The 288,358-nt window shown below is 43.1% G+C and overlaps 1 protein-coding gene and 1 non-coding gene across 5 annotated transcripts; one reads left to right on the forward strand and one right to left on the reverse strand.

The window, feature by feature from the left end:
- Positions 1-39,381: 39,381 nt before the first annotated feature.
- On the forward strand, positions 39,382-39,517 carry LOC130889783 (small nucleolar RNA SNORA2/SNORA34 family). Its single transcript, XR_009058641.1, has one exon. It is a non-coding gene; the product is annotated as a small nucleolar RNA SNORA2/SNORA34 family (small nucleolar RNA).
- Positions 39,518-72,975: 33,458 nt separating this feature from the next.
- Positions 72,976-194,535, reverse strand: Lclat1 (lysocardiolipin acyltransferase 1). 4 transcript variants are annotated; one of them, XM_057788624.1, is made up of 6 exons: positions 194,409-194,535; positions 145,227-145,395; positions 140,645-140,843; positions 128,792-128,938; positions 124,343-124,459; positions 72,976-76,582 (listed from the first exon to the last, which is right to left on the reverse strand). In XM_057788624.1, the coding sequence occupies exons 2-6, from the start codon at positions 145,389-145,391 to the stop codon at positions 76,080-76,082; spliced, it is 1,131 nt and encodes a 376-aa protein (XP_057644607.1). In that variant the 5' UTR covers positions 145,392-145,395; positions 194,409-194,535; the 3' UTR covers positions 72,976-76,079. The 4 variants fall into 4 exon arrangements, with proteins under 4 accessions (XP_057644607.1, XP_057644598.1, XP_057644616.1 ...); XM_057788615.1 differs by having other exon boundaries at positions 194,388-194,535; XM_057788633.1 differs by lacking the exon at positions 194,409-194,535 and adding an exon at positions 193,932-193,959.
- Positions 194,536-288,358: the final 93,823 nt, after the last annotated feature.

Genomic DNA, 288,358 nt, shown 5'->3' on the forward strand with positions numbered 1-288,358 from the left:
ATCGCCGCTTCAGGTCCCTCTGGGCTATCTGATCCTGCATATGGAGGAGGCTCAACATTTTACAGGGGGTGTCAAACTTTTCCAACTTCTATAAGCAGTTACAAATATCATCAGGTCAATTCCAGTAAGAGTACAATGACAGACATTGTTGTTATTAAATACCATCAGTTCCAGTCTCTGAGAAACAGTTAAAACCCCAATTTTCCCCCCTTCTTAAGTGAAGAGGGGTTGTTAACGATTGTCCCATGGTACCAGATTTAGGCTCGAGCACAAACAGATATACAAAAACAAAGAACATATTTAAACACAAAAATCCAACAATCAGACACAAACAATATGGACGCTCAGCACGGCTTTGGCGCAAAGCCGAAAGCAAAAATTCAGACGGAGACTGTGAAAAATCAGGCTCCGGCCACTTTTGGAATGTGGCCCGTCAGATGAGCACCGAAAAGGCTCCAGATTCAGACCCAAGTCAGCAAAGCAAGACTTTGGGTCTGATACAGATTGAGCTCCGGAAAAGCTGCCACCTAATTCCGGGCTCCAGGCACCCTTGGAACGTCTTCCAGGGCTGCGGGGTAGAAGTCCGAGCTCGTCAGCTCCTTCTTGGGCCCGCCAGATACAGAGCACCCAGATCTGAGTGTACAGAGTTAAGCACATAAACGACGCAGACACAGACTAACAAATCGGTGCTGGCCAGCTTACCTCCCGATGGTGGGTCGGTGGTCCCTGGGTGGGGGCCTCGCTTCCCGGCCAATGCACCAAATGAAAGACCCCCGGTAGGGACCTTCCCTCAGGTGGAGACCCCGGACCCACAGACCAGGCCGAGACCACGAGTCGGATGCAAACTGCAAGAGGTTTATTAAGTAGACACAGGTACCTGCGGGCGGCAAAGTCTTTCGGAGGACTTGCGCGCCTGCAGACTGGGAGGAGGACTTTTTATAGGAAAGAGGGCAGCAAAAAGGAATTTACAGAAGCAGAAGCGTGGTTATCAGAATGAGGCGGGGGGGGGGCATGAATGGTTTTCCTCTCCCAGCATGGATGTCTGGCAGCAGACATCCTGCTCTTATCTTATAGGTATCCTACTTTGAAGTCATTCTGCTTTGTAGATGTCCTATCTTATAGATATCCTGTTTTCCTCTCACGAGAGCAGGCTAGCTGCTGATCCTGAGAATCTTTCAAGTAAACAGGACGTTCTCCCGGGGAGCCTGCTAGCTGCGGGTTCTGAGGAGGGGGTCTGTAGGATCTTTCAGACCTTGGGGGGAAGGAGAGCTGGCCACCCCAGCTCTACCATTGCCTAGCTGGCTTGAGACAGAGGTGGACATGTGTGTAGTCATCAGCATGGATACTTCTAGTCTGTGCTCATCAACAAGCACATTGCCATTTCTTCTTGACATCTAGAGAACAAACTAGAGTAACAGAAGGTCTGTTATCACATTGCCCAGTCCTGTCACAGCCAAATTCTGACTGAGTGAGTGTTCTAAAATTCTGACGAGCTTGAAAATTTATGTTCCCATTTTCTGGGAATCTTCAAGTCTATAGATTCCTTATTTAGAGGCAAGCATCTAAGTCTCTGGAAATTTCTAACACACTTCCATAGAAACTCTACCCCCTAGAACACTGTAGAAATAAAGACTGGACATTCCAGACCTAGAGGTCCTTCAACACACTTTGTTGCCTGACCCAAAGTCTCTCTTATTTAGATATCACTGTTGGTTCTTCATGGAACAATACTGTGGTCAAAGCCCCCTCTACAATATACTTGTGGCTATAACTAAATGCTTGACAACAGCAATTAACAGAAGAAAAGGTTCATTGATGTGGGATAGCCTTTTGTATATGTGTTGCTTTCACCGGTTGATGAATAAAGCTGTTCCAGTCAATAGACAGGCAAAATATAGCTAGGCAGAAAATCCAAACAAAGATACAGAGAGAGAGAAGGTGGAGTCAAGGAGATACCATGTAGCTAGCCACTGGGTCAGCAAGATGTGAGGTAGCAAGCCATGAGCCCTCAAGCCTCATGGTGAAATATAAATGAATAGAAATGGGTTAGTCTATAGTTTTAGCTAGCTAGTAAACTCCCTAAGCCATTGATCAAACAATAATTATGTTTAATATTTAGCCTCTGAGTGATTATTTCATAAGCGACTGCAGGGACCCAATGGGCAAAGAGAACCCATCAAGTGGGACCCAGCTAGAAAAAAAAAAAAAAAACTTCCATCTACAGTTTGTTTCTGCTTAAAAGGACATGGTATGTCATGGTAGGGAAAGCATGGCCATGGGAACTCAGGGTGGCTGGTGCTTTGCATCCACGGGCAGGATACTCAACTGGTTCTAAACACAGATTTTTTTTTGTTTCTTAGCCTCCCAGACCCAAATAATCACATAGAAACTACATCAATTACAATACTGTTTGGCCAATGGCTTAGGTATATTCCTACCTAGCTCTTACATCTTAAATTAATCCATTTCTATTAATCTATATATCGCCATGAGGCTGTGGCTTACTGCTAATGTGGCACCTTTCTCCTTCGGCAGCTACATGGCATTTCATTGACTCTGCCTACTCTTTCCATATATCTCTGTTCAGATTTCACACCTGGCTTTACTTTGCTAAGCCATTGGTCAAAAGAGCTTTATTCATCAACCAATAAAAGCAACACACATAGAGAAGGACATCACAGGCAAACTGATTTTCTTCTTTTTTTTCTTTTTGTTCAGTGTGGGACTATTCATGGGATGGTACCTCCCCAACACATTTGGAACATGTCCTACCCCCTCAATCAGTTCTCTCTGAAATACCCTCTCTGGAAACACCAAAAGTGCACTCCAATAATCCCATAGATGTTTCTTACTCCAATCAAGTTGATAATCAAAATTCACCCCCACACCCTCTGAAATGTTGTTGCTTCTGGACATGGTCTTTGTATAACCTACGAATCGTTGTGTGTGCCTTGAAACCGTGAGAAAGGCATCTGTATGAAGATATAATATTTGTGCATCAATGCTTCCTGATGAACATATGATGGTTACTAGTGATTGAAGATTGACAAGTGTTAATTTTACTCAGCTGCATTGAATTCCCCTTTTGCTCTTTTTAAAAACAGATCATTTCCAATTTTATTGTGCCTGTCACAGTCTGCATGGGCTTTAATGCAAAGAATGACTCTTTAATTGTATCTTGAAGCTAATTTGGCACATGGGGTCTACATCCTTGAACTTTTGAAGTCACAGAATTCTCTCTATCTTGTCTCTTTTGGGGAGTCCCAATTCTCTTTTTACTAATTTTTCCAGTTTCCTGTTCTGAAGAATGTACAGAGAGGGGGTATAATGTACATATGTATTTATCTCTTGCATTAATGCCTGTCATGACCCTGAGAGTGGACCCTCTCCCTTGTCCATAGCCACTCTCTGACATCACAATATCACACTTATGCTTTTACACACGGCTCATGAGCTGCAATGAGGAACTGGAGGTGACAAGATGAAGAAGCTCTGCCTGAAAATGCTTTGGAAACGCCCCCTCCTCCTTCCCAGTCTTCTGTTACACAGCATCTCTCTCTGGGGGTGTTCCATAACTCATTACCATCACCTTCGCAAGGACCTGATTGAATGGATTTTCTCCTCTATCTTCTGAATGCTAAACTGCCCTCTCTCTCTCTCTCTCTCTCTCTCTCTCTCTCTCTCTCTCTCTCTCTCCCTCCCTCCCTCTCTCTCCTTTCTCAGGTTTTCTAAGCCTCATTCAAGCACATACATCCTTTGAATTTCTCCCACCTCACAATCCCTTCCCATTGTTACCACCCCTCTCCTCCCATTACAGCCAAACTTCATAAAGGAACTCATTGTCTCCACATCCTACTTCCTACTCTCTCCTCAAACTAATCCTATCTGGATTTCTTAGAAATCATCTGTCTCCCTGAATTTTGCATTGGTTTTTGAGTTTAATTTTTATATCCATTCATATCCCTCACAATTTTCTCAAATCAGAGCTATGCTTTTAAAGTTTAAATTAATCTACTACATTCCACAAGTTAAAAACCCTTCAACAGATCCCCTCTTGCCATACAAGGTAATTCTAGAGTCCTTAACATCGATCCTTGGATTGATGTACCATGTGCCCCTGCCCATCCCTCTGACCACACCTTGGTCCTCCATCTACATACACCTCACATGGTTAATACCATTGCCTTCTACGGTCTGTTATTCCCAGCCTTGGCTCTCAGGCCTTACTGTCTGCTCTGCCCTGTCTATTAGTAGCGCAACACCTACCCTTTCTTGCTGTAGCTCGACTGGAAACTCCCATAAAGTTTCTCACATGCCCTTCCCCCAGGTGTAAAACTCAACACGTAGTTTTGTTATTGCCAACTTTCTCATTTTTAGAGAAATGCAATCTGCAGCATACTTAAAGTACGGAGTTCAAGCTGGGCATAATGGTACACACCTAGAAATCTAAAGTTCAGGAAGCAGAGGTGGAAGGAGCGTACGTTCCAATCCAGCTTGGGCTACGTCGTGAGTTCCAGACCTGCCAGAGCTACATGAGGAGACACCGTCACACGAAAGTGCTGCATTTGTGGCTTTAGCATAATCGCAGGCCTGCAGGACCATTCCAGTAATATCATTTTAGAGCACCTCTCCACATAAGGAAATGTGATGCTCGCCCAGCAGTTGCTCCCCAGGCGCATCCAACCTTTAGTCTTAGGAAAGCACTAATCTACATCATGACTCTGTGGATTGGCCTATTCTGGGTATTTCATACAGGTGATATCGTGAAATGAGCGACCCTTAGTAACTGTGTCTTTCACTTTGCACAATGTTTTCAGGGTTCACCTACAATGAAGTCTTCATTCCACTTTAGTTCTAAGTAGGAGTTCATTGGTGCTATGCCATATTTGATTCATTATTCAACAACTGGTAGATGTTGAAGTTATTCCTGCTTTGTGACGACTATCATTAATTAACATATTGGGAGTGTTTGCAGGCCAGCCTTGAGGTGGACGTGTTTCGCTGCACTTGGCTATATAGCTAGGGATTGGGCCTTAGGATCACATGGTAACTCTGTGTGACATCCTTTGCCTTATCATCTCCCCGGCAGCAGTGGATGGAGTTTAAGAAGCATGCGGTGTTGTCTGTCTCTCTGGGTGTGAACTGGTACTTCACTGTGGGTTTGACTGGCACTTCCTTGATATCAAATGATGCTGAGTCTCTTTCCCATTGATTGTAGGTTAATCATATGTTTTCTTTAGAGAATTCTATTCAAATCCTTTCTGCATTTTGAAGTTGATTATATTATTATGATATATTAATATCTTCTTGACACTGAGTTGTAAGAGTTATTTTCATACTTTAGTTCCTAGTCCCTTATCATATATGCTGTCAACTTTTATCCTGTTCTTTAAAGTTATCTTTTCAATTTTTTAATTTTTGTTTAGTTGTCAATTAAAAATTGTTTTCACTTAATATATTTTATCTTATTTACCCTCTCCCAGTTCCTCCCAGCTCCTCCCCACTTTGTATTTTTGTGGGGTTTTGCCTGGTTTTTGTCTTTTCAATTTGGGGTGGTATTGTTTGAAGTTCACGAGATTCTAGGTTTGATGAGGTCCTACCTTGCCCATTTTTCTTTAGTTGTTTATACTTTGGGTGGTAGCTCTCAAGATCTCCAGTCTTGAGTCACAAATGTTTACTCCTGAGTTTCTTGTAACATTTTTTTTTCATAATTTTGCCTTTGTCATTTAGGTTTTTAAACTATTTTGAGGTATTTTTTGCCTGTATATAATGGGAGTCTAGCTTTATTCTTTCACATGTGGTCATCTGGTCTTCTCTGCACCCGTTGCTGAAAAGACTCCCACCCTGCTGTCTTTGAACATCAGCTCATACTACTGTGAGGATTTAGTTTATATTTGCAGTCCTATCCTGGGGTTATGGGGGTGATAGAGATCACAACAAGTATTCAATTAATTGGGAAATATCATATTCACAACATTGAGTTTTTGAATTTGTAGATACAGAACACACCTCAATTTTAAATCTTTAGCTTCTCTTGGAGACGCTTTCCTGTTTTCAGTATGGAAGGTCTGTGTGCCTGTGTTAACTGACTTCTGAGTTTTGTGTTCCTGTGGATGCTATTGTGAGCAAAACAGTTTTCTTATCCCTTCTCAGCTAATCATTGCTAGTTTTTAGCAATACGTTGAGTTTTGTATACTGATCTTACATCTTACACCCTTTCTAAACTCATTCATTAGCTCTGGTTTTAAAGGGGTCCCTTTGGATTTTAGAGGTATAAAATCATATCTGAAAGTAGTTTCATTTTTTTTTTACTTTCCAAATTGTATCAGTTTATCATTTTGGGTTTTTGTTTTGATTTCATTTTCTTTTTTTAAGCCCTTGATTTATTATCCAGGATAGGACTTCTATTACAATTTTGAACAGAAATTTAAAAACAAACAAACAAAAAATGAACAAAACCCCAGACATCCTTATGTTCCTGATCTTGAAAAAGAAGCCCAGTCTTTTACTATTCCATATGATGTTAAATTTTAAGGTACTATTTAGGGGAGTGGGAATGTAGTATTTTTAATGTTACAACAAATACTGTATGATGGTGTCCCCATTTTATAATTGAGAAAGTTGCTCAGGGTTGTAAGGCTAGTTAACAGTAAGGGGGGATTTAAAAGCTAGGTCTGTAATTTTCCTACTTTCCTATGGTATTTTTCCTGCTATGTGTGCAGTGATTGAGCTGTATTGTGTTCATGTCTAGATGACAGTCTGTTTAATATTCAGAAAACATTGCATCTAAATTTCATTCAGAAATGAGTATTCCAGAGCCATGCACATTTGTGTGCATGATGGATTTTTCCTTTTTTATTATTTGAAAAATTTATACATGTGTATAATGTGTTTTGGTCAGATCTATCCCCCATCGCCTCCCCTATTATTCCTCCTATGCCTCCCCAAGACACTTTCCCCTTCAAAGTTAACGTGCTCTTTTTAAAAAACCCACTGAGTCTACTTAGTGCTGTCTATAGGCACTTGGGTGTAAGACCACCTGCCGGAACCTGACTATCCTCTAAGGGGTCACATCTCTGAAGAAAACAGACCCTCCCTCTCTAACCAGACTGAGAGAGTCCCTCTCTCACCAATTTGCAATAGTTGCTTAGTTAGGGGCAGGATTTTGTGACCACCTCCCATTTCATGCTGCAAACATGTCAACCTTGACCTTGCATGGTAGCTTCTGTGAGTTCATATGAACAACGTCCCTGTCGAGTCTAGAAAATAGTGATTCATAATAGTGTTCCACCACCTCCAACTTTTGTATTCTTTCTGCTCTCTCTTCTGCGATGACCCCTGAGCCTTGGGAGAAGGGGTGTGATAGCCCCAGTTAACTTTGAGTTTTTAATAGATACCACCCATCAAGTTAAGGAACTGTTCGTAGTCGTTAAGGATCTGTTTGTGGTTGGCCAATACACTTTTAGCTATTTGCTGGATGGCCACATCCCCTGACATATGCTAAGCCTGCCTGTGTCTTAATTGTGGCGACTTCAGCACGAAGTAAACTGTGGGCAAAGAGAATCACTCAGTAACCATTCCCCAGGTTTCCAAAGACATTGTGCTTTCATTAGATTTTATGTTAATTAAAATATAATTACATCTCTTTCCCACTTTTCTCTCCTCCCTCTAATCCCTCCCATGGCCCCCTCTTCATTCCTTCTCAAATTGATGGCTTCTTATTTTATTATAATTACATATATTTATGCACATATAATTGCACAAATATATAACTATAACCTGCTGAGTCTGCTGAGTGTTGCTTGTGAGTGGATGATTTCAGGGATAAACGACTAGGGAGCTCATTACTAGGAGAGAAGAGCTGCCCCTTTCTCATCAGTCACTAGTTGCCTGTAGTCCTTCGTGTGGGTATGGGACCTTGTGATGTCTCCCACTTCCATGCTAGTATAGCTATTGGTATTGTCACTGTTCAGGTTTTGTTTATCCAGCCATATTGTTGCTGGAATAAGCAAAGGATTTATTATGTTTACTAAATGAGCTTCTTCCCCAGAGGAGGAAGAAATGAAATCCTGTTGCCAGGCCATTCTGTTTCTGGGTCACATTCTATAAACTATACAAGAAGCCTTTCATGTACCCTTAGACTTGTTGAATAGGATGGCTTGTACTACCATCGTTAAAATCATGTTTTCCTCTGTTCCTCCCTCATCTCTAGGCCCCCTGCTTATTTCTGACTTAGTTTAGGGTGTAAGCACAGCCAGGCTGAATGACTCCTCTGCTCTCCCCCCAAACCCATTTGTTTTTAAAGAAGGCATGTGCCTCCACTGTCACATTGCAGGTGACATTTAGGCTAAGTTATCAAGCTCAGAAATGCTAGTGGTGCCCTGAGACAAGGGAGGCCATGTTGATCTCAACTGATTTCAGAGTCTAGGGGTTTAAGCATTGCGAATCGTATCTTGCTGAGAACTTATCTAGCTAATGCCATCTGCATCCATGTTGATGTACTGACGATATGGCGGGAGAGCACCTTCTAACAAAGTTAGCATTCATACAAGTTTCCACTGTACAGCAATCTTGAATCTCTGGAAAAGTGAGAAACGGGCAGCAATGACCTTGATCTTGCTGATTGCTGTCAACTATTTCTCAGAGTGGGTCAGCTTCTACCCAATAAATCCATCTCTCCTAACCTTCAGATCAAGAGATCCCTCTGAGATGACTGGCTAGACTTTGGGTTGACGACTGGCAACACAACAGATGAGACTATCTGAAGTTTGGATCAAATTCTCCCATGTAGGTTATACTAAGATTGGAAGTCTTGATTTGCCACTGGTAGTACGAGACCTCCAGATACCACTAAGAAAACAGCATCTAGCTTTCTGAGCTGGCTTTGCAAGAGAAATGAACTCAGAGGAGAAACGAACATGCACCCTCCAAGAGTCGGGTGGGTGGGTAGGGGTGGGAATCCGGACTCCGGAGCTCCACCAATAGACAAGTACAGTCAGCGGAATTAGACACCGTGCAGAGGGGTGAACTGATGGAAGAGCGAACCACAATAGTGCCTTGGATGGGTTCGCCATGCAAAACGCTTTGAAATTCTGCTGGAGACTTTAAGAAGAATTATTAAGATAATGACAAACTATCCAGACCCCCCCCCCAAAAAAATGAGGCAATTAGTAACTCCTGGAAGAACAAAAAGTTACAGAAGAAAGGAAATGTGATCCAAGAGTATTTCTTCACTCAGCAGTGAACAGTGCATATATAACTGTAATAAAGTAGAAATTAAATATTGATTTAACAAAAAGCGGAATATAAATATATTAGGAGAATGAAAGAGAAGATAGAAATATCAAAGTGGGCGAGGAACACCCAGTCCCGTCTTCCATCACAGAAATCGATGGGCATTTGAAATTGACACGCGAGGGAGCTGCTGTCTGAGCTGAGTATCTAGAAATGGAGAGAGGCGCTTCCAAAGCAAGTCTGAGGCAAATCGAGGACAGGAAAGGACACAGTTGTCTGCCCCTCTTCCTCCATGGCTTCTGGTAATGATTGAGTTTTCAAATTATATATGTTAAATTGAATTCGTAGTAGAAGATAAATCTAAGAAGCCTGAAAGTCAAATGTTTAAGTCTTGAAAGAAGAGACCAAATGGGAAGGAAAGCTGGGGCTCCTAGCTGCCGTGGGCGGAGACAAATTCTAGCTGCGGGAGAAATAGCTGTGTAGGGTTGTCACTCACTGTGAGCCAGGTGAACTGTGGCTTGGATTCCAGCTGCGGGCAGAGCCAAGCAAATGAAAAGTGGCTTCTGGGGTTTTAAAGAGAAAAGCATCCCGTCTATTGGGGGGACAGTGGGAGGGGCCAGTCACTCCCGCAGGAAACACCCAGGCTTGCTTTGTTATGCTGATCCACACAGCGGGAATAGGGCTGGGCCTCCAAGGTTACTTGACAAAAGGAACAGTTTCTTTGTTTCCTTAGGTCCTTTTGGCTAACGTGTCCAAGTCTTTCTCTAGGATAAGCTCCTGGTGGCCACTCAAGGAACTGACTTCCTCCTCCTCGGAGCGGTGCCAACCCCTGCGGGGGGTCTGCAGTTAAACCTGGCATTTGAAATAGAGTCAAAGATGCCTTGCAAGAGACTGGGCCGAGTTCCTAGCTGAGTCAGGCTCTGATAAACCCAAGACCACTAGATCATCCGGGCACTTTCAGACGTCAGTAGCCACTTCCGGGAAAACGAAACAGGACGTGTCCGCTGTGATAAAGGAAGAAGAAGCCTATAATCCACTCCGTCCCTTCCCACCATCTCTCTGGATCCATTTCTTGAGGAAAAAAAAAAAACCAGACTGGTGGCGCTGGTGACCCAGGAATGGTCTGTTCAGTGTCATTTGCCAGTAATCACATTTTTTTTGTACCTATATGCTACTTATTTTACTGCTAAATGGCGAAATAAAATGTATTCCCACAAGGGATTCTTGGTGTGAAAGTAGAATCTTAGGTCTGGTTTTAAAAGTACAGCTGGGGAAAGGCAGTCCAGGCAGTGAAGGAGGCGCCTTCCTCCTTGTTCATTGTGTGGTCCTTGAGTCTCTCAGAAGGGTCATTTTGGTCATGGTCATTTTAGAAAATAACCAGGCCAGACCATACTCTGGAGTATAGGCCGGCTAAGAGCTCAACTCTGGAAGCATCCCCCAGTGCGGTGGTATTGGTTATTTTTCTCATCTATATGGCGGAATACCTGATACAACAACCTCAGGGAAGAAAGGTTTCTTTTGGCGTAGTGTATCACGAGATTTTAGTCTCCTGTGGTGGAAAAGGGATAACAATGTTCGTAGTGATTGGAGCATGTGAGACAGGTTCCTCACACCATAGTGGACTAGGAAGCAGAAACAGTAAGACCAGAACCTGGGGCCAGGCTATATAAACTTTGAAACCCACCTATCGGCTACATCCCCACCACCTGAGGGTCCCACAACCTCCAAGAACAGCGCCACCTGCTGGAGAACAAATATTCATTCACCACATGAACGTGAGGGAGACATTTTGGGTTTAAACGGCAATAGAAACAGCAAGTGTGTGTGAAAAGGACAGGGAGATGGAAACCCTCCCGAGTGTGACTTTGTGAGAAGACCCCATTAGAAAACAGATGGCGTGGGCAGGACTGCTCCATCACACAGACTCATGCCAAGAACAAGGTCACCATCTGGAATGACCTCATCCAGGACATAAATAACACAGGCAACTAATGTGCGCATTGCTGGGTGTTCTGGGTCACTTCGTGCCTCCTGCATGGAATTTAGAATGAAATAGCAAATGGGCTGAATTTCCCTGTTCCATAAGATCTTTAACGTGAAAACATATCAGGCCGGGGGTCAACTTAAACTCTGGGAAAACCCCGGAAGACTGAAGCATGGGACCTTCTTCTGAACATCTGTATAGTCCAACACACCTGCACTCTTGGCTGCCTCGGCCACATGTTGCCCCGGGCCCCTTCTGAGGCTGTTTGGGTTTGAGGAACCAAGAAAGAGCAGTTCATTTTACAGCCATTGGGTCAACAGTGACATTCATTTTACAGCCATTGGGTCAACAGTGACAGCCCAAGGGGTTGACCAAGCCTCTTTTGCAGTGACTAGACTGGTATCCACAACCGTTCAGGCCAGGTTCCTCCCCTTGAGGCTCTGCCTGGGAGCCAGGCCTTAATTTTCTCGTTAAAGTAGCAAGATATAAGGGAAAGGTTATTTGGTCAGTTGATTGAAATGCTGACACAGAGCCACACAGAGCTCCAGAGGACTCAAGGAGGCTACAGTGGCCATGACAGGACTTATAGACCCTTTCTGTCGGAGTTGGGAGATCCTTTACCCCAGTCCCCCAGCAGGGGACAGGCCAGCACGAGTGTACCGCTGCTGTACCTTCTCAGGGTTCTTTGTGTCCCTCATCAAAGGTCAAGAAATGCTCTGATGCGAGGACAGTGTGGTCAGCAGGAGCTTCAGGTGCTCACAGTCCAGTGTATCCCATTTAATCACAGCCAGATTGTCACAGTGTCTTGGTGACAAAGCCTCTGTAATTGCCTCTGCCTTTATCGTCCACGGACCTGGAGGCGATGAGAACAAAGTTCAGATTTGTTTCTGTTTTAGGGAGAAGCAAAGTTGAAGGAGTCCCTCCCCCTACCCCCCCCCCCAAATAAATAACATCACTTAGTATACAGTTTCAGCTGCTTTCTGGAGCTCAGCTTCCCTGGGTAATGTGACTCCCTCTTCTGCCTTCCAAACACCGCCTAAGTGCATCTCGACAGCAGGCCTGCAAATGTATCTGGAACTCTTTCTGCAAAGTCAGTTTTGGGCTTCCAGTCCCTTCTAGCTGGGAAGACTAAAGAGAGGGGTATAAAATGTGCCTGCACAAGTGCAAGGGAAGATGGAGAGAAAGAAGGAGAAACAGAAGTGGAAAGACCTGGAAGAGGGACTCGAGAAAAAAATGGTAGTCAAGCCAAGGAAGCAAGGCAGGAGCAATATAAGCAATGCTGGAAGAAATAGGACAGAGTGGAAAGCAAAGAGGAGTGTGGGGAGGGAGACGGGCATGCATAAAAGCTGCAGCCACACTGCAGGTGAAGCCCACCCCCACCCATGTAAAAAAGAATGTGGGCCTGCTCATCACTCACTCACCGGACTAACTTAACTCTCCAACCATCAAGGCCAAGGCTTCCGCACCGTATTGTGAGCAAAACCCATCTGGCATAATTCGTCTTCAACACAAAACAAAAATTCTGATCGAGAAAATTCTAACCCAAGCCTGGGAATCTGAATTTTAAAACCTCCTGGGGAATGGATGTAGCCCTTGAACAACACATCGGGAACCCATGCTCTTCAGTGCCACTGAATGGAGTGTCTGTCCCGACTGTGGTAGCCAGAGGGGGCAGAAATGTTTGGTGAATTCAAGCATAAGGTTTGCTCTGATCAGAAGCCCCACCCCCACCCTGCTCAAGACACAGGCTGCTACCCCAGAGAGCACGAAGGTCCCTAACACCGCAATTCACTTTCCCCTTTCCTTCTGGCTTGCAGAGAACTAATGTCCTGGTTGATTTTCTTGCCCTAAACAAGCTAATTAAGCAATAATTCTAACAGAATCCATCACTCTGACAAGGTTGTTGATTAATGGTCGCCCAGCCAAGCCCAAAGTGCTTAATACCCCAGCAGAATGGTCAATAATGAGAGCGGCGGTGGCTCTTGGCTGCCGCAGAGCAGGTCTGGCCGCATCAGAAAGGACGGGTGCAGAATGGGCAGTGGGGCCCAGTTTTGCAGACCCGGTAGAAGACAGAGAAGGAAAAGAAAAACTGTCTTGGGGGTGCATGGACGGGAGTAACTCTAACCTCGGGCAGCCGTGTCCAACCTTTTGACACCGTGACATGTGGTTGTCATCTACAAATGTAGTTAGACACATTGGGTTGCTCTCCTGAGACTTGGGTAGCCTGGTTACATGGAACTCTATATCCCTCCATCTGAGACCACAAAATGTTCTCAGAGTATAATAAGCCCAAATAACTCTGGATCACGGAATGACTCCACACAAGGCAGATGAACACACGGTTGCTTCTTTGGTTTTGCAGTCATACCAACTCCATTAAGGTGAGATGGGCGGGATGATACCTTTGAGAGTCAGATTTCAAATCCAGACTGATAGACCTTTTCATTTTCTTCACCCAGAACATTATCGCAAACACTCTGGTCCCTTAGAGTCTTCAGTGTTGGGAAACCTGTCCTTGATCAAGCAGAACATGGTGAAATATTGCCCCCTGGTGGTCACAGTTGCAGCTTCCACTCTCCTACCTTCCTAAAGTTCTGCCCACTGTGATAGTGGCGTCTTTCAGGGTTGTCCCAGCTGTGGTGGTAATGCTGCAGCTGTCCACTTCTGGGTGGTGCCTGCAGAGCGTGCAGAACCATCAGTAAGCCAGGCCCCTATCTTCTCTTTCTCAGTCAACTGACCATAGGACACACCCCATGAGGCTATAGCTGCATGATTTAGAGCAGAAGGCATTGTAACAGGAGTGGAAAACACAGGCACCTGCTTGGGCCTGAACATGTATATACCACTTCCATTTGGTACAGGATTGTCTGTGAAACTGCCGCATCATCTTTGAACCCTCTTTTTTTTTTTTTTCAGAAAGAGTGGGTGGTCTTAGTAAAGCACTCTTGACCAAAGAGAAGGGCAATGATCTGCTGCCTAGCCATGGTGCCCCCTCATACATGCACTGTATGTCGATCACATGCCAGGGCATCTTACCTCTATACATGTGTTCAGTTCTGTTCAGTTACAAAGAGCACAGCATACAGCAACTGCTCATTGCATGGTAAGAGCACAGTTGATGGAGCGGAGTGTAAAACAGGGGACACAGTGGAGTAGACAGAGCCTTGAACCTCCTGACCAAAGGCTCAGGTTTACTCTTTCCCTACCCAACTGTATGTCTTAGAGGAACAGCTTTCTCTTTCTGGGCCTCTTCAAAAATTACAACTCTGACTTCAAGATCTCTAAGGTCTCTTCCATACGACAGTGTTAAGGAGCCAGTTCCTAGTAGTCTAATTCACATTGAGGACAGCCGATAAGCCATAAAAAAGACCCCTGGCACCCCAACAGCCAGAGACTAACACTGTCCGGGACAGTAAGACAGACAGTGTTCTTTCTCCAGAGTGTCAGGACAGATGTGTCTCTGCCTTGAATGTTCATGAACATAAAAACGACAAGCCCCTTCCAGCTACCTGGAGCTGGCCGTGAGCCAGCTTAGCTTCCTGGGCAGATGCTGGCGTGACAGTGATACCTAGTGGCTATCTCTGGTAATTACTCTCCAGCCCCACTGCTCTGTCCAGCAAGTAAGGAGGCTGCTAGAAGTACAGTCCCAGCCATGGCTGAACCCAACAGCACTATCTGCAAGGATAATGTAAGATAGGTCTTGAAACTGTGCCTCAATCTGGGTTTAATCGGTTTCTTCGATTAGTTTGACATGGCCCCTAGATCCTCCCCCTTGTTCCCCAAGATCCTCCAATGTGTATAAAACAGAGTTCTTACCAGGTAGGAGTAACCCAAAATCCAGTATGGGAACCCTGGATTTCACCTATATCATCGTGTGTGTCCATACCCACCTCCATATGGCTGTGTAACAGAACCGCAGGGCCGGTAATTAAGGGAAGATATTGCATGGCAAGGCTTCCCTCCATCCCAGACGCCAGATGCTGCAGTGAGAAATCAACAGATACAACTGGAGAAAGTCTATCCCTAGACCACCGCAGAGGTCCTGCATAGAAGGAACCCGTAAGAGCCCTCCCAGAAGGAAGTGGGTTGAGGCTCTGGTTGAGGATACAAATTCTAGAGTCTCCATAGCTTCTGGCAGTGTGTGGCCACTTTCTGTCATGAAATCACCTTCTAAAGGTGAGAGCCAGTACTGCCATTTCAAAACATTTGCTGTGTATTTGTCAGAGTCCCTGTTGGGAACAAAAGTCACACCGGCAACTTGAATGAGGGGAATCTAATTCATGCCACATACAATTACCAAGATAAAATGCAGTTGATTTCTTCAAAGGAATGAAGTTGGAGCCAGGGAGGCTCTCTGATGTGTACTGGAGACACTCAGTGGAGCTGGGACCTGATACTCCCATGAGCTGATGGTTTTTATGCTATGCCTTGCAATGTCTCACTGGCTCCCTCTAGTAATGAAGATAGGCATTGCATGAGTGGAGAAACGCCCTGTCTTTTGTCTGGCAGGCCCATCTGGCGTACTTTCTAGATGGGAGGTACTTCCGACGGAGACATGTACACAGGTGTGTCAAAGTCTGGCATCATAGGACAGATTTTTGGGTTGCGAGGCAATGCTAGGCCCTGTGCTTTATATGTCTCTCGTGAATTTATCATGAATTTGTTTGTAAATCTTTCAAGTAGCTATTTCAAGCCATTCTAGCATTGGAAAAACACTAAAAACTAAGAGAAATAACTTGACGTGAGCGTACAGTTGCTGAACTGATGTTTAAACTGATATATGTGCAGATATCTGGAATGTGTGTTGCCACACTCAGCCACAGTGCCTCTGCCTATAAAGAATTTGGAACGGTAATGTCTTTAAAGTTGGAGCAACCAATGAGAAAGACTTTATTCCTCCCTTCCCAATTCTCCCAGCCCTAACTTGACTCTCCTTGGAGAGAAAGACCATGAGGCAGCCATCCTGAGGGTGCACTTGACACTCAACCCAGAGTCACTGGGGAGCTTTGTGGAGAGTGTTCTAGGCCTGCTCTAGATAGACCTGGGGTGCTGATGGAAGCCTGGAATCTGCATTTAGCCCCACCCCCAAGTCACTGCTGCACCTCAGGGAACGATCATCACTCCCCACTGGACTAGAAGAGGCAAGTAAAGCATTACCCGCTGGGTTCTAGGAGAGGAAGACGGCAGGCACCTCGTGGGGAGACTAGCCGCAATAGCTGGTGTCTGCAGTGGGAATCCAGTAGGGACTGTGGTTGCTTTATGAATGGTGAAGTTGTAACAACTCTAATGGAAGCAAAATGGATTGTTCCTTGTCAGACTGGTAAACAAGAGAACTGGGCCTTGAGATGCCCTGGCTTTTGTCTGGCAGCCCCATCTGGCATACTTTCTAGATGGGAGGTACCTCATCTTGCTCAGGGATGAGGGCTGCCAGTTGCTGAACACACCTGCGGAGTAATAAGAATCATGCTGTATTTTCTGATCCCTAAGCACTCTTCATGGACTTATACCACAGTTATCAATTAAGGACACATGCTTGCGAGCTGAAATGGTGGAGCATGGGTGACGGCTGCAAAGCCACACTTGCTACTGCTCTGCACAGATGTTGAGAAAAGGCAAGTCTAGGCTGGCTGCCTGCAGTCCACATGGGGTGAGCACTTGCAGGTGTGAATGGATGGACCGCCCACCAGGAGGCAGAGTGTGACCAGGAGAAACCAGAAATGTCCTAGAGGAGCAAGAAAGGACACTTACCCTATGCCCCGAATCCTCCAGGTATTTGGAGATGAGGGCCAGACAGCCTTCTTATGGGACTGGGATGCAACTCAACAGAAAAAGACACCCACCAATATTATGTGTTGTATAATATTATTTTCAAGTATGCGGCTTTTGTCTCTACTGCATTTGTTTAACTCTGTGAAGTTGTGTTGCTGTGCCTGTCTCAAACACCTGATGGTCCTAATAAAGAGATGAACAGCCAATAGCAAGGCAGGAGCAAGGATAGGCGGGGCTAGGAGGGAGACAGCAGTACAAAAGGAGAAAGAGCATGAGCAGGAAGAGAAAAAGAAGAGGACATCAGGGGTCAGCCACCTAGCTACACAGCCTGTCACAGAGAAAGAAGTAAAGAGAGGTATGCAGAAGTAGAGAAAGAGAAAAACCCAGAGGTAAAGGCATTTGGGATAATTTAAGGAGAGCTGACAAGAAATTAGCCAGGCTAAGGCATTCATAACTAAGAATAAGCTTCCATGTGTGATTTATTTGGGAGCTGGGTGGTGGGCCCCCTAAAAAGTCAAAAGAGTAAAATATCCCACAACAGTTATGATATCAGATCAGGAGTCCTGAGTCACTGCAGGAATGCTTCCAGCTCTAACCTTCCAATGATTCTGTCTGCCTGCCAGCCCATGCTCCATTTGAGAAACCCCAGAGAGAGTGGGCTCACAAACAGAAGACCACTTCCTACAAAGGACAGCCAAATTAGGTGCATCTGTGACTCCACAAGACTGTGGCCCTCCAAGGCGGCAGCTCTGTCCAGCAGCTAGCCTAGGCCTGTCACATGATGACCCTCATCAGGAAGCCACAAAGTTGGGTATAACATTCTAAAGATCCAGCCTGGGATCCCTGCCACCTTCTGCTGTGTGACCTACATCATAACTTCTGGTCCCAGCTGCCCTCCTCTGTAAATAGACATTAAAACATACAACTGCTTATCACATGACTCTAATCCCCAGGGTGATCCACAACAGAATCTATGAACTTTGGGGGATAATGAGGTGTCAATGTCAGTCCATCTGTTGCCTCAAAAGGACCATTCTAGTGAGAGCTACTGATGTTGAGGGAGGCTGTGGGGACATGGGAAGGAAGTCTACACTTTCTGCTTAATTTTGCTATAAACCTAAAACCTTACAGGGAAAATGTATTCTTTACAGTGTACATCTGGGGAGATATTACCTCTGAAGGTTAATACGAGAATTATATAAGACAATGTTGTCAAACAACCTTGCCTGGTCTTTGTAACACTGTGAGATCCACAGAAGCTAAATGGTGTGTTATCATCATCCTCTTACAAGTCAAGATGCCTCACAGCAAGGGGGACACCTGGTTCCATCACCTCTCCCACAAGAAGCCTTCGGAATGGGGACGGGTATAAGATTCAAAGAGTAGACGCCACCAGAGAATACCAAGTCCTTGCCTACCCCTCACCCAGTAGCCATCTGGCACACAGGCCTTCCCCTCACTTGTTCGACCCTTTTGTACTTCCAGGTGCCACTCAGAAAAGCAAAGAGAGAACAGGCTGGCATTTGGAGACTTGAATTTCAGGACTGACTTCACAGTTAAATGTGTGGCTTTGTGATAATCTCTTCTCTGGGCCTCAGTTTCCCTGGAATAGATTTCTTCCTTCTGACACTGAATACGTTTTCAATTGCCAGCTATGAGCCAGGCGACATCTAACAGTCCTTCCTCTGGTGATTGTGTGTTATGTGATATGTCAGTGCACTGAAAGTCACAGAAAAGGCACAACACATGGAGCTACAGAAACAAACATCTGCAACACCACCTGTAACATGAGGGCCGGCTTGTTGGGGTTTCTGTCCCACCCGATACCCAACAGCTGGCAAGCCCCAAAGAAAATCACACAGAGATCTCCATAAGTTATAAAACTGATTGGCCCATTAGCTCAGGGTACTTATTAGCTCTTGTAGCTTATATTAACCCATTATTCTTATCTATGTTAGCCACATGGCTTGGTGCCTTTTTCAGCTGGGTAGATTACATCTTGCTTCTTTCATGGTCTGGACAGGACTGGGAGGAATGGGCTTCCTCCTTCCTAGAATTCTCCTGTTCTCATCACCCCGCCTCTACTTCCTGTCTGGTTGACCTGCCTATACTTCCTGCCTGGCCAATCAGCGTTTATTTAAAACATGATTGACAGAATACAGACAATTCTCCCACACCAACTACCTTCCCTGGAGGTGGTGGGCTTTTTCCCTCACTTGCCTTCTGAATCTGCACCACTGTGGGGCTGTGAATGCCAGTGCGTGTTTGCATCATGCTTGGATAGCATTGAGGACAGCATGGCTATGATCTACCATCAGTTTCTGTTCACTACAGGTCAGTCTCCAGTCTCTGCAATGAGGGCGGCATGAGGTCAGGACTGGCACGGATGCTTCCTGGACCACACATTTGTTTTTGCTTGTGTCTCTCTTTTTGACCACACCTGTCTTTCCTGCCAGATGCCTATGTTAGCCCAGAGCCTGAAGAGCTGTGATTCTCAACCTTCCTAATGCTGCCACCCTTTAATACAGTTCCTCATGTTGTGGGGACCCCCCCCCCACAACTGTAAAACTAATTTTATTGCTACTTCATAATTGTAATTTTGCTACTGTTATGAATTATAATGTAAATATCTGTGTTTTCTGATGATCTTAGGTGACCCCCATGAAAGGGTCACTCAACCTCCCAAGGGGTCATGACCCACAGGTTGAGAATCACTGCTGTGGCAGGATCCAAAGTTTTTCTTGGGGGAGGTACAATGTAGAGGAACAAATATGAATTTTGGTTCTAATACTAGATCTGTCTTTTACTTGCTGTGTGGTCCTGGGAAGGTATTTAGCATCTCTGGCTTCATGGGGCTATATCTCAGTAGTGGAGAGAACTGATCTCCACCTGAGATGGTCATAGCGACTAAGTGATGACTGTGATGCCTCTGCCCACATACACAGAGTGACAGAGCAGTGTCACTTCAGTTAGTGACAGGCTGACTCTAATCATTAAGTGGGGCAAATAATGTCAAGCGTCAGGCCTGTGCCTAGATAATTACACTGGGTCTGTTAGTGTGATCAACATCTTTGATTTTCTTATCTTCAGTTGTTTTTATTTCTTTCCCCCATGACCTGCAGATGGCAGCATGGGCCACAGAACCAGAGATTTGCTTTATAGGCAATACTGCTTCACAAATACAAATACAAATGCTGGCGGGACCAGAGTAACAATCACAAGACTGTTAGGTTCTTAACTATGCCCGAGATGTAGGGAGCATTTTACTCAAACAATGTTCAAGTGCTTTGGCTTACTGAGGAATGAAAGGGATTTCTGATAGGAGGCATCCCTGACAAGGAGAACCAGGAACCAAACAAGTCCCGTCTCCAAGGCTGCTGGCCAGGTTACTTGTTCACCGTGCTGGTCTCTCTGTGAGTGTAGCATCCTCCTTCACTACTGAGGAGAGTGAGGCAGAAGGACGAGCTCCTGGAAATGTCCCATCATGAAGGACATGGAGCAATCAGAGGCTTGGCACAGCCGTGGGAAAGCTGGACCCCTGAATAACCCAAGAAAACCACTTCCATTCTCAAAATGATCTTTGCCAAAAGCTAAAATGGATTGTGGAAAAACCCTTCAGTGCTCTGCTGAGCATCCTCACCCACTGAGCCCTTTATCCACTGCATTGGAAACTCAGCCTCTAATCTCTTCACCCTGAATGTTCCTGGGGAATGTCTCAGCTGGCCACATGTACAAACATGGGTCTGCGCTGGGGCTTCTGGGGACAGCTGGTCAGGCTGAAGCCCACTTGTGATCATAGCTGCTCTCACTCTTGCCTTCCTTTCTCTTCCCATGGAAGCAGCCTAGGGCAACACCTCAGACCTGTGTGTGGTGTTTCTGGATTGGGCTTACTGTCTGTTGGAGAAGAAGGCACAGCTCTCTCCCTACTGTGCTCTGACTGGCTCTCAGGATACTCATATGTGAAATTAGGACCTCAACTGGGAAGAGCTATAGTGTTATTTTGAAACAAAGCTATGAAGAACAAGGTCATTTATGAGGTCCCAGGAAACTAATGGAGTCAGCTGTGTGTAGTAGTTTGAATAAGAATGACCCCCACAGGCTCATGATTTGAATGCTTGGTCTCACCAGGGACTGGTATCTTTTGAAAGGATTAGGACGGATGACCTTGTTGGAGTGGGTGTGACCTTATTGGACGAATGTCGCTGGGGTGGGCTTTGGGTTTCAAGGGTTCAAGCCAGGCCCAGTGTTCCTCTCTTCCTGCTTCCTGTGGATCTGGAAGTAGAACTCTCAGGTACTTCTCTAGCACCATGTCTACCTGCATGCTGCCATGCTCCTTTCTGTGATGACAACGGACTAAACCTCTGAAACTGCAAGTCAGCCACAACTAAATGCCACGGTGTCTCTTTGCAGCCATAGAACTACTAAGACACTATGTCTAATCTAGAGCATCCATAGCTGCTGTTTTCATCCCTCAAAGACCTCCAGCATCCTCCTCCCTCTCCGCCTCTGGAAGTATGGAACCCTGAGGGACCACAGCTCCTCAGAAGACACACTGAAAGACATGCTGGTATGGGCCATTGCTAGGCAGTTTCTAGATATTCTGTGCCCATCAATGATTTGAATGCAGAGAGGCAGAGAGGACAGAACCAACAGTTACAATGTAGTCTTTGAATAGAAGAGATGTGCAAGGCACAGGCACCATTGGACTTGGAGCTCAATGCCTTGAGAGAGGTAAGGGTACAGGACTAGGGAGGTAGACACTGACCTGGGGCCACTCTGCATTCACACCAACTCCTGCTGCACTAAGGGGAGATTTTCAGATGAGGGAGGAGGGGGAGGCTGTTCAGATGGCTGTGCAAACAGGGCAGTTAGTGTTTATTTTGTAACCCACAGATTAATGGGGCTCCAACTGCCCCTGAAGAATAAAATTCAATTGGTTCAAGCCCTGTGTAGCAGGGAGCTCGACTCTCCCCCTCAGATTTATGCAAATGCCCTGACTTCCTGTCCAGGCACTTTATCTCTGCTCTGGGACCCAGTGCTGGTCCCTCATCTCCTCCACTGCAGTCTTACTCACAGACTCCTCCTTTCCTTTACGGGACAAATAAAATAAAAGTGAAACTCCCACTCCTCAGAGCAAAGGTCCTCTGCATTGTCTGGAGCCATCCTCTGCCTAGCCCACAGCACAGAACTATGCCCTGGTCAGCCAGGGGCAGCCCCCTTCCTGGAAAACACTAACTCAGCTTCCACTGTACCCTAGAGATATACCCTGAGTTGGCCTGTTCAGGAACCTCAAACTGGACCATGAAGAAGTCCATACTTCAAATCCCCCAGAAAAGTATCTTAACTCAGTTCCTAAAACCTCACCCATCTCCACCAAAAATGCTCACCCCTCTGGTCACTAAGGGACTGACCCCTACAGGAGGAAGGAATACAGCAGGGGACTTCATCCCTGATCAGCCTTCAAAGTAATTCAAAGTGACATTGTGTCTATCAGTAATTTTCTTGGTTTTCAATGTAACAGAGATGAATATCTCTCTCTCTCTCTCTCTCTCTCTCTCTCTCTCTCTCTGTGTATACTCTTATCTTAGATATGCAATCTCCCTCTTCCAACTATCTGTCTCCCCCTTAATGCCTGTGCTTAAATTTATATTCAAATTTTCAAAATTGCTCGATAAAATTCAATTCTGCAAATAAATACAAAATGTAACAGAAATACTTTGCACACACTAAAGCGTCACACAGTAGCCCCAGTCTTCTTGTCTGAATCTAGAGAAGGTAGAGGGCTGGCGAAAGCTTGATTCCAGGGAGGGTCTTTCCCAAGCTCTGTAAAGCCATCCCAGGCCCCTCTAACTTCTGAAGAACCAAAGGGTGAATGCCAGTGTTTCTTTTGCCTACATCAGGAAGCCCGGTTTAACTCTTAGTAAGATGGATGCAAATGAAATCCACACTGAGATACTATTTCGGCTCTATCAAATCAGTGGGGGTGGACACGCTACTCTGTTGAAAGTGCAAGAACAGGCAAAGGCTCCTGCGCTGTGGAGGGGAATTGAACTGGGCGCAGCCCCTGCTGAGGGGAGTTTGGCAATGACTGTAACACAAATGCACTGGTGTGTAGGTCCAGGAATAGCGTGAGTAGATATATATGCCACACATTGTCTCTGTAATAAGGTAATGACTTTCAACACCATTTGTAAACAGTGTCAAGGCCAGTAACCAATCTAAATGGCCATCAAGAGGGGCGGCTCCAGTGTGTTTCCAAATAAATGGCACGTTCATATAATGGAGTATTCTGTAGCCATTAAAAAAGCCCTTAACTTATTTTTTTAGCTGTATTTTATGTGTATGAGTGTTTTCCGTGTTTGCATATATGTGTGTGCACCATATGCATGATGGGTATCAGAAGAGGACATCAGACACCCGGGCACTAGAGTTACAAATGGTTGTGAGCCACCATGGAGGTGTTGGCAACTGAACAAGGGCTCTTAACTGCTGAGCCATCTCTCCAGCTCCCAGACTCCTGATTTTAATTAGAAAGAGAGGCTGGAGAGATGGCTCAAAGGTCAAGAGCACTGGCTGCTCTTCTAGAGGACCCAGGCTTGAATCCCAGCTGTCTCTCTTCTGTGAACCACTTTAAGTGCTTACAAGAGCCAATAGGGAGGGTAAGACCCACACTAGCCTCTCTCCTGCTTCAGATCTGGGAGAGAGGGACAGTGCTGAAGCAATTCTAAAAGGATCCTTTTCTAACCCTTCAAGGAAAAATAGGTCACCGGGGAAAGGCAACACATTTAAATCTTTAAAACATGGTGGACACCTGTTGCAGCTCGGGGGCGGACAGAAGGAAAATCCTCCATCCCTGGTTGAGAATTGAAAGCACACACAGATAGAGATCTGCGCACGAAGGAGAGAAATATCTCCACGGAGTGCCAGAGTTCTGTTCAAGACTGAAAACAGCAACCAGACTGCCTCTCTTTTCCCAAGAACTAACTCCCACCTAAAATCCATTGAGTAATGAGTAGCAGCAAACTATTTTAGAGGATTTTTAAAAAGACCTAAAGCAACAATAACCACAAGACACAATTTTCTTGGTCTGTAAGCCAAAGGAAGGCCCTAAAGCTGAGATAGAACTGACATTAAGAAAAGTCATCTGACCAATAAGACAATGTGAGAAAAATTAAATCTGTGGTGCACTGGGGTTAAGCATAGAAACAACAAAGTTTAAATGCATCTTGACTCCTGATGAGAGCATTCAACTCTCCATAAAGAAGGTCCAGTAAAATGTAAGGAGGCCTGGCCACTCCCGGTATTGACTTCAGTCCATAGTGTTCTACAGAAGATGATTAGCCTTCAACAGTGGCAACACAGTTACAAACTAGCCATGAAGAAAAAATAAACTTGATAGATAAATAGATGGATGGATGGATGGATGGATGACAGATAGGTAGTTGGATAGATGATAGATCGATCGATCCATAGATAGATAGATAGATGACAAGTAGATAAATGATAGATAACTAGATGATAGATAGATAAATGATAAATAGATAGATAAAAAGAATGATGATAGAAAGACAGACAGATAGATAGATCCATCAACAGAACTAAACTCAAAAATTATGTAGATATTGAAACTATCAGAAAAGAAATTTAAAATAACTATTGGTAATGTGTTAAAACTTTTAGTAAAAAAAAAAAAGTAGGCAATATGTGTGTTCCAGGTGGTACAAAAGAAAAGAGATACAAACTGTAGGCAGCAGGCAGTGGGAGGGTGGGGTGGGGGCAAGTAGAAAGACTAGAAATGGAAAACAAAGGGAACGACACCAAAAGTCTCATCACCAGACTTGAGGGAGCAGAGGAAATGGTGAACCGAGACAGAACAATAGAAATAACTCAAGCTGAAAAGCAAAGAACAGAACAGTAATGAAGCTAGTGGGGACAATGTTCAAAGGCCAAACATCGAACTGGAAGGTGGACAGAAAGAGCAAGCGGTGCAAACATTTTAAGACATGCTCACTGGGAGCAATGAGATGCTCAGTGTGTAAAGAGCTTGCTATCCAAGCCTGATGCCCTGAGCTTCATACACACATAAAGATGACAGGAGAGTACAGACTTCACAAAGTTGTCCTCTGGCCTACACACACACACACACATACACACACACACAAAGAAATAATTTATGCATGTATTTCTATATGGATAATGGAAAACTTAGTAACAGATACTAAATGTTACAGATCTATCAATCTAAGAACTCTAGAAATGATAGAAGAAAACAAAGCATTGAAGGATAAAGAGGAAAAAGAGCAAGATAAAGAAGAGGGAAAAATTTGACCACATTATACTTAAATAATTGAAATCCATATTTGCAAACAAACTCAGGAAAATAGACAGAAAATGACAAAGAACATGAAGAGAGCAAAAGACGGAACACAGCTGACTTGTCTGCAAAATCTAAGCAAGCCAGAAGGCCACGGAATAACATCTATACAATTATGAAAGAGGATGTGGGAAGGGGTGGAGACTGCCCACCCAGATTTCCACTCCATGCGATGGGACCTTTCCATCACAAATGTCCAGCAAGAGCTACTTCTGTGAAAATTAAAACTGAAAGAATCTGTTGCCAGCAAACTGACACTCTGAGAAATAATAAGCGTTCTTGAGGACAAAATTTATGATAACAAGCCAAAGCCAAGAATAACAAAGAAAGCAAGGGACACAAAAAAGGCAGACACGGAGGCGAATCTCAAACTGTTGGAAAGGGTTGAAGGAGTCACCCTGTCTTGGGTCTTGCAGCACCCGTGGGAGTGAAACATAAGACAGCACCAGCCCAGTGGATGTGGCCATCAGCTCTGCGTTGTGGTGAGAGCCCCACATTTAAGTGAAGCACAAGAATGACTTCAGAAGGTATTCTAAAACTTAGGGTAACAGATAAAAGTAAATTTTAAATTAAATAAATAACCCAATAGTGGGGATAAAGGAGAATAATAACAAATATTCAATCTGAAAAAAAAACTGTGAACTAAAGAACACATAAAACTAGTACCAGGAGCCAGATGCACAGATTTTAACCCAAACGTATCTATCATTATGCTATGGCTTGTGGACTGACTTGCAAAGCTCCCGAATTTATATACTGAACCCCTAATATCTAGACCAGTGTCTCTTGATTTTCCTAATGCTATACAACCCTTTAATACAGCTCCTCCTGTTGTGCTAACCCCTAACCATAAAATTACTTTTGTTGCTACTTCATAACTGCAACTTTGCTATTGTTATGAATCCTGGTGTAATTATCTGTGTTTTCCAATGGTCTTAGACTCCAATGAAAAGGTCATTCAACCCCCAGAGAGTCACAACCCATGGGTTGAGAACTCCTGATATATCACCTTGGAATGTGACTGTGTTTAGGGCTTTTGGAGGTAAATAAACTTTTATGAGATTCTAGCATTAATCTCCAAATCACAAAGAGGAATCTCAGGAAAAAGCAATCCTTGCTGGCCATTGGCATCTTTATTCTGAACCTGTGGCCTCTAGGACTAAGAAAACTAAGTGATGTTGTTTAAGGTACCTCATTGGTGGCAATGAGGACAGTTCTAGCAAATGAATGCATATGATAATTTTAAAATGCCATTGCAGGCCGGAGAGGTGGCTCAGTGGTTAAGAGTGCTTGCTGCTATTCTGGAAGACACAATTTAGTCTCAGTGCCCATTTTGGACAGCCCACAACTATCTGCAATTCCAGCTCCAAGAGATCTGATGCCGCCTTCTGTCTTCCATGGGCACCTGCACACAAGAATACACACAAGCACACAGCTAGACATAAGAAGAAAAGAATTGCTTTAAAGATGCAGTTGCCAGACTGGAGACAGACAGACAGATAGACAGAGACAATGAGAGACAGATAGAGAGACATAAAGGAAAATGGAAAGACAGAGGGGGAGAGAGAGAGAGAGGGAGGGAGAGAGAGAGAGAGAGAGATCTTCTTTGTGTATATATATATCCAGATGTGTAGAAACCAGAGGTTGATGTTGTGTGTCTTCCTCTACCACTCTCCATCTTATTTTTTTTTTACTTACTGTTTTTTATAGACCTTTATGCATGAAGTACTCTATTTACATCATTTCCTTCCCCTGCCCCTGGCAGCTCCTCCCATATCCCCTGACTCCCTCTCAAATTTATGACCTCTTCTTCAATTATTGATGTGCATGTGTGCGCACACACACATGCACAAACAGCCTGCACCATCCATGTGGTGTATTCATTCATTTGGATGCATATGTGTCTAGGGCAGAATGCTTGGGATTGGATAACTTATTAGGGGTGGTCTTGTCTCTGGAGAAAACTGACTCTCCTCTCAGTAGTCATGGATTGGCTATAGCTCTTCTTCTAAGGGTAAGAGCTCGTGAGATTTCTCCCACTTATTTTGGCATGTCAAGTGGTATTGCCAATGTGCAGGTCTTGTTTAAGCAACCGTATTGTTGAGATTTCATGGGCATAGCTTCCATGTCATGTACAGAAAGCATATCTCACAACCAGACATTCTGGTCCTCTGGCTCTTACCATCTTTCTGCCTGACTCTTCTAAAATGTTCATTAAGTATTGGGAATAAGGTTTGCATTATAGATGTTTCGTTGAGGTTGGTGAGCCCACAGTTTTTTATTTGAACTTTGACCAGTTGTGACTTTCTGTAATGGAATCTGTCTTTGGCAAAAAGAACTTTCTTTGTTGAGAGGTGAGAGCTACCTATCTGTGGGTTTAAGGATAAGTATTTAGAATACAGCTAGTTTAGGGAAGTGGCAGTGATAAATACTTCTTTAGGGTTCACAGCCTTAACATCCATGGGTAGCTGGCTAGATTTACAGAGGCAGGCATGAATCCCCTTTTACTGAGTGGACCATTAGCTGTTTGTTACTCCGAGAGGTAAGAGCCAGTGATGCGCCTTTCAGGATATCTTGCCGTTCTGACCATTGTTGTGGTTCGAAGGCATTACAGCTGGGTGGAATTAGCAGCTGCTTTTCTCTCTTGGAAGCTTGAGTAGCTCCCTGTGGAACTAGTCCTCAAGGAGGAGACTTCTGGGTCCTTTCCAGATGGTTCCCTCCAAGCCCAATGTCTGATGTGTGTGGTGTCTTCAGCAATGGAGTCTTAACTTTCAAGTTCTGGGACACAACCAAGGGCAACGGCAACAGGTTATATTATAATTTTGATCCCAGTCCTTGGGAGGCAGAGGCAGGCGGATCTCTGTGAGTTTGAGGCCAGCCAAATCTACAAGAGCTAGTTCCAGGACAGGTTCCAAAACTACAGAAAAACCCAGTCTTGAAAAACCAAAAAAAAAAAAATCTCTTGGATTCCCCTGATCAACAACTAGAAAGGAAGCCTCACAGGCCTGACTTTAGGGGTTCTGTTAGGTAGTCGCACCCCAACCTACCCCTTTGAAGACACAAGGCCTCTTCACTGAACCTGGAAGTTACTAATCACTAGAATGGCTAGTCAGAAAGTTCCTGGAATCTACCTGTCTCTGGCCCACTCCACCCCCACACCAGGGTTACAAATGCACACAGTCGTCATACGTGGCTCTCTATATGTGGATGCTGGGTATATAAACAGCCATGAGCGCTTTACCCACTGAAGAAATAAAATCAAATTCTGTTTCTTAATAAAAAGGCATAGATCAAACTAAACTGATAAAAAAATATTGTGTAAAACCATTTGAAAGTAAGTTGGAGCACCCACATTAATGTCAAGCAAAATAAACTTCAGGAGAAAGTATATAGCTAGCACCGGAGGGTGACAGTACCGGGACGGCAGGGTCATTCTCCGACAGGATAGCAATCCTTCCCATGCATCTATTAAAGCCAGCGCTTTGAAATAGCTGAAAGAAAGCCTGACGTGGCTGAGAGGAGATAGAAACTCCACATTGTGCTTAACAGCCACCACGGTCCTCTGGAAATAACGAATTCTCCAGAGACACAGGAGATCTAGAGATCATCTTAATCTGAGGGATGCTTGTAGAACACCCCACCCCCAGCAACAGTGGGGTACTCACTTTTTTAAAAGCACATGGAAACAATTGCCAAAATAAACCAGATCCAGGGCTTTAAAAAAAGGGGGGAAAAACTAACACATTTAAAGGAATTTAAATAACACCAAATATGTTCTCTGACCACAGCAGAGTTAAACTAGGGACCAAAGCCAGAAAGTATCTGAAAAATCCCCAAATATTTGGGAAGTTTCAAACGATACTTCTAAATAACCAGCGGGTCAAAGAGGAGGTAACAGGAAATTGGAAAATAATTTAAAGTGGATGAAAACAAAGCCCACAAAATATTTAGCTTCATGTGAGACATTTAAGACAGTACTCTGAGGGGAACGGGTGGCTCTAAAGAAGCCAGGAAGAAGACAGAAAATAAATGACCAATTTTCCACCTTAGGAGACTGAAATAAAAGAACAAACACAATCCATGATAGGAAGAAGGGCAGAAGTCTGAAAGGAAAGGGCAAAAATCAACAAAAACAGTAGAAAAAGTGGAACAAAAGCAATAGAATAAAAACAGAATGAAACTGGGCACGGCAGCACACACCTGTGATCCCAGGACCCAGGAAGCTGAGGCAAGCTTGGGCTTATAGTGGGACATGGTCTCAAAAAAAAAGGAAAAAAGGAAGGAAGAAAGGAAAGGAAAGGAAAGGAAGGAAGGAAGGAAGGAAGGAAGGAAGGAAGGAAGGAAGGAAGGAAGGAAGGGTCTGGTTTTTTGAAAAGAAAAAGAGTAGAGTTGACAGAGCCCCTAGCCAGACTGAGAAGGGAGACCAAACGTTCAACACTTTACATAATTAGCATAACCTATGCAATATATACAATATGCATATGGTAAAAATTAAAAATACTCCTGAAAGACATAAAAGAATTGAGTCACAAGATCCAATGCTAAGATGTCAGTTCACCCCAAACTGACATGTGGATTTGATTTAGCTCCAATAATATTAGAGTATTTGCAAAACTCTCTGCAAATTTTTTTATAAATATTGACGAGATGATGCTAAACTTTTATGCAGAAAAAGCAAAGGAATTTGAGGAGCCAAAAAATGTCTTCAAAAACAGAATAGTGGCGGAGAAATCACGCAGCTTGGTTTCAAGGCTGATTAGACTTGAAGAGTTCACAACTGAACCTAAACGATGCTCAGAGAACGTTCTGTTCAGCAGCAGAAAACTGTGCCAGGGACGCAACTACAGCAGTCAAGAGGAAAGGGTACACATCCATGCACACACACATTTGTCTATTTGTTTATATGTATGTGTACACACAAGTGTGTATATAAACATAACACATAGTTTCCATTGTCAACATGGCTGAATGTGTATATGCCTAGGAGGTACATCTCTGGGTTTGTCTGTGAGGGTATCTAGAGAAGTTGGTCTAGGAAAGTAGTTTTCAAGCTGTGGGTCATGACCCTTTGGGGGTGTTGAATGATCCTTTCATGGGGACACTAATCAGATATTCTGCCTATCAGATATTTACATTATGATTCATAACAGTAGCAAAGTTAGAATTATGAAGTAGCAATGAAAATAATTTTGTGGTTGGGGGTCACCACAACATGAGGAACTGTATTAAAGGATCGCAGCATTAGGAAGGCTGAGAACCACTGAACTAGGAGGACACTGAATGTGGGTATACCATCCCATAGGGTGGGGTCCCTGGCTGTGTTTATAGGAGTAGGAGTATGGGTGGTGCTAACTAAGCAACAGCGTTCACCTGCTGGTTTAGTATGAGGGAAATGGGCCCAGAGTACAAGAGGTGGCCTCCGGAAGCATCTGCCAGGGCTAGTGGCTGGGAGATCAAGTCAAGATTAGCAGTTTCCTCTCTGATGCTGACAGAAGTCCTAAGAAAGAGATGCTGTCATTGCATGTTTTTATGAATGGAGAGACTGAGGACTAGGGTGACTCAGTAGGTTACCCATGATCACACAGTCTGGCCAGGGACATTAGAGGGAGACTTTGTCTCTGGCAGGTGTCAAAGAAAGCCTCCTCCTCCCCAGCTACTCCCAGTAGCAGCATGGCAGTCTAATCTGCCATCAACAAGAGTCTGAGCGAGCTTCAGTCACAGGGAGCAACACTGGTCCTAGTCCCCCTGGGAACAGGAGCTTCCGAGTAGGTGTGGGTCCTCCAGAAGGAAGCAATGGGGACATCTGCAGTTGTGAGTGACACGGCTGGGACTTCTGGGTAGAGCAGCTCTCCAGGGCCTCACCATTATGCTCAGTATCTGTCCCTCCAGCTGGGGCTGGGACTCCGTCCTTCCTTTCCTCTCTGTTTCCTTTCTTCCCTCCTTCCTTCCTTTTTTTTGTTGTTATTTTCCTTTTTCAGAACCTCCCCACCCACTCAACTTCATATTCTTACTCTCCACAAACCACCCCAAAGGGAGGAAGGAAAGGGAAAAGCCACAAAAAAAAAAAATGCAGAAGGTCAACCCTGAGCGTGGAGCCTGCCCTGACATACCCAGTGTCAGTTGAAGGAAGGTGATTCTCCTTCTCCCAGCAGCTACCAGTTGAAAATAGTTTCTTGGCCGTGGCTTTGTGTGCTGGGATTGGGGGGGGGGCCTTTCCTACCCCACCAGGCCATCATACCCTTGGCTTCAGATTCTGAACTCTCATGAGATGTTTCTTAACATCTGCATCTGTTCGCTCAGGCTGCCATAAAGAAACATCATAAACTGAATGGTTTGAGCAGTAAGAATTATCTTATGGTTTCAAAAGTTAGAAACCCAAGGTCAAATGCCGGCACTTTCCAGAGCAAATTCCTTCCCTGGCTTGCAGACTGCTACCTTCTTGCTGTGTCCACACATAGTATGGGAAGGAAAAGACTGGTAGCTTTTCTTCTGGGGACGCTAGTCCTATCAGGTCTAGCCCTAATCGTTAAGGTGAGCTCTTCCTGCAAGACCTATTTCCAGGTACACTGGGACTTAGGAGTTTTTAAGGAATATAACTATCAGTTCGAAACATTTTATTTTTTTGGAAACAGAAAGACATGGGTTCTCTTTCAATTTCTGTCCCTCCAACTCTGTGGCCTTGGGAGACATCATGCATGCCTTGAGTATTAGATTCATGGATGTTGGGACTGACATAAACTGCCATTGGCTTAAAACAGCACACTTCATTGTTCTGAAGTCAGAAATCAAATGCAGCCTCACTAAGTTAAAACCATAAGCTTTCTGGCTCCCAGGCTCTGTATCCTTGCCTTTTCTAGCATCTAGAAGCTGCTCATGCTCCTCCCCCTCGATCCTGTATCCCTGATACAACAGTTTCCATGGCTAAATCTCCCTAATTCTAAATACCAGCTACCCTTTCAGAAGGCCCGATGCACAGCACATTGGACCCATGCGCAGCTTTTCCCAGCTCAAGATCCTTCACTTGTCTCTACAACATTCCTTCCTCCATGTAAACTCAGGAAATCACGTTTTGGAGTTGATGATGTGGACATTAGTGTAGTATTACTTGGCCTACCGTGCCTTGGTTTACCCACTTGTAAAATGAGGATGACAGTGCTCTCTGTGCTCTATTGGGAGGTCTTAGAATGTTGCTGCGTGCTTAGCACCATACCTGGCACAGAGACTACATGAATGCATGGACAGGTTATTCCTGCCCTTCCCTGTTTTGAGTGCCTCTGGGGTCACCAAGGTCCAACCCGCTTGCCTGCTTCCAAGTAGTGGCTCAAGATACTCGGCTGAAATAGCATGCCCGGTGTTGATCGATGGTTCTGACTCTCAGATGTTGCAATTGGACACTGCTCACCCTTCTGAAGGCCTCTAGGCAGGACTGTGAGTGGAACACGCAGCACTCTGTGTGGGGACACAAATTCCATGTTATTTTTGTTAGGAATGCTGAACATCAAGTCATTCCATCTACCGCTCCCATATTGGAACTGCTCTCCCAGGTCGCCTTTGATGGCAACGTTCTAGCCCCACACTTCTCTGGGGCAGAAGCAAATTCTTCCACAAGCGAGCCCAGAAACCTGAGTCCTGCGTCCTTTCAGAAGCTGTGGCTGTACCACACTGTCTGGGCTGAGGACAGTGATGGATCGTGGTAGAGGGAACGGAACAACAAGGGTTAAATCGAAGCACACAGTTGGAAAGATGTCTGGCCTCATTTCCCCCCCACCGGTTCACCATGTTACAAATGACTAAAGGACATTGTTCCTGGACAGTGGGAAGTACATGGTACATAACTGGTGCCTAATAAAATCAGGTAACAGTTTCTGAACATCTCGGAACTCAGCTTCATAGAAGGCCCCTCAAAGAAGAAACCAGAGTACCCGCTTTTCCTGTACCTCGGAGTCTCAGAATAGTTGGCCGCACGCACGCACGCCTTGTTTTTCCCCAGTACCACACATGTCACGACAGTGTGGCTGTGAACCCCCTGCCCAGTCCCTGAAGTGGAAGGTGTTGGTCTTCCAACTTCAGGTCTAGATCTCTGGATAAGCCTGGAGCCTGGGGCTGCTCCAAGCTGAGGGTCATGTCTGGCCTCAGAAGTTTCAGATGCTTTTATGGCTAGTGGGCTTGCATATCCTAGTCAGTCTTACACCAGAGGCTGGGACGAGGTGGAGGACAAATTGTTCACTGCTTATCTCTAGAGTCTCTGCCCAAGTACTTTGTGTAGGGCCCACAGAATGGCAATAAAAAGTCTTGGAGGCACCTTCCAGTACTGGGTCAAAAGCAACACCAACACTGGTGTAGGGTAGGGTCAAATGCAACATCTGCTTGGTGCAGGGCCGGGTTAAATATAACATCTGCTTGGTGCAGGGCCGGGTTAAATGCAACACCCCACTGGTACCTTAAAGTCATTCTGAGAATAGACTTGGAGACCAGGAAACTCAAGAGGAGGCTTATGTGGAGGTCTTGAGTCCAAGAAATGTAAAGCAAGACTCAAAGTCTTGAACAGCGGGAAGCTCACACTGGTCCCATCTGAGGTGAGGCTGAGTGGGTTCATCCATGACTCTCTTATGAGCCCTCTCATGCATTGTTTTTTAAAAAATTCCAGGAAAAACAGGCTTCCTGGCAGTTAGGAATAGGAAACAGGAACCAAAAGGGTCTAGGTTTAAAAGCAGGGAACAGGCCTCCCATTAGCAAGGCATTTCTGCCTCGGTGTTTATCTGCTAATTACAAAGTAGTCCTGATAATGTTGTTTTGAATATTAAATTAAAGAACTAAGAAGTGCTTACTGACATGTTCAGCTACTGCTTTCTGGGGAAGAGCCTTGCCTCTCCATTTGCCCACCTCCATCCCTCCCCTCTCAGGAATCTGCCTCCCTAACAGAGACCACCCACCACCAGCCTTTCCTCTTCTGGGCTTCTCCATCTTTTCAAACATGATACTTGGCATCCTCCGCGTATTTTGGTAGCAGTAGCATGTCTCACCCAGATGGTCCACACTGTAGCTATTATCTAATCATCTAATAATTAGCTTGACATTTATAAAGGGCCTCCAGGGCCGCGGGATGACTGTTGTCTTCAGATGCGAGGAGAGGGAGCTGTTTTGCATATGTATGTGCCAGGCAAGACACAAGCAGAAGGGACCAGTGACCCACTGTCCCTAACAAGCTGAGGCACATTTAAAGGTACAGCACTGAGATCCAATCTTCAGGATCCCTTAATTATATAGTCTGTGTTTTCTGTAAAATTTGCCAAAAAGTAGTTTTCCTTCCTTTTTTCAACTCTAAAGAGGCCCTCTTTAGAATAAACCTAATCTATTTGGGTTTAAAGTGAGATTGTCTCTCGGCTCTATCCTGTTGCTGCCTTTAAAGACTTGCACATGGATTGTGGGGTACAAGTTCTAGGGAGCTAACCAATGTGGTCATTTGTTGGACCAGAACAAAATCAGAGCCTGTGGAGGAGTCAGCGTGGTTTTCTCTGCCTCCTAGTGGCTGGGATGTTCACATGCAGGCACACCATCTTGACTAAACTGCAGTGGAGATGCCTGCCCGACTCTCAGCAATTGAGTGGGAATGGAACAGATGAGCTGAGTGTTGGAGAACTGTAGAAACACTCGAAACACTGAGTTAGGTCTGGGGTGGAAGAGCCAAAAATAAACTCTCCCCTACGTCCTGCCCAGTCATGCCTGGAACAAGCCGCACAGCTTACGTCCCCACCTCTGGCAGAAGATGAGGTGGGAAGTAGACTGCTCCCTAGTCGTCACTACGAAGAGCACGGGTAATATGGAAAGAAGCAGTTGCCCGTCCTGCATACCTGAGGGCAAATATTATAGCCATGGGCCTTAGGGTATAGGGCGGGGACAGGTGATATCATGCGATTGGCCAGGACTGGAAAAGGAATGAGTGAGAGATCCAAGTCTCTTGTGGGAACTCCAGAGCCCTCTCTTTTCCCTACCTTAAATCAGTTGTTAGGCCTCAGTATCTGGTGCTTCTCCTCCTCCGTGTGCCTACAAAGTGTTTCCGGCTGGAGCTGCGGCAGAATCTAGGGGCTTCCGCCAGCGGGCTACAGGTGTACTAGAGTGAGTATCATTTGGGTCACTATAACCTCGAGGACAGATAAGGCCTGGGGAAGCTGGGCCCTGCAGGCCAGCATTTGTATGTAGCCTTAGGACTTAGGAGGCTTTATTTGGTGTTCCCAGTATGTAATGGAAATGTCATCATATTTTATGGTGTGTGTGTGTGTGTATCTGTGGAAAACTGGCAAAGCTTCTATTGCTCAAGCACCCGTTGTTTTTGTTTTTTCAATTTATTTTATCTTCTTAATCATAGCTCATTCCCATGGAATACAACTCTGATAATGCGGCTCACTTTCAGAAGAGCCACCACATTCCTGTGTGGCATGAAACTGACTGAAACCCACATAACATACAGCTACCACAAGAGACCCAAAGCCAGCATCCATTCTTGTAGTACTGACCTGCAAACTGAGATGTACAGGAAGAGGCAGCCGTGTGGGGAATGGGGAAAGGCTGTGTCCCTTGCTCTTCCCCCTGGGTGGTGGTTCTTAGACTCCACAGTGCACAACCATTCCTGATTACCTTATGGGAAGCACAGATTCCAGGTCCCCTGCACCACTAGAATATTTATCCGGGGGAGGGGGGAATGCAGAGCCGGCAGTCTGCATGTTAGAAAGGGTACTGAGGTGAAGACTGGTACAGTCCAGATTTAACTTGGAGAAAATGTGTTCTTTCGACCTCCCTGAAGGTGAAACACCTAAGAACTTAAACCAAAGAGATCGTGGGAAAACATTCTTTAAGAACAGGGGTCATTCAGTTGTGTCGCTTGAATTGTTTGTGGGGTTCCCAGCAGTGAGATCCGGACCTGTCCCGGGTGCTTAAGCTGGCTTTTGAGAACTGATTCCCTATGCTGGGTTGCCTCACCCAGTCTTGATGCAGAAGAAGTCGCCTTGGTCCTATCTCAAATTGATGTGCCATGCTTTGTTGGTGTCCATGGGAGGCCTGCCCATTTCTGAACACGGACGAGGAAGAGTGGAAGGAATGGGCAGAGGAGGTGGGGGAGGGAACTGTGGTCAGGATGCAAAACAAATAAAAAAAATTACAATAAAAAAGAATAAGGGTCATTGAAATATGACAAGTTGTTGAAAGGGAAGCCATAAAGGCAAACCTGGGCAGCTTTAGGAACTAAAAATCATTCCTACTTAAGACCTTGCCTCCCACAAAACAGCATTAAAATTAGGAAATATATTCCTAAGGTAAAAGGAAAGTCTTGATACTTGGGAAAGAAATTATTTATAATCTATAATTGATGCCACCCTTTGGGCAGACAAATAGAAAATCTCTCTCTAGAATGTGACAAGGTACAATTTAATATAAAAGATGATGCATGGTGCGTATACGCATGGTCTTGCGCCAAGTTACTTAGAAGATTCCAGACTGCAGCAAACTTCCCCGACAACATCATGACATACTACATGGACAATGCTTCAGCAACAGTCTGGCCAGCATGAAGATCTGTCTCTGGACACAGAGAGATGGCCCAACCATTTACCCCCATCTTTTCCAATTCACAGATGGTGGCATTGCTTGGTCCCCAGGAATGTCATGAATGAATTAGCAAGTGGTCCCCAACCAGTGACGCCCTGAGTGGCTTGGAAATGGAGACTGCTTGCTGGCTATGGTGCTCTTGGGATGTGTGCATCTTTCAGTTGGCAGGCGCTCGCCATCCCTGCAGGCCACCATACTTCGTTGTTTTCTCTTTTTGCACATCACATCTCAATACTCTTCAAACTCTGCTCAGAACATGGAGCAGAGTGGAAGACCTGGGAAGTGACTGTGGGCTCCTTTGCATGAGGACAAACATGGGGTCTTTCTCTATGATTGGGAGGCCAGAGGGGGATCGGAACATGGTTCCAGAAATGGCAGATTCATCCAGCCTCTCACAGTGGGAGGACACTCACAGACACCGTTTCCTAAAGGAAATGTTCAATTTCATGACCTGCTCTAATTCGAGGTCTCAGTACATGATCAATAGGGATGATTCAGAGGGAGACTGAGAACCAGTGTGAAGAGGCAGCTGGAGGATAAACATGTCTTTGAACTTGGATGGGATATCATTCAAGGAAGAAATACAAAATGTACAGAGGAATCCTTCTCAAGGCATGTTGAGTGGACGTCTTGACCAAAGGCAGGTAGATCAGTAGGTGTCTCTGGAAAAGGGATGTCAGTCACATAAGGGTCACTAATAAGAGAGAGTCCAAAAAGATAGTGAGCTCAGCAGGCTCTCAAAGTCCAGAGGGTTTGCATAGCCACTAGACCAGCAGCTGAGAGCAGGTATAGCCATTAGAGTAAAGCTTTTAGCAGACCCCCAGATTGAGATCAGATAAGGCTCCAGATGGGCCTATTCAAGGTCAAATCCCCTGAGCCACTGAACTTTAAAGATTTATTTTCATGATTTAAAAAATACATGTATGGGAATACATGCACATACTTTAAATACTTATTTTTAATTATGTATTTGGGGAGCACATGTGCACACATGTGTGTGGATGCCAGCAAAGGTCAGGAAGTAACATCAGGTCTCCTAGAGCTAGAGTTATTGGCAGCCATAAGACACCCAACATGGATGATAGAAATGGAACTCAGATCCTCTGGAAGAGCATCAACTGCTCTTAATGCTAAACCATCTCTCCAGCCTGAGTCACTGGACTTTCAATTTCTTGTGTTGCCAGAGTGTGCCAGAGGCTACAACAGGGCTGAGCCCATGTATGTGTGCTCCAACAGTCCCAGGAAAGAAATCCAAGGGAAGTTTAAAAGCATGAATCCAAAAATGCCATTGCACTTAGCAGGAAATGGAAGCCTGTGGGTAGCAAGCTATGCCAGGTGTGGTTGGAATCTGCCCTCCAGGTTGGTGAACACACCACCAGCTGATGACCACTGGCCAACAGAGGTAGTGGGCTTGCCTCTGTATACCTCCAATTTGGGGCCTAGAAGCATGAAACAGTCCATGAATAGAGGGGCATATATTAAACTATCTTCATGTATCACTCCACACTGAGCAGAAACTACTGTGTAAAAGCTTTGTAGCCAGAAAGGGCTGAATGTGGGCAATATTGGCTGAAAAGGTGTAAGCAGAGGCTGCTTGTTTGTTCCCCAGCCTCTCAGACCCAAAATAATTACACAGAAACTATATTAATTACAACACTGCTTGGCCAATAGCTTAGGCTTCTTATTTACTAACTCTCACATCTTAAATTAACCCATAATTCTTGTCTGTGTTAGCCACAAGGCTTAGTACCTTTTATCAGTGAGGCATTCTCATCTTGTGTCCTCTGCATCTGGGTGACGACTGCAGATTGAGCCTTACCTCTTCCCAGAATTCTCCTGTTCTGGTCACCCCACCTATACTTCCTGCCTGGCTACTGGCCAATAATTTTATTAAACCAATAAAAGTTACAAATCTTTATAGAGTACAAGACCATCATCCCACAGAAAGGCTTCCTGGAGGAGGCAGAGTGTGCTCAGACCTGCAGAATCCTTAGATACTACAGAGTTCTGTGAGTCGACCAAGGTCACCCTATTGGTTGGGGGTGGGGTCAACAAGTAAAGGCATTTCAAAGTCCAAAATGGCTCCAACTGCCATCTTGTGGGACACAGAAAAGCTCGCCCACCATGTCTCCTGCTAATAGGAGTGCAGAGTTTGTCGACATGGGGAGAGTCTGGGCTGGTCTCATTTGAGCTTTTCTTTACTTTGAAGGGTGTAGTGCAGGAGGAATGTGGGGTAGGAACATGTCATGTTTTCTTTGGCGGTGGTGCCAGATCTGACTGAGGCAGGCAGAAAGACGCCTCCGATGGCCGGCCTTTGGGTGGTACTGCCATGGGCTCCCCACAGGCTTGTGGCATTTATTATTGTTGCACACTTCAGGCTCAACAAGACACCACGATCTCTTAGTAGAATGAAATAAGGAAAGCTTTAACTGGACACTAGAAGTTACACTGTAGCTATCGGTTTCAAGCAGAGGCCTGAAGAGCTATCTTCCTGTGGATTGCAGCTATTCTGGAACCTCAGTAGAGAATGACTATTTCGTTTGGAAGAAACAACTCCCTATTTAAAAAAAAATAAAGAATAAAATAACACAAATTTATTTATTGCCTTAGAATTCCTTGGCCAGAAGCCGGCCTGGATGTCCTGCAGGGTACATTTTTGTCTGGACACCCTGGGGGTTGAATCCATTTCCTTAACTCTCCCATTTTCTAGTGGCATGCTATGTTCCTTCTCAAATGCCTCCTTCCATTTCAAAGCTAGGGGAGTATCTAGTCTCTCTCCACTCTCACCGCTGTACCATTCTCTTCAACATATAGCTCTCACTTGAAAGGCTCTACATCGGTTTCCTTTTGTTACTGTAATGAACAGTTGTTATAAGCAAAGAGGCTGGTCGAGCTCACAGTTCTGAGGTTCCAGGGCATGGCACCACCATTCCATGGCTCTGGTGGGAATGTCATGGTAGGTGACAGGAACATGCATGTAAGGGGGAAAAAAGCCACACCACCAAACAGCAAATCCGACAATTTAGAGATCGGATGCAGGTTTCTATAACTGGTTCTAGTGAGAATTCACTCCAGGACTCCCACACTCTGAGGGCAGCACCCCCAGGGACATAAGAACCCTCCAGCAGGTCCTGCTTCTCCTATAAAGGTTTTATTCTCCAGGATGGCCACAAGCTTTCAACAATGGAGTGTACTAGGGGACACACATTCAAACAACAGGACCCTGCGATTACATGGCTCACCCTGCCTCATCCAGAATACAACCTCTTCATCTGAAAGGCAGTCAGGTAGCAGCCTTATTCGGGGGGGGGGGTGCATTTACATATTTGGGGGAGTGTGGTGTAGACCTGTTTCAGGGGAATACTACTACAGCTACCACAATTTTAACAGTCTGGTGACCTGTTTTATAATGTCAAGTACCCTTGGATGTTGTATCTGAATCCTTACCCCAGGTCTCCCAAACATGGTGGGGGCTCTGTGGGGAGCAGTGCTTTCCCCACCATAGCTGTCAAAATGGAGTAGGGAGAAGCAGAGCCTTCATGTTTGCCTTCAGCCTCCCCATTGGACAGTTTCCACGGCACCTCCATCCTGTGATCCTGTAGAGAAATATTGTCACCTTTCCCATCTTGTCCCTGCTTCAAACCCAGTTCTCTGACTCCTAACACTTTGCTCTCTCTGATGCCATTCCTCCCAAGTAGCTAAATTCCAGTTCCTTTTGCTTTTTACTCTTATATAAAAAGGGCCGAGGCAAGGGAGGGATGAAGCGCCTACTCATCCCGGCCCCAGTAGTACAGACACATCAAAGGATGTCAACCCCCCCCCCCCACCAGGAAACCAGAGCTTGGATTACATCATTCTGCAGCACATCGCTAAGCAACTGTGGGATCAACATCTGTTTCCATGGAGATGTCACATCATCACCATTGGCCAGGCAGGGTGGAGAAACACATAGGAAGAAATGATTAGGCCAAGCTGTGTCACAGGATGACAAAAACCTTGTCATCTTTGTGGGCATGAAGAAAAATATATCATCACTGTGAAAGGTGGATGAGAGTGAGAGAAACTGCAATGAGCAAGAGGAGAGCAGACATCAGATGTCAGGTGGGATCCTGCAGGGGCATCACCGGACCCAACTCTCTTATGACGCGTGGCAGTAGCTGAGCACCTCGGTCCCTTGATGATCTTGTTCAAAGGTTCCTCACAGGATGCAAGCCCTGGGACTCCCTGTCCTGGACTTGCTCGCAAGCAGGGAAGGCACTATAGACAGCCGGTGCCTTCTTTAGGCTTAAGTGGTCCTTGTTCCTCCGGCTCCATCCCTAGCTCTGCTCTGCCTTGCACAGTTCCCTCCAGGGATGGAGGCTCCCACCCCCTGTTGACAGACCCTGCGAAGTCTGTTGACAGACAGACTCAGGGGAAGACGCTGCAAGGATGGAAAGGAACAGCTTTGCTATGTGCCAGGCCCTATGCTACCTGTGCTGTGAACCATCTCCATCAAGCTTCAGATTCTGCCTGTGGGATAGGACTTCTCCATCCTTCGGTCAAAGCACCGAGACCCAGAGGGGGAGATGCTGCTTTTCCAGTATTGACAAGAATCTGAAATACTTAGAAAAGACCTTCACACGCTGTCTGCCAGAGACTAGACATCAAGGTCAAGAGCTAAAGTTGGGGTTCCTCTTCTGCTGCACCATTCTGATGGCCTATATCCTTGCTGACCTACATAACAATTCCAGAAGCCAAGGTCAGACACGCGAGGATGAGTTCATGAGGGACTTGGCATTGAAACAGGATGCCCAGTGGGATTTTTCTTTGTGTCCCAGGAAAATGTTTGCAGTCATTGGCCAAAGTTGAGCAAATGGCACGGGGAATCTGCTACAGGGAGTTCAGAAGCCCACATGTAGGACCGATTAGACCAGCCCATCTACAGCCTCTGAGAAGAACTGCTCTCACCGATGCCCACTGCACAGTCTGTTTCCCACTGACTATGCCCAAGAGTCTAGGAACTCAGGGAGTTAGGGTCTCCTGGAAAGATGCGGTTTGTTGGGGGTGCAGAGTGGGAGCCACTCTTACAGCCTAGTCAGGAAACTTTCTGGGACTCCATTGTTTCCAGAGGGTCTATAACAGGGAAGCTAGTGACTCGGAGTTAGGATATGTTTGCTGAACCACAGACACAAAATACTGTTGAGGTTGTTGCTGGAGAGAGTGGAGAGAAATCCCAGGCATGGGATCTCAGAAAAGAGGTGCAACGCAGGCCTTTCCCCAGGGTGGGAAGGGAAAGGACACATGGCAAGGTCCCTTGATGTGTGTGGGGGATCAGTGTCTACCTATCATAGAAGCCTGGTGCCATAGTGTTTGCCCACAGACCTCAGGCAGCAGAGTTGTGGTAAATGCTTTTTGGAGGAAGGTAAAGAACCCAACCCTGTCTTCAGAAAATCCATACAAACACTCCAGGAAGGTTCGGGATCTATGTGACCAAAGCACTGAGGTCAGCGGGGGACAGGAGTCATGTGACAAATGTTGGCATGCCCAGCTCAGCTCTAAGTGGGGTTGAGGTCATACTCACACACTGAGAGAGAGAGAGAGAGAGAGAGAGAGAGAGAGAGAGAGAGAGAGAGAGAGAGAGAGAGAGAGAGATTCAGCGGGACTTGGACTCAGTCAGCTACACAGTAGCAGTGGAAGGCTAAGTAGAAAACCTCCCGTACCAACTGTTTGGAGACACCATATCATCAGTACCACCATCACTGGCCAAAGCCTCTTTGACCCAGAATGAGGCCAAGGACAACCTTTTATCCCCACCTAGAAGGGACTAAACTCAGAAGTTCCTTGCCCTCCCAAGGCCTTGGTGAGTGCGGCGGAGAATAAGTCATGCATATTCATAGCCTGAAGAGGGGAGCAAGACTTGAAGTGCAAAGAGGAAGTGATAAATGCAGTGGCGGACTGCATCTGAGCAGATCCTCCCACCCCTTCAACAAGCCTGTCACTGTCACAGACAGGGCCACACAGGGAGAGGAGATGAGCCTGGGATTCAGCCTTGGTGGGAAGCTTGAGGTGAACAGAGCTGAATCTAAAATACTGAACAGATGATGGGGGTGGGGTCAAAGAATAATGCCCACGATAACATGGAGGGGCACCGTAGGAAGGTGTGTATATATTAAAAGGGGAGGGGGGGAGAAAGGAGGCAGAAAGACGAGAGAGACAGAGGTAGATAGAGGTTGTATGTGGCCTGAATCACTTCACATTTAACCATCTGGTCTTTGTTGGCAAAGTATGCCAGCACCATTTATACCCCTATTGCTGGGGAAGACATAGCTATCGGAAAAATAAAAATCAAGAGTTTCCTGCATTCAGCATCATGTTTATAGGGCTCCTCCGCGTTGATAAGCAGCCTAGACAATTGGCTTTAACTCCCATGGGGGCAGGTACCACAAATGAGTTGCAGTTAGTTCATCCATTTCCCTGCCGGTGAACACTGGGATGGTTCCAGGTTTGTCTGGAAACTTCTTTGATCCTCTCTCTTTGTGTACAGTCTTGGGGCTCCCTACTTGACAGTGGAAATTGCTAGGCAAGGAACGTGTAGAAGTCCGGTTTTGTGGGACTGTATAAACATAATTGGTATTAACCTGTGCCTTCCCCGCTGTGCTGGAAGCGATCCTTTAAAGTCCTCACCCACTTGGGAGGGTTGGATTAGACGTTTTTGCTGATCAGTGTGAAGATCGTCCCAGTGGTCTTATTTTGCTTTTTGGTGAACAAAAAGAAGGCATTTCTTCAATTGAGTTCCCTTCTGGTTAATCTTTTGTTCAACTGTGGTGTTTTTTTCCCTTTGTATTCTGCATAGTAGTTCTTTTAGGTAGGGGTTACGGGTTAAGTAATTTTTTTCCTCAATATGTGGTGTGTGTTTTGCTTTGCTTTTGAGTTTTTCAGGCAAAGTAAATGCTAAGTTTGAATATAGTCAAAATTCTTAGTCAGTCTCTGAAATTTGGGTTCTCTGGGCCTTGCTTAAAAATTTCCTTTCCTGGGGCTGGAGAGCAGGTAAGAGCACTTGGTGCTCTTAACCCAGGTCTGGTTCCCATCAACACATGGTAATTCACAAAGCTCTGAATTTTAGTTTCGGGGAATCTAAAGTCCTCCATCACCTCGCTGAGCACCAGACAAGGACATGGTACACATACACACATGCAAGAAAACACTCATACACATAAAATAAAAATAAATCTAGAAGCATTTTAAAATTATTTCCTGTCTCAATGTAATGTAGATAATCTCCTGGCACATTTATAAGTCCTGGGTTTTTTTATATTTGGATTTTTAATTCATCTAAAAATTACCTTTTAATGGGGCAGAAAATGAATTTCATTTTTCTCCATTCAAATAACCAAAAATATCTGTCCTTTCACACTGACTTGCAATGACACTTCTGGAATACGTCATGTGCATGTGACTATGTGCTTGTCCCTGTGCCATCGGGAATTCTGTAATTATATGCTTCTGCAAGTCTTGGTGTCCGGCCAGAACTCCAGCCATCCTTCTTCCAGGCACCTGCAGGCATTCCTCCTGGGGTCGTCCAGATGGATCCTACCGCTGGCTTCTCAGGTTCCATGAAAAGAAGGTGGTTTTAATTAGAATTTCAGCCGGGCGGTGGTGGCGCGCGCCTTTAATCCCAGCACTCGGGAGGCAGAAGCAGGCGGATCTCTGTGAGTTCGAGGCCAACCTAGTCTACAAGAGCTAGTTCCGGCTCAGGCACCAAAGCTACAGAGAAACCCTGCCTCGAAAAACCAAAAAAAAAATAAAATAAAATAAAAAAAAAATTAGAATTTCACAGGAAGTATGGACAATTAAGGGATTGTCGGTTAACACTATTGGTTGTTTCATTTTCCCACCTGTGGCTTATCTCTTCTTCTTCTATGCCTTTCAATAACTTTATTTTTTAATGTGATGATGGGAGATCAAGTCCAGGGCCTTGTGTAAACCAGGCAGTTACTACAACACTGATCTATGTTGCTAGCTCCTAAAGACAGTTTTGTTGTTGCTGCTGTTGTTTGACTTCGTCTGGTGTGAACTGGTTTGGTGGGTTTGTTTTGGGGGGGGGTGTTTGTTTGTTTGTTTGTTTGAGAAAGGGACTTCTGCATTCCAGACAGGCCTCAAACTCCGTATGCAACCAAAGATGACCTTCAATTCCTGATGCACACACAACTACAGACTTGTACCACCATGCTCAGCCCACCAAGAAAGTCATTTATTATACATACATGTATACTTTGTATTCTCTTTGTTAGATTTATTGCCAATTAAATTAAATTAATCAATAAAATTAAATATTTTCTGTTTTGACAGATGTGGTGATGCAGCACTCAGGAGGTGAGGCAGAGGGATTGCCTGAAGTACTAGACCAGCATGGCCAGCCTGAGCAAGATCCTGTTCCCCTTACCCCCAAAGAAACAATCCCTCTGTGTATAAAGTTTGTAAGGGACAGTGGTTCACCAGCCAGCACAAGTCTACAAGCCTCTTCCACCATGTGAAGTGTACTAAAAAGGGCAGCTCAGCTAGGGGTAGAGATCTCAACTTTCCTGGTGTCTAAATGTCGCCATGGTCCCAGCAAGTGTGAGTAGAGAAACCAGCATAGGTTTCTCTGCTCCCAGCCACCCCCCCCCCGTCTGCCTGCTGAATGTGGGGACTTCAAGATGCTTAGGGGAAGGTGGAGCCACAAGATGGGAGAGGAGAGGGGACCGAGTTTATGATGCTGCCACAATTGGAACCATGTTGAGCTTGGACATGAACAAAAGGAATTTCACTGGCTGAGGTTTGGTGCAGCATTGTTGTGGTGTGAGTAATAGAACATTTGGTAAGGGGTAACTCCTTCCAAACAATATCTCTTCTACTCGGCGCTGCCGGGGAATAAAACCGTATGTAAATATTGCATATACACCCATGTGTTGTTTGCGAACTGAGAAAGCCCTTTAGTATCTGATAAGTTGTATTGTCAGATTCTATCACAGGGGTGTGTTATCCCAAAGGCAAGGATTTCTCCTTCCTTTCTCCTTCCATTCTCCTTCCATCAATTCTGTCCTTGTTTAGTTTTCTTGTCTTGCTGACCTGGCCAGGACCTGCAGGTCTCAGCGCAGCTCTGATTATGATAGGAATTCATCTACTAGTTTTTCATTAAGGCTGAAGTTGGCTAGAGCTGGGCACGAACGCCATTTGTTAGTTTAAGGATGGTTCCTTCAGTGTCTAGGTAGCCAGTCATTTTGATTGTGAATGGGGCTGAGTCACAGCAAGTTCTTTCTCTGCATCTAACGGAAATAACTTTTTTTTCATTTGCTCATGCAGTGAGTCACGTTAATTCTCCAATTGTAATTCATCTTCACAATTGTGATCTGAATTCGGTTGTGAAAGATTTCTCTTACACATGAAAACATTTCTCTAATACTTTGTTTAAGACTGTTGTACTCTATTTTATTTTGTCATTATTTATTTTTATTTTGATATTGTTGAGACAGAGATCCACCTCATTCTACCTCTTGGGTGCTGGATTAAAGGTATGCACCATCACATCAGAAGAGAATTCATATTTTTAAAAGGAATATCTTGTTATGGAATTTCTAAGGGGGGTGGATAGAGTCTGACTAACCTATTAAGTCATTGTATGATATTTTTTCTAATTTATTAAGTGATGAATTTATTAAAATATGAGTTTTTATATGTATCCTTAAACAATATTTTATTTCTATTGTCTCTGAGTTGTTGTCTATGTTGTTTTAATTTTTTAAACTTATTCACATAAATTTGTCCATACTTGTCTCCTTAAAGTACATGTTTTTTTTCTAATTTCTTATTTGTGGCCACACCTTTTTTCCTTGACAAATCTTGGTAGAGATTTTCCCATTTCATTCCTCGACTGAGATGTGAACATAATTGGTTATTTTCCCTGATGTGGGCTAGTGCTGTAAAGTATTCACTCCTGCTCTGTGCTGTTGTTCCTCCCTCTACTCTATAGTGTGATGTTCTCTAGTCTCCCTTGTCTCTTTTGTAAGTTAGATATTAGTTCATTAGCTTTTGTTCTCCCCAGTTTTCTAGTACAGATATTAAATTTCTGCCTTAGAAATAGTCCACATTTATAAAATATTTTCACAATGAGAAGAGCACGTGGCACATATGTATGAAAATGTCAGGATGAAGCCTAGTGATCTGTAGACAAATCAGACATCTCCACTTGTTTAGTTATGAAACTTCTAACTTGGGGCCTGAGGAGCTGGTGTGGTGGCACCCACTTGCCTAGCATGTGCGAGCACAGGTCTGACTTCTGTCACTAAAACTAAGTGACATTTTCTAGGAGTATCTACAAATGTAACAATGAAAGGCACACTCTATACTGATAAGCTTTCTCCACCCAGAGCAGTTATTTTGAGATATGCACATGTTCACTCCTTTCTGTTACTCAGTAGAATGCCATGTTTCACCTTGCATGGCTGTGCTTCACCTTGCATGAGCATGCTTCACCTTGCATGGCCATGCTTCACCTTGTATGGCCATGCTTCACCTTGCATGAGCATGCTTCACCTTGCATGGCCATGCTTCACCTTGCATGGCCATGCTTCACCTTGTATGGCCATGCTTCATCTTGCATGGCTGTGCTTCAACTTGCATGAGCATGCTTCACCTTGCATGGCCATGCTTCACCTTGCATGAGCATGCTTCACCTTGTGTGGCCATGCTTCACCTTGCATGAGCATGCTTCACCTTGTGTGGCCATGCTTCACATTGCATGAGCATGCTTCACCTTGCGTGAGCGTGCTTCACCTTGAATGAGCATGCTTCACCTTGCATGAGCATGCTTCAGCTTGCATCACCATGCTTCACCTTGCATCACCATGCTTCACCTTGCATGACCCTGCTTCACCTTGCATGAGCATGCTTCACCTTGAATGAGCATGCTTCATCTTTCATGACCCTGCTTCACCTAGGTTGTCCATTCTCCTGTTGAGGGACAATTGTTACAGCTAAAACTGTTAATCATGTTTGTGTACCTATCTTTTGTAGACCGCCTTGGCGGGTCACTCTGTCTAGGGTCTGTAACCCATCTGGTAGGTCCAGTAATTCCAGGGTCATGGAGAGGCGCTACCTGAGAAGACATGGGCAAGAGAGAGGAAGGCCAAGCAGGGTTCTTGTCAAAGCCTCCGTTTATTAGCGTCATGGTTGCAGCTTATATAGCCCCTGGATGAGGAGCTTGGGGGGCTGGGGCACGGGATCTTGCCACATGGTCCATGTCGGTCACGTAGGTCAAGAGGTTATGATCGGTCAGGTGACGGTTCCTTGGTCAGGAAGTCACGAGTTGACACACCTAGTTCTCTAGATAGTTTGGAATGTGAGGCGGGTTCCGCTAACAGATAGCTCTCTATTAACAGTTAATTTGGGTGTGGGATAGGCTTTGTCAATAAAACAATTCTCAATACAATTGGGAAGTAGAGCCCTCTGCAAAACTCCTCAGGGCGGTGATTCCTATAATAATTTCGGGGGGGGGGGGTATGGCTCCTGACAATCTTTGTCACAGACATGCTTTCGTCTGCTTGAATAATGTCTTGGGTCACAGTGGCTAAGTCATATGAACGTACGCTTAGCACTTTAAGAAACTGTCAAACGAGTTTTCAAAACAGTCATAGTATTTTACATTTATCCCCACAGCCTGTAAAGAAGTCCTTCTTATCCCATAGCTTGGAATGATCACCATGATAGCATTTCTAATAGAGGCATAGTGTCATCTTGTTAATAATTGGCAGGTGCCTAGTGATTCTTATGATAAATTTTTTGCCTGAGCTTGCCTCCCAGTTTTGTAAGGTTTGATTACCCTTGATTTGCACTTACAGTTCTTGATGTCACTTTGGTGTTTGTTTTCTTACTGTAGTGTTTTTGAATAATCTCTGAATTCTGTATACAAGTCCTTTTTCATCTCTGCCATGCACATGTTCTGTCTCCTCCTCTCATGTGGCGTGTCCTCTCATTCCTGAATGGTGTCTCTTGAAAGACAGAGGTTTTCATTTTAGTGTCAAATTTATCAATGATTAATTTTACGGACTGTGCTTTCAGTATCATGTATTTTAAGATCTTTGCCTGATCCAACTATACTTGAGTTTTCTCCTGTCTGTGTTTTCTTCTAGACATTTAATAATTTTAAGATCTGTGATTCAACTCGAATCTGTGGCATGTGTTACGGGTTGACATCTGTTTAATACACACGCATGTGCAAGTATAACTGGAAAGTAGAGAACTTACTCTATTTAACTCTGCAGAGTTTCTCTTGCCAAATCTTGAAGGACTCACTTGTAAGCCCTTTCCCATTACCTCCCCTCAGAAGCTTCTGAGCGAGGCTGGGGAAGGCAGATGGTAGCATCCTCTAAGGCTGTCAACAGGTTTGAAATGAAGTAATCCACAGCCACTCAAGAACAGATGCAAACACTACTCTGGAGTTAGAAGACTAAAGGACCGGAAACCTAAAGTTTGGGTGAAATTTCAGCGCCCTGCAGTCGTTTGATAGTGGAGAAGCATGGGGATAGTTTTGCTTCCTGCTTGCCACAAGGGACGGGCAAGAAACCCACTCAGGCTGAGGCTCATGGAGGCACAAAGCAAATGCCCTCTATCTCTGAGGATGGAAGAAAGGTAAGGCAGCAAGAGCTTCCTGACTCGAGAAGCCCCACAGGCATGATCCAGGTAGAAGCCATGAAAGAGAAGAGCGGGCATAATGGGGGCCAGGAACAGAGACGGTGCCTCTATGATGCCAGGGCTTGACTGCTGTGGCAGCACATTCTGCTCTTTCAGCCAATAGCCTTTAAGATACCATCCCACTTGGGCATGGTCTCTTTTACTGGCTCCCGCTTGCAGCTGCAAGACTCTGTCCCTGTTCACTCAGAGGACTGTTATCTAGGACAGTGATCTATAAGTTTTCCCTTAAATAAATAACCTTTTATTATTCATAATTCTGAACTGGTGTGGGATTATTTTGTGATTTCCATCATCACTTGACCAGACATGCTGAGAACCCCACCTCATCTTACGTAGCCCCACACTAAGTAATGAGAACTAAGCAGCCTGTAGCTGAGGAGGACAGGTCTCCTCTGTGGTGCAGACTGTCTCTGTCAGCATCCTGTGATTAGCTGACGCTTAGCTTTGGAGACTAGCTGAGACTCAGTTATGTATTACAAGTTTTTTTTTACTTTTAAGTCAGGTTGCTGTTTGTTTACATCCTGGGTTTGGTTACAATTTTCTATGTAGGAACTCTCTATAGCATATCTACATATGGAGGCTGCGTTGGACCAAATTCAGGTTAACAGAATGCAAAGGCGATAAACTCGTAAAGACAAGCCTGTGCCCCAATTTTCTAACCTCCAGGTCAAAGCTCTTCCAGAGTACCTAGAGCCCTGCCTGAAGCCTCCTTTAGTCAAAGGCTGGGAAGTTGAAGGTTTGCTCTTAGGTCTTCGGGAGGGCAGAAGGCAGGAAAGCGAGGCTCTGGATTTATGCAGCCAGTGAGATCAACATCCATCACTGGTGTACCAGATGGAAAGAATCGCCTCACTATGGGGATCTCAACTTGCTGGCCAGGAGTGCCTGGCTCGCACTCACAGTCCTGGCTCTAATGAACTCTGGTCCGCCCCTAGTTTAGGCTTCTCTGCAGTTGCCAATCATGGGGGCTCTCTTTCAGCACATGCTCAATTCTGTCACCACCACCCCACCCCTCTCTGCTTCTATGTGCTCAATCCCCCCTGGCTATACTGCAGATACTGCTGATCCAAAATATGATGCTGCACCCAAGAGATGGGCCAAACAACACCTCCAAACCTAAGTATGGATCCACTCAACAGAGAACACGCACACGGGGTGCAAAATCAAGCCTGTACAGATAGCTACAAACTGTGTTCTCTGCGTTCCTGAGTAGATGGGAGAGCAGGATGGGAGCTGGGGGTGTCACTCAGTGGTAGAGCACACGCCTAGCATGTGTGACATCCTGGATTCAGTCCCCAGCACTGTACAAAGTGGGCATGCTGGTCCAAGCCTATAATTCCAGCACTGGGGTGGGAAAGACAGGAAGAAGAATCAGATGTTCAAAGTCATCCTTGGCTACAGAGTGAGTTTGAAGACAGTCTGGGCTACTTAGAGAATGAAAATATATATGGGCGAGAGAAACAGAGCCAAGGAAGATGATAAGAACTGTCATTCCAGACTCTTGTCCTCCGTCTGTATCTTCAGGGAGCAAACTCTGTTATTAATGTGTTACATATCCTTATTCTTCCAATTATTCTGCATACAAAATAGAATATGTATACATCGATGGATATTGAGATTACACACACACTTGCAGATTGCATTAAACTTTGGTCCCAAGTGGAGCGACTCATTTACTTGCTCATTTCAAATGGACTTAACACCAAGGAGAAAATGATGAACAAAGGCCACCCAGTGCCTTCACGCCCAAGCTGGGGGCAGATGCAATCCATTACTAATAGCCACACACATGCAGATATTAGAACCTGAGACCTGGTGAGGAAATATAGGTGAGCGTCTGAACTGTAAATTCCCCCATCCAATAACAGTTCCATCTGCCACTGTTTAAGGGCCAGCTGTCAGCGGGCTTGACACCCCACGCCTGTCTGTGGACAAGGTCTCTGCGCATTTCTAAGCTGCTTCTGATTAAGCACCGGAGCCGTGGTGTGACTCACAACCCTACACCATCTGCGGAAATGGCTCACATGACTCAGCCTCCACCCACTCTGCCTGTCCCTCAGAGCCGCTTCAGAGTAACAAGGCACAAAATACATTCCATGTGACTCAGGCAGAAAGACACAGCTTGACCTGCCTGGCCTGCCTGACCCACACCTACTGCCTCTCCACGACTGAGACTGAGTCGTGCTAGCAGTTTCTCTGGCTTTTCAGGAACATATTCTTCAGGTGATGGATGAGTCAACAGAAAGCTTAGTCTGAGATGCTAAAATAAAAGCACCACAGACCAGGGGCTTAGCCAGCATTATTGTTCCCCACAGGTCTAAGAGCCTGTGTATCCAAGGGCAAGATAGATGGAGCAAGTAGTCAACATCTTCTTGCTACGTCCTCTAATGGTAGAAGAGCTCAGAAACACTTGGTGTCTCTTGCTGTTACATTTGTATGTCTCAGATAAGGACTTGCTTTGTAGACCTAGCTGGTCTCAAACTCACCATCTTCTGCCTTAGCCTCTCGGATGCCAAGCTCAGAAATGTGTGCCACCATACCCAGCTTTATGGTGTTTCTTTTATTCATTTATTTTAAAGTATTTTTTGCTTCTTTAAAATTTTTTGTTACACATATTTATTTGGCAGGGGAAGTTGGGGCAGGTGTCAGGGAGGTATGTGCACACACAACACAGTGCACATGTGGCTGTCAGTGGACAACTTGCGAGAGTTGTTTCGCTTCTTTCACTGCGAGGTCTGGGCTTGAACTCAGATCATCAAGCTTGGCAGCCAACACATTTACTGGTGGAGCCAACTTTCCAGCCCCTGTTATTTCATTGTAAGGGTGCTAATCTTATTCTTAAGGGTTCACTCCCTCATGGCCTAACCACCTCCTCAAAGTTTCCCCTTTCTATAGATAGCATCACCATGGGGGTGGGTAGAATTTTAAGGTATGGACTTGGGGGTGACATAGACGTTTAGTTTACAACAGAGATCCTCCCAATAAAAGTCACATTTGTGTTGGAGAAAGCCGCTCGTTGGTTCCTGGCCACCAGGCTAGCTTAGACCTGAAATAATCACACAGAAACTGTGTTAATTAAATCACTGCTTGGCCCATCAGTCTAGCTTCTTATTGGCTAACTCTTATATTAATTTAACCCATTTCTATTAATCTGTGTATCACCACATGGCAGTGGCTTACTGGGTACTGTTCCCAGCATCTATCTCAGGCAGAGGATCCATGGCTTCTCTCTGACTCCGCCATTCCCTGCCTAGCTAAGTTCTGCCCTGCTATAGGTTCAAAGCAGTTTTTTATTCATTAACCAATAAATGTAACACATAGACAGAAGGACCTCCTATACCACATTTGGTTTCTGGGGTTGGGAGCTGAGCTTGCAGGGAGCAAGGAGGAAGCTCAGCTCACTTCATTTCATCTTAAGCAGAATCCTCACTGACTACTCGCTGCCAGGGAATCCCAGACCTGTGACTGATTCCCTAGCATGCCAACGCCTGGGTCTGGGCTAGTGCACCCAAGCATTTATCAGAAATTGTACATGCCCAAGTACCTCAAACACAGAGCTGGGCATAGCACCCCTGTTCTCCCTGAGCCCAGCTCTGCCCTCTGTCTGTCTCCCCACACAGTTCCACCTTCTGCCCCGAACCTTCACCTTGACATCCTAGAATTTATTTTGGCTCCACCCTTCCCTCATCCTTCTTACCTTCATCATTGTCAGTAATTGGAGTTCTATGGTGCCTCCCAATGCATGCTTCCTTCTAGGCCCTGGATTTTGTCTCTGCAGGCCCTTCCCCCATGTAAGTGCTCATTCAAGAGTTCTCCTCTGGACTTGGCATCTGCAGCCCAGAGACTTTTCAACTCTTATGATAAATTCCTCAATACAGGCCTGGTGGTAGTTCCCCCACATAAACCATGGAGGTCCAGAAGATGACATAAGGGGCATCCCAAGGGACAAACTATTAAAGGGCCACTATAGGAAATGTTGAGGATTGGTAAGATTGGAGAATGACTGTGCTGTCTAGGGGTAGCCACTCTCCAGCAATCACTAAGTACAAGGGAATAAAGGCTCTACATTCTAGACCTTTCAGAGTCCCACAAGATTCAGGAATCCAGTTTTGTTTATGAAACAAACTCACATAAGAGGAGGGCTCGTTTGTTCATCCCAGCCACCCAGAACTGCAATAATCACACAGAAATTATATTAAAACACTGTTTGACCCATTAGCTCTAGCTTCTTATTGGCTAACTCTTGTATTAATTTAACCCATTCCTATTAATTTGTATATTGCCATATGGCAGTGGCTTACCAACAAAGCTTCTAACTGGCATCTGTCTCAGGGGGAGAATCCATGGTTTCTCTCTGACTCTGCTTTCTCCCTCCCAGAATTCCCTGCCTACCTAAGTTCTTCCCTATCAATAGGCCAAGGCAGTTTCTTTATTCATTAATGGTAATTACAGCACACAGAGGGTACTCCCACATCAAACTCACATCCATGAATAGTTTCCTTGGGCTGCCTGTTGGGCTTCTGATGCTCTGGGTCTCATTTTCACTTGATCACCATCACCCATGACAGCTGTCCTCTCTGCTAACAGCCACAGGTATGCTCTGCCCTAGAGACCAGGCTCTTTGCTGTTCCATTCTCTGGGCATGGATCAATTTTCTTGTTTCTGTGCTCTTCTAGCTGATGTGCACAGCACTGGGCTGTGCCTTGCAATCTACCTGTGCTATCCCTTCCATCTTCTTCAAGGAGTTATCCCTTTGTTCCATGTCTGATTTTTGCCTCCTTCGCACATTGTACCCATGTCCTAGTTCAAGACACAACCTGATCTATTTGTTATGAGGTGTGTGTATGTGTGTGTGTGCATGCATGTGCACACGCATCTTCCTTGCATAGCTAGATATTAAGATGGAAGATGCTGCATCTTGGTCTCAGAGCTTACACATGGCAAGTGCCCCAGAGACTTTTCAGGAGCTATTATATTAGAATTAAAGATCCTCCGACATCATGTTGTGCATGCCTGACTGCATCCCTCACCATGACATCTCACAAGACTTCTCAGAGTCCTTCCATTCCTACAATGGATTTGGGTTAAAAGGGACCCAACTCCAAAAAGAGTCATTGGGTGAGTATCATTGCAGTAATTATAATATCCGACAAGAAGAAACTCACAGGGTATTATAGCTTTGTTTGTGTTTCTGTGATAAAGGAAACTCTGGTAAATATCAACTTTGGCAAGGATTTATTTCAGCACGCAGTTAATCCATTTTTAAGAGAACATCAAGGCAGAAACTCAAGCAGCTAGTGACATCACATTCATAGTCAATAGCAGAGAAAAACGAATACATCTTATTTACTACCATTTCCTCTCATCTAACTTTTTCTTATCTTGTATAGTTTAGAAATACCCTGACTAGGGAATGGTGTCGCCCATAGTGGACAAGACAATTCCCAAAAGATATACCCACAGACCAACTTGATTAATGTAATTTCCCTCTAAAACTCTCTTCTCAGGTAATTCTAGTTGCTTCAAGTTGGCAATAAAAGCTAACCAGCACAAATTAGAAGGATTTATTACAGGTCAAGAAGATACAGTCTATCGTGCGGGGAAGTCACAATAGCAGGGATATGAGGAGACTTAGCCCATTGTGACATTGTTACAGTCAGGAAGCCAAGAGGGGTGAATGCTGATACTCAACTGACACTCTCCTCTTCCTTCAACCTGGTACCCCAGCTCATGAAACTGTGCTGCCCACTCTTCAGTTAACCCTCTCCAGAAAGACCCTGATAGGCACAGCGACATATTCCCATGGTGATTCTAAATTCAGTCAACTTGACAATGAAGATTAACCATCACCATCTCTAAGGAATCCCATGAGCTGACACCAATATGATGCTGTAGCCCAAGGCTGATATCGTATAAGCCAAAGTTGGAAAGGTCACCACTAACTAGATAGTTTTTCACATTTCTTTAGAGGCAACTTCTCTCTGCTCTGGACTGGTAGACTGGTTCAGTCATAAGCACACTTGGAAAGAAAAAGAACTTCAGAGAATGGACTGATAGGGTGTCTGTGTGTTTGCAAAACCAGGGTGGGCCTCTTCAGCTTCAGCTTCCTCAGCTACATCCCACCTACCCAGGCCTCTGCACCCCCCAGTCCCACCCCCACCCCATGCTAGCCTGCTGTGAGTTGAAGGTCAGCTCTGAGGAAGCTCTCTGAGTCACTGTCTGAGCTTCATCCTAATGCACTCTGCAGGCCTTGTCAATTGCAACAGGGCCCACTTCTTGCTCTGCAGCCTCCTCGTTTATGGCTGAAAACATCTGTGTGAACACAGGCTCTGCCAAAGCAGTTGCTCCCCGCCCTGCTTCTGCACCTGAAGTGCTGGGCCCCTTCCGGCTGTTTACGACTGTTTGCTGTGGAAACGGCTGGATTCATGGCCCAAGAGGGAGCAGGTGCAGAGGGAGCCGGGAGAGCAAATGAGTTCATGAAAATCCCTGTGCCTGCTTCTCATTGATGAGCAAAGAACACAAGGCAGCCCGATCCCCTGAAGGAGGATGCAGGCGGAAGAAAACCCAGGGGAGTGAGCTGGATATGAAATGGCCCCCAGATGTGAAGCTGAGAAATCCCCTCGTGCCTGAAGCTGTACCTGGGAGGATCTGGCGAAGTCCTCAAGCTAAGACAGCATTTCTTGTTTCTTTGCATGTGGGCCTGGTCTGTTGGTCTAGCTGTTGTGCTGGGCTGCTGGGCTCTGGGTTTTGTACATCCCGTGAATTTTGGCCATTCAGGGATGAGTGTCTAGAAAGATATAGAGCCAGCCCATCTGGTCAGCTCTCCTGTAGGGGCCACCTTCCATCCTTGGTGGAGAACATTTAGATAAGAAGGATCAAAGTCAAAGGCAGAGACACTGGGTTCAGTATGCAAACACACACATTCAGTGCACTCACTATTCTTAGGAAGATTAATAGGTCAAGATTCAGAATAAGACCCACCAGGTAACTATCTAGAGAATCCCTCCAAGGAGGACCCCTCCCCTTTCACCAGGTGAGAACACAAAGCCTCACGGCCAAGTATGCTTGTGCTTGAAGCAGTTCTTTTCCCATTAAGGTATACTTTTTTTTTTTTTTTTTTGGTTTTTCGAGACAAGGTTTCTCTGTGGTTTTGGAGCCTGTCCTGGAACTAGCTCTTGTAGACCAGGCTGGTCTCGAACTCACAGAGATCCGCCTGCCTCTGCCTCCCGAGTGCTGGGATTAAAGGCGTGCGCCACCACTGCCCGGCTAAGGTATACTTTCATTCCAAGCTGTTATTAAGCTCCTAGTGTGTGCAGAACACAGGGTTAGCTCTGTAAAGACCAAATGTGGCCATAGGCCCTTACTGTTCTCTAAGGAAATAAAAACACAAATCCTTTTAGTGCCATGAGGCCTAAGAAAGGGTGCTGGAAAGGGAGAGGCCTGGTCAGTGGGGTGAATAACCTTTGAGAACAGCAGATGGGACCTTGCAGCCTTATGTGGAGATTTCTGGGAAAGAGTTGGCAGGCAAAGCACAGAATGGAGGTGGGGGGATGGAAGGCTGAGGGGAACAGTTCTGAGTCCATGAGAAAGGTCTGAGAAGGCAGCCTCTTCAAAGGCATGGCTACCGGGCCTTGTGTGCACAGCTAGCTGGGAGAGAGCTCTCCAGTGTGGGATTCTCTGAATGGCTGCTGACCGTGGCTGTCAGTCAGTGGAGTAGACGATTGAAGAAATGGGTCTTCCTTTTCAGAGCCAAGAGGCTCCCTCTCCACTGATATGGAATGACAAGCCATAATGGACAAATGACAAACCCAGAACCCATTAGCAATGTTGGCTTGGGGAGGCCAACTCAGCCCGTCCTTTGGAACCAGGATGCAGAGCCTAGGGCTGACACCAGGCTCTGCTCTTTCTGTTCCTACAAGAAGGAGGTTTTCTCTCTTAGCACACAGCTGTCTGCTCTCCATCTCTCCAGTCCCTGGGACCCTGTGAAGAGTTGTAAGGAAGATGGGTTTCTCTCTGGAATGTTCTAATAGTCCTTCTATTCAAGGTCAAGGCCATTTATGCACAACTCACGTTCTCCTGTGGTAGGAATTGTTATCTGGACCAAGGTCAGGTACGCGTCTTCAGTACTCCACCCTTCCTCCAGCCTCTCATGATGAGTTCATTGCCTTCTCTCAGTATTCCTTCTCTTGGAACTTAAGGACTGAATTTGTTGGGACAGTGGGCTTTAGAGGTCTAGGCAGCAGAGGTTTGAAGACTACTCACCAAGCTTTCCCTAAGGTCAGAAGACTCATGGAGACATGTGTAGACAAGGGCTGCACTTTAGTTTCCCGGCTGCCCAGACCCGAATAATCACACAAAAACTATACTAATTGCAACACGGTTTGGCCAATGGCTTAGGCGTATTCTTAGCTAGCTCTTACATCTTAAATTAGCCCATTTCTATTAATCTGTGGATTTCCATGAGGCTGTGGCTTACCAGCAAGGTTCTGGAGTCCTTCTCCTTCAGCAGCTACATAGTGTCTCCTTGACTCCTATTCTCTCTACATATATCTCTGTTTGGATTTCACACCTGGCTTTATTCTGTTTCACCATTGGCTGAAACAGCTTTACTCATTAATCAATAAAAGCAACACATATAAGAAGGACATCCCACATCAGACATGACTATCCGTCCAGTCCCCATCCTTCTCCTTATCCCACAGTTCCTGGGGCAGCTGTGCTTGAAACCAGGCCATGCATCTACTAAGGAGACTCTTGGTGATTCAAACCCCACCCACATTCTTTTTCTGAGCTAGCTTTCCAGACTGCTAAGACGGGTATCCCTGGAGAGAGCCCTGTGTCCTGGGCTAACTCTCCAGCACACAGGCACTGGGAAAGGTTTTTCAAACCAAGAATGTCAGGGTCCCTTTTAGTAACCATTGTGACCAGTTAGCTACCTACATTTGCATAAGATCTCTGAAAGTGTGAGTAGCTGTGGAACATTCCTATTGGAGGTACATCACAAGGTTTTCAGTGTGACCTTCATACCCTCAGGTGAGAGGACACTGGAGTGTTCTCACAGAGTTGTGTGTGATATCTTGTCCTCACACCCTCAGATGAGCTGACACTAGGGTGTTCTCATGTAGAATTGTGTGTGGCACTTGCTTCTTCCTCATTCTCAGACTTGGTGACACTAGAGTATTATGTGGAATTTTGTGTGACACTCACCTTGTCCTCATGCCCTCAGATGAGGAGACACTGGGGTGTTCTCATGTAGAGTCATGCGTGGCACTTCCCTTGTCCTCATGCCCTCAGATGAGGTGACACTGGGGTGTTCTCATGTAGAGTTGTGTGTGACACTCACCTTGTCCAACAAAGCTGGATGTCTTCTTGCCTTTGTCTACCCCATCACTATGACTTTTCTAGTTTAGAAGGAGCTTAGCAGAACCCCTCTGCGTCTCTGATGGCTTTTGAAGCTATCCCTATATTCCGTCTTCTCCATCTCTCTATAGGACCCAGTATGTGCTGGTTGGCTCAGAACTCTGGACAGGCACAAAAGGAGTGGGAAAGAAGCCATGACCCCAAATTTTGGGGTCAGTCTGGAGCTATGTAGACCTTTTGTGGGAAGTTTAGGGCCAGAATGCATCTAGAAACTGTCCTTCAGGCCTCATCTGGACAGCCTGGCCCTGAGATCTGAGCTGGCTGGGGTGTTCGGTCCACTCATCATCAGTTCAGCTCCTCCAAGCCCGAATGAAGGCTGTCCAAGAGACCAGATGTCCAAGACCCAGAAATCTTGAGCTGTGGGTCCAGCTCTGCCACTTGAGTTAGCTCTGTGGAGGCTTGGCAAAGGCCTTTGTGTGCCATGGGTCTCTCTTCCCATCTGTGTCCTGAAGTGACATGACATCCTGAGTAGATGGCTCAGAACGCCCTTCCCAGACCATCCTTCCATAAGGGCTTCTTAATGGGGCAACAGAGAGCTGGCTTGAAAACTGGCCACAGCCACTCTCATGAGAGCATCTGCATCTCTGCCGCTAAGCCTACACTGTGTCCCTTCCAGGTTTTCACTCAGAAGCAAACGAAGGTCAACAACCCTTCAATGTTAATGCTAGTTCAAACACTAAAGGCAGGCAATAGTATGTTTTCAGCACTCACCATGTGCTGTGTGTTTTATATATTTATGGTTACTATACATACCACAACCCTAAGCTGGGTCTTATCATCCCAATCTTCCAGCTAGGGAAACTGAGGCTCAGGAATGTTAAAAAGCCCTGAGCTCTGCCAAGCCCAAGGTGTAGAATCCAGCTTGGCCTTCATGCTCAGGGTCTGTGCTCCCCCCACGACATAGGACTGCCTGCAGGAAAGCCACATTCTCCCCACAGTGCTTATGACCTTCCCGCTCTGTTGAAGATGGGGACTTGGGCCATACTGCTCAGGTAGGGCAAAGCATGTTGGTCCCCAAAGCCGAACTGGGGTGTGAATGGTGAAGGTAATACAGGAAGGTGAGGAAGCAGCAGCCAGCACCATCACCAGAGTCAGGACCCAGGAAAAGGAAGATTCCTTAGAGTAAGGGGACAGAAGAAGGTAGCATTCATCCTCGGCACTTCTAACCCCACAGAGGTCTGCTCTACGGTGGAGACTTTCGCCAGCGTAGAACACGTCTCCTCGCAATTCTCCAAGGCTGCCTGGAACGCCAGGGACATTAGCCAGAGCATGGCTGCTCTCTGCCATGATGCTGGAGTGGACACCAGCAGAGGGCAGGAGGCAGGATCCAGAACCTGAAAGCTTCATGCTTGGCTCAGCATGAAGGTGAATGGAGGGAGGGTGAAGCCACCATGCATAGGACAAGGAATGTAAGAAGGACTGAGGAGGTCTGGCAAAGGATGGGGAGTGTGGGGTTCTGACACTCCTTGCTTTGTGGCGAACAGATGTCCATTCCTCATCTGGCAGTTCCCCGAGTTCATAAACTGATCTCACAGGTGCCTCTCTTGACCTCGACAGCTCAGTCAGCAGGCAGCGCTGGAGTAATGTCTCCATAAAGCCGGAACTGGGCGATGTTCCGCCTCTTGACACCTCTCCAGTCGGCGTGTGATATGCCCTATGTCTATTCTGCTATAGCTTTCTAGTCCTCCATAAGCTAGCCTTGACTCCCCCACCTCCATCTGTCTCTACCCCATTGCTCTGCTGCAGGACTATTGCCCTGTCACACACACACACACACACACACGTACGCGCACACACACGCACATGCACACATGCGTGTGTGCACACACACGTACATGCACACCTACACACACATGCACACGTATGCACATACGCACACACACGCTTGCGTGCGCACACACACACACACACACACCTCCTTGCTGAAGCAAACTATTCACAGAGGTTGGTGGACTGAAAAAATAGGCAGTCTGGGATTGTCGACTGAACTGTGTTTGCCCCTTAACCTACTCCTGTTTTCCTAACACCGAGCAAAGGGCCTCACAGCCTTCCACCTACCTTCTTTCCAGCATGGAATGTTGAGGTTCACACACAACGATGACCAGAAAGGGTTTTAGATTTTCACTAGTTTTTTGTCAAGTTCCCTCACAGGATCGGGACTCCTCTTAGCGATACACAGTAGGACATCTGAACAGTAGAGATTGGAAACATCTGGTCCCTGTCTGAGCAGAGCAAGGGGATTCTAGGTCTCCCTCACTGCCCAGGCCGGATTCAGGTACATACAAGCTGCCCTTCGTCTGGTTTAACATCATTTCCGTGTGGCCCTCTGTAGGCCCTATCCATGGCTCATATCTTCTAACCTTCCTTTCATCCATCCAAGAAAGATGACACACTGACCTGGCATCCCCTGCCATTACGGGTGACATCCTTAGCTCCAGCAGAAAGACTGTGGGGTGGGTTCCTGAAAAGTGAATAGGTAGCACGTGTTGGATGAACAACATTCTCCTACGCTGGAAAACATGACCTCTCCTAGGCATGCTGAGTGATGGGGAGGGAAATGAATGGGCAAACCGTGCGGACAGAGGGAGCCAGGGGCAGAGAATCTCAAGGCGGTTGACTCAGCTCCTGGGAATACACCAACTGTATACCCAGGATACAGTTTCAAAAGCAAGGAACCTATGAAATGCCATCAGCTACCTGGAGCATGCTCAGAGTTTGTCAGGATCCCGCTTTGGATTTGTTATAGCTGCTTTTGATGAGCACCGTCCAATTGGTTCATGAGATGTCATTCAGTATGGGATTATCTGAGCATTCCTTGAGATGAAATAAAAGGCAAGTTTTTTTTTTTTTCAAGAATGAGGCACCTTTTTTGGAGTGTACATGATATCAGCATGGCTTAGGCTGGTGATGTTGACCCTGGGCAGCCAAGTATTGACCATTTTGTTCTTTCATAATGAATTTATCTAGGGCAAGATACTGTGCAAATAAGCATCTATTTTTGCTTAATTGAATGTAGTATCCATCAGTGAGTTTTGCCTGTGAAAGCTGTTCCTAACAAGAAGCACTCTTGCCAAAGGGTGATTTCCCAATTGCTCTCACTTCTTCTACAGTTATTACTGGAATGCTACTTGAAGCAAAAGTTGTCGCTCCTTCCCATTTATGTATTACTTACTTACATCCACTGGAGCTGGTGCCTCTTCTCTGTATTCTATGCGTTATAATTCCCTTCTATCAGCCCTTGTTTGATGGAGGAGGGTCATCTGTCTATCTGTTGCTTTCATTGGCTAATTAATAAAGAAACTGCTTGGCCTGATAGGTTAGAACATAGGTGGGTGGAGTAGACAGAACAGAATGCTGGGAGGAAGAAGGCAGTGAGAGAGACGCCATGAAGCCAGCCGCCAGGTCAGACATGCTGAATCTTTCCCGGTAAGACACCACTTCGTGGTGCTACACAGATTATTAGAAATGGGTTAAGGAAGACATGAAAATTAGCCAATAAGAGGGTGATACTAATGGGCCAAGCAGTGTTTAAATGAATACAGTTTGTGTGTTGTTATTTCGGGTGTAAAGCTAGCCATGCGGCCTGCTCGCCTCATTACTACACTTGTTTGATGACTTTTTGTGTTGGCTTATGCCTTACTTAGTCCCTCTAGTGGTTCATGCTGTCATCTTTTCTTAAAAAACAAATATATCTTGCATTATAAGGCAATTCATTTCAATCTTTTTTTAAACTTTATTTTTATGGGCATTAGTATAACAATGTCAGATTCTCTGGAACTGGAGTTACAGACAGCTGCAAGCTGCCATGTGGGTGCTGGGAAGTGAACCAAGGTCCTCTGGAAGAGCAGTCAATGCCCTCAACCACTGAGCCATCTTGCCAGTCTATACTGTCATCTTGATGGAACTGAGAAGAATACACTTCCAGATAAGTCCACGAGGGTGTGAGCTTTGTATCATCCCTGCTCCAACCTAGTGAATAAATTTATTCCCTGATGAGAATAAATTCTCATTCAAAATCAGAATGAACTTCTGGCAAGCAAGGCATGACCTGACTGGAGGAAGCGGGCCACTGGGTGCATCCCTAGGGGGTGCATCTTGCCTCCCCCATTTCTACCTTCTCTCTGCTTCGAGGTCACCATGACGGAAGCTGTTTGCTCTACCACACTCTCCCTGTCGCCAGAACTGAAATCTTTGGAACTGAGCCAAATGTCTTGCCTGGTAAGGTGTCTCTGCCAGGGATTTGATCAAAATGATAATAAAACAAACACAACTCCTGAGCCTATTGGTTGGGGGAGCTTTTACACTATGGCCTGCTCTACAGCAGGGGTCTGGGAGGTTTTGGAGTGTAGCCCGGCTCAAGCTATCAGTTCACACAGGGGGACTCTAAGGCTGAGGCAGGAGAAGTGATTGGCTTATCACTACTATAGCTGAGCTGGGGAGCCGGGGCCAGCACGTTGTGATCTGTTTTTGTAGGTCAGACCCCCTCTGCCAAAGTTCACACCAGTGAAACAGACAGTCAGGAGAGTGGCTTTTGCTTCTAGAGACTCAGGGATGGTCCTCAGTCTACAATGGTCTCTCTGTGTGCCCCACCGTCTTGTCAGGTGGTATCTTGGAGAACAGTTAAGACAATGCTTGCTCCTGCTCTCTCATAGACGTCTGGTAGAATTCTCTAGAAGCTATGTCACATGTGGTAATAGCTGATGGGGGAGCTGTCTAGTGACAGAAATACAAACTGTAAAATTGTGCCTTGTTTCTCACCCAGATTTTGTTTGCAGTGGAAAATAGTTAATTTCATAGAAATGGATTATTTGTGTTAACGTAGTAGATATTATAAGTACTTAAAATATTGGTCACAGTAGGCAGTGATCACATAGAACCTATATATAACTATTTGCGGTCCTGAGCAAGTTTATAAGAGTATATATATATATATATATATATATAAAGAGTATAAACAGGTCTCAGGCCAAAACAAGAAAAGAAAATTTAAAACATTGAGGGTTCTTTTCCTCTTTTATAGAATATTTTGCTAGTGGTTTATAACAACTGAAAAAAAATATTAAAGAACTGCACTCTACCCCTTCCAAATCCTTTGGCTACTGCGAGGAGATTGGGAGGCCTCCGTCCGTCACCTTGCTCCACACGGAGCCTGCAGTGACCTTCAGGAGCCTGTTCCCAGCTCAGGCTTGGCTCATTGCTGGGAAAGCAGGCTTATCTTCCCTGATGACTTCCACACAAATAAACACAGAAGGACTTCCCGGAACACACACAGGCAGGCAGTGTGCTTCACACATTAGAAAAATGAGTAGATCAGAAATAAATTTGGCTTGTTTATACATTTTTTGAAAGCATAGGGGATTTAAAATGGCTAATAAATCCACTTTGAACGGGGCTACGATAAAAGTGTCATTGTCAGGCGGCAGCAGATCCATGCCAACCAGGGGACACAGCTGTTCTCTTGCATCCCACTATGGTTGGAGAGAAGAGAGGTGGTTTGTGTTGGTCGATCCAAAGGTATCTTAGCCTCTGGCTTAAGGAGTCAACAACAAAAGAAGACCTTATGTGGGGTTTTATTTATTTTTTTGTTTTTTAGCAAATGAGTTTGAGGGGACAGAGTGTATCTAGGGCACCAACTTGTCTCACAGAGAATCAGATCCAGTCTCTGGCCTCAGCTCTTGCGGGCATTAGAAGGGCACGGTACTGTAGGGCTGCACTCAAGGAACCCCTGGAGCAGAGGTGCCACCACAACCCAACAGGACTTCTCCAAGGCCACCCACCCTGAATGGGAGAGGTATTCCTTGGATATTGTGTGAATTTCACTCTTTTGAGGAGCCCACCACCCAGCTCCCAAATAAATCACATGGAGGCTTATTCATAGTTATGAATGCCCGATCTTAGCGTGGCTGGTTTCTTGCCAGCTTTTCTTACCTTAAAGTATCCCAACTACCTTTTGCCTCTGGGCTTTTCGCTTTCTCTATTTCTGTATACCTTTCTTTACTTCTTTCTCCATGACTTGCTGGGTAGCTGGTGGCTGACCCCTGGTGTCTCCACTCCTTTTTCTCTTGTTCCTCTTTCTCCCCTCATTTTTTTCTTTTATACTCTCTGCCTGCTAGCCCTTCCTATCATTCATCTCTTTATTAGGGCATCACATGTTTTAGACAGGCACAGCAACACAGCTTCTCAGAGTTAAACAAATGCAGCAGAAATAAAAGTCACAAACCTGAAAATAATATTCCCCAACACTTGGAATCCTCGTTCTCCTATCTGATGTGTGTGAGAATCATGTGGGAAGGTGCCTGCCTTCTCCTGGGGCTGGGGCATGGATGGGGTAGATGTCTGTGCTGCCTAAACATCCCAGGTGATGACCATAAACAGCAGGAACTTAGGTTCTCAATTCCCGACCAGGCTTCCCCAGTTCTCCAATAGCAGCCAGCATAGACTTGATGATGGAAATCATGGGCTCAGTGGAAAAGGGACTCGGACAGTCTTTGTTAGAGCTTTTGAGATGGTGACGACAGCACAGACAGACCGTGGCGATTGCCCAGGTTATCCCCCATGCAGTCTAGCCTTGGCCTCCAGTCACTGTTTCCACGGCAACCTCCTCAATGTGTTGGCTCTGGCTGCTTCCCCAGACAGCTGAGGCAGTGGTCTCGGGCAACCTGCAATGGAACGAAGTCATTTCCAGGCAGGGCAGGGCTCAGAGGCAGGGCCTTCTCAGCTCTTCCCAAGCCTCTCTCCTTTCCACAATGAACTCTTGCTACCTCTAAGCCTGACTGGAGGCTAGTGTGTGTTGTCTCCTGGCTGCAGACCCAACCTCTCACGTGCCCGGGTCCACCATCGTCAATAGCCCCTTGCTATTGTTGGCCTACTGCCTGAACCCTATAGAGGCGGAGCAGGGGGATGGAGTCTGCCCTCCAGTCCCCAGCAGCGATAGCTCAGGAGAGGGTGTTCCCATGGAGCTTTCAGCCTTCCAGAATGAAGGAGTAGAAGAGAAAATGGAGGCTCTCACAGCCAACCCCTGGGACAAAATGTCAGTAAAGAGACATAGTGCCCTGGTTTCAATAAAGAGGACATAAGTGGCCACAGGGAAACAGACTGCTCATCTGTCAGCTGATGGTGGTTTCTGGAAATTGTACTGTCCACGACACTCAGCCTTGTGGCGTCTGAGTTGATGGCCTGTGCTCACCAGCTGGGGACACAGGGCCTGCCGGCACACAAACTTTGGCACCAGGGTCCGCTAAGCCTTGGCACAGAGAGCCATCTCTGATTTACTCTCTCCATCTCTGTCCAGTGGCTTGTTTGTTTCTCTTTCTGAAGGAAGGAGTGACGTAAGGGGTGTGAGGAGTGAAGAACTCAGCATGTCATCTTTGCTCCGGCTCTGAGCCCTATATCTAGCAACGCTTAAAATATTTACAGATGAAGTCAACTTGCACATAACCTACTGCTTCTAGAATATCTAAGGCCAAATGCTCATTTTATACACAACGGGTCAGAGGCCCAAGAGTGGAAGTCTCAATTCTGACGGCTGAGAACAGCAGAATCAGCTCTCAATTGGAGTCAGCTGCAAAGATTGACAAAGCCCTGGGGTCCAGGCTGCCCACCTGACCCATTAAAGAGTCCTGTGGGTGGAGCTTGGCTGTGGGTGGAGCTTGGCTGTGGGTGGAGCTAGGCTATGGGTGGAGCATGAGTATTAAAATGAGGCAGATGCAGGAGATTTGGGGGCACTGGTCTTGGAAGTAGGGACCGCCTGAGGCCAAGATGGGGAGCAAGAACTCATGCCTCCCACTGCTCCAGCCCCTGTCTACTTCTACAAACATCAGTCCTTGTTGAGTTTGTAGAGGAGCTTCCAGGAAGAGCTTGCTGGGGGAAGCCTTCGGGGTTCCATTGGTGGGGCTAAAGCCTGCGGGTTTAATGTGGGTTCAACAGGCCTCTCTACCTGTTCCTTTTGAAGGGCTGGTGTTTGGTTAGAAGGTTCCTGGTAATCTGGAGTCTAGCAGCTCACCTGAGATGCCAAGCCTCTCTTTATGGTGTCCTCTGGGCAGATACCTCAGACAAGAAGGACTCGATTCACGTGCCCACGCGAGCCATTCTGCTGCAAATCTTGAAAGAAAGTCAGCTCTGGTTGCTTCCAAGGTCCGTTCAAAAGCACTCACTCTAAGTTACAAAAGTCTTAAAAGTTATGTAGCATTTATGAGACTCGTAAGATGGAGGAGACTCCGTCTACATTTTCTGCCCGGTTTATTTCACTTATCTTCCAAGTTCACGCACATTGCCATAAATGGCTAAAATTCCATTATATGTCTGTACACCTGTATCAGGTTTCTGTTATTCACCCACCGTTGTTTGGGCTGACTCCTATTTTGGCCACAGTAGACAGCGTTATTTTTTGATTTCAGCTACTTTGAGTCTGTATGCAGAGGGAGACTGTAAGAGTGACCGTCGAAGAGTCCTATTTTTAATTTTGTAAAGAAATTTCCTCCATGTTACTTTCAGGGGTGGTTGCAATTTGTACCCCCGCTGAGTTCATGAGTTCAAATTTCTCCATATTTGCAATGGTGAGGTGACAGTTACTGTCCTTTTGATTGCGCTGAGTTCATGGGTTGAATATTTGCAATGGTGAGGTGACGGTTACTCCCTTTTGATTGCGCTTTCCTGACGTGGATGTTGAGTATCATTTCATATGCTGCTGGCCCTTCATCTGCTGTGACTGGAAAAATGTCTGCTCAAGAACCGCTTCTGAGTTTAAACTGGGTCACAAAGCATTTCGCTACTGAGTTGTGGAAATTCTTTAAATATTTTGGAAACATCCCCTACCAAGTATGTGGTTTGCGAATATTTCCCTGTATTCTGCAGGCTGCTTTCTCATTCTGTTGATTGACTGACCAACTCGGATTTTGTGGCCTGAGCAGGTCATGAAGGAGAAACCACTGTCACGATGGATGCCGTACACCTTTGCTGCTACTTGGACAGTTTCCGGGGTTTCATTTCCAACCTTTAAGCAGTGTCAGGTGTGGGTCTGGTTTTGTCTTTTGTAGGGATGTGCATTTTCCCAGTATCATTGTTGAAGATGACAGCTTTTCCTCACTATGCTTTCTTCTTGCTTTCGACCTCGGAAATGTGGGTTTATTTCTACAGAGCAATACCCGTACAGAAAGTTCATTTTCTGACCTGACTGTTCAGCTTGAGGCACAGTTCATACAGAAAAGAAAAGCAGCATGCTGACTGATCTATCTGCCATTTTATCAGCCACCAGATGGCAGTTCTTAGCATAATGAGTTGGTTACCCAGACTGTCCCAATGTATCCATGAGTGTAACTAAGGGGGAGTGTCACACCTTCCTGGTTTTTCCTCTGCTCCCCACATTTCCACCTCTCTGCTATCATACCACCATTCCAGCTGCTTCCCTGGGGCTATAGGAGCCTCTTGCTGGTGATCCATCGGTTCTTTTGACTTGGCCTCGGCGGGCTTTGAAAACTTCTTTGGCTTTCAGTATTTCAAAATGACCCCACCACTCTGCATCGAATCTAGGTGCAGTCGTTTGTCCTGGAATCCCGCTTTCTTTTATTGGAAACAGCCTTTCAGAATTGGGCACAAGGGTGCTAGCTGCCATTGCTACTGGTTGGTTGGTTATTCTGAGCCTTCCCAATGGAGAGCCTTAGATCTCACGCGTGGTTTGTTTCGTTATTTCTGTTGGCTTGGTTGAGTATTCTGTTGTTGTTTTTGTTTTTAAAGAAACACTTAGGATTACAGGGGTTTTTACCTAATTGTTTTATCTTGGTTCCTGGTAACATCAAAACTATAACAAATGTGATACTTTCAGAGAATAAGCCTATATATCATTATTAATAATATAAGGATAAAAGAATTTCAGTGTTTTGCTTTTTTTTTTTCCTTCTGGTAGTTCTTTTGTCCTTATCATATTACTGTTGACTGTTGGGGCTTTCTACCCGTCAACAGGCATAGCCACTGTGGTCTGAACGTTCATGTGCATGTCCCCAGGGTGATGGTGTCAGGAGGTGGGACCTTCTAGAGGTTGTGAGGTTGTCCAAATGGACCAATGAGCAGGATTAGTGTTAACTACCATCATATAGAAGAGGTCCCTTCTGACGGGGACACGTGAAGACATGAAGACGTGCAAGCGCAGCAGTAGCCATCTATGAAACCCGGCCCCTCCTCACTAGACTCTGCCTTTGCGGGTGCCTCAACTTCGGACTTCCTCACTTGGGACCTAAGAGAAATACCGTCTCCGCACAGCTTGTGGTGTCTGATATAACAGTAAGCAGGTCTAGACAGTAGCCAATTTACCTTGATTCATATTATTTCTAATTTCTGATCTAAGCATATGGTATAACACTTTTTAAAATTAAGAAATATCATGTGTGTACTTGCACAATGTGCAATCCATGGTGTCTGTGTGTGCCTGTGTAGGTCAAGGACAACTTCCCGGATCCAGCTCTCGCCTCCCACCTTGTCATTCCTGGGGAGTGAACTCAGGGAGCCAGGCTTGTAGGGCAAGTGCTTTTCTTTTGAGCCACCTTCCCAGCTTCATCTTTTGTTTTGGGATGGTTTTTAGCTTTTTTTTAAAAATAAGGTCTCTTATGTAGTCTCAAGCCTGACCTGGAACTCTTGATCTTCTTGCCTCTGGCTCTGGGGGACTGAGGATGCAGGCAGGTACCACCCAGCTCAGTCTCTGACTGTGTCTGGATGGCCTTCTTTGACAAGGGGTGGCACAGCTGTGTGTGTCACTGAAAGTGCTACCCTGCACAGAACTCGGTCATGTGATTACAGGAACCTGGGATAATTTCATCCATGCCCCAGACATCTAAGTTTTACATTCTCGGAGCCACAGTGAAGAGCAGTGTGTGGCATCTTGTGATGTGTGGGGCGGTGCGTTTGAGTCATAGGTTTCTAGAAGGAAAGCTGTGGGACTGGAGTCAGTGTAGATGTTAGATGGTGAATTTTCCTTCAGGGGTGCAAGTAGAAGATAGTGAGATAAATTAGAATTATTTCTCACAGGCATAGATTTTGAGCCGGCTTTTCTACTTTTAGTAATTCACATCCTAGTATATTTTGGTAACAGACTGTCAATCAAAAATGATTTTCTAACACATACATATAAAACGTGTGTATATGCATATATTTGTTAGACTATATCTGTATATATATTTGTTAGAATATATGTATATTTGTTAGAATATATTAGCCTGCATGTATATATGTATTATTTATATACATATATATGTTAGAAAAAAACATATTTAGTTTTTTGAAACAGGGTGTCATTATGTAGCTCTGGTTGTCCCGGAAATCACTATGTAGACCAGGGTGGCCTTGATTTAACTCTGCCTCCCAAGTGCTGGGATTAAAGGCATGCACCACTACGTCTGGTTTTCTAACTAAAATATTGGCAGAAACCAATGATCTTCTAAGCCTCAATTGTTGTTTTTCATTTTGGACCCATAAACCCCTGTACTCAGTCTGTTTGATCCAGAGGTTCTGTGCATGGCTTCCAAAAACATTATCATGAAGAATGTATTGTGCGAATGAGCATGGCTGACTCAATGGCTGGCAGCAGGAGAAAGGTGAGGCATCCGTATCTCGGCTCTCCAGAAGTGTGCCATGCAGTGGAGTGGGTAAGACTGAAAAGTGACTGTGACCTAAGATAGTGCGTGATTCAGCGAGGACGGCCGCAGGGAATGACAGCCCAGGAAAAGGCAGGAGAGCATTCCCAGCCAGATTGACCGGGAAGATTTCTAGAAATAAGTTGAGTTTTGCTCAGTCTAAGGGTTAGGGAAGCAATTTCCTAGGTTCTGGAAAAGGCAAGCAGATGTGACGAGGTCTGGGAACTCAGTAAGGCTTTGAGTACCCATGCTGATGCAAAGGCTCCACGGGGCAGAACAAGCCTGAGAATGAGGATGTGTCTCTTGGAAGGACCTGGGCTAGGGAGGGGCGTGACCTTGTGCAATAGCCATTAGAAAGAACTGGGAACTGTGAAGGGGACTTCTGTGATTAGCATGGGGTTGTGATGAGGTTGTGTGAGCTGAGACCGATGTGGGTGGGAAGAACCTGGCCAGGCTTGCTCGGGTAATGTGTGATACAGGTGTGGCGTGATAAACATAGGAAAGGCTATTCTGGAAGACAGGTATGTTGAAAGCTTACATGGCCAGGCAGGAGAGGAAGGAATGAGCGATTCTGCAGGATTATGAGTCTGCAGTACCGGGAGAAAGAGAAACACAGCAGGCAACATGGAAGGTCATTGGCCTTGCAGTACTTCCATCTCAGAAAACTTCCCCCTGGAGGAAGGAAACTGCTCAGCGGGGCGATGCTTGAATCTGGATGATCCTCAGGGAGGCAATGGCTGAGCTATTTAGGTGCGTGTGTGAGTGTGTGTGAGTGTGTGCAAGTACATGTGTGGGAGCCAAAAGACAAATGTGTAGCTCCTCAGGTGCCATCCACCTGTTCTTGAGATGGATTGGGTCTTTCATTGGCCAAGAGTTCACTCAGTAGGCTGTCTGGCTAGCAAACTGCAGGACCCCCAGTCTCGGCCTCCACAGTGCTAGGATTACAAGGAGGTGCCCTATACCTGGCTTTTTTTTTTTTTTTTTTTTTTAAATGTGGGTTCTGGGGATTGAATTCAGATACTTGTGCTTGCAAACCAAGCACTTCACTGACTGAGCCATCTTATCTCTCTCGAGATCCCAGGCCTGACCCCCACCCCTTTTTGAGACAGTGTCTTGCTATATAGCACAAGCTGACCTGAACTCACGTAGCTCAGACTAGTCTTAACCTTGTGGTTCTCCTGCCTCTGTCTCCCAAGTGCTGGGATTACAAGCATGAGCCACTACACCCAACCCAGGTTGACCAATTATTGATGAGACTCTCCACATACAGCTCTATGGACTCTTTGGCTTCCCGTACATCCACGGCTGACACAAAACACTGTCAGACTTCTCAGTGTCTCTCCCTCTGCTGGGCCTGAGAGTTCTGCATGCCCACCTGCTCTGGCAGACTTGAGAAGATAAGGTGGACATTTGTGGTCACTTGGCCACCCATCACAAATGGTCGGCCCATGAGAAGGCAGCCTGTCTCTTTCTTTCTTACTAGACTTAAGCCCAGAGGATGCACGTGTCAGGTTGCCATGTGGATCCTGTGTGCAGTCCACCAGGCAGGAAAACACAAATGGTCTCTCTAGTAACTTTGTATTTGGTATTTAGGATGCACTGTAGAGGCAGTTTCTGTGCCCATGGTTGGCACCTGAGGTCCCCACATCAGAAATCCATTTTCTGTAAAAGGGGTGAGGCTGACTATGAGTGGGGGCTGCAGTACATGTTCTCCAGTCCACTCCTTGGGACCAGCGCTCTTAGGGCCTGGTCAACACTCTTTCGGCCCATGTGCCCTTTTCCAGGGAACACCAGGGCTTGCACACAAAGTGTTCACTGGAGAACCGAGGACAGAATGGGCTCTTGAGCTTACAGTAGGTTTCCCTGATGATGTGTGCCGTTAGCTAATGATGTTCTTTGCGCATCTGTCACATTCCAGTCTAAGACTTGCTTTTGGAGTTCTACTCCCAGGTAGTGAGGTGTGGGAGGGACACAGAGTCCTCATGGTCTTTTCCTTTAAGTGTCTGTGTCCCACACTTGGAGAATGAATAGCTGTCCCGAGGAAAACAGGTTCTGCTGACACTGGGGCAGGAGTTCAACTGTATCCCCGACTCTCTCAATTAGGGACTAGTGCATTCTGTTCTAAATTAGACCACGTTTTAACACCCATGGGAGGCCTACTCATCAGTGACACCGGCTAAGACCATGACAATATGGGGGACAACAGCACAATGGTCTTTAAATTCTGTCATTCCTGTAAAAACAGAATCACAACAGCTTTTGAACAATGTGATTCACTCCACTTTATTCTGGATGCATATTACAAATAACAACTCACAACATTCCAGTGGACACGGAAAGCTAAGGCCATTCTGTGAGTTATTTTTAAAACTTGGTGTTCTCCACATAATGATCTTTTAAAAACGAGTTACCAAAACCAAGACTCTGAAATAAAAATTTAAAGTTCAAGACACCTGTAGAGTCATATTTAGTCTGAAGTTCATTGTATGGCCGAGCCATTTTCATCTTCTATAGTTAAGTTAGAACACTAGCCACTAGCTCAGCGTCCAGCTCTTTTCTCAAAGTTATAACATAGTGTTTTGTTTCTGTCAACCAATGACCAGTATTGTGACACCATTTTCTCCTCCTAATGAGTGACAAGGAGAGACGTTAAGGACACGTTATAGAACTCTTGGAACAGGAAAAAGAAGGGGACCCGTAACTAAGGCACTGAAAGCACATTATTTTATATAAAGAAATGTAAACAATTTACCACCAACAGGCTCCTTCTGCTAGTCTTTATGACTGTACTGGAGCATCTCTATTGGGCCAGAGCTTGAGAGCGGGTGAAATGGAAATCTGTCTGTCTGCAGAACTCAGGCTTGGCTACCAATATGTGGTCTGCATGTGGAGTGCCCACCATTTGAGTGCATGAGTGGAAGATGCTAGTTCTTTCTCGTCTATGCTGAGAGCACACAAGGGCAGGGTTTTAGTCCTAAGAGATGAGTTCTTTCAGATATTTATGCATTTCATCTTCAGCCTTTCCTCATGTAGCCTGACTTAAGTTCAGGATTCCTAGAACTTATTGCAAAGATACCTACTGTGGGAACCTGTCACCTCGCCAGTTCCCCTCCTTACTGGTTCATATTGTACAGTGAAATGGTTTACGTTATAAATAACCCACAACTACTATACTTAAAATCTCCCAGGATGGGGTCAACTAGCCAGCTAGTGCTGTGAGCATTTCGGTCCCTTAGTCTCACTGTCACATGGAGCAGGGGCTAGGTTCTGCTTTAGCAGGGCTGCCAGCTGCTAGGAGCTCTGGCTGAAGGGTGGGATGTAATAGGGGCATTTCTAAGGCCAACTACCATCAAGGATTGATTTAAAGCAGTTCCGTGCTCAAAATCATTATATATGTAATATATATATATATATTATATATATAGTTAATAAAATTTTAACAAAGCTAAATATGTAGGTAAAAACAAATAATTATTTTAAATATTAAATATTTAAATTTTATTTAAAAGGGGATTTTCTTTTTCCTTTTGGAGAAATTTCTCTTAAAGTAATTTCTCTAGTTTTAGTGCTATACTTAGAATTATGAATTTGGGGTAGATAATAAAATTAAGGGTTTCCTACCTTAAGCGTATTTTTCTGTGATCAAAAGAGGAGGAAGATCTTCCTGTTGATGGGAGAATAAGAGGCAAAGGGTTTGAGGACACACAATGAAATGGGCATCACTACTGGGTAATTCCAGGTACTGTGTGTAGAGAGAGCAGCCTTTTCTCTTCTACCTGGGAAACAAATGTAATTTTGATTGCTAGCTATTTACATGTTTAAATGTGGTCCAAGGAAGTTGCAGAAAAACTTAAAATTGCAGTCTTTCCCATTAAGGAAAAGGGGGGAAAAGGTTGCTTTTTTGTGTGTTTTTAACCTTAAAAACTCTAAAGTTAAACAGCTGTGTTGAGAGCAGATGTGCACAGAAGCTAATTAGTAAGCTCCTGGCAGAACTGAACTGAGCTTTGGTAGAGCAGTTAATACAGGCTGGTGTGCTTCCGTAGCGGCACCCCTCACAAACACAAGCTCCAAAGAAACAAACTAAACATGATCCACTAACTGTCCCCACAGGGCTTTCCTAGAGAATGTGCTGCTAAGCTGAGCAGGAAGGTGAATTCTGGTCTGAATACACAGGGCAGTGACAGCTCCCTAGAGTGCCCAGCGGGGGCTGGGTGGGGGGATTGACAGATTTGCTAACAGCTGAACAGTTTTATGTGCCTGTGCCCCTGCCCCAATCAATGACCTCAGTGGGAACAATGGTCACATGCTCTCTTACCTAGGACAATGGTGCTATTGGTCTGCTGGGTTTTCATGGCTTCCAGATGATAGGGCTATTTGGTAAACAGCTGGTCTGTGTGGGTTTAAAAGTTACTGGTGAGGGAGAGTTAGCGAGGGAGTCCTTGATCTCAATGAAAGGGTTCATTCTGGGTTAGCATTTTTAGTTTTAAGAGTGAAGCTGATCAAGGCTTGGGGGCTTTGGCTATAACATCCTGTCTGTGGCCATTTTTGTTGTAGCTCTGATGGCAAAAGGTAGACACCCTACATGAGCAGGACACACACCTGACTTCCACTGTGTGTAGGTTCTAAAGCAGTATTTCATAAGACCGTTTCTGTCTGAAATACAAAAATGTTCTCGTACACCTTTACATGTGTCAGTTCACACTGATGAAGAAGCTACACCTGCTAAGGAGCAGTAGGCAATGAGGACCGAGTGAAGAGCAAGCTTAGAACCCAACTGGAGAGCCTGCAGGTGCTCCCTGAGCAGAGTGAGGTGTGACTTCCAGGTGAGAAAGGGGCTTCCTGCTGCTGGCTTCAGCTCAAGGCTTTGTGAGTGAGCAATGAAGGGCTCCCTATGAAATGGTGGTCAGTTTAGGACAAGACAACTGCGGTTTGGGGTTTGATGGCTGTAAAAGGATGAAAGGATAGATGGACAGTGCCTCCCAGGGGAGCCAGAATACCACCTGCGTACAGTGCTGGCACATGTTCATGGTGCCAGGCCTGCCTCTGGGCTGGCAGCCTGTCAGAAGTGGGCTGGCCATTTCAGAAAACCTTGCATCTTGTCTCAACGGCCTCCTGACTGTTTCTAGTATTCTGGCCCCGGTTATTCATAGTGATTGACCCCTGCTACATATGCAGCATTGGAATTACATTCAGAGAGTTAAAGAAACTGTAGCAATATTTCCCCCAGAAAATTAAGTGCAAAATATCTTTAACAATAAATGATGCTAGTAAGAAACACTTGACACAGTCATGCAAAAAACTCATCTGGGTTTACAAAGGCTGTAACATTTTCACAACGCTCCTAGAGTTTTATGTGCTGAATGCGACCGTCTTACTTGTTTTTCTTTGAATTTAAATGTGGATGCTTGTGGAAAAAACGGTAACATGCAAGTTCAATGATTTCCAGTCCACCAAATATTCTCTCCTGCAGCACGAAAAGCACAATGCTGATTAGGAAATACCACCAAACTAGGCTGTACCAATATATGAGCAGGCACATTGCAGAGCAGAACAAAGTCCAATACAGTATGGATAGCAGCTTGACCACTAGGACTCTGAGCTCAGACTTGCAAGGTGGCACTGTGCTCTGTCCAGTAAAACGAAAGCTTTTTTCCCCTTGGTAGAAGGAGCGCAGTCTCTCTTCCTTCTCTTCCCACCGCTTGTGGCACCAGAGCTGCAGATCCTCCTTGGAAGTGGGAAGGGTGTCGACTGGATACCTATGGACATGGAAGTGGATCTCCTTGGGAAAGTCTCCAAGGAGGAGGTGTTTCTCAGTTTGAGGAATGTTGTAAGGATATGCCACGGTGATGTCATGAACAGCATCGAGGTTGTTACCTAGGATTTGGAAAGATGAAAACTTTAGCAACAGTCAATGGGATGGTAATGCTGATTTGCTCTGCCAGGCAGAGCCATGAGCATGAAAAATCAGGACAGAGTGAACCACCATGAACAAACAAGAGCTAAAAATACCAGTGTTTCTGGGTACTTAGGTCAATATTTACCAGCCAGTTTTAGCTTTTTTTCCTATTTGCTAATTACCACAAAGACCTTTAAAAACAAATTATCTTCATTCCCAGAAATGGTAATCTGCATTCTAGACCTGCAGACAGACACAGTGAGCTGGAGCTGAGGGAAGAGAAAAGGGTATAGGCTAGCCTTTGGGCCACAGGATGTTACACTGACACAATTAACATACTCAACTCATCAAAGGCGATAGCAATGTGTGCACCTTTACCTTAAATGACCATGATAATCATTGCAAAGGAACCTCAGAAACAAACCTGAAAAAACTGTCAGTCACTTGAACACTTCTGTACAATTAAAACAAACAAACAAACATAACAACTTTGATCCTGACCTGAAACACCATTCTGCATAGGCATTTTTTTTTTTTAAAGATAGGGTTTCTCCGTTTAGCTATGGTACCTGTCCTGGAACTCACTCTGTAGACTAGGCTGGTCTCAAACACATAAGGTCCTCCTGAGTGCTGGGAATAAAGGAATGTGCCACCACTACCTGGCTCTGCCCAAGTATTTAATGGAGTTGTTTTCGAAGTCACACACCAGATGCTGACAACAAAGACAGGGTAAACACTGTCCCTGGTGTCCTTCAAAATGTTGCTAACATAATCAGGAATGTAAGAATGCACAAGATCCCAAACAGCCCCACGGGAACATGGCAGATGAGGTGGGGGAAGGAACAGGTTCTGTAGATGGGGTGGGTCGAACACCATGGGAACAGGGCATTAAAAGCAGTCTGGGGCCCATGGTATAGGCCTTCCTATATACTGTATGTGGCAGAGGAGCAACTTGGGGGTAGTGGAGCACAAGCAGTGAGGAGATCAAGGGCAAAACAGTGGCTGTTAAAACAGGCCAGGAAGGAGCAGTCTACAATGGTAACAAGAAGTGATGTGACACGGTGGCCAGCTGGAGGAGGAGGGGTGTACAGGAGGGAGTGTTCTTTGGCTTAGCACTGAACTAATGGTGGGGCCTTGGAGGTTAAGAGAGCTGGTGCGTTGTACGATCTACAGAGGACACTGGCTACCACTCAACTGAGCCTGGTACACACAGGTCCAGGGAAGCTTAGTGTTCTGCCCAAGGGGTACAGTGGTGTAGGAGGTTCTTCTGTTCATGTGTTGCTTTCATTGGTTAATGAATAAAGAAACTGCTTTGGACCTGATAGAGCAGAACTTAGGTAGGCAGAGAAGACAGAATTGAATGTTGGGAGGAAGGGCAGAGTGGCAGAAACCATGGATCCTCCCACCTGAGACGGACACCAGTTAGAATCTTGCCAGCACGTGGCGATACACAGATTAATAGAAATGGGTTAAATCATGATGTGAGAGTTAGCCAATAAGAAGTTAGAGTTAATGGGCCAAGCAGTAATTTAATAAATACAGTTTCTGTGTGGTTATTTCGGGTGTAAGCTAGCCAGGTGGCCAAAACAGAACAAGGGCCCGCTCTCCATGTAACAGTACAGCACTGTTGGAACTATTTCTGAATGCTGTTATTATCTTCAGTGAATAAACATAAAAGTGTTTTTTATTAGTCATAGAAAACAATGGGGGTCTGGAGAGATGGCTCAGAGGTTAAGAGCATTGTCTGCTCTTCCAAAGGTCCTGAGTTCAATTCCCAGCAACCACATTGTGGCTCACAACCATCTGTAATGGGGTCTGGTGCCCTCTTCTGGCCTGCAGTCATACACACAGACAGAATATTGTATACATAATAAATAAATAAATATTTTTAAAAAGAAAACAATGGATTTTTGTTATGACAGTTTCATATAGGTATGTAATATACTCAAACAATATCCATCCCTAGTCTTCTCTCCCCTTCCAGTAAACGGACTGGATGAGGACTTGACAGAACAGATGATGCAGGTGGGACTGTGTGTGGCGACAGCAGTCGGAACAGCGGTTCCTACACGGTAGGAAGTACCTAGAAGGCACAGGAGGAAACCTGCGGAACAGCAAAAGTATTCTGGATGGAGGTGTGACCACACAACATTGGCCTCTATCAGAATCAGACGGCATCTGAGCTGAGAATATTTCACTCGGTTCAAATTTTACCTTGATAGCAATAATGGCAAAGAAGTGAAGCAATTTCCCACCACACTCCTTCAACTGAACCTGTTACTTTTAAAAATGGTTCTTCAAATCTTCTGTAACTGTCCATCTCAGCTACACTACAGTTTACTTTAGGGTAACAACCAGGTTTCAACTTGGTTTCTTCATTCTTTACAGAAACCTTTCCTTGACTGGACAGTCAGTGTGGTACCAGCACTCTCTCCACACAGACCGGGCTCTGCCTGCTTCTTCCATTTGCCACAGCCAGTGTGCCTGTGGCTGACGGACCTCGACTCCACCCTCAGTTTCCCACTTTCTCTCACGGTGAAGGAAAGATATTCACCATGTCAAAGTCACATGTTTTGTTTAAAAACTCCTCTGGTTTCCTCCTTCCACGCAAACCTTTCTCAGAGCTACTGGCATCTCTTGTACCTACAAAGTACATGGCTGGCTGATTCTGAGAGTTAAAGGAGACACACAGGCCATCAGGAAACGGGTAAAGCTATAGCCTCTCTCTAGGAACAGTTCCCACCATCATGGTGTCTGTGGGGAAAGCGCATTCACATCCTGTCTTTGCCACTATCCATAGCATTATTTGCCTAGACCCCAATCTAGATGCCAATCAGGGGCCTCCCTGCTCAAGATAAATGTTCCAACTGATGTTTTACAAAGCTTTCTCCTGAATTCCTTGTTTCAAATACATAACTTATCTCCCTGAAATGCCTGACTTCAATTTCCTTCAATGTCCAGCTCAAATGAAGAGCCTTTATTAAACACCAAGGCCCAGCGTGGCCCTGGCTTGCTGTGAGACCCAGCTGCCACTATATGCTCCAACAAGAACCACGTTTGCCTCTTTAGAGCCCACATTTTAAAGAGGTTCTAGAAATGTGCATGTGATCAGTATGTGTGGGATTTATCTTCTTGCTTGAAAGTATGGGCACTAGTTATACCTTCTTTGTGGGAAAGTTATAATAATTCAGTGGGTGAATGCAGAGTGAGTCCTGGACCCAGTAAGGTCATGAATGTTAGCACTGACTACAACACTTCGTGTTGGTTTAGTGAGGCTGAGTAGGCCTCATGATAGTTTTTCTATCTTGGGTTCCACGAACTGTTGGTCTTGGAAGGGCAATAGTCCAAATCTCTTATAAATTACTCAAGATTTAGAACTTTGGAAGGCTATTATTATAATCCAGCATAATTAAAATGCTATCCATTTATATAGCAAGTAAGTACAGAACAGTGTTTAGATAAAAAGATAAATTAAAGGGAAGAGGAGCTGGCAAGAAGAAACTTCTTCCTTGACATTCACGTCCTGAGCATCAGGTAGCATAAGGACTGGCTTCCTTAAGCTCAGACTTAGACATGGGTAAACAGATCAGCAAGAGAAAGGCCTGTGCTTACGGAAGGAGAGTCAACAGTCCTGAGATGGTTTAACCTTTATACGAAGTAAAGGTCTCCAGACAACACAAAGGCCACAAGACATTATTCTGCCGGGTGGGAGAGCCCGAGTCTATGCAGGCAGAGGAGCTTACTTCTGTACCACATCTCTAGACCCCTGGTTTGTGCCCTGGAGCCCAGGGAAGACAGTACCATGAGATAAGGACAGGGAAAGGGGGGTATGCCTGCAGGGGCTGGGCTCACATATAAGACAGTGAAGAAAGAAGAGTCAAAAGTTGAGACGTGCTTCCACTTACCAGTTAAAATAATAGATTAAGAAAAATACTTCTGCTATAGCTAAGGTTTTATATTATCCTTACACCTAGCTGCCATCAATAGAAAGCAGTTTTAAAAGATCTCATTCTTTTTCAGATGAGCTAAATTACAGGCATGGATGCGATCTGCCTGCACTGGGCTCAGAAAGTAGATTTGTTCTGTTTTGGATACTGTACCTAATGGAATTATTTTATAAAGCTAGCGCTGTGTTAGAACAGCCGTGCACACTGGGACCTCAACTGCTTCTATTAGTGTAGAACAGAGCAGTTGCTCACTTGTCCAAACCTTACTTCTAAGACTTGGACAGACACTGGAGGATTCTGAATACTCTAATCATGTTTAAATAACCAACAAAGGTGAAAACTAGAATTGATTTTTCCAAATGTAATGTTCATAAGGGAATGTCTCCAATCATCTCAAGTTGAAGTCATGGCATTAAAAGAATCTATCTAGTGTCAAATGCTCACCGTGAACAGGAGATTGCCGAATCCTTATGCATTTGTATGTTTAAAAGGAAAAACTAGAAGACGCTTTTGTGAGCTCTAAACTTGTATCAAAGGGAAGGAACGCTGCTGTACCCATGCCTACTAAAGCATGTGATCCAACTGTGCAGCTTGATGACCGAATAATCCAAATTCCCAACAGTGATCTCAGACAGAACTAGTAAGGATTATAAATTTCCCCTTCTTTCCCTATTTCATAACCAACTATGTATAAAATACACAAAATACAACTTTATATTTCATTTTGATTCCTTGATTACATAAAAAAATATAGCTGGATCTGAATCCATAAATTTAACTACAAATAATGGCAACTACTAAAGGAACTTGTCACCCACGATCCATTTTATGTTAAAATGAAAAGCTAAAGGCCACTGATTTGTTTGTTTTCATATTTAAAAACAAAACAGAAAAACTATTATCCTCGGGACAGAAGTTGGGTTTAAAACTAAGCAACCATTCCCTTGCACTAGCATTGACGTGCTGGCACTAGTCAGCCCACGCTGAAGAAGTCTTGAATGGACGAGTCAGAGTATAAAGACTAAAACTGCTAATAAATAAGACACCATCCAGCTTCAAAATAAGAGCATGCATGAGCCTCTTGAGACAAACTGGTGTGAAGACTCAAACAACACCATGTGCATTACCAGAGAATTTGTCATTTCCTACTTGGCACATTATTCACCACTTTTTTGCCCAAGTTGAAAATTTATGGAACAAAAGGTAGAGACAAACAAACAGCAAGCAGCCCTGGACCATGTGAAGCAGTGAGCAAACACACTGAACAAACCGCAAGCAGCCCTGGACCATGTGAAGCAGTGAGCAAACACACTGAACAAACCGCAAGCAGCCCTGGACCGTGTGAAGCAGTGAGCAAACACACTGAACAAACCGCAAGCAGCCCTGGACCATGTGAAGCAGTGAGCAAACACACTGAACAAACCGCAAGCAGCCCTGGACCGTGTGAAGCAGTGAGCAAACACACTGAACAAACCGCAAGCAGCCCTGGACCGTGTGAAGCACTCTTTTATACTTCCCATCCATGCCATTTAAGATGTTCTAAAATATTTTATGGATGAATGTTTGAGAGAACAAAAGTCCCTTTGTCTGGATGCTTATGTTATTTTCATTTACTGACATTAAATAGATATTTTGTGATCAATGATAATAATATTTTAGAGAATGTTGAGAAGTTAGATCAAAGAATGTAAATGAATATGTTAAAAATTTTTTACTACATACAAATAAGCAACTGACTTCCCAAAATGTCTGAATATACACAAGAAACTTATTTTTTGTGTAATTTTACTAATGCTTGTATTGTGTTTTTAGAAAGTTTTTGAAACATAATTTTAATTTGGTATGTTTTGATAACACATCTATGGGATATGTATATATGTATACATACACATATATACTGCTAATACTTCTGCATGCTTTCAAATTTCAGTTATGTGTCATTTCTTAGAGTTTATGAGCTTTTCATGCAGCAAAGATATCACGCTTTATTACACTTGGTAGTATTTTGACACCTGACCACTAAGGAGTTTTTCCTTTTTAATTAGCTAATTTATTTGGGAGTGGGAGGTGGGGTGGCTGTGAACGGAGGCCAGAAGCGGGCGCAGCCGTCCTCTCCCACCACTCCCCACGCGCTCCTCTAAGGCAGGCTTTCTCCCTGAACCTGGGGCTCAGGTCTCAGCGAGAAGTTGGCAGATTCCAGAAGTCTTGCTGTTCCATTCCTTCAGAACTGGGGCTACACACAGACCTTTGCAGAGAACTGTGGCTTGTCTGGTGGATACTGAGGTATAAACTGTGGTGCTCATGACTTAGGGGGAGTACCTGTGGAGTTAACTCCTCCGTGAACGCAGTCCATTTCCTACAATCACTCTTACTCCATTTTCAAAGCTCCTTATCACAGATCAGTATTTCTCTAAACACTGTGTTGCAAATATTTTACAAATATTTTATTATCTTTATTGACAGCATCTTCTCCAATACATCTGTGTATTTTATCAAGAAATTTTCTCATGTTACAGGTTTTCAATTCTTTTCTGTCTCTTGCGCCTACAATATATGGACCTTTGCATTTCTTTGCAAGATGAAAACAAGTTTTCCTACTTCTTTTATTAAACAGTTTCCCTCCTCTATTATATTGCTTACTAACTTGGCCATGGCTAAAACACATCGCTAGCTAGTGTCATTTTTCTCCATTGCTCCACAAGCTCCAAGCTTATTCCTGCTCCAAAACCATACTGTTTTTTTTTTTTTTCCTACTGACTCTATGGCTGGTAAAGTAGGCATGCTTCTGTGTTCAGTATAATGACTTGTCCTTATGTTGTTCAATAAACTCTCTAAGAGCATCTAAATTAATCTGAAAACAATACTCTACCACCTTATGGTTTGAATGAAAATGCCTGCTGGCAGGATCCCTAACATGAGGTCATGGACTCACCTTCTGAAACTGTAAGAAAGTCCCCATTAAATTCTTTCTTTTGCCTTGGCCATGGTATCTCTTCACAGAAACAGGAAAGTAACAGACATGCCTCCAAAAACATATAAGAAAACCTATCTGGAAACTCTATATTATTTTTGCATTATAATTTTGGAATAACTGCTGTTTTAAGTCTTCTCATTTAAGAGAAGGGGTATATATCGTCTTTCTTGCTATATGTTTAGTTTTCAAGGCTTTATGGTAGGTTTTCTTTTGCTTTCATTATTAACATTTACTATTTTAATAAAATAAATTGATAGTTTCGAGTTTAACTAAAATGTGGGTTTTAGTGCTTCAGCATTTAAAATACTCATTTCAACCTGTTATTATAGAACTCTGGTTAGGTATAATTTTATTTAAGTAGTTAATTTCTATTTAATTTTTCCTAAGTTTTATTATGAATGGCTTGACTTGGCAGAGCCCTGGAGATGGAGTGATAAATATGATGTGGGTATTGGGAACTGAACTTGTATCCTCTGCAAGTCTCTGAATCACTGGGCCATCTCGCCTGTCCTGACTTTAACAACAAGGAAAGGGGTGATGAGAATCCAAATCTACCCATGTGGCAGAACTGCAGAGGATTTGCAAGCCTTATACACACAAACCACAATAGATTACGGTGTGCTTACACACTGCACGTGACACAAGAACTCTAACTGGTAAGTATCTGTGTTCCACTAAGAAGTCATGTTATACCATTAAATTAGCCTATTTTTACGAGAAACGCAAGCATAGCACACCAGTGCTAACTACATGGCAGGGTGATCTAGCTACTACACTAGTGTGCAGAGGCTAGGCTTGGTTCCTGGGATTTTCATACATGTTACAAAGCCAAATTGGGCAGCAATAAGCAACAACATAAAGTTATTTGCTAAGAAAGGGACAAGCTGACTGGACAAAGGATGTATTATGGGACACAACTCAGACCCCATGCCGTCAGGACAAATGAGGAGGTATTGGAGAGACAGGAACAATGCAAGAGCAAGGAGATTTTTGTTTGCTTGCTTGTTTTGATTTGATTTTTAAATTAAAATTTTTTTTTAATTTTTGATTTTTTTTTTTAAATTTTCTTTTGTGGGTGCTACAGGGGTGAGGGAGGATATGGGGGACTTGGAAGTGAGTGGAACATGATGTGAAAGACTCCAAGTCTATAAATTATGGTAAATAAAAAAGGAGAGGGACAGTAACTTGTCTTCATCCCAGGACCGATCAGGCACAAGTGCCACCTACACCTTGTACATTTGCATTGCATCACTGACATCAGAGACACTTCTAGTCTATTCCTTCAAAAAAAAAAAAAAATCTATGTGCTTTCTTTGTTTTTGTTGCCATTCTTTGCTAAAATAATGAGAGAAGACATTAAAATTCATGCAAACAGGAACAGGAAGAAGGCCACTTATTTCACTGCTTGGGCTCAACACTCAACATGGTCATTTAGATGTTAAAAATCCTGGACTCAAAAATCATTAACAGATTACAGAAATGTCAGCACAGGCATCAGATACTGAGTTTTCTGATGTTTGGAATAAATGAGATCATTATTACTAAGCATATGATCATATGCTGATATTAGCATTGAAGGTAACTAATGGTACACTTGGGCATGGCTTTATTGAGTGCTTACTATGTCTGATATTGGCATCATTCATTCAACAATCTATAGAGCACTTAATGCATCAGATTCAGCTCTAGATCTGTAGGATGTGCTGGAGAAGGGAGGGAGGGAGGGAGGGAGGGAGGGAGGGAGGGAGGAAAGGAAGGAAGGAGGGAGGGAGGGAGGGAGGGAGGGAGGGAGGGAGGGAAGGAAGGAAGGAAGGAAGGAAGGAAGGAAAAAGGGAGGGAAGGAGGAAGGGAGGGAAGGAAGGAAAAAGGGAAGAAGGGAAGGAGGAAAAGGAAGAAGAGAAGAAAGGAAAGGAAGAAAACAAACTCAATCTCACATAGATCTAGGTATGAAAATATTCTTAGAAATTTTATATATTATGCATAAACCACATGTGTCAGTCTGTGAACAGGTAAACAAAATGTGATATATTCTATACAATGGAATGTCATCCAGTAATAAAAAGGAAGAAAATATGCAACAATATGGACGGAAGCTAAAAGCACTTCCGCTAAGCAGAAGACTACATATTATATAATTCTGCCTACACAAAACTCTAGACAAGGTAAAGACACTGTAACAGAAAGCATCTCGGTCACGGCCAGGGTCCACACAGAGGAGAACTTTGGGAGGAATGAGATGCTCTGTATTTTGACTAAGATGCTAAGTTATGTGGTGCTATATATTTATCAGGACACCCAATTGTACACTTTAAATGAATAGATTTTATAACAGTGAACCCTACTTCTAAAAAGTGTTAGGTTTTGCCACTGAGGTACCTCAGCAGGCAGAGACATTTGTACCTAGGCCTGATGACCTGAGCTCCATCCTCAGATCTCACAAGGTGGCAGAAGAGAGCCAATTGAAGATCCATGGTACAGGTGCACGCAGATATATTAAATGAGGGTTGGGGGAGGGGGGAGTCGGGAGTGGGCAGCTTCATCTAAAGTAACTTAACAAATTCGTTTTATGTGCAATAAGCTAGAGAGCTTTATAGAAAGCTATTTGGATTCTTACCAAATCAAAATGTTAGAAAGAAAAAGTGTATGTTTGAAACAAATTCAGAATCCATTCCCATGTTTAAGAATTTCTTGATGCTAGGATTATACTGCAAAAGTACTTGCTCACTCATGAAAATGGACACAAGCTGTGCCTTATCTTTCCATTTCCTGTCCAGTGCATAATACAATTCCATGGTTAGACTACATGTAATCTAACAGTTGGAAAAACTTTGGTGGCTCTAATTTCTTCAGGGTCATAAATATGTTTTCTGGATACTATCTAGAAGGACTAACATTACAGAATTTTGAAGTAATTGCAGATAATTCAGTTAGAAGTGACAAAAACAAACAAAACCCCAAGAATAAAACTGAGAAAAGAGCTAGCCGGTATCTCTGGAGATAGATGTGTTTGAGGCAGACAGCTCTCATTAGGTTGACATGAGGCTTCTAGTTTACCAAAAAGGAAACACATATCCACATTAGATACTTCCCAAGAAACTCTGAAAATATTAAAATGACAATGTTTTAAGCTGTTTATGGTTGGACCAAACTCTCCAATCACGTACTCTATTTCATTTCCTTCATAAACTCAATACTGCTCCTCCCCGCATAGTTCCCTGTTATGACCTTAACTGTCAACTTGATGGGATTTTTATCATCACCATAGACACAAACAAACCACTAGTAATGTCTGTGAAGGACTTTCTAGATTAGATTGGCAGAGGTGGGAAACCCACCCTGGTGTGGGTGGCACCATCCCCTGGGCTGGGGCTCCAGCCTGAGAGTGAGGTCTGCAGCAGCATTCATGTCTCTGGGGCTCCAGCCTGAGGGTGAGGTCTGCAGCAGCATTCATGTCTCTGGGGCTCCAGCCTGAGAGTGAGGTCTGCAGCAGCATTCATGTCTCTGGTTTCATGACTGCAGATGGATGCAATGTGACCGACTGCCTCAACCGTTCCTGTTGCCATGACTTCTCCACCATCCTGGACTGCACCCTATAACTAAACTCTTCCTTTCTTAGATTTTTGTGAGGCTATCTGCCATAGCAACACGACAAATAACAAATACACTCTTTGATCCTTGTAACTTGACTATCCACTTGTTATAACTTCTCTCATTATCTCTTGACACAATTTTCCACTCATTTCTCTGGTGACTTACACAGCTACACTTCTTCAGCTGTATGCCAATGGTCTTCACCCTCTGCTGTAGTGAACCAATCAACGTCAACTAAGTAAGCTCAAGGCCTCACCATTTGTGGTTGTAAGAATGAAAATATCTCCCAGAGATTCAGGCATTTGAAAACTTGTGGCAATGTTTGGAGAAGTTTGGGAAGTGTGGCCTTGTTAGAAGAAGTATGCCACTTAGGGTGACCTTTGAGAGATTATAGCCTTGACCCACATCCAGTTCACTCTGCTTCACACCTGTGGTAAAGACATGGTTGCTCAGCTTCCTGTTCCTGTTGCATGCCTGCTGCATGTTGTCATGTTTACCCTTCGTGATGGAAGAACTGAAGGCTTTGAGTGTGGTACTTACCACAGCAAGGGTAACACATGCCTCTGGCAAACCCATTCTCCTTAGTGACTGGGTTGTGCGCTTTATGCTGAGCCACACAGCTCTCTTTGGGTCATTCTGATCTTTCCCCGCGGACTGCTAGCTTACATGATTTCTAAATAGTAGACGCCTGAGGGCTTTGCTCCTACTTTTCTCCATCCCTGGGTGACCTTGATACCAAATATGTGCTGCTGACTCCCAAATTCATAACTCCAGCTGGTCTTTCATTTTTAGACTGATATATTTGACTGTTAATCTTTACATATCTTGGATGTCTTCTAATATGATCTCAGATCAATGTGACCTAGACTGAACTCCAACCTAGTCTTTCTGCCAAGACCTACGCTTTCCTCAGTCTTTGTCTCAGTCAAGCAAAGTTATCTTCCAGCTCACGCTAGCAACCCTAGAGTCATCCCTGCCATTCTACAACCCCAGCTGAAAATCATACTGTTTCTACTTCAATAATCCCAAATCCAGCCATCTCTTACCTTACTAATTTTACCTTACTGTCTTTCTCATCCAGATTATTACAAATGCCTTTGTAAATGAGTTTGTTAGCTTAACTGCTACCTGATACATTTCTTTCTGCAATAGCTTTCAGAATGTTAGTAGCAACACATTTTAATTTCCCTTGACTCTGTCTAGTGGCTACCACCTCACTCAGAAGGCTCCCAGGCCTCTGAGGCCCTGTATTGTCTGTGAGCTTTCATCACTCCTTTCCATTCCCTACTGATGGGGAAGCTCAGCCAATCACATTTGGCAAGGGTGTGGCCACCTGGGGCGAAGGAAGAAGCACCTGGGGATTGGGTGCCTGCCCCATGTTTTGTCTCTTTCTCCGCTGCACGTGATTCTTGCTGGACCCTGGTCGTGTGAGTCTCTCTTTATCCCAATTATTAAAATTATATTCCTTGTTTTTGAGCTGGTCTGGTTAATTCTAACTACCGGTCGACCACGCCCTTCACCCTACCACTCACTGTCCTACTCCATCCTCAAGGAGTGCCATGGTCTTTGTTCCACTGCCTGTTCTGTCAGGGAGGCCCTGGCCCCACCCTACCAAAAACAGCACATACAATCATCTAATATACTACAGATTTTATTTATTGTCCCCTTTTGTTATGATAAATATAAGCAAAGAATGACAGAAATTTCCCAGTGATTTCAGTAAATATGTTTATGGAATCAGCATTCCAGTAGGTAAACTGAGCTGAGGCTCTCTGGGATACTTCTGCTTGAAAGACAGCCTAAGAGCAGTCTTCTCTAACACAAATGAGACTACTTGGAGAGTAACTGTGACTAACCATCCTCTAAACCAGAAGAGAGAAGCCACTACAAGTCTGCGTCTCTCCCTTTCCCCTATGTGCGCAACCACTGCTACACTGCTCTCTAGGTGTTGGTGTTCCTCACGGCTGTCCACTCATGTGTACTGATAAGATTTCACATGATATAGAGGAGAGTCAACCACTGCTACACTGCTCTCTAGGTGTTGGTGTTCCTCACGGCTGTCCACTCATGTGTACTGATAAGATTTCACATGATATAGAGGATAGTCAAGGTCACAAGTGTCATATTAGCAGTCAGTCACAGGAGCTAACTGAAAGTATCACGGTGTCCACAGGGTCCCGAAGCCCTGCAAGTCTAAAGAGCCAATTGAGTTTGATAGGTTCCTCTGTCTTCTCTATCCCCTGAACGAGGACTTTCTTAGCCATGGTGTGTTTGATAATGCTAAGCATATAATGCTATTTTTAAGATGGAATTACTTTCTGAAATTCTAGAATACAATCCCCTGTGTTTTGTGTATCAGTTCTCTCTGCTAACAAAAGAAGCTTATTAAATATTCTAGAAAGCAGCCTCTCTATTCAGATATTATCATAGGAGCATTTGTTTCCTAATTAATTCCCCAAAATGTCTTTAAATAGAATCATTAACCTCCTTACAGCATTTTTCATTCTCTACTGTGCTATTTTTTCCCTTTCTATCTATAAGATACATAGGACCCCCCCGCCCCCCCCCACACACACTAGGTAGAAAAATATTCTCACAGAGCATTTTAATCAGGGCAAACACTTCTGAGTGCTGTAATTGCTGTCTTACACATGACATTCTTATTCTGACTCTGATCTTTGTCCTGAGTTAGAGACCCTTCTATCAGTTCCCTACTATATGGCTTGTCAACTGCCTCCTCTGCCGACCCAGCCAAGGTAGGCTCCTGGCTGTTGGGCAGCTTCCAACTCCTAAAGCTTCACCAGGCCTATGAAGAATCCTAACCTGGCCTGTGCTCCCTCAGCTTCCTGGAATCATGGAAGCCCCTTCTTTCTTTGTCGATTCTTTGGCCTTTTGACTGGAGTTCCTAAGATGGCAGCTTTCAGAGAACAGCTCCTACAGGGCGGAGAACATGGGAGAGAGGAAGAGTCAGAATCTCTCAGGGTTCCCAGGAACCTCTTAACTAAGGGATGCAGCTAGAAATGGGGTCTGAGAAGGTACAAGGATGCCAGGGTGCCTCTCCTTCCCTGCTCCTGCATTCCCTTGCTCCCTCTGTTGAGGGGACGAGCACAGGTACGTGTGCTCCTCTCCCTCATATACAACTACCCACTCTCATTCTAGCCGAGACTTCCTGAAGCAGGAGCTTGGTACATTTTCTGGACTTTCCCCCTGCAGTAAATCAGTACATATGTTTTGGCCTCATATTATTAGTTTACTTAAGTTTATCCCTAATTCACACACAGGCAGCAATGTAAACTCTCATTTACATATAAGGGAAAAGAGTTGGAACTAAAAGAACCAAGAACAAAACGAAGGCTGGACCAGAAGTCAGAAGAAAAGGCTTAAAGCTTAAGAGCAGGTGATGTGACCAAGATTAAACAAACTGGGGATGATGATGAAGACAGAAATAAAAGGATCCCACCAATAAAATTTAACATCTACTTAACAGTCAGTACAGAGAGGAGAAAGGCAATGTAGAGGGGGCAAAGAAGCAATGATGATTAAGTTAAGCAGCTTTAAAGAAAAGGCTGGGACACTGCTTAGTGGTAGAATATTTAACCAAACCCCCACACCAAGATATCCACAGAGACCCTTAAGTCAGGGTATATGGCTATAGTAACACTGAACTTGGGGAACAAAAGATGCACGTTAAATGTATAGAACTACCCAGTTGGAATGAAAATCAACTCTCAAACCCAAGTAACACAGGTATGTAATAACTTTACGCTCCAACACATTATAGAACAGGATCAGCATGTTCTATTTAATGGTAGCCTGTTCTACCAATTATGGTACTCTCAAATTAGCAGTGACATTATACCTAGACTTGCATAACTACTACAACAAAATCTTAAATATCCCAGAGACCTGTGAATATAATCTCAATATGCCCAGTCCTCTGGCGTTAACAATTTTCCCCACACTTTGATACATAAGTGGATAGATCATATTAAATTAGATCAGTCTGCACTTGAGGAACTATCTTAATCAAAAAGAGATTTAATGAAAAGCCTTACTTTGGTGAATACTCTAATTATTACAAGCTAATATTTGTCCACAGAAAAGGAATTTGTTTCAGGATTAGTCAGAGACCAGGAAAAGCTACAGGCACTAATTCAATAATGGAATGCCTAATTAAATGATAATGGATCCTAATTATAATGTATTGCTTTTTCCTGCACATGATTGATTGAGCACATAGCTTTTCACACAGTTCATTAAGGAAACTTAAATAAAATGCAATTACTAAAACTAAAGGAAGAAAGATAAAGAGAATTGGTAAATTTAAGCTTTCTTCTTTAAAATATGGAGAAAGTCAAGTGTAACAGGAAGTTTAAAAATTAGAGGGAAAAATCCTACTGGAGAAGGAATGTTCAAACATTACATATGGAAGCTGTTTGTGTCTTCTTCCTAAACAGCATTTGCCCTCATATGCTTACAATCAATTATGTTAAAAAGGCATGTGCTCGTCAGACTGAAAGTGCAATGAAGAGTCTATTAAATGCTCACTACATCATGGTTATGATGATAACCTTAGGTGCCCTGTTAGCTGAACTTACCAAGACAGAGTCAAAGACATTCAAGCAATCCCGTGCCTGTTCAGAGTTTATAATCCAGTTGAAACACAAGATATAAACATGGGAAGAGCTATGTAATAACACAGGAAATGCATAAAAATAAAAATTTTCAAGAGTAGTGAATGTGATGGGAAATAAGTGCTGTGAGTTCAGAGGAGGCGGAATTGGGTGGAAATGTCTGAACTGTTCAGATACAACATTCAAGGAGAAGTCCCTGGGATTGAGAGGCACCAGGTCTTCAAAGGCTGCAGAAAAACAAGCTTCAGGATGTAAGGGGAAAAAGAAGAAGAATCAACAATGCAAGAGAATAAAATTCAAAGCCATGGGTATATGGGAACTTAATTTACAATAAAGACAGTATCACAAAGCAAGGTGGAATAAAATTGTTTCGTGTGTAGTAATGGGCCAAAATAAAATAAGATGCATACCAAACAAGACATTTAAAGGATTCAAGATGAATAAAATTTAATATAATCACCATTAACAGAAGAAAATGAAGACCAAGCAGCACTTGGAAAAGGAAAACTTTCTTTTGAAACAAAATTTTAAGAACATAAACCATGAGGCAAAATTATCACTATGTTTATATTAAGAATTTCTGTCCAAGCAGTCATGCTGGCAGAGCCCTAAAACCTCAGCACCAGGCAGGGACTGGAGAAAGAGAAGGAATTCAAGGCACCCTGACTTTACACACAAACTGTCAGTAACTGTATAATAAAACCGTGTTTGTAATATCTAAAAGTGATTTTAAAAAACACATAGAAAGAACTGGTTAGTACAAATGAACAGGCCACATAGTCACCTCCAAAGATACAAACAGGAAGTTCAACAAGAAGAAACCCGGAAAACAGCAGACACACAAAAAACCTTATCAGACAAGAAATTGAAGTCACAGTTACCATTTTAAATCTGCTCAAGTGGCAAAGAAGACAAAGCAAGATAATATAAGGCTGGCAGAAGTGTGCAGAGGCACCTCAGACATAACAGAAGTTGCAAGAGAACAGAGCAGAGTTGGAGAGTACTGAGCAGCTAGTTCTCCCAACAGCTCTCCTCTTGGGCTGCATCCACAGGGAATCTCAGCACTACACAAGGAACTGATAAGGGTGTTCACATGATGATGGGGTGGGGATAGAGGCTTCCTGAATTATCTGTCTTCAGCAGCTTCAGTAAATGGGACCTGTGGAAGGGACACACCAGAAGCCAAGGACATGAACATATGCATGTTCAAAACAAAATGTCCTATCAAAAGCAAGATCAAGAATGGGATAATGATCCCATTTGTGTAAGTGAAAAAAATACAGGAACACATAGCCAAACTTGAAGTTTATAGGACTGCAAGCAAGAAAAGTACTCATGTTGTAGAAAGATTTGCTTATGGAAAAGGAAAGAAACAGTACAGGGGAAAGGTATATCAGGAAAAACTATAGAAGAGAAGTGACCACACCCATAACTAGTAATGCGGAAGACCCAGAAACCAAGGACTATGGTGAACTTTGTCCCGTGAAACAGGGTTACTAACTTATTCCAAGTATTCTTAAACGACAGACAACTTGGAACAAAATCAGGTCCTTTACTGTACTCCTCCTCCAATCTTTAGCGTCTTCATTCAGAGGCATTTAAATGTCACTTTCCGTATCTCAGTCAGGGACCTTTTGATGTTTTATTTTTGTTTTGTTTCTGCTTTTGAGACAGGGTTTTGCCATGCTGCCCAAGCTGGCCTCTAACACCTGGGCTAAGCAATTCCCTGGCTGAGCACTACAATTTTAAATCATACCATGGAATGAGGGGAAAGAGGCAAATGACTTGCTGTGGCCAGTAAAACCTATTTTAAGCTGGAATACTACAAATTGCAAACAGAAGATGAGTTAGAATTCTTTGGTTCTATTTGAAGCACTTCACTTTGGGTTTTTGGTCAAATGACACCTGACAAATACTTTAAGATATAAAAATGCCCACAGTGCAATGTCTCCTCTCCCGTTAATCCTAACATAAAAATATTTTATGCTGGTGTCACCGAGACTCTGGGGTTTGGTAACAAGGAAGATAACACTGTCTCCCTTCTTCCATGCCTCTCTGAACAGAACTCACCATTTTTTTCTGGTGGAAACAATGTTACTCTAAATGGTATTTCAGACTGGATTATGAACCCCAGGGCAGGCTGCCTGGCCTTCTCACCCATGACATCCTGGAACACAGTCTTCATACAAATACCTGTAGAGGAAGGATCTTTCTGTATATTGTGGACAAAGAGCAAAGAATATAACAGAGTGAAAGCCACACAGCTGCTGTTTCCCACTGGTTTATAACATCTGCAGGATCCCGATGAGTGAGCTTGAGACCTGACACTTAGCTTGGCCAATACCAGCGAGGTGCAAATTCCAACCCCTGTGACTGTAAAGACCCTGGGAGAAGGTCAAGAATTTAACAGGAAGACAGTTCAGAATTTTCAACTTGAACTCCAAGAAAGGGGGATCAAGTGATTTTCAAGCAGCTCTGGAGTTGGCTAAATAAATGGAAGGACTAAATTATGAAACCAGTCCCGCCTCCCAATTTTGCTGGCTTTTTTTATGCTACAAAAGGACTGAAATAAAGGCTCCTGGATTGTACTTTGATATTCCTGATAAACACAATTTCTGAATGTTAAAATCGTAAGGATACAATTGGCCTTTATATTCTTTACAAGTTTGATAGGGAAAGCCTTTATGCACACTAAAGTATCTACATTTTATTACATGAATAATCTAACTGAAATTCTTTCCATTTCTGAAATATAAGCTTCAGCTGATCAAAGTTTGAAGAGCAAAGGTCATATTTTGAGACAAGATCTCTGGAGTTCACCGTTCAGCCTATGTCCCTCATCCACAAGCACTGGGGTTATAGGCAAGGGCCAAAGGCCTTTTTTCCATGGTTGCTGCAGATCTGACTTGGATTCTTGTGCTTGTACAGCAAGCACTTTACCATTCCCTGAGCCATTCTCCGACACCCCCTCATGTTTTTCTATTTAAATGAATAAACCCATTTTCTAATTTTATAATATATAAGAAACTAAAGGCTAAACAGGGAGTAGAACAGCTATATAAACTTGGGGTCTGCTGTCTCTCTCCCTACTGGGGTCTTTATAGTGCTCTACTTATTAGGCCATGAAAACCCATCAGTTTTTGGACAGTGTCCTTTCTCACCTCAGAGACAGTACTGCTGTGCAGCGCTGTGCTAGTCGGCTCAGCCAGGTCCCAGGATGAACTCAAGTCTCTTTGACCTGACACTTTTCACATCACGTTTTAGTTATAGCTTACAATTTTCTTGCTTAGAGTGATGTGTGTGTGTGTGTGTGTGTGTGTGTGTGAGAGAGAGAGAGAGAGAGAGAGAGAGAGAGAGAGAGAGAGAGAGAGAGAGAGAGAGAGAGAGAGAGAGAGAGAGAGAGAGAGAGAGAGAGAGAGAGAGAGAGAGAGAGAGAGAGATTGAATAAGTGTTGTGTTGCTCACTGGCAAAGTTAGAAAAGACAGTTTGATAACAAGAGGACCTTCACTAAGACTCACTTGGATTGCACATTTACAGTGAAAGCTAAACTTCTATTTGTGGGTGTACTTTAGTCATCTAAGGCTGTCTCAACATGCTGGGGTGAGCACATAGATGGAGGCTCCCTTTGTGGGAGAACTGAGGAACTGGAGATCCTCGTCTGAAGTCCAGGGCCCCAATCATTTTCACACTAATATATCTTTACTCTAGAGCAGTGGTTCTCACCCTTCCTAATCCTGCGACCCTTTCATGCAGTTCCTCATGCTGTGTTGACCCCCAACCATAAAATTATTTCATTGCTACTTCTGTAATTTTGTTACTGTTATGAATCATAATGTAAATATCTGCAAGATATCTGATATGCCAACCCCAAAAGGGTTGCAACCCACAGAATGAAAAATGGTGCTGTAAGGGGTCCCTGAGAAGACGTCATTCCTGACCTGATTAGTGTTTAGAATGGTTCCGAAAAAGCCACATAACCTGCTCCTGACAAGCAAGAACACAGTTAAATGGCAATGAATACCTGAAACTTCCCCAAACGTCACAGATCTTATGGGATTCATTTTTGAATCATGAGGAAGTAACATAATTTCAGTTGCTTTTTAAAATTCACAATTCATTCAGAAATTTTACCAGATTACTTTGGTCCTTCAAGGGCAATGTCTGAGTATTTTAGCTTTGTGTTTCTGTATCACTGCTTCCAATGCTGACCTGCCTGTTTGACCTAATGAAGATCTCTCAACCTTGGTGACAATCATTTCCACTGAAATAAACTAGATTTGGAAATATACACAGAAAAATCCTGCCTATAAATAAATAAATAAATAAATAAATAAATAAATAAATAAGAAGAACTACTCTGGCCTGTGTAGAGACCTAACATTCCATTCCAGTTGGGCCTGGTCAATCACCTACACAAGCGCTCACCTCTAGGAAGGTGGACTCACCTCTAGACAAGCTGGAGAGACAGGAATAACCAGTCATTTCATGTGAGTTTGCTTTCCTTCCCAGAATCCCTACCCAGGGCGGTAGCTGGCTGGACTACAGCCATGTATCTTTCTAAATCTGCCCACTGTTCTGAACTGTTTAGAAAAATGTGACTTTATTCATTTTCTTTTCTAACCATACTTTCTTAAAATTTTGCACTGCCCCAACATTTCAGGCTTGCTTACTCTTTCCTTAAAGTCTCTCCCGCCAGATAGCCTTTGCTGGTCGTGTGTCTGACCATGTGTCTGACCTCCATGCCAGCCTAACTGCAAGCTATTTCTTCCCTTCTTCCATTCTCTCAGCAGCTGTTGAGATTACAGCTTTCTGAAAAAACAAAATAAACACTAATAAAACACTGTCCTTGAGTCCATTCTTAAAACCTTTTATTAATGAAACCAAGAATCCCAAGAAGGGAGGACCCCAACTCCCCTCTGTCAAGATCACCCAGAGAGCTAAGATAGTTCTTTTCTTGTTGTATCTAACTATAAGTCTCTAGTCCTTGATGTCAGGATAAAGAAAGACATTATGCTGGCCTACCCCATCACCTGGAAGCATGTGCTTGCCAGTACTCAGGCAGTACTCTGACCTGCTCAGGATCCGGACAATACCATCAGCTACATTGCTACAGCTACGGCACCTTCCTCTCTCTCTGTCTCTCTGCTTATTTCTATCTCTTTCTCTTGGTCTCTCTCTGTCCCCTCCCCGTTTCCCATTCCCTTCCCCAATAACGTCTCCATGTGAGCTGTTACATGGCCGGCCTCTCTCTCTCCTCTCTCTCTCTCTCTCTCTCTCTCTCTCTCTCTCTGCTGTGCGCGTGTGCACACACACACACATACATGTGCCATTTTTTAAATTATAACATTGATGCCGTGACCTTAGCAGGCTCTCCTGGCACTTCCCTCCTGCCTGCCATCAGTCTGAGGCACATCAGAACCCTGGAATCCAGTCCACATATGACAACCTTGCCTTTCCAACTAATGGATCTCTGGGCCCTTCCATCCAATACCGGCACAATTGGTGAGCCCCCGCCCCCTGCAACTTCCCATGAGTAAGGCCTCATTTCTTGGGCATGGTTTCTTGACTCTCGGTCTTCTCTGTCCGGTACCAGACAACCCAAATGTCTCTTGGACCCACGTGTTCCTTGGGCTCAGAGCCCTGGCCCCTATTCTGTGTCTGACAAATCACTGAGCAGCTTGTGATTTCTCTTAAGTACTGGACAACCCATGTGTCTCTCGGGCCCACATATCCCTCAGGCTCAGAACCCTGGTCCCTGCTCTGTGTTTGATGAATCACTGGGTAGCTTGTGCCTTCTCAAATCTGATCCTCTCTGAATTCTGGGGACACTAGAAATTGCAAACCCTGCCTTTGGGTCAGATCTGGCCCAAAACCCGTTAGATGTCAATCCAAATGGCCACATCCTGGTACTCTATATCCTGGTATTTTACAGTACCTTAGCAACACTCTGCCAGTGATCCAATAGTTGCTCCATGCTTTTTCTCTGTTCTTTCTAGCTCTGCTTCTTTCATTAAAAAATTCTCCACTTTCTTCTTCGCTCCAAAACCTGCTTGTGTCTGTCCACACTCCTTCTCTAAATATCCTGTCTAGGTCTACTTCAATGTGGGAGTCAGAGATGGAGAAGCCAGCATCATCTTGCTCACATACCCACCGGTTTTCCCTTTCTTTTAATTTATTTAACTCTGGTTTAAGATGTTTGTATGTGTGTGTGAACATGTATATGACTTGGATTTAACTCTATGTGTGAATGTAAACTAGCTTTAATTCTGTGTGTATGTGTATGTAACTTGGATTCAACTGTGCATATGTGTGCATGTAACTATTTTTTAGAAAGACATGTTTTAAACAGCTACCATGTGGTTCTCCTCCACCTTAAGTGGTGACCTCATCATGATGTAGGCAGCCATATGGCTGACAATCTTCATTTACTAAGGTTAAAGAGAAAGCTTCTTAGTCCTAATGAGTTCTGTTCATTGTATCTCCTTCTAGACTAAGAAGCAACAAGTCTCAAATACTTTAGATTGGTATGAACTTTTGGACAATGATAAAAACATATGGTTAGATCTGTTACAACATACTATATATGTGATTCAACTCTGCTTTAAAATATATTCTATATGGTGATAAAAATTTAAGGTTATGAATATCTATTCAGATTAACAAAAGCTAACTTAGGCTGAGCGGTGGTGGCGCACGCCTTTAATCCCAGCACTTGGGAGGCAGAGGCAGGCGGATGTCTGTGAGTTCGAGACCAGCCTGGTCTACAAGAGCTAGCTCCAGGACAGGCTCCAAAACCACAGAGAAACCCTGTCTCAAAAAACCAAAAAAAAAAAAAAAAAAAAAAAAGCTAACTTAGAGATTTACACCTAAATATTTATGCCTTTGCCAAGTGTTCAACACCAAGCTTCTCGTCTTATGAAAGTTAATATATTGTAGACTGCTAAGATACAAGTAAACAGTCATTCTTATAAATAATCAAGTTCTTTAATTGTATTCACGCTAAGTACTGATATAATTAATTATAGGGATAAGCCTTACCTACTCACCTGTATATATTTTCAAAGTTAAGTTTAAAACAAGTAACTAGAAACAAAACTTGTCTACTTAGATATGTCTAATAGACAGTCCTCGAATGCTCAAGGATCTGCAGAATATAGCATTTAAAATGCTTAATTTAAAAGCTTCTCATAATAGAGAGACATGCCAGCTCCTGGCAGCAGCCCCTATTTCCTCCAAAGAAGATGGGTGGGCACAGAAGAACCTTCACCCAAAACTTGCATCGAATGTGGCAGCACCAGTCACTGTGCAAAAACTGCCTTTCTCCTCGACTACTGCAAAGCCCCTCTTCAGACGTGGACAACAGGACACTGGGGAATTGGCTGCCTCACTTTGCCTAGAAAGGAAAGTCTGTTGGATCTTCTGGGCCTGACAGCTGACTGCTCCCTAACCTCTGCCTCTGCCCTCAATGACCATTGAGGACCATGGGGTGGCTGTCTACCTAGGCAGCAAGAAAGTCTCTGTCATTTTAATCACTAACTCAGGTAAAATTTATCCTCAGAACTCAGATGCTGTTTGACAACTAGACTAGAGGTAGTTTTGTCAACTTAACAGCAGCTACCAAGGATTCAGCTGCCTTCTCAGTTCTCCATGTAAAATTCAGGTCACAGGCCTCGGCTCTCCAGAGCTAATACTAAGTCTAGACACAATTTACCTCATTACCATATTCAGAAAAGAGATGAACGCACAAAACAGATTTCAGTGCAACTTCTTACCATTCGTTTGTTTAAAGGAACTTACTCCCCTCAGTAATCAGCCTCCTGCATCTCCTGGTGAATTAGCTAGAGAAAAGGTGTTTTAAGGTGTGAAGTTTATGTGAGGATATGAAAGCTTAAGATGTGAGGATCTAAGAAGGTTCTAGTATGTAAAAAAGTGGCATATGGTATGCAAATGCAAGTTATTAAGGTGTATAATGCAAGTTCTAAAGGTCTAGAGACCGGAAAGCTTGAGTGGTGATAAGGAGGAAGTGATCTGGATGTCTAAAAGAATGAAGTGCTTCAGATTTCTTTCCTTCACGACGCTACTGTTATGTTAAAACTCCAAAAGTTCAGAGTCTTAACAGTAATCAATGGAATTCTGACAAGCTATTAATCTAGCTCTGGCAGAATACTAAGCACCACACAACCACAATATTATCATAGTCACAAGACCAAGATTTTAAAATCTCTTTGGTTGGTCTCTAATTATAGACTTAAAAGGTGTTTTTCATTGTACTAAAAACATCGGTCACAGTTGTTTGGACAGAAGAAAGAGTGTTATTGCTTTCAACCGAATCATTTCCAGTGTGAGTATAGTGCCCTTTCTAAAGTATAAACTTCATTATAGGTAATAAACAGTGGGAAGGCTAATGAGTCTAAAACCTATCTTTTCACAAACTCAAAGAATTCTTGTAAGCTCCAGGGATTTGACTTGGATTCACCTCAAACAGGTCAGACACACCCCTCAATTAAATATTGTCAATCAATAGCCTAAGCCTCCCCACCTTTCCCTGGTCTTGGGACTCCCCTCCCTCAATTACCAGAACCTAATAAAAATCTTATTCCCTAAACTTAATTTCATCCTCTGTTCTGCCAGCATCTTGCCAGGTCCAAGAGGCAACGGGTGGCCTCACAGAGCTGGACAGCAAAGTCAAACAGTCAGCTATTCCTAGAGTTGACTAGCACCCTAGCTTTCTTAGGTCCCCCAAAATGTGATGCCCCCAGATCAGCAGGAAGCAGTCTCAAGGATTCCACTGCCCTCATTTCTGTCCCACCTTCTAACCTTTTTCCACCTTTTTATAACAAACAAGAAGGGAGGAGTGTTAGCATTCAGGCAGTCACCTGGCAGGAAGCACTTGCCAGTACTCAGGCAGTACTCTGCCCTGCTCAGGGTCCTGACAAGGTCATCTGCTACATTGTTACAGCCACTCACATCCTCTCTCTATATCTCTGTCTCACTGCCTCTTTCTGCCCCCTCTCCTCCTCCCTCCCCCCACATGTCATTTTTTTTATACTGTAACACTTGGAAACTTAACTAAGAGTTACAGATCATTTAACAGGAATTCTGAGTGAGATGTTATTGGCTAAAGTCATTTTTTAAAATTTGTTTTGTTTTTGTTTTTTAAAGACAGGGTTTCTCTGTAGCTTTGGAGCCTGTCTTGGAACTAGCTCTTGTAGACCAGGCTGGCTTCAAACTAACAGAGATCCACCTGCCTCTGCCTCCTGAGTGCTAGGATTAAAGGCATGTGCCACCACCACCAGCTGGCTAAAGTCATATTTTACAAATAGATCTACTTACAGCCAATAAGTAGTAATCCTCCAGAGGTTGTAACTTGGATACCTATCATCTTAGGAAAAGAATAATTTTGGGGCCCTCTGGAATTTGGTAATTTCAGGAGATTTTAAGGGATTCTTTATCAAATTAATCCTTTAACCAGAAAACAGACACCAGTTTGTATGGCTGCTGTGGTGGCTGAAGTCCACCCAACTGAGGGATAATTCTAATCTCACTGGGTCATTACCTATGGGAACAGACACCTGTGGACCTCCTGAGGATAAGAACGACGAAAATCTACGGATTTGGCCTAGAAGAAGACACATTTTTGGCACTCATCAAACTGAGATGAACTATTTGATGCTCTGCATTGAACTTCTGTGTACCACTTCCTTGAACGTTTCCTGGGACAGTATGTGAAATGGTGCTACTGCTTAAGTGAATCAGAGAAGGCAGGAAGAAAGGAAGTTCATATAGACACATTGGATCTGTGGTGGTGAAGCGGTGTCTAAATTAACAGACTTATTGCAAACACAGGAGTGTCAGATGTGAGGAGACTGGCTGGCCGGAAGCACGCATCTGAAAAGCATTAGCAAGAAGACAGTGAGTCATGGCTGGAGGTTACTCTCAAGGAGCCAGTAAGGAGACAAGAACTGCTGTCACACAGAGAATCAGAATAGGAAAAGAAGCCATGCAGCCAGAAGGCTGTAAGGGGGTACAGTCTGGAGGAACATCAGTCATGAAAGACATTGGCAAGCATGTGAACGTGCAAGTCCCCTAGGCTTCTATCTGTATTTGCCAGGGTTTAACTATTTTAATGACTTTGAGGATAGACTGGGGCAGCCTAGTATCCGCCAGAGCAGCAAAAGTCCCTTGGTTCGTGTTTTCAATGAGCTCTGTGGGCAATCAGTCAGGATCAGAACTCAAGATTTGGGGAGAGTAAAAATGTAAAGTTGCTACTGTTTACTTTTCAAAAGCACAGGAAGGTCAGTTGGGGCTGTCACAGGACCACGGGGACTGAGCTCCTTCATTTCTTTACCAGGCTCTGGAATCCCTCTGGCCTTCAGTTCACTGACACTGCTTCTGAATCTTTCTTTCCAAAAGCAGCTTTAGGGCTGCAGGGGGAAAGGAGACATACTTCACTCTCAGAACTGGTAATTGTGTTACTGATGAGGAAAATAGCTTTTGGGATTCTTTTAAATTAATTCTCCAAGTCTGAAATTGACTTACATATTTACTTTATATATTTAAACACATTTTAAGCACTAAAATAACTTCTAAAAATAGTAGTAAGAAGAAAAAAATCTGGAGAAATGAACCAAAACACAACATGCAAATTAGCTGCCTCAGAATACATCTGCATCTACTGTCCTGCAGTGGTATATTTTACAAAGGGAATTAAAGCTATGAAATTAACATTTTCATGAAGCAGACAGTCTACTGACGTCAGGACTACTCACTGACTGCTGCCTCCAGGTGACCTAATAAGATGAAAATGGAGTTTATACCTTCAATTAGTCTAAGCTAGAGCAATTTAGAGATTACTACTGAATTTAAATTAGAAGATACTGCTGTGTGTACACATGGCTAGGCTAGTAAGTAGTCTCTGCAAACCTTGGCACTATAACTGCCTAATTTAAAAAACTTCACCCCCCCCCCCCACACACACACATGAACACTGAATTTTTTTTTAAAGCACTGTCTTCAAACTCAGGGGAAGTCAGTACATTTTGAAAACATTTTAGGCTTGACCTGCATAACTCCTTCTAATTGTGTTAGAGGTCCAAGTCAGGTAAGAACTAAAAAGGGGGCAATTAGAAGTTACCTGGGCGACCTTCCACCTGCATGGACACTGCAAGGTCACAGGGAGCAGCTTCTCCATTGTTTCCAGTACCTGGGGACTGCAGGCTGCAATCTGTTCCTACGCCCAGGCTCTTACTCTTTAGTTTGTCCTATAAAGTTCAAGTGGTTTGAGGCAGGTCTGTAAGATAAAACCCATGGGTCACTTCTACCTGTGTCTGAGGAGCTTGTGAATGAAGAATAATTTGTTATTTTTCCTTTTAAATGATGAAAAAAAAATCTCAGAATATTATGAAATGTGAAGTTCAAGCTTTAACTTCAACAAACAGAGTTCCATAAAGCCCCACTCATGTGTTCCATTAGCACAGTTAACATGGCTGGAGAACTAAGCACATGCCTGCACGGTCGAAAATATTTACTAACCGGCCCTTTACACGAAAAGCTTGCCAACATGATTTGAACACAGCTATTTCTCCTGGCCTTTTTTCCAGAAAGTCACAGCTCTACAGAACAGAGAAAACATTTACAGATTACTTAATGGATTCTAGTCTGACCCTGTCACCCCTCCCCCCTCCCCCCCATGCTTCTGCTTCCCCAGGGAGGAGAAAATTTCTTCAGTTCCTTCATGGAATAGAATACAGAGCTACAACAGAGCTACATACCAACTCTTTGTAAGGTCACTATTTAGCATTCACATTATATAGTTAGGTGGAAAGTGAATGGCAATTGCATTTATTCAAACATTAGCAAGCTTATCAAGTCTCATCTTTGCCGGGACATTCTCCTTGGAACCTATCCTGCTCTACCGGATCAGGACCAGATCTGCACCTGTTACTGGGCTCCTGTCCCGCCCTGAAGTCTCCTCCTGGAAGTGTCTTTGCTCTCTAACGAGTTGTTTTCTTCCCTGTTAGATGACGTAACACCATCAAGACAGGTATGAGGGATGTAAACCTAGGGATTCCAAAGGCTGCAAGGCTGCTTCTCTCAACTTGCTTGAGAATTCACTCTGTTCACTATGTTCAGGATTCTTAGCTGGGTCCATTTTGCTTAGAAATGGAAGAATTTTCACCTTTTTTTTTTTTTTACGCCAGTATTACTTAGAACAATGTAATGCCACCCCAACCCCAATGTTGGCTTTTCTAGAGCTAACTATTTCTCCTGTCCAGAAGCTTTGAGCTCTGCCTTTCGGCCTCTAGAACTGGTGGACACTGTACATTCTCACAGTGTTCCCTCACTGTATGGTGCCTCTGCCTAGAAATGCTATCCTCCATTCTTGAACAGTTTCTGTGATATTTTCTTACCGGTGGCTAAGGGCAAAGACTGTAGCACTCAGAGCCTGTTGTAAGTATTTACTCTGGACCAGGACCGCTTCCTATATAAATTTCCACAATATTTTGGGCTGTAAATTAACGCTAACTTTTTTTTTAACGCTAACTTTTTTATGCATTATTTGTTTCATGAAATGGTAGGTCTTGATTCTCCTTTAACAGATGAAATGGTAACAATCTGCTCCCCAGATGAGGAGGAGGAAACATAACGCTAGTGCAATTGTCTAACTGCAAAGCCCACGATGTGAGTCTGTTTCTTTGGCCCTGAGCCACAGCTCTACAATCTCTAAATTTCTATTTAGTCCATCTGAAAACAAAGATTGGGAAAGCAGTACTGATCCTGTGATTAGGAAAGAGCACTTAGGGACCAGAGTGCTGCTTCAGAAGAATGGCCTGGGTAGAGAGCCATGATGTTTACACTTTCCGTTCTAGCATCACAGGCAAAGATGACACCAAATGTGTGTGGAAACGGGCACCGAGGAGAACCAATCACGCTGTGAACACTCTTAAGGAAAGGTCGCACACAGGCAATGACTGGAAAACGTCAGCATTCAACAGTTCAACATGTGTCCTGGGGGAAGTGTAAGGTGACCAGTGCCTCAGCTCCAAGGTGCTTTACTCAAAGATAGGGCTTCCAGACGTTCTACTGTGACTCTATCTTTTAAGTTGCAATTCTTTGCACCCAGCACCTGACACAGAATGAACAAACTCTAACTCTCCTGAGGAGTCTACAACTCTCAGTTACGGGCGAGGTCTAGTAACACACAACAGCAAAATGGTTTAACAGCTCAGCTACCAACATGAGCTTTCTTAAAGCCGTTTCCTTGCTTGTTGCTTGCCAACGAAAAGCTCTTAGAGGTTCCCCTGGTTCGCCTGATGAGATCTACCTGCTAATGTAGACCACTTAAATTCTTTTAAAGCAAAAGCTATACAGGGCGGGCAGGCAGAGGCCAGGTAACATGTTTCTTTGTTTTGAAACTAAGTCGTTTTCATTTGTTAGGTGATTATTTTTTGAATTTTACTTGTGTGTATGTGTTTGTGTAGAGCTACGCCAGTGTGGGGGTGACCTTGAAGGCCAGAAGAGGGCACTGAATCTACTGGTGCTAGGCTTCCAGGCTTTTGTGAGTCATCAGTGCTTAGAAGTGACTAGGTCCTCTGTAAGAGGAAGAAGTACTTTTTAGCTGGTGAGCCATCCCTCCAGCACCCAGCAAGTTCCTTAAATGACCCAATCCATTCTTATTATCAACATTAATTTTAAGAGACCATTTTTGGAGTTATCTCCCAATCTGACCTCGTCTCAACTATGTTTTTAAGCATGTATAGTTCAACAATCATTTTATACTATATACCAACTACATGACTATAAAATCCTTGAATCCGGCATTTATATCACTTTGTTGGTATGTCTCTGGCAGGGTTTTAAAAACAACGAAACTTTGCCAAATAATTTGAATGCTTTCTTTAATATGCATTATTCCCTGTATCTGTTAACCTTAAACTGTGACGCTCATACTGTTCAACTGGATAAAGAATCTGTGCTGAACTAGTCATGTTCTATAAAAACACAATTTCTGCTGGTGCAGTTACCTCCCCCAAGTAGACCTTGATCTTAATGTTTATTGACCAAAGGAAACACTAAACTGAAGAAAAGTCAGTGCTTTGCTTTGGTTTCTCACCACCTCAATAATTATGAGCACTCAGAGCAACTTGGTGTTGAAAAGCAGCCCAGAAATACTGTAACAGCCCTCAGCATGTAACAAAATAGTTGGAAAGTGACGGCATGCAACATTCATACTTAGCATCCAAAACTTTAGGCTCTCCTTTGGGAAAGAATACACACCCATTATTTGAAACCCTTGGTATGACTATCACCTTAACATAAATAAACCTAATATGTGTGTGTGTGTGTGTGTGTGTGTGTTACTGTATCAAGTTCAGTAAAGCACCTGGGTACGGAAGGATACTGGTAAGAAACAGGGAGGAAGGGTTCTAGCTAGGAAGAGGCATAACCCATCCAGAAGGCACTGAGAACCCGAGCTGAGCAGAATGGAAATAAGACTCAAGTTTAGTGCTTGGCATTCAACTAGACAAAATCACACAAGCCAACACTGCAGCATGGACTGGAAAGGCTCATGAAGTTCTACCCTAGCTTACAAGCTATTGGCAACTAATAGCTGTGTTTGTCTTAAAAGTGTGGCAGCGCCAGGCTGCCTGTGCACACGCAGGAAGCACTGAAAGGACTAGGTGTTTTATAAAAAGAAAAAAGGACATAAAGGTAGGAGGGATACAAGCCGGGGGTAGGCGGTGAGAGCTGAGTTAAATGTGGTTAAGATGCATTGTATATATGTATGAAACTGTCCAAGAATAAGTTAAAAATCAACAAATTGCTTTTGTTATACAGCCACAGAAATATCAAACCAAGGTAACAGAAACAGAAAGTAGCATCTTATTCCCAAAGAAGAAACACTAGCTTGTTCAACTCCTATAAACTAGATATTCAAATGTTGGGTATTTTAAAAAATAACTATGAGATAAATTTGCCAAATTCTTTATAATAAAGCACTGGTTAATTTTATCTATAAATACTGAGTCTTGAAAGGCTCTATGAACCTATGCTCCCTAAGCCATAATATACTAATATGTTTCATATGATTTTAAATTATGAAAATTCTTTTACCTATAACACTCAACACCAGGGTTAGGAGCTCGTTAACTTAGCTGAGAACAAGAGGAGCTGTTTCATTTGTACAGTGCACTAAAGGAAAGTGCTAGTAGCAGGCTGAGCAGTAGCTACAGCAAACTCTGGGTGCCTATAACAAATGCAATGACTGAATTTATCTATCAAATGCTACTACAATGGGATGTGGGATTCCCCTCTGTATGCTGTGGATAGCTTTTTTTTTTTTTTAAACCACCACTGGTTAATAAAGAAGCTGCTTTGGCCTATAGCAGGGCAGAATATAGTCAGGCTAGAAGAGATAGAGAGAGTAGGCAGACTCGGGGATACCCCATGTAGCTGCTGAGTTAATAGGCCAAATAGTGTTGTAATTAATATAGTCTCTGTGTGATTATTTGGGTCTGAGCAGCCAGGAACTAAAGCGTAGCCTCCGGTTACAAAATGGCGCCCAAGGCACTTGCTGATCTGAACTGGGAACACAAGCCTGTGTTCTAGGTGCCGAGTTAGAACTCCCAGGGTCAGAACTAGGCTGATCAGAGCAGGCCTGGCAGCAGCTGGACCTAGCAAATCACAGCTTGGGTAGCAGCACGGTCCTGAGAAGCCACAGAGGAGTCGCCGCAGGAAGCTGCGGACGGCAGTAACTCAGTGGCTTAGTAGGCAGGACCAAGCAAGGTGGGCACAGGCCCGGCGGGAAACTGCCAAGTCACTGGACCCAAAATGTGCAGAGCTGCACCAGAGGAGCAGTTCAACTGCGGAGGGGTAGTTTAGCTGCGTGGGGTGGGAGGAGGCCGCGGGCAGGGGTCTGGGCAGGGCCCTCTCACTTGTTTGCTTTAAGAGAAACAACAAAGATTCACTTCTTAGCCTGGCGCTGGTGGTGCACACCTGTATTCTCAGGGAGACAGAGGCAGGTGGATCTCTGAGTTCAAGGCCAACCTGGTCTACTGAGATCCAGGACAGTCAGAGCCACACAGAAAAAGCCTGTTTCGAACAAACAAAACAAAAACAAAAACAAAAAAACATTACTCCTTAAGGTCAGCTTCAGCAGCTGCAAACTGTTCTGAGACAGGCAACCGGGAGCACCTGTTCTGAGGGAGCACCATGGCCCCGGCACTGAGCTAAAGTTTTCATGCAGAAGTCACAATCCTGTGAGGCAAACATCTTCACTTTTAAAGATTCAGTAAGAATGATTTAATCATCAATTTTTTAATAGCTTTAATGTTTACATTTCCAAGCTGAATTATAGGAACTAGTCATTAAATTGTTTTAAAAACAACCATTTCATTGACTTATTTTTATTTTGTTTGGCAGAGGATGTACCATAACGTAAGTGTAGAAATCAGAGAACAACTTGCAGGGGTTGGTTCAGTTCCTTCTACTGTATGAATTCCAGGGGCAAAACTGGGGTCCTCACCTTAGAGGCAAGTATTACCTGCTGAGCCGCCTCATCAGCCAACTGAACTGTTTTCACCAAGCCCAGAAGTGTGTGAAAGGAGCACTCACAAATACAAAACATTGTTGCTATCCAGTCTGCTTGTAAGATGGAGTACTGAAAAGCAGGGAATATTTAGGGCATTAAACACCAATACAGCTTTGAGGTCATGCATGCTAAGTGGATTTTCTGTGCAGCATCTCAACAAGCAATAGGAAGCATACTAGCCTTGGTTGGCGGGGGGGGGGGGGGAAGGTTACATGCTGGTGTACTTACCTTTTAAAAGTAAACTATGCGGCACCATTAACTGTTTAATGTTCTGCATACATGATCAACTACCTCAGTTTTCTGTGTGCTGAATACATTTCCATGTCCCGAAACTTTTACTGTGAGACATCAGAAGCTGGGCTAAGTTTCCATCCAAAGTAAATATATTCTCCTTTTGGATCCCACTCCTCCAGGTAAGGGCCTGCCTCATCGCTTCTGAAATATTACCGGGCCTAATTTCACACAGCAGTGGGTATAATTAGGTCTACTGCCTCTCAGTAGGGCATGTCTAACTTTTTATTCTGATCCACTCGATACTTTTTAAAAACGAAGTGAGTTCTCTGTGCCACCCACAAAAGTGCTTTCAGTGAAAGAATAATGAAGCAACTATTTTTACTCTGACATCAAAAGAAATCCATCAAAAATGCTAGTTACGAGTATTTTAAGGTCAATGACAGAAGTTAAAACAAATAGCTTACAAAAAAATTAAGTGATAGTTTCAAGCCACATTTTCTTCTCCCACAAATGTTCTAGAATCACAAGCTTATGTGGGTGAAGTACGCAAAAGAATCCAGATTCTTGAGGTTGGAGCGAAGGCTCATCAATTAAGAGCACTTGATGGTTGCAGCACCTACATGGCTGTTCACAACTGCTTCTAACTCTAGTCCCAGGGGTCCAATGTCCTCTTCTAACTCTAGTTCCGGGGGTCCAATGTCCTCTTCTAACTCTAGTTCCGGGGTCCAATGTCCTCTTCTAACTCTAGTTCCCGGGGTTCCAATGTCCTCTTCTAACTCTAGTTCCGGGGTTCAATGTCCTCTTCTAACTCTAGTTCCGGGGTTCAATGTCCTCTTCTAACTCTAGTTCCGGGGGTCCAATGTCCTCTTCTAACTCTAGTTCTGGGGTCCAATGTCCTCTTCTAACTCTAGTCCCCGGGGTTCCAATGTCCTCCTCTAACTCTAGTTCCGGGGTCCAATGTCCTCTTCTAACTCTAGTTCTGGGGTCCAATATCCTCTTCTAACTCTAGTTCCAGGGTCCAATGTCCTCTTCTAACTCTAGTTCCGGGGGTCCAATGTCCTCTTCTAACTCTAGTTCCGGGGGTCCAATGTCCTCTTCTAACTCTAGTTCCGGGGTCCAATGTCCTCTTCTAACTCTAGTTCCGGGGTTCAATGTCCTCTTCTAACTCTAGTTCCGGGGTTCAATGTCCTCTTCTAACTCTAGTTCCGGGGGTCCAATGTCCTCTTCTAACTCTAGTTCTGGGGTCCAATGTCCTCTTCTAACTCTAGTCCCCGGGGTTCCAATGTCCTCTTCTAACTCTAGTTCCGGGGTCCAATGTCCTCTTCTAACTCTAGTTCTGGGGTCCAATATCCTCTTCTAACTCTAGTTCCGGGGTCCAATGTCCTCTTCTAACTCTAGTTCCGGGGGTCCAATGTCCTCTTCTAACTCTAGTTCCGGGGGTCCAATGTCCTCTTCTAACTCTAGTTCCGGGGTCCAATGTCCTCTTCTAACTCTAGTTCCGGGGGTCCAATGTCCTCTTCTAACTCTAGTTCCGGGGTTCAATGTCCTCTTCTAACTCTAGTCCCGGGGTTCAATGTCCTCTTCTAACTCTAGGCCCGGGGCCCAATGTCCTCTTCTAACTCTAGTTCCGGGGTCCAATGTCCTCTTCTAACTCTAGTTCCGGGGTCCAATGTCCTCTTCTAACTCTAGTTCCGGGGTCCAATGTCCTCTTCTAACTCTAGTTCCGGGGGTCCAATGTCCTCTTCTAACTCTAGTCCCAGGGGTCCAATGTCCTCTTCTGGACTCCACAGGTTCCTGAACATGTGCTGCACATAAATTCATGTTGGGGCAAATAAATACACATAAAAAATTCTTAAAAAAAAAAAAAACCGACACCTGTACACAGAGCAGGTTCCAAAACTCCTCTCAAGCAAAATCCAGTGTACCAGAAAAGTCACTTAAAGGTTCACAAGGGAAACTTAGACAGTTATCCAGAAGGTAAAACAGGATAAATCACATCTTGGATCCCATGTCTTCTTACCAGGCACCCTTCACATAGGGTGAAGGATAAAACAATATCCTGGCCTGTTACTAAGTATCTGTCAAAGACGCAAGACAAAGTAAAATCACAACTATTGACAGAGGAAGGACAAAAGGGAACTATAAAATTTCTGAATAAAGTTCACCCTCACTGGATATGGTAGCATGCACTTGCAATAAGCACCTGACAAGCCGAGTGGGGGACACTGAGCTCCAGTCTGGACTACAAAGTCTACCTCAAAATGAGCACAAGCTTGCGCCTTTACTTAAGTACCTCCTACATTTTGATTCACAGAGATAAAGCAGATTCAATTACGAATGAAACCTACCTATTTGGACATCTATTTTTTCCTGCTGTTTTATTTACTGTAGAGAAAGAAACCTAGTATACTACAGAGCTCCTCCCCACATCCTTTTAAATACTTTAGTTCAGGCATTTAACATTAGGTTTCAAGAGTAAATTTCTGTTGCTTCGATCAACAAAGTATTTGTTATAATAATCTTGAAATCCAATACAATTAACCAAGAATTTATTTTGGTAGTAATCTGCATACTTCGGGAGATTTTCTCCCAAAGAGTTCAAAGCCAAGGCAGGTCTAGGGAAGGAAGGCTCAGGGTTCTGTTTCCACCGGGTTTGCATCAGTCAGGGCAATGTGGCCAAGGGGATGAGTATACTGGCAAGGGTATAGCTGAAAGAATGGAATAGAGAATACAAATGAAATGGGAAACACGAGTGAAGAAAAAGAATACATATATGATGCAAGTGGAAAAATCAGGGGTGGGGTAAGAAAATCAGAATATGGTGACTCTAGTGGTTTGAATGAGAATGGCCCTACAGGCTCATATATTTGAATGTTAGGTTCCTAGCTGGTGTACTGCTTAGGAAAGATTGGGAGGTGTAGCTTTGTTGGAAAAAGTATGACACTGGAGGTGCAAAAGCCCACACTAGGCCCAGACCAATCTATCTCCTCTGTGTTCTCGTTCTCGTTCTCTCTCTCTCTCTCTCTCTCTCTCTCCCCCCCCCCTCCACTCCCTCCTGTCCACTCTCTTGCCTGAGTTATGGTGTCTCTTCACAGCAATAAAACAGTAACCAAAATAAAAAAAGTAAATACATAGCAATCTCTGGTTTGCAGTACATTCTAGCATCAGTATCCTATTAGAAAAGCCAAAGTAAATGCTGCACAGGAACAAAAGTAGACGCAATAGTGTGTAACGAAGATAAACAGTGAACTGTCATCATGGCGAGAATGCTGATGGCTAAAAGAACAACAATGAGAGAAAAGTTGGGAAGCTATCTCTCTGTATACAATAATAGTTTCCAAGTTGATATTTAGTGGTTATTAACCTAATAAGGAATTCTGACAAATTCCTTGTTAAGGGTCCAGTGCTCTTTTGTGCAACTTGGTTGTAAAGGCTTGTTACATTTATTATTTTCTTCAGTTCAATTTTATTGAACACACAGAACTGCTGCCCTATGTGTACAGCTGATGCTTTGGGTGGGTGAGTAGGTAAAGACAGAGAGAAAGCATTGAGGGGGAGTAACGGAGATGAGCACAGATCTGTGATTCTTGTTCCAAAGGTCTTAAGATAAAACAGTTTACAACATAAGTAACTTGGAAGAGTAGCTCAGCTTCTGAAGACTAGAGACAGACTCCATAAGGAAGCTGGAGCACTAAAACAACTAGTTAGAATGGTCCTGCAAATGTGGCTCTGTAGGTACCAGAACCCAGGGGTAAAGACAGATACTGTGGTACATATCTGTAATCCCAGCACAACTACAGAGATGGGAGCTAGAGGCAGGAGAATTACCTAGTAGCCCATTGGCCAGCTAGCCTGGAGAACACAGCACAGCAGCAGAGACAGCAGCAGCTCTACCTCAACAAGGTAGAAAGTGAGGAATGACTCTTGACTCCCTAGAAGTGGTCCTCTGACCTTCACACACTGATGTACTTGTAAATACACACTACATTTTAAAAAAAGGAAAGCAAGCAAACTAAGATTCGATCAAGGAATATCACTGCTGGGAATACACTGGACTAACTAACTGTAAGTATAACAGGAGACACCTTTGTGTTCATGTTTATGGAGGCACTGCTCACAACAACCAAGTTATGGGGTCTATCTAGGTACCCAGCAACAAGTGAATATGGAAAGAAAATGCTACATACACAATCAAGTTTTATCACACGCCCAAAAGAATGAATTGTGTCACCTACAAAAACACAAATGGATGAAACTGAAGATTACTGTATTAAACAAAATAAACCAAACCCAGAAAGATAAATATCTTATATAGGTTTTTCTCGATGTGTATGTGTGTGAAAGAGAGAGAAAGGCAGAGAGAAAGAAGTTTGAGAAGAAAGGGACCAGTGGGAGAGGGGACAGGAAAGGGTAACAGAGATGATATACTTGAGTGTCATAGGGAAAGCTAGAGAGATTGCTCGGTGGATAACAGTGCTTGCTGTACAAGCGTTAGGACCTGAGTTCAAATCCCTAGGACCCACATACAAACCCAGTCATGGTGACACAAGTGCCTACAACTCCAGGAGTGCAGGGGCAGAGAGAAGAGGCATGCTAAGCTTGCTGAGACTGGAGGACAGTAATGCTTTTACTTGCTTTTGGTAAGCTTCTTTCACCCATTTCCCATAATAGCTGTTTCAGCCTATCTACCCCACTACAGTCAGGTCACTAACCCGAACTGCTGGAGAGATCAGGGCCGACAGCCAGGTACCCTCTTTCCACCACCCAAGCCAGAATACATGCTGAGGCTCAACCCCGCTTCTTGCCTTGGAAAGCTCACTGCTGTTTCTATCCCCTCTCATTTTTCAGAAAACAGCTCCATCGCTAATCCCTTCATTTTCAGCTGTGGCACGAATTCTAATTGGTCTTAATAAATAAAACCTGAAGTCAGATATTAGGTGGTGAAAGCTGATGGATCAGAAAGCAGTGCAGCCAGCACTAGAGAGTCTTTTTACCTCTGCCAATGCTCAGAACCAAGGGGCGATTGGTTCTCAGACTGCATCCTCACATTACAGAGGTGATTCTCACACTGCACTGAGCTCCTGTCTCCTGCCTTCTATTCCTCTCTCTGCCCAGCCGTATCACTCCTGTCTCCGCCTCCCTAGTGCTGGGATTAAAAGTGTGGGATCACCTTTGTGTGAACTCTACTTCTCTTTTAGACAGATTTAATCTTGTGCAGCCCAGGGTGGCCCTGAACTAACAGAAATCCCTCTGCCTCTGTCTCCGGGAGTCCTGGGATTAAAGCTGTGTCACCACTTTCTGGCTATAGTGTCTTAGCTCTGCACTCTGGTCTTCAGGCAAGCTTTATCTGTTAAAACACAAACAAAATATCACTACATTCAGCTTTTGCATGGTGAATCTCAGTCTTAAAAATACTATGCTCCCAAGCCATCTTTGATGGGGCTTCCCGTCTGGTTACTTGAAGCCTTTTCTCTTTACCCGCAAGCTCCCTGCATCTCCACTTAGATCATTTCACTACACTTAGCTCTGGCTTCCAACACATCGATCCTATGCAACCTATTTGCTAAGGTCACCAAATATATAGTTGTTGCAGAATTTATGCCCAAGGATATGGCTCCTAGATACAAGTTATCTGAAAGGCATCATACAGAAGGCATATCCGTTGTCTGTATATACCCAGCCACGCAATCAGACCCAATACTGTTGAAAACATTGATTCAGATCAAATCAATGCTTAGAGATATAAACATGACCATTTATAGCCATACACAGAAAAGTTTTAAATCTCCATCTATTTTGTAAAGACATAAATAAGGCACTTCTTCAGTGACTCTTTTCTAGCATCTTTGGAATCAAGATGAATCATACTCTATTCCTACACTACGTCATCACATGTTCTGTAAATATCTCACTCGTGGTTCAAGGGAGATGTAAAAACCATGAGGTATAATTACTTTTACTGAGTCTCCTTTAAATGGAACACAATGGAACACAATTACTGCAAAAATCTGAAAAAAGAAGGACACAATTTTGGGATAATGATGAAGATGGCAAAAGTAGAAACAGTAGTAAATGCCTGGAACAGTAAGAATGGACAGTTTGCTCACCAGTTCTGGAGAATCTGTATTCGGCATTGCTACCTTTACAATGACATGATCTCTGATTCCTTTCATTTTTCTGTTTTGCTAGAAGTAGACTTTTTTTTGCACTGTTAAGACCGTACGCTCATCGTGAATGTTTATGCTGATGGTGTCACCAGCATACCACAATCATATGATACTGACTACAAGACAAAGGCCTTAAATATAAAATTATATATTTACAGAGACATTCTTGTTTGAATATTTACACATGTACACCTTTGATCTAAACAAGCTCCCTATAACAGGTTTCTCTTTCTCTGAACTCAACTCATCTTTCAAAGTGAAGCCACAGTCCCAGTGTTTCCTGATTATTTCAGATCTTGTCAGTGTCCATCCCTGAAATAGTCAAATGAGCTTTCATTAAAAATAATAGCATAGGAGTTGCTATGACATGCCTGAATTACTAAAGAAACTAATAATGACCAACACAATAAAGATGCTTTTTACAGATAAGAAAGATTATTAATTTCTTGTAAAGATTTTTAAATTGCATGTTGTATGTATATATGAAGGTATGAATGTATGTACGTATGTGTATATGCACATGCTCATAGAGAACACGGAGTCAGATCCCTTGGAGCTGTTCTGAGTTACCTGACATGCTTGCTAGGAACTGAACTCAGTGATCTTCTGAGTCATCCATCTCTCTAACAAGTTTTTAATTTCTATAACCAAAATTAAGTTGAAAACTTCCTAAAATTTAACATGATAAAGCCTATTGTGGACCTTAAGACACTGCTCTATAAAAACATGATCATATAACTCTGAAAAAATGTCATTTTTTAGGCACATGGATTATAGATTCGGGGCAATTCCCAGGTACTCACAACTGGAATAGCAAGAAATTCCTGTGTGGCTGTGCACCATGGTTGGGTTGTTAATAACACCTAAGAACAATCTGCAAAAGCAGAAGTAGTTTAGTGGCCAGCTTTGAAGAACGCTGGTCGACCAGGAGTACCAACTACAGGAGACTAGGAACTAGAAGGAAGCTCACTGTCATTGTAAATTGTGAAGCCTGTGATGCAATGAGGAAAACAGGAAGAGCCCGGTGCACTGATTTCTAAGAAGGTCAATGCTAAGGCTTGTGTTTGACTAACTCGACTCTCCTCAGCTTGGATAATGCCATGCCCTCCTTTCAAGTCCTAAGCACACACACTTTATTACTTGGCTTTGGCACTTTGGACCACACTATACTTATTTTATCTTCTGGTAAAGGCCATTTAAAATTCTATGAGGAAACAAGGATACTATGTTATAAATAACTATGAATGAGGAATTTTTAAGCTTCTGTTCTTATAAGTGCTGTGGAGTTTCTCCATGGGATCGCATATTACTGATAAATATCACAAAATGAACCCAAAGAACTATGAGTGTGTGGAGACTAAATCACTTCAATCAAAGTGACCTTTAACCTACAGACAGGACAACACAATACACTATAGAAATTCTGTAGCACCATCACACTGTCAAAGGCATGTTGTTTAAAAGTACATCAAGAACCAAATAAAACAGATTATTTTCAATATGATAAATGAGTCATGAGAAATTACAGGCAAATGTATTTATGAGAGAAAAATATTTCAGTAACCACAAGAAATTACCCTGAGCAACAGAGACAATGTTCATGGTCAAAGACCAGAAGGAATACATCATATAGCCCTTATTAGAATGGCAATATAGAAATATAATAAATTCATAGTGTATAATACATAAGATAGCCTAAGCAGAATGCAACTGCACAATTTATGTATTTGGTGTTCTGTTTTGTGGAGCTGTTATGATTGACTTGAAAAGTAAAGGGCTGTGCACTTCTTTTGCATGTACACACACACATACACATTTAAGACTTGAAAGTACTTTAATATTACTCTATAATACTCCAAATAAGCAGACTTTTTAATGCAAGGAAGTGTACTATCCAGAAAAAAATAAAATCTACAAACCCAAACAGAAAAACTGCAACCTTCATTTAAAAAGTAACAGACTTATGTACAGATTAACAACAAACAAGATAAACCTTTTTTGGACAAACCCAAAAAAGAAACACAGCATGTTCACAATGAAGTTATATACAAAACCAAAAGGCAGCCATATGTTCCTGTTAAAATGAATTCCTTGATTTAAGAGTTCAGTAAGTTTATTATATTCGGGTCAAAATCTGACCTTGCTGAGAACCATTCTTCATGTAAACAGGAAGCTCGAGTACTGTTACATACACTCAGACCCTTACCTGCAGCCCTCTAGGGGGCTGTGTCAAGCAATATTCTACGGGCATTTTCATGCAGTTGTCATACACTAAGTGGCCAGTGTGACAAGCCAGCACACCCGCCCTCTATCGTGCTTTCTTTTCTTACTATTGCATTCAGAGGGAGAACTGGGAGAACAGGTCAGTGTATGTAACAATGTCTTTATGGTCAGTACACAATACAAGTCATCACTCAAAGGCAACACCACAAGTTTTACTTACAGATGTTTCTTCTTTCACAATTCTGTATTTTAAAACAAACATTTCATAAATGTCAGTAACAGCAATTTCCAGGGTGCTATTCTTAATATATGCATCCCAACAGGACACTGGTATGTGAGGACAGATGAGTTTTAAATGAGTAAAGGCATCAAGTATAAAATGTTCACCCATTCATAACAGTGGTAACTCTGTAGCAAGAGAAGACATTCTTAGCATCTTTGTTAGTGGTGCCCTCCTTCCATTATACCCACCCACTCCTTTATATCTGGGCGGTATTAGGAAAACAGTATCTGACCAAGGACAAAGTCTCTCCCACTGAAAGCTAGTGGGACAGAGTGACACACAGCTAGCTACCCGACTGTCCCTGTGGCAATACCTCAGAACTGAAACTTGCAGATAGAAATCCTCACACTGGAAAGAATAAGAACCACATTCTCAATGTACAACACAGGCTTGTTTGAAATAGTCTTGTGTAATAAAGTGCCAATTGTGATGAAAATAAAAATGAAGATTTTTCTATTTTTATATACAAAAGGTTTTTTCATATAATCAAACTCAATTACAGTTACATGGAACATGTTTCTACAGTTCTCTTCTAAAAGTATACAAAATAGAAGGGGGTTCACACTTTTGTCTGAAATAGTAGTTACTGCCTGTCCACCTCCCCAGACCACCATGCATCTCACCTCACAACAGAGAAGCCCTGCTGCATGAGTATCTGCCTCATATTCAAGTTCTAGAATGGAGGTGGCAGAGAATTATCGTTACATGAAAGGTAACTCTTTGATCTGGTGATCTAGGTGGCACAGCCTTTGCCGTACTTTTAAGAAGGAAGAGGAAGATTGTATTAAAGTTGCTATTTAATAAAGAACTGTGTGGAGTGTCCCATTAGACAGAAAGCAGAAACTGGGAACAAATTAGAGGAAGGTCCTTAGAAAAAGAAGAGAGCCAACAACTGTAGGATTTAATATGGACAGAAGAAACCAGGGGCAAAATTCAAAAGCAAAAGGTATAACTGGGAACGAATAGTCAACTAATTCAACATCTGACTCACATTGCATGAAGGGGCGTTCAGATAGTGAATTTAAAAAAGAAAAAAATGGAGGGCCAACTCTTACAGACACGTCCACTTTCTTCCATGTCCTTTGTGCCCCACAGTGCTCAGCAGTTAAGTGTACCACCGGTTGCTTTTTCAGAGGATCTAGGTTCAATTTCCAGCACCCACACAGTGGCTCACAACCATCTGTAATTCTAGTTCTAAGGGATCCAATGCCTTCGTCTGGCCTCCATAGGCACTGCACATAGCAGGTAGTGCACATACATATGCACATGAAAAACACCCATACACATTAAAAAATCAGATTACAAAGAAAGTGGGAGAATGGAAACATGTTAAGATTTGATCAAAGAATATGAAAGTGTCATAAATCTTTAAATTCCTTTTTTGAAAAATGCCTTACTCTTTAATTCTCACTTCATATGCTACCTCTTTAGTGCCTTGATGTTCCCAAGATAGTTTTATTTTTACTTCTTAAGACAATACACTATATTTATTTTCTAAACTCTACAATCTTCAAGAAAATAGATATCTAAGAACATTTTCTGAGCAAATAAACACATATATGATTATCTTAGAGTGGTACTTTACTGAAGGCGGCCTGGTCTAGAGTAGATTAGCAAAGGAGATATCAGAGCAGGCAAGTCAGAAGGGCAAGAACAAAGACGGGAGAAGCAATGGTGCCCAACACCAATGGGGACACAAAGGACATGGAAGAAGGTGGGTGTGTCTGTAAGAGATGGCCCCAAGGCATTTTCATGGAGCTGAGGATCAAATAAAGAAGATTTTTCAAAAGATTTTTCAAAAACCTGGAGAAAATTAAACATTTTGGTAATTAAGCTAAGAAAAGTTCTCCTGAGGAGCAAATCATGAGGTATTATTTGTAAAAGTAGGAAAACTGGAATCTAGTTGAATAGTATTCTGATAGAGCAGAATGCATATATTTACAAATGAGAAACCATAACTTTAAAAACAATTATAAAACAGATCTATGACCAGACCCTAGTGTAGTTCATTATGTGCATACACTTTAGCAAACAGAACCAGAGAGAGAAGGACCTTTTTTTTTAGAAAGAGATCCTGTACTGTAAACATCAAGTTATGAGGCATATCTGAGACTTAATGGCTAAACAAAGGCAAAAGATGGAGCCCTGATTTGAAAGAACAGGAACTTCAAGTATGATTTTGAGATTGACTGCAATTGTTTACACTCTAGAAGAAATACAAAGCAAATTGCAAAGATAATCAAGGTACCTGGAATAAATAATGCAATAATTCCAAAAAGAACCTATTTGTACAGTGTATTAGACATAAATTGGTATTATATTTTAAGGTAAGACTATTCTATTCCAGATGTTCACTGACCCTTAAAGAAATGGAGATGTAGTTGGTAAATAAAGGAATTAGAAAACAAAACAAGTCACTATAAAACCCTACACACACTCTCTCTCTCACGCTTTAACAAAATTCATAATCCATCCAAGGAGCTCAGCATGAAATCTTGGAGACTTGCTACAGGCACAAGTTTTGTAGTATTTGTAGCAGAACAACTGCTAACTTGTTACACTCAGGAGTGCAGGAGTGCATGAGCTTTAGCATGAAACAAGCCCAATTTCAAATCACGATCTTTCTTCTCACCCACAACCCCAGACAAGCTGCCAAAGGAAGCCTGTCTGTACAGGTATGGCACATGGCTCAATTGGGAGAATTAGGTAGCATGTATGTATGACAGTAGGTTGGGGACTATGAACCCACAATGGCACCACCAGACAGAGTCAGCCAGTCTGGGCCTGAAGCTAAGTGACTATATTTCTAAAAAGCAGTACAACTGATTGTGCTCCACAGGCAAGATAAGGGAAACATGTATGACCCTGTGTCTGGAGCATGACAGCATCTGTTAATGTTAGGTGGTTGTTTCATGTACATGCCTTCCCTCATTTTTCATAAAGGCTGTCATAAACTGGTTCATTAAAAAGATAAAGGCAGGATCTATATCCACAATGAAAAGCTCAGGTTTTTTTCTTTGTGTTTGTTTGTTTTGCTATAGTCAGGAGTCAAAATGAACAAAGAAAACAGAAGAACCACTCACAAAGTGAAAATCACAAGTCACTTAAGTGCCTGTGTGCTCACCCTACTGATGAGCACAGAAATCTCCTCTTAGGTGGTGTTGCACTTACGTATCACAATCAACATGACCTCTAAAGAAAGCTAACTGCCAATCTACAAAGAGCTCTGCAAATGTGCGGAAGCAGAATAGATCTCAGAAAATATTCTTGCAAATGTCAAAGGGCTATTGTACAATCACATTTTTTAACATAACGGAAAGGTCTTGGCATATTTATAAATGGCTCTCGGCAATTAAGAAAAGTGCCATGAAAGGTCAGAGTGCATGGTATTTAATGCCCTCAGTATTTTAATTGTTTATATGCCTGCCTGTCTTCCTTGCCATCTTTCACATGCTGCTGAGAAGGATGGCTGAAATTCCATCCTGGAAGAGGCTCACTGACTAAAATAAATGGAATGTTTGCTGCACAGGATGGTGACCTCTGCTGGCTTTACTCCTTCCCTATACTGAGTCACTGCAGCAACAGACTGTCATCAGGTAGGTGCGAATCAAGCTTCCAGCTCAAGAAATTAAAGTCCCACCAATGTTGCTGAAGCCTGAGCTGCCTATGAATGTACAACGTTGCTTGCAGTTTTCTCATAGCAAAGGAGGGCTACAAAAACCAACACAAGAGAGACAACAGATATCAAATATCCATAAAATCCAGTCTTAAAGTCGGCAATTCTCTTTTTTCTGAACAAATCTAAGGGCTCTCTCTGTTCAAATGGGCTGATCCAAATTACCCAATGAGAATTTACTTTTTTCTTTAGTTGTTAACTCAGTGCCACCCAGTTTCATGGAAAAGCTATATCCTTCATTTCTTCCTATGTAGATTTTTATGCATATGAGCTAAGTATAAACAGAAATATGGACTTGTTTTAAGTTTCAAAATGACTGATTTCAAACTAAAACTTAAGCATATCTACATGATCATTTGTAATCTCAATGGATACCGCCAACTTGCTTGGTGACTCAACCTATTAATAGACAAAGTATTACATTTTTAACAGCTGGCCTCCAGACAAACAGTGGAGTGCTGAGTGTTACTCTACAAGCTGTTTTGGCTCCCACACTGATGTCTGCAAGGTGACTGTTGGGTCCACATTGGCCCTTCTTTGTACTTCCTCATCCATGAATGTTCTTTCTGCCTTTCTAGGCCACACAGTCTCCAGTGTTCAAGAGAAATTCAGCTTCTAATAGAAGTCACAGATGAATCTTCAGTACCATAGTACCCTCTTCAATGAGCACTCTTCCTACTATTTAGCATAATATCTGCATAAAACTTAGCATTTCACATACATGTCCATTTAGATGTTTTCACTATTAATCATTCATATCTCTATCCGTTATGCTATAAGCTTCTTGAAGACAAAGTTCTATCTCAAACTGGACCATACCTTAAAGACAAATGTTTCTATCTTCTTCCCCTGCATAGTCAACCTTATTTCCAGGTTGTTTCAACACAACTCATTGCTTTCAAATGAGCACACCTGTGCCTCCTACCGGTGAACATGATTATTACAACTGCACACCTATGCCAAAATTATAATGGTTGGATCAAATGTCAAATAAAAATTAAAAATCACCAGAGATTATAATGAATATAGTATTTGGGGGTGATGGTTTCAAGATTTAAGATTATACTGTACCTTTTATTATAAGTGATAAGTAGAACAAAAAATGAAGCCTCTTTCCTCTAAATTGGTAACTATTTTTCAGTTTGGATTATTTTGGTATGATCATATGTTGAAAGGTTCTGTGATTAAGAGTCCATATGAATCACCCATAACAAATACCTACAGTATAGGATATGATGTTATAAAAAGCATGCTAGGACACTACTTTGTATTACTTTTGGGGACTTTTTAAAAAGATTCATCGAACTAAATACTGATTATCTCCATTTGCAGGGCAATTTCACATCCCCAAGGAAGAAAGATTCCAGCAAGACTGTAAAGCAAGTCCACTGATGGTAAACATTAAGGCTCTCAAAGAAAACTGCAATTACTATGACAGAAACAACCTACTTGTAAAACATTACATAATTAGTGTTACATTTTAATTTGAGATTTCCAAGTATTCTCAGTCCTGATAAACAGTCCAAAGAGAGACCTGGGCTCCTCTTCCTTGCTCTCCTTCCCCACCTACTCAATAATATCTGGTCTGGCTTTATCTTTAGCTCCTAATGTTCTGAACTCATGCTTGCCTGCCTCTGCTGTCTATGGGAACCACAAAGGTGGCACTTTATGGAGCCCTGTTTGACTGTGCAGTCTCTGGGCTTCTACTGGAATACTAATTATAAGGTCATTTGGTATAACAGAAAGCTTTCTTTTCACAGTGTACTGTCAAAAGCAGATCTGAAAGCTAGGCTGGGCCTCCTTTTGAGTCTTCTATTTCTTTTCTAAAGGAATACTCTGGACTCTAAGATTCTCTTCGCTGCTGAACTCTGGTGCACATCTTACTCTCTATTCTCTTGAACTCCATCTCCTCTCAAGAAACCAAATCTGTCTTCAACACTGTACGCTGTGCCTCCCTAGTCTGTACCTGCTCCTCCTGTGACACAGCATCCCAACACCTGCCTGTGACCATCACCCTTCCATTACCTGGCCATCTAGCCTCTTTTTGCCTTTCTTTCTTTTAAATCCTCTCATAAAACCACCCAGCTCACTCTTGTTACAACAGTGTTTTTGTGGTTTGGAGACTAACTACAATTATAGCCTAGATGAAAGAGCACACACTACTCAATTCAGCGCTATTCCAGTAACGGGTGACTCTTCACACAGCCACCTGCCCTCCTTTTGCTCTGGAGGCTTGTGAGGAGGAAGTGAACTAGACACTAGAATATTTAGTGCAATGCCTGGTACTTGTAAATACTCAACGTCAGTGCTATTACTATTGTAACAATCATCACCATGTTTCTTTTTCAGTACAGGTTCTAGTCCACAATTCTAAATGAAATAAACAGAATTATCGCCTGGTTTGCTAAACAAAGCAAATGAGATCATTTGAATCTCTCTCTCTCTCTCTCTCTCTCTCTCTCTCTCTCTCTCTCTCTCTCTCTCTCTCTCTAAAATGATACAAAGGGTGTAGGGGATCAGTTTACAGTTCTGGCAGAAAAAAATTATTACATGTGGCTACTGACTACTGAGTGACAACCAAGCAATATACATTTCCCAAGTGTGCAACAAAGTTATCAGGTTGCTAGATTTCAGAACAGAAAACATAATATATTCTGACCAACTATAAAATAATCTCTCCATTATCTTGCTATATTAGGGATGATCTTTTAAGTAAAAGATATGTCACAAAGTCATCTGAAAAAATTTTGTTTCCTGGTGTCACACATACTTTTAAAGAAATTATTAAATACATATAATAGAAACCATATTGCTGAGTCTAAGTTAGATACCAAAATGGTGTTACATCAGAGAGAGGAGAGAAGAGACAGACAAGTGTGAGCACACCACCTGAATGTCTCTGCACCCCTTTCCACAGACATGAAGAACCCCACTCTTACGAACTTCTACATGCAGACAGGCAAGGCACACAGTGTTCACTGGCAAAGTGGAAGTCAAAATCACCAGACTACATCATATTAGTTATAATCACAGAATTTCAAAAATAATCATGCACAGTTTTGGTTTTACCATCCCAATGTGATTTTGGACTGGTACCAAACATTCTTCAAAATCATGGAACTTAAATGTAAAGAAGTTTCGTTTTAGTGGATTGTACTGTGCATTTTAAAGCACATCAGACTCAGCACAGTGATGCCGTTTAGGGAAAGAAATGGACCTTCTCTTCCATAATGTTTCAAGGCCTTTCATGTTGGACACAGGCGGCTTTGTGGCATGAAGCAGTTAGAGGAGGAAGGTGACTGTTAGTCACAGGTCAGCATGGTCCTAATGTGCCTCACTAAATGTCAGAGAGCTACACATAAAGCTCAGAAGAATGTGCCACATTGGGTTTAGAACACATTTTAAGAGCAGCACTAACCTTCTCTTAGACGGTCCACCACAAAAGTAAAGCCAGTAGTTCTTGGATGTAAGACATATTCATATTTTTGAAGTCCATTCTTCTCAGCAAAATCATTACTCCGAGTCTTGTTATTTTCTAAACATAACAGACAAAATAAAAGTCATAATATTAAGGAAAATAGTTAGGTATGAGAAAAATATGAAGAATTTCTTGGATAAAAATAGCACTTATGACCAGGCATCATAAGCAAACCTTCAATCCCGGGGCTCAGAAGGCAGAGGCAGGCAGATCTTTAGGAGTTTAAGACCAGCTTAGTCTACATAGTACATTACAGGCCAGCCAGGACTAATAGTGAGAACGTGCCTGCCCCCAAAAAGACACTAATATATTACATTGTTACAGACTACATACAGAGACGATGCAGACATTTTGAATACGTGTATGAGTGCTTTGCCTGAATATATGTTGCCAATATGTGCAATGCCCAAGAAGGCCAGAAGAGGATACCAGAGTCCCAAGAACTGCAGTTACAGAAGAGGATACCAGAGTCCCAAGAACTGCAGTTACAGAAGGATTTGAGCAGCTATGTGGATGCCAGAAACCAAACCAGGTCCTCTACAAGAGTATCAAATGCTCTTAACCACTGATCCATTTCTCCAGCCCCAAAATACAAACATTTGCAATAATCCCTTACAAAGATTTCAATCTACTGGTATATGTGTGGATATATGTGAATATACGTTATGAACAGAATCTTAATAAGTTCCCTTACATTTATATCCCAAAGTTTAAAATTCACAAAAGCTAATATGTAATGAAAATTGAGATATAAAAAACCAAAACATTAATAAGCTAAAATTTTCATTAAAGATAAACTTTATGTGAGATGAGGATGTATTTCAGTGATAGAGCACTTGTCTACTATCATGCTAGGTTCAATCCCCAGCACCACTAATAATAATAAAATTCTTAAATAATAAAATTTCAAATATAACATAAAAATGCTAATAAAACTGAAAATTAACAAAAGACAAGGATTTAGACGTCCAGAAGAAATAACCAGCAATCAAATATATCAGATCAACATTTTCTTTAACCCAGTAATTTAGGCTTTCAAAGTAAAGTGAAATATCTGCCTTGCTCAAGCAGAGTGACTAATATTACTAACCAAAACCACTGCACAACAAAACAGCACATGATTAGCACATCATGTACAAACATCTGAACATGGTTTGGCTGAATATAGTTACAGAGACAAGTATATGTTTCAATTGTTGGCAATAACTTTTTTTTCCATTCCATGAGGTCATTTTACAAATTCCAAGAACCAAACTCATTATTCAGCAAATACAATTGGAAAATAAAGTGTTCAAAAATTTGGCCTTGACTTGAGATCATGAAATATGTTCTGATGACAGCAGACATTAGGGTCTGTACTTCAGCTCTATCTGGAAACCTATACACTAGTACAAGAAATAATATCTACATAAACACAATGTCCCTAGGAGTAAGCTTATGACTGGTGACTTCTCCAGCCCACAGCAACCACAGGTGCACCCCACAATACGAGATCTGGCAGACACTCTTACAGAAGCGTGTCAGTTCTCACGGGGGCACTGAGTCAAATGCCCACAGCTTCCCCAGCAGTTAAAGGAAAAGGCACTGGACATGAACATCAGTAAGCTCTTCTCCACTAGTCTGTGAATATCCTGGGCACAGGGCTATAAAACAGCACTTCTGTTACAGTCAATTGATGGACTTTTGATGGGATTAGAAGTACCAGAGTCACCAGAGAGATTAGCAGTTTGTTTTCCAGTTGTTAGTGACTCTGGGGATTCTCAGGTATAACTGAATTCTGTTCCAGATATGAATACAAACACACACAACTTTAAAATGTACAGTCACACTGTAGGGAGTTGGAAATAATCAGACAAATTAGTGTGGCGATATTCCCAGGCCATCACTATTAGTAACTGCACTAGCATCCCATTTTCCAACCGCAGCCTCCTGTCAGCTCACTCCCTGCAACTTTCCCACTCCAGCACTGCCCCCACCCATACCACAGGACTGCTAGCCACTCTCATCTTCTCAAGCCAACCGGGCATGTTCCAACCTCAGGCCTGTGCAGCTGTTATTCCATTACCCAGAAAGCCTCTTGCTGCAGATGCATCTTCTATCTTGTACATATGAACCCTACTTAAACAGAAACATAATAGAGATTTGCCCTGACCACCTTGCGACTAGCACCCTGCTCCATTCCTTTGCTCTCTATCTACCCACCCTGCTTGAGTTTTCTACACAAACTCTTATAATACCTGTACATATTATTAGTTTATTCCTCATCTAACATATGCTCCAAGGAAAGGAATTAATTTTGCATACAAAGTTTCAGACACTAAGATATTTACTAAAGAAACTATGTAGAAGAGTGTCATATTGTATGTAATGTTGTTAAACCAAAAATAGTTTTCCTTTCCAACTCAGGAAAATGGAACTCAAAATTATACCCTACCACTGTGACGGTTAATTCTGTGTGACCCTGACAAAGCGGCACCTGTCAGTTTCTAACTCTCACCTTGTCACAACCTAGATGCACCTGGAAACTCTTAAAGAGGAATTATCCAGATCTGTGATGTCGGGGGGACTACCACCCACTCTGAGTGGCATCATCTCCTGGAGAGGGGTTCTTGAACAATGTGACAAAAAGCTAGCTCACAGCAAGCAGGCAAGGATGCATTATTCTCTTCCTATCTGACTGTGAGTGTGATTGGCTGTTTGAAGTTCCTCCCCTGACATCCAGGCAGTGACAGACTGTGACCTGCAACTGTAAGCTGCTCTCAACTAGTTAGGCTGTTTATCAGAACAAGAGAAATAAAACTAGGACAGGACAAACATTTACTTTTTCGGGGGTATTTTTCAGGCAGGATTAATAGTTCAGTCAGTAGAATAATAAGGCAGATTACTTACTCCACAATGCAATAGGTCACATATAAATCAAAGGTCTTAGAAACAAGGGTCTCCTTACTTTACATGCCTACAAGGAGGGTGACTTCCGATGCAGGCACCTTTAGTCTTCAACTGCTCCTCCTCCTAGAGCTAAACCACTGGCCAGGTCAACTACTCCCTTAGAGCAAACCTTAATGTCTGCTCAAGCATATTGCAAAAAAACTTTCTTTAGAGACCCCAACACACAGCATAAAACCTAAAGTCCCCTCCCCATCTTCTCAAAGGACAGACACGGGAAAGATCACAATATTGAGGGAGAACTGAAACAGACAAAGAAGAGCATGGTCTGTTTGCCAGTTTTAAGGTTAAATAGGAGCTAGTGTGCACATACACATATTCCTAAGAATGTGTGCGCGCACGTGTGTACCTGTGACCAAATAACAGTCCAAATGAACCAAAATTTCAAATTGTGTTTATCCATGGGCTGTGGGATTACAGCAACCTTTGTGTTTACTTTTGTGTTTTTAAATTCCCCAATATATACTGCCCCCTTAACAAAAAGTTATAACCAATTATAGTATATGAAGCCAGAATGTATTTAAAGTCACAGTGAAACACACTAATCTAAAAATATGCAAGCAACCTAGTTTCAGAATTTAAAGTGAAATATAAATGTTGTAATAGGGTTTTAAAAAAATCCAAATTTAAAGATAACTCTAATAATTAAAAAATACTTTTAAATTAAATGATTGAAATACTTTTGTTAGCCCATTAAAAAGAAAGGAAGGAAGGAAAGAAGGAGGGAGAGGGGGGCGGGAGAAAAGGAGGGAGGGAAAAAGGGAGGAAGGGAGGGAGGAGTTTCCCCAACTCAATAAAAATCATCTGTAGATGTTAGTATTATAAAAATACTTTAAAGCTCCCTGACCAGTCTACTTTCTCTATACAACAAACATGGCTTTTGCAAGCTGGCCCTCCAGTGTAAGTATCATTTTAACTTACAGAAATAGTCATGTGGAGCTGGGTATATAGCTCTGTAGTAGTGGAGCACTTGCCTGGCCTGAGTGAGGTTGGCCTTGAACTCAGAGATCCACCTATCTCTGCCTCTTGAAAGCTGGGGCTAAAGACGTGTGCCACTACCACCCAGCATAAAACTCTATTTACAAATGTCCTTTCTCTTTGGTCTTCCCTCACCCATGGTACTGGAACTGGACCAGCCTACCAGTCTGGTATATGCTCTACCACTGAGCATAACTCACGGCCATCACCTTACTGTTTATGTTGAGACACTGACCACTGAGTTGCTCTGGCTGGTTTAAACTTGTGATCTGCCTGCATCAATCTCATGAGTAGCTGGACCTTTAGGATTGTACCACCAGGTCTGGTTTGGGTACCATTAACTGAGTGACTTTGGGGTCATCCATTAATTTTGTTGATAGTCACATATCTCATGTTAGGATTAAAAGATTTAATTAGTGGCTTATAAGGTTTTAAGTTCTGTGATCCAAACGCCAGATGCCTCACCTGTGAGGTCAGTTCCTTCTGGAAAGATGAGAAGTTGGAGTGGTTCATGGATGTCACAAAAATAATCAATCATGTCTTCAAAATGGCTCTTATCATCCTTCCACTTCCTATGAATGAAGATAAAGGCAGCAGCTTGCATGGCCCAGCCTAAAAAAAAATTAACAAGCATTTGCATGAACTTCAAGAGCAATATTCACATTCTACTAAATATAACTTTCAAGTCCGCAATTTTTTTTTACTATATTTACTATCATAAGCATTCTATAACATTATAAATTTAGCAGTCATCTTGAATTAAACAGATAAGCCACAGTATTTTTTATAGGAATTTGGTTATCCTAGGGTTTATAAAATTCTTAAAAATCTCGTTTAAGTCACAGCTTGCCATTACATTATAATCTTAAGGTACTACTGTTTATCAAGCAGTAAAAAAAGAACTTTCTCAGGTCATGGAAGAATTCTCTAATATTTCGTTTTCTGTACTCTCAAACTAAATGCAAATGCTATTTTCAACAGTATCACCAGATTTTACTTAAATGAAAAGGGAAACTCTAGAATGTTACTAAGCACATCCCTTGAGTGTGTATGTCGTCACACTAGCTATCTCAGAGGTAGAACCACTTTACTGCTGAAAAGGCAGTCTTGGTAAACCCACCTGTACTTCAGATGCCTACCCAGCCTTCGCCAGCCTTCCCTGACCATTCTTCCGTGGCCACAACCTCTTGAGCTTTTGTGGGAGATGCCTGACTCAGGACAGCCTATGCAGTCTCTGAAGAAGCTCACAAGGCATGAAAAGCTTGGGCTACACATAGTAACTCTCTAGGCCAACCGAATGTCCCTTCTGTCTTATAATTTTACCTAGGAGCATTGGAAAGTAAACTGTGAAGCAAAGGCAGTTAGGCAATAAAGACAGCATATGTAGTAAAGGCCAAAAGTTCTTGCTGCTGAGCCAAACACAGAGTTCTTTCTGATTCCTAACAAAGCACTTTGGTCCTCAGTCTTGCCAGCCCATGTACAGGTTCATCTCCATGATGACACTGAGAATCCTCCTCTCTGACTCTATCACAATAACCACAACACTCATCTCAGCAGTAGGGATGATGGGTAATACCCTGCAAACATGCAGTGCTGTTCTGAAATCCAGACATGCCATGGTTTACCTATCCCCTACTCCCTTATAATTTAGGTTAAGACCAATCTGAGAATCTCTTATCTCTACTAGACATCTAGGGGTAAGATTTCCTAATATTTTTTATGTTTTCCTGTTATACTTCTTAGTGTTCCCCTTCTCCCATTTTTCCCTGTCTTCAGTGGAAATTAAGGAGTTTTGCCCCTTCCCTTGTTCTCTGAAATCCAGGCTTTCCTAGCACTCAGCCCTCCCATATGATCATGTATACCATCTACAGCTACCGCGGTCTAACAATGTCGGGGAGCATTAGGTGCCACCAGGACAGTATGGCTGCCACAGGGACAGCACTACCCATGAAATGAAACATGGACTTCCTACCCCTTGGCAGACAGCATGCTGACCTCAGCTTGACTGGCTTGGAAGCAGAACATTCCATTTCATTCCTCTGCTTTTATACCCTTCTTTATTTGGTAAGTCTGTTGAACCACACAGCTCCATCAACACTGAGTTCAATTATTAAGTTCCACCAACCAAAACAGCTCTTAATTCTACCACTGTGTAAACAGGAAGACTTCGGTTTAAATTTAAGTTTAATTATTAAAAAGTAAAATGATGCCCAAACTGTATGCCTCTTACCACCACCCTTCTCAGTGAATTTATATGGATCACTTGGCTGCTCCAAATACTGTTTACTTCTCTATCACATTCCTCAACATGACAGAAATGTTGTAAATATTTCGACTTGACCCCAAGCTTGCTGACCTCTTTGCTTGTGCCCTTCTGTTAGTCCTTCCTTTTGAAAATTGTTTCTGTCCTCGCATTCCTGAAATGTATTTTTGGTTCTTAACTTTGGAAGCTGGTTTGGCTAAAAATAGAATTTGAGGTTCCAAATCACTATTTCCTCAGCATTTCAGAGCATTTCCCATAGTCCTCTATCCCTCAGTGCGGCCAGTGTGGCTAGCATCCAGGAAGAAGCCAAACCCAAGCTCATCCATGAAATACCCTACCAACCACTCCCCAGATTTTATGATTTTTCTCTTCTGTCCCAATAACTGAGCTTATTTCAACAGTCATATTTTTGTTTTTAATATTTGCCAATGATTCTTTTCTATACAGGCTATTTGATGAAAAAATAGTGTAATTATAAAAATAATGTTTGGTGAATGCTAACAACATGCTTGGTATTGGTCTGAGCATTTTATTTCATTAGTTCTCAAGACAACAATGAATCAGGTAACAATTACTATCTACTGCATGGATGAGGCTTTCTGAAATGCTTCTCACTATGTAGCCTAAGCCTGAGGAAGCCTCAAACTCACTTTGTAGCCTAGGCTGGCCTTAAACTCACAGCAATCTGACCGTTATACCTCTGTCTCCCAGCATGCTATCTATCCCTACTTTGCAGCCATCAAATGTTTTAAATCAGTGTGAAGGGGCTGGAGAAATGGCTCGTGGTTATGAGAACATACTGTTCCCTCAGAGGATCCAACTGTGGTTCTCAGCACCCATGTTGAGTAATTTGCAACCACTTATACCTCAAGCTCCAAGAGATCTGACACCTCTAGGTATCCACAGGCACCTATACTCATGAGCACATACCTACACACAGGGACACACACATATAACTTAAAAAATATTAACAAACCTTTATAAAAATACTGCAATGTATATTCTAAGCAGCTTGCCTCCAATATATACTTGAATTTCTCTACATACATTATGTATAATGTATAGGCTCAGAGAATTACTACTCATTACAAGTCCAACTGTATAAACCATTTTCCTCCTTAAAGCCGTACAGTTTCTACGAATGCTTAATTACACCATGTTCACATTTGTAAAGAATGTTCTAGGGCTGGAAAGACAGCTCAGGAACTAGAGCCTGGTGTTTTGAGTTCAACCCCAGACCTCACGTGTTAGGAGAGACTTGACTGCCTCAACAATGGCATCCACATGTACACATACATATAAATAAATGTAAGAAAAAGAAAAAACACCTGCATCACCCAACCTCTCTCCTCTCCTCCAAGAGACTTCAGTCCTTCCCTGGAGCCTTTGCCATCTTCCCTTCCACCTACACAGCATCAGCACCAATCACCCTCAAGGACAAGTGAGAAACCCCTAGTCACTCTGTCCTACCCACGGACCATAATCTATAATTTCACTTTGTTCTTCCTGACATTCCTTTACTAGAAGAAACTATTCAATTGAATGTGGTTTTATTCTGTTTTTCCTCTTCCTGTGTATTCCTGGATGACCTGGAGCTTCCTCTGTAGGACCTAAAAACCCACCTGCTTCTGTCTCTCAAGGGCTAGGATTAAGGCGTGTACCACCTCCTGGCTCAACTGAATGTATTGCTAACGTCGAGCATTCACATTCTTCCTTAGTAAGTAAACTTGTGTGCCATTACTTTTTTCTTTCACTCATTTTAGTACAGATGGCATACAATTAAGGAATCATAAAAACATCTGTGTTACTCATCTATTGCAGAACTGAACCATGGTGATAGCTTAGGCATTATCATCAATGTCTGTGTATCTGCTAATGCAATATGGTATCTTCTGTAGCACTATGAACAAGACACCAGAAACCAAAGTAGCTAGACAACTCTTTCCTTCCATGGTATTTTCAATCCTGAAGAAAGAAACCAAGAAATGCTATCCAAAGGCCTCTAACTAACTGAGAATAAACAATATGAGCAGATGCATACTATAAGTGAAAGCACTACCACAAAGATCCCAAGAAACAGTAGTGACTGAGTGGGCACCTGTGTGCAACAGTAGCCATAGCAATAAATCCAGAAACTAGTTAACAAGCAGTCACAGTTCCCAGAATGGCAACCTCAGTCAAGACACTAGTGTCATAGAGACAAAGGCAAGAGCCATCTTCCTGGAACTCCTCATGTAACAAATGGGTAATGTTCTCCACCCCTCTACTGAGAGGATCAATTTCCACAAAGCCTCTGGCTTTTCAAATTTTCTTGAGTGGAGGCAGACCATTAATTTATGACCTTTTCCTTCAAGAATCCTGTTGCAGTATGCTGTGGTATTAGGCTTCACAGATGCTTGTTCTCAAAGAAAAGGCAAGACATAAAACACAAGCAAGCAAGCAAATGATCTTCTAAAGCAAACATTTTAAAACACAATTCCAAACTTGAAAAACCACAAAATTGAGAAGGAAAACAAACCATAAGAAAAGAAAAGAAAGCATGCATGGCATGTGGCTTATCCCATTGTCTTCGACAAGAGTAGAGATTACCCTAGAAAGAACCCATCTCTTGGCAGACTTTATGCACCCTTGTTTGAAATTGAGGAAATAAACATTCACTGAAGGCATATGTTGGCAAGATGGGACTTTTCATTTGTGGTAAAACTTAGTTTCATTCTAACATAGGTCAATAGTTCTTTCATCCTTTAGATTGCCATTGATCATTTTCTAGATACTTTCTCATCTATTTACACCTTTATCAAATTCTCAAGCTAAGTATATCACTAGCTCTCCACGACCCAGACTATACTAGCAACTAGCAGAACCATGACAAATCCCTCAACGTACCAACTCTTGAACTGATGCATATGTCACATACAGACAACAGGCAGCAGAGGTTGCTACATAGCTAAGGTTAACACTGGAAAATTAACCTAGATTAATTTAGTAAGTCAAAAGTAATAATAAAAGCCCTTAAAAGTAGAAGAGGTTGGGGTGGGGAAGGGGGCTTCAGTATCAAAATGGTAGGATAAAGACTCAACTTGCCACTGCTGTCTTTGAAGATCAAAGAAGGAGCTACCAGCCAAGGAATGTGTGTATCTAAATACTGGGAAAGGCAAGAAAACAGCTCATCCAGAGAGCATATGCAAAAGGATGTAGAGCCAGGCAGGGTGGTGCACCGCTTTAACTGCAGCACTAAGGAAGCAAATGGATCTCTTTGAGTTTGAGGCCAGCCTGGTCTATACAGTGAGACCGTGTCAGAGAAGGGGGGTAGGGGGAGTCTTAGAATATCAGAACATAAGCAAGAAGAAGAAACAAGAAGGGTATATCAATTTCCAACATCCAAAGCTAAAAAACTTTCAATAATAAAATAATGATAGCACTGAGACAATAAAATCAAATAATAAAACAAATATGATGAGCATGGATTGTCACTGATGAATTTAACATAGTTACTGGTGAATATACAGAATCTAGTATAATGAATATAGCACCATGGCAGTAGGAAAACCTGGCTGACACCCTTATCACTCAAGTAATTAATATAAATGTCACTAACAACAGAGCACCTGCCACCAGGAACCTCTCTGATAGGAGACTGGCACTTCACCTCTGGTATTTACTCCCCAGATGCTTGACCACCATCTAATGCAGAACATGGTAAAACTCAAAATGAGGAGATCCTATGCAGAAGCACCATGGAAAGAAAGTGCATAATGACGTAAAGTGGAGCAAGAACGACTAAAGGGAAGGTGTCCCCGAGGGATGGAGGACAGAAGAACGACAGTAAAAGACAGACTGGCAAAGCCACACGAGTGGACTGGTCAGCCTTACACAGCACCACTCTCACTTTCCCTTGAATGGCCTGCTGCTCGGAAAAGGACTAGCACCATGGGAGACGGGGGAAATGGAGACGCCCTTTACCATCGTTCTATTGCCAATACACCTAAATAGACCTAAAATTATTCCATATAAAGCTTCTTATTTCAGAACATTTATTTGTTGATGCAAAATTCTGTTTGATTAAAAATATACAAGTAAAATATGTTTTTAACAACTACTTTCCATCTAATATCAAAGCCTAAATATTTTACTTAGAAGTCATATGAACTATATTAATTTCAAGAGTTAAAGAGTTACCAAGTAACAACATTTTTAAAAAGATTTTTTAAATTTATTTAATTTTATTTTATGAGTACTGGTGTTTTGTCTGTGTGAGGGCGTCAGATCCCTCTGGAGTTAGACAGTTGTGAGCGGCCATGCAGGCTAGTGACAATTAAAACTCTGAAAGGTTAAAGCAGCCAGTGCTCTTAACCACTGAGCCATCTCTCCAGCACCAATGTTTTGTGGGGTTTTTATTTGTTTTGTTTTGTTTTTTAGACAGGGTTTCTCTGTGCAGCCCTGACTGTCCTGGAACTCACTCTGTAGTCCAGACTGACCTTGAGCTCAGAGATCCTCCTGCCTGTGCCTCCCAATGCTAGGATTAAAGTTGTGTACCACCACCACCCAGATGAAATATCTAACTTTAAACATACAGAAAATGTTTTCTATAAGATTTATAAGAAACAAAAAGGGCAGTGCCGATCTTTTTTTTTTTTTACAAAAATGACACAGGCTTATAATAAATATAACAGCTAATCTATCCCAGCACTAAAAATGTAATGACAGTTTACACATACTCTAGTAACAAGAAAAAGGATAATTGAAAACATTGGTCAAATTATCCATTGAAATTCTGGTTAACAAACAACTGTCGTCAGGTACAGAGTCCATCTTGCATCTTTTTACTATTATTGCAAAGTTGTCATTGCATTGTTTATGTCTCACCAATAAATGCAAGGCAGATGAAAAGCCTTAAGGTTCACCCAAATAATTCCTTTACACTCTCTCTTAAAATGACTACTACAAAAGCATGCCTTATAATTTTAGAATATAATTACAAATTTGGGGAAAGGGACTCTCTGATTTTCAGCAGACCTAAGGATGCAAATTATGCTTGTTGTTGCTGGCACACGCCTCACCTGCAGCGAGGTACGCCTGCCTGAGGATCAGCTCAGAGCACATCCACAGGACATCCTAGTTAAGGAATGGAGTGCACAAAGAGTGCACTACTCTTTCTTGTCTTGTGGTTTTCCTTTCTGTTCCCCACCACATGGAGCCAAATCTTGTTTGATGTCCAATATACTGTTTTAGCAGGCTTGGCTGGTCTGCGCTTAAGCCATAAATTCAAAGTTATCAGCTGGGCATGGTGGACACCATAACCCAAGTTTCAAAGAAACTGGAATTTGAAGTGTGAGAATGCATGGAACCTTGTGCTCGTGGCCGTCCTGGTCTGGAATGGCATCTTTGAGAGGACATGGGAAGGAAAATCTCAGGGTAAGAAATGTTCTGCTTTTGCTGGGGACCCTTGGGACTATTTCCAAGGCCTTGTGAGGAGATCAAGTGGTGAGTGGATCAATATTTTCTCCATGTCTTCTGGGGAGCAGGTCTCTGGTGGATCTGGAAGCTGTTAAGTCCCTCACGGCTTGTCTATTATACCCTCAGTTGTCATTTAAGTGTTATTTTTGAAATATTTAAAGTCACACTTTTTTTTCAGAAGGACTCAGTACTAGCTGAGTGTGTTTTGTCCTAAATGCCTGGCATCACAAGTGCTTTATTTTGTGTATTTTTAAAAAGTATTTTCATACACATAATGCAACCCATGTCTAATAAATACAAATTCGCTGACTTTACCTTATACTCGGAGCCTGAAGTAATTTTAAACAACAGTTTTATTAGCTGTGCACAATTCGACAGTCACGAACCATGTGAGGTCAGGGGTGGATGTTTTGGTGCAGTATCATGTCAGTATTAAAAACTTTGAGACTTGTGAGCATTTCAAATGTCAGCTCATCTGGCGTAGGCTTAAGAGGACCTTTACTCACTTTCTCCTCAATCACACCCCCGACGCCACGGTTCCTAGCGCTGGTTCTCTCCGCCTCCCTTGTAAGTACTATGAGAATTCTTATCACTATGCCTCCTCACATGATTCTCTTTTTCCTCTATGTTCTTCTTTAATTCAATGGATCCTCACATTTCATCATACTTTCCAGTCAATTATCATTCTTTGTATTTCTCATTCAAAGAATTTTATTCAAATGCTTGCATCATAATATTTGATCCACTTTATAGTGTTAGGGATTTTTTCTGCTTCTGTTCTATACACATTTACAACAAATAAGACTGAAACTAATTTAAAATATCCCATTTTTAAAAAAAATAGCTAAAATCACTCTCCCAACTAAGTTAGTTGAGCATCCCTATCTGTGGATATTAATTTTATATGTAAAAGCTTATAAACACTCACGGCACAGTGACATGATATGATATCAACACAGAAAAATCAGGAACTTTCTTACATACAAATGACAAACATACTAAGAAAGAAATAATCCCACTCACAATAAACAAAAAAAATTAAGAAATCTTGGACTAAAGCTAACTAAAAAGTGAAAAAAAAAAACCTCTAAATGTAAAGTATAAAACACAGAAGAAAACACTAGCAGATTGAAAATCCGCCTCATGCTCATGGATCAGAAAAAATAATATTGTGAAAACAGCTGTCTTGCCAAAAGCGATCTACAGATAAATGTACTCTCCATCTATATTCCACCATTATTTTTCATAGAAATAAGAGAAGTGGGCCTTTAAATTCATATGGAAGCATGAAACACCCCAGATACTCAAAGCAATCATGAGCAGAAAGAATGATACCAGAGGGTATTAAGTTATACTACCAAGCCATAGTAACAAAAGCAGCATGGCACTGGCACAAAGACAGACATGTGCAGCCGCGGGATAGAACAGAGGACCCAGAGATAAGCTCACACAGCTAAGCCACTTAATTTTTGACAAATATGCCAAAATACACACCGGAGAAAAGACAAGTCTCTTCAACAAAACTTTGTGTCTACAATCAGAAGAAAAAACTGAGATCTTTATCTTCCACCTGCACAAATATCGACTCCAAAAGGAAAGACCTCAACTGAAAAGCCAGAACTCTGAAACTATCAAAGGAAAAGTAGAGGGAACAATTAAGATTCAGGCCTAGGCGGGCACTTTCTCAACAGGACTACAGCCCCTCACAAAATAGGAGCGACAGTCAACAGACAGGAAAGGAATCACGAAGTGAAAAAGTTGTAAGCGACACAGCTGAGTGAGTGAAGAAATCCTCATGAGCTCCTCATCCTACAGGGAGAATGTACAAAACACACAAACGGCCCTATTAGCAGAACAAGGAAGCAGATAATTCAGTTTTTAAAAATAAGCTACAAACTGAACACAGTTCTTAAAAACAGCAAGACAAATGGCTGACAAATGTTTGAAAATGTATTCAATATCCTTATTCATCAAAGAAATGAAAATGAAAACTACTTTGAGAATCCATGTCACTCCAGCTGGAAAGATTGTTGTCGAGAGGTGAGGGACAACAGATGCTGGTGAGGACACTTGTGGGCATGTAATCTGGGGTAGTCACCACATAGATCAGTGTGAATGTTTCTAGAAACAGCTAAAAACAGGGCTTCCAAAGACCTAGGCACAAACCTACAGGACTCCATATCCCACCATAGAGACTTGCACATCCATGTTCACTGATGTTTTATTCATAAAAGCAAGAAGATAGAATCAATACAGATGTTCATCAATTGTTGAATGGGTAGAGAAACTGTGAGGTTATATACAAACAGAATTCTATTCAGACATAAAGAAAAATGAAATTATGAAATAGCATGAAAATGGAGTTAGAAAATTATGTACTAAATGAGGTAACTCGAGGTCAAAGACACAAACACCACAGCTCTCATATACAAACTTAGCTTTTATTTTATGTACATATGCATTTTTGAAGAAGTCAGCACATGTGGAATCCAGGAAAGTAAGATTCTTTAAAGAGAGGTAGTTGTGGAGCAAAATGCATGTGATTTAAAAGCTGGGGTAGAAATAGCAGAAGATAAAAAGAAATATGGGTGGGAGGCAGGAAGAACTGGGAAGAGGTGGTGGGGAGGAAAGGTCAACCAATACTAATGAGGAATTCTGGTACTCAATAAGCTAATCAAAACATTTTTCTTTAAATGTTGGAAATGAAAATACCCTATGTGGGTAGATAAATCAGCACCCTGAAGCCCTGTGTTTTTAAACAAAAATCCCAAGGCAAGGAATTATCTCCCTATGAGATTTTCAGTCTGTCAGTGAGACCCCTAAAGCCCTGAAACAATGTAGACAAACGTCACTCAATTGGTTCTTCTACAGAACCAGATGAAAAAATCCTATTGCTAAAGATGCCATATACATTGATCACAGGACACAGAGAAATCAATCTGGATATGGGCTAATGCAACCTCCCTGCTAACTAGCCTTCATAGCAGGGTGTCACACAGACCAGACTGCTAGGAGAGAATTGTCACCAACAGTCTTATACAGTGTGTGTGTGTGTGTGTGTGTGTACGCACGCACGTGTGCTCACACAGTATCAACTGGCCAGGCAAGATGTGCCAATTAGTGCAATAGTGACAATCTTTTATGGAGATAACCAGCTGATTCACTGATCTGATCTGATGTCTAGCCCACAAGAAGGAATGCACATCTGATATGTGAACTAGTCAAAAGCCCATGGCTGGGAGGTCATAGGCTCTAGAGAGAAAGTTACTGCTGCTGTTTACTAAGTGGATATGATGTGCCTTCAAACTGTCTTCTAAATAACTAGACTGATGCAGCTGTCAGCTCAGAGCAGCTCCTTTTTCCAGGGAGCTATGGTGACTGCAGAAACTCATAACTGCTAATGACTCTTGAATCTCCAGTCATAAAGAAGACATCTATATTACCCCTCCAAGGCTCCATAAACACCATGGAAGGGACGGAGCAGAGTGGACGACTGCCCTCTTAAAGGCATGACTATTGTCCTGACAGCAGCTGCAACTGCCTGCACAAGACTGGGCCCTGTGATAGATGAAAAAGGGGAGCCTTATGGGACCTTAACCCCTCTTGAGGATTTAGATGCACTAATAATTAGTGGGGGAACAGGCATTTTCCAATGGTACAGGTACTAGAAAGGTATCTACACGCTTGTGAGCAAACTCTCACCTATACTCCTGTAAACAAGTTTTATATTTGGTCACATCAAAAGAGAAAAAGTAGAAGGTGGGCAACTCAAAAAACAGAAAAAAAATTAATGGCAGTAGGGGTGAGACAAAATAAGAAAACGGGGTGAACATGATCAAAATACATATGTGCATGTATAAAAATGTCATAATGATATGACATTTAAAAATACTTTATTAGCAAGTATTTTATTTTTAAAAATAAGAGAAAGAGGCAGAATGCATGTGGTCTTGCCTTCAAGAAAGAAGTCTATTGCCAAAAGCCTCAAAGAGCACGGTGTACACTGAGATCCTAGCACCTGCAAGACTGAGGCGAGAAGAGTCGAGTTTGAGGCCAGCCTGGGTTCTCATAATAAAACAAAACAAAACTAAACAAACAAACAAACCAAGAAAATCAAACAAAAAGAAGATCAGACTCAAACAAACAACAAAGTAACACAGCACACAGTTAATAGGTATGTGACGTACAAGAGGACATGAGATCCAGCCTGCTGCTGCAGGAGAACCTCCACGGGACTTGTCTGAACGCAGGAAGAGAGGAGAGAGTGGCTGCCTAAGAATGTGTTTGTGTCATTTTAATTTGTGAATGAGGTTTTATAAGAAAGTTACCAATTTATTAGATTCATATCCTTCAGTGTGGTAGTCCTAAGAAATGGTCTACTTCCTTGATAATAGTTTATTTTCTCTTCTAGAATTAAGATTTGTTTAAAACAGAGATGAAGATAAAATCTCCATAACAAAGCCATTAAGAAAAAAGAAACTGGAGGTTATTTGTAGCTCCATGAGATATGCTGAGAATAATATACTTTAATTGGCACCATTGTAGTTTTAGAGTAGGCACAAATACATACAAAGTAAGTTAATGTATGAATAACATACCAAATCCAGGAACACTTTTGAGACTGGATTTGAGGCAAATTTTCTCCAGTCTGAGATAGCTGTATCTCATCAGACAATTCCACAGGAACATCCAGTCTACTCTGGTCCGATGGTTCATAATGATGACACTCCTTTCTCCGGGTACAAATGCGTCACCTGTTATAACCACTTTGACACCAAACATCGTCTCCAACAATGCCTACCGAAAAATAAAAAATTCAGATATAGAACAATTTAGGATTTTCAGGCCAAGAAGCCAGGTATGAGATTATTCTTAAACATGTCTATTAATTTATTAGATATTTACAATATTCAAAAGAAATGAAAAAATATTTAAGAGTTATGAATCTTTTTCTTTCTTGCTAACCTTGTCATGACTATGCTATGTTGCTTTTCATAATACGAAAAAGATGACACTTAAAAACTAAATAACTAAATAAAAAATTGTCTTTGGAAAAGCAACCCTGAGTCCAAACTAAATACTTAACAATTTTTAAAAAATTACTGCAATTTTCCATATGTAAATTTCATCATGTTATAGCCTATGGTTTCTAACACATAAAACATAGTTTCCTATATTCTTGCTTCTGTAATAAATGGGGGTTAGTTGATCAAGTATAAGACAATGAAGTACTATATACTCTTATTCCACTAATTTTAATTTCTGGAAGTTTCACAATAAAAAATATAAACTACATTTCAAATCTTCAATTATATATTATTAAGTTAAAATAAATACAAAATAAGATTTTACTGGGTACTTTAAAGGATATATATTATAACATAATTTTAAAAAGAATAATCAAAAATATAACTGAATAAAGGACTGAAGAAACTAAATTTCATTTTTTTCTATAAGATGATCTTCGGTTGCTCAAAAATAATACATAAAGACTAAAATAACTTTGTCTACTGAAATCTTTCAGCCTACCACCTACAGCAAACGTCTGGCACATATGAATGATCAAACGCTTGCCGAGTTTGTTAAACTAACATTTCTAAGACCTGTGGATATAACTTAGACTAAATATTCAGAAGGAAAGTGTGTATTACAATCTAGAGTTCTTAAGAAGTGAGCTAGCACCCACCTCCCCTTCTCTTTTGTTTCCCTTCATTATATTGCCCAGAGTCTGCACTCATCCTCTACCGCAGTCTCCCAAGAAACCAAGACTACAGCGGGCATTACCATTCCCAACTTCAATCTCAATCTCAAGATATTACATGGAAATCCTATTTCATAACTAATCGAGAAAGGGTTGATAGGGAGGTGAAATTCAACTAAAAAATTCAAACCTCTCAAACATCTTTAAATCATCCAACATTGACAACGAAGGAGCCACAAGTATCTTTGATAGCATGAAACACAAACACAGTGATAGAGAAGTAAAACAAATCATGTATGCAAATATCCACATATAAGGCTTTCTACAAGAGTAGGATATTTTAGAGGTGAATAAAAAGGAAACAACGATTTAAAAAGTTGTATTCATGTACTTCTTCCAAAAAGGAGGGTGTTTGGGTTGGATGGCTGGGTAGAGCTACCACTAGAGCTGGCGATGCTGTTTCTTGAGCTGCTTGACAGCTACAGTTATACCAAGGACCATGGAGACAGGAGGGCTGCTGGGGTTGGCTGGTTTCTAGTCTGAGAAAACATGAGCCCCAGGTTCAGGGATAAAACTCCACTTTAAAGGAATCAGTGAGCAGTGATGGAACAAAATAAAGGACACACTCTTCTGACCCCCACCCCCCACTAACACACACATCAATACACACACACAAACATTATTCATTAACGTGTACATTAGTGTTTACTAACTTTTTTATGTTTTTTTCTATTTAAAAATTAAAAGCTTTATGGGCTGGGCACGTTAGCACATGCCTTTAATCTAAGTAAGTGTGAGGCAGGGCTAAGTGGATCTCTGTTTGTTTGGTTTTTTTTTGTGATTTAACAGAGTTAACAGTTTACTTCTGTCCCATAAAGAAGTTTCTCATTCAAATGAGAAGTAGAAAAGACAGGTGTGTAAACTTAAAATTGAGGTTATTTTAGGTAGTGGGCTGTCACCTCCACAGTGTGGATATCCTGTCCTGTTTATCATTACATCTAAGAATCTGCCTTCATTCTGCCTGTGTCCTGAGAACTTTAGTGAAGCTGAATTTAAAGATAATGGACTAATTTGTTTGACAAAGGAAATTTTAAGGCAAGAACATTTACTCTGTGGCATGGCTACTTTTTACTATGTTTACCTAGGTTTATAGTTAAAAAGAGAAAAGGAGGCAGTGGCAGAAGGATCTCTGTGAGTTCGAGGCCAGCCTGGTCTACAGAGCTAGTTCCAGAAAAACATAGAGGAACCCTGTCTCTAAAAACAAAACAAAATGAGAGAGAAAGAGAGAGGGAGAGAGAGAGAGAGTGTTAGAGAGAGAGAGTTTGTTGTTGTTGTTTTTTTAACTGTGCAGTCTGTTGAGGAAGAAAAGAGCTCAAACACGTTATAAACTTCACAGCCACGAAGAACCACTTGGCTCTGTGCTGGGACAACGGGAAATATCCATGAAGAGAAAGACTTTACACATTAAGGGTTCCAACTTTTGAACATGAAAGCTTACTTGAAGAGAGGGCTCCTGAACTGGAAATGAAGCTGAAGGTCTTCTCCATGCCTTGAAAGCAACTGTCTGGGAAAATGTTCCCCAGTGTCGGCACGGAGAAGCTGAGAGCTTTAAGAGACCCAGACTACGGCTCAAGCTGATAGAAGAGTGTGCCAGCATTGTGCAGCTTACTAGCTTTGTAGGCATGAGAGATGCAAGACTGAGAAGGCCACGGAGTCCTCTTCAGAGAGCAACCAAGGCCAGGCAATGGTGTGGCAGGGCAGATTCCCTATAAGGAGCTGCCGAGGACAGATGTGAGGCTATGAGGTGAGCCTGTTTCCATGGAGACCCAGGAGACTGAAGATGTCAGAATCCTTTTTCCTTTAAGTAGCTGTCAGCAGGGTATTTCATCACAGAATGAGAAAAGCAACTAGTATTGAATCCCTAGAAGCTTCCATTTCCTTCTCTGTAAGCACTGATAATGGTGGCAGCTGAAACAACGTCACCCATCCTCCTTAAGCCCTTAGCAGGGGTCACACTGGTGGTCAACTGGTTTTACTCTCATTGCATCTGGATTCTTACACTGTTTTTCTTTTTAACAAAGCCTTCTAATTATTTTTGTACCTGAGCTAAATACACAACCATACCATGGTAACTTGGGCCAGTATACAAGTCCTTTCCTGTGCCTGCAGAGCAGACCACTTAAAATGTGAGTGAAGAAGTCAGAAGCTAGGAGGACCAGGCTGCAAGTACTGCATTTCATAAAACAGATATATCTGTACACAAAATTTAAAACACAAATAAGTTTAAGAAGGGAAGGATTAGCTTTTCACAAGTGATGAACGCAAGTTTAAAAGTCACTCACCACAGGACTTACTTTTAAATAAGGAAAGTATACTGTAAATGGGTTTAACAGTCAATTATCAGGAGACTTTTAAGAAATGTCTATCCGACCCCAAGCACCCTGTCAGTAACTACTGATCAATCTCCATCTGAAGGGTCCACAGCAGCTGCATGACCTTCATCCTGCAGGCAGGCACTCAGCCTGCTGCCCGAGGGAGACATGCTGCTCAGTGAAACAGGTAGTTTGGCTCCTTTACCAATTAGGGAAGAACATTTCCCTTCTTGTTTCCTTTTTCAGGTACTATACTCATCGACTGCCTACCAAAACAGACTGAGGAGAAAAGAGGAATAGCTGTCGCTAAGGAGAAACAAAGACCAGAACAGTCCCCAAGAGACCATCCAAGGAAAGACAAGTGCACAGTGCCCACGATGCACAACCTCTTCTCAGTCCCAGAGGAGGGGACCTGACAGTCATCGGCTCGAGATCAGGAGGTGCGCTTAGAGCAATTATACAGAGAGCCACAGGCCCGAGGACTGCTGAACACTTGATGCTCTTGAAAAGCAGCTCACCCAAGCTACTAACTTCATCTTCAGATAGAAATCACATTTTCTTGATTTTTTTTTATGTTCCTAATTTTTGTAATTACTGGAAAGAAGCGAATCAATTACATCTCTATCAGAAGTTTAAAAAGATGTTTACTATTCACCGGGGGGGGGGTACTTTTCTTAAAATTTTTCATTAAAATAATGTGATCTTTCACCTTCCCCATAGAATCTTAATGTGTCACTGCTTTGTAAAACACAAGATAGAAATGCAGAATAAAATTTAGTGATATAAAAATTCTTCAATATTTAAAATTTACATATTTTTCTAGATATAAACTATATCCTCCATTATATAAAATATAAAAGAAAATTCATGAAGAATATAGAAAGAAGCTCTTAATTTTCTGTAACGTTCTTTATAAGGTTTTCTTTAAAGACATGAATGTTTGTATTTCTATTTTTTTTCTATTTTGCCACTTCTTAAGTCAGACGTGCCCACTATAGAACACTGGAGACTTCTGTTTGCCTGAAAACCAAATCTCTGATGCTAAAAAAGTACAAGAGATGGATACCCAATACAAACAGAGAGACCCTTCTCTTGTGTGTAACTTACCACAGGAAGTGTGAGCCACGTAGCCACAAGGCGGCTGCTGATCCAGCGATACCATGACAGGTTTATAAACATCAAAGGAATAATGGGACCCAGCATAAAAATACTTCCGAAAAAGCTTCCCGCAAACAGGAAGAGTATAAAATAAATCCCCTTCCATGACACCATGATTCTGAAAGAGAAAACAAAAACAAAGAATATATTTTATTACTATACATTTAGCTGTTCCAATTCCATCAAAATTATGCATACAATACTCTTTAATGATGAGGCGACCGAATAACTCTGATGAAAGCTAGAAGACACTGAATTTCCTGCTCTACAAGTCTGACAAGTTGCCAGTACACTAGAAACTGATACTCTCAAAACAGACATTTATGTAAAATGTCTGTTCTCCAGAAAAATACAATGTCTGCTGTGTAAGAAGTCTTTTTAAAATCAATTGGCACTTAAGATAAAAGGGTATTTTTCTTTCCTAGGTTACTATTTCAGAGGCTGTTTCCTACCTAGGAGCCAAAATAAAGCATGAAGTTTTGCAGAAAGCTTCCTAAGGGTGAGCACACCTAAAAGCAACAGCAGTCTCACAGAGAACACTAAAATTGAAAGAAAAGAATCTGAAGAGTTCATTCTTCATATCAGACCCTAAAGTTATATCTCTGGGCACCCAGTCTTAGATGGGCTCTTTATGAACTTGCTGGGTAAGTCGGCCAACCCCTCTCCTTTATCTAGACATTTGCCAAAGTATTAACTTAGAGTACCTGAAATCAAAACCTAACATGGATATTTTAAACCAAATGCTTGGAAACATAGCTGAAAATGAAAACTCCAACATTTGATTTTATAACCTAAACTAAATAAATAGAACAAATTAACAGTGAATGAAGTTTAACTTGGTACCAAGTGTATGTTTTAAATTTTACCAATATTTGATGGTATATACACAAAATCCTAAGAAATTCTAGATCTGAACCTTTAGGGAGAGGGACAAGGGAATCATGGAGGAAAAGATGACTAGGAAGCAAGCAGTGGAGCAGACTCCAGCCACACACGGCTAGAGGCATGTGTTCCCACAATCCTCCATATCACTGTCTTTAAGCCTCTTTGCATTAAAAATATCAGCAGCAGTTTCTTCCCAATCTTCAACATAAATCTTTTTTATCAGAAGAAAGGCACACGGGCTTTAAATTCAATATCTCAGATCTGCTTCTTATACACACACCCACTACCACCCTCTACAAATGCTCCTCTCTATTTGAAAACCCTCTCGTCTACCTTTTCCTATCTGTTATTTTCTGCCAGTCCGCCAGCCGGTAGCTAACTCTAGACACTTGTTCCTAACTCCCTGGTGGAGCTACAGGTTTGCACTGTTATCCATTCAGGCAGTATCCTCATAAAAACAAACAAACAAACAAAAAATACTCCTGCATGCTTCTACCTTACCAATTTCTGACTTGAAGTGATTATAAGAAAATAGCCTAGCTATCATCAGAAAGCTTTCCACTGTATAGCAGTGAATCTGAACCCCATGGAGGCTAAAAGGACTTTCCTAGTTCAACACAAAGCATCCCATCCTGCCTAGTCCACCTTCCACTGCATCATGCCATCTCCCTCCTGCCATGCAGCTAAGAATAGGCCAACATCAGTCTTTACCTGTGTACATAAACAAAGACAAGCTAATAAAAGGGATCTACTGCATGACTGCAATGGATTCTAAAGCTCCAACGAAATCTACTTTAATTTTTTTATGAAACAATAAGCATTTAAAGAAATCCCTACTGTGCACCCGTCACGGGGCTAGTCGTCAAAGGTCTCACAAATCTAGGAATGGAACTCAGAGCCTCTTGTCCCCTCCTCGACCTGGGGGTCTCATCTCTCTCTTATGTGCTCTTTCCTCTCTGGCTCTATTTCATAGCCTTTTTCTGTATCTTTACTCGGGTCCTAATTTGGGGGGTCAATAGGTTAAGAATAGCTACATACTTATTTGGAAGAGGCAAATATCGAAGAAAACACAGCATCAAGGGCCAACACAGATGTGCAGCAATCTGAACTAACACACACTGCTGGGGAAAACACAAACTTGTCTGCAGCTCTGGGAAACAGCTTGGCAGTTTTACAAAATACTACATTGATACCCACCATATATATACTAGTAAATCCACTGGATGTCCTGCACAAATAAAACATTATCTTCACACAAAAAGTTTTACCTAGCCGGGCGGTGGTGGCGCACGCCTTTAATCCCAGCACTTGGGAGGCAGAGGCAGGCGGATCTTTATGAGTTCAAGGCCAGCCTGGTCTACAAGAGCTAGTTCCAGGACAGGAACCAAAAAGCTACGGAGAAATCCTGTCTCGAAAAACCAAAAAAAAAAAAAAAAAAAAATTTCTACCTAATCCTTTACAGCACCATTTCTCACAACTGCACAAAGCTAGAACTAACCTGTCAGTTGAGGGTGAGTAGATACTGAATTAGTATTCATCAATGAAGATATATGGCTAATGCAGGCCATTTGAGTTACTCTCAATGCTGTGCTGAATCAAAAATACCAGCTGCAAAGACCTTTCTTTTTGGGGAGGCATTCTGAGCAAGGCTAACCCACAGGAGGGGAAACAGATCAGTTGCTGGCAAAGGTTAGGGAGAAGAGACAATCCGAGTGCCGAAGGATGGCACAGGCAAGCTTGGTAGAAGAGCAAACTGCTCTGTTTCTTGACTGCACAGGGCAGACTGGTAGAAAACACACCCACTAGCTTCCTTCTGTAGAGCTGGGCACTAAATCCAGGCTTCATGCATACCTACACGACTCTGTCACTGAGCAGCATGCACACCCACCCTGGACATTTTAAATCATGATCCTGCCTATAATCTCGCATTTGGGAAGCAAGAATCCCGAGTTTAAAGCTACAGAGTGAATCTGAAGCCAGCCTGAGCTACATAGCGATACCCTTTCACAAATAAAAAATATTTAGAATGACTAACTTGTCATTTTCTTGTTCTTGTGAAATTCTATATTTTAAATTATTTCAATAATAATGATCTGAAATATTTTTTCTAAGCTTTTATAATAAGCCAAATACTGCTTGATGTATTTGATTTGAGTAGACTTTAACAGTCACAATAATCTCATGGCATGGGTATTTTTATTACCCCTATTCTAGACATCAGAATTCTGTGGCACAAAAATGTTAAAGTAATTTGCTCAAGGTTAAACAGCTAGTATACAGCAAAGCTGAGAACTGGCTCCAGGGATCCTGGTGCTGGTGTCTATACTCAGTCTGCTATATTATACATCTTTTTCAAGACTATATTATTACACTACGAGGATAAATTGTAAACAAAGCTTTAATGCTTTATTTTAAAAAGCATTCTGAGTCTTAGACGTTCACAGGAGCTTTATGAGAAAGGCTCACTAAGTCATTCTTATCTTAAGGTCCTTTAGTTCACGGTGATAAAGGTTCTAACAGAGATATCACGAAACTGTCAGTTAGGACCAGGGATAATGGGTGCTTCTCTAAGGTATTCAAGAAGGCATCTTCCTGGAGGAAGCAGAGAGAAAATTCAGGCAGAAAAATAAAACATATAGGTTCATAGAAATTTGAAAGAGTATGGTGTAAAGACTTAGAAATTGCAGAAATATAAAAGAAAACAAGGTTCAGAATGTTGGTATGCAAAAAATCATAAGAGCATTGGCCCTAGGGAGAAAGCTATACCCAAGTTAGGATGGAGAAAACAGCATTTCATCTTGGCACAAGGAGTAGGGAAAATCTAAGGCTTATGACTCATCTTTTAAGACAGATGTTAAAAGTGACACAAACATGGACAGCCTAGCTTTGTTAAGAGCTTTCTCTGGACTCTGCAATAGATAACTCATAAGACTTATTGGTAAAAATAGCAGGACTGAGAAATACCGCTTCGCAGCAGGTCAGACACAAACCACAACATTTGACAACCAGCTGATCATGAGCACACTTCTTTATCTGCATACCTCACCTGTCACATGAGGAGGTTTGGGGCAGATCCTAAGACCTCTGTTAGTTTGAATGTAGGCTTCCTTTGATTTATCAGACACTTTATACAGGGCTTGTGGTATTTATCTGCTTAGCATCTAAACATTTGCCTTGCTTGCCAGCACAAATGTGTAATCCCAGCTACCTCTCACAGAATCAGGGAAATTCCAGGTTCAAGGCCTGCCTGACCACAGTGGATGCGCCACCATCTGGGCAACTCTGATGGACTCTGCTCAGTACAGGAAACTTACAAGGTACTGGGCCTGTCATTTTCTAATGACAGTTGATTTTTATACATTTTCGTTTCCTTAGGGCATATGCAGTAATTCATTCTCTCCATTACTATTACCTAATCCTTTTTGATAAAAAGTTATCTTTCCAGGTTTTTTTCAAGGTGGTAAAGATCAAATCTAGAACCTCTCAAGTGCTACATAAGTACTTTACCACTGATCTACACTCCTAGCCCAAAATTAATCTAGTTGTTAATTTTGTTTATAAATAAATGTGTCAGGAAAGAAAGTAACTCCCATAAATCCTTATCTTTATCCCTTAGGCCAGTGTCTACCTCAACTCTCCTCAGAAGCTTATTGCAGTAGATGGGGACCAAGATAAGAGACACACAACTTAAGAGACCCTGCTCCATGCTGTGTGGAAGGCCCTGCTCTGCGTTGCTACACAAAACACCTTTCTGAGCCATGATGGAATACCAAGTGAATCCGGCACAGATTCCAGTTTGAGCTTGGTTTCTGACCACATGGTAATATAAGCATCGTCGTCCTTTCCATATCAGCAGGTGACACTCATTTTACCCGTCTTGGGCGTCTGTTTTGACACACTTCTGTGAGGTGGAAGGCAGTAGCTGTGAACTAAGAAGTAGAATGACACACACTCCCACTGGACAGTCAGCACCCGCAGGCAGGTCCACCAGATGCCCTGACTGCTGAGTCTGTTTACCAGACCTCACTGAACTCTTACCCACTGCTTCCTAAAGCAGAGGATCTGACCAACTCTAGAAACTGAAGTTTTATGATCACCCCCAGCTGCCCTAGCACCTTTAAGAGTCTCAGTGGTCAGTTAACGACGGCAGTTGCAGAGCGTACTTACCTCTCAAAATGAAACAAACAAGAACACCTAGGGCTGGCAGTGGTGGCGCACACCTTTAATCCCAGCGCTGGGGGGGGGGCAGAGGCAGGATCTCCCTGGTTCAAGGCCAGCCTGGTCTACAGAGCAAGTTCCAGGACAGTCAGGATTACGCTGTCTCGAAAAAACAAAACCAAACAAATAAACAAAAAAGTAGGTAGGTAGGTAACTAGACAGACAGGCAAATACAGAGGTAGGCAGTAAATTTTTAAAGAAAAAACAACTGGAAATGACTCACACAAATAGATAACACTCTATTCTTAAGGACTGTGACTGACCTGTGTGTTCACCAAGTGTTTTTAGACTATCAGTATCTATTCACTGACCTGTGTGTTCACCAAGTGTTTTTAGACTATCAGTATCTATTCTCTGCACATTTCATACGCATGTTACATTAACAACAATGCGAGTATTTTATAGTCTCCCCCACACTTGAATGAAACATGAAGAAAACTTTCACTCCTTAATTCATTTACTTTTGCATTAGTCTAAGTTTTTAATAAATAAGCATGCATTTAACAACTTAAAATATTTTAATTATAATATTATCAAGAACATGTTCATCAATCTATGATTAGGAATATTTGTTACAATCCCTATTACTTTACAAAAGAGTTAGCTGAGACAAATATATCAGAAAAGTTGATAATCTCTCTCAACTAACCTGATAAGAATCATGAAACTCTTGACTCACACAATAAAATCAAATATATAAAAGGAAAACGTGGGCACAAATTTCAATGACCACATATACACATATATAGGTTTATTTAATCTTTTTTGTTTTGCTTTAATTTTTCGAGACAGGGTTTTTCTATATAGCTTTGGAGCCTGTCCTGGAACTAGCTCTTGTAGACCAAGCTGGTCTCAAACTCACAGAGATCCGCCTGCCTCTGCCTTCCAAGTGCTGGGATTAAAGGCGTGCGCCACCACCGCCCGGCTATATATGCATATAGGGTAAGTCTTTATTGGAAAAACGATCATGTAACAATGAAAATAAAAATACTAAATAATCATAGACTGCTTACTGAGATTGCCAGCACGCTCCTTGTGTGAACAGATAAGAACCAGCTGCCCAAGCGCCACACCAGACAAAATCATCACTAAACCACTGTTTTCTAACACAGTGAAAGACTCAACATTTCAGCATAAGAAATACTAATTTTTTAAAATCCACACATGCATACTAATTTGCACAGCCCATTCTCGCGGACACATCTGCATTTTCCTTGTGACTGCTGTTGAAGGGTTTACATAAGTTTCTCTATGTACAAAACAAAGACCCATAAAATCTTTCAGAACCTGGTAACATAAATACATCTGTCTTACCCAGTAAAATGGAATGTCTCTTTACCACCCCCCAAAAAAGCTTTAGCTGTTTTCTTTTCCAATGTCAAGGGACAGAAAGATCGAAGTTAAATGGAACACTCCTTTCTAGAAACAAAGCTTGCGGTTATTACCTCTTTCTTCTCTTGCAGCCTTTCATTTTTATTCTCAATGGCATTGTCACACGTCTTTTATTATAACCAACTTTAAATTCTTTCAGGAAACAGACTACTAATTTAAAATAAATTAAAAATCTAATGTCAACATTACCAACGTTATTCATCTTTACTTCCTAGTCATACAACTGAGTCTCTATTAACACATAGGATCAGGAAACAACTTTACTTAAAAGTTCCATTGAAAATATTCTGAAGAAAAATAATATACAAAGCATCAGGACAAAAGCTTCTTTTGATAAAAATAAGTCAAAACTTTAAAATATTTTCTGTATCAACTGAGCACTCAGAAGAAGGTGAAAAGGTAACACAGAATTTACTCTGGAAAAGACAGAGACACTATAGCAGGGAAAAGACAAACCATGTCAATTGTTTCTTCCTAAAACAGCAATAGAAATACGGTTTTCTCAGGTACAAAACATACAGGTAAACAGGCACTGTAGTCATAAAGGTCTTACAAGAAACCAAACCACAGTTACCCATTCTGGTAAAATGCAACTAAGAAGGAGCAGAACTGGGCCAAGCTTAGGCTACATCTTCTAGAACAGAGCCAGAAGAATGTTCAGTACCCAGCAGAGTCAGTCAACAGCTTCTTCTAACTCCATTCAGGGAAGTCCACTCTGGCAGTTCTTAGAAGCAAGGGTGGTATCAAATGAAAGTGCTTACTTCATTACCTACCTTTGGTGTTTGGACAGAGAAGAAAGTGTCTACATGAGACTTACATATTCTATGTAAATATTTGATACATACAAATATTCAGTTCTCTATCTCCTGAAGCAATCTTTTACTTAAAATGCATTTACAAGTCAGTATGCAGAAAGAAAGAAGTATATGTCTTAGTATGACTCTTTTTACTCAAAATTCCAAAATAGATAAGCAGTCCTGGTGGAGCAGCTGAAATGCTGTTTCTTGATGTGGTGCTGGTCACGCTTAGGAATGGAATAACTTTGAAGTTTCACAGAACTGCACTCTCAAGATACATATGTTTTATTTGTGCCTCTCCACACTATTCATAAAAACGTTACACATAATTTAAATTAGACACTTTATAAACAACCCAATCAGATACACGCAGTCCATGAAAAGAAAACACAAATGGTCAGTATCTGCTTTGCCATTTATATTCTGAAACTGCCTGTGTCCTCCCTTCACAGTTGAAGGGCTATGCAGTGGAACAAGTCCTCCCGAGGGCAGAGGGGTAAGTAGCTGCTATGGTACTGAACATGCCTATCATCGTGAAACAGCTCTAGTTTCACCTCAGAGAACGCCTCCACTGCATGTACAAGCATGTCCCACTACTGTCAACCAACAGCGAAGAGGAGAAAGGAAACAGACCATGGATGGGGCAGGCTGGATGAAGTCAGTCCATCCAACACTGCAGATCCCTACAGAGCCACTGCTGTGCTGCCTACACTGCAGCTCTTGAGGAGGATTCCTTCTGAAACCTCAAACTTGAGATCCATCCCAAGAGCTGAGATTACTGGCATGGCTCCAGCACATCTGGCTAACAGAAAAAGAATATGATACCATTCGGGGGAGTATGACCTCCACTCCCCTAAGCTCCCTATGTTCTGTGGCTAATACAGATGAACATGATAGACACTGAGGCATTGGCCTATAGTTGTAGTGCTTCTGAGGCTGAGACAGGAGGATTACTTGAAACCAGGAGTTCACAGCTAGCCTAGACAATATCAAAAACTAGTCTCTAAAAACTAAACAATATTAAGTGAAATGCACAGAAATCTGTCCACAAGGATGGCTGCCAAGGTAACATACAGTCACCTCTGTAGGATGACACCATCCACAACTGGGACAGTCAAAGGGGTTGAAATTTTCCATAACATTTTCTAAGGAAAGAATTTCCACCTGTTACTTCACAGGAAAAGGAAGCAAAGACCGGATGAAGAAAGAAGTAGAGCTCAAGATCTACTCTCGGTAAGGCCTGTTTGTGTTTTATCCCATTATCAAAGCAAAAGTGGGTATCAAGTGAGAAAGTAGAAATAATCCATGCTCTTAGCCAAATGATTGTTTGCTAGACCCTAAGCTCAAAGTAAAATTTTACACTCAAATTTAAAAACGATTTAATAATACATTAAGGGAGAAATGATAAAAATCTTCCCCTGACCTAAAACTATGCCAACATCGCCAAGATCCTGAGCCTAACAAAAGCAACTAGAAGCCATCACTGAGTCAGGCTTTGTGGCATTCTTGTTACTGCAGCTGAAGAGTGATGATCATGAGTTCCAGACCAACTTAGGCGATATAAAGAAACCCACCTTCAAAACAAAACAAACGTCATCCAATTGACCTCGCAGCATTTATCTCCATTCACTTGATATTTAAACCATGTTCCGTTTCTCCCTTCATGAGACACGGGACTAGCTGGTCAAAATGTGCAAAGGAGGACCATGGATGCAAGCTGGAGAGGGTGCTGCCTAGAATACACAAAGTCCTATCTATACCCACCACCACATAAACCAGGGATGGTGGTGCATACCAGTATTCCAATAGTCCAGAGAAGAGGCAAAAACATCCAAAGTTCAAGATACTAAGTGGCTGAAAGAAGCATCAGTGACTGTCAAAGCAAGCACCAGGTCTAGCAAAATCCTATTTACAAAACAAGGAAGACAGACTGAGATAAGAGAAAGACTGGCAGGGGTGGAGGAGGATGAGGAAGCAGAGAAGGGAGTGTTGGGAGAGGGAGAGGTGACGCCTACAAGTAACTGTTTTAACAGTTCCCTACAACTGTTTAAAATGTCAAGGCAACTTTAAGATACCATCTTACACCTGTCAGAATGGCTAAAATAAAAAACACCAATGATAGCCTTTGCTGGAGAGGTTGTGGAGAAAGGGGTACACTCATCCATTGCTGGTGGGAATGCAAACTTGTGCAACCACTTTGGAAAGCAGTGTGGAGGTTTCTCAGGAAATTCGGGATCAACCTACCCCTGGACCCAGCAATACCACACTCTTGGAAATATACCCAAGAGATGCCTTATCACACAACAAAAGTATATGCTCAACTATGTTCATAGCAGCATTGTTTGTAATAGCCAGAACCTGAAAACAACCTAGATGCCCTTCAATGGAAGAATGGATGAAGAAAGTATGGAATATATACATATTAGAGTACTACTCAGCAGTAAAAAACAATGACTTCCTGAATTTTGCAGGCAAATGGACGGAAATAGAAAACACTATCCTGAGTGAGGTAAGCCAGACCCAAAGAGAGGAACATGGGATGTACTCACTCATATTTGGTTTCTAGCCATAAATAAAGGACATTGAGCCTATAATTTGTGATCCTAGAGAAGCTAAATAAGAAGGTGAACCCAAAGAAAAACATATAGGCATCCTCCTGAATATTAAACTTCATCAGGCGATGAAAGGAGACAGAGACCCACATTGGAGCACCAGACTGAAATCTCAAGGTCCAAATCAGGAGCAGAAGGAGAGAGAGCACGAGCAAGAAACTCAGGACCGCGAGGGGTGCACCCACACACTGAGACAATGGGGATGTTCTATCGGGAACTCACCAAGGCCAGCTGGACTGGGTCTGAAAGAGCATGGGATAAAACCGGACTCGCTGAACACAGCAAACAATGAGGACTACTGAGAACTCAAGAACAATGGCAATGGGTTTTGGATCCTACTGCACATACTGGCTTTGTGGGAGCCTAGGCAGTTTGGATGCTCACCTTACTAGACCAGGATGGAGGTGGGTGGTCCTTGGACTTCCCACAGAGCAGGGAACCCTGATTGCTCTTCGGGCTGACGAGGGAGGGGGACTTGGTTGGGGGAGGGGGAGGGAAATGGGAGGTGGTGGTGGGGAGGAGGCAGAAATCTTTAATAAATAAATAAATTAATTAATTAAAAATAAATAAATAAATAAAATATTAAAAATGTGAGGAAAACAGAATGGGCACATAACTAACTGCACTCCTGTTTACTTTCAATTTTTAATCAATATAGCCATGTTAATTGAGAAACAGAAAAAAACTGCCTAAATACATCAAGTTATTTCAAGCATTTGAGGAAAAAACAAGCAGCAATCACTGTCCAATGCTAACTAAGCATCTTCGGGCACTACATGGAGCACAAGGTTGGGTCCACCCCTCATTCTGGGTATGGTGGAGTGCAATCAACAAGGAGAAGAGGAATACTGTAGACTGTAGGCGCCAAGTTCAAGAAACTAGGCAGTCTGTCCATCTGTGGAACCGTCTATCTGGAGCTGGAATTAAAGCCACTAGGCTTTAAAAATATTTGGTCTCGTGGCCTAGTGTCTCAGCAGACACCCAATGAAGAAAGTGAGGAGTGGGAAGGTAGGACCCGACTTGTACCTAACTCACAGCGAGCTATGACAGGGTGACCATTAAGGAGACCACAGACAAGTGAGCCACTGAAAAAGAATTCAGACACAAGCAGGGCCTGGGCCTAGAGGAGGGACAGTCACAGTTACACTGCGGCAAAGTCAGAGAGAGGCTGGTACTGCCATCCTTATGGGCCACACCACAGGTGGGGCAGGGGTGACTGGTAGATCCTAAAGAAACGTCACTGAAGTCTGGAACTCTGTTGGATTCTGTTGTTTCCAAATTATTTCAAACACTATGTGAGATTTTTAATGAAATGTCACCAATATTTTTCTGTGTAAATGGCAAAAACACTGTACTTCAACAATTTCCTGTTATTACAAAAAGATTTCTAAGACCTAAAAGTTAAAACCACATACACCCACGCTGAGCGGAACATGACCAAAGTGAAACCATCTCAGAAAGGATTATTAGGGTAGCCAAGATGCCACCTAGCCAGTATTTAAAAGACTATCTTCCTTTTCCAATTACTTATTACAGCCCTCACAATGTTAGCCATAGAGTTACAACATGGCCCGGGAACTCTAGCCCTCAGAGACATCAAGTGAATTGAAGGCGCACACCCGTACACAGTCAATTACAGCTTACAGGCTCACTGCTAATGACATAGACAGTGGGAGTCAAGCAGACGTTCGTCACTTACTGAGTGGGCAAGGAATGGAGTAGATCTGTCAGCGAGTACGACAGAAGCACAACAGGAATAAAGTACTGCTATGTGCTACCATGTAGAATTGCTCCAAAAACATCCTGCAAAAGTGAAAGATGTCAGTCAAAGATTCATGGACACTAGAATTTTGTTTCTATGAACTGTCCAGAATAGGCGAAGCTCCAAAGACAGACAACAACAGGTGGGCTGCCCGCTAAGGCAGAGGTTTCAGGAAACAGAAAATGACTATGAGTCCAAATTTATTTGGGGAACTTAAAAGACAGTGGTGGAGGCAGCACAACTCCACTCTGTAAGCCAGTGACTAGCAAACTTTATAAGCATACATAACTGGGTGGTATGTAATTACATCTAAAAACAAGAAAATCAAATGGTGGATTACCAGCACAGGAATAACTCTAGCCAGCTCTACTCTGTAGATCACAAATCCCGAGGGAAAAGAGAAATTATGAGCTGTTATATAAAGAACTACCACCTCAGAAGCTATAAATACAGATATTTGTGAGTCTGGGAGGGACTTCCAGGTGTCAGGTTTCAGACCCGGGACAACTGGCTGAAGTGTCTATTCAACACAGCAAAGGGGACCTGGCATCCAGGTTCTCCCACAACCCCTTTCCCTATCTGTCAGGGGCCCTCCTGGCTGGCATACCTGCCCCTACCCTGAATTCTCCTGCCCTGGGCTGGGCTTCCCTTCCCCAGCTGCTCTTCTATATATAATCCAACCATCTAGGTTACCTGGTCCTTTTATCTATTCTTTGGACATCCTGGCTGCTGTATCTTGTCTCAAGTCTCTCCCCTCTCCTTTTCCATCTACCGTTCTCCACATGGCTCAGGGTCATGTCCACTCTGGATTCTCCCAGATGTCTCTGCATCTGGCTGTGCTCTTCCTTTTATCTAGAATAAATTTTCTCCTCCAACATACCTAGGAGCAGTCACGTCCTTTCCTTTTGTTTTTAATTCACCAGGGAAGAGAAGAGTCAGGGAAAGGAAACATAAGTGCAGAACGGGGCATGGATATCATTAGAGTACATCATATGTGTGTACAAAAATGCACTTCATCATTCTGTATCAGTATTCAGTAACAAAAATGCTAAAATATGCAAAATAAAGCCAGAGAATAAAGGGAGACCAAAAAGTAAAGTAGCATCACTGATAGGAAGAAAGACCAGATACTCAAAACACTACTAATAGCTGTCCATGTGTAGTGACCACGATTGCTTATTTTCGAAGTGGTGCAAAGAACATGGTTTTTATATAATAATAACAAAATCCCTAAAAATACTTTAAAATGAAACTCAAAAGTCAGAATTTTTTAAATTGGGGATCTGAATAGAGCCTATCACTGATACACATTTTAAGAGTAGTATTAAGAAAGTTCGGCCAGGGTGGTGCACACTTTTAATCCCAACACTCAGGAGGCAAAGACAGGTGGATCTATGAGTTCAAGGCCAGCCTGGTCTACATAGTGAGTTCCAGGACAGCCAGGGCTATACAGGGAAACCCTGTCTTGGAAAAAAAAGAAAAAAAAAACAAAAAACAAAAACCATTCAAACAAGCAAAGAATAGTATTAGACCCTAATGGAAAGTATGAAATTTGAATCACATGGTATTAGAAGACATTGATCCAATGTTTTAGATATGCAAGACCTGATATTCAAACTTTGGTCTTTTTCTCTTTTTTCCAGACACCAAATTACTGATTTCACTCAGTCGGCAGGATACCTAACAACTCACAGGAGAGACAAAGAATAAGTTATTTCCCTCATGAAATGACACTTCTTCAAACAACAAGCCAATTACACTGCTTTGAGGGCTCTACTGCCCTTAATAAAAGGTGTTTAAGATACAGGTTATGATAACTAAACAAACAACATTTCAAGTAAAACAAAGACATAGCAGGGCGGTGGTCTTTAATCCCAGTACTCAGGAGGCAAAGGCAGGTGGATCTCTGTAAATTCAAGGCCACCCTGGCCCACAACAGATAGTTCCAGGACAGGCTCCAAAGTTACAGAGAAACTCTGTATCAAAAAACAAGCAAACAAACAAAAGACAAAGACAGCAATTATTCATGTTAACAGACACAAGCAAAATGAATATACCTCTCTTTTAATCTATTCTCATGGCAGAATAACTCAGTTTAGATATAGTCAAGGATATGATACCTAGAACTGATTGCTAAGACATGTATATATATATATATATATATATTTTTTTTTTTCTTGAAGAGAAAATCCCTAACTTGTATCAGGCAGAGACTTTATAACCAGAAAAACACAAAGAATTTCTCCTTAGAGAAACTCTCACCAGCTGCCTCAAAGGCCTGCTGCTGGGAGCCATCTAAAATCACCTTAGGACTTGAGGACCCATGCCATGTAGGCACCATGCCAGAGTAACAAGGTAGAACCAAAGATACATCATATACATTTGTTAAAAATAAATAAATAAATAAATAAAAATAAACTCTCAATTGGGAAATTTGAAAACCACTGAAAAAGTATTAAAGAAAAAGTAGAACTAAGAACTCTCCTGCTCAGAAATAGATCATGTCGTTGTATTATTTGTATCCTTGTATTAGACTTTCTTTCAACCTCTTTGAGATGCCATGATACTTCCATGGTATTTTGTAATTTAGATGGAGCTATCCATTTTTATCCAAAGCAAATCAGATTGAATTCTATCAACCATGAAATTCTCTGCAACTGTTACAAAAATACTTTTTTTCTGGCTTTTTCTGAAAAAACAATGACTGGGTTTCGTCGGCTCATGTACAAACTATATTTTGTACAAATAATAACAGGGTTACTATCTGGAACGTCTGCTTTGCTATTAAAGGATTACATCTGTGACCCTTTTTATTTTTCCTTAGACTAGCAAAAATAAAAATAAGGAGCAGATGGAGAATGACCAGAACTCTATTCATCTATTTTCAAGTATTTCATGTAACATGTTCTCATCATTAACAAATAAAAACATAAATTTAAAAATTAATGTGAAGGCCTGTAAAAAAATATTCATTTGGTAACAAAAGCTCAGAGGCCTGAAGAAAACCAACTAATAGTAATACAATTTTTTAAAGTATTTGTCATAAGTATAACTCTTCTATTTGGTAGGCAAAGCAGTAGTTTTCAAAGCAATACAGTGTAATCATTAAGATATTATGAGACACATCTCTGAAAATTCAGTCAATTTAAAAACCATGCAGCCTATAAATTCACCATGGGAGCATCTGCTCAAAGAGGCATTATAGATAATGGTCATGGAACCCTTCATTTAACAAGCCCATGAAAACTCATGTGTGAACAAAAAGCTAGCAGCTCTGACTACCCAACTCATCCATTTGTGGGCCTCTCCCCTGCAGGTATTAGAGAGCATCACCTGAAACAGGGCAAGCCCTTGACATCACACTTGAGGTGTCAGAAACACAGGCTCAGTTTTGACAGTTTCCTTCCCTCTTTGTACAGATATGAGAATATCTGACTTAAAAGTCACAAACTCAAAATGCTGGCAATAGGAAAGGACTTAGAGTGGGGTAAGTTCTCCTCCGTCTGATCTCCTCCTCAACTACCTGGCTCTATTTAAATTGAGTGCTTTGAAAATGAGTCTTTTTCAGAAGTCATTAGAAGACAAGAGAAAGCTAGTATAAACTATTTTACATTTTGCACCCCAATCCTCGCAATTCTGCGAAATGGCTAAAGCATTCTCCTTTGTTGTTGAACACGATCTCAAAAAGCATTTGAAATGTCTAGACGGCATAACCAGCAGGTAGCAGCTCAGACGTAAACCCACACACATTTAACTCCAAAGCTTGTGTTCTTTCCAATATAGAACTTCAAATTTGTGCAGCAAGAATTCCAGATTATGAAATGAAGACTCCATGGTGCAGACAATGAGAAACACATGGTCTCTACCTCATGAGTTACAAATGGGGCCAGGGAGAGGGTCAGGGTTGGAAAGATTAAGTAAGTGTATGACTGCTCTTGTAGAAGAGGTAAGTTCAGTTGCCAACAGCCATGTGGAAGAGTTCATAGCCACTCCAGCTTCAGGAGATCGTGTCTTCTTCTGGCCTCGAAGGGCACTGCACTCACATGCACATGTCCCATCCCTAAACACACACCTAAAACCTAAAAACCTAAAACCTTTTTAAAATTAAAAGAAATGGGGTTGTAAAGATGATGTTGACAACCCATTAAAAAAAGAAAAGGAAAAAATAAACAAACTTTAAGACCAATAAAGCAAAGCCCAGCTTAGATGAAGGTTTACCAGACAGATGAATTAAGGATTGTTTAATAAAGACACAGCCAGGGACAGGTGTGGGGCAACACCTGCAATCCCAGCACTTAGGAGGCAGAAACAAGAGAAATTAAAGTACAAGACTATCTTGGCTATGAAGGGAAACCCCACATCAAACAAAACAAAACACGCATTCTAAAATTAGCAAGAACAAGTGGAATCAATGTGCTTAAGTGAAACCACGGTGTCTAAAGAAGTTACTCAGTCTGAGACTGCCACGGACATGTGCACTATACTTTATTTAAAACAAGTACTTGCAAAAAAGTAAACTACCCTTCAGACAGCTAACCAAAATGACTAATGCAAAGGCTACATTTAAATAAACATTGCAGTTTTTCTCTAACATCAGTATCCCTAATCACCCGAGATCGTCACAAAAGCAAATTCAGTGCATATTCTTCTATTAAGCCAGACTACTCTAAAGCCCACAGGACTGCCAGGCACCAGCCTAGAAGCTACAGGGAGCAAGAAATTAAGGAAGGGGGTGAGGAGCAAAGGAGTGCCAGCTAGTGCTGGAGTTACTGGATTTGTATTCATTCTCACAGGATGGAAAACACCAGAGGATACACGGGAGGCAGAGGCAGGAGGATCTCTGTGAGTCTGAGGTCAGCCTGGTCTACAAGAGCTAGTTCCAGGACAAGTTCTAAACCTACAGAGAAACCCTATCTCGAAAAACAAAAACGAAAACAAAACAAAACAAAAAAAAGATAGAGAATACACACAAGGCCACTTCCTCAGTAGCCAGCAACTTACTACTATACACTGCAGATAATGCTTTAGCCTTAAGACACAAGACCTCAGAATTCTCATGGAATGTACCATCTAACAAGAAGGAAGTCAAGTTCTCCTAGGGCTTTTACAAAGGGTACGAAAGTGTTACCCCTAAAGGGTTTCCTTGGCTAACACACACACACAAAAAAAATGAGCTAAAATTAAAAAGTTCTGCATAAGTTTTCTGTGTTTTTCTTTTCTCTCTGTCCCTCCCGCCCTTCTGATCATTGGAGGTTGAACAGGTAGCATCAGGGGCTAAATGGTCAGAGTATGGCATCTGGCCATTACATAAGATTAGCAGTTACACTGTCTAAATGGTCAGAGTATGGCATCTGGCCATTACTATAAGATTAGCAGTTACACTGTCTTAGTTTCTCACATTACTTGCATTTTTGCATATGGACTTTGAGATTTTGCATATGGAGCTAGGTCATAGGTTGAATTAATTTCTTTTTCAATTAATTATATCCCACTCCTATTCTTTCCAAGCAAAAGCAAACGTTTGTATTGTTAAAAGGACTTGTATAGGAGTTCTGCTGAGGAGAGGGAGGAGGGAACAGGAACATGGCAGGAAAACTCACAGAAACTACTAGCCTGGCTCATGGGAACTCACAGAGTCTCAACAACCAGGGAGCCTGCATGGGACCAACCTAGGCACTCTGCATATGTGGAACAGGTGTATCGCTTGGTCTACAGATGGGATTCCTGGTGATGGGAGCAGTGCTGTCCCTGGTGGCAGTGCTGCCCCTGGTGCTCTGACTGGCTCTTAGGAACCTATTCCTCACATGGATTCCTTGCCTAGACTGAATACGGGGAGGTGCCTGGTTTTATGGCAGCTTGATATGCCATGCTTTGCTGATGCCCAGGAGAGGACTGGCCCTTTCTGAGCTATTATGGAAGAGGGGAAAATTGGGTAGGGGGAGAAAAATTGGGAAGAGGGGGAGAAAATGGAAAGACAGGAGGGAGGGAAGGCTACAGTCAGGATATGAAATAAATTAAAAAAAAATACTAAAGCAAAAAAAAAAAAGGGAGACATAATATACACACTGCTCTACTTATCCATTATAGCAGTGGCTCTCAACCAACCTAATGCTGTTCTTTAAAACAGCTCCTCATGTCAAAGTAACCCCAGCCATAAAATCATTTTTGTTACTATTTCATAACTGTAATTTTACTACTACTATTAATCATAAATGTAAATACCTGATATGCAGGAATCTGATATATGACCACTGTGAATTGTTGTTCAACCCCTAAGGGGGTCACAACCCACAGGTTGAGAACCACAGCATTTAGATTAGATTATTTCGTTACCACTACAAACAGGAAAAAAAAATTTGAACATGTTGGCTCACTATGTAATCCCAGCATTTGAGAAACTAAGATAGGAAGATTGCTTCATGTTTGAGGTCAGCTTAGGTGTAGTTCCATCCATGGCCTTGGCTACAACGTTGAGACCTTCTAAGGGGAGAGGGGGAGAAAGGCAACAAAGAAAGTGAAATGATTTTTTTTTTCACTAGAAAAATTCAAGTGTTATTCAACAATAAATTTTAGTGAAATCTACGAGTATTAGATTTAATGCTAATAAAAGCAGGCCTCTTTTCCAAGTCAGTCCCCCCATTTCTGCCCATCACACTAGTAATGGCGAGTACCGGGAACCAAGCAGTGCACAGTGCACCTTAGAGTGCAAAGGAAATGGCCTGAAAGTTGGAGCGATGCTAACTCCACGTACTGCAAACCTAGTGAATGGCTTCAGCAAGTTGCTGCCACTCCCCATGCATCTTCCCCGTTAGTTTAAAATTAGTTGGCCATGGGAGGGCCAAGCCAAATGAAGGCAACTATTCCTGAAGAGCAGCTGTTGACAACGGTGGCAGTGCCTATCTCTTACCACAGTGTTTGCAGTGGAAACAGCTCAAGTATTTGCTGGTGAGAGATAACACTGTGATAAATGGAATGACCAGCAAAATCCACTACTGTTAGTCTGTTAATGTTTAGATAATTTTTGGGCTGGAGAGATGGCTCAGAGGTTAAGAGCATTGCCTACTCTTCCAAAGGTCCTGAGTTCAATTCCCAGCAACCACATGGTGGCTCACAACCATTTGTAATGAGGTCTGGTGCCCTCTTCTGGCCTGCAGGCATACATACAGAAAGAATATTGTATAAATAAATAAATAAATATTAAAAATGTTTGGATAATTTAATTAGTCAGGTTCTGGAAAGATTCTGTTTAAAATGAGTTTTTTTTTAACTTAACAAACACGTATCATTGATATAGTAAAATATCTAAAAAGTTATTTTCACAAAGAAAAAGAAATTTCAGATCTTTAAATTTAATTTGCTCTGTACATTTGGAAAACTGAAATTCTATTTAATAAACTGTTCAAATTTCAAAGTAAAGTGACTTAAAAAAAGAAAGTCTGGAAAATGTGTCACTGTTATATTCTCCCACAAGTCTACACAGCCATATACTGCACAGGGCGGGGATAAAGGAGGAAGTTAGCTGAGCACAGGCATCATAGCCCTTCTTTCTGACTGTGAACACAAGCCAGCTGCTATCAGCTCCTGCTGCCTAGACTTCTCCGCCATGATGGACTGTGTTCTGGAGCTGTGAGCAGAAACAAGTCCTTCCTTAAGTTGCTCTCGTTGGACATTTTGTCACAGCACATGAAAAGACAGGCACATTGCTGGTTACTTATTCTCCTTACCTCATTTACTCCTCTCAACAACTCAGTAAGACAGGCACATGACACAATTTTAAAAATAAAGAAACTGAGGTCCAGTAAGTTCATATAACTTAAATAGAGTCACAAAGTGTGGCAGGTTGTATTTTCCAAAGATAGCTATATATAAAAAAAAAAAAAAAAAGCTCCTATGTACTTTTTTTAACAAACGTTTCCTTTGACAGTTTAGATTGTTAGAAAACAATGCAATGGTCAGAACAGAGTCCTCATATACCATGTATCCATATTCCCCTAGTAGAGCATCTTAACAGTTTCATACATGTGATGACCATAGAAATCAAGGTGAATGCCTTTGTATTAATTACAATGCATACATTGTTTACATTGCCTTAGTTTTTACTCAAGGTTGTTCTTCTGTGCCAGAGACCATCAGGACACCACAGTACATTTAGCTGCTATGTCTCCTAGGCTTTTCTCGGCCATGGCTACTTCTCAGACCATTCTTGTTTCTAATGACTATGAAGACAAAAAGCTGATATTTGACAGGGTATGTTTTAACCACAGTCCTAAATTAATGGCTTGTCTTTATACTGTAAAAAGGCATTCATGTTGGTCAATGCAGTGAACCTGACATGGCAAGCAGATCACACTTTGGAAGTCGTCCCCATGGCAATGCTTTCTCCTGGTGACTGTCTTAGTCTGCAGTATTTTCAGTATGTGAATGGGCTGCAGTGGTGTGTAAGACCGTATGATTCTAAAATACGTGACTTCCAATTCTAAGTACAAATTGTTCTGATGACAGGACTAAAGAGCTGTGTTAACTTAGCTTTAAATTGCTATATGCCCTTCCTATGTTATGTAATTTTTAATTCAAATCCTATTTGCTTCCATTGAATGGTATGCGTGCTTTTTAAGTGTTATTAGATTCATTACACACATTATTTAGGGCTAAGTTGCAGTCAGTGCTAACTATAACAGGCTCAGGGAAAATTCTGACCTACACCGATTACAATTCTATTTATAAAGGAAAAATCAAAACCACAGGAACAGTACTGTGTTTGGGACACATGTGTAACTGCCAAATGCAATCCCTATTTAGATGCTGGTCTTACTGCAACACTATAATTTTTTTTACAAAAAATGAATTTCTAAGTGTTTTGAGATGAAACAGTCTTTGAATAATTTTCAAGGCTTAAAATTATTTTCCTAAAAGGGTAACTCGTTTTTTAATTAAAACACTAACTCTAGAAGTTAACAGATTGAATATTCAATTTTATTCTTAAATGGAAGATGCCTCTGATATTCGGAATCTCTTAATTCCTAACCAAGGAAAAACTACTAGGGGTCAAAGGCCAATGCTAAGTTCCTAAAGCCCTTTATGGATGATACAAACACTACTAAATGGGTTGCTAGGACTCTTCAAGTAAGTCGTGTACCCACCTACACTACTATCCAGAGGAGAGTTAAGGTGGCTATCCACAGCCTGTTTCCTCGCTCCTACTTCCTCTTCAATCAGTCACAACCAGCTATTCTGTCCCTGACATCACATCAAAACCAGAGTACTTCCATGCTGCTGCATCCAACAGTAGCTTCTCTCATTTTAGTCTACCTTTGAGGGATATTCTACACATCTTCACTCCCTCTTGAAAGTTCTGGCCTTGCTCAACTTTCGTGACACGACTGCCGCAATATTCTACCAGCTGGGGTTGTTCTTCCTCTGCATAAGGCCTCTAAATCTGGGGTATTCTACTCCTTGGGCATTGGCTGTCTTCTTGCGTCTACCTCTTTCTGCTCCTTTTCTCCATGGTAACTTCATGGTGATCTTTCACTGTGGATACCCAGCACCATCCTCTCCGCTGAGCCCCACACTCTAGTTTGCTGAACACTTGGACAGTGAGCATGACTGTCTAATGGTTCTATCCACCACAGCACACTCAAAATCAACACCCTAATCATCCTTCTCTTAGTGTTCCGTTGCTCATGATCTTTCTCCACCAGATGCTTGAGCCTGAAATTTACAAGTCAAGTTTACTCTTCCCTTTCCCTCATTCCCTAAATTCCCTAAAGTCATCAAGGGACCTGGTAACTTTGTCTCCGATCCTAAATCCATGGTTTTTTTGTTGCCACCATCTTTGTCAAAACACTCATCTTTTGCTCACACCACTATTGACATCCTTTCTTTCATTCTTGGTCAAATGGCCAACATGTTTGTTCCTTTCCTCATACTGTAGACAAATGTGAATCTGATTGTACCGTTACTCAGTTCCAAGGATTTTAATTGTCTTTCTCTGGTTTTTTTATGGTTGTAAGTGTGTCAATCAATCCAAATTATCTAGAGTCTTGGGGATTGCAATCCAAGAGACACAGGTCTAAAAACCTTCAAAGAGTTACACTAAAGAAGGGAGGAAGGGAAGTGGGAGCTTTCATAGGGATTGGGAAGGTATGGGGCTACATGGCCAACAGAGGATAAAGACAAGAAAATGTCCAATAACCATTTGATACTGTGTTCTACGTTTGGGTACAAGCAACTCTCTGGCTATTCCCACATCGAGATGACCAGAGTTCCCAGTTGAGGCACCAGCTGCGGACCTGCACTCCTACTTCCCAGTGGCCTCTTAACGCCATTCTGAGAAGCTCATTCAATTATTGCTTTCAAGCAATTTCTCTTTTATCTTACAAGGGCTGTCGGTACTGTTCACAGTTACAACCCTGGCACCGTAGCCAGCACACATGAAATGCTTCGTTTCTACTTGTTAAAAGGCTCAGTTTTAAAGTGGGGGGAGGGACAGTCAGATAAGATGCTACAGTCACTTTGGGGAAAGAGTGAAACAAATGTGGTTCAGTGAATCAAAATGTCATTCAATACCACTTTTGAATTCATATCCTTTCTGGGTAAAAGTCAAGTTACAAGAAAAAGCACAAAGGAAAAGTAATGCCACTTTATATCCAGAGTATTCTCTCTAGCTGTCAACAACGTGCCTTCATGTTTTGCCTCAATGGATACTGATATAGGAAGCTACTTTACAGATATGGCCACTAAGGCTCAGAAAGAGAGAGATGAGAGGGTAAAACCACAGATTTTTAGTGGGGTACCTGAGATTTAAACCTAGTTCTTGTGACATCCCAGTCAGCCCTTTCTTGTTTCTTTTACTGTATGTACATGTGTGTGTGCTGCTGCTGCTGTTGCTTTGGTATACATTTTCAGTCTTTTAAGTCTGAAGACACAGCACTCCCAATGGCAAGAGGGATGTTTAAGAGCTGAAGAAGGAATGCCAAGAGACCCCAGGCATAATCTGCAGTCACCTAAATGCTGGCTGTCAGCTTTGGTCAAGGAAGTTTCTTTTTGTGGCCGGCAGTTCTAACTATGGAGATGCATAAATGGTCAAAGTGTTGTGAATAAGCAACTATTGAATGCTCAGCCACAAACAGGGTATGGACATCATCCCCTCTAAGGCTCAGAGAACATCACAGGGAGGAGGGTAGAAAGGATGTAAAGCTGGAGGACAGAGTAGTTCTGTGCAATGCTGTCTGCACACAGCACACAGCTATAGCACTCCAACTCCCAGCAGTCATGATCACCTGTACAAGATTGGGCCTGTCAACATCCCGTCATGGGAGGTAGGGCTCACAAGGGTCCACGCCCCTTTGAGGATTTCTAGATAGTTAAGGGCTCTTGGGAAAAGAAGAGACACTTTCTTCTTCAGTGGTGTAGCCACTGGTAAGGTGACCACACTCTCCCAGAAATACCCTCTCACTCAGACTCCTGTAAACAACCCTAAGAAACACACTGGGAAAACAAGACAGAAACTTAGGAGAAGATTTATCAGCAGGTAGGAAGGGGACAAGACGGAGTAATGGGGGTGAATAGGACCAACATACAATCATGTGTAAAACTGTTGTAACGAGGGGCAGCTGGGGAGATGGCTCAGAGGTTAAGAACACTAGCTACTCTTCCAGAGGTCCTGAGTTTAATTCCCAGCACCCACATGGTGGCTCACAGCCACCTGTAAGTAGATCTGGTGCCCTCTTCTGGCGTGCAGGCAGACTACAGTATACATAATAAATCTTTTTAAAAATATTGTCACAAAACCATTATACATACTATATGCTAATAAAATATTAAAAGCTAAACTATCTGCTGAAAATATACAAGCCCTACATATACAATCTGATGAATTTTTACGAAGTAAATACAAGATGAAGACAGAGCACTGCTTGCAACCCTAGAGCCTCCTGGTTCCAGCATGCCCCTCACAATGATTACCCATTCTAAATGGCAGCCATAATTCTAACGTCTGTGACCATGTCTTAGCTATTTTGGGCTTTATTTAGATGATAGTACAAAGTACATATTCTTCTGAATTTGACTTCTTTTATTCCTCATGCCTATGTGATTCATTCATTAAGAAAACTTAGGAAAAGTGTGGCCTTTTGTACTGTTGGATAGTACTCACTGGACAAACACAATAAAATGAATTTCTAAGCCCTGTATACTTCTAGATTTAAGTATATGAATGGTGACATTATGAACATTCTTTTTTTGTGGAAGAAAATCAGACTCAGAAATGGAACAAGGACTTCATCAAAGAAGCAGAGCAATTGGGCAACCCAACTAGATCCTACAAAGCATTTCTGTTTTGCTATGTACTCAAGTCAGAAAATCTATCTGAAGCTTAAAATAAAGGTTTTAATACTCATTTGATACAAAACCAAATATTGGTACAAATGCTACACAAAATATGACTATAGTATGTGGCTACTACAGTTACTTAATTAAAAACTTTTAAAATAAAATTCAAATCTTAACCTAACTTATGAAAGCCAATAAGACTACTGACACTTATGGTGGGGATGTTTTCATGCTAGGTCTACTTTACAGATACTTGCCTAATTTACTGTCAAATAAAAATGTGACTCCCAAATGAAAAATTAAATGTGGAAAGACGAGACGTGGCTCATGAGCAAGGACATTCCAAAGTATCACATTTCTGAGTCAGCATTTTCTCACTAGAACTGTAAGACACACAGTGATCAAGTTTTCAACCTACAAAAGCCAACTGACTCAGACGTACCTGAACACAGCACTAGTAACAGTCTCCATCACCAGGGACAGAGTCTAACTTGGAACTGTGGTCTATAACCCTGTCTCCTATCACCCCGAACTATGTGTTAACTCTCCCAGACTGTGGGAGACCCTGCTTATCACCCTGTCTTTTCTGTCAAACACCTCTGTGACTGGCTTATGTCTATTTTTTACTTGTCACTAACACTCTTAACTTTATTTTTTTTGTTTTGTTTTTGTTTTTTTATCACTTTTTTTTATTTATTTATTAAAGATTTCTGCCTTCTCCCTGCCACCACCTCCCATTTCCCTCCCCCTCCCCCAACAAGTTCCCCTCCCTCATCATCTCTAAGAGTAATCCGGGTTCCATGCCCTGTGGGAAGTCCAAGGACCACCCACCTCCATCCAGGTCTAGTAATTCCCAGATCATAGGACACAGGATTCAGAACACAATTTACTTCTTAATTTGTACACTATTTTTAAGTTCCTTTTGACATTTTTCACAGCTAGAAAAACCTTTGAGAACAAAGAACTGAACTAGAAAAATAAGAAATCTTTAAAAGAAAAATGTTCTGTTTCAATCAAAAGGCAGATGGCCTCAGGTGGGATTTTTTTCAGCTTCTCCTTTCATTGAAATGTTCTCTAGAACATTTCCTTGGTACTTCCAGACTTTAAATCCTAGGCTGGACAATTCTGAGCTACTATCTTTCTACTAGGAAAGCTCCCAGCTTTGTTCCTTAACACAATGTCTCTCATTTCTCAGCTTGACTCTAGCTAGAAAGTGGGGAGATATGGTTGATAACTAGTCTGTAGGTACACAGAAAACAGAAGAGGCTAAAAGGTCAGGTGAGTCATCAGTCACCACCAACCTGTAACCTAGTTAAGTACAAGTTATGGACCACATGAATGCACTGAGGCAATTAAGAGCTTCATTTAAAAAAACTACACAGTATTCCAGAAATGAGAAACATCTCCCTTGTACAGAATAGACAGCATCTCTGATTTTCTGGAGGCTTGTCTTACTCCAGTAATTAGACATATCTAAATTGTGTACACATAACACAGCCTGCCCTGAGTATACACAAATACCTACAACCTAGAATATTAAACAACTAGTTCTAATCTGAGATTAACTCATCTACAGATGGAGAAGTGAATTTCAACTTAGCGATAAAAAATAGAAAGACATGTCCCATCCAGTGCAGAGGGGATTAAATGGCACTGGAGACCAAAAGAGCCCTTAAAATTACGAGCACTGTGAAAGACCTGACACCTATATTAGAAATCCCTTCTTCAGATCTCAACGGCTTTGGGGAAAGTACACTTAGGAAAGACTGCATCCGTCCGGCACAGACGTCTTTATACGGAGCCTTACAGGATGAAGACTAAAGCCAATTCTAAAATTCAAACAGGTCTCACAATCTGCCACTCCTATTTATTTATTTGTGACAGGGTCTTGGTATGGTAAGTCCTTTTGTCTATGTTTTGCTTTTATTGGTAAATGAATACAACTGTTTCAGCCAGTGGCTTAGCAGAATAGAGCTAGACAGGAAAGCTAAACTGAATGCTGGGAAAAAGAAGGCAGAGTCAGTGAGAAGCCATGTAGCCACTGCCACAGACACGCTGGAACCTAGCCAGTAAGCCACAGCCACATGGCAATACACAGATTAATAGAAATGGGTTAACCAACGATGTAAGAACTAGCTAGCAATACGCTTAAGCGATTGGTCAAGTAGTGATTTAAATAATATAGTTTCTGGGTGATTATTTCGGTTCTGGGCAGCCGAGAACGAACAAGCAGCCACCCCCAACAGGGTCTTACCATGTAGCTCAGGTTAACTTTGAACTAGCAATCCTCCTATCTCAAGCTCCCAAATGCTAAAATTGTGTCCAGCTTAAACCAAGACTTCTACAATTGAAACTCACAAGAAACCACACAATTAAGTGCAACAATGTAAAGAAGATGCATCAAAAAGTTGAAAGTTAGGGGTGACAGCAGCAGTCCTTCCCTATACTTGAGAGATGGTGCAAGAGAACCAGTTCAAGGGCAGCCTTGGCTACATAGAAAGTTCTAGGTCAGCTAGGGCTACTTGAAAACCTGATTCAACAAGCAGAGAGACTTCAGTTACCTGACTGAGACAACTAGGTACTTTTAAGAGAGCTGTAAACCTGCTACTCACCCCACTGTTAACTTACATGAGCAGGTCATAGTTCTAATACTTTCCATACAACCTTGGGTAAATTATTTGACCTCTCTCAACTCAACTTTTCTGTGTTTTTGTGACTTTTTTTTTTAAACCAGAATCTCAAGTGGCCTAGATTAGCCTTGATCCTCCTGGTTCCACTTCTCAAGTGCGGAGACCACAGTATGACCATGACATTTGGCTCTCGATTTCTACACTAGGGTAGAGGACTAAAACCTGTGCAGGTTAAATGACAAGGAAATGGACATGAGCAGCTCTGGGAACCATCTCCGCTACACAGGAAGCTACTTGCAGTCAAGCCCACAGCTGACATGTGGGACTCTCCAAACTCACATAGCCCTGGGGAAGTAGATACAGCACACCAGAGGTTCTCAGGATACAAGGTCTAACTGGAGCCCTGAGCTGAAGAGATTTTCAAGGCAAGAGCCACTGAAGTCAGTAAGATGAATCAGAGACAGTCAATCTTTGTTAGGATGTGTTGGGGTCAGAAACTTGCCATGTTAACACAGCATGTAAGGATTGCTGGAGTGCTCCTTGTAAAGATTTCATTGTATTGGTTACTGCCTCTCAATCATGCTTTTGAAAGGCTAAATTCACTAGAGGGCATCATATATCAGAAAAAAAAAAACACATCAGAGAAAAACATTAAAAGGAAAGATTCAGCATTTACTCAGAGAAGTTGTACCCAACCATACAGAACACATGTTAATGTAAAACTGCTCACTTTAGCGTACCTTAGAAATGTTCAGGAGGAATTAACTAAAATCTGTGCCAAGTTAGGTAAAGGATACTAGGGCGGCATTCCTGTGTTGTGACAGACAAGCGGTACTATTAGAAAGCCTGGGTTCTTTCCAATCCCTGTGCAGTCTCTGTGACTTCATGAGCGCTTCTTGCTCTTCCTGAAAGCCATGCACACGACACAGCACTTTTTTTCCTTGCTGTAAACACCAGCTGTTCCCTCTCTCCCTCAAAAAAAAAAAAAAAAAAAAGTCACAAATACAAAGGAAAAATTTTGGAAAACTATCAAGTTTCTAGAAGATCTAGGTCTGTATATAATCAAATAATTTAAAGTCAAATTATTTTAAAATGCTTTTTTTATTAACAACATAATGATACAGCTATAAAGTCATGGAATTCCAAAAGTATCCACAGAAATGAACTCAAATACCTCACAGCTCTGCCTACCACAACTCAAAGTAACAAATACCCCAAAGCTCCACCCACCACCAATCAGTAACAAGCAAATACTCCAAAGCTCCACCCACAACTACAGTAACAAGCAAATAAATGCTCCAATGCGCCACCCTTCACAAATCCCAATAACAAGCAAGAGAAAATCTGGCTCCCAACCAGCACTCCCTCCACCTCACTGCACAACCCTGCACACAGGAGTGCCTGAGAGAGGCAAAGGTTCCACTGTCAGGTAAAAGATCCAGCTGACTTCAGTCTTTCCCAAGCCTCCTCCCCCACTACACACCATCATGTGCAATCCATTTCAACATTCCTTCACCCCACATAAATTTGTGGGCTGCTTTACTTTTCCTTTGAACCAGTTAAACCATGTGCTTGATCCCACACTGGCTATGAATTACATGAAATCCTTAACACATGTTTATTTTCACGTCTGCCTGAGTTCTTATACTCTAGACAACTTTGTTATTAGGAAGCCACTACTTAGTACTGTGATATCATCACAATTAGAAACTCCTAACAGTGAAAGCAAATTACAATGGAAAGACCCACCTCCAAGCACATTAATACTTTGTGAATTTGGCTGGTGGAATTAAGTACTGAGAACTGGGTGAAGACAAAAAACTTGGTTTAAACCCATCTTCGGAGTGTAGACAACATGAAGATGGTTTCAGCATCCATCTCCAGCATCCCGCTGCCTACTCATCTTATTATGCACTTAGGAGTCCTTTGAAACAGTTACACCAACTGAGAATAAACACACGATCCAATAGAACGACCCCCTTTACAAAGAAGTATGATAGACGTGTGCTGTGAAAGGTTCTCAAACTGCCCCAGTCCTTTAAATACATCCATGTATCAAGCCATCTGTACAGTATTTCATGAAGGAAGAATACAAAAATCTGTTTAGTTTCATAAAGTTCTAAGACTATAATTATGGAGAATTATTGGGCAAGCGAAGGCATGAAAAGGTATGGACAACAATGGAGTACAGATGACCCAAACCAGAACAATCAAGTGGTATCGAAATCATCAAGTCCTCCCCTGCTTTCTATACTCCCAAAATTAACTTTAAAAAAGCAAAAAACTTGCCTGGCAAGAAGGTTTAGCTGAAAGGTGCTTGCTATACAAACCTCATTTCCAAATCTGGACCCCTGAACCAATGATGGGAAAGAGAGAATCAACCCCAGAAGTTGTCCTCTGACCTCCACATGTGCATCATGGCATGCATGGGCCTGTACTCTATACACATACACAAACATACCAATAATCATAATAGTTTGTTAGAAATAATCCTTAAAATGAGCCCCTCCGCTGACGCAAAATAACTCCAATTAAACCAAAATAGACCAAATCAAAAATGCCTACGTTTAATAAATGACTCCATCCCAGGTGGCCTGGAGAGCATGGCAAGGGGAGAGAAAGACAGAGAGACAGAGAGAGACAGAGCGGGGAGACAAACAAAACCCAAAACTGGGTGCAAGCCTAAATAACCTATGGGAGTAGTCCTGACCCTTGGCAGGCTGGGGGTCCGGACCAAGGCAACTTCCAGGCCAGGGACTGGGGTGATGCTTCCAATCATAGTTAACTTTAAATCATAATAGATTTTTTAATTTAAATTATATTTTTAGTGGGTGTATGAGTGTTTGCTTACATGTGAGCACATCCATGACACAGTACATATGTGGAAGTCAGTCCTCTCCTTCTACCATGTGCATTCCAGGGATGAAACTCAGGTTACCAGTCCTGGCAGCAAGTGCCTTTACCTGCTGAGCCCGCCTGCTACCCCCTGTAATAAATTTAAACTCCTTTTACTTACAAGAGATACTCGGCCTATTTTCTTTATTCAAAACTGTCCTATATGTACATTTGTATGTATTATATACAATACATGTATTACATATTACATATACACAAATGTCTTGCATTTGCATTTAAATATACAAACATATATAACATATAATCACATAATTCTCACACATACATAAGGCCTGGCTCATCAGAACCTATCTAAGTGTTATCAAAATACCCACCACAAAGACAAATCATAAAAGTTTATCAAATGCAATAACTGTGTGTGTTCTGACTCTAGGGCACTTGTTTTCCTAGGACATAAGACAAATTTATTCTGATTCAGCTCTAGAAGCCATGGTCCTTATTTCCACTGTAAACAAAAGAATCAATAAAAGAAACTGATTTGACAGGCGGTGGTGGCACAAGCTCTTATCCCAGCACTCGGGAGGCAGAGACAGGCAGATTCTCTGTAAATTCAAAGCCAGCCTGGTCCAGGACAGGCTCCAAAGCTACAGAGAAACCCTGTCTCTAAAAACAAAAACACAAACAAAAGAAACTGGCTAACTCTTAAGAGAGATAAGATACACATGTAAAGGTGTTTCAAGTTTCAAAAATTTAAGCTGGGCAAACTTTCCATTTCTGCGAGCGGTGATAAAAAGTGAATCATTAGAAGCAAATGCCAAAATCCAGAGTGAAGGCAGGTAGAATTCTCTATTCCGTGAAGCCTCAAGCTACCATCTCCTTTGCTTTCTGTATACTCTAGACCATGAAATGCCAATTATAAAAATTACAACCGTGTGAAAATTTCATTTTCTAAAGAAATACTCTAAAATTTGGGATCAGCAAAAATAATAAATTACCTTCTTAAAGGTTACCAATTAACTCAACTTCTAACAATTTTACAAATTTAAAAGCAAAAATCATAGTCTAGGATGATAGATTGAATAAGTAAAATCAGGAACACAAGGACAATCACTCTCACCATTGCTATCAACCCTGAGGGGAGTTCCAACCAGAACTAGTTAAAGATTTATTTATTTATTATGTATACAACATTCTGCCTCCATGTATGCCCGCACGCCAGAAGAGGGCGCCAGATCTCATTACAGATGGTTGTCAGCCACCATGTGGTTGCTGGGAATCGAACTCAGGACCTCTGGAAGAGCAGCCAGTGCTCTTAACCACTGAGCCATCTCTCCAGCCCCCCAGAACTAGTTAAATTAGTAAATAAAACTCATCCAAAGGCTGGAGAAATGACTCAGCTGTTAAGAGCACTGACAGCTCTTCCAGAGGTCCTGAGTTCAATTCCCAGCAACCACATGGTGACTCACAACCACCTGTAATAAGATCTGGTGCCAACTTCTGACCTGCAGGCATACATGCAGGAAGAACATTGTATATGTAATAAATAAATAAATCAAAAAAAAAAAAAAAACCTCATCCAAATCAGAAGGGAAAACGAGATTTCTACAAGACATGATCCTAAATCTGGAAATCTCAGAAAAAAAAATTACCAACTCAGGGCTGGAGAGATGGCTCAGAGGTTAAGAGCACTGACCATTCTTCCAGAGGTCCTGAGTTCAATTCCCAGCAACCACATGGTGGCTCACAACCATCTGTAATGAGATCTGGTGCCCTCTTCTGGTCTGCAGGTATACATGGTGGCTGAACACTGCGTACATAATAAATAACAACAACAACAACAAAAATTTACAAACTCACCAGAGAGAGGAGCTAATCAATTCAGCACAACTGCAGGAACAAAATTCAACACACAAAACTCAACTGTAAGTCAAGCTTGGAGGTTTGTGCCCATACTCTCAGCTCCTGAGAGCCTGAGACACAAAGATTACCATTAATTCAAGGCCAGCCAACCTTGTCTACCTAGAGAGTTTCAGGCCAGTGTGGAGTTTACAGTAAAATCCTACCCAGAAAAAAAGGGGAGGGAGGAGGCGAAAGAAAAAAAAAAAAAAAAACAAGAAAGAACTTAATAAAACACTGACTCCTGCAAGTACATTAACAGTAATATGCCTAAGAATAATTCAACCAAAGAGCTAAGTCTTCGAAACTGCTACAAATTACAAATGACAAAGCACTGCCAAAAGAAATGAAAGACAAGTCAAACATTTAGAAAGAATCCTACACTTATGAATATGGCAATAAAACACGAAGTAATTTATAGACGCAATATAATTTCTATCAAAATTCCAATGTTTTTTTTTTCCAGGCATGTAAAAATCTCTCAATTTGGTATTAAATGTAAAGGAGCCTCAAGTAGCCAGAGCAGTGCGGAAGAACAAGAACGCTGAAAGATTGGCACTTCCCACTGCAAAAAACATACAGGAATCAAAACAGGACACCATTGGCACAGAGAACCAGCAATGATCAGTAACAAAACTAGCCAAAGTTAAACACTGATAGCTAACTAGCAGAAGAGAAATAATTAGGGTTTGTTACTAACAGGAGACAGGTAGCCCATCCCTTAGGGCACACAAGTTTCCTGCATCTGTGGTAACAAATTCCCAGTGACTTAAAATAAATGCATTCTCTAATCTTGGGACCCAAATAATATCCAGTGATATTATTTCAGATTCAGGTACATGTTCAGGTATAGGTCATATTTCCTTCACGTTGTAGAAGGAACAGCTCTTGCCTCATACAGCTGCCAAAATTCCTTGACTGTGACCATCTCCTCCCAACCTCTGCCTCTGTGGTCACTGTCCCTGCTTTTCTGTGCATTGTATCCCTCCACCTCCCCCTTTTAGGGTATATGTGACCTCCTGTAGGACCCATCCATGTAACTCAAGATTGTTATCCTGCTCCAGAGCTCCAAATCATCAAGAACTCTCTTTGCCATAAAAATAATGCATCTTAGCTTCCAGATTTTAGATTACAAGGTTACAGGCCTTTTTCCCACTGAAACTTGAGCATCTCATCAGGTGTATAAAAAGCTATCACACAGCAAAGACAGCTATACTTTGAATACAAGAGTTTCATCTCTTCTGTATAAAGAGGGTGCAATTCTGCTCAAATGCAGTTGTCCTGAACTACCTGCAAGCACGCATCTGACATGCGCACTCAGTAAGAAGCCAGCTTTCCTTCTGCTACACTAGCACAGAAGGGTCTTCCCCATACAAGCAGGTCCTGCAGAGCTGGGTAATACTAACTGAGGCTTTAAATAAATCTGAAGCAAGCTACTCTCCAAAGGCAACAAGTTTATTTTTACCCTCTAAATTTTTCCAGACAATTTCAAGGCCCACTAGCCCTTGAATCTACTCCAAAATCAAGCAGTTTTCATTCCATGAAATCAAAATAAATTCCAGATGAATTAAAGAGTTACATGTAAAATATGAAAGCACTAAAGAATTAGAATAAAATATAGCAATAGAAAAAATGGGAAAAGAATCAAAATAGTCACATATGAGAAAATACACAAAAATCAAATTAAGGCAGCATGAGACATGTTTTCAATTACTCGTTTTTTTCTATTTGTCAGTGATAATCTACAAAAGTGAACACAGAGGGAAGAGGACAAACACACTGTTACTAAGGACATCGCAGACGGGCTCCTTCACAAGTGAACACAGAGGGAAGAGGACAAGCACACTGTTACTAAGGACAGTGACAGACGGGCTCCTTTAGTAGTGAGCAGAGAGGGAAAAGGACAAGCACACGGTCACTAGGATATTGATGGACAAGCTCCTTAAAAAGACAACATAATGAAGCCAGTACTTTTTAAGTGCATATATATTTATACCCAAAAATATCATTCAAATTTTCTATCTTAGAAAAATATTCATAAAAATGAGAAACTGTATCGTAAAGATCATCACTGACGGCTGATGTTGTAGCTCAATGGAGGCCATGAATTCAATCTCGACACAATAAATACATAAATGAATAAGTAACTTCCTGGAGTAGTATGTAAATATGACGATCAGAAGAGCAAAATGTCCATCAACAAAGAAATGGGGGCTGAAGAGATGGCTCAACAGTCATTAGTGCTTACAGCTCCTAAGCTCAGTTCCCAGCACCCGTGACATGGCTCACAACCACCACCAACTCCAGTCCCAAGGAATCCGATCCCCTTTTCTGGCCTCTCCCAGTACCTGCACTTGCGTGCTCATAACACACACACACACACACACACACCTACAGAAAATAGAGAAATGGCTAAGCTATGATCAACAGTCACGTAAAGGAGTACTGTGGGGTCAGTTTTAAGCAGTGAGGCTACAGTTAAAAAGTAATCAATGAAGTAAAAGGAGCAACTGACAAAACTGTAAATAAATTATTCTGTTGTTAGTTAAAGGAAAGATATCCTCCCAAACTCTATATATGATGCTTATATATTAATAGAAGTCATGGGGGGAAAGCATAATTCAGAAAAGGTTCTGGTAATATAAGTTAGTGAAAAAAGTGAGTACAAAGTTGTATAATTATATCTAAAAATTATACAACATAAATAAGTTTATCAATTACCTGAATAATGTAATTTTAACTGTTCTTTATATATTATTTTTCCCAAAGTGTATAAATGTTACATAGCACAGCTAATCTTCAAATAAGAATCAACTAAAGTTTCTTTGTCTTCAAAGCAGAACAAATGACCAGCAGTAAATTCTTATGCTCTGAAGAGTCAGGAAAGTTGCCACAAACCTACCCTTCCGAATGCCAAGATAATTATACATGGTTAGCAATGTGTGTCCACATTTAAAATACTTATCAACTTAACCAACTTAAAAGAATGCGACCTTCTTCAGGCTGCCTATTTTGATATTCACTTCAATGTTTCTTTTCACTACTAAAAAGTTTTTGAACATTCTAATTTAAAGCTTCCTTTGGCGAGTTCAGGTAACATAAAAAATATTTCAGGCAGGCCTTGTTTTTAGTAAAATTGTGACTGATTAGCATACTCACCCGACTGTATCACTGGCTGACCCTAAAGCAGCTTTCAGCATGTTTGAAAAGAGGGCAAAAACCAAGATCTGGCAAACATTCAACTAGAAAGACATAGCACAGCTTTTCAAGAGGAGGAAACAGATCCTGCCTCAAGAAAAGGCTCCCTCCAGATAAAGTAAGGCAACCTCTGCCTCAGTTTTAATCCAAAATCCCCTCAATCCCTTTAGGTCACATTCTTCCTGCCTAGGAGCATAGCCTGCCAAGTCACAGGTCTCAAAATCCTACAGTCTCTTCAGGTCAAATTACAACAGGCCTGCTCCATGAAGCCGCTTGTCCAAGACCTACCTACTCACATGGTCAGTATGTGCTATTTTTCTGCCAACATCCTTTTCCTATATTCTGACCTCCCATTATATTTTACCGGGGGCCAGAACCCACACATTCCATTCCTAACCCAACTCCTGCAGACACAGAATGGAGCGGCCTACCAAAAAACACAACAGGTGTTGATTATGTTCCATATGAACAAAATTTGGGCAATATTACCACTTCGGGCCTTGACTGGCTGCCTAAGGAGTATTGTAATAGGGGAGTAACTGAAAAGTCCCTGAGCTCAAAAATAGTAGCCCAAGCTCTGTGGTCCATTCATGTAATCGCAGCAATTGGGAGTGCAGGCATGGCCCTAGGTTTCAAAACAGACCCTGTCTCAAAACAAAAAAGAAAAAAAGAAAAAAATGCAAAGATCACACCTGCCAGGTCAGAGGAGAGTTTTAATCTCCAAAGCAAGTTGCTTCATCACAAAGGATTAAGAAACAGGTCTGTGGTCAGAAAGCATGGAATTCTCCCAACAACCCCTAGTTTTGTGGCCCTGGACTACTAAGTCTACACCTTCCCTAGCAAAGGGTCAAGGGAGATAAAAGCAGGCATTACCTTTCTAGGGTACTACATGAAATGATGCACATAGCACAGTCCCACAATACCTACAAGGGTGCACACACTACACTGACACCAGCCAGATGCCCTACAATTTCTATTTGATTCTGACACTCATTGCCTGAAGGTAAGATCAGATCCAACAAGGTAAAGAGCAAGAACCTAACAAAACCACTCACTCTTACTTCAGATATCACTGGGCTCACTACACTAATGCCCATTTAACTACAAACACTGTTTCTCTAAATTCTTTCTCTGGTTCAATAATTCACTAGAACAATTCTTGTGAAACAGTGAAAGCACAATACTTACCAATCACAGCTTTATTTTACTATAAAAGGCTCAACTCAGAAACAGCTAAATGGAAGGAAGAGATGCACTGAGAAGGGTCTGGGAGAGGAAGAGTGGACACGAAGCCTCCATGCCGCTCCAGAAACCCAGGGGTCAATAGCCCTGTACCTTAACACATTCACCACTGTCCCAGACTTGTATTACCTAACATGACTAGCTAAATCATGGGTCCCTTAAATATGACTAGCTAAATCATGGGTTCCCTAAATATGACTAGCTAAATCATGGGTTCCCTAAATATGACTAGCTAAATCATGGGTCCCCTAAATATGACTAGCTAAATCATGGGTCCCCTAAATATGACCAGCTAAATCATGAGTCCCTTAAATATGACTAGCTAAATCATAGGTCCCCTAATTAAACTCAGCATCTAGTTTCCTCTTCCCCCCTCAGAGACATGGGCAAGCATGCATGGGGGTGAGGGTGGAGTACTGAAAGTTCCCAATTTCTAATTTTGGTCTTTCTGATACACAGCACAAATTCCCAGTACAATCAAGAGACACTGGAGATAACAAAAGACATTCTTACCATTCAGAAAATTCCAAGGGTTTTTTGATTCTTTTTTTAAGCCCAAAGTCAAGAGCCAGAGAAAGATCAGATACAGTTTATCAAATACGTAATAAATAAAAGTTACAATTTTAATACCAACATAGACTACTGAAATAATCCAAGTATAATGAAGAGGGGGAGCCTAAGCCTTACAAAAGCAGCAACAAAAGAGAAATAGGGAGACATGCCAAAATTGTATACAAAAGTTCAAGACAGGACAATTAAATGTACAAAAATGGACAAACTCTGGCGGGAAATGGAATACGGGACTGAGAATAAATTTAGCTCAGCTGAGGCAGAAAGTGGTGACTAAGCATTTCAAAGGAACACTAAACAGATGGGACCTAGAACTGGACAGACAAGGCCAGAGTCAGCTGTCAGCTATCCACACAGAGAAAGCCAAGAACATCATTTAAGACAATATGTGTCCTGTGATAGTCCAGAAGTTGGACCAATCAAATGGCCAGGCTTGTAACCCCAGCTGCTGGAAAGGTTAAAGCAGAAGGGCTGTAAGTTCAAAACCAGCCTAGACTACTTTAGACACTTACTTTCCAAAGTATATAAATAATACATAACAATCAAGCTAATTCCTCAGCTTCTGAGGATTCCATCTTCTAACTCAACTTTCTTTTTTCTTCTCCCCGGGTGACAGAAACCAAACCTAGACTTTGCGTATGCTAGGCAAACACTGCGCCACTGAAGTTACCCAGCCCTGGAACTCACCCTACTACCACAAGAAAAACACTGTTAAGCACTAAGTGTCAGAAGGAAAGGTTAATGCAAGAAGACAGTCTTGAACTGTCTTTCCAATCCCAACACCCACATACTTACCCTCACACTGACCAGAAAGCTCGATTGGTTGTCCCTACATTAAGGGACAGTGCCCTCCCTTACCCCCTCTCTCTGACGGTTATGTCCAGGCCCATCAAGGTGTTAGCAGCTCCCAAGCATTCCATGAGAACTCACTCTCTGCACTGCTCTATAAAACAGCATGGCCACCAACACTCCAATTTTTATATTAGGCACCTCTGTGTTGCTATGGTAAAAATACCATGCATGAAACATATTAAGGAAGAAAGGGCTAATGGTTCCAGATGGATGGAATATCAGGGCATGAGAGACATGGCATGACAGCAAAGCAGAAAGCTGAGAGCACATCTCAACCTCATGCAGAAGAAACACGGAAAGAAAGAATAGGACATAGAATGTACTGGTTAGTTTCTGTCAACGTGGCACAAGCTAGAGTTGTCTAAGAGGAGCCTCAATTGAGAAATGCCTCCATGAGATTGTCTGTAGGACATTTTCTTGATTAATGAGTGATGTGAGAGGCCTAGCCCATTGTGAGTGGTGCCACTCCACAGCAGGTAGTTCTAGACAGCAGCTCAAGCAAGGCATGGGGAGCAAGCTAGTAAGTAGCATTCCTCCACGGTCTCTGCTTCAGTTTCTACCTCCTATCTTGAGTTCCTGCCCCGACTTCTTTCAATGATGGACTGTGATACAGAAGTGTAAGCAAAATAAACATTTCCTTTCCACTTCCTTTTATGGTGTTTCATCACCACAACAGGAACCCTAAGGCATAGGGCCAGGCTATAAATCCTCAAAATCTGCCCTCAGATTTTGATACACTTTCTGCAGCAAAGTTCCACTTGCTAAAGGTTCTATGACACCTCCAGTTGTGTGACCCACTGGAAACCAAGTGTCCAAGTACACAAGCCTGTAAGAGATCTATGACCCCTATTCTTCTCCATCAAGATGGTCCCAGAAGGCAATTCTAGACAGGAGGAGGCAAAAAGGCCATCGCCCTGGCCCAAGGTGTCAGTTAAGTCCATTTGGGGAGCAATAATGAGACATGACCACATCAACTGAAGTAGAGCAGACTGGTGACACTGACCTTCTACAGCTGTCTAGCAGACGTGAGGAGCCCTACTCCGTGTGCCACTTCCTCAAAAGTACTAAGCAACATGAGTTACCCAATGAAATGGTAAGTTTGAATAACACATGATGATCATGGAAACTGAACTCAGACCTAAAGCCTTCTAAAAAAAAAATCTTCTAGCCCAGACTGTTTCATCAGAGAATTCTATCAAAGGACTAAAGAATTCAAACTAACTCTTACAATGTCTCCTAGAAAATAGATGACGAATTGTGAACGCTTCTCGATCATTATATGAAACTAGTACTGCCTCAGAGCAGAAACCAGGAAAACTATATAAAAGCACCAGAGACACAAAAACCTTCAGAGAGCATTAGGAAAGGAATTCAATAATATTAAAAACTGTTTTAATACAGGGTGTAAAGACTGTTCAATAGTCAGCAATATTAAGATTTTCTATAAAGTACTAGTAAGTCCAAGAAAAATAGGTACACAATCATACATACCAACAGATGAAAAAAATGGCTTCTGAAAACAATTCAATACTTGCCGTGACCATGTATTTTGACTATCAGCCTGAAATAAGCAACTAGATTTGTAGCATGCCTCTGGTCATGTCCACAAGGATAGTTACAGAAGAACTAACTATAACAACAAAATAAGTAGGAACAAGTTCTGATGCTAAGAAATGGAAACCTGGCCACACCACTGGCAAGACAGTAAACTCATACAATCAGTTTGGAAAACAATCTAATAATTATTCAAAAAGTTACATACCACTACCCTGTGGGCCAACAATTCTAGTACTAAGTATATACAAGAAAAAAATAAAAACACAAACCTATACAGAGCTTGTAAATGAATGATCACAGCCGCATTATTCCAAATAGCCACTAAGCAAAACAACTCAAGAGCCCACCAGGTGATGAATAGATAAATAAAATGTGGCAGGCTAGGTGTGGTGGTATATACTTTCGGTACCAGTGTGCAGGAGGCAGAGACAGGCAGACTTCAAGCTTGACTCAAGCTTGAGGCCAGTCTAGTCTACACAGTACATCCCATGCCAGTCAAGGTTACAGGATGAGACATTGTCTCAAAAACCAAAATAATAATAATAAATGTGGCACTATACATATAAAAGATGGTTTGGCAAAAGAAAAAAAAAACCACGTGCTGTTATAGTATACCATGTGTGGTGGTGTGAGAAACGCCTCCACAGGCTCATGTTTCTGAATATTTGGTCTCCAGCTGATAGAACTGTTAGGGAAGGGTGAAGGAGGTGGGGCCTTGCTGGAGAAGATGTTTCACTAGGGGTAGATTCTGAGATTTCAAAACAATGTACCAGTGTGCTCTGTCGTCTCCTGCTTGCAGATTGAGATGTGAGCTCTTGGATGTTCCTGCTGGCCTGCCTCTGCCCACCATCATGGGCTCGTCAACCTCTGAAACTATAAGCCCCATTAAAGATTTTATTATTTACCTTGGCCATGTTGTTTTGTCATAAAAACAAGCAAGCACACTGTGCCACTGTGCACAGAAATCCTGAAAATATTGTGCTAAGGGGAAAAGCCATTCAAAAATGATCAGATAAAGTTAGGCATTATGATGTGTAATCCCAGCATTTAGGAACCTGAGGCAAGAGGATATCCACAAGCTCAGGGCCAGCCTGGGTTACACAGTGAGTTCTAGGCTAGCCTGGGCTACAAATATAGACCCTATACAAAAGGCGGGGAACAGAGGGGAGTAGTGTGAGGAGGGGGCACAATATATCATCAGTCCATTTATATAAAAAGGCTGGAATACACAAATCTAGGGAAAGAAGATCATAGCTGCACAGAGAAAAGGAGAGTGGAAGAGGGCACAAGTGTCACTATTAATACACATGACACATGGGGCTTCTTTAGGACAACAAAATGTTTTGAAATTGATCGTGGTGAAGGTTGTACAATTTAACAAATAAAAAGCACCTCCTGTTGGATCCCCCATCAGCCTACTGTGTAGAAATCGACAAATCAATTCTAAAATTAATATAGACTGCTCGGCATAGTGACACAACCCTGCAAATAATCCCAGCACACTGCAAGTGGAGGGGGAGGATTACACATCCAAGGCTGGTCTGGATTACACAGTGAGTTCTGAGACAGTCTAGGCTACAGAGTGAGACGAAACAAAAAATATAGACGTGTAAGAAACTAAAAATAAGTTAAAAACAATCTTAATGAAGAATAAAATATGTCAGGCCAGATGGCATGGCTGGTAAAGGTACTTCCTGCCAAGTCTGATGACCTGAGTTTGATTTCAACCCCTGAAAGTTGTCCTCTGACCTCCGCACACCATGCACATATACACACTAAGAAAAATAAGTAAAAAATGAAATAAATTATTTTTAAAGAGCAAAACAGGATTTGTGTTTCTATTTTCAAAACTCAGTACAAAGCAACACCATTGAAGATAGTGTGGTATTGACGTGAAAAAAAACAAACAGATCTGGGGAAAAGAGCTGAGGGTTCAGAAATAAACCCATGTATCCACACAACCTCCATATGGCCCAGCAATTACACTGCTGGGTATTTACTCCAGTGAAGTAAAAATTTACATTCACACACACACACACACACAAAAAAAAAAAAAATACACAAATGTGCATAGCAGCTTGTTTCTAAGAGCCAAACACTGGAAACAACACAGATGCCCTTCACTGTGCACATTCCTATGAAGGACTGCTAAGGAGACTAGGGAATGCAAGGGTAAGAAAAGTACAAACTCATGCATAACGACAATGAATCCAGAGAGAATTGTGCCAAATAGGGGTGGAAAAAAGTCAAATCCCACGGATTGAATGTTGTTTAAATCCATGAGTCTAACATTCCTTCAATGACCAAACTGTAAAAACAGAAAACAGATTGGTACTTGTAAGAACTCAGGGGAGGGAATGTGCCCCTCAAGGGTGACAGAATGAGCCCTTATGGCAAAACTGTATCTTGGCTGTGTGTATATGTTTCTGGGTTTTGAGACAAGTTTCATTATGTAGCCCAGAGTAAGCTGGAATTCACTATGTGGCCCAGAGTAGCTTCAATGTACCAATCCTCCTGCCTCAGCCTCCAAAGTGCTAGGACCACTAGCACATACTGTTGTACCTGGTTCTGCATATTCCTAGGTTTTGAAAGGAAGGAGGTAAGAGAAAGTAACAGACATTTGCAAACTCTGTGACTTTAGGCAATTAATCTTGTTTCTTCACTTATAAACTGTTGACAGAGGTTTCTGTCCCGACCAATCCTGCAGCCGTTCAGTCCCAAAGAAACACACCAAGCCACAGCTCTGTTACTCTTGATCTTGGCTGACTAACAAGATTTCAGAGTGCTTGTCTCCACAAATGTTTGTAGTGACTTGGTACAACAGCTGTAGGAAACTAATGTGAACATCTACCAATCTAGAAATGCCAAGTAAATGGCAGGGGGTGGAAAGACCCTGAGAAGTCTTAAGGATAGTCCCCAAAGACAGAATCAGACATTAAGCATTCTTAATTCAAAGTAAGAATATAAGACTTCCTCACAAAACTCTAGATTCAAAAAAAAAAAATAAATATAGCTTTGGGAACACCTGAACTGAATGAAGACTCAGTTCCAAGGACGACTAGTACCTTCAATAGACAAGAACTCTTCATACCAGTAGCAAAGAGGACATCTAATTTCCAGTATACCTAGCCTCGGAAGGAAAGAGAAGTTAAACCATAAGTAAAGCTAGTGACAAAGGCCTAGCTGCAAGAGAACAAAAACATGTACTGTGAATTCTAACTGGTCTCAATAAAAACCTGGAGTCAGATATTGGGGGTAGAAGTTGAAAGATAGAGAAGTGAAGCAGCCAGCCACTAAAGTTCTTACCTCCATGGAATCTTCAGACTGTCTCTGCAAGTTTTCAGACTGAATGCCATGAGTTCCTGTCTCCTCCCACCTTATATTCATTCCTCTCTCCACCAAGTCATATCCTTCCTGTCTCCACAGCCCTAGTGTTGGGATTAGAGGCACACGACTCCCAAGGACTGGGATTAAAGGTGTGTGTCACCACTGCCTGGCCTCTGTAGTTAATTGTGGCTTAGCTCTGCACTATGATCTTCAGGCAAGCTTTATTTGTTAGATCACAAAGTATCACCACACAAACACTTTTTCCTTAATCAACTGACTTTACTGAACAACTTAAGTGTTAGGCAGGTGTGATGGCTCACAATGCACTCAACACTAGTGAGGATGAGGCACCTTGGTTCAAAGGCCTGCCTAGTCACACAGAGACCCTATCAGAAGGGTGGGTATATATTTTTACTAAATTTCAAAATTATATAATGAAGCATTAAGACTGTACAATAAACAAAAAAAGAAAAAAACTGCAGTAGCACATGAAAGGCAAAAGGGAGATTTCATTTAAAAATCCCACACCACAGAAAGAATGGCTCTAAACAATCAAAGGAAGGCATACTCCACATGGGTCTTCAGAAACTTTGGGCATACTTTGTAATACAGGGACTATTCTTGTTCAAGCAACCCCTTCAAAATAAAGGCACAAGAGTACCACATATTTTAAATTTTCACTGAGTTTAAACAGGCATGCAGGCACAGAAGCGAAGAACACAGGCTGAACAGAGTGGCACATGCCTGCAATCAGCACAAAGTAAGCACAGTCAGGAGGACCAAGAATTCAAGACCAGCCTGCACAACTTGGCATAATTCAAGGTTAGACTGGGTTGTGTAGCTGGGCCCTGACTATCCTAGTTAAGGAGCTATTGCTGGAAAAAAAAAAAAAAAAGAAACACTATGACCAAAGCACCTCGGGTAGGAGTGACAAAGTCATACATGTCAAAGTGGCTGTATGTACGAACCATGTCACACTCCTATCAACATGAGTCCCACTGGTCTATATCAGCAACTACACACTAAAGGATCAACTTTTATAAAATCATCGCTTTCTGAATCATTCAAATAAATCTGTTTAATCTATCCGCAAGTATTGATTCTGTTTATGATTGGAAAGGTTCTGCAGCATGCTCAAATGAAACAGGATCCTCCAACTGTGGCAAGTTCGCACTTTCACCCTAACTGACCTCCCCCCCGCCCCGCACTGTGGTACTGTTGGCACTGAGTAATTGTAGTGCTATAAACATCTGCATGATCCATTTACAACAACCTCGTTTCATCAGTGGCTGTTTCCACATTGAAATCACTACTGTGCAAATATATAAGTACTCAAAATAAGCTGGGGGTGGAAGTACGCGTCTATAATCACATCATTTGAAAGCTGGAGACAAAGGATCAGCTTCAGCTACAGAGAGAATTCAGTACCAGCCTGGCCTACATGAGACCTGGTCTCAAAATAACAACAAAAGCCTAATATAAGAAAAATATCCAACAGGGTGGTGGTGCACACCTTTAATCCCAGCACTTTGGGGGCAGAGGCAGGCGAATCTCTGAGTTTGAGGCCAGCCTGGTCTACAGAGCTAGCCCTAGGACATCCCAGGCTAAACAGAGAAAATCTGTTTTTAAAAAAAAAGAAAGAGGAGGGAGGGAGGGAGGGAGGGAGGGAGGGAGGGAGGGAGGGAGGGAGACAACCTAATACCCATTCTCTAAGGAAGGAAGGACAGAAGGAAGGAAGGAAGGAAGGAAGGAAGGAAGGAAGGAAGGAAGGAAGGAAGGAAGGAAGGAAGGAAGGAAGGAAGGAAGGAAGGAAGGCAGGCAGGCAGGCAGGCAGGCAGGCAGGCAGGCAGGCAGGCAGGCAGGCAGGCAGGCAACCTAATACCCATTCTCCTAGCAATATTCAATTTTCCCAAAACCTATCTTAGACGGTTCTTCCACTCACTCCTTTGGTACCCCCACAAAGAATCCGGCTAGCCTCTCCTTATATCAGTCAACAGCGCCTCAATTTCCAAGCATTAGTTATAAAATATATAACGTTTGTTTTGTAGAGGAGTCCCACCTCTGCCTCTCACACACTCCTGTTCTTCATACCTAATTCACCTCACATTCTATTTTGATTTCCAAACTTAAGAATTTGAACTCAGCTCTCTCCAGCTCATGGCCAGCCTATACACTATCCAGCCTATACACCGTCTGGCCTATGTATATCATCCAGTGTATATATACACCGTCCAGCCAATACACTGTCTGGCCTATACACCGTCTAGTCTATACACTATCCAGCCTATACACCATCTGGCCTATATACATCATCCAGCCTATATACACACTGTCCAGCCTATACACCATCTGGCCTATATGTATCATCCAGCCTATATATACACTGTCCAGCCTATACACCACCTGGCCTATATATATCATCCAGCCTATATATACACTGTCCAGCCTATACACCATACAGCCTATTTATACACCATACAGCCTATACACCGTCTAGTCTATACACCATCCAGCCTATATATACACCATCCAGCCTATACACCATCCAGCCTAAACCACCAAGCCTGGATTATGAAATGATCCTTAACTGGTTTCTTCTTTACATTCTGTTACCAAAGACACCTCTCCAGAACAAAACGAGGTGTGGCACCTCATGTTAGCCTGTAATCCCAGCACTTGATAAGTGCTGAGGCAGGAGGATAACCTTGTGCTTGAAGCCAGCTACATAGCAAGGCCCAGGCCAGCCTGAGCTAGAGTGAGACCATGCCTCAAAAACACCCAATAAATAAACAAAGAAGCAGAACAGAAAGCTGATCATTTCACTCCATGTCTTAGTTAAGATTTCTACTGCCACCATAAAATATGACCAAAACCAATTAGGGAAGAAAGGATTCATTTCAACTTACAACTCCATCACAGTCTGTCACTGAGGAAAGTCAGGGCAGGAGATCAAGGCAGAGACTAAAGCAGAGGACGAGGAGAAACGCTGCTAACTGGCTTGCTTCCCATGGCTTGTTCAGCTTGCTTTCTTATCCAACTCAGGACTATCTATCTGCCCAGAGAAAACACCACTCCCAAGCAGGCTGGGCCCTGCCACATCAATCATTAATCAAGACTGGGACCTAGAGATTTGCCTACAGGCCATCTGATGGAGGTATTTTCTCAGCTGAGGTTCCTCTTCCCAGCAACTCCAGCTGGCCAGTTGACAGAAAAGCGCAAGTCTAGTTTAGCTCTAGACTTAAAGTTCTTGTGAAATCCATAGTGCCAGGAGCATAAAATCAGTCCTAGTCGAGAATTCCCAGCCTGGACCTAACTCTTCCTGTATCTCTCCCTGAAAGGATACACACACTCTCATTCATCTGGCCATGACAGCGTTCCTGCCTATACATTGCTGGAGGCTGGTCTCCCTCATGCTCTGCTTAGCTCCCTTCCTCACTCAGCTAAGTCCATCCCAGCACATGCTCCCAGAGTTCTCTGTGCCTATCACTGAGAGTTTAGCACACTGTAAGTTAATCATCTATTCCTTCCCCACATCTTCAGATTGAACTTGGGTCTCTCCTTGACCTCAAGGATTAGATAAGGAATTAATTTTACATTCCAAGGAAGCAGAAAGATTCCAGATAGAGTTATGAAACAATGAAATAACAGCCACTTTTATGTCATTTTTTTTTCCTATAAAGACTGAGAAAATATCCCAGCACTCAGGAGGCAGAGGTAGGCAGATCTCTGTGAATTCAAAGCAAGCCTGATCTACATAGGACAACCAGCAGCCAGGGCTACACAAAGAAACCCTGACTCAAGGGGGAAAAAAAGTCAAAAACAGAAACAAAAAAGACTAAGAAAATTATTAGCTTATTGTTTAGTAATGAGTTATACTAAAACCCAGTCTGTTTGTTTTTAAATTTATCCATCAAAGTATTCTCTCAAAGAATTTAACCAGAGTTGGGAAGATGGCTCAGTGGGTAAAGTGCTTGCTACACAAGCATGAGGAGCTGAGTTCAGAGCCCCAGCACCCAAGTAAAATCCCAGATCTAGCAGCATGTGCACGAATGTAATCCAATCAACAAGAGGATGCCAGTCTACTTAATCAATAAGCATCAGGTTCAGTGAGACCCTTTTCTCAAAAAATAAAGCCTTTACATGAACATGTGCATGTCACACCCTACACAAGCATGCAAACACCAACACAAACACAAAATATCTACTAAAAATTAAAGCTATAAACTTGTGTTTCCTGGTAGTATTAGTTATAACTCTGCTTTAAAATAGCTTTTAAACATATTGGACATCAAAGCTGAGCAGGAGTCCTCACACTCAGAAGGCTGAGTGTCTATAACTGCCTAGAATTTGAAGCCATCATGGATTACAGATCAAGTTCCAAATCACCCTGTCCTACAGATGAGATTGATGTCTTAAAAACAAAGTAAGCAGGGTGGTGGTGGCACACACCTTTGATACCAGCACTTGGGAGGCAGAGGCAGGCAGATCTCTATGAGTTTAAGGCCAGCCTGGTCTACAAAGCAAATTCCAGGACAGCCAGGACTGTTACATATAGAAACCCTGTCTCAGAAAATAAGCAAAAAAAAGTAGAATATACTACTTAACCAAAGTAATTGTAGCCACTGCCACACAAATAATGAAGGATGCCAAAATAATGAATCATAATTGTTTATACAAGTAAAAGACCCTGAAAACTCAGCTCACATATTCCCCTTAGCATATGATACACCTGGATGCATATAGTGAAGGTATGGAAGAACACAGAAGTCGGCCCTGTGGTGCAGGACTGGAATTTCAGCTATTCAGAGGGCTGAGGCAGAAAGAAGATCACAAGTTCAAGTCCTTCCTGAGCTCCAGAATGAGTTCAAGGTTAATCTCGGCAACTCAGTGAGACCCTGTCTCAAAATAAAAAAGGGCTGGGAATAGCTCAGTGATGGAACACTTGTTTAGCATATGCAAGCCTCTGCATTCAATCCCCAGGACAGGAAAAAAAAAACAAAACAGACAGGTGTGGGCGGCCACAACCTGGACTCACAAAGCTAACTGAATGGTTTAGGACAACGGATATCATTTGCTACAGTTTCCTCATCTGTTGATGCAATCACTTTACACTGGCGTTGAACAACTGAGTGGACACAAAGCCCTTGACACACCATCAGGCAGAGTAGAGCATACTAATACACGTCAATTCTTACCACTGTCTTTTAGATGCACTGCCCCGCCCCCTTACAAAACTTTAATGAAGACTGCTTGGCCAAGAACTGTCCTCTCCACTCAGAGACAAAACACCCCACGGAAGTTACATAATTACTGTATTTTAAGAAGCAACCTAGCTATCACTACATAAAACCTCAACACCAGGCCAAACTGATGTTATCTCCCCAGATTCGGTGTAGAAGAGCTCCTCTCCTGCCATCTGCAGCAGCCAGTCTTTACACCTGGTGGGAAAAGGGCAACCCCAACATTTGTTTAACTTAAGGTTGAAGCTATGTGGAAATCACAGTGCCAGACGCACCCTGGGCACTCCTGAGACAGTAGCTATTGAGGACTGAAGCCAAGTTGGCCTATAGATTTTCAATTCTTTTCCTAATTCAAACATGCACAAGTTTATGGGCTGGAGCTATAGTTGAACGCTTAAGAGCACTTACTGCTCTTTTAGGGGGTCAGGGTTGGGTTCCCAATACCCCATTAGGTGACTCAAAAACATCTGTAACTCCAGCTCCAGGAGGTATCCACATTGCATGATGCATATAAACTCACCAGCCTCAAATAGGCAAATAAAAATAACATTTTTAAATACACAAATTTTGCAAAGTCTATCATCAAAATAGTTTTTTGTTGTTGTTGTTTTTGTTTTTTCTGATTGGTTGGTTGGTTGATTTGCTTTTTCAAGACAGGGTTTCTCTGTGTAGCTTTGGAGCCTGTCCTGGAACTTGCTCTGTGGACCAGGCTGGCCTTGAACTCACAGAGATCAGCTTGCCTCTGCCTCCCGAGTTCCGGGATTAAAGGCGTGCACCACCACCGCCTGGATAAAATAGTAGTATTTTAGATAGTCCAAATACTTAAAACTTTTTATGACAAGATGTTTCTTTGCCGAAATATATGAAGGACGTGAATGAAAAGCATTTATCTTGGTAATCCCTTCGCCGACATTAACACTTTTCCGGGACTTAAAATGAATTGCTAAACTTAGATTTGTCTACATCCATTCAAAGCACACCGAATACAGAACGTGAACTTCAAAGGCAACTAATCCTTTAGCAAAGGTCGAGAAAACCAAACAGTTCCACAACAACAAGAAAAACACCTTCCGTCTTTATTGCTTCTGGTCAAACATAATTTTAGATGTTAAGATACAACCTGAAAGACAGAACCTGCCAGGTACCACGCCTACTTTTGCACCAATTATAAGGTACAATACAGAGACAAGAAGAACCACGGGTTGGAAGGCTAGCCCTTAGCAAGAGCATGTCTCAAAAGACGGACAGAAAAATCAGCCAGCCTGGACATCAGCCTCTAGCGTGGCCTACCTTTCCTTTGGTGGCACTGCTACCTAGACCTGGTGCACACCTCTCGCACCCGCGGCAAACAGGCGGCTTGAGCCTTGGACAGCTTTCTTGTGGGTATCCCACGTGGGATATGCCAGCTTTGTGCACCTGGGATCTGGCCCCGGGCACATCTCAGGTGGTGTCTGGGGACCCAGCAGCTCCCGGGGCCGCCAAGGTGTGGCGTGGACGTAAAGGTGCCTGTCCGTGAGCACAGACGGGGCACAAGACGACCCTTGTCCCACAGCCCGCTCGGCTCCGGAGGCCTCCGCCTCTCTCGAGTCGCTCGCTCTAACCCTCCCCCAACTCCCGCGAGTGACCGTCCCTCGGGGGCCACCGGAGGAGGCGAGCGCTCAGGAAAAGCGGCCACGCCGCAGCTCCCCCTCCGCCCACTCGGGGACTCCCCTGGTCGCCGCCATGTTCCCCGCGCCCAAACCGCACCTGACGCCGAGGGCCGCGCACCTGGGACACGCCGGGGAAACCGCGCGACGTCGCGGGGACACCAGAGAGAGACCGCGACTCCACGGGGGTCACAACCTACGAGCAGAACCCGCCGCTAATTCATCCCGAAACGGGGAGGCGTCCAGCCCGTCGCCTTAGTAATGCGTCCCGCCAGGCTCCATCCTGATTGGCTGAGGGCGCTGTGACGCGAGGCGTCCCCGGCTACGTAGAAGCCCTGGTGCTGGACGCTCCGCCCCTGCTCCGCAGCCGGGAGAGACCCCTGACGTCGTCTAGGCTCCTTTAAAGGGGCCGTGCCCAGATCATGGTCTGGCCTGCAACAGAAGACTGGCGGAGAAAGCGAGATCGGAACTCAGTGAAGGCCTCTCTCTGTTCCGGGGAACCCAATTGCTGCATAAAGGATAACAAATCTAGAGCGCTCATTTGCAAGCCTAATTCTTACGACCCAAATCAAAGAGCAAATTAGCATCCAGCCAGTTCTAGAACCAGGGTCCTGATGGCCTAAAACGAAAGGCACCTTCGAATTCTGACGTTGCCTAAAGGAAAACAAATCCTAGGCACTAATTTCTAAGCCTTGCTTTCTTGCCCCAAATCAGAATACAAATCCACTGTTCATAGAGCAGAACTGTTACTAATCAAACGTGTTTGCTCAGCTTTCAACTTTTCCTCCTGGACACTTTGTTTGTTTGTTTGTTTGTTTGTTTGTTTGTTTGTTTGTTTTAGCATTCTTGAAAGATCTTTCTACTGCCTTGGGTCTGAACCCAAACCCACTAGACTAAGCACCTAGATGGTAGGAATTGTGGTTAATTTAACCTCCCCGGCACAATGCCTTCCTGCTGGCTTTTAACAAATAATAAAAATCTTTTAAAATAGTAAACATCCACCCACAACCCACAGAACCCCTCCATGGCCATTTTTGTATGTCTATACATTTAATTTGTTTATTTAACATGGAACAGAGAGAAATGATTTTTTTTTTTTAAGTACAGGATAGCCTTGTGTGGCAGGCAGTGCATGCCTGTAACCCCAGGACTCCCGATAGCAGAACCAGGAAGGAGGGTTGCTTTTTTTTCCACCCAAGACAGGTTTCTCTGTGTAACAATGGCTGTCCTAGAACTCGCTCTGTAGACCAGGCTGGCCTCAAACCCACAGAGATGCTCCTGCCTCTACCTCCCAAGTGCTAAGTCAAAGGTATGCACCTCCACCACTGAGCAAGACCCTAAATTTGTAAAAAAGAGGGAAGGTACCTTCCTGCCCACAACCAGCATTCCATCTCCTTTACTTGTGTTCAATATTTCAGTATTTGAGATGTGCAGAAATTGTATTAGAAAATAAAAATACAACAAAGGAGACCACTAGAACACAAAGATGTAGTTATGCCTATGAGGTTGGATAGACCTCATTTTTGTCTCTAAAATCAGAGTTCTGGAAATTTTTTTTTCTTTTCTTTTTTTCTGGAAATTCTTAGTTTTCAAGGGTTTGCCATTGTTGTCGGATGAACATGGTGATCGCCCAGAACCTCTCATGGATGTCCTGTAACTTCTAGGAGGACTTGAGGAGGCCGCACATAGCCTCTCCTCTGCTGCAGGTTCCGTTTGTGTGCTGCTGTGCTGGAGAGACAGGATTGCTGTGCTCCGGGCTGGGCCCTGTCTTGTTCTGGCCGCTCTTCCTCTGCAGCTGCTCTACAGGGGAACTGCTAAGGGACAGCTCAGAGCATTGGAGCCAGTCCTGGAACTCGCTCTGTAGACCAGGCTGACCTCGAACTCAACAGAGATCCGCCTGCCTCTGCCTCCCGAATGCTGGGAATAAAGACATGCGGCCACTGCCCGGTGCATAATGATTCTTAAACCTGAAAACATTATTGAAGTCTTAAGCTTCTTTTCCTGGCAGTAAAAGGTGCAAGCTACAGTAACTTGTTATTCATTTGGGAGAAAATGTGTTAACCCAAGACCATTGGACCTCTTCACTGCCCCAATAAAGTCTACGAGCTAGATAATAGCATTGTGTGAAGATTATTTTCTTTGTTTTGTTGTTGTTTGTCCAGTAATCATGATTGAGCCTAGGACCTTGCATAATATTTTGCTGTTGTTGTTTTGGGTTTTTTTTTTTTTTTTTTTTTTCGAAACAGGGTTTCTCTGTGTAGCCCTGACTGTCTTGGAACTCAGACTCTACCAGTCTGGCCTTGAACTCACATACAACTGTCTGCCTCTGTCTCCTGAGTATGCTGGGCTTGACCTTGCATATTCTAAGAAAGCTGGATTACATTCTCAGACCATTTTTTACAGTTTTAATTTATATTGAGAGATGGGATCTCACTAAGTTACCCAAACTGGCCTTCAGATCACCAAGTAATAGGTTGACCTTGAACATGTAGCCCTCCTTCTTCAAGGCTCTTAAATAGCTGACCTGTGTGCCACCATGCCCAGCCATTGTCTTTGTTTTGTTACCTGTTCTAGGCTTACACAAGAGGTTAACAGAGAGAGAAAAGAGATGAAAAAATCCCTATACTCATTTTCCATCTCTCTTAAATCTAAAATTATTTCTAACTTTAAGCATAATAATCACTATTTAAAATTTTCATCCATGTAACTAATTCTTTTATTTTTTTTATTTATTTTTATTTATTTATTTATTTATTTATTTTTCTTTTTGGTTTTTCGAGACAGGGTTTCTCTGTGGTTTTGGAGCCTGTCCTGGAACTAGCTCTTGTAGACCAGGCTGGTCTCGAACTCCCAGAGATCCGTCTGCCTCTGCCTCCCGAGTGCTGGGATTAAAGGCGTGCGCCATCACCGCCCGGCTCATGTAACTAATTCTTGAATTTCTGTGAGGTTTATCCAACCTCTGGTATGCATGTATCTCATCAGGGCATTCAACAAAATACTCACATTTTAGGCACATCAGACTGACTGGTGTGATGTTTCAAGATGCTAGACCAACGTGATGCCAGGTGGGCTGGATCCCTTTGGAATCCATTAGGACAGAAAACAGGAAAGTGAACACAGCCTTGGAGCAAAGCTGCACAAGTCTGTCCTTAAGAATGGTATGTTTCCTTGGGTGTAAAACTGCTCTTGTTTTCTATCTTAGTTGCTAGTAGAGCCAGGGCAGCTCTGAGGGTGCTTGCTTAGCCTTCAGCTTTAGTACATCACCAGTGTGAGATGTCAGTCATTGGCTAAGTATATCCACTCCAATGGCACATCACGGAAGTGGAGAAGTGGCCAGTAGGATAGTGATAGACTCCAGGAGACCCACCAAGACAGGCCCGGGTGAGGACTCTCTCTATTACCTAAATTCACTAGTGCCCCATTCTGATGGCGAATAAGGGAGAGAGTGAAAGGATACTTAAGAATTATAGAGAGCCCCATCAACTTAGATCCTTTAGTCAACTTTCTCTAAAAATCAGAGTGCTTCTCAACCCCCAGTCTGTGGATATTAAAAACAAAGACAAAAAAATAACAATGATTGTAAGACACTTTGGAGAAGGACCAAAGAAATGTGTGTGCTGGGTCCTCACATAGAGCAGTGGCTCCTTCAGTCCTCGTAGTCTGTCTAATAGGCTCAGGTCTTGAAATTGGGCAACAGATTACAATTCTCCTTTGGGGTGATATCTGACCCCACTCTTTTACCTATCGTTGATCTGTTGAGACCATATATTATATGGCGCCCTTATTGTCTGCCCGCATATCTCCTGCCTAAAACAAATGCTATGTGCCATCAGCCATCTTCATAAGGTCAGGGCAAGACCCCTGGCTGCCACTTAGACCTTGCCATCCATTATGGTAATTAGATTGCCTCTGCTTCTCACAGTTGTCTCTGCTCTTCTGGCAGCTGTCATTCCCCAATGCCACCAAAGCTTCCTGTTTTGTAATATCTTTTTTCCCTTAGTCCTGTCCTACTTTTAGAAGACAAATGCCTCAGAGCTTCTCAATGACGTCGTTAGTCCCAGGCGGAGCATCTCCCATCACCTTGATAAGCAGTGTCATCCAGGCCCTTTCTGAGGGACAGAGTAAGCCAATAGTAAGACACACTATGCCATGACGGATGTTCCTCTAACTGGTTAAATGATCCTATCTGTCCCCACTGCTGCAGAATATTATTTTAAGGTGTGTTACATTTGTTTATGCTCTGGAACATTTGTTTAACAATATAAAGATGTTTATGCTGCATTTGTTTAACTTTGTGAAATTGTGATTCTTTGCCTATCTAAAATACCTGATGGTCTAATAAAAAACTGAAAGGCCAATAGAGAGGTAGGAGAAAGGATAGGCGTGGCTCGCATGCGGAGAGTATATATAGGAAAACCAAGAAGGAGGAGCAAGAGAACAAGGAGAGGAGGACGCCAGGGGTTGGTTAGTCACACAGCCACCTAATCAGCCATGGAGTAAAAGGAAAAGTAAGATTACAGAAGTAAGAAAAGACAAAAGCCCAGAGGGAAGCAGTAGTCGGGATAATTTAAGTTAAGAAAAGCTAACTAAAAACAAGCCAAGCTAAGGCTAGGCTTTTATAAGTAATGGTAAGACTTTGCATGTGATTTATTTGAGAGCTGAGTAAAAAGCCAAAAGAGTAAAAAAGAGTTTAGAGTAAAACAAACAAGCTATATTATATTTTGACATACCAACATGGGTCCCTCAAAAGACCAAAGAGTAAAAAGAGCAAACAAAACAAAAACCAACCCACTTTATATTCTGTTTCTACTTATCATAGCCTTGAGATGCACACCCAGTAATCACCTTCCGACTATGAGAAAAGCCTTTCCCTCCCTTACTGTCAAGATGAGCTTTGACCCACAGAGTCAAGTAGACCTTGTATCTTCCATCAAGTCAAAGAGGCCTGCTTGAATTTGAGGGTTCAAGGTTCTCAAGAAAGCCTCATCCCAAGGTTCAAAGTTCAGCTGTTTCTGTGTCAGCGCCCCAAATCTAGTATTGGAAATACACCCAAGATGAGAATCTACTCAGCTTTTAAGTTCCAGGGATCTGCCTTGTAGCACAAATGCTAATTGGTCTTAATAAGTAAAACCCAGAGTCAGATATTAGGGGGTGAAAGCTGAGAGATCAGAGAAACAGTGCAGTCAGTCACTAGAAAGACCTTTTACCTCCTCCAAATCCTGAGACCAAAAGGGCAATCGTGTCCTCAGACAGCATCCTCGGGCTGACTGCTTCAGATGGCATCCTCGGACTGCACTGAGATCTTGTCTCCTCACACCTTTTATTCCTCCCTCTGTCCAGCCATATCATGTCTGTCTCCACCTACCAATGCTGGGATTAAAGGCGTGGGATCCCAAATGCTGAAATCATCTTGGTGTGAGCTCTGTTTCTCTTTTAGATAAATTCAATCTTGTGTAGCCCAGGGTAGCCTTGAACTAACAGAGATCACTCCATCTTTGTCTCTGTCTCTGTCTCTCAAGTCCTGGGATTAAAGATGTGAGTCACCACTTACTGGCCTCTAGTAGCTTAGCTCTGCACTCTAATCTTTACACAAGCTTTATTTGTTAAAACACAAGCAAAATATCACTACAATGTCTAGTTTCAATTTGGAGGCAGGTGACAAAAAACTTTTTTAAATTCTACTGCGCATGTCTTCCAACTCCAACATGTTGCTTGCCAACCATCTCCAAATCCTTACAGTAAGTATTCAAACCTGTCAGACACCAAAGACCGCATCAGCTAAGGCACCTTCTTCTCCTGCACCCATCTCTTGTTCAGCAAAGTCATCTGCCACAGTATTCCTATTAATACTCCAGTAACTAACCATGGGACCAGTTGCTGTTGCCTAGCAATGGGACTTGTCCTGGTTACCACCTTGTCCTCTTGAGAATGCCATCTTTAGGCTGCTTCCTAGGAACATTTCCTGCTAGTGGTTTCCTAGAAATGGGGGCTGAAGTAGAGATCTGCTTATAAGACGCTCGCTATCAAGAGAAGACGGGTGAAAGAAACAGAATATGGAGACGACAGAGGAAAGTAACCATGTGGTCTCCACAAGAGACAAGCTTCAGCTAGAACCCATGGAAACTCTGGAGCAAAAATTATTCTATGTGTTTACTCAGCCTTGAGGCTGTGTTATGTTCCAATATTGGTCAGTTATTAAGCATACCTGGATGTTAGACGGAACCAGTGTAGCAAGGCAGGCAACACTCTTCCAAAGAGTGTCCCCCGGAGAAGAGGGGCAGCTGTGAGCCATGAACAAACAAAGCTCATGGCAGCATCCAATGCAGACACATGAGGACCAACTAAGTCAGCACTAGCCTCTTGAAGGATCCCGTATATGACTGCAGATGCCTGGGAAGCTCTGGGAAGACACAAGAGACTCTGTTGCAATCGTTGCAATAGTTGCTTCTGGCTGAAGGAACTGAGAATAACAAACTGGCATATTTGTATTCTGTAACATGCAGGTAGAACTTTATCCAGGTATATCTATTTTGAGGTAGAAAAACAAAAGAATTCCCCCATTTATGTACCCATATGTTTATAGGACGACATTAATCTCCTCTACTGCCCAGAAGGCTAATTTCTCCCCATTTTCTGAATCTTTCTTGATTCCTACAATACAATATACAGCTGATTGATTAATTGCTCAACCACATGAGCCATTGATTTAATAGGCACATTTAATAGGGCACTCTCTGCTATGCTCAAGGAAATAGGATCACCAGCAATAAACCCATGCTCTAGTTCTTACTGTGCTTTTGTTACTATTAAATACCTATATGGTCATGGAACTGCTGCTGCTGCTGCTTCCAAACATGATAGTAAAAAGAATATGTGCTCAGTAGGAGACTTCAGAGAAGGGCCAAGTGAGTTGCTGCCAACAAAGCTGGAACAACTCTCTCCAGAGGGAATGAGGAGAAGAGACAGACAGAGTTGGCAGAGGCCACAGACTCATATTGAAGGCCTAAAGCAATCGCTTCTGTAACCCACAGCATCCCCTGTTCAAACGACATTTGAAATAGGATATTTTAATTTTTTGAAAAGCAAGTGTGGTCGTTGATAGCTCAGGAGTTTGGGTGCTGCAATGAATGAAAGAGATTTATGCTAAAACACACACACACACACACACCACCCACAGTGAAAAGATGATTTTCACTGGCTCCCATATCTTGTTCTATGCTTATCCACCCAGCTGGCATCTCCAGCATGCCTGGTCCACTGTCTCTGGAGGCATCAAGCATGGTGAGAACACAGGTACCTCAAGGTGTGCATTCCCCTGCTCCCTCCCTGGGGGTGGAAACATAGTTCCATATATAAGGCTTTCTTTTCTCTCCAGCATTCTAGAAGCCACTTCTGACCCTTGCCCCTTGAGACAAGACCCAAATGCAGGAATGGCTTAGTCTTATATTCTCGCAGTGCCTCAATATCTTTTGTTAACTTCCTTTGAGGTTGTTTCTTCCTTCCTTGATTCTTCCTTTGCTCCTCTTCCTTCTTCTTTCTTCTCTCCTCCCTACACCCTCTATATGCCCCCCACCCGACCAGGAACCCGACTAACCGTACCTAAGTCCCTTCTATTCTCTTCATTTATCCCTTCTTAGTCAAATAGACTATTTGTTTCTTGACAGAACTCTGACCGATAGACCCATCGATAAACCTCCATTTCACTTGGTTTTTTGAGACAGGGTTTCTCGGTAGCTTTTGGTTCCTGTCCTGGAACTAGCTCTTGTAGACCAGGCTGGCCTCGAACTCACAGAGATCGGCCTGCCTCTGCCTCCCGAGTGCTGGGATTAAAGGCGTGTGCCACCTCCAGGCACCTACTTGCTCTTTCTATAACCAAACGCCACTGCCTGCAGGGGCTAATCCAAAGGGCACTCAAAGGAATGAAATTTGGCAGATGGATGTGATCCACTTTGCAGAATTTGGCAAATTAAAATATGTTCATCACACCATTGACGCTTATTCAGGCTTTCAATGGGCAACTGCTTTAAATTCAGAGAAAGCTGATTCAGTAATCACTCATTTATTAGAAGTCATGGCTATCATGGGTATACCTACACAAATAAAGATGGATAATGGTCCTGCTTATGTTTCTAGGAAAATGAAACAGTTTTTTGATTATTACAATATTAAGCATGTTACAGGTATACCATACAATCCTACAGGTCAAGCAGTCATAGAAAGATCAAATCGAACTATAAAGGATATGTTGAACAAACAGAAAGGGGTGGAAAATACCCCCAGACATAGGTTACATAATGCTTTGTTAACCTTGAATTTTCTCAACGCTAATGAGAAGGGAACAATGGCTGCAGAAAGACATTGGCTAATGGAAAAGTCTACTGAACTAAATCAACCAGTTTATTTCAAGGATGTGCTGACCTCACAATGGAAGCTAGGAGATGTGCTGCATTGGGGAAGGGGTTTTGCTCTTGTTTCCACAGGAGAGGAAAAATTGTGGATACCGTCAAAATTAATAAAGGTCTGGTTTGAAGAAGAGAAGCCACTTGGAAAAGATAAATAACAATTCATTCACAAGAATGGCGATCATACTGATTGTAAGAAATACAGATAGGTTAGGGGCAGGGTTCTTTTCTTATCTCCACAGGAAAACACTACAAAACACTACAAAATTATATGCACTAAGAAGAAATATCCTATTCTAACTAGTTTAAGTCTTATATAATAAATAGCTTGGCCAAGTCATGAGAGGAAAGTAACTACATTTATCTAGTCTTCAACCCCATCGAAGATCCAAGAAGGGAAATAATGTTACCTGAGTAATTAGGAAGTGCAATCAAACAACTTCCAAAACATGCAACAAATCACAGAGACAACTGGCTACTTGGGCAATGACCCAAAGTCACATTTGCAATGCTGAAGCGACCAACTTTGGCTAAGGCCTAGAATAACTGACAGAGTATTTTTAACAGGCAAGTAAAATTTCAAAACCATCTTACCCTGTCTTGGCAAGTTTTGACAATTCTGCTTATCCATTTCCAGATACTATGTATTTTGTCAGTAGTTGAGGTATGGGCAGTTCCTTGCCCAGAGGCTGGTTTTGCCAAGAAGACAAGCTCCAAGTGGAGTGTCTTTGGTGTTCAACAATCTCTTGGGAATAGATCTGTGTTGCCAGGAGCAATTGTGTCTTGCTACCACAGAACTCTAAGATTAAATTAAATGCTATATTCTACAGCTCTTTGAAGAGGTTGAAGAATATTTATACAGAATATAATCTCTATGTATCTAAAGAATCTGATTAGTCTAACTATAAACATGACAAACATAGATGACTAATGATCTACAATTCTTAATACCTATCTAACTTAAAGACTAAGAGAATAAACAACTGTGCAATAAATGAGGACAATGACCTCCAAATGTAAACAATGTACAAGTATAAATTGCAATATGGTAAATATATATATATATATCAATATATAAACAATATATAAGTATTTTAATCAGAGGTAGAAATGTACACTGCAATATGGTAAATATATATCAATACAATATATATATCAAAACATAAAAAATGTTTTAAACAGAGGTAGAAGCATGCATACATACAATAATTTTGTATCCATATACAAAAATCTATGGCAATGTAATTATCTATAAACAACAACTCACAAATACCAATCTATTATCCCATCATCCAATTCCCCCCACTTTTTTCAAAAAGATCCCTGAGCTTATAAAATTCCTTGTCTACAATCCCTTCTCAGATATCCTATTTGACCACAATTAAAACGTTTGGCATTTTGATGTCTCCTCATTCCTTTGTAAATTGCTTCTCCTACACAAGATTCAGTATTATAGTCAAATGTCTCAATGTTCATTGTATACAGGATCCATTCATCCATAGGTACTGATCTAACCTTTAAAGGCCCAAGTATCTTTTTGCATTTTAAGTTGACATTTCCAAAAGCCAGAGATTCAATAAGTACTTGTCTGGTATCTGGGTCTGTTACTCCTATTTGTACAGCTTAAGTTAATCTTTGTAAAAGTCACTAAAGGGTTCTCTATGGCCCTGTTTAACCCTGGTATATGATTTGGTATATGTTTTCCTTGTTCTTGAATCCTGTCCCATACATTTAAGGCTGCTTTGTGGCATAGGGACAAGATTTGTTTATTGTAAAGAACATGAACCTGTGGGTCAGCATAAGTGTTCTCACCAAGAATTTGATCTTGGGAAGTCTCAAGTCCTTTTGATTTTCCCTGTTATTCTAAAACTTTAACTTTTTCTCTGAAATAACATTTAAACATCAACCGGGGCCCATCATCCAAGACTGCTGAAACTAACTGAAGTCAGTCATGTAGTCACCTTAATGCTAGAAGCCAAAGTCTTTATCATCTCCTTAACAAATGTGGAATGTAAGCCATAAGTTACAAGAGCTTGCTTAATTTCTTTTAGATCATTCATTCCTATAGGTATACATCTACCTTCTTTGGATCCTTTTGGGCCTTTAGAACTTGAATCTTTATCAGAGTAGATTACAGGGTAGAAAGCTAAAACCCTAAGTAAGTCATCTCTGACATCTACTGGCAATGTTGAATCCTGTCTTTGTGCCTTCTTTCCATGTTCATCAGCTCCAATAATTTCCTCAATCACTTCAAATCCTTTTACTATTGTCTTTTGTAAAGCCTGAATCTTCTGGCCTATATGTATTTCTAGTGATTTCATTGAGGCACCTAGCCTCTGGTCCACATTCTGCACATGTAATTCCAAGGTCTGAAGTTTCTCCTTTAGAGATAACTCCTCATCCTTAGTTTATTGATAAATAAACAGTTCCAACCTTGTGGAGATACGGTGAGGTGAATCTGCCTAGAAGGCGAGAGTTGCTTACTAGTCTTCCTAATTGGGCTTATGAATTTGTTCCGGCTATGTCTCAGGGGAAAGGAAAATACGACTCTCAATCAACCTGGAAAGAAAGCGTTCCTATCCTGCTCACTTTAGATGCACAGCTTGCCTCTGGACTTCGGAGCTGCATTGTTTTAGAATGGGGAACTGAGTAGCGACATATCTGCCATTTTCTTCTCTCACTTTTTTTCTTTTTTATCATCCCCTCAAGTTATTTCTTCCTTTTAAGTTCTTAACTATATTGATATGAAGAAATAAGTTGTGTATGATTTCTTAGATGGGGTTGAGGAGAACTACACAAGGAAACATTAGAAGAAAGAGGCCCATCTACTATAAATGTATTTAATTATTTAGTTTTGACCACAGCCCCAGAAATACAGCATCTTCATTTTATAACTATGCTAGAATTAGTGTATTCATTTTCTGTTGATGCTGTAACAAATATTACATAAATTGAGTGACTTAAACAGGAGAAATGTGGCACCTTGCTGCTCAGACATCCAAATCAAAGGGACTGGGTATGTGAAGTACTTTGTGTCAGTGGGATAGAACACGTGACAGAAATGACTTGAAGGAGAACGTTTTCATATGAGGTCACAGTTTCAGTCCACCCTAACAGGGAAGGCATGGTGGAGTTCTTAGCAGTCGGAGTGTGTACTGGAGGCTGTGCACATGATGGTAGACCAGAAGGCACAGAGTGGCAGAGACTAGGGGCCAGGCTGTAATCTTCAAAGCCCAGTGACTTATTTTCAGCCAGGTCCTATCTCCTAAAGTATTTATTGTCTGAACTATCTACTGGATGAGGAATAGGGATTAAAATATGAGCCCGTTGGGGACATTTCAGATTCAAACTATTACACTAAACTAACATCAAAGGGTTGGGAACACTACTGCCCTCTGTAGGCATTGAGAAAGATTTCATGTCTTTTCTATTTTCAGTTCCTGATGGTATGCTCTACTGACAGAGAAATGAATACATTGGTGTGGATTTTGCTTTATTGATACAAATTCAAGGTCAGTTTTGTTATACTATATGTATATTTTTATTCTTGTTTAAGGTATTATGTTTATGCAATTCATTTAAAATGTAAAGTATAGTTAAAATACAAATTAATAATCATTTATAATTGTCAAACTTATAGCCATGTGAGTTGGGTTTTCTAAACATACAGAGATATATTTCAGATGGTTAAGTAATCTTAAAACACTTCAAAGACCTACAGAATACGGTATTTAAAATATTTTAAGAACTTAGACTTTTCTCAACAGGGAGACCCTAGCAGCTTCAGAAGAAGCAAGATATGAGGTAATAAGTCATGTGCCTCGTGGTAAATATGAAATAATAGAAATTGGTTGATTTAAGTTGTAAGAGCTAGTTAACAATAAGCCTGAGCTAATAGGCCAAACAATATGTAATTAATATTAAGCCTCTGCAAGGTTATTCAGGAGCTGGAGGGGGAAGTTATACTCCACTGTTTGTTTTACAGCCCTTTCTTCTATCCTTCAGGTACAGAGCTCCAATCCATGCTTCCAAATCACCTCTCCTCAGCCATAGTAAACCCCCCTTCATCCTACTCTAATAAGGTCACTGTGATTACATTAAGGCCCACTGGATAATCCAGGATAATCCCTTCATCTCAAAATTCTTCATTGAATTGCAGTTTCAAAGTTTCTTCTGCCATGGAAGGCAGCTTTCCTAGGTTACAGCACTAGTGCCTGGATGGGTTTTAGACCCAATACAGATGCCTGCTGGACTGCATTCCTCTAACACAGAACCAATTCCATGACCTTGCTCTTTGCAACTTCTAGAATCCAGAAGCATTTCTTGCACTGTGACTCCCATCTTTACCTTCAGCGTTTCCCGGCATTGTCAGATCTCTCAAGTGAACTGTAGCCCCCACTTCCATTATCACAGTTCATTGTCTAACTCTGGTGGTCCTCTGTTTTTCTCTGTCTTCTATGGGTATAACCAGGATCATCTAGGAAGAGCCTAATTTTGTAAAAAGTCACTTTTGCCATGTAAAGTAACATTCTTACAGCTTTGGAAAATGATGCTGCAGGCACTTAGAGAGGAGAGAGGTGTGTTTCATTCTCTCTGCCAGCACATACAGAAGTCAGCTTGAAGGTTATTGGATACAAAGGTGGCAGAAACAGATGCGAGGGACTGCAAAAAAAATCAGGAGGAAACTTTGGGAACTGATCGCCTTGATTAACTAATTGGATGAGCTTTGTGGGTTTCAGATTCTGACATATGTCCAAAATTAAATTGTATGCTTTAAACACGTACAAAGTACTACCTGACTTTTATATCAAACAAATCTGGTTTCTAAAACTTCATAAGGAAAAAAGGCTGGAACCTCGACACTTAGAAGCAGTGCAGCAAGGATGCATGCTCATTCTTATGTTTGATTCTGAACTTGGTACCTAATAGATGTTCAACAAATGATGATTTCATTCCTTTTCCTTTTGAGATCATTGATCATCTAGATTTTCTGAAAACTGCAGAATATATCTTGTCTTTAAGAAGCTATGAGTGGCTATTTTCTGAGAGAGAGAGAGAGAGAGAGAGAGAGAGAGAGAGAGAGAGAGAGAGAGAGAGAGCCTTGTTTGGTTCATTTTGCTGCCTGGTGACTAGAGACAGCCCCCGTGAATGAAGAAGAGGAGGCCAGCATGTGGAAGCTGCCACCCATCACAAGCAAGGGAACGTGCAAGGAGCGACCGTTGTGCCCAAGGATGCTAGTCCCATTGGCTGATGCCCTGTGTGGGGGCCCCACAGTGGGGAAATGTATTCTAAGTATTCACAACAGTATTCTACAACTGCTCAGGTGACCCACGCCTGTTGCCAATCAAGAAAATGTCATTTAGGTGTGTTCATCTTTGGCATGTCCATGTTTATGTGTTATTCCAAGATCAATTGGAAATGTCTTGAGAATAGTTCTTAATGTCAAGTTGCCCTTGGAATTCTAGTTTGCTTCCTGTTGATGTGATTAAAAAGTAAACAAACAGACACCCACTCTGACCCAAAGCAACTGGGGAAGGAAGGGGCTTACATCAACTCACACCTTCCGCAACAGCACATCCCTGGAGGAAGTCAGGGCAGGAACTCAAGCAGGCACTAGGGGAGAAACCATGGCAGGACACTGCCCACCAGCTCCCTCTGGTTTGTGTTCAGCTAGCGTTTTTACACAACCTTGTTCATGTGCCCGGAGATGGTGCCACCCCAGTGCCCCGCAACCCCCATCCATCAAGACAGTCTCTCAGACATGGTCACAGATCAATCTGATTGTTACGGTTCTTCAGCTGAAGTTCTCTCTTCCAGGGAGACTCTAGGTCATACCAAGTTGACGGTAAAAGTCAGCCAGCACAGATACTGGATACCGTGACTGCTCCATCTTTGTTGGGGCCGCCCTGAGTTATTGATCCAGACCATATGGTTGTAAAGTTTACTTTGGAGCTATTTGTTCTTTGTGTGTTTTTGAGGTTGGGTCTGACTCACTGTGTCACCCAGGCTGGCACCAAATTACAATCTTCATCCTGCTTCAGTCTGAAGTTTGGGGTGAGAGGTATGAACTACCACATTTGGCCATTTGCTTTTTCTAGATCCTTCTGTCTCCCCATCTAAGAAATCATACACAACTCATTTCTTCATATCAATATAGTTAAGAACTTAAAAGGAAGAAATAACTTGAGGGGATGATAAAAAAGAAAAAAAGCGAGAGAAGAAAATGGCAGATACTCAGTTCCCCGTTCTAAAACAATGCAGCTCCAATGTCCAGAGGCAAGCTGTACATCTAAAGTGAGCAGGACTTTCAGTCATGGTTTCATAGATGGTAAATATATACCACAGCGAGCCAGATACCACTGAGTCCCACAGCTGCTTCCCAACTCTGCCAGTGAGGTGGTTTGGCTTTACTCTGTTGTGAAATGAGGAGAATAAACAGTTCCAACCTCGTGGAGATACGGTGAGGTGAATCTGCCTAGAAGGCGAGAGTTGCTTACTAGTCTTCCTAATTGGGCTTATGAATTTGTTCCGGCTATGTCTCAGGGGAAAGGAAAATACGACTCTCAGTCAACCTGGAAAGAAAGCGTTCCTATCCTGCGACCCACGGAGGAGAAACATTAGCCTCAAAAGCACCAGAAGAAAACCCTGTCTCGAAAAACCAAAAAAAAAAAAAAAAAAAAAAAAACCACCAGAAGAGTAGGTAGTTGTGGCCAGCAGCCGTACTCTAGCGCTGAATCATGTCCTGTTTTGCATCTCTGTCTAATCACTTCAGTCATTTCCCATCTCTGAGATTCGGTTTCTTACCTAGTTACAGCATGCGCTTGGGCAGGAGTCTTTAAACTTACTCTAATTCCCGGTTCTCATTTCTACTCGTATACCTACCTGTATTTGCATGGTGGAAACACAGACTCTAACAACGGCCATGGAGGACTGAACATAACTCTTAAACCACGTTCTTCGCTCCAACAGGAGACGCGCATAGGGGTCAGAGAGCCTCTAACTGCTGCCGAGAACGTTCAATATCTTAGACCATTCAATTACCAAGCCGTCACTCATGACAGGCAACTAACCACTCACCATTCAGAGAATCTCTGATGAAGAAAGAGGAACGTCTCGGCAGCGCAGGGGGTGTAAGACCAGAAGAGCTCAGCTGAAAGCGCTTGGTTCTCAGTCATTGCAGTTGGGGCTGTTTTCCTCATAAAGGAATTGAGATGGCCGATGCTTTGTGCTCATAGGAGCCATGATTGCAAGCTTTCGCTGTATGTGAGACTCACTTGCAGAGCTTTTAAAACAGCAGCCATCCTCATGGCATTGGTTGGGGATGGGATCTGGCTATGGTAGCTTTTGAGCGCTCCCCAGGCAATTCTAAGTGCATTCACTATGAAGAATCATTGATCGAAGCCGGATCCTAGGGTGTAATTACAGGGGCCTGCCCCTGATTTCCTGAACACACCTGCCTATAAGGACGGCCGATGGTGGATGAATACGTGAAAGAATGAACAACTAAGTAGGAGACAGCATAAGAGAAAGAGTTGGCGGTCAAAGGTCAGAAAAATCTCACACCCAGCCCTGGTCCAATTACTGTACTAAATCGTAGCAATCATTTTCCCCAAGCTTCAATTCATTCTCTGGAGAAAAGGAGATAATAGAACTCGCCTTATCCTCCAGTCTAAATCACTGTGAACGCGGAGCATGATGAAGAACTTTGCATATTTGTTCATTACATAACCTTGCGAAATTGTTTAAAATAAAGCATAACAGTTCTAGCTAACGGGTTCTTAGCCAAGCTAGAGAAGCGGCTGAAGCAGAAACTGATTTGGGCAGGCTGGTATCGGCTCAGTGGGAGAAACAGAGCCCCCACTCCTGCGGCATGCAGCGGCGTTCTTGTTCTCCTGCCTCCCCTCAGCGTCCTTCCTCTTCCCCAAGATTGCTATAGACAAGGTGCTTAGGGCCTCTCAAAGCCCCCCAGTACAATGGTATTTAAAGGTGGCTCCTTGGGGGAGTAACTAGACATGCAGAGCAGAACCCCCCTGGAGGGGATCAGGGCATTTACAAACGTCACCCTGAAGAATGTCTGCTTCCCTTCCCTAGCGGGAGGTCGCAGGAGAAGCCACCCACCCATCTAGCCCATCAACAGACAAATAAATAATGGGATTGATCTACAATAGAACTGCATTCAGTTGTACAGAAGACGAAATGATGCCATTTGCAGGAAGACGAATGGAACTGGAGATCAATGTGTTAAGTGAACAAGCCCAACTCAGAGAGACAAGTATTGCAAGTCTTCTCTCATATGCAGAGTCTAGGTCTACATATAAATAAATATTCACACACACACACACACACACACATACACACCATGAAAGCAGAAGGGAAACTATGAGGTGAGAGGAGAGGAATGGGAAAGATAAACAAAATAGTGCATATTTTCCAACTGAAGTAGAATCTAGATTTGTATGCCCGCGCACAAGCATGTGTGCATGTGTGACAGAAAAGCAAAAGAAAGAACATTTGTGTGTGTGTGGGGGGGGGGAATCAACAAGGAACGGTGAGGTAGTGGAGAGGGAGTATAAGCGAGGTGCGATGACTTCCTGGTTGAAGATGTCATAACAAAAACCATTATTTTATATCCTAACTACAAAATTGACTTTTTTTAAAGAGTGGTTAAGGATCTACCTCATCTGGGTGCCTCTTGCCCAGCACTTAAGAGGCCTCCTTACAATTTCCACCATCACATGAAACCAAGCACAGGGGCTCCTGCTTGCATTCCGCTGCTTGAGAGGTGAAGGCAAGAGGACCAGAAGTTCGAGGTCATCCTTAGTGGCTGAGTTTGAGGCCAGCCTGGAAGATATGAGACCTTGCCTCATAAAATAAAAGAAAAGCCACAATCTATCAGCCAGGAAGAGCACCCTTGTCAGAGACACCCTCCCCCCCAGTAACCTGGCCTTGGGCTTCCCAGCCACCAGCTCCTGGAGCAATGCATGTGTGTAGCCAAGCAAGCTTTAGCTTTACCATCCTGTTATCCATGGCAGTTCAAATGGACTAGGAGATGGATCTTAAGCTATGCTGGCTAAACATCACCCTCAGCCAACAAGCCTTGAATAGCAGCTGCTACAGGGGTCCTCCCACCCCGACTTCCTCAGCCCATTTACCCGCTGCTCAACGCCGCAATGCTTGCCATAGGTGTTTAATGAACATATGCACTGGATTTGGGGATCCAGTTTCCAGGTACAGTTTTAACATCTATCTGTCAGGTTTTAGCAACTCTCTGGATCGCCTACCTGGCTATTTGGGAATGGTTTCTTATAAGGCACATGGACCTGCTAATTCTTTAGGCTGGCTGGCCCCTGCTGCCACCTCTGAATGCTCCCACTCCTTGTCCTCAGACTTCTACTAACGAGGACCGTCCTTGGCCCCTCATAAAGGGATGTGGAATTCAGACAAAAAATATGGTGTTTGCCCAGAATCTTACAGTTTTTATTTATGTTTTAAATGACTTGTTTTTCTTATTGTTGCAAAACAGCGCATGTCTGTTTGGGAAAACTAGGCAAGCAAAAATTAAGTACAAACCTTTCATAAACCCTCAGGCTAAGAAAATCACTGTTAGTTTCTGGTTTTGAGCACACACACACACACACACACACACACACACACGTACTTCGAGAAATGGGGTCATCCTGTATTTGGTGATTTGTAACCTGCTCTTCCCTTTAAGCGTGTCTCACTGCCTTAAATGGTCCTCTTGCACTATTATTTATCCTTTCTCCCATGTGTCCTCTTCTGCTGCCATCCATCCCCTCCAGCTGTTTACAAACTAAGTACTATAAATTAGAGCAAACTAAACCATTGACAAGGCGGAGGGTTCTCCTGGCTAAACCGGTGCTTTGGCCAATGGCGGCCACTCCAGACACAAATCCCGGGTCTCGTGAAATGTTTGTTTCATGCAGAGCTCCAGACTCCAGGCTGTCACAGAAGTAAAGAGTTTATGGGGCAGTCATACCCTTAAAACTGCTAGTTTTTAGGAAACTGGAAAATTCCATTGTTACGGCCAATGTCAACAGCACAGGCAAGAAGAAATGAAGAAACTCAAAAGGAGGAAAGAATTTGATTAACAGAGACTAGGAATAACTAGCAAGAATGCCTCGAACAGGACCAGAAGATGCTGGCTCCCAGCAGTGACATGGAGAAATTGGAAGACTTTTTCCTGCTCTGGAGTGAGTGAACACGGTGGCAAACATAAAACACATGTTCGTGTCAGGAAGGATTGTAGGGGGTGCAAGTAATAGCAGCAGTGAATCTAGCTAGCAGCATCCCCAAAAGTCCCCCATCTCGACTTTGGGCCTGCCTGGATACTGACAATGCTCTTGGCCTAAAACCAGCCCGTGATTCTTACAGATGTTAAGCCTGAGTAAAAGGGATCTTGATACGGCTGGGAGGGAGGTGGAAGGATTCACACTGGGAAGTAAGGAACACATGTCACATAAGAAGATCCGTTTATATAGCTTCTCCAGAGCTGCTCACTCTGTTGATTGCAGAAGCTGGACCCCCTATCTCCTGATGCATTTCTTCAAGTCCATTCAACAAAATGCTACTCTGGAGAGATTTTCAAGGTTGTTTTTGTTTGTTTGATTGTCTTTTGAGATACGGTCTCATTAGGAAGCCCATTCTTGCCTTCAATTCTCGGTGATCTTCCTGCCTTAGTCTCCCTGGGATTGTAGGTACGAGTCACCATATCCAACAAAAAACTTTTAATTATCAATTCTACGACAGAATTTCTGGACTTAATCCCCAGCATAGCATACACATAATTAATACAGAACCAACAAGTATACTAAACAAAGTTTTTGAAAAGTCCTATGGTTTTCATTGAGTTTATGATTACCTCAGTTTATGGCTTTATAGTTTTCCATAAACAAACTTCTGGTCCTTTTTGGATACCTTAGGGCCCTCTGAAATGAACTTCTCTACCTATTAATTGAACCTTTTAAATCTGGACTTAGGTCCTTTAGTTTTGGGAAATTTGATTGATATTTTGGTTAATAATTTCCTTCCCCTTAATGTATCTGTTCTCTCCTTTCTGACAGACAGCTAGATAAAATACAGATAAATAAAATGTCCAGTTCCATGTGAATGTCAGGAAATCAATAAGTAACTTTTTGTTTGTTTGTTTTGCTTTTTTGAGACAGGGTTTTTCTGTGTAGTCCTGGCTGTCCTGAAATTCACTGTGTAGATCAGGCTGACTTCCAATTCACAGAGGTTGGCCTGCCCCTTCCTCCCTAATCCTGGGATTAAAGGCATGTGCCACCACTGCCTGGCTAATAAGTAACTTTTTAAAAGGTAGTAAGCTCTTGCTTTATAGCATAGCCTAACCTGGAAATTTCTCTGTAAACCATGCTAGCCTTGAGCTGGTAATCCTCCCAAATTTCTGGGTTTATAAGTTTATGTCACACAACAAATAACATTTAGTATTTTTTTTTTACTGTAAATGTGATACTTTTTATTATCACATTTAATAATAAGTAATTATTCATTGTCAGGAATTCAAACTTAACTAAGCTTGCTATATTTTATCAACTTTTAAGAGCAATCTATTTACTGAAATTCTCACTCAGGGTGTTAGAGCTGCAAGGTTGAAGCTATCACTTTTGCTTGTATTCCATTGTCTTTTAAACAATTTGTTTACTTTCCTTTAAGAGCTCTATTGCTTCGGTTTGGTTGTTGTTTGTTTGTTTTCAGATAGCATTTCGTGCAGCCCAGGTTAGCCTCAAGCTCCCCATTTAGCTGAAAGTGAATTCAAACTCCTAATCCTCCTGTCTCTACGTCTCACGTGTTGAGGTTACAAGCTTGTGCCACCACGCTTAGTTGAGGTAGTGCTGGGGATTAAACCCAGGGTTTCTTGCATGCTAGGCAAGCACACTAGTAAAGGAGATCTAGCCCAAGCCCTAAGTTTTATTAATGTGATTTTCTTTTTACAAACTCCGGTGATCTTTCCTGAATCTTTCTCTGTATTCATTTTTAAAAGATGTCTGTTCTCATAGTCTGCATGTTTTATTACACCCTATTCTTGTTTTGACATCTAGTATCACCCTACTTTCCTTCAGAATTTCTACCTCTATTCTTTGAACTCTTTTTCAAACCCTGGAGATTTCCTCAAATGTCGTATGATCCCTGGTCATCTGTACATATGTAGGCTGGAGTGTTAAACACCTACTGAAAAATCTTGTGGGGTTCTTCTATGTGTCTGAAGGATGCTCTGAGTTCTATCCAGATCAGAAGACACTCTGCAACTGGCAGGCTAATTATCTCCTCTTGCTGCCAAACATGCTGTGAGTTCTAACTGTCCAGTTAGCTCTCCACACACCATCAGCTTCCAGGTCATCTATTTCTGAAGTGCCTTCTCCCACACTCCTTTATAAAACCTGCTCACATCCCCAAACTCAGATACACAGGACTCTTCTATCTTCCTCTTAGGTGAGTTGACTCACTCACTCCCCATGTCATCCATTCATAACCAGGCTTCTTAGCCAGTATCTTTCTGTGGTTCCATAATCTCTCATTTGTGTACACCAAAGTATGACCACTTCAATTATAATGGCCATCAGAGAGTCACAGACACAAAAACTTTTCCTAGTGAAATGGGATCCTCTATGAAATGTGTCAGATACAAACATTAAATATTAGCCTTGTTTCTTAAAGTTACTGGTATGTAGGAAGAACATCCTGTGTCCCTATCAGCAGAGATGGAGGAAGCAGAGATGAAGAAGAACAAATGGGAGGTAGCTATCACAATTTACCGTAGCTTGGGCAGGAGAGATGCTTGGTGGTTAAGAGCACTGGCTGCTTTTTCAGAGACCTGAATTCAATTCCCAGGACCCGTGTGGCAGCTCATAAACTATAATCCCAGTCCTGGGGATCAGACATCCTCTTCTGGTCTCTTGTAGGCATCAAGGACTCAAGTGGCACAGAGACACACATACAGGCAAAACATCGATACAAATAAATCAATAAATGACCTTTTAAAAAAATTGCCATCACTTTCAATTTTGATTTCTGAGATGTAAAGTTCTTGTCTGTGTAGGAACATTGCCCATGGAGACAATGGAAGCTGTAATTAGGACTTTGAGTTCTGACAGGATGCTGTTACCCCAGAGTTACTGTCTGATATTTAGCCCTCAGGAGCCAACAGATGTGCTCAGATAGGAAGAAGCCCACAGGTTGGAGCTGTACCCAATTTCAAGTGTAAAGAACAAGTAGCCAGCATTGCTTCTGATAATCAAATCAAAGGAGAAGCGGAGAGCAAGCTGTGGACGGTCTCTGTCACATCGTGTCCTCTCTGTTGACAAGGAAATTACTAAATAATTCTCTCCTGGGTCATCGGATTCTGAAGCCTACAAAAACAAAACCTGGAAAGTCTATCAGACAGAATCTGAACACGAGACAGAGAACCGAGCACAAACGAAAGCATTTCTACACGAGATGAAAAGATGGAAGGCTCAGATAGCAGGCACAGGAGTGTTTTCTGCGTGAGACAGACAGCTCAGGATCTAGATAACAAAGACACAATAGTTATTGCCTGGGTTCAGCCGCAGAGATAAAAGCTAGTGGTACGCTGTGAAATTGCAAGCAAAAAAAAAAAAAATGTCAGTTCCTCATCAAAAGGTTCTGTCTAAGAGCAGGCAGGCAGGCAGAAGCGCTGAAAAGCATCAGCCACATGACTGTCTCATATTGGGTCCTGACTTGAAAAGGGCCTCTCAGGTAGGGTCTGAGGGACAAGAGGAAATCTGGTAGCAGCAAATCATGGTTTGGCCAAAGGGCAAGAAAAATAAGAGGGATGCGTAATAAAACCAAGCCTTTCAAAGTAGAAAGTGAGCACCGGGGAACCGCCTGCAGAGCAGCTTTGGAGGACACCCTTTTATTTCTTTTCTGTGTCGGCAGCCAACATGTCATACCCAGGTTCCCTTATGGTGTTGTGATAACAGAGGCAAAGTAATAAGAAAGGACAAAGCAATCAAATGAAAAAGGGTTTTGCTTTGTTTTCTAATTTAGTTACTAAGATTGGCAATGACACTTGTGGAACGATGTAAATACACAGTGGAGACCTGTGTGGCTGGAGGGAAGAAGAAAGTGTGAGCACCAAAAGGGAGCCAAGACAGAAAGGAACTTAGAAGGGGTCATCTGTGGGAGAAACAAAGGTACCAGAAGCAAAATAACTCGTTGGTCCGTGCTGTAGGAACTCCTACAACCAGTAGTCTTTAAGTTACCCGCCCACTTGGGCGTGGCCTCTTATAAATGCCAGATGTAAAGTGCACCTCTGGCCTCTCTTCCTGCTGCGTGATTCCGTTGCTGTTCCCAGTTCAAGCAGAGGACTGTGATCTGTGAGTCCACAGCTAAATAAATAACCCTTTATTATACTCAATTCTGACCTAGTGTGAGATTTCTTTTTAGCGTTCATCATCAGGTCCTTTAACACTATACTCGTGAAAGCATGTGGACATGTGGGATCCCCTAATGAGAAGGATTACCTGGAGAACCAAGTAAAAGCCATACAAAATGCCTCAGAGAACCTTCGCTTTGGATACCCGCAAGTCTGCAATTCACACGTGAGGAGGAATCAGGATCATGTGTTGAACCCCAGCACGGTTCGTTTTGGAGTTGGCTTTTGAAATCCTATACGCATGACTGATGTGAACCATCACCTCTTCTTCACCCAGATCATTATTGGGCCATGGCTTCCCAGCACAGCCCGTGAACCTGAAGCTGTTAGCCCTACCTTCTACATCTGACTCCCAGCTATACTATCCCAGAACGACCAATTCAATATCTCCATCTCCAGCAAATATGGATGGCCACAAAGTATAGTACTTGACATTTACACGCTGAAGGAGAGGGAAAAGATTTAAGGTTGGGTAAAGAAGACATTTGCAAACAGATTCTTTTAGCTCCTCCCCCTTCCTTCTCGCACCCCGCCCCCTGGGGAAAAAAAAGGAATCTTTGTTTCTTCTCACCATCATCATCATCACGATGATGGTGGATACTGAGATAATCATTCCTTCAGTCTTACATACAATGCTCTGCTGCCATCCCCATTATACAGGCCAGGCAACAGAGGTGCAATGTATCCGAGGAATTTGGGAGTAGCAGATCTGGTGGTCAAATACCGACCTGACCTCATTTCACTGTCACACGGTGCTAGTATGAGTTCTCTGGTCAGGATGCTAATCGGATGGTTTTAATTTCTGCCTTTCAGCAACTGGTCAGCTCTGCCTTGGATGAAGTAACACTTTTCAGGTCTCAAGGCCTGGGCCACTGGGACCTGGTGTGAGAGGAAGTACAAGGGTTCTTATTAGCCACTCAGTAGCTTGCCTGCCATGGGAAGGGACACGGTAAAACTCAGATGCACAAGCGGCTGTTAGTTTGACTTGGTGTCTTGGCACTCTTGGTGTCTGCCTGGGAAAAGCTGAAGCCAGTATGAACATCTGCCCAGGCCAGTCAGAGAGGAAACAGACTTGCTGGGCTAATCACTTGATTTGTCATCTGCCTCAGCTGATCTCATTTGAATGCTGTCGTCTGGATGCAGGAGCCTGGGAACCTGACTCATTCTTTTTGTATTTCCTTGGTAGTACAAGTAGGTCCAAACCCCTCCCAGATCATGCTGCCTTGGTCTGGATAGGCCCTTAAAGGAGAGGGGGGTGAAGGCAAGATACAACCTCCAAAGACATGTAACACTCTTCCTACTTTTCGACACCATCCAACAATATTAATGACATTGTTAATCTATCAAGAGATTGATCTATTCATAGGTTAGAAAGCCCATAATTTGATTTTCTCTGGAGATGCCATCGCCACTGACATACCCCGTGTCGTGCTTTGCTAATAACTTGTGATTTTGATCCGATGGAATTGACAATGATGATTAACTATCATTGATGGCTTGCTTTTCCTCAAGAGTGTACGTTAGCCCTGGAGGCATTGTAGCCAACCCTTGGGGGAGTGAAGCCCACATGTGCCTTTCACTGTAGTTTACCTGGTGTTAGCACCCACTATGTGATGTAAGTCACAATCAGAAACCCACCACGTTCCAGGAGCTTATAACCCAGGTGTGCGTGTGTGCATGCGTGTGTGCACATGTGCGATAGGTGAGAACAGGGTAGAGATAACATTTATAAGCATGAAGTCATGTGACAGGATAACTTAAAACAGGGTATGGCCAAGGGCTAAATTGCTCTACAGTCATCAAGAGGGAGGAGAGCTCAGTTTAGACCAACAGGACTTTGAAGGATAAAAGAAATGTAAGCAAATGGAGGAGCCAGGTGTTCAGGCAGGGAGGGAGCAGGTTTGCTGAGGAAGGCCATGGTCAGTTCTGTGTAGTAGGGAGAGGTGGGCTGTGCTCCTGCCGCCCCAGCTCCTGGTCGCCTGGCTAGCTTATGCCCCAAAATAACGACACACATACTGTATTCTATTAAACACTGCCTGGCCCATTTCTATTCATGTGTGTAACATCTTGAGGTGCGTTTACCAGGAAGATTCTAGCCTACTTCCATCCTGGGTCCGAGCTTCATCGCATCTGCCCTGGCGATGAGCTGCATGGCGTCTGTCTCTGAGAGGAGCTGCCCTGCATCTGAGCTCACTTCCTCTTCCTCCCAGCATTCTGTTCTGTTTACTTCACCCACCTATGTTCTAACCTATGAGGGCCAAGCAGTTTTTTTATTAATTAACCAATGACCTTCCTCCATCAGTTCTGTACAGTGAGAAAGCAGTAGCCTGATTTCCTGGCGGGGATCATGCCAGGGACCCCAGTGGTCTCTTCTCTAAGTATTTTCCAGGGCCCACAGGGTGTTGCTGGCCAAAGCTCTAACTGCTCCTTGCACAGAGCTCTTCTAAGCTTCTGTGGATGTGGGATCGCTTTGTCCTTTTGTCTATAGTACTTCTTCCTAAACAGTAATCATTAAAGCAAGGTGAGACTGTATGGATGAACAGGCTGGTTCTGCAGCAAGGCATGCTGTATGTGCCAGGCATGCTAATGCATTCAGAGGAGAGATATGGCATCCTGGGATTATACAGATTTATTTTTAAAGCATCCATGTGCTCCATAAAGAGTTATCGAAAGCCCATAATGTTCCTGACACTGTTATAGAGGCTTAGGATACTACTGTGCTAAAACAGTGAAGTCCTACCAAGGTACAGCAGATGTTTGGAGTCGGGGAGACAGCCAGGCCTGCTACATAACTTGTAGAAGCTAGTGCACCATGGGAAAATGTGGCTTTGTTTAAACAGCGGGAAAATGAATGCTAGTAAAGTTGTAAAAGTATAAGGCTGGATATACTTAGCATACTTAGTGTGCTTTAAGCCCTGAGTTCAGTTCTCAGCATGTGCACGTGCATGCCCACACCCACACTTACTTTTCCTTTTTTTTCCCCCGAGGCAGGTTTTCTCTGTGTAGCTTTGGCTATCCTGGAATTCACTCTGTAGACCAGGCTGGCCTCAAACTCATAGAGATCCACCTGCAAGTTTCCCTGCTGGGATTAAAGGTGTGTGCCACCTCCGCTGACTCGCTGACTTACTTCTTTCCTTTCTTTCCCCCTGCAGCCTCCCTTTCAACATGTCACTATAAAATGTCCTAAAAAAAAATCATTTACCATGATCACCATGATGTTGATCATCCTTGTAACACACAATGCCAGTTTTAAATGTAAAATAAGAGCCACTTAATGAGATTACACAGTTCATATTTCATAGCTCATACATGCATATGGAGTTAATTTTTGCCAGAGCAGTGGAAACTGCATACAGCTAGTTCAGTTGTTTTTTTTTTTTTTTTGGTCATTCACCTACAGCCCTCTGCCCATCCTCCTTACTTTTGCTTTACTGGTGAGTAAGAAAGGTCTGAAACAAAAAGAGCTATAGGTTGCTCCTTCCTTTGTGTGTATGTGTGTGTGTGTGTGTGTGTGTGTGTGTGAGAGAGAGAGAGAGAGAGAGAGAGAGAGAGAGAGAGAGAGAGAGAGAGAGAGAAAGAGATATCCACTGAAGCTCTGACAGTCTCCAGAGGCTACACAAGAATTTTCTTCCAGCACAGAAAGAATACCGTACATGAGAACCATGCATGACCGAGGTACTTCGTCCCATCCTTCCTGACTCATGGTCCTTTTTTGTATTATGTTAGGACCGGGTTTGAATGTGCCTTCTGGAAGCACTGTCTGTTGGGAAGCAACCAAAAAACTTTTGATCCTCTTTCAACTTTGTATTTCTGGTACAAGTCTTCCTGAAAGAGCAGCCTGATAAGCACGTGAGAATCCTGCACATGCACGTTCATCAGAAAAGCTCAGACTTGACTATTAATCCAGTGAAATGGAAATCAAATGATTCTTTGTTACAAACGTGTGTGTGTGTGTGTGTGTGTGATACGTGCACACAGAACACCTGAGCGGTGTCTTGGGATGGTGCTAGGGTTCTTGCACGGTTGTACATGGCGGTGAGTATGTGGCATGTCTGGGTGAGGTTTAGGTTGTATGGTGTTTGTATGTACATGTGACATGTATTTGTTGTTTGTGGCACATGCTCGCCACATGTCTGTGTGATCATGTGTAGGCTCTAGGATATGTTTATATAGGTGTGCAGTGTGAAATGAAGCGTTTCAGTTTTCCTGTACACTTTGTCTTCAGGCTCTGTAGTCTATATCTTACATTCATTTCCCCCCACAATGCCCCCCTACACACACACACACACACACACACACACACACCTCTTCTCATGTTCGTCTCAGTAAAATAGCACACAGGTTTTTGACATTCACAAACAAAACCGCGTGGTTTTTCTCTGAGTCAAGTGCTCCCCGGGGCTTTGTGGTCTTTTCTCCCTCTCCTTCCTGTAAATCCGTTTTATGCGTTGGAGTCAGAGGATGACATCTTGTTACACCATGTTAGACAGCACCATTATTTTTTCCAGCAAACCATTTCCAGTCTGGCTAAGCAGACAGAACTGAACAAAGACAGACAACCCAGTATAAATAAAGAATGGGCTCGTAGCCCTTTGGGAGGGACCCAGAGGAGCCTTGGTCCCCATTCTGAGGCTGACTTGCTCTTCTCCATTTTAACTCCTTAGATTGGGGACTGAGAAGCCTCTATAAGCTCAGAACGTCTCCAGTGATGCTGCGCAGGCCCCCTCTCTGCTGAAGTCGAGGCTGGAGGGAGGTGTGCTCTGCAGGGGAAGGAAGAATGGCAGAGATTGATGCTCACACAGAGGTCCTTCCCATCCTGTGCACAGGTCAGGCCTGTCTTTACCTTTCCAGATGCGGCTGCTATTTATAGTGCTGTCCTTTTGCTAGTCTGCCCATACCCCCTGTGGTCAACTCAATGCCTATATTTAAAAAGAGCTGCTCTAAACTCAAGTTCAAACCAATCTCATAGACTTTTCTTAAACAATCTTTATTCTGAATCTCAGGCACAAGAACTCCCTGGGAGCCCATTTCAACTGCTGGCACACGATGCATCTATGAACCTGAGAGTGAGCCTGGAGCCCCGCAGCCCTGGCACAGGTCTGCATGTGGCCTGTGTCATGGGGAGCTTTTTTCTTTTTCCCTAGGATGGGAGTTGTGCTATGTTCTTCACATCCTGGGTGGGCTAGGGGTGTGGCTCAGTTGGGAGAGGGCTTGTCTAGCATGCACAACGTTCTGGGTTTCACCCCTAGCACCACATAAGCCAGGTATGATGGCTCATGGCTGTCATCTCAGCCATGGATAGAGGCAGGAGGATCAGAAAAAGACAGCCTGGAACACATGAGACCTTGTTTCAGAGAAGAAAAAGAAATCTTATTTTTGGTGATATACCTATGTGCCCTTTCCAAACCAGTGTCACAATGTCTATACTTGGTCAGAAAATAGTCATCGTCTGTCTAGCTATATGACCTAGACAACTAAGATATAATCCTTAGGGGCTGTTCTGCACAATGAGGGAGTAATGAGGTTGGTGGACTTAGAGGTGGTGATCTAGGTTTGAACCATAATTCCAAGATATGTGAGGCTGGGCAAGCCAATGAGCTTCCTCTGCCTGTACAGAGTGTGCTTGTGTCCTGGGGATGCTATGAGGACAAAGATGAACTCAAGCATATGCTAACGCAGTCTGGAAACTTCCTTATTTCCATAGCTTAGCCTTTGTTCTTGTATCTCTCATGAGAGTGTCCCAAGAAGCAAAGGTGGCAAGGAATTGAGATGTTTTAGAGCAGTGCTTCGCAACCTTCCTAATGCTGTGACCCTCATGTTATGGTGACCTCCTCCCCCCCAGCCATGACATTATTTTCACTGCTCATAACTGATTTTGCTACTGTTATGAATCATAATGTAAATCTCTGTTTTCCTGATGGTCCTGGACGGTCACTGTGAAAAGGTCATTAGAGCCACACAGGGGTTGCAACTCATAGGCCAAGAATCAGTTTTTTAGATGAAAGAAAGTAACATCTCAAGGAGTGATTCAACATTCAATCAATAATTGATTTTTTAATTAAAAATACTTGAGATTCAAACTTGGCAGGTATTCACAAATGCTTTACATTTAATGTAACCAATAAAGATTAATTGAGCACATTATAAATTAGTCAATATAGTCAACACCAGAGATATTGAGGAGAATAAACAAAGTGGGTGATTCTTTTCACAAAAGGAAAAATGGATCAATATAGCTAAAGAAAAGAGAAAGGGGGAGTTCAGAACACAACCTTTCTCTATAAATTTGAAGTGTAGTAAATAAGAGAGTAAAGAGAAAGGATCTAATTATGATGTGGGTGGCACTGGGCATTCATTTAAGAAATGATTTTATTTTAATCTTTTCTATAATAAAGGAAATGACAAATTTGGCTAAAATGACATATATAAGTAATCAGATTACAGGACAAAACTGTACACATTAAAAAAAATCAACATAGAGACTTTGCCAAATCAATAGATAGCTTCTAAATTTTGAAAGAGTAGAAGAATCATAAAAAAATGACAGGGACTGTACTCACTCCCTTCTCTGTCACTGCCACAAACACACCTGAGAAAAACAGCTTTATGGGAGAGATTATTTATCATGACTCACGGCTTGACAGGCTCTGTCTCTAGTCCTTGTCTCTGTTAACTAAGGGTCCGTATGAAACAGAACACCATGGTGCCGGAAACATGTGGAAAATGTTTCTGTCCCAATGGGGGACAGAAACCAGAGAGTAGCAGGAAGGAGCCAGGGTAGAATGCACCCCAAAAAGACGGGCCCCAAGTGACCCATTTCCTCCAATCAGCTTCTAGCTTCCAGGGTTCCACCATCTTCTGGTAGTCTATCCAAAATCAGAACCAGTCACAGGAAGGGTGAATCATTCATAAAGGAAAAACTCTCATGAGCCAACCTGTCCTCAAAAGACCACCAGTTGACAAACAAGAATCCAGTAAGAGGACCACGAGGGAACTTCCATATTCAACCCACAGAAAGCACAAGTAAGGTGTGTGTGTGTGTGTTTGTGTGTGTGTGCATTTGTGCACGTGTGTGAGTGTGGTGCTTGTGCCTAAGCACTAAACTGTGGAGGCCAGAGCAGGCTGTCAGGCGTCCTATTTATCACTTTCCGCCTATTCCTAGGCTGGCTGGCCAGCAAACCCCCGGGTGCCTCTGTTTCTACCTCCCCAGCGCTGAAATTACAGTTCCACATCACCATACCCAGCTCTTAATTTGACTGACAAGTAAACCTAAGGAATACTAATAAAGAACATAACATTTTGGCATATATTCCCATTGTACAAGAGTCTAAATCAAGCTGACTAACATATCCTTTGCTTCACAGCTCTCTCTGTCACAGGAACCCTTAACATCTTCCTTCAGGAACTTTCAAGACTGCATTTAATACTATTTTTAAATTTTTACTTGTGTATGTAATGTGTGGGGTGTGTGTGTGTGTGTGTGTGTGTGTAGGTGCATACATGCTATGGTGCACTCAAGGGATCGGAGAACAACTTCTGGGAGTTGGTTCTCACTTTTCTCTTTGTTAAGGCAGGGTCTTTCTTAGCTTTTGGCTGCACAGTGTGCTCCAGGCTAACTAGCCTGTGAGCTTTCAAACCATTCTTTGGTCTCCCGTCTCACCTGAGGAGTGTTAAGATTACAGATGAAGGCCACCACATTTGGCTTTTTGATGTAGGTGGCTTCTAGTAATCAGGTGTGACGTGATATCTCACTGGGACTTTAATCCCCCCTCCCGCCCCGTGCAATGATTACCGATGAGCAGCATTTCATACAGCTGTTTGTATGCCTTCCTTTAGGAAATGCCCACTTATCTCCTTTGAGTGTCTTTTATTCTTTGTACATTGCTGGGGATCATACGCATCAGGTAAGCACTCTACCCTTGGGCTGCACCCCCAGGCCCTTGGCTCTTTTTAGTTGGGTTGCTTATTTTCTCAGTGTTGAGTTGGTTGAATTCCTTATATATTTATAGAGAGGAAGAAAAGTCAAAGAGTCGGAAAGCCCTCTCCTTGTTCTGTTGCGTTTAAATTCCAAGCACATTCCTATCTTTGGTCTTGCTACTTCTATGTCTATTTGATTTGTTTCTGATTTTTGTGGTGCTGGGGGTTGAACTCCGGACCTCACACTTGCCAAGTAAGCTCTCTGCTACTGAGCTATCTCCACCCAGTGCTTCTATTTTGACCTGCTGTCTGTGGATGGATGCTCTCATCACCCTGCCCTGACTTAGCTCTGCAGTTCAAACTCCAATTACTTGGCTGCCTGTTGACTTTCTGATGTAACGTTTGGTATTAAATGTTCCTTTCCAATCATGGCAACCCCAAGACTCCCAGATTCCCTCTTTCGCATTCTCTATCAGCGTCCCACAGCGCTGTGGGGCAGGCGCTGTGGGGCAGGCGCTGTGGGGCAGGCGCTGTGGGGCAGGCGCTGTGGGACGCTTGCTATATGCTCAGCTGTTTCCTGGTAGTGACACGAGGGCTCAGACTAGCTGTTGAAACCCATGGGCTTATCATTTGTGATTAGCTTGGTAGTAGAAAGAAAATACCAGAAGGGATGAAGTGCTTTTTCTCATTCCTCTTCCTTTTTTACTTCCTAGTCTCCTAGGAGGCCAAGCTTTGAGTCACTGTTCAACTGTAAAGTCACCCACCGTGCACCCACAACCAGATTGGCAGTCCTTTAGGGCCACACACTGTTCAAAGCACACAGCTAACAAAGTTGAAGAAGATGCAGCAGCCTTTGGTCTCAAGGAGCTTATTACCTCGTGGGAAAACACACGTTAAAACTCTGCCTTAGATACATTCTTGTTGCTGGGATAAAACACCCCAACAAAGCAACTGAAGGAGGAATTTATTTTGGCTCAGTTTGGGGGTACAATCCACCATGGAAGGGAAATCAAGGCTTCATGAGCTTGGAGCAGCCGCTCACACTGCGTCTGCTCTCAGGAAGAAGAGAGCAATGAACGCTTGTGCTCAGCTTCCAGTCTCCTCTTAATACCATCTTGGAGCCCGACACAGGGAATGGTGCCACCCACAGTAGGTAATACCCCACAAGCACGCCCAGAGGCCTGTCTCTCAGGTAATTCTATGTCATCAACTTGACAATTGAGATTAACTATCACAAACCCATTTTTCTTTCTATATAAATGTGCTAAGTCTAATACACTCTAGGAAACATAAGCAAATTACTGACCTAACACAGAAATTCAGAAACTGTATGCGCTGAGATTAGCTAGAAAAATAAGGATAATGGGTTATGGAGAAGGATCAGTCCATAATACGTTTCCTTGTTATCTGAGTTTGCTTCCCAGCACCTCGTGTAAAAAGGTGGGCACAATGTTTGTGGTCAACACTGGGGAGTCAAAGACAGGAAGATCTTTGGCACTTGTAGGACAGCCAAGCCAATATAGATAGCCACGTGATGAACTCAAGGCGATAGACCCTATGCCTAAAAATATGTGTAGAAAATATGTGAAGAAAATACCTAATGCCCACCTCTGAGCCTCTCCACATGCAAAGTGCACACATTCACACCCATGTGTACCCAGACACACACGTGCAAACACATGACACCTATGTATACACATACCATACACTAACCCAAAAGTTGTTTGGTTTTTTTTTTTAAAAAAAGAAAAAAAAAGAGTGAGGAAGGACAAGTCGAGTGATGTGGGATGGGACGCCATGGAGCATGCTCGAGATAGCGTCACTCAAAGACCAGCAATGACTCTCACTTGTTTTTGCTTATACTAGACCCTGGCAGGATGTTTCCATCTGGGAGTGGTAGGAAGTCAGCTCTTTTTCTCTTAGCCAAGACCAGCCTCAAAGACATAAGCGCAGTGGACTTAAGGGGAATTACATTCAACATCCTGGTAGTTTTGAAAAAGCAAGTTATTTAGTACTGGAGACCAGAGTCCACCCCTTCTCATCTCTTTGATGATCCATCTTTGCCAGAGGAAGCCCTCTCGCAGATGATGCCTCTGCCCGCTCCTCAGTTCTTGCTTCGCTTTTCACTCCTCAGATCTGCCTTTGCTCTCTGCTCGTCTGTGTGGCGTGTTTGCCCGTCCTACACCTCAAGCACTGATCTGTCTCTTACCGTGGCTATATCACCATCTGCGTTTCTCTTACATACGTCATCCACTGGATTGAAAGAACTGGATTCCAAATGGCAGAGCGGAGAAAGGATTCTCTCCCAAGCCCCCACAGTGAAGGAGCTGCCCTCTTTTGTTCTTTGCTCACGCTAGACCCCAGCGAGATGTGTCCAGTTTTGAACGGCGAAAAGTCAGCTCTCTTTTGCTTATCTGTACACGTGCTCTGTCCACAAAACATATCTTACAATTATTCTAGGTTTAGTCTTATCAGTTAAAAACAAAATCGTAGGAAGGTCTACACTAGTGATACTAGCTTGAAAGTCCAAGGGCTTTGGACCACTTGGAGCATTTGTAAAAGACGTTCTAGTGGTTGTCGATCTTTTTCAGATGGAGTTTGATGCGTGGGAGAAGAAGACAGGTTGAGACAACTGTGTATTTTAAAAGTCTCGGCAATGTCGGTTTGCCATGTCTGTCTCTGAGTGAATGACCCTTTGTTAAGTGATGAATTTGATAATTAATCAGTTAACAAAGGAATAAGGAGTTGATTTCTAGCCACAGTGCTAAAAGCACCCACTAGGGAAAGAACAGATTTTTTGATGAGTGGACACCCACGGACGAAAGAATGAATTCACGTTTCCCCTGCATCCTTTTTACACAAGCACACTCAAAATAACGTTTTCAAACCTAAATATGGGAGTCAAAGCTCTTCCCTTTTAAAGGGAAACAGTTATAGATCTCCATGACCTTGGACTAGGCAACAGTTTCTTAGATTTGACATCAAAACACAAGCAATAAAAGAGAATGTAGATAACAATTTCATTTTAATCAAAGACTTGTGAACCAAAGGTTACTACCAAGAAGGTGAAAAAAATTCAAACCACAAAACACAAGAAAACATTTGTAACTGATATATCTGCTTAAGATCTAATATCCAGAATATATAAATAACTCTTAGAATTCAACAACAAGACATATAACCCAATTTCAGAGTAGACAAAGGACTTAAATAGGCACTTCTCCAAAGAAAATATACAAACGGCCAACAAGCATAGGAAAACAATCTCAACCCCATTAGTCATTAGGGGGAAATGCAATTCAAAACCCAAATGAACTTACATTGGTTTTCATACACGTTAGTATAGCTATAATAAAAATAAACAGAAAAGTCACAAGAAGTGGTGAGGATGGGAAGAAATGAGAGTCCGCAGACATTGCTAGTGGGACGGCAAAATGGCACAGCTGCTCTGGAAAGCAGCTTGGCAGTCTCTCAAAAAGTTAAACATAGAATTACCCATAACCCTGCATTTCCACTCATAAATATATACACGGGAGAATTGAAAACATATGTCCACACAAACCCTTGTGCATGAGCATTCACAGAAGCATGATTCTTAGTAGTCCAGAAATGGAAGCGACCCAAATGTCCATCAACTGATGAAGAGGTAAACAGAACGTGCCATCTCACACAGCAGAATAGTATTCAACCATGGAAAGAAATGAGGTACCGATCCACGTCAGCACATGGATGAACCTTAAAGACATGATGCTAAGAATATGGAGTAGATACAAAAGGCTGTCTCTGTGTTGTATAATTCCATTGATGTGGAGTATCCAGAATAGGCAAGACCATCGAGACAGAAAGTAGGTTAGTGGTTCCCTAGGGCCGGGAGCCAGGGGAAACAGATAAAAGCTAAATAGGCTGAGTTTCTTTTGGGAAGATGAAAATGTTCTGGAATTAGGTAGAAATGATGGCGGCCCCACTCTTACAGATATAGCAAAGACCACTAAATTAAAATGGTAAATTATAGGCTATGTGAATTTACTCTCAAAATAAAGAAAGACTGGCCACCTATGTTTCATTGGGCTGGATTTAGCTAGCCTTCAGGACTCGCTGTGACCACGAGATGATGCCGTTCAGAGGCACATTTGTTCTGCTGTGTTGTGAGACAGACACGGGTGGGGTCAGAATACCAAGATGATGTGGGCTCTGTCATCAAGGTGCTCACACCCATTGGGGGACTCAGACCCAGTCCTCACTAACTAGAAAAACAGCCTGAAGATCACAAGTCGAGAGCTGGTTTACCTGAAGCCCGTGGGGAGTCACTCATTCTGACTGAAGGAATCTGAGAGACAGAGGAAATGTGACTCAGTTGGTAGAATGCTTCTTGCTCTCTGTGCTTAGTGTGCACAAGGTCCTGAGTTCGATTACAGCACCCATTAAACTTGGTGCATGCCTATAACTACAGCCAACAGGGGTAGAGATAGGAAGATGGGAACTTAAGGACATCCTCAGCTACACAACAGATTAGAGGCCAGCCTGAGCTACGTGAGAATCTATGAACCTGTAAATATATAAAGGGGTGTGTGTGAGTGTGTGTGTGTGTGTGTGTGTGTGATGTGTGCAGGCCTTATAGGATAAAAAAGCATTTGATACATATTTGAGGCATTGAAGAACTTAGTAGGCAGTGGGACTGACTTAAAGGCTTAGAGGAATGTAGAACATTCAAAAGTATCATGCCTGGATTATGATTCTAGCTCCCTGCTTATTGCATTGTTTGTTTGTTTTTTTATTTTTTTCAAGACAGGATTACTCTGTAGCTTTGGGAGCCTGTCCTGGAATTAGCTCTTGTAGACCAGGCTGACTTCGAACTCACAGAGATTCGCCTGCCTCTGCCTCCCGAGTGCTGGGATTAAAGGCATGCACCACCCCAGCCTGGTTCTGCTATTGCTTTTTATTAAACCCCTCTTCCCTTTGCTCCTTGGTTCTTATCTCAGAGAAGATGCTTTCTCCGTAGAAGTTGAGCCTTGGTGGGGCTTGACAGGGTCCCCGAATTTCCTTTACTCTATCAAATCCTACTTACAGTTGTCTGAGCACCTGGAACAGATTCAGAGCCCAACTCCAGTCCCACACTCTGTATCTCCTCTTTTGAGCCTCTCTTTGCTGTGATGACTCGACCCATTCACCTGCTGAACAGATGTCCTCCTTCTCTCTCATAGAGGACAAAAGGATTAAAGGAGACCCACCCCACTCTCCTGGGAACAACTGCCCCATCTGGATCCTTTGGAAGTTAGCTGTATTTGGCTCCTATTTGGATGGCAAATCCACCGCCTGAGGTGGAGAGTAAATTGGGGGAGGGAGACGTGGGGGGGGGACAGTGGTGCCTAATGAATTGTTCAGCTAAGAGTGCACTGCGGAAGGAAAGGCAGAGTCTCAATCTGGAGCCACGGGGCCCCTAATGCCTCCCAGCTGAGCAGCTAGCTGTAGACCTCCAAGGGTGTGCTTGTTGGCATTTGCTCCCACATGCATGGGGCATAAGCCTGTTTTATTGTGTTTACCATTGTATGTGGGGAACGTAACTGAAGCATTGCAAACACGAGCACCCTGAACGATGGGGCTGGCCCTTGGCAGACTTTCCCTAAAGCCAGAGATAATCCCCCCATCCCCCCCTCCCCCGCACCAGAACTCCAGAGTGACGAGCTAGTCAGTGTTTCAAGCCCCGTATGCTTACAGGAGATCAAACATCTGTCTAGTCTACTGTCTATCCAGGAGTGGATCTAAGCATTATGCACTTGTGCCTAGCCGAGACTGAATCTCCTACCCTGGGACAGTGGGTGGAGGGTTGAAGACCCACAGCGCGGTAAATATGATCTCCTATACTCCGGATCAAATGAGACATGATTTAACACTGACCTGTCCTTGAACCCGCAGATAATTTGTTTTTAAAACCCCAGCAAGCTCAACTCCTCTTCCACTGCCTATCTCTCACTGTCTGAGGGATAATGGCCTGACAGTGCCGACAAGGACCAGATGTGCAGTGGACGGTTCGGTCAGTACTGGGAAGAAGAGAGGAGCGACGGAATGAGCTTGAATGTCATTACTTAGAAGGGTCACGGGGTCAGTGACAGTGGCAAGAAACAGATTTTTCCAGCTGCTTTCAGGCTGAGATTTGCTCTGCATAATCTGGATGCTTTTATCTGTTTCTGAAAATAGACAGGAATTTTTTCCACAGGCTGCTCCAATCTGGCGGTGGAGACGTGAGGGAGGATTGAGGAGATGGTTGCATGTGGTCCGGTATATTCATGTGGAGCCCCCTCCTCCACCAGCCCTTCCCTGTGTTGGCCCTATGGGACCACACTATCTTAAGGTCTCTTGAAGATGAGAGTCAGAAATGCAGAGGATACTTTTCCCACTCTGAGTTTTGCTTCTCATCGGAGTGAGCAAGTCTTCCTTCTTTTGCCTTCAACACTCAGAATCAAAGATCTTGGTGAGGTCAAAAACGTGGGTGCTTGACCCTGCAGAACAACACACGTGGGAGACAAATGATGCAGGAAGGAGAATGGCTCCATCAGACTCGTGGCATCTGGTCATTACCAGGTCCACAAATTGTCCTCCACCTTTGTCCTAGACTACAAAGAAGCATCACAAATTATCTACAGGACCTTCTGGAAGGTCAACTCTGGATTAGATCAGACCCATCTCTCAGCAGCTGGTCCCTCTCATCTGAGATCAAAAGGATCTTGAACCTTCCAAGTGCACTGCTGTCAAGCGAACAGCAGGAGGACCTCAAATCTTATTTACATAGCATTTTCTCTCTCCAATTATGCATTGGTTTCTTCTTGTTATAACCCTATCTTATAAACATGGAAACCAAGACACAAAAGGAAAACAGTGTTCAGAATGATGTAGGCAGTCATTAGCCCAGAAATGAATGAATATAACCTATATTATTTCCAGAAATTCATTTCAGTTGCCATGTATCCATCTATAAAAGAGATAGAGGTGTTTTGAGCTTGCAGGAGCTCATGCCTCCTTTGCTTTTCAACTTGGAATGTCTCCGGCCTGCTGGAAACTGCTCTGAGCCTTCGAGACTGGTAAATGTGTGGAGCTTCCTTGCAAGCTTCCTCTAAAGTAGGCCTTGTTACAAATGGAAACAAGAGAAGCATGCCAGGTTGTTCTAGAATGCTGACAATGCCCCGTGTCTCTGTCCTTGTGAGCTGACACCTCTCCTCGCTACCCCAGATAGCAGTGAGGGGGTAGGCTGTGCCTAGAACCTGTAGCGTGGGAGTCACTTTCCTAATGGACTGGAAAGTCTGGTCTCCCAGCTTTCACACCTGATACTATGGCGTAGTGCGTGGGAAAGTGACTTCAAGCAGTTGTGTGTGCAGCGCTCTGGGCCTCACTGTTTTAGACCCTGGCCACCAAAGAGGAGAACGCATGGGAAGAAAGGCTCCAAGGACAGAGGGAGACAGAGCAAGAGATGAGAGGGAGGGAGACTAGAGAAGCGAGAAAAGAACAGGAAGAATGGAAGCAGCGAGGTAGTCAACGGCCTTGCTATAACAGGGCAGGGCAAGCCAGAGAGAAGGGCAAAGGGATTTTAGTAGAGAGGGGATCTGACACTGGCTCTAGCTCTTGCTGTGCCCCTAAGTTGAAGCACAAATTTTAATTGGTCTTAATAATAAAAACCCAGGGTCAGCCATCATGGAGTGAAAGGTGAAGGATCAGAGAAGCAGAGTGGCCACTCAGCCACTAGAGTTCTTACCTCTACCAGAGCTCAGACCAAAGGGGAGATCCTGTCCTCAGGCTGTCTCTTTAGACTGACTGCTCATCAGACTGACAGATGCTTCTGTCTCCTCTTACCTTATATCCCTCTCTCTATTCAACCATATCCCTTCACCTCCTTAGTGATGGCATTAAAGGCATGCGACTCCCAAATACTGGGATTAAAGGTGTGAACCACCACTGCTTAACTCTGTTTCTCTTTTAGACTGGATCAGTTTCCTAGTCCAGGGTGGCCTTGAACTAACAGAGATCCCTCTGTCTCCTAAGTGCTGGGATTAAAGTTGCCTGCCACCACTGCCTGGCTTCAATGGCTAACTAGTGTGGCTAGCTCTACACTCGGATCTTCAGACAAGCTTTATTTGATAGATCATACAAAATGTCACCACACTAAGCTTCATGAGAGATCTAGCCAAGCAATCAGACCCCAGCCTGCCAGGATTTTCTGGCACAAAGCCACCCAAAGGAAAGGGGAACAGGGAGCTGGCTGGCTTCAGGTGCCTGGAGAGAAGTGGGCTGGCGTCGGACTCATCCCCTCTTCTAGAAGTACGAGCACAACGTAGAAACTTGCCGATGATGTCATCTGGTGGCAGCTTGTACAAGAGGATCTGGTGGCACACAGGGCCACGCACTTGGCCACGCTGTCCTTCGGTTTTCCCAGTACAGCTCAAGGTACACAGAATTACAGCTGTCTTTTAATAATAAACAAAGTCATAGAATGAAAAAAAATAGAGTTCATAGAGGGCCAGGCTTTAGAAAGGATGTTTGGAGTAAGGAAAACAGAATTCGCTGTCCCTGGTGGTCCATCAGGAGGGTATGGTGTGACTAAAAGCGCATGAGCTTCCACCTCAGGAAGATAAAAGTTTAAGCCTATCCTTGCCTTGAACCTCAGTGTTTATTTATGTACACATCCGTGCAATGGGAAAGCGGTACTTGCTGTGCCGAGGATACCGGTTGTGGTCCTTAGCATTTGAGAGATGGATATCTGTTAGCTATCCATGCCCTTTCTGCTGAGTCCACTCCCTCAGTCTGAGAACCAGCTTTCCGAGGGAGAATATTTAGAAGTTTCCACCTCCTTCCTTAGACTTGTTTTGTGCTATTCTGAAGAGGAACTTCAAAAGTGTGTAGTCCAAGCCGTTCCTTTTCTGGTCCATACAGGTGAGTAGTTGATTCAAAGTCATAAACCAGACAGAGTTGAGGTTGAAGCACCTGGCTCCTTGGGCAGTATGTCTTCCTCCAAACCTTGTCTGTCTGTCTGTCTGTCTGTCCAGGTAATCTAGATGGTTCTCAGGGTAGCCGAGCGCCCGGCCTGAGCACAATGCTGACTCACAGTTCTTGTCTGTGACAGCCCTAAGAAAAGATGGAGATGAAAATGAATGAACAGGAGGCCCGCCCTTTTGTTTGTCTCTTCTCTGAGGGTCAAAGCAATTAAGCCCTCCATCTCTTGGGCGCTATTGGTTGGGGAGGGCTGGGCAGCAGAGACTTCCATTCATAACTGAGCTCAAGGCTGTCTTTTCCACCTCAGGAGTCCTTTCTGCTTCCCTGAGGGGAGGTAGCAGTCATGACATCCTGCTGTGGAATGTTCCGTCCACTTGCTTTGGATTTTAGGAATCCATTCAGTGACAATGCAGGAAGTCACCTCAATCTTTCTTGCCCGTAAGAAGTTTAAAACTGGCCAGAAGCTAGGGCTATTAATGGAAAATGAGTCAGCCTCCTCCCCAGCTACGCTGCCCTCTGCGTGTGTATGCTGAGGAGGTATGGATCTCCAACATGGATGCGTTAGCATAAGCAGAGGCAGGACCAAGGAATATTTCAGATGATCTAGAAAGAATGGGACCACACCCTTAGCCCAACCTGGTGTTGGGACCAAGTTCAAACTCAAGATTTCCTTTCCTATAGTTGATGGAAAAAAGGGTCAGACCCATGGATTCTTCTAATTCCAGAGGTTTCCCTTTTAGAGTAGAGGTCTGTGGGCACTGAGTAGGGCATGTGTTTCCGTAAACTATCCACCACTGACAACCGAGTCTGCATTCTTCATGCTGGCTAGATAGCTCAGAGGCCTAATCCCAACCACCACATCCAGGAGGAGGCTGCTTAACCCTCACTTAGAGATATTGACCCATGTACCTAAGAAAGTACAAGATAGACCCAGGCAGTGGTGGTCCATGCCTTTAATCCTAGCACTCAGGACTCAGGGGCAGGCAAATCTCTGAGTTTGAGGCCAGCATAGTCTACAGAGCAAGTTCTAGGACAGACAGAGCTACACAGAGAAACCATCTTGGAAAAAATGAGAGAGAGAGAGAGAGAAGAGAGAGAGAGAGAGAGAGAGAGAGAGAGAGGCAAAGCAAAGAGATCTAGCTAGCAAGCAAGCAAGCATAAATCAGGTTGTGGGATATCCGAGGTCCCTTTCTAGGCCAAATACCTATTCCAGCTCCAGGCAAAGATGAGTTCATTTCCTTTCCCCTCAATGATCACCTACCTGCTCCATTTCTCTCCCCGTGCTCACACAGGGATTAGGTTCAGGATTGAAGTGAAGTTTAGAGAGGGAGGCTTGCCTTCCCCCTTTTCTGTGCATACACAAATGCAAGGATGCTCTCGGACTCTCTACTCCCAGCCAGCTCTACCATCGCCTGCGCCTCATTTCCTTCCACGGCAGGGTCTTTGGAGCCCAGCGCCGAGCTGGTATTGCTCTAAAAATAGCCGTGTCCGTCGTGATGAATGGGAAGGCATTTGCTCTCCTTTCCCTGCCTCAGCGTTGAGCCTGACTCATGTTGGGAAATGACATTCTGTTAACACAAGCACTTTTGTTTCCTCCTGTGCTCCATCCGGTGAGGGCCCTGGCTGGGACTGGCTTTCCATTTTCAAGGCCTCTTCTGAGGGGGCGGGGGTGTCTGATTCCATACCCCTATCCAGTGACATTAAGGATAGCTTTAGACAAAGAAAAAGAAGGGAAGCATCCTGTACATTCCTGGAGGATGCTGAGGATGTGCTGGGCTTGAGCCCCAGCAACACTTAAACCAGGCATGGTGGCCTACACCTTTATTCCTAGTACTCGGGACGTGGAAGGAGAAGGGCTCAGAGACTTTGAGGTCAGCCTAGACTACATAAGACCCTTCCAATAAACAAACAAAACAAACAGGCAGATGCTGCTGTACAGAAGGGGCAGGAAGGCATAACAGGAGTCTCAGGTTCCAAAAGTGGGCATAGAGTTGCATTGCCCAATGAGTCTCACCTTTAGCAATAGATGGGTAAGTGGGAGGAATCGGACTTGAGGAGATGTTGGCTCTAGTACAGTTCCAACAATGACTCTTGTTTCAAACTCAGGTATCTTCACTGGGCTAATAAAGAAGCAGGGTTGCAGGCTAGTTTTTAAATACAGATACTTTTGTATTCATTGGATGCATCAGCTGACAGGAGCAGAGAGGCAGCCTCTGTGGTTCTCCAGGTCAGTCTGGGGGAAAGACCAAGCAGATGCTTGAAGTAGGCTTCCTTCTGTACTTTCAGTGTCTCTGCTCCGCTCTGAGACTCCTTATAGCAAGCAGGTCAGGAGAGCTCTTTCTCAGAGGGCCTGGGCTTCACCTTCGCGGTGAGGTCTTTCCTGGTGTTCCACTCAATAGTCCCTATCTTCTCTCCAGCTTGCCCTTCCTCCTTTCTTCTCCCAACTCTAAGACACGGCTTTTCTCCTCTTGACATCTGATTATTAAGCAAGTAAGGACTATTCTTGTTGAGTTCTCTGTTGACTTCAGAAAGTCCCTGGGCCACCTGAGCAGTGCCCTTTCTCATGGACATTTCCTTAGGGTTCTGTAGTTTCAATATGTCCCCTAAAAGTTCATGTGTCTGAAGTACCATCTCCAACTTCATAGGTCAATGGCATTTGAGGCAGAACCTCTGAGAAGGTTTACATGAGATCATGAAGACGAGGTCTGTATGATGGCATTACTGCCTTTATAAGAAATCTGAATTGGTATGATCTATCTCTCTTATGATGGCATGATCTCCTTCATGTTATGACACAGCAAGTGGGCTCTTACCAGATGACAGCATCTTAATATGGGACTTTTTGGCTTCTAGAAGAAGAAGAAATTAAATTTCTTCATAAATGTCCCAGGCTCAGGTTTTCTTTATGGCAGCAAACAAAGAAAAGCATAAGCCAAGAGTTGTGCCCATATTTAGGGGGATCCCTGTTACCAAATCAGCTTCTCTGAGGACATTGATGCCCTTGGCTGATCTCCAAACTATTTTGGTAGCCACTCACTCTCACTCCCTGAAGGCCTGACCTGGATCAACTCATATTGCTTTGTCTTTCCTGATGGTTCTTGTTTGCACACATATCTCTGACTGTGATGCCAAGATTTTCATTCTCTGTGGTTACTAGAGCTCATCTACTAAAAAGCAGGGGTAAATGGGAGAGGCATATCCGGGGATATATCAGGCAGAGACAGTGTCTCTCTCTACCCAGGTATGCCTCTTGAGATTTCTCTACTGAGAAAGACTCCAAGAGTCTGGAAAAGCTTACCCACTACAAGTTAAGATGGCAGTAGGTTCCAGGGAATTATCCTGAATGTCCCCAGAGTGGAGCCAAAGCCCATCTTGGGATGTTTACATGATGACAGAAGCTTCCAGCACGGATCAATGCCATACACAGTTGAGCAACAGTAGCTTCTGCCAAGTCCTCTCCATTTGCAAAAGTCTTCTGCTTGCTAAGCATGTCACTTCCTTGCTGAGGGTTAACCGCTCAGCGAGTTTTTGATCTATATGTTGAAAAAGCAACCAAAGTCACTCCTACGGGCACACAGCCCACTGCTGCTCTCCTTCCCCTCTGTCTCTAGATGACATCCGAACAGCCCTGTTTTGATGGGTGCCAGAGAGTAACTCTTCTAAAAGTAGAGGGCGCAGAGATCTTTTTCATTTCTTTTTAAACTTGGACCTTGTAAGTTAACCTTCTCCCCAGTGAGGTAGACTTTCAGACAAGCTGGTTTCACTGCTATAAAGATAAATGAAAGGCTAAGTGGAACCGTGGGCACCTCCCGGGGCTATAGCTGATGATTTGACAAGGCATTTATTCCGGGGCATAGCCTGGCTTCTAGCCAGACCCTCCAATGTAAGCTGAGCTAAGGAAAAACCCCAGTGAGGTGGGTGACCCCCAGCATGGGTCCTCTGCTTTCCCGCCATCTGGTGGAAGTGTACAATTAGTGATGCTTTTGCAGATAATGATTTGGTATCATGGAAGAAAGAGTCTTGGTCCAAGATAATGTCTCGTAAACTTTGACATTATACCCTGACGTGGTCTTCCACTCACATAGAATCACTAAACAGCTGTGTGATCATATTACAGCATCTTCCTCAAGAACCAGCTTGCCATTGAATCTACCCCTGAATCCTGGTTTTTCTCAAACAAAAGAAACCCTGCTGTGGGAGGAGCTGGAATCACCAGATGGAAGAAAGAGTTGAGGTTGCCAAAGCTGCAAGAACCTTCTGAAGTTTTGGCCCAATATTCTTCATTGTATATACGAAAAAACCCAAGATTGAAGAACAGAGAATCTCTCAAAGAGGAAGAATAGGGCTTTCCCACCCTAGGCCAAGGTGCCCACTCACCTTTACAAGTGGCAAAACCCTTTTACCCCACCCACTCTTAATGAACCTCTGAGGGTAAAGGTCTAGGTCAGGGATCAGTGATGGATGGAATCTCAACAGTGGACAGAAATGAAGCTGTTTCCATAGGTTTGGCCAGGACGTGAGATCTTGCTGTCCAAGAGGGAGACTTGAAGAAGAGGTGTTGGCCGAGTCCAGATTTTGCTAAGTCACAAAGTTCAACGAGGTAAGTCACCTCGGTCTGCGACACTGGCGAAAACCCGTGCCTGTGAGGTCTTTTCAGATGATCCAACAGAAGAGCTGAGCTTGCTTACTCAACAGCAAGTTTGAAATACCTGTTGCCTGTAGTCCATCCTGCTATTGTGTTGTTGTTACAGAAAGCAGGGCAATCCAAGAGCTAGTCTGGGGGCTATGATGGAGGTGTTTTTACAGGTACACACGTGTCAAGGTACATACATGTCAAGGAAGGAGCTAATAAAGTTTGGAAGACTCTCTTTCCTCTGACATCATGCCATCACATCCTCTCTCTTTGAGGCTGTCACTAACATGACTTCTGAGACTTAATACTATCCTTGCAATAAAATGTTGGCAACTCACTCAGGGTCCTCTTGAGTGTTTTGAAACAGTGCTGGCAGACATAAATGTAGTTGAAAGGACTTTGGCTCCTGGGACAGAGAAACATGGTCTCAAATCTGAGTTTGTTTATTAGTTATGTGACCTTGGGACACTTCTTCTCACTCAGAGCCCACGTCCTAACTGAGGTATGGAAAAGTCTCCCAAAGAATGAATTCCCATGAAAATACATATCTGGGTACCTACAAAATATATCCCATATCTTCAAAAATATTTCATGGGTAATTACAGGCACATATGTATTGTACTAAGTATAGTGAGAGAAAGAGGAGATAATCTTTATTCTCAGGGGGACAAAATGTGACTGGTAAGAGTGTCCTCTGTCCCAGAAATCACAAGCAGTGTAGAAAGGCCAGCATGTCTCTCCTCTGCTCCCGCAGTTTCTTTGCTTTGGTAGTGGCGGCAGGCACTTTCAGGGGTTGCCTTCCACGGTCCACATTACATTGTTTTTCCATGGCTGGCTTCAGTTTATACTAGGGCTCCCTCAAAGCTCATAAAATTCCCCTAAAACCTTGTAATATTTCACCTGTGGAAGTTTATTGCCCACAGGATGTGAGCTATGTCCGTTTGGTTTTGATAGGTTTGACATTATTAAACATGCTCGCCCATGTCCTACCAGCCTTGTGAAGATGGCTGCCGCCTCCTGATTGGGCAGAGTACAAAGTATCTCAACTCCTTGAAATCAAGCTTAGGTCGTTAGCAAGGATTTTTGTTCTCAGGTTCCTGAGGTTCAGGAGTTTGCTTGAGCTCTGGGCAGTGAACTCCATAAAGGTCACCTCAGGAGCTGCTCTGACTCCTCCCAGTTGTCCTTCTCAGGAATCTCTTCATGAATGCGTGCTGATGTGCATAGTTAGAAGCATTGGAGACTTGAGAGGGTATTAAAGATGTTTGCGGTGACTTGAATGGGCATGGCCCCCATAAGGTCATAGATTTGAATTCTTGGTCACAGGAAGTGGCATTATTAGGAGGCGTGACCTTATTGGGATGGTGTGGCTTTGCTGGCAGAAGTGTGTCACTGGGGGTGGATATGAGGTTTCAGAACCTCAAGCCAGGCCTCATGTGACTCTTTCTCCCTGTTGCCTGCTGATCCAGATGTAGAACTCTCCGCTCCTTCTCCAGCACCGTGTCTGCAGCCTGCCATGTTTTATGCCTTGAGGATAAAACTTATAAGCCAGCCCCAATTAAATGTTTTCCTTTATAAGAGTTGCCATGATCATGGTGTCTCTTCATAGCAATAGAAACCCAAACTAAGACAGCCTTGTTGAAGGAAGTGTATCACTGTGGGGGTGGGCTTTGAGGTCTCATATATGCCCAAGCCACATCCAATATCTCAGACCACTTCCTGTTGCCTGTACAAGATATAGAACTCACAACTACCTCTCCAGCACCATGTCTGCCTGTACACACCATATCCCACCATGATAATAATGGACACCCAATTAAATGTTTTCCTTTACAAGAGTTGTTGTGGTCATGGTATCTCTTCATAGCAATAGAAACCCTAACTAAGACACCAAAGATGGTTGTTTCTCCAGGAACCATGAGATCCAGGTGATTGTCTTTCTCTTGGTTCCTAGTTGATGTCCTTTTTAGGCAGACATTTCCAGGGCTAGCTTCCAGCAGTTTCGGTTCACTTCCTCCAAGTTTCAAATTCAACTGAAAATGAGTTTTTGTTTCCTGAGAATTCTTTAAACAGAAAAAAAGTTGCAGAAATGGGACAGGTAGACATCTCTGGAGCTCACAAGTAGAGGTTTAGCCATGGAATGAAGGAGGGTGGGGTTTTCTGGGGGAAGTGGGTGGGTCCTGGTGAAGCATGAGTGACAGATGTCTACGTTCTGCCCCACTGTAGATGAGCTCTGGAGCTGGGGGCAGCAGGCCTGAGAAGCAAGAGCTGCCAATAATGAATGGAGAAGGTCTGCCAGCTGGAAGACCTCCTCTTTGTCAAAATTCAGCCCAGTACTGCAGACATGAACCAACCTGCAACATAGACAAAGGCGCTGTCTCTATAGGTCAGGCATTTTCTATTAAGGAACGCCCGTTCCTGCAATGTAGGTGTCCTGTGGCCTCATCACAGTTGCCAGGTATGCAGACAACACCCCCACTCCCACCCCAGGTCTTCTGCACAGGGACATTCTTTAAGAATCTCAGTCCCCAAGCTGGGTAGTGGTGGCACACGCCTTTAATCCCAGCACTTGGGAGGCAGAGGCAGGCGGATCTCTGCGAGTTTGAGCCAGTCTGGTCTACAGGACAGGCTCCAAAGCTACAGAGAAACCCTGTCTCAACAAAAAAAAGAATGAAAGAAGGAAATGAAGAGAGAGATAGAGAAAGAGAGAGAGAAAGAGAAAAGAGAGAGAAAGGAAGAAAGAAAGAAAGAAAAAAGAAAAGAAAAGAAAAAAAGAAAAAGAAAAAAAAGACAAATCAGGAGGAGACAACTCTCACACAGTCTCATTCTGAGATTCTTGGAAGTAGGATCACCATTTCGGACTGAGGTAGATGTTAGAAGAGTCAGTGATTGGCCGTTTCGCTTTTCTGACCTTCAATTTGAACCCCAATTTCTGTCTCTGGGTTTTTATTAATTGTGTTACATTTCAGCAACCCCTGTTCTTAATCAGGGGGCTCCTTCCTTTTTTCCAAGGGTGCTTGGAGAAGAGGGTCGCTCTTCTAAGCAAGGGGCTTGATGGGGAATCGTTCACAAGACTTCACTCCCACACTGGTGACATTAGAATTTGCCCTTTCTTGTCTTCCTCTACTCTCAAAACTGGAAACGTTCCTGATAAAGCAAAGACGGAGGTGACAAATCATGTAGGGGTCACATTCCTGTGTCTCCAGCTCTTGACTACCCCTAGGCTAAGGGAGTCTGGAAACCATCAAATGATTCAGAAAGTGAGCTGAATGGTTCTTCATGCTTCCTTTGTGGTGCCAGAGAGCAGAGCGGCAGCTGATGCAAGAATTGAACAGAACAGGAGTTGAGCTCAGGATCCCCACAAAGAATATTTAGACATGCTCCATGGAGCTGTGTCTGACTACAGAGCTTTGCTTGCTGTTGGGGGCTGGGCAGAGCTGGGTTCTGCTCACACAGTCTGTGTGCAGTCAGTGTTTACTGGACTGTCCCTGTTCCTAGGGCCTATTCCATTGAAATAAGTAATGGTGCTGGGTGATTGTGGCATCTGAGACAGGCTCAGCAAAGTCTCAGGGGTTGGAGAAATGTCATTTATCTCATCTAGGGGTGACAAGCAGGCAGCAGAGAGGAAAGTCTCTCATGGGACAGTGACACACTCCACACAGTTGCTCAGTGAGTTTAACAGGCTGTGTGTGGTCCAGTGAGGCAGGCGCCTCCTGGCACAGCCTTCTAACTTCAGCCTCTGTCCATAGGGAAGGCCCGCTGGGTTACAGCTGAGCCAGTTTTTTTTTTCTTTAGAAATTCCCTAAGACCCTGCACTCTGATCTTGCTCCACACAGTTAGCAGAACCCTGCCAGCACCCTTCTCCTGCTTTCACCCTCTTCCACATCCAGCAGTACCTACGCTGGCTCTCCTGGGGTCGGAGAGGAAGTGGGCACTTCAGTTTCCTTTTGCTCTTCCCAGTCTGTGTGGCACAGAAGCTTGGTCTTGTTTGCTTCAAGGCTTCCCTCTGTGCCTGCAATATAAAAGCTGGTCTGCTTCAAAACTGGTTTTTGAACTTGGGAACTTAAAAGATATAAACATTATTATGGCCCAGAGGGAGGCATGGAGGCACAGCATCTAAGTGAGATGTGTCTTACATGGGATCCTGGAATAGAAAAAAAGTCTTTGTTGAAAACCAAGAAAATCTGAGTAAAGAATTTTAGTGGATAAAAGATTAAAAAAAAAAACCTGACTGTTTCTCCTATTACAATTGTTATCATTTTAAAAAATGCTGAAAGATCCCCAGCAGCAGTAGGCAGCAGAAATGCTGTAGGTCCCCAAATGGTGGTAATGGGCCATGTGGCGACAGGCAGCCCTGCGAGCAGCCAGTCACAGGCAGAGATGGCTGCTGGTCCACGAGTAGTGACTGGTCCCAGGCAGGGAGACACATGGCGAGCGGGCTAGTCTCAGTGAGCCCGGCGGTGTGAGCAGGCGGCAGGTAGCAGGCACATGGACAGACACATTGTACAGAATAGAATTGGATATTTATTACTGATGGAGGTGGGTCATCTTTCTATCTGTTGTTTCATTGGTTAAGTAATAAAGAAACTGCCTTGGCCCCTTTAATAGGACAGAAAATTAGGTAGGCGGAGTAAACAGAGAGAATGCTGGGAGAAAGAAGCTGAGTCAGGAGTCGCCATGATAGTCTCACTCCAGACAGACGCAGGTTAAGATCTTTCCTGGTAAGCCAGCTCGTGGTACTACACAGAATATTAGAAATGGGTTAGATCAATATGTAAGAGCTAGCCAATAAGAGGCTGGAACTAATGGGCCAGGCAGTGATTAAAAGAATACAGTTTCCGTGTAATTATTTCGGGGCATAAGCTAGCCATGCGGGCGGCCGGGTGCTGGGGACGCAGCCCCGCCGCTCATATTACAACATATTACTTGGGGGGGGAGAAGGAGAAGAGGACAGAGATAAAGGGGGGAAGTGGAGAAGTGGGAAGAGAGGCAGACGCGAAGATTGCCCCTCCGAGAGGATGACAGAAAAGAGAGCAAACTCAGGCTGGAAGCTGAAGATCAGCCTGTCTCAGCGGATGGGGGAGGGAGTGAGTGTGGCTTGTACGGACAATCATAACAACAATACTGCTTGAATAATCCAAGATTTCCCCTAAATGGCAGACATCTTGAAGAGAATTAGATCAAGAACTAGAAAAAGGAAAGGATAAAGATTTCTTTTTTATATTTCGTGGGTAATTACATGTATTTTCCCCTATAATTTCATTCTTTCCTTGTAGCAAAATAATTCAGGGGTAAAACACTGACCCCCACAAATAGTGTTTCTTTGTTTACATAATGAGTCTATTAAGATATACTTTCATACATGGCTTGATACCCATTTGAAGCATATGACTCAGTGGCTTTAAAAGCCAGATTCGGAGCTATCACAACACTCCAGCACGAGCAGCTTGTTCATTGCTCATTCATTTGTTTATGCTGGAGATGAACCTAGGTCCTCACACCTGCCAAACATTCTACCACTTATTCATATCCCCAACACTGTTTTTATCTTTATTTTGAGACAGGGTCTTATTTTGTTGCCCAGGATAACCTTGAGCTGAATCTGTATTCAGGAAGGACTTGAACTTACCCTAAAATCTGGGCAGACTTTGAACCTGTAATCATCTTGCCTTAACCTCCTGAATAACAAGGATTATAGACCTCCATAACCTGGCTTAGCAATAAATAACATTTTCAGAAAATAGACACTGGGGTAATGAGGTGTTTACGTGTGCCTGCATGTGCATGCATATTTAATTCTATAGAAGATCAGTTTTAGATATGCTGACCTGCCTGAAGTAAAATCTAGCTTACTACAGTTTGTAAGAAGCTAAGAAACATTTTTCTGTGGCTTAAGGGAAAGTGCCCATGCATTCCTTCCTGATCCCAGCCCTTGTGGTAGATTTTTGTCACTCAGTCATCTCAAGAAAGGTCTCCCTTATAGGGAGACTGTTTTCTCCATTTCTTAGATGAAGTAGCTGAGGGTTCAAGCTATCCAGCTGCTCAGTAGCAGAGCCACAGATTTGAAAACAAGTTGGTTTGAATTCATGGCCTCTTTCATAAAGCCCTAGATGCTTCAGAAGACAGAAAATGGCCAGGGGTCTGCTCTAGAATGGTTCTCCTGTGAAAGTGGGAAGTTGGAGTCTGAACTTCTCTGTCACCCTGAGAGCCGCACAGAGAAAGCACTGCCAGGCTGCATCTCTAGAACATAACTCCAAATCCCTGGATTGTCTATCCAGCCAGCCATAATCAAAGTCTAGAGGTTTGGTGAAGGCTCTAATCGCGGGCCTTCTGCTAAAGGAGCAGTGACATGTCCTAATTTCATGAGTCCTCCGTCTTCTGAGGTCAGAGACAGTGAACGACTCTAGAACTATCCTGCTCTTGTCTTAGTCCTAAAGACTCAATAACCAAGGGGGCAGACTGTGGGGATTTGGCCCTAGATATGGAACTATCTGCGCAGGAGCCAGTTAAACTTCTGCCCTCAGCTTACTCTTTCTTTTTTGGACTTCTTGACCCCTTTAGTGTATCTTTCCATTTGTTTACATTTTGTTTTACTTGTGTGTGGGGGGGGGGTGTGTGTTTGCACAGCTTTAAGCATGTTCGGGTTTTTGTGCATGCACGCATCCATGTGCCTATGGAAGTCAGAGGACAACCTTGGGTATCAGTCCGCAGGAATGCCAGCTGCTTTATTTTGAGATGGGATCTCTTATTGGCCCAGAGCTCACTGGTTAGGCATTTAGGCTATCTAGCCAGTGAGCCCCAGAAGTCCTTCAGTCTCTGCCTCAGTGGGATTCCAAGCAAACTGCAGGTCCTCAAGCTTACAAAGCAAGTGCTTTGAGCCATCTCATGGTTCCTGTTCTTCTCTGTTGGAGTACAGCTCTCATGCATAGGTTTTAAAGATTGACAGTACCTACTATTGGCAACTCGATCAGAAACAGTTTCATATATAAGTGGAATTTAAAATGGAATGTCCCATATGGAAAGCGTTTGGTATTATTTGTGGAAAACTTAAGTAGAACTCAGCAATTTAAGCTCCTGAAGTTACTAATTATAGAAGTACTTACACAGGTTCACAAATATGTAAGGGTGTTTGCTAGACCGCTTGGAAACATTAGATGCATCTGTCAGTGTGAAGTGGTGATAAACACCGGTCCAGCCACACAGAGATAATTGATAGTCATTGTTGACAGGCATCCCATATGGTTTCAGAGATGTATACAAGATAATCTATATGTAATTGCTTGAAAGCAGTAGGCATTAATGGTTAATAATTATTAGCAGCTTCCTCTGTGTCAGATACATGTGCTTCTGTTCACTGTCTTACTTAATTGTCAAAGCAACTGTGTACCTATTGTAACCATCCCCACTTTCAGAGTAGCCTTCATACAAACCGTACCCCTATGTCACGCACCTAAGAAGCAACCATGCCAACGTGGCGATGGAGATCTGTCCTCCTCCTCAGTTTTCCAATTCCTCCTCAGTTTTCCAATGTGGTCACCTTTGGTTTATTTATTTTGAGACAAGCTTTCACTGTGTAGCCCAAACTAGCCTTGAACTTGTGACCTTCCTGCTTCCAGCTCCTAAGTGCTAAGATTATGAGTGTATATCATCATGCCTGGCTTTATAATTGTGTATCTATAAAGAAGATAAGGAAAATACATTTATGATACAGGTAGCAATTGTTCTTGATCTTGGGAGTATATATATTTTTCTTTTCTTTTCTTTTTCTTTTCTTTTTTTTTTCTTGTTTTCAAGACAGGGTTTCTCTGTAGCTTTGGAGCCTGTCCTGGAACCAGCTCTTGTAGACCAGGCTGGCCTTGAACTCACAGAAATCCACCTGCTTCTGCCTCCCAAGTGCTGGGATTAAAGGCATGTGCCGCCACTGCCCGGCTCACTTTTCTTCCTTTTATGGAGTGTTTCTTAAGCTCTTTGTGAATGACCCAAATAATTCTAATCTCTATGTGTTTGCTTGTTGCTTCTATTATTTTACAGATTCCTTGTAGGTTAAGTACTGAAATTCCATTTTACAATTCTCATGCCTGTTACCAGGTAGAGAACTGGTCACAGAACATTGGTGGAAATTTCATACATGAGAGACAAGGGTCACAGGGTTCAAGTTCATAATCAACATAGATGCCCAGCCCTATGTTGATTGCTCCTGTTCTGAGGAAAGGTTCCCTTGGCTAGAGTAGGGAGCTCATCTCAGCTGCTCCTCAGGACGACCTGAGCAGTTCTGAGTCTCAGAGGAGTGCTTCACAGGGCTGGGACAAATTTATGGGGAAACCAGTAAGCCTAAGGCTTCAGGACCCATTGCTGTGGCTCTTCCTGGGGAGATGGGAACAGATACCTACTTTGGATAGGATGCAAACTGGATCCAAGAAAGGGTTTGTGGCAAGTCTAGCTTGGTGAATGAGTTTACATTGGTGGCTTACGGCAGCCTGGAAGACTGCACACCATCCGCCTTACAGAGGAGCCCAGTACCAGCTGAAGCTCGAGAGCTTCCTGCATAGTTTGAAGGCAACTCAGCTGGTGGGAGAGTCCCTTCTCCCCAGAAATTGGCCCTGCTCTCATAAGCTTGCATGAGAACTTTACATATCTGGTTTCATGGGTTATTTGAGATCTGTGAGGTTCCTCTAGTCCCTGAGCCTTTTAAGTTTCATGTACTTCCTGCTTCCTAGCGCTCCCCTCCTCCTCAGAGGGGCTGTTTCAACTCAGAGGAAGGAGTTGCAGGATCCCTATGAAGCTCCATGGGAATTTTTCACCTGTAGTTTTCCACACCTTTTTGTTAAGTCTAACCTCAAAAAAATAAATAAATAAGTAAATAAAAATAAAAAAATGTAATAATGTTCAAACTTCACAAAACCAGCAGAGTCATTCCCAGCTGAGAACTTCTTCCATCTCTACCCCAGACAGGCCATCTCTCTCCTTAGTGACTTTCATCTGTGCTTCAAAACACTGCTCCCCAGCAGGGAAGAATGAGTGTCTTTGACTTCCAAGGGTGTTCAAATACTTGAGAATGCTCAGGGGAAGAAACCTATTTACCCAGCAGACCTTAAAGGTCATTTGAAATGTCAATTGGCTGTGAGCAGTCTGCTAGGTACCATCTCAGGGGGGGAGGGGACATTGGGCCTCCTGCCATCAGATGCCTAACTGACAGACACACATATCCATTATGATTAACCAGGTCATAGAGAAACAAGGTTATTTTAATGTTTTTGTTTGTTTTGTTTTGTTTTAAAGTCATTTTACTGCTTGGACCCCAGCCCCCTGAGAAGCAAGTGTTTCAACAGTAACCTTTGGTAGTGAGGGCCCTGGAAATCTTCCCCTTGGGTGTTCTCTGTCCTGGTGAACCTTTTCACCACTTAGATCCCAGAACCAAGAGATGAGGGCTCTGAGGACAACAGGTAGGATCGAAGAGACCTGTGGGGGCCCATAGAAGTGGGTTCATTTCACCTTGACCAGAGGTCAGAGAGTTCGGGCCTATTCCAACTCCTTCAAGGTTATTGACAGGAGTTTTGACCTAAGGTATGGCTATTAACAATATACCTTGACCGAGGTTACTTGGTGTTTTGGGTATTGAGATGGCCCCCACAGAGGTGGGTCCATTCCACCTTGATCAAAGGTCAGAGAATTCAGGCCTATTCTTGTTCCTTCAAGGGTTTGACAGGAGGTTTGACCCAGAGAGTGGCTGCCTACAGGATGCTCGGCCTAAGGTGTGGTTGCTGCACGTCCTGCCTGGCAGCAGAACACTTAACTGAGGGTATAGTTGCTCCACACTTCAGGTATTGAAGAGGTAATTGCTCTGTTTGTTCTTTTATCATGTTAAAGCAGTCTTTTGCCTCCCTACTCTCTTTTTGGATTGGAGCATATGAAAATAAACATGGGTGAATTCAGTATTCACTGGATTGCTCTCCCAGTTCTGCGTCTCTGTCTTCTTTCATATCTTTCTTCTATCTGCCTGGCATTTTTGACTCACACAACCCTACCCTGGAACGTACACACTTCTTCGAGTTTGAACCTCGACAGCTGTGGCCCCCCCTTGTGGGGCCCCAACATCAAAGACTCCACATAAGATAGCTGGCCCACTTCCTGCTTGTTCCTAGGGCCTGGGCTGTCTGAAACCGAGTGGGTGACTTTGGTTGTAAGGAAGTGATAGTTCAATGTTGCCTGTCTAATTGCTTTTGCAGGCCTGGGATCTCATTAACTTGATTCTCAGCTGGAAGGAGAAGCTGTCTATATGATACCTGGCTTATTACTGTAACTCCCCCTCTACACACTTTAGCCCATCTCTCAGCCCCACATTATATATGTCTATGCATATTCATTGGCCAGAAGAGAAGAGTGAGTGAAGAAAGGGAGAGCAGAAAGAGTAAGGGAGAGGGTAAAGAATGATAATGAAGACAAAGAAGAAAGGTATAGGGAGGGAAGTCAATGAAAGAGGAAGAATAAACTAGAACAGAAAAGGGAAAAGGGAAAAGAAAACTCAGGAAACCAGAAAAGAGTGGGTCATGGTACAGATACAGCAAAGTGAATTATTTCAGAACCTCCCAGGATGAGAACATGATGCTTTTCCTCCCAGTGTGACGAAGGTCCCTCCATGGTCCTGGCTGTCCCTTCTCCTCCTCCAACACCAGCATAGCACTCCCGTGGAACCTGCACCCATTGTTCCAATGCACAATGCCAGTCAGTTTCCAGCACCTAATTCAGGGCTGACACGAGCCTTCCAAGATCATGCCGGACTTTTGCAAATCCCAAACAACACATAGCAAAGCAATTGCTCAACTGATTCTTAAGATACCACCACCTGGGGTAAATGCAGGCCAGCTGCTGAACAGCTGTCCCACATCAGCCCTCAGCAACAGAGGTGGAGTGGAGTTGTAATTCAGCAAGATAAAGGGAAACCTCCGAGGCCAGGGGCTCACAGCAAGAGCTGAGGCCTGCAGAGCTGTAGTCCAGGCTCTTGGCCTAAGTTTTCTTTGTCTTTGCAGTTTTATTATAAATATACTCATAAAAATAAGTACCACTCTTCTTTTGCAAAAACACTTTATAATTTAAGCATTTCCCATGCATTGTTTCGTTTGATCCCTTTGCATTTAAAATTGTTTTAAAATTAGCTAAATGTCAAATATATTTATAATCTCCCCCCACTTGACCTACATAGTTTGCACAATGTCTGCTGCTTTCTTATAAATGTAGCACAAGCGGGGGAAAAAGATGTCTTTGCATCTTTACCCCCTCTCCCCCATCTCTTGCAAAGCAGTCTTTTCTTTCCCATGACCACTTCTCTTGACACTGTAATTACAGGTTTTTGCAACTTTGTTTTCCTGTCTGTGTCTCGGAGATAGCAATCCTTTGTTCCCTTCCTACTTCCCTTTGAGAAAATGTTTTGTTCCTTGCACCTGTGACTTGCCCCTATTACCTCCTGCAGTGTCAGCACAGCCAAGTGTCACCAAGCTCTTCAGCACCAAAGGTCAACGAGAGGCACAACAATTTTATGGAGTTGACTTCCCAATACAGTCCTCTGCCTGCATCTGTGCTCCGTATTTTATTGTCTTGGAGCCAGCTCTAAGCTTTACCTAACTGGGCAACATTAAAAGTTAGTGTACCTCTCTGAACAGACGTTCCCACAACTGTAATACCAAAGTAGAGTCCAGTTAATTTTATATGCTTGTGATTATCAGTTAAAGAGAAGACGTGGGATATAGCTCAGTTGTCAGAGTGCTTGTCTTAGGTACACCAAAGCTGGCCAATCGTCCTCAGTGTCACGTAAGCCAGGAACGATGATGGTTCTTGTGTCTAATGCCAACACCCATGAGGCAGAGAAAAGAGGATCAGATGACCTTGTCAGCCATCCTTAGATGCATGGTGAGTTTGAAGCTATCCCAGGCTACATAGAACCTTGTTTAAAAATACGTGGGAGGGAATGATGTCTACGTACCACAGAGGCTTGCGTCTGACGTGGCACGAGCACTCACTCAGGCATGCCATATCCCCGTCTCTCTATTCGCACTTTCGCCTCTTTCATTCTCCTAAGAATGTTAGACTGTGAAATGACACGCTCCATGCGTCATCCCAGCCTTTGGCCCCTTGGACGAGATGCTCATTTTTGTCTCATTGAGCAGGTACGACAACTGGAATGATGAAAGTCTCTGCACTCAGCAGCTAATGTGGTTGTCAGGATCAAATGGGAGGCTTGTAAAAGCACCTTCTACAGTAGAGGGAGATCTGCCAATACAACTCGTAGGCATCAGGCATTCCGCGGGCAGGGTAATTGTCCTATTTCTTTGTAAAATTTCTTGTACCTTCTTAAAGATATTTATTGTTGTTGTTGTTGTTGTTGTTAAGTAGCAGTAGTATTTTCAAGATAGGGTTTTTTTTGTGTAGCTCTGGTTATCCTGGGACTCACTTTATAGACCAGACTGGCCTCGAACTCACAGAGATCCGCCCGCCTCTGACTCCCAAGTGCTGGGATTAAAGGTGTGCATCACCACCGCAGGTTCTTAAAGATTAAAGCAGTAGAGTAAGTACATATACAAAAATTACCATCTTAACCATTTTCAGTGTACAGCTTAGTAATGCTAAGTATTTATATTATTACATCATTGTATAAACTAGTCAGCAATTTTTTTCTTACAAAACTGAAGAGGATTATTAAATGTGCTTAATCTGTACAAAACCAAGCATCTATGGTGAAAACTGTTTTCCTCTGAAATCTCCCTTTTCAGTCTCCCAGGGCTGAGGCAGGTCACTGAGCTGGCGCATCCAGCAGAGGGTCCTTTGAGAGTTACCCGGTGATGGGTCTCAGGTTCCTCTATACTGTATATTCTCCACAGGAAATCTCCCCCTTCCCGGTACCATTGCAACAGTAGAATTAGCATTTAGCTTTTAGAGTTCTCTCCTTGGCCTTTTCATTACCAAAAAGAAAAGAAAAGAAAAGAAAAACAAAACAAAACAAGCCTTTAGAACAAAATTGTTTCTGCCTCAAGGAACAGAAAGACCACAGAGAAGCTCTGCTCAACTAGAGGAGTCACAGGTTCCTGAACCCTTGGTTTGTTTCTGTGCTGGTTTATTTTCTCTTGCTCTAATGAAATGCATGAAGTTCAATACCTATAAAGACAAGAGGTTTATTTGGCTCGCAGTTTTGGAAGTGGAAAATCTGAACAACATGGTGCCGAGCCTGGCCCCCGTCTTTCCATGGCTACAGTACACTGGGTCAGATCATTATAGTGAGAGTTTGTCTCCTCCTAAGTGAAACTCTCACTTCCCGAGGAAGGCTTAAGAATCAGGACATAACACTTAAATGTCTCAGGAAGTGATCCACAAAGCCCCTACTTGAGATTATAAAAAAACAGGAGCAATTGCTGAGAAGAGGAGACTCTCCACTCGGTCAAGCTGCCTACAAGGCATTCAGGGAACTCCGGTCCTGCACTTTTGTGAGTTGTCACCCATCCAGGGTGGACAATTTGGTGCAGCTGCTGCCTTCACCCATGCTCCTGTAAGTAACCCTAAGAAACTGGCTTTTTCCCTAAGCTAGACTTAGGTGCCATCATCTCTTTGGACTGTCACTGGTACCTAATCTGGGGTAAGTTGACATTTGTTCATGTCCCCCAAGGAAAAGGCACACAAGAGACAGATGGTTAGATGGGAAACCAGGGAGTGATTCAGGGACCAGTTTTGCTCCTGTGAGAACTCAGGCTTCTCCAAGAACTACCTAAATCACTTCTAGGTGCAACATCTTTATTTAGCCTTTGGTTAGACCTCCCACCACATTTTGCCTCTTAAAGCACCCACTCTCTCGTAATGCCATTATACTAGGGAACCACGTTCCCAGTGTAGTATCCTTGAGGACAGATCATATCTAAAAGACTCATAACTGGTCAAAACACTAAAAATGCATGAATCCTCGGAGCTCATCCTCAAATGGGACATCTATATCAACCTGCCCAAGGTGCAGGAGCATCAACAGAAAAAGGCCGGAAAGAATGAAAGAGTCGGAGAATGGGGAAGGAAGCAAGCTTGAAGTGCTGTCTTCTGGGTATGACTTGGCCATCGAACTCGTAATTCACCGTAGCTGCAGTTGCCTGCTACAACTATCAGATTAGTGCAATCTGGTCCTCATTCCCACAGGCAGCATTAATTAGACTCAGTGGGTTACAAACAGAAAAAGACAAAGAGTGGAGAAAGGGGTGTGCTGGTGTGCCTGGAGGAGTGGCTGGGGAGTTGGGGATGCGCATGATCAAGATGCATTGATTACATGTATACAATTATCAAAGATGAAATTAAAGATATCCAATTTTAAGAGAGGAGCCCCAGGAGCTGGAGAGATGGTCCGCTGGTTAAGAGCACTTGCTGCCCTTCCAAAGGGTCTGGGTTTGGTTCTCAGTTTTCACATGGTAGCCACAACCATCTTTAACGCCAGTTCCAAGGGACCCAATCCCCTCTCCTGGCCTCTGCAAGCACCACACACACCCATTGCGTACATACAAACATACAAGCAAAATGCTCATACAAATAAAAGAAAAAATAACTTTTTTTAAAAAAGAAGGAGATGTGCTCTAAAGCATCTACAGCCAATGTCTTTTTTCTTGTTAGCCATTTTTGTCTTTGCTTATCTCCCTAACCCTGTTTGTGGAGACTTCCCTCATTTGTTCTTTGATTTTTTGCTATTTCTGTCCCATTTTCTTCACCTTTATATGGGGGAAGAAATGATCTGCATTGATCACTTCTGTGGAAGGGAAAAAGAGCTATTCTGTTATTTAAAGTCCTTGGCTCAGGGCCTCCCTTTGAGCGCTTTAAACATGCCCTACTTCTTCATGTTATCTTGAAGGAGGAGAGGCCGTGCTATCTTTAATGATTCCGCTAATAATCTTAATTTCTTCCAGCTTCATAGGAATTTGTGTAGTCTCTATTTGATCTTGCCAAGTTCCCAAGATGGTGAGAATGCTCCCCTTTTGATCAGGAGAAAAGCATCTTGGTCATCTGTCTGTTCTAAGAAACCCTGAGACGCCTTGTCAGTCACTTAGCTTTGTGTGCCTTGGGCTCCCCATTGCCACAAAAAGACCCACTCCACACAAAGGCTGAGCGCTGGGTATGGGAATTTCCAGTATCTTTGCTGCTCTGTCACCTGGATTTCCTGATCAGAAAGATAAGTTTGCAACACCCTTAGTTCATGGACAGCTTGTTCTTTTCATTAGCCTATTTCTGTATCACCTTTTGCAAATTTTATGCTGGATTATTGGGATAAAAAAAATCTGTGTTTCATTGTTCCACTTTAAATACTTTCACACGCTTTATGTGGGTTGGCTCCATTGCTGGTGCACCTAACTAAATAACCTCAATCACAGTATCTTTAAAAAGTCACATGTGCAGTACCTCTTGGAGATCCTTACATTTTCCCATGTAATATTTTTAGGAGAAACTCGTTGAAAAGTTTATGTATTTAACTTAAACCTTTTCCGTTTTAAAATTTTCTTATTTTTTTAAAATTTAGCATCTGGAGTAATGATGAGTTTCATCATGCATTTCATATATGTATGTCTCTGTTTGTTGTTAGCCATTCTTCGTTGCCACCCTTCACCCTAAATCCCTCTCTACTTTTTATTGATCCCCCACACCCTGTTTCAGTCATGTTATTTTACTACTCTATCTTTTGTCCCTTCTTTCCATTCCTTTAGACCCCTTCCTCCCTTTCATGATCCCTTTTCTATCCCCCTCCGCAGACACACAGACACACACAGACGGCGGGGGGGGGGGAAGGATTTTAAACCTATAGCCTACATGTGAAAGAAAGCTTGCCAAATTTGTCTTTTTAAAAGTCTGGTTTATTTTAAATAACATAATGATCTCCAGTTGCATTTGTTTTTCTTGTAAAGGTCACGAATCCATTTTCTTTGATGACTGAATAGAAATCCATAATGTGTGTATACCACTGGGTTTACTCACTCACGTATTGATATATATCTAGAATGGTCCATTTCTTAGGTGTTGTGATGTCCGTAGACCAGAGAGTGGTATAGCTGGATAGCGTGATAGTTCTGCCTCCAGTTTTGTGAGGAATTTCCACATAGCCTTTCATAGCTGTTGCTCCAGTTTAGGTTTCCACCAGTAGTGAATAGGGCTTCTCTTTCCTCCACATAATTCACGGGTTTAACCTTTCCACTAACCCCTTGTATCAAAGTTTACAATAAAGAAATGGTAGCTGTGATGACCTAAATATCCAACAGTAGGAAAATGGACAAAGAATTACAACATAGTCACACAATAGATCTTACATATAACTATTAAATTTTTTTTACTAGATTTATTTCTTGTTACCCACATGAGGGGATGTTCCTGAGCTTTTGGCTGTTTGAGAAGATGATCGTGGGGGCCATGATGCCATACCTGCTTTTAAAAAATGAATGAAGACAGTTCTTTCATTTTGGAGGATTGTGATCATACTTTTGTATATCTATTTTTTCCTATAATGATAACATATTTTTAACAACAAAGTTAAAACTAAAAATTTTTAAAGTATATAAAAGGAAACACACATTGACTGGAAAGGACTTTCATACAAATTGAGAAAGAAGATTGCTACTACTGAAATTATTTAAACCCACTTAATAACTAGCTTCTCTCGAGTATTATTCCTAAATTAATATAGACATTATACAGCGTTCTCCTCTTGATCTTTTACCTGTTTTGGTAAAGTCGTGGCTATTTGCAAATCTTTCCTTTCCCTTCTATTTCTTCTTTGTATTTGTTTAGCTTTCTACCCAGATCCCATGGCTTTCAAAATCCTCTCGGGGTCTTACTTCAGCCTTTGGAGACTCAGGGCAATTGAAATAGGCACTTAGAAGCTCCTTATGCTAAAAAGCACCAGCTCTACTTGGGCCCACGAGGCAGCTAAAAGCAGATGAAAGCCTGGCAGCTCTGCCCACGTTTTATGCCTACACTTTGGCTCAAGGCACAGAGAGATAAGTACTTATCCTTGCCTTTCCGCCGGAGTCACCTTAAATTTCAGGAGGAGCCAGCCACACCTTGCAGGACAGACCCCCCCCCATAAAGAAATGGCAACCTCAGCAACAAGCGGACTAACAATTTAACATCTTAAATTACTCACCATGAAAGACCCAAGTGAGATAATGGCGGGCTACGGTGAGTGGTAACACCCTTGACCAGACACTTTAATTATGCCTACCTCTTGCCCCCTATTTAAATGTGAACTCATGCCAGCACCCCAAAGATGGGCTTGGAGTCACTGAACTTCCCCTAAAGAGACTTAATGAATTAGACTACTTTCTCTATTTCCCCCATCTCTTTATTTGGCACACATAGAAGAATGGCGAACATAGCTAACTAAGGCAGCCAGAGTCAGGCTTTATGCTGAGAACACTGGTAACATTGTTGTACTTTTGTTCTCCTGCCCTTGTCTCCTGGTCCTATGGAGTTCTATTGAAAGTCATGTGCTTGTTTTGTAGGGAACTAATTCTAGTAACTACACAAGATTTACTGGGGTGTTAGAATCTTAGAGACAGATACAAAGACCCACATTGGAGCACCGGACTGAATTCTCAAAGGTCCAAATCAGGAGCAGAAGGAGAGAGGGCACGAGCAAGGAACTCAGGACCGCGAGGGGGTCACCCACACACTGAGACAATGGGGATGTTCTATCGGGAACTCACCAAGGCCAGCTGGCCTGGGTCAGAAAAAGCATGGGATAAAACCGGACTCGCTGAACATAGCGGACAATGAGGACTACTGAGAACTCAAGAACAATGGCAATGGGTTTTTGATCCTACTGCACGTACTGGCTTTGTGGGAGCCTAGGCAGTTTGGATACTCCTCTTACTAGACCGGGATGGAGGTGGATGGTCTTTGGACTTCCCACAGGGCAGGGAACCCTGATTGCTCTTAGGGCTGATGAGGGAGGGGGACTTGATTGGGGGAGGGAAATGGGAGGTGGTAGTGGGGAGGAGGCAGAAATCTTTAATAAATAAATAAATAAAAATTAAAAAAAAATTAGCCCAAGGGTTTTTGAATAACCAAGGATTTTGCAAATTATGTTAAAATCAAAACTCCACAGAATATAGACATTTATATAAAAAGCTTGTTAGAATTATAATGAATTATAATTAATTTTTTTGATATGAGTTTATATTTTTGATGTTCTTAGAGTTTCATTATGTTAGCTTATTTGCCTAGTAAAATAGCATAAGATCTTTTGAAAATTCATGAATTTTTTAAAATTAAGAATTCTTTTTTTTAAAGATTTATTTATTTATTATGTATACAGTGTTCTGTCTGCATGTATGCCACCAGACCAGAAGAGGGCACCAGATCTCATTATAGATGGTTGTGAACCACCATGTGGTTGCTGGGAATTGAACTCAGGGCCTCTGGAAGAGCAGGCAGTGCTCTTAACCTCTGAGCCATCTCTCCAGCCCAAAATTAAGAATTCTTACATAAAAGCATGGTAAGATACAAACACAGAAAGATAAGCAGCTATTTTCTAACCTCAAATTATAAAGCCAGTCTAGTCTGATTTGCCCAGTGGTGCATCTTGATTATGGGAAATTCAGTTTGTATATGAACACCTTCTATAATTTCATAGTTTCTGGCTCTAATTAAATATTAAATGATGGATATTTTGTTAGTTGAATATTCTGGGCTACCCATTTACTTGACTTCTTGTAAAAGGCTATTATATGTAATATTCAGGTTCTTTATTTTCTGGAGCAGTTTAGCGATGCCATGTGTGTATCCAAGTTTTACAATTTTAAATTATATTAGTTATTATTAATTGGGGTGGGAGGTGCATGCCAAGGTAGGCATATGGAATTTAGAGAATGATTTGTTAAAGTCAATTTGGTCCTTCTGTCATGTAAGTCCTGGGAAATGAACCCAGGTTGTCAGGCTTGGTGGCATGTGCCTTTACTGTTGATGTAGCTCATTGCCCCTGTAAGTATACCCATGCATTGCTACAAAGAAATAAAAGAAGGATTTCTTTGTTTTCATATATATATATATATACATACATACATATAAATAATCTTAAAATGCTTCCACACGCATAACGTTATTTAATTTTCCCAGTTGGTCTTTTCAGAAAGAGGATAAAATCTTATTAACCTTATTTGACAAAGAACAAAATTAAGCTTCTCCATGCTTGCCTTCACCAGGACCACACAGGTAGAAAGTGGTCACAACATAGGTAAGTGAGTTTCCCAACTCTTCCATCCTAATTACAAGCAGAGTTATGAGATAGGAGATTACCATAGTTCAGAATAAAAGCGGGTCCATTGAACACCCAAAGGGCACCCAGGAAGGAAGAGAAGCCAAGGTAATGTTATGTTAAAGGGGCAGCTGTGGGATGCAGAGATGTCTCAGTGATTAAGGGCACTGGCTGCCCTTCCAGAGGATCTCGGTTCATTTCCCAGCACCGGCAGGATGCCTTACAATCATTTTTAACTCCAGTCCCTAGAGATCTAGTGTTCTCTTCTGGCCTCTTTGGGTATTACACACATGGGGTGCACTGAAATGCATGCAGGCAAAACACCTATCTACATAAAATAAACAATAAAATAAAATAAAAGCATAAGCAAAAACAAAACAAAGCCAAAAACAAAAACAAAAACAAACAAGCAAACAAAAAAACCCAGGAAGCTGTAGTTTGACCCAGGCAGAGAACAACTCTGAGCTATCCATGGTCCTGAGATCGCCTGCCTGAGCCCACACTGACCCCTTGGCTCACCAGAGCCCCGCCCACCTGCTTATCTCAGTTCTGTTCCAGAGTCACTTTTGAGTCTCACTCACAGTTCTGTCTCATGTCCCTTCTGTTTCTCTTGTTTGTTATCCTTCTAGCCAGTGTCAAGATATAAGTCTATTGGTATACAATGTATAAATTTGTATCCTGCTTGATTGCCATTCTTGAACTTAAGGGGCAAACCCAGACTTAATAAATAATGAATTACTCTATTCATCTTCAATTTTGGAAAAAAAATCAACTAAGTAACAATTTAGTTGTTATTCTTAACGTTCTGAGCATTTGTGCTATTTATCCCATGTATTAAACTTTTGCTCCACCAATATTTGTGTTTTTCTCTTCTAGGCTTCTTCGTTTTAATGTTGCCTTCTCATCTCTCCTTGTTTCTCAGGCTTTCTCCAATGCCTTACTTCTATTGTTATTTTCCTCTTACTGGGTTTTGGGTTCGAGGAACAAATGTAAGTCTTAGTTTTTCTTTGCCTTGGTGGATTTAACTCAGTATCTCTTGAGAGGGGAACCCAAAATCCCCTGTGACATTTAGATTTCCCAGTTCCATTTCTCTTTCTTCTGCTTTGGATGAGGCCTTTCACAGTCTGATTCTCCTTCCTAAGGACTTAGAGATTTATGACTTCAATACAACTCTGGCTAGTCAGCCCATGAAAAAGCCTTTGCTGGCCCAAGACTCTGCCATCACTGTGCTTATTGGTGTCTGAGCTCCATTAAACTGTGTGTTGTCCACGATCACATGATGCTCTTGCATTCATACCCCCTCTTCTCCTATCCTCCTCTTCTTCCTCTTCGTCTTCCACTTCAAGCCCAGGCTTCCTTTGTTCCTCTTCTGGATAGCTTGTCTGGATTGCTTCTAGAATTCCCATGGCTCTGTAATTTGTTTTTGTTTGTTTGTTTGTTTGTTTTTGTTTTTTCTTTTTTTATTATTAATTAATTTATTTAATTATTAAAGATTTCTGCCTCTTCCCCGCCACCACCTCCCATTACTCCCCCCTCCCCCAGTCAACTCTTCCTCCCTCCTCAGCCCAAAGAGCAAGCAGGTTTCCCTGCCCTGTGGGAGGTCCAAGGACCACCCACCTCCATCCAGGTCTATTAAGGTGAGCATCCAAACTACCTAGGCTCCCACAAAGCCATTACGTGCAATAGGAACAAGAACCCATTGCCATTGCTTTTCAGTTCTCAATAGTCCTCATTGTCCGTTATGTTCAGCGAGACCGGTTTTGTCCCATGCTTTTTCAGACCCCGGCCAGTTGGCCTTGGTGACTTCCCGATAGAACATCCCCATTGCCTCGGTGTGTGGGTGCACCCCTCGTGGTCCTGAGTTCCTTGCTCATGCTCTCTCTCCTTCTGCTCCTCCTTTGGACTGTGAGACTTCAGTCCAGTGCTCCAATGTTGGTCTCTGTCTCTGTCTTCTTTTATCACCTGATGAAGGTTAATATTCAGGAGGATGCTTATATGTTTTTCTTTGGGTTCACCTTCTTATTTAGCTTCTCTAGAATCACGAATTATAGTCTCAATGTCCTTTATTTATGGCTAGAAACCAAATATGAGTGAGTACATACCATGTTCCTCTTTTTGGGTCTGGCTTACCTCACTCAGGATAGTGTTTTCAATTTCCATCCATTTGTATGCAAAATTCAAGAAGTCATTGTTTTTTACTGCTGAGTAGTACTCTAATATGTATATATTCCATACTTTCTTCATCCATTCTTCCATTGAAGGGCATCTAGGTTGTTTCCAGGTTCTGGCTATTACAAACAATGCTGCTATGAACATAGTTGAGCATATACTTTTGTTGTATGTTAGGGCATCTCTTGGGTATATTCCCAATAGTGGTATTGCTGGGTCGAGAGGTAGGTTGAACCCGACTTTCCTGAGAAACCGCCACACTGCTTTCCAAAGTGGTTGCATAAGTTTGCATTCCCACCAGCAATGGATGAGTGTGCCCCTTTCTCCACAACCTCTCCAGCAGAGGCTATCATTGGTGTTTTTGATTTTAGCCATTCTGACAGGTGTAAGATGGTATCTTAATGTTGTCTTGATTTGCATTTCCCTGATTGCTAAGGAAGTTGAGCATGATCTTAAGTGTCTTTTGGCCATTTGAACTTCTTCTGTTGAAAAGTCTCTGTTTAGCTCAGTGCCCCATTTTATAATTGGATTGATTAACCTTTTACGGTCTAATTTCTTGAGTTCTTTATATATTTTGGATATCAGACGTTTGTCAGTTGCGGGGTGCTCTGTAATTTGAATAACATTAACATTCCTGCACTACTTCCATCCTCTTCCCTGATTTCTAATGAAACATGTATTTCCCTATCAGAACTGACCATTTATGAATCAAAGCCCGTGTAACTCTAGTGATAGCATTTGCAAGTCAGCTTGTTTTACTCATCTGGAAACTGAGCTCGAAAACAAATCCAGCATTCAGGAGTGTGGGGATGTGGCAGAAACCTTGTCTGGAGACATCCATGTAGCAATTCAGTTCCATGGATACCTCTGGAATCCCTTCTATGTGCTGAAGACATCACACAAAAAGAAAGGGGATTCTCTGTTATTTCTCAAAGCTTCCAGGGACACCAGGAAGTCAAGAAATGCCCTAGTCACACAGCTCCAAGGCTCTGCGTTCAGTACCAAGTGTCAGATCCAAGAAAAAGAAAATTCTTGAATCATTTAAACTATAGAGTAGGAGGAGTTGACACAAGTAATTGATTGGACAGAGGAACTTGAAATAGGCGTAGGAAAACATGAAGAACTTGAAGCAGGAATGCATTGCGCATTTGGAGCATTTCTGACTTGGGGGTGAGAGACTGAAGAAGCGGGCACATTTACAGAGATAACCTAGGACCATCTGAAGTAAGTTCTTTTAAGTCTAGTTAGTTTGGAGGTGATACCTAACCTCTTATGCTTGTCTTCACATTACATGCAATACACATAGAACCTAGGTGGAATTTTGCAAATGTTAGTGCCAATTCAGGCACATGAATGAACTTACCAAAGCTGGAGGTCAAAGATCCCTTAACAAGGAGCTGACAGCAGTTCTGAATTGTGTGTGTTTGTGTGTGCTTGTGTTTATGTGTGTATGTGTGTACGTGTATGTGTGTGTTGCTGTTGTTACTGATATTGTTGTTGACTGGAGAGATCTTTCTCTTGTTTCAAAGGGGACGATGACATATACTGCCTAGGGCCTTCTCTTGGATCCCCAGAGAACGTCCTAAATCTGAAATAAGATGTTTATATTTTTCATCATGGAGTTTTTGCAGACATCAGGGTATTGTGATGCTGATAAAAAAAATTCTTGCAAATGCTTCAAGCTGCTAGAGCAATGAAAGGGGCTGGGAGTGGTGATAAAGGTGACGTTTAGATACAAAGCAAAGACCCGATTTTTCTAAGGCATACAGTATCGTGTGACTAAAAATAGCCACCTGTTTCAGGTTGGGTCCCAAATTGGAAGAGCTTTTCACATGCCAGATTCACCCTGTAGCCATGGCAACAGCCATCCCTGAGCAAATGTGGAGAGATGTTTTTGGAATAGGGCTGGAAAAGGAAGTGGACGTGACCGTCTCTAGGTGAGGGGTGAGCCTCCCTGCTCCTCCCTAGGGTTGAAGTCACAGCTGTCTCTCTTATTGCACAGCACTCTCATTTTCTAGTCATTTGTTTCTATTTTCTCTGTAGATGTGGCTTGTGAAGCCAGCCAATGCCTTTCCAAAGGGCATGGAGAGGAAAGGGCTGGACAGCCCACTGGATAGGTTAGGCTGCTTGGGGACCTTGGAGCTTCTGAAAAAGGGGAGTGGTCAGAGTTAAGTGTGTTCTGTGCTATTTTGTTGTCTGTTTTACTTGTTATAGATGTTCTTAAAACACATTTCATGTGGCTTTGGTGAGTGTGTGTGTGTGTGTGTGTGTGTGTTTATGGAGTCCAGAGGATAACTTCTCATTTATTTCTTTGTGGCCATCCACTTTTGCTTTTTTGTTTTTGAGATAGGAGGTCTCACTGGTCTGGGACTTGTCAGTTAGGCTAGATTGGCTGACCAATGAACCGCAGAGATCCTCTTGTCTCTACCTCTCCAGGACTGGAGTTGTAAGCTCACACAACACCACACCTGGCTTCTTGTGTGAGCTCCAGGGATTGAACTTGGGTCCTCATGTTTATGTGGCAAGCACCTTACAAACTGTCTCCCTAGCGCCTTGCAATGGTTCTTATTTGTCACCTCCTGGTGACAGTGCTGGGTCCCATGCCTGTGCCCTTTAGTTTCCAAGCTCGGTATTCCTTGCAAACACCTTGAGGACAGAAGGACCTCTGTCGGATGCCTCCCTAGTTGTGTAATTCTTCAGCCTCTTACAGAGTCGCCTGGGAGGTGTAGCAGCATAGACTTCTCTGAAAGACTACAGGAAAGTCTTAGCCTCTCCAGCTCTGACCATTGCTTGGAAGGTGTTGAGCAGTGTTCTATGGTACTGTTCCACTTAGAAGACAGTTGCAGATTATGAAGGGATCAGCATCGATCATAGTGATCAGAGTGTGCTGCTTGGTATATGAAGAACACGTAGGTGACTAAAGGTCCTTGAGATGGCCTTGGAGCCAAGAACAGGCTTGTGAGCACGCAAAGCCAGAGTCTGCTGGTGTGTTCTGAAGACAGCTAAATTAGGAAGACATTTGGTCCTCAGAGAGAACTCTAAAATCAGAATAATGGTTACATGAAGGGTCAGGATAGATTTTTTTGAAGACAAAGTCAGGAGTCACTGTGGCATTCAGGCCTCTCTACTGGGCGATATCTGAATGCCCTGAGCCATCAAGGAAGACCTCTTCCTGATTTACAGAGTGCTGGATCCTGGCCATTATGGTTATGCAGAAACTGTTTCCCAGCATTCTTCTTTCCACCCTCTTACTTACCAGATACAGAAAAGTTTGTATTTGTCAAGCATCTGTATATGTATGTCCTTTAGAGTATAGGAAGCTCTAGACTCAATAGACTTACTCATTTTCTTATTCATTCATTCGTTCATTCATTCGTTCACTTATTCTGAAAAGCCATCCCAAGAGGTACTGTGTGCCAGGCATTGTGCTGTGTGCTTCACGATCCCTGTCTTCAGGCACCTTGCATTTGGATAAGAAGGGAAAGCCTTATTGTTGGATGGTTCGTGATGAAGGAAACCACCCAGCACCAGTAATCTGGGTTAGCTCATCAGTGTATTAACTATGCTTTTCTTCCATTCTTTCTTCTTAAAGTACTGCCATGAAGTTTTTCTGGGGCTGGCTAGAGAGACAGCCTCTCTAGGCCAGCCAATTCCTTGACCTAACAAAGAGGTCCATGAAAACCAGCAAACTCATAGCCCAGAAGGGTCAAAACTGTCCCCTTCAGAACTCCCAGATTGAACTACCTTTCTGTAGCCCAAATCACTCCAGGGCAAGGCAGCAAGCAGGCCAAGGAGCAGGCCATGTGCCCTTAAGAGCTCAGAAGAATCAAAGGAAGCAGCCAGGGAAGCATCCAATTGGTCTGCTCCCTCTGTATCGCCATCATTCCTTCAAGCATCCATAGTAGAATCTATGCTGTCCTCCACCCTGGCCAGTCCTGTGGCCTCCTGTGCGGTCGCACAGGTTCTGGTGACCCTTTCCTCTTAGAAATTGTATTGGCAGAAGTTACCTAATCTATGGGACTCAGCAAAAAGCCCAAACCAATAATGATAAAAATCTCTGTTTTATTAATTTAAACCCTAGAGACAAAACTCCTATATTCAAACTTGTGTCAGTCACTCGCTGAGTCATAGCTGCAGTTTTTCACCTCAAAATACAACAACAAAACTCTATACCAGAAGGTGGTTGGCGGAATTAAATGAGATCATTCATAAGAGCATTTAATGTAGCATTTAATTACAACTGCCGTGTGTAAGTTCTATAGAAATGTCACCTATAGACTACTGAACATATATTATTCATTTTACCTACCAACCATAGTTCTCCTTCTCTCCCCTCCTCTCCCTCCCCCCTCCCCCTCCCAACTCACCCTCATGTACTCCTCAGAAAGGATAAGTCCTCCCATGGGGAGTCACCAAAGCAACCCATGTATTTTAAAGCCTAGAGCCAGATCAAACTTTCCAGAAGTTTTTTTCTTTGTATTTATGATCTCACTTATTCCCATAGCTCTGTGTAGGTGGGTGGCAGTGGGCACTTGTTTCTGTGGACAAGGAACTTGAGAATCAAAGTTGAGAATCAAAGGGTTGGATTTGAACCTAACTCTTGCAGTAATGAGTCCTTTAGATCAGACATGCTGTGTCTAGTACCTGGCTTTTCGGATAGATCAGGTGTAGGAGCGGGCTCCATCACCGATTAGCCTGGTGCTACCTGAGGTTTTAAACAAAGAGGTTTAATCAAAGCTGGTTAGAGTAAGAGGGAAATAAGCATTTTTGCACACTCTTTTTCTTTCTTTCCCTTTCTCTCCTATTATTTTGAACCAGAGTCTTGCTGGGCTATATAGCCCGGGATAACCTCAACCTCGAGATCTCTCTGAACTGGGATTATAGGTCAGAGTCAGCACACCTTGCTAGTATTTCTACATTTTTATAAGGCAAATCTCAGGTAAGGAAGAGGTTCATGTACATGACTGCTCTCAAAATGCTGCCTGAATAATAGAATCCAGTAGAAAATGATATGCTCCATAACAGGGAAATAAAAAATAAAGAAGTGTTATATTTCTACATGATGGGGTGATAAATAACCACTAAAAGTGGCGTTTACAGAGTACAAAACATAAACTGGGTTTACTGTTAGATCAATAAACATGCCTTCTCTCCCTCTTAGAAGCTAATGTTTCATGTTATCACAGTTGTATATGGCTTAAAGATGCAGCAAGTGTCACCAGACTCCTTAGGAAAATCTAAGAGTTCGCCAGCCACACCTCTCCAGAGACAACTGTTTCCAGCTCCTTTAGCTGAATATTTAGCTTTCTTTTTTAATTTTATTCTCTTTCTTAATATCTGGATCATGTTTTGTATTTCATTTCATGCATCTAAAATAATAGCATTTAAATGTTCTTCTGGGGCCAAGGTGATGTCTCCTTCAGTAAAGGCTTGAGCACGAGGACCTGAGTTGGACCCTCAGATCCACATGAACGAGGCTGAGATTATAAGTGTGTATGTGGTGTTACAGGGGCAGCGACAGGAGGGTACTTGAGGGTCAGTGGTCAGCATGGCTAGCCTATTCGGTAGACTCTAGACCAGTGAGGATTGATGGTCAGCAGGGCTAGCCTATCATTGGGTAGACTCTGGACCAGTGAGGATTGATGGTCAGCAGGGCTAGCCTATCATTGGGTAGACTCTGGACCAGTGAGGATTGATGGTCAGCAGGGCTAGCCTGTCATTGGGTAGACTCTGGACCAGTGAGGATTGATGGTCAGCAGGGCTAGCCTGTCATTGGGTAGACTCTGTACCAGTGAGGATTGATGGTCAGCAGGGCTAGCCTATCATTGGGTAGACTCTGGATCAGTGAGGATTGATGGTCAGCAGGGCTAGCCTATCATTGGGTAGATTCTGGACCAGTGAGGATTGATGGTCAGCAGGGCTAGCCTATCATTGGGTAGACTCTGTACCAGTGAGGATTGATGGTCAGCAGGGCTAGCCTATCATTGGGTAGACTCTGGACCAGTGAAACTCTGTCTTAAAGTAACATAGATAGTGCGTGTGGGAACAACCCGAGTTTGAACTCTGGCTTCTACATGCATGCTCACACACATGCATATGTGCTCACATGAACACACACAAATGCTGCTTTTAGAGTATTTGACACTCTGAAGTTTGCAGTTCTGTCTCCCCCACAGAAAATGTTCAAGGAAGTCAGGATCTATCCAAGTGTGAAGAATGGGAAGAAATGCTTGCTGCCCGGAAGAGAAGCTTGTGAGAGTCCAGTGAGAACCGCATGAAGAGAGGACCAGGGAGGACATGGCCACTTCCAGGTGGTTTCCAGAGAGCAGAATTATTAGCCACTCCCCCGCCCACCTCTCAGACTTTCCCATGATGATTGCTCCTTTCTCTTATAATGGATAAAACATTTGGTTCTGAAAACTAACGAAAATCCTCCTTGTTCTCCACAGGTTGTTAAGTCAGACTCCCACAGGACCTAGGGTGCCTTCATCAGCCTCTCAGAAGTGGTCATTCCCTTCCCTCTGTGGGCTTGAGCAGCACTGGGGGTTCTGCTCCTTGCAGGGTAGACGGGGGGGTGGGGGAGGTTATTGCAGGCAGATCCAGGAATAAATTATTGGGCACTTTGGATCTGCTGCTGGCATTTGACTTTTCTGCAGAGTCTGAGTCAGTCCCACAGAAACACTCACATCTGAGATGTGGGTGGCCAACTCTGAGCCAGGCAATGGCCTGCTTCATGCCTCAGCTCTCCGGATCCCAGTTCGTTACTTTTCTTTCACTGTGACAAGGTACTTTGATAGAACAACTTAGCAGGGAGAGGATTTACTTTAACTCGTGGTTTTGGGGGGATACTATCTATCATGGCAGTTGAAGAAGTTAGTTTCAAAATGGCTAGGGCACCAAGCAGAGAGCTAGGCGGGAGAGTATGGCTGTCAAAGATCCCACCCACCCATGATGGGCTACATCCACCAATGCTCTGTATCACAGAGGGTCTATAAAGTCTCCAAACTGCACCACCAGACAGGGCTGAGTGACCAAAAGGCAACCCTGCGAGGGATATTCTGCATTCAAATGAACACTAGCTACTGCAAGCTACTGAAGATTTAGCCCAACATGACTCCACTCGGAAACATCGGGTCCTGGCAGGAGAAGCAGGTAGCAGGCGAATGGCAGAGGCTTGTGGGGCAGGGTTGGCTGAGAATGGGACACGCAAGAAAGGAAAAGAAGGGAGATTAATAACAACGAGATCCCTTAGATCCTGGGAAAGGAAACCGGTAACTCAGGGCAGTGGTTCTCAACCTGCGGGTCACAACCCTTTGGGCTGAATATCACATAGCCTACATATCCAATATTTACCTTACAATTCATAACAAGAACAAAATTATGGCTATGAACTAGCAACAAAACTAACTTTATGGTTGGTAGTCACCACACACGAGGGACTCTATTAAGGGGTCACAGCATTAGAAAGGGAGAGAATCACTGGTTCAGTGTCTCAGCTGTAACGTGTGCCAAGAGGGACAAAAGCATTTCTTCAAGGACAAGAAGTGGGAGAATTTCTAGGCAGAGGAGACAGTATACATTTAGGCCTAGCTGCATAAGAGGGGTGCTTGGTTGGGTGCCTGGGAAATAATATGATTCCAGGCTGTTGGCTACTATTGATGACCGTACTTCTATTTCCAGATACTTCCACACTATGAGTGCAAGTGCTAATGAGAGTAAAATGTGGAAACAGCCCATCTGTGCATGAAGGGATGAATGGATAAATAAAGTGTGTCTTATGCATAAAATGAATTATTAAATGACCATTAAAATAGATGAAATTCTGTGTGTGTGTGTGTATATATATATATATATATATATATATATATATATATATATAGAGAGAGAGAGAGAGAGAGAGAGAGAGAGAGAACAAATGAACCTTAAAACCATTATGCTAAGTGAAATAAGCCAGGCACAAAACAACAAATACATATGATTCTGCTTGCATGAAGAACTCAGAATGGGCACATTTACATGGAGAGAAAATGAATAGTGGCTACCACAGCCTGGAGGGAAGGGTAATGGGGAGTTACTATTTAAGGAGTGCAGAGTCCCCATTAGAGAGGAAGAAAAAGTTTTGGAGATAAATATAGGAATGGTTGAGTAAATGCACTTGATACTGCTGAATTTTGCTCTTAAGATGACTAAAATAGTAAAGTTTCTGCCATGCGGAATTGGCACAACTTTAGAAACTGCTATTTCACAGAGCTTTTGTGAGGAGGCAGTCAATGAGCAGAGATTTGATGAGACTATCACATTATGATAAGCACAATGAAGGAAGAAAGCAGAGAGGGAGGAGGGGTGCCGAGGCATCATTTTGGGAGACTCGACAGAAGCTTCCAGTAGCAGCACGGTGCCTGTTGAGAAACGAGAGAGAAGAACATGAGAGGGTCCTGGGTTACATGATGGGGGACCCTGAGTGTTATCTTAAGGTCTTTTGGCTCTATCCTGAGAGCCAATGTGGGGTTTAAGGAAAGGCAGTGGTTATCTTTGGCCAGTGCACGAGAGGCTGACCAGATGCAGAACACAATACAAGAGGATACTTTATCCTGTTCTGGTCAGGGAGGAAGAAGGCATCAGATTGGGCAGCAGAAAAGTGTTCCAGATGTGGAGTTGGCAAGTCCCAAGTTCTGATCAGAGGTGAGAAGTAAGGGAGGAAGAGAGACCAGGCTTCTTCCGTGGTACATCAGGTAGATGGTGGTACAGTAGTTAAGCCAGGGATTGTAGCTGGGAAAAAAGACATTGGTTTCAACACTGAACATGCAATTTTTGGATGTTGAGTTACCCATCAGTAGGTAGCTTTGTGAAGAAACAAGCAAAAGAATGGAAGAAAATCCCCCAGCCATTCACCTGACAGGAGACTAATATCAGGATGACATCACCCTTAAAAAAATGAATGACAAAAGAACAGTATGCCAATTACCAAATGGTCTGCCCACATCTCAAAAGATGTATAAATAGCCAGCGTCATGGGCACACACACTGCTGGAGTTTTGTCTGTTGCACAAACCTGAATTACGTGGTGGAAGTGATGTCTGCTTGTCTCCCCACTGTGAAGATAGGCTTTGGTCCTCTTGGGACTAGTTATTTCTATGGTGTTGGTCTGATGGCAATTTTCTGTTTTCATTATTCTTTCTGTGTTTATTAATTCCGATGCCACTGTACGGAAAAATTTTCCTTCTTTGGCACTAACATATGCTTTTGAGGGTTTGTCAATGTCACGACATACGTGTGGCTCTGAGTCATGCCTCCAATTTGGGGGAACTCCTTTGGTAAGGGCGTCTGTGCCATGCGGGCCGGGCCCCCATCATTTGCGGTGCTTTTTTGCTGGTTGAACCTGAGATGCTTTGTTGCTCTAGATGTGGGGGCAACTGGACTTGGGTTCTCATTTCCCTGGGGAATCATTCCTTTTTGGCTCTCTTTACTGACTGAGTTAGGCAATGACATTTGCTCGTTCAGACTGTCTCTCTCTCCATCCTATGTTAATGCTCATACCTTAAGTTACCACTTAATACTGTTTTTAGTTTTCCCCTTTTCTTATATTTAACTCTTTTCAGTGACACTGAGGTCTAGCTTTATTTGTCTGAAATAGACATGTTTGTTTAATTATAACATATATACTGAGTTGTTGGCACATATTTTCCTGAGAGATAAAATAGCAGCCCCCTTGTATGCATAGTTCTCCTTGTCTTCAGTCCGAGAGTTGTCACAATGAGATTTCAGTTATTTCTTTTCCTCTCTGCTCTTTCAAGTATGGTTATATATTTGTATGTAACAGCGTTGGATTCTTTTGTTAGAGTGTATATATCAGTTGGGTTCTATCTGCAGTGTTCGTATAGCATACCTGGCTCTTTCTAGATTTATGTGTGTACTCTGGAGACTCATGAGACATTGCCTTCTGGGAGTGGGAATCGTACAAAAGTCTCCCCCAGAGAACTGTGGCTTCCTCCTCATTCCAGGTACCCCAGTTTGCTCCCCAGGGCAATGTGCATGTCTTAAACTGGTCTATGTGCTGAGGGGAAAACTGAATGAGAAGCGAAGGAGGGACACATTTGAGCAAAGGGCTAATGAGGAAGGAAGCGCTCTGTGAAAGGCAGACCAGGAGCAGAAGTGGGAGATTCACAGGTGGGGAAAGACTGCCAGCGGAATTTCACGTTTGGGGAATTAGGTTTACTCCACTGTCACTGATGCCAGCTTATGAAAACAAAGGGGTTTCCTTCATGAACAAGTTTTATATTTTTACAGTACAAGGTTATATAAGGCTTCTTTCACGCAAGTCTGTAACGTACTTGGGTTTATCTTCCCATACTCTGCTGCCGTCGCCTTCACCTCCTCCCAATTGGTTCCTTTTGTTCCCCAAACAGTTTTGTTTTAGCTCACATATGACCTTATGCATCTCTAACACCCATGACCCATAAGCAAGGGAAAACATGGAATATCTTTCTGATAATGTCGTAATTCGTTTAAGTGTGAAAGATTCATGGTGGCGCGACCCTGGCAGGTCCCAGGTGACAGGGAAGCTCGGCAGAATGATAACAAACATGTCATATCCAGCTGCATCCACATTTTTGCAAAAGCTGTAACTTCACTCTGTTCTACGACTCAAAACATTCATATATAGAGAAAAAGATTTCTTTGGCCTCAGAATTTTGAAGGGTTCTTCCACACTGGGTAGGCCCACTCTTCCACTCTGGGCCTCTTAGGAAGGAGTACCTCATTAGAGCAGGCGTGTGGGAGCAGGGCTGCGCAGGTCATCTCAAAGATGGGGAAGAAGAAAAGACTAAATCCCATTATTCTCAGCAAGGGCACATCTCCCAAATCCCAAGCCCTCCCACAGGGCTCCATTTTATAAAGGTTCCGCTGTTTCCTGAGTGTACCACCGGTAAGTCCAAGTCCTTGCACGGATCTTCGGGAACACTCTAGATTAAAAACAAGAACATTAGTGATGTCTCTTCTCTCAGAAAGGAGAAGCAATTGTCCATTGGAATCAAAGGCAGAGAGGGTGTAAAAGGAGCTCTAAGTGTGAGTAGAAAATTATAGTTTGAGGAGGGCAGGGGACAGCAGGGAGGCCAGGACACTCTAAGGGATCGTGACCAGAGGAACCTGTGAGCATGAGTTTGGAAAAAGTATTTTTAAATTTGGGGAGTGTGTGTGTGCACACACAGGAGTTTGAATGAGAGTGATCTCCATAGACTCAAATGCTTGAATACTTGGTCCTAGTTGGTGGGCACTGTTTGGGAAAGATTGAGAAATGTAGTTTTGTTGAGGGAAGCGTGTCATGGAGACTTCTAAAGTTTCTATCCATTTCTGGTGTGCTGTCTGCTTCCAGTTTGTGGTTCAGAATGTGATCTTTCACCTGCTGTGCCAGGGCCGTGCCTGCCGGCCATGCCTGCCTGAATGCCTGCTGCTATATTCCATGGTGGTGATGGACTCGTATACCTCAGGAACTGTAAACCTCAAATAAATCCTTCCTTCAATAAGTTTCCTAGGACATGGTGTTTTCTTGCAGCAATAGAAAAGTTACTAACATGGCATCAAGCGGGGGCATCCTGGCTGGATAAAGTAAATTAGGAGAGATTAAAGATAGTCCTGTTTGGGAAGAATAAAGGATGTGCCTGGAGAGGTGCCTATTTTAACTTTAAGAATGAAGCCAAGCCAAACTGAAGGCACAATTCAGTCATTTGTAGTGGGAGCTGCGGGCTGTGTTCCTGCCGCCCCCGTTCCTGATAGCCTGGCTAGCTTATGCCCCAAAATAATGACACACAAACTGTATTCTTTTAAACACTGCTTGGCCCATTAGCTCTAGCCCTTACTGGCTAATTCTCACATCCCGATCAACCCATCTCTAATAATCTGTGTAGCACTAGTCTTACCAGGAAAGATTCAGCATGTCTGACCTGGCGACTGGCTGCATCGCATCTGCCTCTGAGAGGAGCTGCCCTGCATCTGCTCTGGAGAGGGGAGCATGGCGTCTGCTCCAGAGAGCAGAGCTGTCGAGTCTGAGCTCACTTCTTCTTCCTCCCAGCGTTCTGTTCTGTTTACTCCGCCTACCTAAATTCTGCCCTATCAGATGGGCCAAGGCAGTTTCTTTATTAGCCAATGACCTTCCTCCATCAGTCATTCACCAACCCTGGAGCACATGCGCTGCTGTACAGGCCGTGTGCTCAGCTGGGGTGCTGCATTGTCTCGCAGGAGTTAATGCTTCGCTCACTTTTTGTACATTGGTCATGGATCCTATATGACATGTGCCGTGAAGTCTTCAATTCCACAGTCTCCAGTGGTAGAGATTCGTTCAGAGTCCCTTTTGGAGACTTAGGAGAGGTGACTTAGCTTGCTTAAGTCAGACCACTTGGTCACTAGCAGAACCAGAAGTCCAGTCCCTGTAAGTGGCTCCTACATGCATATCCTAAGTGCTCTTCAGAAACGTGAGGGTCTTGAAGTGCAGTGGAGTTGTCTAGACTAGGGGACCAGGGAATGAAGACTGTCACCTATATGGATGCAGAAGCATCCGGGACAGAGACTGGAGTCAAAGTAAAGAGGAGGGCTGTGACCCAAGCGTCAGGTAGGGTGATATGTTTTCTTATTCCTGGACTCACAGACCTCTACCTTGTGATCCTGGTGCACCTGTTACTTTTTGTTGTTCTTGCTGTGATAAAACGTTATGCCCAAAAGTGAATTACAGAAGAAAGATTAGAGAGGGCTTCTGGGCGGTGGTCCACACACCTTTAATCCCAGAACTTGGGAGGCAGAGGCAGGCAGATCTCAGTGAGTTCGAGGCCAACCTGGTCCACAAAGCAAGTTCCAGGACAGCCAATACTGTTACACAGAAAAACCCTGTTGAAAAAAAAAAAAAAGATTCAAGAGGGCTATTTTATAATGGCAGAGGGTGACATGGTGGCACGAGGAAGAAGCCTGAGACAGAGCTGCATGTGGAGTGAGACCGCACACTCTCAAAACCTCTCCCTAGTGGTTTCCTCCAGCAGGGCTCCAGCTCTTAACAGTTCCATCACCTCCCCAAACATTGCCACCCCTGGGGACCAATTGTTCAAACATCCGAGCCTGTAGGGGGCACTGTTTATTCAAGCTACTACAGACGGGATGGATGGGCCAATCCTTCTCTGACAGTGAAGTTCTGTTCTATACCCTGGGACAAAACCTAGTGTACAGAGAGGTCTTTATTCCGGCTTTTCAGTTGACCGTAGCCTCAGCTTTGGGTGCCTTCTCAGGTGGCTCTGGCTTGGACCTTTTCCTGTCTGTCTCAGGTAGGTGCCGTCCTTTATGGGGAGGAGATTGGAGTCCTAAGGATGCCCTTGAGTTGATCTTTAAGTCTTGGTTTAACTTTGAGGTTCTGTGTCCTCTCCCGTGTGTTGCCATCTGGACCTGTATGAACCCCCCTTTCTCTGCTCCATCCTGATCACCCCACATCAGTTAGGGGGCTGAGAGACTTGTTGGTAGGTGAAAAGACCTGGAAAACACAGACTTAGAAACACGTGAACCCAGATAGTGGTCTCTTTACAAGGCAGCAGTGAGGCCCTGGGAAAGTGTCCCCCCGCTTCTGGCAGTTCCTGCTCCTCTATGGCTGAAGCAAGTCTTCACTGCCCAGTGTCCTCCAGCTTCAGGGCAACAGAAGATCTGCCTGTGTCTCTCCAGCAGCCGAGACCTGCTTCCTGTGTCCTCCTGCGCCTGCCCTGCCTGGACCTCAGCTTGTATCCACACAGTTAGCTTTAGAACATTCCTTGCTCTTGACCTGTGACAAGGTTGGAGTCTCCCCAATTCTGTTCCCACGTGGGCAGGACCTTTGGCCTCTACCTGCCTAATTCTCCGCCATCTTCAGACAGAAGTTTTTCCCGCAAGACTAAAGGCAGTCCAGGCTGGTCTGTATAAGAAGCTAGGGATACTATGGTGCATGAATACATGCAGGCATGAATGATGTAGTTACTAATTATAGTGTGTGTGTGTGTGGGGGGGGGCGTTAGGTTGTGTCTGGAATTCTGAGAAATAAGCAGAAGAACTCTGCCAACTTACAGTCCCCAGACCCTGGCTTTTACTTTTCTCCCCAGCTGGGGACATGCTAAAGCCAGCACTGAGCTCATCCCAATGATGTCCCCCAGAATGCAGAACATTAACTAAGTGGCCATCCCGTGGCATCCCAGACAGGCCTGTGGCAGACGCCACCATTCTCTCTGGCACAACAGATGCTCTTGTGGAAGAGTGCAGGGCCTGCGATAGACAGGTGGGCTGGGTGTTGTAGAGAACTAGTCACTTTGGAAAACCTGCACGAGACCCTTGGTTGCCCTTTGAGATTGTCTGTGATTCTTTCTGCTTCCCGGACAACACTTCCCGACTGGATCATAAATAAAAGAACAGTATAGCCACATATTTATAGTCTCTATGAATCACTGATGACAAATTTTCCCCATTTTGTCACCCCAAATAGTTTTCTCTCTAGCCTTCCAGCAAGGGCTCGGCACCAACCAGTCATTTAAATGAAAGTGTACATTTTTATTGCTAAAAAATTCCTTGTCTAACCCAGGACAAAAATTCACAAATACAGATATTTAACTGAAGAACAACCAATTTTTTTTTTGTTTTGTTTTGCATCCAGCTCAAGAGAGTCAGATGTTTCCCACCAAATCTCTGGGCTGGTAGGACTTTTCAAGACTCTGTGGTCTGTTCTCTTACACCCAGGCAGATTTTAAAGTAAAAAAAAAAAAAAAAAAAAAAACTAGTCTCCCAGAGTGAGCGGTATTGCTCCCATTTCTTTTCTCTGTGTCTGTTGGCTGTGTCTCCTTAGTAAAGCAATGGCCCCCGGTATTTTGGTTACATATCATTATGTTTCATTTAGTAAACCCAACTTACCAAAAAGGAGGGTGTGGCAGCCAGATCCCAGCACCTCACAATCTGTGACACATTCTTATTTAATACTAATTTCACCCTGTAAAACTTGGCCTCTTGGGCTTTGCTTTTCTCTGTGGTCAGCATTCTTTACCTCTCCCCAAAGGCTCTATCGCTCATGCATAGTTCTCGTGACTTATTGCATTGCCTTGGAGGAATTTCCTTCTGTGGTAAGCTTCTAAAAGATGCAACTGACTCCCAAGTAAAACCACAGAGAGACAGAGGAGAGGAAGAGGAGGGGGTTATGAGAAGAGATGGGGACGGTGAAGGCAAAAAAGATCTGAGGAGAGGAGCTGGAGAGATGGCTCAGTGGTTAGGAACATTGCCTGCTCTTCCAAAGGTCCTGAGTTCAATTCCCAGCAACCGCATGGTGGCTCACAACCATCTGTAATGGGGTCTGGTGCCCTCTTCTGCCCTGCAGGAATACATGTAGACAAATATTGTATACATAATAAATAAATAAATGTTTTAATAAATAAATTAATTAATTAATAAAAAACAAAAATAAAACAAACAAAAAGATCTGAGGAGATCTTTGAACCAAAAGACAAGATTGTCTGCAATTATCACTTCCAATGTGCTGATAAATGAATGGATAAAACTATTAGGTAAAGGAGAAAGGGTTTGGGTCAGATGCCCTGTGTGTGTGTGTGTGTGTGTGTGTGTGTGTGTGTGTGTGTGTGTGTATGAAGAGGTGACAGAAAATGAACTGAGGAGGTATGGTGATCTGGAAGACAGCACCCATGCTGAAGAAAGTGCCCAGAGGCCAGCAGGCTTCTGCAAAGCCTCCTGGAGGGGCTGGGGAGCCTTGATCTCCTCTGGCCTGACTGAGGCTCAGTGTTAACTCAAGATTAGCGCCTTTCACTTTTCATCACTCAGTGGCCCCTGTTAGGTCTGATGCCCTCTCCAGCCTCCCTCTCACTGCAGTGAGTGTGTTTATGAAAGAACCAACGCTGGGCAGAACACAAGCAGCTGAACCATGCAGTGTCGTTTACCCAGACAGCCCAGGACTGCTTTGTCCTGCTCCAGGAGCAAGTGACTTTTTGCCTCTGCATCTCCACCCGTGGCATGTTTTGACCTTGGACTCAAGCGAGTTCCCAGGAGCCAGGCTTTGTTGCCTGCCAATTGCCGGTGCTGATTTTACACATTCCGAATCATTTCGTTTTTAACGAGTATTTATTCTAGTTATAAAATAGCAACTGCAGGGCAGTAAACTCACAAATCACATGACTAGATACGTGCTTTAATTTTCTGAGGGTCTTTATGCAGAACCAGTATTCTAATCTCTTATTAACCCCTGTCCTGGGTCAAGCGCTTCACAAGGAGTAAGCGCTTGCTGTATGCAAAACTCCCTGCTAGATACTGTGGAAGACACGATAAAGACACAATTCTCCTCTTAGGACAGGAGAGAAAAGAGTGCTCACTGAACCCTTGAAATCTGTGCCCTATGGCTGGCACCCTCTGTTCCCATGAGCTCATAGGCTTCTATCCCATAGCTCTCTGTGCCCCCACAAACCAAGATGTCCCCACATTTGACTGACGATGCCCTTTCTCTGGCCATTGGTCACCCAAATGTTCTTTCCTTGGCTTCAAACTCAAGTGTCTCCTTTTAATAATTTAATGATTAATAATAATGAAATATCTTCTTTTAAAAATTGTTTTCAGTTAGCATACAAAACAAAGGGTTCCACTATGACTTTTATCATACACAGTATTGTACTTTGTCCTCGCTGACACTACTCCAACCCTCCCTCCCTTGACCTTCCACCTTTGCTGCTCCTGCTTTCATGGTATATATATTCCATTGCTGTGTCTTGTTCTAATCTCCTGCCTCTCCACATAGTTCCTCTTTTGCTTTCACGCTACACACACACATACACACTCATCTAAGTTTAAATCACACATGTGTTCTTCCTTGGGAAATCTTTCCTGATTAGTTATAACTCTGACTTTTACCGCCCAGTTCCTCGAGTGTTCCTGGATTCCCGTGTATTCTCAGAGTCACAACATCCGTCACCCTTGCTCCCACCCACCATTCCTTTTGCCTTCTCATCACCAGCTAACGCTTTGCCTTCTGTGCCCAGTACTGCATCTGGCTCAGTGAGAGGGTGGAGCAGGAAGAAAGAAGCACGATCGCCTCCAGAGGATCTGCAGTAGCTGGGCTTTGTGGCTCTCCTGTTTTGGGAGCCCTTCATTAATTTTACCTACTTCTATTTCAGGGTAATGGAAGCACACTTTTGCCTGCTCACACCCTGTCTGGAGGAGTCCCAGAGAGGCTTTTGCTAGGCCTGGAATGGACATGACTCTAGACTCTCATAGGCCTTTGACAAGACACTGTCTTAAATACCAAACGATCAAATATTCGGTGAGAAATTACATAGAGAGACATTAGGACTGGCCTCTGCTGTCCTCCAGTTTAGGCAAGCATCCTCACTCAGCCAGTATGCAGTGGGGAAGCCTCCTGCTTTCTCTCCCCTCCTGGTGAGTGTGCACTCTCCGCATATCTGCAAGTCCAAACATGCTTCTCTGCCATAGCTACTCAGGGATTACCTTGGCCCCTTTGGAGTTTACAAACACACACACACACACACACACACACACACACATACACACACACACGCTTAGAGTGCTGTGAATGCCCATTGTGGTATTGGTGACAAAGGCCTAGAGGACAGAGCTATGTGACACCAGGGCAAGGTCAGTGTCTCCAAAATGGCACTAGAAGTAGGAAAGGCTGAGACGGTAGTTCTCAACCTGTGGGTCATGACCCCAGGTCCGCCAACCTTTTCACAGGGGTCACCTAAGACAATCAGGAAACATTATTTTTACATTATGATTCATTAAAATTAGCAAACTTACAGTGATGAGGTAGGACAAAAATAATTTTATGGTTGGGGTCACCACAGCCTGAGGAACTGTATTAAGGAGTCACAGCACCAGGTCAGGTTAGAACCACTGAGCTCAGAGGCAAAGGATTAAACCAAGCTGGAGCGCCCAGTAACCCTCATATGGAGGACTGGCCAAGTCAGTGGTACAAAGCATAGATTTCTAAGACAGGCATGGGGGAGAACAGGAGTGAGACAGAAAGAGGTTGGGATCAAGTGAGGGGCACCCTAGCCGCTGCCTAGGGTGCTGAGTCAGGAAAGGGGACATCTCTGAGTAACTCAGGCTGGTTTCAATGGGTGGCTTGTAACTTCTCAGAGGTGAGAATATAATTATCCTATGGAAAGGGAGGGGGTTTTGGTTTAGGCTGGCTGTGTGGAAGCGGCAGGAGAGCCCAGTGAGAAAGGTTAAATGTGATTGGTCAGAACTGGGGCTGGAGTGGGAGGGGCATTTGGTGGAGTAAAGGCATCAACACAAGCCTGACTGTGTTCCAATTGGCTGGGGCTGGAGAAGGGAGGAGCTAAATGAGGCCTATTGTTCTAAATGTGTTACATTCTAGGGAGTGGTCCTTAAAGGAGATTTGGGTCTAGCCATTAGGATGCCCACCTTGAACCGGTGAGGAATGGGTTCAGAACCTCAGGGGATGGAGAGATGGCTCAATCAGTAAAGCTCTGACCTTGCAAACATGAGGATCTGACTCAGTCCCTAGAACCCTAGAACTCACATTAAAAAGAATGTTGGGTGGTGGTGATGCTTGTAATCATAACGCCAGAGTAACAGGGAGAGGATCCTTGGGGCTCCCTGGCCAGCTAACCCCCCATATTTGCTGAATTCTAGGACAGTGAGAGACCCCGTCATAAAACACAAAACAAGCCCAGCAGTGGTGGTGCATGCCTTTAATCCCAGTGCTCGGGAGGCACAGGCAGGCAGTCTCTGTGAGTTCGAGGCCAGCCTGGTCTACAGAGTGAGTTCCAGGACAGTCAGGGCTGCACAGAAAAACCCTGTCTGGAAAAACCAAACCAAACTAAAACAACAACAACAAAAAAAACCCCACCAAAACAGCAACAACACAAACCCACAAAACAAACAAACAAACAAAAAAACCCCAACAAGACAAAGAAGGCAAACAATGCTTGAAGAATGACCCTTGAGGCTGGCATCTGGCTTCCACATGTACACGCATCCTCATGCATGCCCATGGAACATACAACACACACACATACACAGAGGGTCAGCTGAGTGAAGAAAGTTTGCTTAAAGACCTGGGAAGTTACAGAGAAGGGAGGAGTTGGGAGAAGAGAATTGAAACCGGCCATAGAAAGGAAGAGGAAGGTTTTAAGTTTAGGGTAAGGGTCTCTACATTGAACTTAAATGAAGAAAATTTGGACTATTGATTGAAAAATAAGGCTACTAGCAATTCTATGTCATAATCAAAGACATTTGAGAGCCCAGTTCTGGTCCCTTAGTCAGCCTTCCCCAGGTCCTTTGGTTGCAGGAGTATTAACAAATGTGTCCTTCTCAGCATTCAGGCAGTGGAAGGGAGCATTCTTCACCACAGGAGGCATAAAACAAAGGCAGCGAACATTTGGCCCCCCAAAGCCGAGGCTTCCCTGCAAGTGAGAGGCAGGAGTGATTAAGAACATATTATGTGACATGTAAAGTCATTTTACCTTTAGACAGTCCTACCCACGTCCTGCTCCTCTCAGATCAATATTCTGACATTCGGAGAAGAGGACTCAAATTTAGAAAGCTAGAGCAGCTAGAGCAGTGGTTCTCAACCCGTGGGTTGTGACCCCTTTGGGGGTTAGAACAACCCTTACACCGGGGTCGCCTAAGACCGCCTGAAGACCGCCTATTTATTTCCATTACGATTTGTAACAGCAGCAAAATGACAGCTGTGAGGTAGCAATGAAATAATTTTCCGGATGGAGATCCATCACAGCAGGAGGGACTTTGTTAAAGGGTCGCAGCCTTAGGAAGGTTGAGGACCACTGGTCTGGAGGGTCCCGGAGGTGGAGGGTGTTAGGGAAGGCAGATAGACTCCTAGAAGACCCTATAAGGTTAGGGTTCAGGTGAAGAGAAACTGGTCATGTTTCTCTGGGAAAGCATTCCGGAGTTAGTTCCTGGTGTAGCAGCTTCAGTGCAGTAGAGGCTGTGTGGCATGTCTAGGCACAGAACACCTGGCCTCCCTCCCTCTGCCCTTCTCTGCCCTCAAGTAGAGAAGGAGGTAGGTGTCCTAGGGCTCTCCTGGGGGCCGTATAATAGGTAGACTGTCGACAGCATTTAGAATTACCATGGAAATGAACCTCTGGGCACATCTGGGAAGAATTTTCTAAATTCGGTTAGTCGAGGTGGGGAGACCCACCCTAAATGTGAGTGTCCCACACTAGAGAGGGAGCAAGCAAGCTGAACCCAGCATTCATCTCTCTCTGCTTCCTGACTCTAGGGGCCACCTGATGCCTCATGCCCCTGCCACCAGGAGTTCCCTACTGTGATGGACCGCGTACCCTTAAACTGTGAGCCCTCCCTTTCTTCTTGATCTTGCTTTCATCTGGTATTTCGTATTTTGTCACAGCTGTAAGAAAAGGAGCTGATGCAGACGTGTGCATGAGTCTCAAGTGAAACTACAGGTCTGTGAAGGGGCATCCAGCAGGAGCCAGGGCATGGAGCAGGCAGGACGCTCTGGCGTTGGCCGTTCTGCTAGGGGTTGGATGAGAATAGCATCCAGCTTGGAAAGGGGTCAGGTTTGACAAAAGGACTCCAGGGTAGACGGAACAACAGTATAGTTTTCCTTAGTCTCAGTGTGTGGGGGGTGAGGGGAGCAAAGGGAGAGAAGGGAGGGGGAAGCCTGAACTGAACGCAGCTGAAGACTGAAAGGGCTGTGAAAGCCTCTGGTGTCTGATATTACCTGGAAATGACTAGGCTGGTGTCTGCACTTAACACAACAAGGGTTTGAGATAGAAAATCAATCCAATTACAGGCGAGTACAGGCAATAGCACTGAAGAGCCAGAGATTTCTGACTGGGAGAGTCGCACTCTTGTATTTAGTTCTTGCCTCCTCTGCTTCCTTCCCCAGCCTGCCGCCCATTCCATCAATTCAAACCCGCTGAACTGTGCTCTAGTTTATGGAGATGTGGGCCTAATAGAAAACCCAGGAATACATAGCCTAGAAATAACAAAGCCAGAGGGAGCTTAGAAAAGCCTGGTATCTTTATTTCACCAGTGAAGAACCTGAACCTGAACCCCAGAGAGGGAGACACTTTGCTCAGAGGCCCAGAACAACTGAGCAACTGAATCCAGAAAGCCTGTTTCCCCAGTCCTTCCTCAGGGCAGCTTCCTCTTGGTCACTTCTCAATGGACCCTCCGCCCAGCCTTGGTCTCACCCATAGCAACAGCTAGTTAGTTACCAGCTTTCTCCAAACTCTGGCATAAGTCTAGGTCTCTAGCAAGAAGGCAGGTGCTGGGTCTCCCAGGCTGTATCTGTGACATGCGGCCGATGGTGTCAGAACAGGGGGTAGAGGAGAGAGGGCTAAGGGGAGACTTATGGGTGACCCTCCTATAAAGTGACCCCTTGGCCCCAGAACAAAGCACTTCTCCAACACGCCATGGATCATAGCTTGTGGGAGATGACCTGACACATGCCAGAGATTCTTTCCAAGCCGCAATAAGTTTGGAACCACGGCAGCAAGTCTGTGCCTGCTGGGGCCAGAGAGCATCCTCCGGGCCATGGTATGAGGAAAGGAGATCTTAAGTCTCACTGGGGTAGGAGCATTGGCTGCCAAGATACCACCCCAAACACAGAAAGCCCAAGGGAGCAAACGGTGAGGACTTCCTGACCTAATGGCCAACTCTAAGTCAACAAGTACCCTTACAAGGTGATCAAATCTCAACTGAGGTTCTACTCCCAGCTCTGGGCCAGCAGCTTCGGCTCAGGAGTCTCCTTAATCCTCTAAAAGACAGGAGTTCAATAGCTACTTTGTAGAGACGAGAAAATGAAGTTGAAAAAGGCTAAGTCAGGGTTACTATTCCTGTGATAAAACAGCATGATCAAAAGCAACTAGGGGAGGAAAGAGTTGATTTGTCTTACCCTGTTCATCATTGAAGGAAGTCAGACCAGAACTCAAACAGGGCAGGAACCTGGAGGCAGGAGCTGACGCAGAGGCCAAGGAGGAACATTGCTTCTCAGCTTGCTTCTCATTGTTTGCTCAGCTTGCTTTCCTATAGAACCCAGGACGATCAGCCCAAGGATGGAGACACCCACAATGAACAGGGATCTCGCCTGGATTCTAATTAAGGAAATGCCCCACAGGCTGGTTACAGCCCCATCTTATGGAGGCATTTTCTTAACTGAGGTTCCCGTCTCTTACATGACTTTAGCTTGTGTCAAGTTGACTTGAACCTAGCCAGCACACTAAGTGACTTAGTCAAAGTTACACAATTTTTAAGAGGGTACCTGGGATCAGAATGCAGGTATGTCTCACTCACTGGGCCCTGGGCTCTCAAGGTAATTCTGATATGTCTTCAGCTTCAAAGGAACCCAGTGAAATCCTTCATAACTTCCCTGGGTCTCTCTGGAAATTTTGTTCTGAGATCTCCTCATGAAAATCTGACACAGAGGGAGGGGAAGGGTTGCGCACAGTATCATCTGTTTCAGAGTCAAACTGACTGAGCATTCGCTCTCTGACTGGCCACATTGCCTGGCCACTCACTCCTTCCCTTCAGTGCACTGTCCTCTAAGCAGTAACCAGAACTAGATCTCAGGATCTGCTGTTATCTTCACTAGGTTCTGCTGCTGCGACCGCGTTCCCGAGCTGTGTAATTAGGAAGAACAGAGGTTGAGTTCCCACGCTCTTGAGTTTGGAACATCCTCAAGATCCAGGTGCCAGTATGAAAGGCTCTTCTTACTTCATAACATGGCAGAGGCCATCACACAGCAATAGAGAGCAAATTGTTCTTATATAATCATTATTGCTGCCATTTCAGGGTCTCTCTAGTAGGACTTCATTTAACCCCAATTACCTCACAAATGTCTTCCTCAAAGCAGAATCAATGCAAGACATTTAGAAATTAAGTTTTCAATACATGATCTTTGTGTGTGTGTGTGTGTTTGGTTTTTGATTTTGTTGGGGAGGCAGGTGTCTCACTATGCAGCCCAGGCTACTTTTAAACACCCGATCCTCCCTGCCTCAGTCTCCGAAGGGCTGAAATTATAAGGATGTGTCATTGTTTCTGGCTCAACACATGGACTTTGAAGAGACACACTCATTTAAAAATGTACCCCCACTCTTAGTGATGGTCTGTTCATGGTTCTTAACCTGTGGGTCTCGATCCCCCATGGAGTGCATAACAGATATTTACATTACAATTTATAGCAGTAGCAAAATTATAGATAAGAAGTAGCAAAGAAATAGTTTTAGGGTTGAGGGTTAGCACAACATGAGGAACTGTGTTAAGGGGTCTCGGCATTAAGAAGGTTGAGAGCCATTGGTCTAAGCTGTGAGTGCAGCAGCCTTCCACAGGGAGCAGGACTCAGTAAAGGCGGATCACCGCGAGTAGAGTCTGATGTGATCCAATAAAGTTTGGAGCCAAGCTAATACTCCACGAGGCACGTGACCTGCCAGACAGGACTGAGCTGACAGAAATTAGACCTCCGTGATGAACAGTGTCTTAAAGGAACTAAACTTTTACACGACACGGCCAAATCATTCTTCTATTCTCACTTGCTGAGTTTCTGGATTATAAATCGTTAAAACTGTATTTTTGCATGACTTCTGACGAAATAGTTTGTCCTCACTGTCTTCCCAGCCTTCACGTCTACTTTCCCCTCCATACGGAAAGGTGGAAGTTCATGCTTCTGCTTACCACCAGTGGGGACCCTTGCCTTTCCCACCATGACCCAGACATGATGTTGCAAGTGCTTCATTACAAGAGTGTGGTTTCTTCCTCACACCTTCTCATGTTCATTCTCGCACAGGAGTATGCATCTATGCACACGCATGCCAAAGTGAGCCCTGGTGTGGACAAATCTGTGAGCTGTTTCTGTTCTCACCCCAATCTCCGGGTGCAGCCTTTGCTTGGAGCGGGAGCTCTGAGGCTGTAGAGGGCCTGTCTACAGGATTAAGGCAGGGGACACTTTGTCCTCTGCAGGGCCTCGCAGCATCTCCTGCTCTCTAAAGGGTTAAGGTGTCCTGCAAGGGTGACCCAGAGACAGCCAGCCCGGCTCTGAATTAGTCCTGACTCAGAGAGCCCTGTGTGGTCCCTTGCTACATCCTGTTATGAAGGATATTGGCCTCTATTTCCACGAGCCTGCTTTCATTCCCAGGCAGGGAAGGAAGTCGAATATGGGAAATAACTATGGGGTTGAGAGAAATACCTGTTTTTTTGCCTATTTCCGCTGTGATGACTTCCCTGGGCTTTTCTGGTCCGTAGGAACAGCATGCGCTAGTGAGGATCCACCAGTCTGTGGAGGAGCCATCCCGGTCAGCGCCAGAGATCAAAGTAGGAGGTAATTTTGGTAGCGCTAAAAATAGGTCCAGTGGTTATTTCAAAACTGTTTTGCTAGCATTAAGGAGCAAATGTTGGATTTTGCTCAAACTTCCTGTCACTCCCACGTGGTCTTCCTCGCTTGTGCTCATTCCCTATTGCAGTGGCATTTTGAGGCTATTGATTGTGGCCCAGAGACATTTTAACATACAGGGTTTGTAGGCACAGCGTAACACATACAACTGGAAACTAGGAAACACATGCATGCATATACTCTGTTTTCTATTGGATTCTGTTTCATTTCTTGAACCCAGAGACTGACCCACTACTGGCAGGTGGCCCCCCTACAGTTTGAAGCCATTATCCTTTCTTTCTTTGTCTTGGTGCTACCTATCCAGTTCTATTGCCTGAAGCAAGTCACCTAAACTATGATAAGACTTTGCATCTGTAGAAACTTGATTGATGACCTCTTTGGTTCCCAGAGGTCCTGTGATGTGAACTGTTCCTTCCTTTTAAAAGAGCCACCAGGCAGGCAGGCCCGGGCAGCGGAGGCACCAACACGCAGGCAAGTCCGGGCGGCAGAGGCACCGGCGTGCAGGCAGGCCCGGGTGGCGGAGGCACCGGCAGTCAGGCCTGGCAGGCAGGCCTAGGCGGCAGAAGCACCGGCGCGCAGGCAGGCCCAGGTGGCGGAGGCACCGGCAGGCAGGCCTAGGCGGCGGAAGCACCGGCGCACGGACAGTTCCGGCCGGTGGAGGCACCGGCAGGCAGGCCTAGGCGGCGGAAGCAACGGCGCGCAGGCAGGCCCGGGCAGCGGAGGCACCAGCACGCAGGCAAGTCCTGGCGGCAGAGGCATCGGCGTGCAGGCAGGCCCGGGGGGCGGAGGCATCGGCAGTCAGGCCCGGCAGGCAGGCCTAGGCAGCGGAAGCACCGGCGCACAGACAGGCCCGGGCGGCGGAGGCACCAGCACGCAGGCAAGTCCGGGCAGCAGAGGCACCGGCGTGCAGGCAGGCCCGGGTGGCGGAGGCACCGACAGTCAGGCCCGGCAGGCAGGCCTAGGCGGCGGAAGCACCGGCGCGCAGGCAGGCCCAGGTGGCGTAGGCACCGGCAGGCAGGCCTAGGCGGCGGAAACACCGGCGCACAGACAATTCCGGGCGGCGGAGGCACCGGCAGGCAGGCCCGGGCGGCGGAGGCACTGGATACAGGATAGTGCGGGCAAGAAACAGTGAAGCCTGCACTGAGAACAGATTGCCCCGCTACAATTAAATCAAACCCAATAGATAGCATCGGTAAGAAGAGATGGGCAGACGCCAAGGCAAGAATTCACCCAACAATCTGAAAAACAACATGAAAACACCAGAACCCAATGATCTTACAACACAAGGACTTGAACACCCTATCACAAGAGAAGAGGAAAAAACTGACTTTTTGAAAGCAATAGAGTCCCTTAAACAACATGTAAAAAACGCCCTCATAGAAATGGATGAGAAGTATAACAAAAAGTTTGAAGAAATGAGTAAATACGTAAATGATACCCTGGGAAGCCAAGAAAAAACGATCAAACAGGTAATGGAAACAGTCCAAGAATTGAAAACTGAAATGGAAGCAAGGAAGAAAACACAAACTGAGGACCAGCTGGATATGGCAAATATAGGTCAACGAGCAGAGACTACAGAAACAAGCATAATCAATAGAATACAAGAGATAGAAGAAAGAATCTCAGATTCTGAAGACAACATAGAGAAAATAAACGGACTGATCAAAGAAAACACCAAAACCAACAAATTCTCATCACAAAACATTCAGGAAATATGGGACACAATAAAAAGACCAAACCTAAGAATAATAGGGATAGAAGAAGGAGAAGAGGCACAGCTCAAAGGTCCAGAAAACATTTTTAACAAAATTATGGAAGAAAACTTCCCCAACATAAAGAAAGATATTCCTTTGAATATTCAAGAAGCATACAGAACACCAAACAGACTGGATCAAAAAAAAACGTCCCCTCGCCATATAATAATCAAAACACAAAATATACAGATTAAAGAAAGAATATTAAGAGCTGCAAAGGAAAAAGGCCAAGTAACTTATAAAGGTAAACCGATCAGACTTACACCTGACTTCTCTATGGAAACCATGAAAGCCAGAAGGTCCTGGATAGAGGTACTACAGAAACTAAGAGACCATGGATGCAAACCCAAACTACTATACCCAGCCAAGCTATCGTTCACTATCAATGGAGAAAACAAGACATTCCAGGATAAGAACAAATTTAAACAATACGTTGCCACAAATCCAGCCCTACAGAAAGTAATAGAAGGAAAATCACAACCCAAGGAATCCAACATTGCCAACACTGCCTACAATAACCCAGGCATCTAGCGACCCTTCAACAGCACAACTCAAAGAAGGGAGACACACAAACTCTTCTACCAAAAGCAGTAAGAATAACCGGAGTTAACAACAACTGGTCATTAATATCACTTAATATTAATGGTCTCAATTCACCAATAAAAAGGCACAGGCTAAGAGATTGGATACGAAAACAGGATCCAACAGTCTGCTGTTTGCAAGAAACTCATCTCAACCACAAAGACAGGCATCTACTCAGAGTAAAGGGTTGGGAAAAGGTTTTTCAAGCAAATGGTCCTAAGAAAAAAGCAGGTGTGGCCATACTAATTTCTAACAAAACTGACTTCAAACTAAAATCAATCAGAAGAGATCGAGATGGACACTTTATACTCATAACAGGAACGATTCAGCAGGATGAAGTCTCAATCCTGAATATCTATGCCCCTAATATAAAAGCACCCACTTATGTAAAAGAAATATTGCTAAAACTCAAGGCAGACATCAAATCACACACACTAGTAGTAGGAGACTTCAACACACCTCTCTCACCAATGGACAGGTCAATCAGACAGAAAACTAATAGAGAATTAAGAGAATTGTTGGAGGTAATGAATCAAATGGACTTAACAGACATCTATAGAACACTCCACCCAAATAGGAAAGAATACACCTTCTTCTCTGCAGCTCATGGAACCTTCTCGAAAATTGACCACATACTTGGAAACAAAGGAAACCTCCACAGATACAAAAAAATATCAGTGTCCACCTGTGTCTTATCAGATCACCACGGATTAAAGTTAGAAGCCACCAACAAAGCTACCCCCAGAAAGCTGGCAAACTCATGGAAACTGAACAGTCAACTACTGAACCACACCTGGGTCAAGGAAGAAATTAAGAAAGAAATTAAAGTCTTCCTTGAATTTAATGAAAACAAAGAGACAACATACTCAAACCTATGGGACACGATGAAAGCAGTGCTAAGAGGAAAGTTCATAGCACTAAGTGCCCACTTAAAGAAAACGGAGAAAGCATACATTGGGGACTTAACAGCACACCTGAAAGCTCTAGAAAAAAAAGAAGCAGACGCGCCCAGGAGGAGTAGAAGACTGGAAATAATCAAACTGAGGGCAGAAATCAACAAAATAGAAACACAGAAAACAGTCCAAAGAATCAATGAAACAAAAAGTTGGTTCTTGGAGAAAATCAACAAGATTGACAAACCCCTATCCAAACTAATTAAACGACAGAGAGAGAACACGCAAATAAATAAGATCAGAAATGAAAAGGGGGACATAACCACAGACACAGAGGAAATTCAGAGAATCATTAGATCTTACTACAAAAGCCTGTATGCCACAAAACTGGAAAATGCAAAAGAAATGGACACTTTTTTAGATAAGTACCATATACCAAACCTAAACCAAGACCAGGTGAACGATCTAAATAGACCTGTTAGTCGCGAAGAATTAGAAACAGTTATCAAAAATCTCCCTTCCAAAAAAAGCCCAGGGCCAGATGGTTTCAATGCAGAATTCTACCAGACCTTCCAAGAAGAGCTAATACCTATACTTCTTAATGTATTTCACAATATAGAAACAGAAGAGTCATTGCCAAATTCCTTTTATGAAGCTAC

Source organism: Chionomys nivalis, chromosome 1 (assembly GCF_950005125.1).
Source record: "Chionomys nivalis chromosome 1, mChiNiv1.1, whole genome shotgun sequence".
NCBI lineage: Eukaryota > Metazoa > Chordata > Mammalia > Rodentia > Cricetidae > Chionomys > Chionomys nivalis.

Coding starts and splice junctions, on each gene's coding strand:
- Lclat1 (XM_057788624.1), bottom strand. CDS start 145,391: ATGGTGTCATGGAAGGGGATTTATTTTATACTCTTCCTGTTTGCGGGA. Junction 140,844..145,226: donor CGTGGCTCACACTTCCTGTG/GTAAGTTACACA, acceptor ATTTTTCGGTAG/GCATTGTTGGAGACGATGTT. Junction 124,460..128,791: donor AGAAGGAACTGACCTCACAG/GTGAGGCATCTG, acceptor TGTTATGTTTAG/AAAATAACAAGACTCGGAGT.